The sequence below is a fragment of the Rhinopithecus roxellana genome, chromosome 1 (assembly GCF_007565055.1).
Source record: "Rhinopithecus roxellana isolate Shanxi Qingling chromosome 1, ASM756505v1, whole genome shotgun sequence".
In the NCBI taxonomy this organism is placed as follows: Eukaryota; Metazoa; Chordata; class Mammalia; order Primates; family Cercopithecidae; genus Rhinopithecus; species Rhinopithecus roxellana.
Window position 1 is genome coordinate 56,412,554 of NC_044549.1, and position 261,498 is coordinate 56,674,051.

Genomic DNA, 261,498 nt, shown 5'->3' on the forward strand with positions numbered 1-261,498 from the left:
TCCTCCCACCTCAGCCTCCTAAGTAGCTGGGACTACAAATGCACACCACCACATCTGGCTAATTTTTGTATTTTTTGTAGAGACAGGGTTTTGCCACGTTGCCCAGGCTGGTCTGGAACTCCTGGGCTCAAGCGATCCAGCCATCTTGGCCTCCCCAAGTGCTGAGATTACAGGAGTGAGCCACCACGCCTGGCCACAATTAATTTCTGTTATGATAAACATCTTTGCTTGTGGTATGATGTTTCAAGCCTCCATCCTTTAGTCTAATCTCCCTGTCCTTTGTTCTACAGGATAGTACACTAGCTCATGCCTATAATCCTAGTGCTTTGGGAAGATGAGGCAAGATGAGTGCTTGAGGACAGGAGTTTGAGACCAGTCTGGGGAACACAGTAAGACCCCATCTGTATACAAAAATTTAAAAAATTAGGCCTTGTGCGGTGGCTCACACCTGTAATCCCAGCACTTTGGGAGGCCGAGGTGGGCGGATCATGAGGTCAAGAGATGGAGACCACCCTGGCTAACACGGTGAAACCCCGTCTCTACTAAAAATACAAAAAAAATTAGCTGGGTGCAGTGGTGGGCACCTGTAGTCCCAGCTACTCTGGAGGCTGAGGCAGGAGAATGGAGTAAACCTGGGAGGCGGAGCTTTCAGTGAGCCAAGATCTCACCAATGCACTCCAGCATGGGCTACAAAGTGAGACTCCGTCTCAAAAAAAAAAAAAAAGAAGTATTCTGGCTGGTAGGCTTGTTCCAATGTCAGACCAACTCCTTTTTCCAAAGGCCACAAAAATATACTTAGTCTCTTCATCAATAATATCAGGCAGGAATACTACCATAAAAAAAAAAAAAAAAAAAAACAGGGTGAAATTCGTGGAAACAAATTCTCACTGGCCTCTACTTCCCATAATTAGGTGCAACGGCTGCAAGATTATACATAGCCAATCCTCATTATCCTCAGATACCACACCTGTGAATTCAACCACTCACTAAAATTTCCAACATTCAAATCCACACTTGTAGCAGTTTTCTTTCTTTCTTTTTTTTTTGAGGTGGACTCTCGCTCTGTCGCCCAGGCTGGAGTGCAGTGGCACAATCTTGACTCACTGCAAGCTCCGCCTCCTGGGTTCACGACATTCTCCTGCCTCAGCCTCCCGAGTAGCTGGGACTACAGGCACCTACCACCACGCCTGGCTAATTTTTTTGTAGTTTTAGTAGAGACAGGGTTTCACCGTGCTAGCCAGGATGGTCTCGATCTCCTGACCTTGTGATCCACCCACCTCGGCCTCCCAAAGTGCTGGGATTATAGGTGTGAGCCACCGTGCCCAGCCTCTTATAGCATTTTCATGGTCATTCTCAGACATGTGCAAGGCAGTGAAAAATCTGAGTTGCTCAAACACGTTTCCAGCTGCGATCTAAAAAAATGATGCTTTGCCCTGTTCAAGCTTTCATATTGTAAACAAGTGTCTAGTGCCACGTTTCCACGTTTTTTGTGCTTTTTGTTGGTGATTCTGCTGTTTAAAATGGCTCCCCAAGCAGAGTTCTGAAATGCTGTCTAGTGTTCCTAAGCACAGGGCTATGATCTGCCTTACAGAGTATGCTAGATAAGCTTTATTCAGGCATGAGTTACAATGCCATTGGCTGTGAGATCAATGTTAATGAATCAATGATATATATTAAGTAAGTCATCTTCAAATAGAAACACATAAAACAAGGTTCCATGCTGAGCAGCTGACAAAAACGTGACCACAGGCTCACAGAAACCCAACTCTATTTCCCCTACAAGAAATGGTTCAGTATTTATGGTGAGTTTGTGGAACATAATTACCTACTTTTTTTTTTTTTGAGACAGAGTCTCGCTCTGTCACCCAGGCTGGAGTGCAGTGGCGCGATCTCGGCTCACTGCAAGCTCCGCCTCCTGGGTACACGCCATTCTCCTGCCTCAACCTCCCAAGTAGCTGGGACTACAGGTGCCCGTAGCCACGCCCGGCATTTTTAGTAGAGACGAGGTTTCACCGTGTTAGCCAGGATGGTCTCGATCTCCTGATCCCGTGATCCACCCGTCTCGGCCTCCCAAAGTGCTGGGATTACAGGCGTGAGCCACGGTGCCCGGCCAATTACCTACTTTCTAACACACAAGTGAGGAGTCTGTGGCCAGGCGCGGTGGCTCATGCCTGTAATACAGCACTCTGGGAGGCCGAGGCAGGGGGGGTCACCTTCTGACCTTCTGAGGTCAGAAGGTGGAGACCAGCCTGGCCAACCCGGTTTAATCCCTATTGTATTTTCTACTAAAAATAAAAATTTAGCTACGTGTAGTGGCATATGCCTATAATCCCAGCCTCTTGGGAGGCTGAGGCAGGAGAATCAATTGAACCCGGGAGGCAGAGGTTGCAGTGAGGTGAGACTGAGCCACTGCACTCCAGCCTGGGCAACAGAGTAAGACACTGTCTCAAAAAAAAAAAAAAAGAAAGAAAAAAAGAAGAAGAAAAAAAAAGTGAGGAGCCTGGCCCCACCCTGTGACTCAGGTTCATATGCAATAACCTTCTAACCCTATGTTAGACACAGGGAGGGGAACATCACACACGAGGACAAGGGGAGGGAGCAATGGACATGTCCAAAGTCCAGGATGTGGGAAGTAGGGTGTGGCTGGAAGGAAGGGTGAGGACCAGAGATGCTGCTGGAAATCAGGCAGTGCCAAGTATACTAAGACTCTAATTGGCTAGTCTGAATGAACCTTCCTTTTTAACAAGCTTTTCTAAGGTTTCAAATGGGTAGTTTAATTTTCAACTAATAAAAGGGTGGCCAGGTTAAAAAGAAAATTAGGTATTTACCAATCAACCACATCTAATAAGTAACTAATTCAATAAAAATGCATTGATTATTTTCTAGGAGCTAATGAAGACACAAGACCTGCTCCTTGTGGTTACAGACATTCAGAACACTCATACATTGAGCTTCAAAGCCTAAATATAAATATGGTCATTTACTTTTGTTTTTGAGACAGGGTCTTGCTCTGTCACCCAGGCTGGAGTGCAAAGGCGTGAGATCTTGGCTCACTGCAACTTCCACCTCCTAGGTTCAAGCGATTCTCCTGTCTCAGCCCCACTGAGTAGCTGGGACTAAAGCTATGTGCCACCATACCTAGCTAATTTTTGTATGTTTAGTAGAGACGGGGTTTCACCATGTTGGCCAGACCGTTCTCAAACTCCTGACCTCAAGTGATCCACCTGCGTTGGCCTCCCCAAGTGCTGGGATTACAGGCATGAGCCACAGCACCTGGCCAATATGGTAATTTACTTCGGAACCTAGTTCAGAGAACTCCTCCCTAAAGACAGAAAAATATTTCACTAGCTGAGATACAGGTTGAGCAACCCTAATCCAAAAATTTGAAATGCTCCAAAATCTGAAATTTTCTGAGCACTGACATGACACTACAAGTGAAAAATTCCACCCCTGACCTTATTTGAGAGGTCACAGACAAAAGGGCAGTCAAAACTTTTAGTCCAGGCAACACAGTTAGCCTAGCCTGTCTCTACAAAAAATAAATTAGCAGGGTGTGGTGGCATGCACTTGCTAGCTACTCAAGTAAAAAGATCACTTGAGCCCAGGAGTTCGAGGCTGCAGTGAGCTATGATTGCATTGCTATACTCCAGCCTGAGTGACGAGACCCTGTGTAAAAAACGGAAACAAAAATATTACACAAAAAAACCAAAGCACATTGTTTTGTGTATAAAATTATTTAAAGTATTGTATAAAATTACCTTTGGCATGTATAAGGCATATACAAAATATAAATGAATTTCATGTTTAGACTTATGTAAATGCAAATGTTTAAACTTATGTAAATGCAAATACTTAAAAAAAAAAACCCAAAATATCAAAACAGTTCTGGTCCCAAGCATTTTGTATAAGGGATACTCAACCTCTACTGGCTTAAGATAAAACAATAACATGAGAAAATAATGGTAGAAGCTCAAAGTTCATTGTGCCTACTGACTGCTGGTTATAACTGTCATTTCCCCTTACATCGCTCTCTGTGATGGTGATGGGAAGGCCGCGCAGCATGATGGTCTTGCTCTCCCTCTCGTCACTGATGTCATGCCTATAGTCGTGCTCACCATAGTCACCATCTGAATGGTAGCCATCTTCAGATCGGTCACTGTTCCTTCTTTCACGCTCTCTCTGAGTTACAATGAACAAAATCACAATTAACATCACCCTGTACTCTTTGAAACAGGCCCTCCACGCCTAGAAATTATCCTTAGCAGGAAGTCTACAGAACTGATACAAGCATTCCATGGTAATGTTCACTGCAATTTTTTTTTTTTTTTTTTTGAGACAGGGGTCTCACTATGTTACCCAGGCTGGTCTGAACTCCTGGCCTCAAGTGACCCTCCTGCTTTGGCCTCCCAAAGTGCTGGGATTACAAGCATGCCCAGTCTGTAGTGTTTTCTTTTTCTGTTTTTTTTGTTTGTTTGTTTTTTAAGACAGTTTCCTTCTTATTGCCCAGGCTGGAGTGCAGTGGTATGATGATCTCGGCTCACTGCAACCTCCGCCTTCCGGGTTCAAGCGAGTCTCCTGCCTCAGCCTCCCCAGTAGCTGGGACTATAGGCGCTTGTCACCACGCCCAGCTAATTTTTTTGTATTTTTGGTAGAGACAGGGTTTCACCATGTTAGCCAGGATGGTCTCGATCTTCTGACCCCATGATCCACCCACCTTGGCCTCCCAAAGTGCTGGGATTACAGGTGTGAGCCACTGCGCCCGGCCTTCTGGTTTTTTTTGAGACAGAGTCTCGCACTGTCGCCCAGTCTGGAGTGCAATGGCACAATCTCAGCTCACTGCAACCACCACCTCCCAGGCTCAAGCGATTCTTATACCTCAGCCTCCTGAGTAGCTGAGGTCGCACCACTGCACTCCAGCCTGGGTGACAAGAGTGAAACTCTGTCTCAAAAAAAAAAATTAAAAAAATTAAAAAAAAATACTGAGATAACTAAAACAACTTATATTATTTTTATTATTATTATTTTAAAGACAAGGTCTCCCTATAGTGCTCAGGCTGGCCTTGAACTCCTGGGCTCAAGGGATCCTCCTGCCTTGGCCTCCCAAAGTGTTGGGATTACAGGTGTGAGCCACCGCGCCTGGCCAACAACTTATATTTATCATTCATTTCAAAACACAGAATATGTTATCATAACCCCATTGTTTCATCTTTAAAATGGTAATAACACCTACCTTATCAGGCTGTACTGAGACCTAAATGAATTCATGAAGTCAAGTGCTCAAAAGTACATGGTGAGTCCTAGGTAAACCCTGGCTATTCTTTCTTTCTTTTTTTTTTTTTGAGACAGAGTTTTGCTTTGTCACGCATGCTGGAGAGCAGCGGTGCAATCTCGGCTTGCTACAACCGCTGCCTCCCAGGTTTCAAGTGATTCTCTTGCCTCAGCCTCCCAAGTAGCTGGAATTACAGGTGCCCACCACCACACTCAGCTAATTTTTATATTATCAGTAGAGACAGGTTTTACTACGTTGGCCAGACTGGTCTTGAACTCCTGACCTCAAGTGATCTGGCCACCTTGACCTCCCAAAGTGCTGGGATTATGGGAAGGGGCCACTGGGCCTGGCGGCCTGGCTGTTGTTTCTATTACTATAAGACTCAGGGTGTTTCTGGGGGTTATACAGCCACTGGTCACTCACCTCTGGACTGTCATAGTCTCGGTAGTCGTCGTATCTATCACCCCTCCGATCATCACTAGATCTTTTGTAATCTGAGTCCCTCCGCCTGCTTCGGGATTCACGCTCATCACGGTCATCCCTGTCTATGATGGAACCGTATCTTCCACTACGCTCTGTTCTACTCACTCTGCCAGGGAAAATAATTTTCATTCTAAAGTCAGTCACATTTTGTACCTTTAAAAGACAGAGTTAAAAATACACACCCCCCACAGATCAGTTTATAAGATATATCCAAATAGTTTAAAGTGTTAAAATGTATTACTAAATTCCAGTTTACTAAGATAACCACTGGGAAAATACCTACATCCCTAAATGTAATGATAATAGTCAGGAGTTTATGCTAAATTTGAAACAAACATTTGGGTTGAATATTTCTAAGAAAGGGTCACGTTATCTAAGTTTTTTTTTTTTTTTTTTTTTTTGAGACAGAGTCTCGCTCTGTCGCCCAGGCTGGAGTGCAGTGGCCGGATCTCAGCTCACTGCAAGCTCCGCCTCCCGGGTTCCCGCTATTCTCCTGCCTCAGCCTCCCGAGTAGCTGGGACTACAGGCACCCATCACCACGCCCGGCTAGTTTTTTGTATTTTTTTTTAGTAGAGACGGGGTTTCACCGTGTTAGCCAGGATGGTCTCAATCTCCTGACCTCGTGATCCGCCTGTCTCGGCCTCCCAAAGTGCTGGGATTACAGGCTTGAGCCACCCAGCCCGGCCTATCCAAGTTTATTTTTGCACTTTGTCAAGCCTAGAGTCTACATATTATCCCTTCATCCCTGATTCAGATCAAAAACAGGAAAAAAGCAGTTACTCGAATTTCACCCAATTTTAAAGGGTGAAATTAAGTACATCCCTGGCTCATCTACTCTCAAGAGTATCATACCTACTAGAAAATGGACCAAAAACCTGGATGAACTAAGTTAGTCTTTTTTTCCCCCATCAGGCAACTTAGTTGTCTGTCAGATACAACTGGATAGTTACCCAAAACTAGCACCCCTTAGGAGAACACTCTTCTTATAACATCTGGTTTATTTTTGGTTGAAGGGCAGCACTGGGCTTCATGAGAAAACCTAATAATAAGGGGCTTAAACCTATTTGACCACAGACAAAACAGGTCTTTTGTAAACTGTTTACCAGATTCATAAGACTGCGGCAAAGGAAAGGTTTATAAGGGCTTCATTTAGAATACACAAATTGAATAAAAAGAATCAAAGAAAATATGAGACTGAGACACCCCAAAGGGGTAAATGTTAATTTAATAAGCTATTTAGAACCACAGACTGCTGACATAGCATTAAAACACCATGTGACATGAACATTTCCTAAGGTCTCTCGGGCCTGTCAATGTGATCTACCACAGGGACTGACCTCAATACTAAAAAGGCAGATGGCTGAATAAGGTTGTGTGTTTAAATCAAATGGTCTGAGAGTGTGTACCCAATAGCCAAATGTTCTCATCTTAATTTTCCACTAATTCTTTGGCTCTTTCTTTCTTCATGTAACACACGGTCCCAAGCTTCTCAGCTCTCTAAGTCTGGATCATCTTGGTATTTAGGGAACAATAATGAGAACTGGCATTCACTGATTGCTTACCACAGCCAGGAACTGTGCTAAGTGCCAGACTGTATGATCTCCTGGATTCTGCAAAGGTTGCTGTCCACACAGGGTACCCTCAAGGACCCATTCTATTCTGCCCTTCTTTGCCTAAAATTCTTTCTTATCCTTCAGCTTCCTTCCAGAGAATACTTTCTCCAGGAACCTTTCCTGGCTGTGAACAAGAAAAAGACATACTTCCTATGTGTTATAAGAGCACCCTATACTTTATCACAGCATGTTCACACAGTACTTTAATTCTCTCACTAGACTGTAGTTTGTGACAACAGGACCATAAAGGTGTTCATCAGCAATGCCTGGCACAAAACACTCACATATTAGTTTGATAAACTATTTTAAACAAAGAGTTCAGTCCCCACTGAAATGTTGAGTTCAAAGTCATGTACTATAGTAACTTACCGTTTGTCTGAACCCATTGTCCCACTGAAGATCTAGCACACAGCTCCAAAAGGTTCAAATTTTATTTTTTCTAGGAGACAAGAGACAGTAATTGCTGTAAATCTCAGAGATCACTTAAGTCAGCAGCTCCATAAGCTTGGATACTACTGAGGCTGGGATTTCATCAAACCTTCAAATCACTGACAGCGATTATCTAAGGTAGGCAGGTGGTGGGGACAAACTGTCAACGTTAAAATGCTAATATTTTGTTAACCATGAGCAAAACCGGAAGATTAAGAATACTTTAAAATATCAGATTCCAGATTTAACAACAGAATCACAATACGGAGCAAGCAGAAGACTCCTTCTCTGCTCCTACCTTAGAATTACAAAGCAAAAAGGGCAGAGCTGCAATGAGCTCCTTTGGTTTTGTATCAAAGCAACTCTAGTGGGATAGTTGACCGTTAAAACATTAATCCAAGTGTCTTCATTAATACAAAGAGCAACATGAAATTCAAACATTTCTGATGAAAAATTTAAAACCTCGTACAAGCTGGGATTCTGAGCTGCCTGAAACCTACTACATTAATAACATATCGCATAAGACAAGAGCAAAGCTAGAAACGACCTAATTCCTAGGTAACAATAACCACCACGTCCTGAGTCAGTTCTTATGACTACAAACCACTGAGTGGCGAAGGGAGCCCGGCCCACCTGCTCCCCGTTGGTAATAAGACATCACACAGCTGGACCGCGTTCGATGAGCGCGAGGTCCGAGAAATCAGTTCCAGTCGTCTCTGGAGCCTAGTCTATAGCGAATGCTCAACGATTTGTTGAAATTAATAAATGAAAAAGAACCACTGGGGGGAAACAAGTCCCGAGGCATATTCACTGGTGCTGCCCCTTCTCTCCCGGGCGGTGCCGGCACCCACCTCCGTGGGGTCTCGCAGGCGAGATGGCGGCGTCACGGCCTGCTCGACCGACTCCAGCGTCCGGCCTGCCCTCCCGCACACACCCCTCCCGCCTCCCAAGAGCTTCCTAACCCGGAGATCGGCCATCACCGAACAGCTTTTTGGAGAGGGCGATTCAGTTGCAGTTGAGGGGGGGATGGCGGCCAGAGACTGCCAGGGCGCTCCCGAGGAGGGCCAGAGGGACAGGGGACGGCTCCACTGCTCCGCTAGGCTGGAGATTAGGGGACGTGTACCCACAAGGGGCAAAGTCACAGCCAGAAAGAAGCAGGTCAGAGCCTGAGCTGGCTGGACGACCTCTGGAAACTCTGACAGAGCTGGCAACAAGGAAGGGCGCGGCCCTCCAACGCCTGGGGTAATTTAGCCCCTCTAGAGAACCGGCTGGAGCTGATCAGTCGCCTCCGGCAGCTGACAAGGGAGACCTGGGGGCCAGCCCCAATGGCAAGAACCTACCGTCGTTAGACAGCCACCGCACTTACCCCAAGGAGAGACCGAAGCAGCAGTAGCGGTTCTGCGTCCCCGAACCTCCAACAAGATTCGGCTGCTCCACAAAATGGCGCCTCCGCCGACGGCCGTCTCCTACCCACAGTACCTCACGCCTATCCCCTCCCTTTGTCACCCGCCTCCTGCGGAGGAGTCCAATCCTCTAAGTGGCCTGGCTGCGCGAGGGCTGCCGGGAAATGTGGTCGCCAGACCATCCTTGTCACTTGGGACGCTCAGTGTTTCTTGCAATTCTCTTCTAAATCACCACAGAGTTGTCGATCGGCTTTTGCAGACCTGGATTTGTTTTTAGGGCTCCTCTCTATTAGGCATGGTAATAATTCTTTGCTTTTGCTACTCGCGCCGTAGAGAGTACAGTTTGCTTTCACTGGCACGGTGTAAAACATTGTTTAATGTTTTTTTTTTTTTTTTTTTTTTTTTTTTTTTGATACGGAGTCTCGCTCTGTGCCCCAGGCTGGAGTGCAGTGGCAGGATCTCAGCTCACTGCAAGCTCCGCCTCCCGGGTTCACGCCATTCTCCTGCCTCAGCCTCCCAAGTAGCTGGGACTACAGGCGCCCGCCACCTCGCCCGGCTAGTTTTTTGTATTTTTTAGTAGAGACGGGGTTTCACCGGGTTAGCCAGGATGGTCTTGATCTCCTGACCTCGTGATCTGCCCGTCTCGGCCTCCCAAAGTGCTGGGATTACAGGCTTGAGCCACCGCGCCCGGCCTGTTTAATGTTTTACATTAAAAGGAGACAGTGCGTGGCATGGTGGCTCAACCACAATCCAGCATTTTGGGAGGCCGAGGCAGGAGGATCGCTTGAGGCCAGGAGTTCGAGACCAGCCTGGACAACACAGTGAGACCCTATCTCTACAAAAAATAAAATTAGCCGAGCGTGGTGGCGTGGGCCTCTAATTCCAGCTACTCAGAAGCTGAGGTGAGAGGTTCGCTTGGGCCCAGAAGGTCGAGGCTGCAGTGAGCCGTGCTCTCCTCGCCGCACTCCAGCCTGGGGACAATGTGAGAAACTGTCGCTAAAAATAAAAAGGAGGCCGGTGCCCGGCGCAGTGGCTCACGTCTGTAATCCCAGCACTTTGGGGGGCCGAGGTGGGCGGATCACAAGGTCAGGAGATTGAGACCATTCTGGCTAACTCGGTGAAACCCCGTCTCTAGTAAAAATACAAAAAATTAGCCGGGCGTGGTGGCGGGCGCCTGTAGTCCCAGCTCCTGGGGAGGCTGAGGCAGGAGAATGGCGTGAACCCGGGAGGCGGAGCTTGCAGTGAGCCGAGATAGCGCCACTGCACTCCAGCAGCCTGGGCGACAGAGCGAGACTCTGTCTCAAAAAAAAAAAAAAGAGGCCGGGCGCGGTGGCTCAAGCCTGTAATCCTAGCACTTTGGGAGGCCGAGGAGGGTGGATCACGAGGTCAGGAGCTCAAGACAGCCTGATCAATATGGTGAAACCGCGTCTCTACTAAAAATACAAAAATTTGCTGGGCGTGGTGGCGTGTGCCTGTAGTTCCAGCTACTAGGGAGGCTGAGGCAGGAGAATCGTTTGAACTGGGGAGGCGGAGGTTGCAGTAAGCCAAGATCGTGCCACTGCACTCCAGCCTGGGCGACAGAGCAAGACTCAGTCTCAAAATAATAATAATAAATAAATAAAAAGGAGGGGCCGGGTGTGGTGGCTCATGCCTGTAATCCGAGCACGGGGAGGCCGAGGCAGGTGGATCAGTTGAGCTCAGGAGTTTGAGACCAGCCTGGCCAACATGGCTACACCCTGTCTCTACTAAAAACACAAAAATTAGCTGGGTGTGGTGGCACACACCTGTAATCCCAGCTACTTGGGAGGCTGAGGTAGGAGAATCTCTTGAACTCCAGAGGCGGAGGTTGCAGTGAGCAGAGATTGCTCTACCGCACTCCAGCCTGTGCAACACAGCAAGACTCCATCTCAAAATATAATAAAAATAAAAAATAAATAAAAATTAGGAACATTAGTTGATCATTTTACTGGATGCTAGATTATTGCCCTAGATGCTTTGCAAACATTTTTGTTTTTTTGAGATGGAGTTTTGCTCCTGTTGCCCAGGCTGGAGTGCAATGACATGATCTCAGCTTACAGCAACCTCTGCCTCCCAGGTTCAAGTGATTCAGCCTCCCAAACAGCTGGGATTACAGGCACCCACCACCACACCCAGCTAATTTTTGTATTTTTAGAAGAGACGGGGTTTCACCATGTTGACCAGGCTGGTTTTGAACTCCTGACCTCAGGTGACCCACCCACCTCAGCCTCTCAAAGTGTTGGGATTACAGGCATGAGCCACCGCACCCAGCCAGAACTGATTTTTCAGGTCATACATACAAATTGAAAAAATAGACCATGCGCCGGGGCGGTGGCTCAAGCCTGTAATCCTAGCACTTTGGGAGGCCGAGGCGGGCGGATCACGAAGTCAGGAGATCGAGACCATCCTGGCTAACACGGTGAAACCCCGTCTCTACTAAAAAATAGAAAAAACGAGCCGGGCGAGGTGGCAGGCGCCTGTAGTCCCAGCTACTCCAGAGGCTGAGGCAGGAGAATGGCGTGAATCCGGGAGGCGGAGCTTGCAGTGAGCTGAGATCCGGCCACTGCACTCCAGTCTGGGAGACAGAGCAAGACTCTGTCTGAAAAAAAAAAAAAAAGATTGTCTTTTCTAGTTTCTGGATGTGAAAAAAAAAAGAAAGTTCCCCTCTTTAATGAAATTATGATCATGTCTTAAAAAAGAAAATCTCCTACCACTTGGCAAAAGAAGAGACTGGTTCACATGTTTTGGTTCCATGCTGGGATCTATTGCTCTAGAAGATAAAGAAGAAAAAAATGTATGGAAGAATTCTTGCCTATACCAATAAACCAAATGGTTTCTTTTGTCAAAGATGGGCTTTGATGAACTAAGGAAGAGATATAATCAAAATTCAATCCGACAAGTATTTTCTATAAATCTATGAATTCAGCATTATTTATTCATTTATTGAGTACCTGTGCCAGGCCCTAGGGATAAAGTAGTGAGGAAATTACCAAAGATCTCTGCTCTGGCATCAAAAGCCTCAGGGAACTTCCCAGGGACATCACAGGGTGACAGTTTTCACACCCATTCCTACTTTAATCAGTACCCAAGTGTTGTGCCGAACCCCTATTAACATCAACAAGGGAAGGAACCAGGTTCAAGAGGCTGAAGAAGAGACCTAGAGCCAGCAAATGAGATGTGAGGTTTTATTACTTTAAATGACAAAAACCATGATTACTTTATCTTCAATCTTATATTAGGGGCTTATATACAGAGAAGAGAGCCCAGTGGCAGTGGGCTGGAAAGGAGAACCACCTTATGTACAGAAATAGTCCAGTGGTGGCCGGGCGCAGTGGCTCACGCCTGTAATGCCAGCACTTTGGGAGGCCGAGGCAGGTAGATCACGAGGTCAGGAGTTCAAGACCAGCCTGGCCAAGATGGTAAAACCCCATCTCTACTAAAAATACAAAAGTTAGCCGGGTGCTGTGGCAGGTGCCTATAATCTCAGCTACTCATGAGGCTGAGGCAGGAGAATCGCTTGAACCTGAGGGAAGGAGGTTGCAGCGAGCCAAGATCGCACCACTGCACTTCAGCCTGGGTGACAGAGTGAGACTCTGTCTAAAAAAAAAAAAAAAAAAGAAAGAAAGAAAAAAGAAAAGGTCCAGTGGTGATGGCTGGATAACAGGATAACATATCCGCATGGCCCGGTGGCAGTGAGCCAGGCAGGAAAACTGCAACTGCCTGCAAACATCATGCAGCGTATATAGCCTATTCAGTTAATAATACTCTCCCCCTAATGACCTCCACCTGGCAATCTTCATTTGCCCCAAAACTCAGGGCCTCAATCTCCTGTATGTCCCATGTTCCATGTGACAGACTGGGGGCTAAGATGTTTATCATAGGTAAGGAACGAAGTTCTAGTTGGTCACTCCCAGATTCCCTAGCTGGGAATACACATTCACGTGCATCTGCCATACACGGTTATTCTGAGTAGGCTTAAATTATTGCTCTCAAGCCTGGGTATGGTGGCTCATCCCTGTAATCCCAGCACTTTGGGAGGCCGAGGTGGGCAGATCACTTGAGATCAGGAGTTCAAAACCAGCCTGGCCAATGTGGCGAAACCCCATCTCTACCAAAAATACAAAAATTTGCCAGGCATGGTGGTGCGCGACTGTAGTCCCAGCTACTTGGGAGGCTGACCCAGAAGAATTGCTTGAACCTGGGAGGCAGAGGTTGCAGTAAGCCGAGATGGTGCCACTGCACTCCAGCCTGGGTGACAGAGCAACAGAGTGAGACTGTCTCAAAAAAAAAAAAAAAAAAAGGCCGGGCACGGTGGCTCACACCTCTAATCTCAGCACTTCGGGAGGCTGAGGAGGGCGGATCATGAGATCAGGAGATTAAGACCATCCAGGCTAACACGATGAAACCCCATCTCTACTAAAAAATACAAAAAAATTTAGCCGGGCGTGGTGGTGGGCACCTGTAGTCCCAGCTACTTGGGAGGCTGAGGCAGGAGAATGGTGTGAATCTAGGAGGTGGAGCTTGCAGTGAGCCGAGATGGCGCCACTGCACTCCAGCCTGGGCAACAGAGCAAGACTCCATCTCAAAAAAAAAAAAAAAAGAAAGAAAAATGCTATCAGGTGCATTTTTTTTTTTTTTTTTGAGATGGAGTTTTGCTCTTGTTGCCCAGGCTGGAGTGCAATGGTGCAATCTCAGCTCACTGTGACCTCCGCCTCCTGGGTTCAAGCTATTCTCCTGCCTCAGCCTCCCGAGTAGCTGGGATTACGGGCATGTGCCACCATTCCCGGCAAATTGTGTAGTTTTAGTGGAGATGGGGTTTCTCCATGTTGATCAGGCTGCTCTCGAACTCCCGACCTCCGGTGATCCACCCGCTTGGACCTCCCAAAGTGCTGGGGTTACAGGTATGAGCCACCGAGCCCAGCTGGTACTGCTTTAAAAAGTTTATTAAGGCGGCCGGGCGCGGTGGCTCAAGCCTGTAATCCCCCCAGCACTTTGGGAGGCTGAGACGGGAGGATCACGAGGTCAGGAGATCGAGACCATCCTGGCTAACACGGTGAAACCCAGTCTCTACTAGAAAATACAAAAAACTAGCCAGGCGAGGTGGTGGGCGCCTGTAATCCCAGCTGCTCAGGAGGCTGAGGCAGGAGAATGGCGTAAATTCGTGACGCGGAGCTTGCAGTGAGCAGAGATCCGGCCACTGCACTCCAGTCTGAGGGACAGAGCGAGACTCCATCTCAAGAAAAAAAAAAAAAAAAAAAAAAAAGTATATTAAGTCTAGGCATGATGGCTCAGGCCTACAATGTCAGCACTTTGGGAGGCCCAGGCAGGCAGATCACTTGAGGTCAGGAGTTCAAGACCCGCCTGGCCAACATGGTAAAACCCTGTCTCCACTAAAAAATACAAAACTTAGCAGGGCATAGTGGCATGTGCCTGTAGTCCCAGCTACTCAGGAGGCTGAGGCAGGAAATTGCTTGAACCCAGGAGGTGGAGGTTGCAGTCAGCTGTGATCTTGCCACCACACTCCAGCCTGGATAACACAGAAGGACTCTGTCTCAAAAGAAAAACACAAAAAACAAAGTGTATTAAACATTTCATGGCTGGGCGCGGTGGTTCTCGCCTGTAATCCCAGCACTTTGGGAGGCCGAGGCGGGCGGATCACGAGGTCAGAAGATCGAGACCATCCTGGCTAACATAGTGAAACCCCGTCTCTAGTAAAAATACAAAAAATGATCTGGGCGTGGTGGTGGGCGCCTGTAGTCCCAGCTACTTGGGAGCCTGAGGCAGGAGAATGGCGTGAACCCGGGAGGTGGAGCTTGCAGTGAGCCGAGATCGCGCCACTGCACTCAAGCCTGGGCCCACAGAGCAAGACTCTGTCTCAAAAAAAAAAAAAAAGATAAAAAAATTCAGACGCTGGCTTGGCACAGTGGCTCATGCCTGTAAATCCCAGCACATTGGGAGGCCAAGGAGGGTGGATCACCAGAGGTCAGGAGTTTGAGACCAGCCTGACCAACATGGTGAAACCCCGTCTCTACCAAAAATACAAAAATTAGCTGGGCGTGCTGGCAGACGCCTGTAATTTCAGCTACTCAGAAGGCTGAGGCAGGATAATCGCTTGAACCTGGGAGGCAGAGATTGCAGTGAGCTGAGATCGTGCCATGCACTCCAGCCTGGGCTGAGCGAGACTCCATCTCAAAAAGAAAGAAAAAGGAAAAAATAAAATTTCAGACCTTGCATGTTCTCACTCATAAGTGGGAGTTGAGCAATGAGAACACATGGACACAGGGAGGGGAACATCATACACGAGGACAAGGGGAGGGAGAGGATTAGGATAAATATCTAATGCATGCAGGGCTTAAAACCTAGATGACGCCAGGCGCAGTGGCTCATGCCTGTAATCCCAGCACTTTAGGTGGCCGAGGCGGGCAGATCATGAGCTCAGGAGATCGAGATCATCCTGGCCAACATGGTGAAACCCCATCTCTACTAAAATACAAAAAACTAGCCGGTTGTGGTGACATGTGCCTGTAGTCCCAGCTACTTGGGAGGCTGAGGCAGGGGAATCGCTTGAACCCGGGAAGCGGAGGTTGCGGTGAGCTGAGATTCCGCCATTGCACTCCAGCCTGGCGACACAGCAAGACTCCGTCTCAAAAAAAAAAAAAGAAAACCCAGATGATTGGTTGATAGGTGCAGCAAACCACCACGCACATGTACACCTATGTACAAATCTCCACATTCTGCACATGTATCCTAGAACTTAAAGTAAAAAAAAAAAAAAAAAGGCCGGGCACGGTGGCTCAAGCCTGTAATCCCAGCACTTTGGGAGGCCGAGACGGGCGGATCACGAGGTCAGGAGATCGAGACCATCCTGGCTAACACGGTGAAACCCCGTCTCTACTAAAAATACAAAAAACTAGCCGGGCGAGCTGGCGGGCGCCTGTAGTCCCGGCTACTAGGGAGGCTGAGGCAGGAGAATGGCGTAAACCCGGGAGGCAGAGCTTGCAGTGAGCTGAGATCTGGCCACTGCACTCCAGTCCGGGCGATAGAGCGAGACTCCGCCTCAAAAAAAAAAAAAAAAAAAAAAAAAAAAAAAAAAATTCAGACCTTATTTCCAAAAGCAAAATCTCCACCACAAAGGAAAAGTTAAACTAGGAAGAGCAAACAAACCTAGGCCATGGGCCAAACTAGGTCTGAGCTTAAAACACTTACTCCAGGGAAGATGTTGTAATCCCAGCACTTTGGGATGCCAAGGTAGGCGGATCACCCTAAGGTCAGAAGTTCAAGACCAGCCTGGTCAACATGGTGAAACCCCATCTCTGCTAAAAATACAAAAATTAGTCACGCATGGTGGTGGGTGCCTGTAATCCCACCTACTAGGGAGGTTAAGGCAAGACAATTGCTTGAACATGGGAGGTGGAGGCTGCAGTGAGCCAAGATCATGCCATTGCACTCCAGCCTGGGCAACAAGAGTGAAAACTGCATCTCAAAAAAAAGAAAAGAAAAAAAAAAACAAAACAAAAAGGCCAGGCGCGGTGGCTCACGCCTGTAATCCCAGCACTTTGGAAGGCTGAGGCGGGCACATCACGAGGTCAAGAGATTGAGACCGTCTTGGCCAACATGGTGAAACCCTGTCTCTACTAAAAATACAAAAATTAGTAGGCGTGGTGGCATGCACCTGTAGTCCCAGCTATTCGGGAGGCTGAGGCAGAAGAATCGCTTGAATCTGGAAGGCGAAGGCTGCAGTGAGCTGAGATTGCGTCAATGCAATGCAGCCTGGCAACAGAGCAAGACTCCGTCTCAAAAAAAAAACCACCAAAAAAACAAGTCTGTCATGCTGTCCCCATAGCTTACTGTATTTCTCCCTTGAGGGTCTCATTGTGTCAGTAATTGCTCAATGTCCATTTTTCCCAGTGGACTGAGTTATATGGGCACAGAGGCCAACATCAGTCTTGCTGTAATCCCCAGTGACATGTAGACTAAGCTTCCAAAACAGATACCAACACTTAATTGGATGCTGCCTATGTTAACAACTTCAATAGTGAAGCATTTAATGTGTTCCATAGCTCATGACAGGTCCAGTTGGGTGACATAGGGTTAGAAGGAAAACCTGGTCTGGCCAGTTCAGGACAAAACTAGACCAGCTTCCAAAGAGTTTTGACCTACTCAGACAGGATGTAATGAGTTACTTCACAGATGAATCTGCAGACCATCGTTAGATCAGAAGGGTTTTTAAAGTGCACTTGTCTAGTGCTGATAGATTCAAATGGCCCATCTTATGTAGTAATGCAGCACTAGTAGTACCAAGGCCCAGAACATGGGGCTCTCAATTTCTAAGCTAATGTGCTCCTGATTTTGTTTTCCATTTTGGATGAATAAAGATTTATTAAAGAGAACAATTAGATCTGGATACAGCATGACAAATAAATTCAGATTTACTATTCCTGTTGATGTTTTTTTTTTTTTTTTGGACGGAGTCTTGCTCTGTTGCCCAGGCTGGAGTGCAGTGGCGCAATCTCGGCTCACTGCAAGCTCTGCCTCCCAGGTTCACACCATTCTCCTGCCTCAGCCTCCCAAGTAGCTGGGACTACAGGCACCCGCCACCAAGCCTGGCTAATTTTTTATATTTTTAGTAGAGATGGGGTTTCACCATGTTAGCCAGGATGGTCTCAATCTGCTGACCTCGTGATCCGCCCTCCTGGGCCTCCCAAAGTGCTGGGATTACAGGCGTGAGCCACCGCGCCCTGCCTGAAGTTTTCTTCTTAGTATATTCTCCCTAACATCTCCCACTCCTCACTACCCATCTCTCCCAAACCCTCCGCCCCACCCACCTTTAACAGAGTATATTTCAGCCCTCCTTGGTCCAGCCTTATGTATACAGACCATACAACCAAGGGGTTGGCAAACTAAAACTCACAGGCCAATACTGTCTTTGTGAATAAAGTTTTATTGAAACACAGCCACAACCACTTGTTTACAGATTGCCTATTGCTGCTTTCTCACCAGGGCAATACAGCTAAAGATGATCTGACCTGCCTTATGCCATCAAGATGGTGGTCTCAGTTCTCTTCCTAAGAAACATTCTTCCCTTGAGATATGTGCAAAGTGAAATTTTTAGTACTGTGATATGTAACCCTGAGGAATTTTATTTTTCTGAGACAGGGCCTCACTCCATTGCCCAGGTTAGAGTGCAGTGGTGTGATCACTGCACTCATTGCAGCCTCAACCTCTTGGGCTCAAGTGATCCTCTCACCTCAGCCTCTGAAAGTGCTGGGATTATAGGCATAAGCCACCATGCCAGGATTTTTAAAAGTTTTAATAGGCTCTCATAGCCAAAGAAATACAGCAAAATTTAAAACAAAACAAAAATAGGCTTATAGGTTACATAGTCCTTTTTTTTTCTGAGACAGAGTCTCACTCTGTCGTCCAGGATGGAGTGCAGTGACATAATCTCGGCTCACTGCAACCTCCTCCCAGGCTCAAGTGATTCTCTTGCCTTGGCTTCCTGAGTAGCTGGGATTACAGGTATGCACCACCATGCCCAGCCAGTTTTTGTATTTTTAGTAGAGACAGGGTTTCACCATGTTGGCCAGGCTGATCTCAAACTCCTGACCTCAAGTGATCCGCCTGCCTTGGCCTCCCAAAGTGCTGGGATTACAGGAGTGAGCCACCCACTGCACCTGGCCTTATATAGTCCTTTTATTTTATTTTGAGATGAACTCTTGCTCTTGTTGCCCAGGCTGAAGTACAGTGGCATGATCTCAGCTCACTGCAACCTCCACCTCCTGGAAGTGATTCTCCTGCCTAAGCCTCCTCAGTAGCTGGGATTACAGGCGCCCACCCTCATGTCTGGCTAATTTTTATATTTTTAGTAGAGACAGGGTTTCACCATGTTGGCCAAGCTGGTCTTGAATTCCTGACCTCAGGTGATCCACCCACCTCGGCTTCCCAAAGTGCTGGGACTATAGGCTTGAGCCAATGTGCCTGGCCTCTAGTCCTTTTAACCACAAATAATTTTTTTTTAAAGGCTCACTTTTGAGCTGGGCCCTGTCGCTCATGCCTGTAATCCCAAAACTTTGGAAGGCCAAGGCAGGCAGATCACTTGAGTCAGGGAGGTTGAGGCTACAGTAAGTGGTGATCATGCCACTGCTCTCCAGCCTGGGACACAAAATAAGACTCTGTCTCAAAAAAGGAAAAACAAAAACAAAAACAAAAACTCATTTTTGAAGCAAATACTGGAAAATGGTAGAGGTGATGATGGGGAAATTGAGAAAGATTTGAGAGAGGGCAGATACCTCTTTGGAGAATTTTAGCAATGGAGAGAAGAAGAGCTGGGCAGTGCCTGGAGAGAAATGGTGATCCTTACTATGCCAACTTTTAATCATAAAGTGTGAAGCATGGAGTACTCTGCAGGCACTCAGAAAAAGAGTTCTCACCCTCCCCCAACTCTACCATAACAGGGAATCAGAAGAATTTTGAAGATCTAATGAGTAGTAAACCAACATGGAATATGTTCAGCTTAAGCAGTTACTAAAAAATAAAAGAAACAAATAATGAAATGCTATATTCGCTGATTAGATTAAGAAAATAAATTGTATGGTCTGACAGCATTCACACAAGCTACGGTTCAAAGGTCATTGCAACCCACTTACTTATACTGACAGTAGGCAGTATTCTAAGGTTTAATGCAGCACTAGTTGCTACTTCAGCATAACTTAAAATGGGCCTGAACCAAGGCACTCTCTCCCTCCTACCAGTAGCTCCATTCCCACCCATCTCTGGAGAAAAAAAATTAACAAAAAGATAATCACATTGAAAAAAAGTTTATTTAAAAAAGTTCTAGCAGCAAGAACAGTAACAAAAGAAAAGGAGAGACAAACAAAACAAGAAGGAGGTTGTGTCCCATGGAACTTGTCTCCATTCTTAATCGAGTTCTTTATACCGAGCAAACATGACTCTTCGAACAGCATCTCGATAAGTCTCATTGGACTGTCTTTTGCTGGTTCTTCCTGGGGCTCCAACACTGGGGCCCCTCATCCGGCCTTCAGCCTGTAAAACAAAGACAAACTATAAAGTGGGCCCTATAGATTAATTAGCCTCAGTGCTGGTCTTTGAACACAGGCATTTCTGGACAAGTATGGAGGAGTATATAGGAGATACATATATATATATATATATATATATTTTTTTTTAGATAAGAGTCATGCTCTGTCACCCAGGCTAGAGTGCAGTGGTGTGATCTGGGCTCACTGCAAGTCTGCCTCCCAGGTTTAAGCAATTGTTGTGCCTCAGCCTCTGAGTGGCTGGGACTACAGGTGCCTGCCATCGTACCCGGCTAATTTTTGTATTTTTAGTAGAGACAGGGTTTCGCCACGTTGGCCAGGCTGATCTCAAACTCCTGGCCTCAAGTGATCTGCTCACCTCGGCCTCCCAAAGGGTTGGGATTACAGACATGAGCCACCACGCCTGGCAGGATAATTTTTTTTTTGAGACAGAGTCTTGCTCTGCCACCCAGGCCAGAGTGCAGTGGCACAATCACGATCTTGGCTCACTGCAACCACTGCCTCCCCAGTCCAAGCGATTCTTCTGCCTCAGCCTCCTGAGTAGCTGGGACTACAGGCGTGTGCCACCATGCCCGACTAATTTTTGTATTTTTAGTAGAGACAGGGGTTTCATCATATTGATCAAGCTGGTCTTGAACTTGTGACTGCCTCGGCCTCCCAAAGTGCTGGGATTACAGGCATGAGCCACTACGCCCGGACCCTGGCAGGATTTTTTTTTTTTTTTTTGAGACGGAGTCTCGCTCTGTCGCCCGGGCTGGAGTGCAGTGGCCAGATCTCAGCTCACTGCAAGCTCTGCCTCCCGGGTTTACGCCATTCTCCTGTCTCAGCCTCCCAAGTAGCTGGGACTACAGACGCCCACCACCTCGCCCGGCTAGTTTTTTGTATTTTTTAGTAGAGACAGGGTTTCACCATGTTAGCCAGGATGGTCTCGATCTCCTGATCTCATGATCGGCCCATCTCGGCCTCCCAAAGTGCTGGGATTACAGGCTTGAGCCACCGCGCCTGGCCAGGATTTTTTAAATAATCTTTTGGCCGGGCACAGTGGCTCACGCCTGTAATCCCAACACTTGGGGAGGCCGAAGTGGGCGGATCACTTGAGGCCTGGCCAACATGGCGAAACTCTGTCTCTACTAAAAATACAAAAATTAACTGGGTATGATGGCACACACCTGTAATCCCAGCTACTCAGGAGGCTGGGGTGGGAGAATTGCTTGAACCTGGGAGGTGGAGTTTGCAGTGAACTGAGATCGCACCACTGCATTCCAGCCTGGACAACAGAGCAAGACTCCATCTTGGAAAAAAAAAAAAAAAAAAAAAAAAGAATCTTGTATTATTAAACAAATACCCAAGATGAATAAAGTCGGTGGTGATGCTATGATTGCAAGATTCAGCCTTCAATACCAGAGATATGAGAAACTCAGTCGGAGAAAAATAAGCCAATCTCTTATAGTTGGCATTTTCAGAGGAGAACCAAGCCAACACAAAATGGGTAATGTTCCCTCTTATCACCTTCTCTAGAGGCTCTTGAAATATGAGGGGCAAAGTCCTTCATGGGAACCAGAACTACGTGCTCCTTAAATTTTAGCCACCAAAGACTTCCGCTGACAGTCTCTCTCAGAGATGCCTCTCTACCTTTCATTGCTGATACCCTGGTTTTTCTGACCAAATGATTCTTCAGTCTCAAACTGCCTCAGATACTGCTCTACTATTTACTCTGTGTAAGAGTATGATGAAATCCATTCCAACTCCTTCCTCCTCTTCCTAACTCCAAACTGCAAAGGGCCCAGCCTACCAAGCTATAATCCAATATTTAAGACTGAAGTGTTCAACTCTCATGGCCTATCCCAGCAGTACAGAAAGCCCAGCAATATGACAAAGACACCACTCTAGGTCAGAAAGTGAAAGTTAATTACATTCCAGGTTCATGTCACCCCCCAAAAGATGGAAACCATTTTACCTCCTCTGATGGAGCCAATCCAGGATGGCCATATCCCAGGCCTGCCCCTTTCCTCCAGCCAGTAGCCTGTTGGACACAGCCTCCTTTGCTGCTAGTGTCGGTATCTTCTTTATCAACAAGTTTACGATCACTGCAAAAGAAGTAGACACCATCACTTCCTTTTTTTTTGAGACGGAGTTTCACTCTTTTTGCCGAGGCTGGAGTGCAATGGCTCGAATTCAGCTTACTGCAAACTCTGCCTCCCAGATTTAGGTGATTCCCCTGCCTCAGCCTCCCGATTAGCTGGGAATACAGGTGCCTGCCACCACACCCGGCTAATTTTTAATTTTTTTTTTTTTTCAGTAGAGACAGGGTTTCACCATATTGGCCAGGCTGGACTCAAATTCCTGATCCAGGTCAAGAGGGTAAAGCAGCAAGACTAAAGAAGCACTGAGAGAAGAGTTCTAGAGAACACCTGGATTTACCCAGAAAAGGAAGAGGAGCAGAAAAGGTAACTGGGAAGGAGAAGAGCCAGGAGAATGTGGTATGAAAGGTGCTGAGAATAAAGAAGGGTCTCTTTCTGCACCCCACCTAAGCCTTGTCCCAGACGACTCAAGGCCAAGGTGTCCTTCCTCCTGATGGCTGACTCCTTCACCTAGTCCTAATCCACTGTATTTCAAACTGCAGAGAATGACCCAATGGAATGTCACACTAAATGGTCCCACTGTAACAACTCATAAAAATGAAGACTAGACTTGAATAAAAATATCAGGCTTCACTGTACATAGTAAGAAAGTATTTTAGATGAAAACTTCTTCAGTTGTGGCACACACACACTTTATTATTGGGCCACGATACAAAAATACATCTCTTATTGTGGGTTGGATCAAATAAGCTGGAATGCCAGAGCCCCAGACCCTGTCCAGCCTCCTCAGGGGCCTTGCTGTCAGTCATCTCCCGTTCCTCCTGCTCATGTATCCACTTGTTTCCCACTTTTCCTTTTCTTTCTTTTTTTTTTTTGAGAACCGTATTCAAGTGATTCTCCTGCCTCAGCCTCCCGAGTAGCTGGGATTATAGGTACCCACCACCACGCCTGGCTAATTTTTTTATATTTTTGGTAGACACAGGGTTTCACCATGTTGGCCAGGCTGGTCTCGAACTCCTGACCTTAAGTGATTCACCTGCCTTGGCCTCCCAAAGTGGTGGGATTACAGGCATGAGCCACCACACCTGGCCCCATTTTCCATTTTTCCTTTCCCTTTTTTTTTTTTTTTTTTTTTGAGACAGAGTCTTGCTCTGTCACCCAGGCTACAGGGCAGTGGCACGATCTCGGCTCACTGCAACCTCTGCCTCCCGGGTTCAAGTGGTTCTCCTGCCCCAGCCTCCTGAGTAGCTGGGATTACAGGCACCTGCCACCGTGCTTGGCTAATTTTTGTATTTTTAGTAGAGAAGGGGTTTCACCATCTTGGCCAGGCTGGTCTTGAACTCCTGACCTCGTGATCCACTCGCCTCAGCCTCCCAAAGTACTGGGATTATAGGTGTAAGCCACCACACCCGGCCCCCATTTTTCCTTTTCAAGGCCTTTACTGTCCCTTCTCCTCCTGGCTATCCAGAGACCAGAGACCTGAGCGCCATCAGTGACTTCTCTCTTTCCCCAGGTGATCACAAAGACTAGTGGATCTGAAAACCCTCTCTAATCCACACTCCTTTTCTTTTCTTTTCTTTTTTAAAATAGAGGCAGGGTCTCCCTTCTCCCTATGTTGCCCAGGCTGGCCTTGAACTCCTGGGCTCAAGAGATCCTCCTTCCTCAGCTTCTCTGTGTTGGGATTATAGGCCACTCTCCTTTCTAGACTCATGACTTTCACTCAGGCAATCATGATCTCTCACTTGAATTACTATAGAATTTGCATAATGCGGCCGGGCGCGGTGGCTCAAGCCTGTAATCCCAGCACTTTGGGAGGCCGAGACGGGTGGATCACGAGGTCAGGAGATCGAGACCATCCTGGTCTACACGGTGAAACCCCGTCTCTACTAAAAAATACAAAAAACTAGCCGGGCGAGATGGCGGGCACCTGTAGTCCCAGCTACTCGGGAGGCTGAGGCAGGAGAATGGCTTAAACCCGGGAGGCGGAGCTTGCAGTGAGCTGAGATCCGGCCACTGCACTCCAGCCTGGGTGACAGAGCGAGACTCCATCTCAAAAAAAAAAAAAAAAAAAAAAAAAGAATTTGCATAATGCATTAGTCTCTCTATAAACTCATCTTCCACATAATTAGTAATTTCTCCAAAATGCAAAGCTAGGTCAATACCCTGCTTAAAATTATTCCATGACCTTCCACTGACTTTAAGATAAAGCCTTAGCATGGTGTTCAAGGTGTTTAAACTTCATGAACTAGCCTGCATCTTTTGGACCTGGCTTATCTACTGTCACTCAACAATATACCTGCAGTGTTCAGGACCATCAAGCTATTTGCAACTTCTCAAACACATCATAAGTTCTTGTATCCCTGGTGGATGAAATTCCCTGAAATGCCCTTCCCTTCCCCACTGATTTCTGTGTCTGCCCTATGAGACGCACCATCACCTAAGTCTTGTCTATTCTGTGTTCAGTCAAGGATAATCTATGTCTTGTCCACCTGAGTATTTCTTGCACTTAGTACCTGTAAACAGTGGGTTATCAACAAATTCTGTGTAACTCTGGGCTTGCAACTTGGGAACTAGCTGACTAAAAACAAGTATAGGAAACTAGATATCATATATCTCCATCAGCAGCCAACCATTTATTTAGCACCTATGTGTGAGAATGGAGGTTCCCTAGAGAAAAAGCCCAAGAGTGTGACATTCTTATCAGGCCCATAAAGAGGGTGCAGTATTACTGATGAAGATGGAAAGGGTTCCCAATCATGGCTACTCCAGCCCTGACTTTGGGAAGGTGAAGCTGTCAGCCAACCTTCCATGCACATTCCCCATATAAAGACAGACAGTCAAAAGGATGGCGTGGACCTCATGTTCTAGCAGTTCAGACAGAATTTACTGATAACATCATCTCCCTGAGACAGAAAACAGCAGTACAGTTGAAGGAAGAGGTGGTTTTATCATTAGGCCTTGAGGCCTAGGCTGAATGAAGAGTTCCTGGCTTACCTGTCAGATTCCCTGGAGTATTTAATCCGTTTCCTTTCTGGAGAGTCAAAAGACTGGAGCTTTTCCCTGCGATCATTTCCTCTTTCTTTAAACTTTCCCTGTTGGTAAGCAGAAGAGACCTGATATTTCCACCTGAGGGAATTGGGGAGTGGGGAAATTTTACCCCATTAATGTTATTTCTTTTTTTTTTTTTCTTGAGACGGAGTCTCACTCTGTTGCCCAGGCTGGAGTGCACTGGCATCATCTCAGCTCACTGCAACCTCTGCCTCCCAGGTTCAAGCGATTCTCCTGCCTCAGCCTCCCAAGTAGCTTGGACTACAGGTGCATGCCACAATGCCCGGCTAATTTTTGTATTTTTAGTAGAGATGGCGTTTCACTATGTTAGCCAGGCTGGTCTCAGACTCCTGACCTCATGATCCACCCGCCTCGGCCTCCCAAAGTGCTGGGATTACAGGTGTGAGCCACCGCGCCCAGCCCTGTTATTTCTTTTAAAGTGAAGGTAGCCCACTTGGTAACTCCTGGAATCTCTCACTCCTTTACACATTCTTCTAGACAAAGCAGTGACTGACTTCCTGACTTAAAAACTTGGAAAGAATAAGTTGGCATGCTTGGTTCAGCTCTTTTCCCCTTCTGAGAAGCAGGGGAAAGTACACAAGCCCTCCACTACACAAGCCCTCGGGCATATATATAAAACTTAAGGAGTCCAAAGCAGCTCTTACATGGAGAGGTGGTTCTTTGCAGTAGACTACCTTAAGGAAAGGAAAAGTACTACAATCTGCTTTCCACTGTCCTATGGCCAGTTCAGTTTGTGAATTCACTATCTCTAACAGTCCTCCATAGGTGGATTCTTTTGTTTGTTTTTGAGATGGGGACTTATTCTGTGACCCAGGCTGGAGTACAGGGGTGTGATCATAGCTCACTGCAGCCTGGAACTCTTGGGCTCAAGCAATTCTCCCACCTCAGCCTCCTAAACTGCTGGGGTTACATGTATGTGCCACTGTGCCTGGCTCTCCACAGGTGGATTCCTTTTTGTTTTTTTTTTTTGGAGACAAGGTCTGGCTCTATGACCCAGGTTGGAGTGCAGTGGCACAATCTCAGCTCACTGCAACCTCTGCCTCCCAGCGCATGCCATCCTCCCTCAGCCTCCCAAGTAGCTGGGACTACAGGCACACACCACTACATCTGCCTAATTTTTTCTTTTTTTTTTTTTTTTTAAGACGGAGTCTCGCTCTGTCACCCTGGCTGGAGTGCAGTGGCGCGATCTTGGCTCACTGCAAGCTCCGCCTCCTGGGTTCATGCCCTTCTCCTGCCTCAGCCTCCCGAGTAGCTGGGACTACAGGCGCCCACCACCGCGCCCGGCTAACTTTTTTGTATTTTTAGTAGAGACGGGGTTTCACTGTGTTAGCCAGGATGGTCTCGATCTCCTGACCTCGTGATCCGCCCGCCTCGGCCCTCCAAAGTGCTGGGATTAAAGGCGTGGACCCACCGCGCCCGGCCTACATTTGCCTAATTTTTATATTTTTTTGTAGACATAGGGTTTCGCCTTGTTGTCCAGGCTGGTTTCAAACTTGTGAGCTCAAGTGGTCCACCGGTCTCAGCCCCCCAAGTACTGGGATTACAGGTATGAGCCACCGTGCCTGACCCACAGGTGGGTGGGTTCTTAACCATCATGAGAGAGGCCAGTGAAGCCTATGACTGGGTAAGTCACCCTGTGTGGTTGAGGTAACAAGTCCATTTGACCCTGACACTAAGCTACTTCCTCCAGCTTAGCCTTTAATAGTAAAAGATGCTATTTCAGCAGCCCTATTCAACACTTGTTCATTAACTCAATTAATTTAAAAGCTGAGCAGGAAAGAGGAGTGCTATCTATCTGGAGACCCTAACGCCACCTTTTAAAAAGGTATCAACTTAGGCCGGGCGCGGTGGCTCAAGCCTGTAATCCCAGCACTTTGGGAGGCCGAGACGGGCGGATCACGAGGTCAGGAGATCGAGACCATCCTGGCTAATACGGTGAAACCCCGTCTCTACTAAAAAATACAAAAAAACAGCTGGGCGACGAGGTGGGCGCCTGTAGTCCCAGCTACTCGGGAGGCTGAGACAGGAGAATGGCGTCAACCCGGGAGGCGGAGCTTGCAGTGAGCTGAGAGCCGGCCACTGCACTCCAGCCTGGGCGGCAGAGCAAGACTCCGTCTCAAAAAAAAAAAAAAAAAAAAAAAAGTATCAACTTTATTGAAGTAGAAACTTACAAATAATAAAAAGCACCTATTTTGATTGTACTAATAATTTGGCAAATATATACACTATCTTTTGAAGTTGCTTTTGTTTTCCATCTTCTTATAAGGAGGGATCAGCATAGCCTATGAAGTCTATATCAGAAAGCAAAAAGAGCTGAGACTCAAGGGAGTAACAGATCACCAAAGTTTACCTCTCGTTCTCTCCTTTCCAGATAGGCTAGCTCCTGCTCAGACTGTTTTATCTTCCGGTGGATTTCCAGGTTTTGCTGAGAAGAGAGGCAATTCTATGAGTATAGGTCTAAGAAACAATGGTCCTAGAAATGTTTCTAGGCCTTTCCCAATAGTTGCTTTTGGATTGTAGCTCTTTTGATTGACCAGATTTACTAAATGATCACTGTACCCTGCAAGTAACAATCCCTAACTGGTCTTGTCATGCAGATTAGTTATGTGGTATGGCATAAGAGGGAATATCATTTTACTTATCTCCAAGATGTGGGAAACAAGTATCTCTTTATCTAAGTTGAAAATCATGGGAGAGAGGATGTGGGCATACCAGTGAAGAAAACTAAATTCCCACATACTCTGCCATACATACCATTCCCAGACATGAGTCATTCTTTAAGCCCCCAGAAAAACATGAAAAGGAGCCCCAGGACTCCAAGAGACTGCTCTGAGAGTTGAAAATCTCTCATGCATGGCTCTACTACACAAGCCCTCAGGCATATGCATGAAACTTAAGGAGTCCAAAGCAGCTCTTACACGAAGTGGTGGTTCTTTGTAGCAGACGACCCTAAGGAAAGGAAAAGTACTACAGCCTACTTTCCACTGTCCTATGACCAGTTCAGTTTGTGAATTCACCAGACCTGTGGCTCCTCTTTCCTAACGATTACTTTTTATCTCTTTAGTCATTTATTAGTATTTACACCAGATGGGTGAAATTTCAATATGTCACTCTGACGATTCACAATTTCGGGTCAAAGGGACTTGGGAGGTAGTCTGTTCCAGGGATTAGCAACGAGGAGCTTTTCAGAGTCCTATCTTTGCAAAGCCTCCACAGAGATGGGTGGGAAAAGTAGTGTACCCATTACCAAAACTAGAGCTTCTCAGTTTTTAGCTACGTAAAACTTTGAGCTCTGTGTTCAGATAAAGTCTAAATCTAGTCCCATCATCTGCTCTTGCAACGTCTACTAGAGAAGGGGTGTGAAACAAATTGCTCTGAGAATGTGAGTCCATTTAGGGACTTTATTTGCCCGTAATTTGGATCCTTGGTCAGTTCATATAAAAGGGAATACTGTAGGGGAATACCAATGTATGTCAGTTTAACATCCCAAGTATAGATGTTGTGCTGTGGCTCATAACAATATTCACTACATGAAGAAATGGCAGAATTTGACTCACCTATGGTGAAAACTATACACTGTCAGAGCTGGACAGAACCAGATGAAGTTACAAGGACCAAAGAAGAAAAGGGGCTTATCTGAGGTCCAACTGTAACGTTAATGACAGAGCTAAGATGAGAAACCCAGCAAGTAATGTCTTAATCTACAACCCTTTCTCTTCCTACCCATCCTCCATATTTGGCACCCTAGCCACAGACATAATGCTTGGCTTGGGGCTACATATGGAAGTTCTTTGAGTGTAGGCATAACCTTAATCCAGAGCAATTCATTCTTGAAATGGACTGTTTCAATGATAGGAACTGGGGCTGATACACGCTGAGGAAGGATTGTATTGCTGCTGCTTCTTTTTTTTCTTTTTTGAGATAGAGTCTTGGTCTGTCCCCCAGGCTGGAGTACAGTGGTGTGATCTCGGTTCACTGCACACTCTGCCTCCCAGGTTCAAGCGATTCTCCTGCCTCAGCCTCCCAAGTACTTGGGATTACAGGCATGCGCCACCACATCCAGGTAATTTTTGTATTTTTAGTAGAGACAGTTTCACCATGTTGGCCAGGCTGGTCTCAAACTCCTGATCTCAAGTGATCTATCTGCCTCGGCCTCCCAAAGTGCTGGGATTACAGGTGTAAGCCACTACGCCCGGCCTATATAATCTTCTTTATTCCCTATAATCCCCATCAATAATAAGAGTCAACAGTTGTTTTTTTTTTTTTTTTTTTAAGAGACAGAGTCTCGCTCTGTCACCCAGGCTGGGAGGGCAGTGGCACGATCTCGGCTCACTGCAACCTCTGCCTCCCAGGTTCTAGCAATTCTCCTGTCTCAGCCTCTCGAGTGGCTGGGACTATAGGCACACACTACCACGCCTGGCTAATTTTTTGTATTTTAGTACAAAGGGGGTTTCACCATGTTGCCCAGACTGGTCTTGTACTCCTGAGCTCAGGCAATACACCCGCCTCGGTCTCCCAAAGTGCTAGGATTACAGGCATGAGCCACCAAGCCTGGCCAAGAGTCATAGCTCCTTCCCCTAATACCTTGTGCAGGTCTGACAGCTGCTGGTGTTTGATCAGAACTTCTTTATTGGGAAACTGCCTTCTGCAGAGCAGACAAGCCAGTTTATTCCAGTCAGTGAGTTTGTCTTCTTCATTCTCCTTCTTGGGGAGCTCTTCACGCTTCTGGGGCTGTGCTATGCGGGGCTGTGGGGGAGGGGTCTGTTCTTCCTCTTCTTCCTCCTCATAGTCACTGTCTCCTCCATATTCACCCAAGAGCCCGATCAGTGGGTTTACCATTTTAGGCTGGAAGGAGAAGGCCAGTGATCAATACCAAATACAACCTATATTTCACAGTCCATTTTTTTTTTGATATTCTGATATGGGCATCTCATTTCTTTGTTCTCTCTCAGTTGGAATAATGAATTGGGTTCAAAATAAACTCACTAGCCATGCTGCTCATTTCCCAGATGGAAGCAACATGGCCAGAGCTTGGCTTTGCTCCTTGCTCACTGAGAATAAACAAGAGAAATTCCTTTAGAAGTGACTCTAGCAAAAGAATGTGGGGAGAAGGAAGAGAAAGGAGAATAAGCATAGAAAATAGTAAAAGGTTACAAATTACAAAGAGAAAGAGATAAATACCTCCAAATTACTGTAACTCATGGAGGGAAGAAAAGATGATGTTCATCAAGACTCTAGGCCGGGCGCGGTGGCTCAAGCCTGTAATCCCAGCACTTTGGGAGGCCGAGACGGGCGGATCACGAGGTCAGGAGATCGAGACCATCCTGGCTAATACGGTGAAACCCCGTCTCTACTAAAAAATACAAAAAACTAGCCGGGCGACGAGGCGGGCGCCTGTAGTCCCAGCTACTCGGGAGGCTGAGACAGGAGAATGGCGTGAACCCGGGAGGCGGAGCTTGCAGTGAGCTGAGAGCCGGCCACTGCACTCCAGCCTGGGCGGCAGAGCAAGACTCCGTCTCAAAAAAAAAAAAAAAAAAAAAAAAAAAAAAAAAAAAAAAAAAAAGACTCTAGCAAAGAGGATTTAGGAAGTAAACTAAAAGCAATTGCACTGATAGGCACTTGGGTAGACAGATCCGGCTCCTATGGTAAAGGCAAAGCATGGTTAAGATAGATGCTACAATGAGCTGAATTAATAATGTGGAGCAGGAAAAGAGTACCTTATAAAAACTGTTAAATAATGCATGGTCACTATTGTTATATACCTGCATTCAATCAGAATCACTGGTGATTAGATTGAGACTATTGCTTGAAGGCATCTAAAAAATTGGCACCAAGGCTGGGTGCAGTGGCTCAAGCCTGTAATCCCAGCACTATGGGAGGCCGAGACGGGCGGATCACGAGGTCAGGAGATCGAGACCATCCTGGCTAACACTGTGAAACCCCATCTCTACTAAAAAAATACAAAAAACTAGCCGGGAGTGGTGGCGGGCGCCTGTAGTCCCAGCTACTTGGGAGGCTGAGGCAGGAGAATGGTGTAAGCCCAGGAGGCGGAGCTTGCAGTGAGCTGAGATCCGGCCACTGCACTCCATCCAGCCTGGGCAACTGAGCAAGAGTCCGTCTCAAAAAAAAAAAAAAAAAGGGCACCAATATTAGCATCATTCACTCTGTCCACACAGAAACTATAAAAAATGAGCACGCATGCACTGCATATCTAAGTGACGCCAAAAGGCAGGAAAGATTGAGGCTGAAAAAATGGGTTTCCTTGGTGATTTAGAGAACTGACAAGAACAAGATGATAAAAAGGGCTAGGCATCTCGTCTGGTAAGAATGGCACAGGGTAGAGAGAAACAGGGCAGATAACTGCCTCTGGTTCTCCAGTAATACCCCCATTAGCAGATAGAAAACTTTATATCATGCTTGTACTCAAAAGAAATGGGAATCCTTATTCAGTAGACATAGTGAGGTAAAAAACCAACACCAGAGGAAGGCATCAGCCTTTGCACTTCCTTTCCCACTCAGAACCAGCCCCAGCCCCAGCCCTAGGTCCAGGAGATCAATGTTGGTCTTACTGGAGGGGGACTCTCTTCCTTCTTCACAGTAGGAGGCAGGGGCTTCTTAAAGACGTCTTCTGCAGGGGCCTTCCCTTCACTGGCATTTTCCTGAAACTGACCAAACCAGAGGTAACTCTCACATGATATTCACTCATAATAACTGATAAAGGCTGGGATGGGCACAGTGGCTCAAGCCTATAATCCCAGCACTCTGGGAGGCCAAGGCAGATGGATCACAAGGTCAGGAGATTGAGACCATCCTGGCTAATGCAGTGAAACCCCGTCTCTACTAAAAATACAAAAAATTAGCTGGGCATGGTGGCTGGTGCCTGTAATCCCAGCTACTCGGGAGGCTGAGGCAGGAGAATGAACCTGGGAGGCGGAGCTTGCAGTGAGCCGAGACTGTGCCACTGCACTCCAGCCTGGGCGACAGAGCGAGACTCCCTCTCAAAAAAAAAAAAAAAAAAAAAAACTGATAAGGGCCGGATACAGTGGCTCACACCTGTAATCCCAGCACTTTGGGAGGCCAAGGTGGGTGGATCACTGAGGTCAGGAGTTCGAGATCAGCCTGGCCAACATAGTGAAACCTAGTCTCTACTAAAAATACAAAAATTACCTGGGTGTGGTGGCACACACCTATAATCCCAGCTATTCAGGAGGCTGAGGCAGAGGAATCGCTTGAACCCGGGAGGTGGAGGTTACAGTGAGCCAATATAGTGGCATTACACTCCAGCCTGGGTAACAAGAGCAAAACTCCGTCTCAGAAAAAAAAACAAAAAAACAAAAAAACAAAAAACTAAAAACTGATTAAGACTGGGTGTGGTGGCTCATACCTGTAATCCCAGCACTTTGGGAGGCCAGGGTGGGTGGATTACCTAAAGTCAGGAGTTCGAGACTGGACTGGCCAACAACAGTGAAACCCCGTCTCTACTAAAAATACAAAATTAGCCAGGCGTGGTGGCGGGTGCCTGTCATCCCAGCTATTGAGGAGGTTGAGGCAAGAAAATTGCTTGAACCCAAGAGGCAGAGGTTGCAGTGAGCCAAGATGGCGCCACTGCACTCCAGCCTGGGCAACAGAGTGAGACTTTGTCTCAAAAAAAACAAAAACAGAACTGATTAAGAGTTAACCCTGTTGAAATTAGGCTGACTTTCCAAACCTCCTAATTCAACCTTACGGAAATATCGGTAACACTGCTATAGTGAATTTGAAATAAAGACATCAGTAGGTGCAGTGGCTCATGTCCATAATCCCAGCACTTTGGGAGGCTAAGGTGGGCGGATCACTTGAGGTCAGGAGTTCAAGGGGAGCCTGGCCAACATGGTGAAACGCTGTTTCTAGTAAATATACAAAAATTAGCTGGGCGTGGTGGTGTTGGCCTGTAATCCCAGCTACTTGGGAGGCTGAGGCAGGAGAACTGCTGGAACCTGGGAGGCGGAGGTTGCAGTGAGCCGAAATCATGCCACTCCTTTCCAGCCTGGGTGACAGAGAGAGACTCTGGCTCAAAAAATTAAAATGAAATGAAATGAAATGAAATAAAATAAAATAAAACATTAGTATGTATTGCATGATTACTGTATGTCAGATCAGATGAAGCATGTATATATAAACACTGTCTTCTTCAGACTTTACTACGATCCTATGTAAGCTTTAATATCTTAATTTTACAAATGATTAAGAATACAGTTTGAAAGAGGCTGAAGCAGAGTCCAAATATTAAACCAGTATGACTCTAAATTCTTTTTTTTTTTGAGACAGAGTCTCGGTCTGTCGCCCATGCTGGAGTGCAGTGGCGCGATCTCGGCTCACTGCAAGCTCCGCCTCCAGGGTTCATGCCATTCTCCGGCCTCAGCCTCCCGAGTAGCCCGCCACCACGCACGGCTAAATTTTTGTATTTTTAGTAGAGACGGGGTTTCACCATTCACAGGATGGTCTCGATCTCCTGACCTCGTGATCCACCCACCTTGGCCTCCCAAAGTGCTGAGATTACAGGCGTGAGCCACTGCGCCTGGCTTGACTCTAAGTTCCCCCCTTTTTTTTTTTTTGAGACGGAGTCTTGCTCTGTCGCCCAGGCTAGAGTGCAGTGGCCAGATCTCAGCTCACTACAAGCCCCACCTCCCGGGTTCAGGCTATTCTCCTGCCTCAGCCTCCTGAGTAGCTGGGACTGCAGGCGCCTGCCACCTCGCCCAGCTAGTTTTTTGTATTTTTAGTAGAGACGGGGTTTCACCGTGTTAGCCAGGATGGTCTCGATCTCCTGACCACGTGATCCGCCCATCTCGGCCTCCCAAAGTGCTGGGATTACAGGCTTGAGCCACCACGCCCGGCCGTGTGTGTTTAAGAACTTAGAGTTGGCCGGGCCGTGTGTGTTTAAGAGTTAACTTAGAGTTGGCCCGGCTGTGTGTTTAAGAACTTAGAGTTGGCCGGGCGCGGTGGCTCAAACCTGTAATCCCAGCACTTTGGGAGGCCGAGACGGGTAGATCACGAGGTCAGGAGATTGAGACCATCCTGGCTAACACGGAGAAACCCCGTCTCTACTAAAAAAAATACAAAAAACTAGCCAGGCGTGGTGGCGGGCGCCTGCAGTCGCAGCTACTCGGGAGGCTGAGGCAGGAGAATGGCATAAACCCGGGAGGCGGAGCTTGCAGTGAGCCGAGATTCGGCCACTGCACTCCGGCCTGGGCAATAGAGTGAGACTCCGTCTCAAAACACACACACACACACACACACACACACACACACGTACTCTCTCTCCTCTTTTCTGTATCTCTGAACAACTAACAGTGTTAGAAGGGGAAAAAAAAGGCCGGGCGCGGTGGCTCATGCCTGTAATCCCAACACTTTGGTAGGCTGAGGCGGGCAGATCACGAGGTCAGGAGTCTAAGACCAGCCTGACCAACGTGGTGAAACCCCATCTCTACTAAAAATACAAAAATTAGCTGGGCGTGGTGGCAGCGCCTGATATCCCAGCTACTCAGGAGGCTGAGGCAGGAGAATCCCTTGAGCCCAGGAGGCGGAGGTTGCAGTGAGCCGAGATTGCGCCATTGCACTCCAGCCTGGGTGACAGAGCGACTCCGTCTCAAAAAAAAAAAAAAAAAAAAGGGCGGGAAGAAGATGCTATGAATTGAACCACAAGCTAATTCATCCATTTTCACCAATGCATAACTGATATCAAGGTAGGTGTGATCTCAGCTCACTGCAACCTCTGCCTCTCAGGTTCAAGAGATTCTCCTGCCTCAGCCTCCTGAGTAGCTGGGACTACAGGCTTGTGCCACCACATCCAGCTAATTTTTGTCTTTTTAGTAGATGGGTGTTTCACCAAATTGGCCAGACTGGTCTCGAACTGCTGACCTAAAGTAATCTGCCTGCCTTGGCCTCTCAAAGTGCTGGGATTACAGGTGTGAGCCACTGTGCCCTGCCTAATAATTTGATTTTGTAATAGATGTAAAAATGTTCATCATCTCTGATTCTGAAAATGTGCCTTAGTGAGTAATTTAAAAGAAGAAACAAAATGCTAAATGTTATATATTATGACAGTATAAGATTAGAAAGAGGCAAACAAGGTGGGTCTTGCCTGTAACTGAAGTACTTTGGGAGACTGAGGCAGGAAGCTTACTTGAGAAGCTCAAGACCAGCCTGGTCAATCTAGCAAGATCCTGTCTCTACAAAAAAGCAAAAATTAGCTGGTCATGGTGGCTCATGCCTGCAGTCCCTGTTACTTGGGAGGCTGAGGTGGGAGGATCCCTAAAGCCCAGGGGTTTGACGTTGCAGTGAGCCATGATCATGCCACTGCACTCCAACCTGGGAGACAGAGGAAGATCTTGTCTCAGAAAAAAAAAAAAAAAAGAAGGAAAAAGAAAAGATTAGAAAGAGAAGACAAATAATGTAGGAGAGATGAAGAAAATGAAGGTATAGTTATACCGTTAATTTTTTACCATGTAGGCATTAAAAATAATAGAGTATACTTACGATAAAAAGTGATTAAACAGTATCTCCTGCTATAATTACAACTACAGAAATGTGTATAAAGTCAAACACTAAAAAAAGAATATAGAAAAGTGAAAATGTGTGGAGCTGAGGTGGTGGGATTTGAGCTGGGACACTTTGTTCTACCATCCAGTTTTCCCATTTGTAAAAGAGACAGAGTTGGGATGTAAGAGGTGAGGGAACTGCCTACACCAAGTAATTTTTACCTGCCTACACCAGGAAAAATACTCATTAACAGAGTTTTGTTTTTGTTTTTTTTTGAGACGGAGTCTTGCTCTGTTGCCAGGCTGGAGTGTAGTGGCACGATCTTGGCTCACTGCAACCTCCACCTCCAGGGTTCAAGCAATTCTCCTGCCTCAGCCTCCCGAGTAGGGGGGACTATAGGCGTGTACCACCACACCTAGCTAAGTTTTGTATTTTTAGTAGAGACAGGGTCTCATCATGTTGGCCAGGATGGTTTCAATCTCCTGACCTCGTGATGTGCCTGCCTCGGCCTCCCAAAGTGCTGGGATTACAGGCGTGAGCCACCACGCCCGCCCGGCTGACAAAGTAGTTTTGAGGTTACTTTACACTTGCAAACATAGATATCCTCTGTTCATATCTCCAACATTTTAATAACTATGTGGCAAAAGATAGTAGATTAACAATTTCTCTTACCCTCATTACTCCTCTGTCTTTTTTCTCTTTGCCATCTCTTTTAGACATTTCCTTCTTGCTACTTGACTTTCCTTGACTGGTGGGTTTTTTTTCCTTGATCTCTTCTTCCTCAAGTAATCCAGGATCCTGGGGCACATAGACTTCTTGCTGCGATACAGTTAGAAACAAGGAAGTCTACAGAATGTTTCAGTTTCCCAGCAATTCCAGGTCTAAGGCACACAGTTCCCTTCTAGGGGAAGAAACAACTCTTTTATTTACAAGCCTAAGAAGAATCCACATCAATCTAAAAACCCATTCCAGGGGCCAGGACACATTCAGACCATCCACTGTACACTTTTTCAAGAGCAATACTGTTCTTACCTGTATTGCCACAAGGCACTGATTTTCCATATAGGCAACAGTTCTGTTTCCATAGATCTAAACTTTTCCACTTTTCATGCAGTGAGCATCCAGAGAATCCAGGGAATAAAATCCTCAAGTAGCAAATTATGGGAGCTTTTCTCAAAAGCATCATTGACAGGGTAAAAAAAAAAGTCCCAAACTCACCTGGGTATTGGGGTCATAATAAGTTCCTGCCAAGGGGTCATAATAGTAGCCAGTAGCAGAATCATATATGTAGCAGTCAGATGATGCTAAAGGTAACAAGATCAGAGCCAATGTTAGTCTCTGTCCAATGAAGCCCTTACTGGAGACTCATCAACAACAACCCAAGAATTAGGGTGACCAACACAAATAGGTGCATCTACAGATGCCTCTCTCTGGATGAGCACCCTCAGTCAACAGTGTATCTTGCCAACTGTGATCACACAGATGTCAAGTAATGAGTAGCAAGTCAAGCAAAAAAGAGCGACAGAAATAAAACAAAGGTTACTTACACTGTTGTCCTTGTCGATTTGTATCTGAAGACCAGTCTGAATTTCTGCCACCTCCCCTCCTATCTCGGAAATATTTTTTACCCTATCACAGAAAGGCAAGTTAAAATTACAGAACTATCCAATGGTCATTCACCTTAACAGTCACCCACTAAAGAAAATTCAAGGTAACTCTTACAGTCAACTGAGGATTTTAATAGAGCACTCCCCATCTTCTACAGCCTACCTGATAGTAATGCATGTGGTCAGAATGGTCCCCAGTATCATTTCTGCAACAGATAACATGACAACTCTTAAGTCTGCTACCAAATGGCACTTGACGAGTACTTTTTTTTTTTTTTTTTTTTGAGACGGAGTCTCGCTCTGTCGCCCGGCCTGGAGTGCAGTGGCCGGATCTCAGCTCACTGCAAACTCCGCCTCCCGGGTTCACGCCATTCTCCTGCCTCAGCCTCCGGAGTAGCTGGGACTACAGGCGCCCGCCACCTCGCCCAGCTAGTTTTTTGTATTTTTTAGTAGAGACACAGTGTTAGCCAGGATGGTCTCGATCTCCTGACCTCGTGATCCGCCCGTCTCGGCCTCCCAAAGTGCTGGGATTACAGGCTTGAGCCACCACGCCCGGCCATCTTGACGAGTACTTAGTCCTACAGTTCCTATTGAGAAATTCTCTGTTCCCCGTTTTGCAGGGAAAGGAACCAACCTAGACAACAAGCAGGTTGGGTGGTCCAGACACTCCTGAAAGAATGAGTAGTAAGACTGTTTTTTTTTTTTTTTTTTTTTTGAGACGGAGTCTGGCTCTGTCGCCCAGGCTGGAGTGCAGTGGCCGGCTCTCAGCTCACTGCAAGCTCCGCCTCCCAGGTTCACGCCATTCTCCTGCCTCCGCCTCCCAAGTAGCTGAGACTACAGGCGCCCGCCTCGTCGCCCGGCTAGTTTTTTGTATTCTTTAGTAGAGACGGGGTTTCACCGTATTAGCCAGGATGGTCTCGATCTCCTGACCTTGTGATCCGCCCGTCTCGGCCTCCCAAAGTGCTAGGATTACAGGCTTGAGCCACCGCGCCCGGCCAAGACTGTTTTTTTTTTAAGACAGAGTCTTGCTCTGTCGCCCAGGCTGGAGTGCAGTTGCACTATCTCGGCTCACTGCAAGCCCTGCCTCCCGAGTTCACGCCATTCTCCTGCCTCAGCCTCCCGAGTAGCTGGGACTACAGGCGCCCGCCACCACGCCCAGCTAATTTTTTTTTTTTTGGTATTTTTAGTAGAGACGGGGTTTCACCATGTTAGCCAGGATGATCTCAATCTCCTGACCTCGTGATCCACCCGCCTCCGCCTCCCGAAGTGCTGGAATTACAGGAGTGAGCCACCGCGCCTGGCCAATGAGCAGTAAGACTCTTACAAAGCCAAGTGGTGGAGCAAAACAGCCATTAAGTGGAAGGTGCAAGAGCAAGATATGCCCCATATTTGTAAGCCTGTTTCTCTGACATGGCCATTTCCAAGTTACCACTCCTGGGTCAAGATGAGTGAAGGAGTAAAGAGAAATTAGATTTCCCAGTCCTATGGAAATATGCACAAGGTCAGGGGAAGGAAAAGTCAGGACAGCATTTTCCTAGGATCGCAAGGGGCAAGAATGTATTGAGATTTGTCTGCACATCCAAAACTGTACCATCATTTTTTTGTTAAGAGATTGGGTCTTGCTGTGCTGCCCAGGGTGGAGTACAGTGGTTATTCACAGGCATCATCATTGCACACTATGGCCTAGAACTCCTGGGCTCACATAACCCGCCCCCCATCCTCGTCTCAGCCTCCTTAGTAGCTGGGAATACCGGTATGTGCTACCATGCCAGGCCATTTGGGATCCAAAGATACCAGACAGTCAAAAGGGAAAGGACAAAAGTACCTAATATTATTCAAGAAAGAAAACAATTTGAAAGTCAGGACAAGTCAGGCTTCAGAAAGAAACTGTAATAAACACCTGTCTGAAGCAGTCCATGTGAGGAGGACATCATGCTTTACTGTCTTTCCAGCTAGGAAAAGGAGTTTCCTCCCAAAAACACAAGTGGGGGCAGCACAAGAGATCCTCATCCTTCTGCCTTACCTTCGTTTTCCAGTGGCCAGGTTTACAGCTACCATCTTCCCATCAATGCTAAATGGTGGATCAAGGTTCTGTAAGATCTTCACCACACGAAGAGCTTCCTATAGAACCAGACACACTTGAACCCAGAGACAGAAAAAGCCAGAACTCAAAGACAGAAAAATTCTCCTTTGAAAGAGAAGTGAACATGGATTTTCCTTCTCAGAGGATAAATTTACTACATTATATTCATCAAAATTTTACCAGTAAGAACATACTGGCAGAAACAGGCAACTTTTAATGAACGACTGATTGAAATAGGAATCAGAATAGATGTCAGTTCTGGCGTAAAGTTCAGAAATTCAAATCCTCTTCTTTTAGGGTGCAACTATCATGAATCAGATTTCACTTTACAAAGTCCCTTGTGACTTTTGGGCATGAAAAATCTAAGAAATACCAATGACTTTCATTATCTTCACCTTACTTCCATAGAAAAAAGCCCTGCAACTAAAAATTTAAGCCACAGGAATCTATAAATACTTTGAGGTAAAAGAGGAAATGTTTTATCATCAAATATAAAACCATCTGTGGCTGGATAAAATAAATCAGAAAGTTCACTAAAATCATGAAGGATTCAGTACTCAGATTCTTCACAAGCGAGTAAGTTGGAAACAGTAAATGACACAAGAAAAAAATGAACCTGGAAAACCACACGGGATCCTAACTTTTGAGGGCAGTCACCTCACCTAAATGAACAATAAACCCAAAGGAGAGAGCAAGAGGGATTATATCAGGTAGCACACAAGAATCTTCAAATGATCAAGAAGTCCCTCAAACCTTCTTGAAGGTTCTTTAGCCATCTGTCCCTAGGCCAATCCAACGTGGAGGAAACTCACCGCATGGGAGTCGAGGTCAATAAAGCCATAGGTATGTCCCATAGGGCCTGTTCTGTTCTTGATGATACGGACATTGGCAGTAGTAAGGCGGACATAGGGCTCCAGCACTTCCACTATCACCTCAGGTGGTGTGGAACGATAGATACGCTTTAGCATGATGGCTGAACCAACCATAAATAGGAGAAGAGCAATAAAAGGAAGAGAAAGATAAATTTTTGAAGTCCCAAGAGTCTGTCATTTTTTACTATAGATGCTACTAGCAAGGCTGGTTTTGTAAAGAAATGCTAAACAAATAAATACTGTATACTTTTCTTCACCAATACTTAGAAATCTAAAATCATGGCTTAGTGCATTCATATAGCAATTTACTATTTGAAGGGCATAGATTCCTTTAAGGAGTACAGTAAGGTCCACAGAAAGCAATGGCCTCTGTCATCAGGCCATGCACAGATCTCTTAGGGTACTGGAAAGCAGATAGCTCCTGGACATAACATTGGCCATCTATGCTCCATTGTGATGATCACAGTCTGGTATGTGCCCTGACAAACCACTTACTTTTGCTCTCTCCGTCCTGGCGTGTCTCTCCAGACCATGACTCCTTCTCTCGGTCTCTTCGGAAAGCTGGCCCTTCCCTTCGAGAAGGAGGCAGATACCTTTCTGCTTCTCTCTTTTGATATCCTAAGCGTGACTCTTGTCCTTCTTCCCTCTTCCTGGGTTCAGGTTCCTTATCAGTTGCTCTTAGGGGCTGGTTGGGCTGTTTTTCCAATGGTGCTGGTATGGATGTTTTCTGAGGCTGAGGGTAGGTTACTAATTCTTGCTTGGCCTCTGTCACTAGCAGAACAGAAAGAATGAATCTGTAGAAGGCTTTATCAAAAAAAAAAAAAAAAAAAGAAAAAAAAGAAAAACACCACTACTGTAATTTCTCCTTATCTGCCAGCAAATACTCATACTGGAATGCCTTTTCTTTGATACGGAGTTTTGCTCTTGTTGCCCAGACTGAAGTGCAACGGCATGATCTTGGTCACTGCAACCTCTGCTTCCTGGGTTCAAGCGATTCTCTTGCCTCAGCCTCCCGAGTAGCTGGAATTATAGGTGTCCACCACCATGCCTGGGTACTTTTTTGTATTTTTAGTAGAGACGAAGTTTCACCATGTTGGCCAGGCTGGTCTCGAACTCCTGGCTTCAGGTGATCCACTTGCCTCAGCCTCCCATAGTGCTGGGATTACAGGTGTGAGCCAACATGCCTGGCCTGGAATGCTTTTAATATTGTCTCAGAAATGTCTAATAAAAGGTCCTCTGACAGTTCCTGACAAAATATTTTAAGTGAAGCTAAGACAGGACATGAAATAGTTCACAGAAGAAACCATCCAAGCATTTAAAAAATGTAATCTTATGAAATCTCTGTATCACTTACCCAACATTTAAATATAACAAATCTTTCATGACACCTTGAACCTGACTATTATAATCAATGATAACAACAGATCTGGGGACAAAATTACCGAAGATATGGCCTTTACTTAAGGTTTAGTAGAAACACATATCCCAAACACACTTCTAGAAGCCTTGCTTCTTCCAGTGTTACAGTGCTCAAACAACTACTCAAATCCTGTAAGACCACAGGCCCTTCTCCAGTGAAGCTAGGAACAGACCTTATCTGCACTTAGCTTATTTACACGCAAATAAGCATAATGGGCAGATGTCCTTCAAAATATAAATGCCTTACTTCAAATGTCCTACTACAGCAGGATAATTTGTCTTTATAGTTTGTTTTATAATTAGGGGCACATTTTTGTAATTCATTCATTCTTGGATGGTTCACTGGAAGTCATGCGGCTCAAAACGAGGTATTACATGAGAGCAATATAGAGATTACATAATAGCAGTGACAGGTTTCCAGATTAAAGCTGTCTCATCTTAGTGGTATGGTGCCCAAAGGTTTACATAAACTATCTATTCATTTGTTAGAATAGCTATGAAAAAAAAATCTTTCTTGTGGGGGGTAAAAAAACACAACTTTGCCTAACCTGAAGTGACCCAACAAGCAAAAATCTCAGTTGTTCATCCCCCTTCCCACATTTTGGTTTGGTCTCTAGAACATACAGAGCATTCCCCTAAAGATTTTCAGAACACCTGTCTTTCAGTCTTCACCAGAGTAAAATCTCCACAAGAGGCCAAAAGCCCACGGAAGAAACTCCTTGTAAGCACATTAAATTCTAACCTTGGAACAAATAGAAGGCTACCTGAATCCCTGCACTGAACTATATTTTATGGTCATGCTGTGGCTTTCCTTAAGGGATGACTACAGGACTGTTGTTACAGATCCATGTGTCTGACTCTTCGAAGTTGCCTACCTAAAATTTCTCTAAAGAAATTTATATTAAAGATAAGTGCTTGAGAAGCTGATAGTTTTATTCCTCAAAATAATAAAATGTTCCCCACATCCTGATTATTTTCTCTTATTTATATTTTTACTGTTATTTTAACAAATGTTTTTCTCTTGAAAATCCTGAAATGCTTACAGAGTATAAAAGAGAAAACGAGAGAGCAAATGATTCCCAGTAACTTCAAAGAAGTGAGAGTGGGAAAAGGTTTGCCACATAGACTGATGTCATACTCTTTTTCAACCTAACATCCTTAATCCTTAAATTTAAATCCTTAATCCTTAAATTTAATCCTTAAACCTTAAATCCAAATAACAATATACTGACCTCTGCTCAGCTGACCACTTAGCCACTTTAGACTAGGAGCCCATGACCTTATCTCTTTCCTCTAGTGAAAACAAGATCTGAAATCATTTACTAACAGGTCACGCTAAGTTGGGCATCAAACTGCAAATTTTTTTTTTCTCACTCTGTTGCCTAGGCTGGAGTGCAGTGGCGAGATCTCAGCTCACTGCAACCTCTGACTCCTGGGTTCAAGTGATTCTCGTGCCTCAGTCTCCCAAGTGGCTGGGATTCCAAGCATGTGCCACCACACCTGTGGCTAATTTTTGTAATTTTAGTAGAGACAGGGTTTCGGCATGTTTGCCTCAGCCTCCCAAAGTGCTGGGATTACAGGCGTGAGCCACCGCGTCCGGCCCAAAACTTTCAAAAGGCTGGGCATGGTGGCTCATGCCTGTAATCCCAGCACTTTGGGAGGCCAAGGCAGGTGGATCATCTGACGTCAGGAGTTCAGGACCAGCCTGACCAACATGCCAAAACCTCGTCTCTACTAAAATTACAAAAATTAGCCACAGGTGTGGTGACACATGCTTGGAATCCCAGCCACTTGGGAGGCTGGGGCACGAGAATCACTTGAACCTGGGAGGCGAAGCTTGCAGTGAACCGAGATGGCGTCATTGCACTCCAGCCTGGGCCACAGTGAGACTGTCTCAAAAAAAAAAAAAAAGGTTTGCAGGCCGTGCACCGTTACTCACACCTGTATTCCCAGCACCTTTGGGAGGCAAAGGTGGTTGGGTCACAAGGTCAGGAGTTCGAGGCCAGCCTGACCAACATGGTGAAACCCCGTCTCTACTAAAAATACAAAAAAATTAGCTGGGCTACAGGGCGCAGTGGCACGTGCCTGTAATCCCAGCTACTCAGGAGGCTGAGGCAGGGGAATCGCTTGAACCCAGGAGGCGGACGTTGCAGTGAGCCAAGATTGCACCACTGCACTCCAGCCTGGGCAACAGAGCAAGACTCCATATCAAAAAAAAAAAAAAAAAAAGAAAAAGAAAGGTTTGTGGATCAACTTGGATTTAGGGATGATAATTCTTCAAAGCCAAGGGAAACATGAAATTTGTTTTGCTCAATGAACAAGATAAAAACTGCTGCTACTTTTGCCACTCACCTTCCCTTGGGTTCTTGCAGAATGAACAGGAAGATCGGTGCCCACCAATACTTGCCTTACACTGTAAGGAAGAAAGAAATAATTCAATTTGACTGAAAGTATTTTTTAAAATCTTATGTATATCTAACAAAGTGAAACCTTTCAAAAATTAAAGAAACAAGCCATATCCCAGATCCCCTCAAAGCTTAAAAAAAGAGGCCGGGCGCGGTGGCTCAAGCCTGTAATCCCAGCACTTTGGGAGGCCGAGGCGGGCGGATCACGAGGTCAGGAGATCGAGACCATCCTGGCTAACACGGTGAAACCCCGTCTCTACTAAAAAAATACAAAAAACTAGCCGGGCGAGGTGGCGGGCGCCTGTAGTCCCAGCTACTCGGGAGGCTGAGGCAGGAGAATGGCGTAAACCCGGGAGGTGGAGTTTGCAGTGAGCTGAGATCTGGCCACTGCACTCCAGCCTGGGTGACAGAGCGAGACTCCTTCTCAAAAAAAAAAAAAAAAAAAAAAAAAAAAAAAAAAAAAAAAAGAATCTGATATTCCCCACTGATCAGAGCTGGCAGATAGGATCTAAAGAGATACTTTTTGAGAGCTACCTTCTAACAAGGCATCTGGGACTTTGGTGCAGCGCAAATGCCTTTGCCCTGGATAAAGATTCCTATAGGAAATATGCTTAGAAAACTACTGTTAAATGGTTTATAGAATACTACTGTCCCAAAGCCATTTATAGTCTGTACCCAAAACTTGGGCCTGAACTGATTGTGAGATCCCCAATCACATTTTGCTAGAACTGAGAAGAATTCAATTATCAACTCCTTTCTCAAACACTGATAATGAGGTACAAGATAAGAGGAAGAGATACAGATAGTGTCTCTGGCAGCTATCTAAAAGACATTGAAAGGAAACATTCACTAGCCCAGAATAAGGGAAGAGACTTTTTTTTTTTTTTGAGACGGAGTCTCGCTCTGTTGCCCAAGCTGGACTGCAGGGAGGAGACATTTTTAATGTGAATGTAATTACTCTTGTCTGAACTTGTGAACAAAAAGTCAAACACATGGCCCAACCCTGAAATCCCTCAACTTTTGCCACTGAGCTTCCAAATGCCATGGGGGCAGAAACTTGGTTTGCAGGAAATCAAAGAATAAGAACTATAAAGAGGATAGTATTTGAGGAGGGCCTTATAGGGCGAGTAAAGGTCTGCCAGATGGAGTTGAGAAAACAGTAACAATAGCAGCAGTGGCTAATTCTTTTCTTTTTTCTTTTGAGATGGAGTTTTGCTCTTGTTGCCCAGGCTGGAGCGCAACAGCATGATATCGGCTCACCACAACCTCCACCTCCTGGGTTCAAGAGATTCTCCTGCCTCAGCCTCCCGAGTAGCCAGGATTACAGGCGTGTGCCACCACACCCGGCTAATTTTATATTTTTCAGTACAGACCAGGTTTCTCCATGTTGGTCAGCCTGGTCTTGAACTCCCGACCTCAAGCGATCCGCCTGCCTTGGCCTCCCAAATTGCTGGGATTATAGGTGTGAGCCACTGCGGCCAGCTGGCTAATTCTTAAATAGTACATACCGTGTATCTGGCCTACATATATGTCATCACTTATTGATCCTGACAACCCCAATAAACTCCATGAAATGGGTACTCCTATCTCCTCATTTTGTAGATGAGGAAACTGAGTCCTAGAGAGGTTAACTCACTTAAGATCACTATAGTCAGTTATTTCATTGTTCCCTTCCCTATAAACAGATTATACACATGCATGCACACACACACACCCCTGTTCACTGCCAAGTGGCTGTCATGCCTCCCCACAGGGGGAGTATACTTCCTCTCTCCATTGTCACCCTTGGTCATGTGCCTTCCTTGCTTTCACCAATAAAACATGAGTGAACATGACCTACACTAGGTCTAAGAGAAGGCTTAGCAGCCACTGCTTGTGCGAATGAACCTCTCTCTCCCTTAGCCAGAAGGACACTGCCCCATATTAAGACTGTTTCTTCTGTCTGGGTCCTGGGATGAGAAGCCACGTGAAACAGAACTGTAGCAAACAACCCATAGTCCCTGACATGTAATGTGAATGAAGAATATGCTTGTTGTTTTAAGTCACTGGGACTTGAGAGCTGTTACTACAGGAGAGCTGCTGTAGTAACTGGTGCTATTCGTAAACATATAGATCAACAGAATAAAACCGAGAATCTAGGAATAAACCTATAGATTATGGTCAACTGATTTCTAACAATGGGGAAAGTGCCAATGGGGAAAGAATAGTCTCTTCAACAAATGGTGCTGGGACAACTGAGTATCTACATGCCAACAAATAAAGTATGTGACACTTCAGCTAGTGAGTGGCACAGTTAGTGAGTGGCACAGTTAGGATCCTAACCTTAGTAGGTATAATTTGAATGCCATAGGCCGGGCGCGGTGGCTCAAGCCTGTAATCCCAGCACTTTGGGAGGCCGAGATGGGTGGATCACGAGGTCAGGAGATCAAGACCATCCTGGCTAACATGGTGAAACCCCGTTTCTACTAAAAAAATACAAAAAAACTAGCCGGGTGAGGTGGTGGGCGCCTGTAGTCCCAGCTACTCGGGAGGCTGAGGCAGGAGAATGGCGTAAACCCGGGAGGCGGAGCTTGCAGTGAGCTGAGATCCGGCCACTGCACTCCAGCCCGGGACAAAGCGAGACTCCGTCTCAAAAAAAAATAAAAAATAAATAAATAAATAAATAAATAAATAAATGCCATAAAACAGGCCTGGCATGATGGCTCATGCTGGTAATCCCAGTACTTTGGGAGGCCGAGGCAGTTGGATCATTTGAGGTCAGGAGTTCAAGACCAGCCCGGCCAACATGGAGAAACCCCAACTCTATTAAAAATACCAAAATTAGCCAGGTATGGTGGCACACGCCTGTAATCCCAGCTACTTGGGAGGCTGAGGCATGAGAATCGCTTGAACCTGGGAGGTGGAGGTTGTAGTGAGCCAAGGTTGTACCACTGCAATCCAGCCTAGGTGACAAACAAAGACTCTGTCTTAAAATCAAAAACAAACCCCATAAAACTTACCTATTTTATGTGTACAATTCAATGATTTTTAGTAAATGTATAGTGAACAATCCCCACAATCTAATTCTGAAACATTTTCATCACCCCCAAAAGAAATCTAGTGGAATTACCTACCCCCATTCTTACCCCTAGGGACACGGAATTGTGCAATGTATGGTGTTCTGTGTCTGGCATAGTGTTTTCAAGGTTCATCTAGGTTGTAACATGTATCAGTACTTTATTCCTTTTCATTGTCAAATAGCATTTCATTGAATGGATATGCCAACTTTGTTCATCCATCCATTAGCCAATGGACATTTTGGTTATTTCCATTTTTTGGCTATTATGAATAATATTGCCATTAACATTTGTTTTAATTACAAAAAAATTTAAATAGGTACATAATAAACTTAAACATTTTCTTTTTTTTTTTTGAGATGAAGTTTCACTCTTGTTGCCCAGGCTGGAGTGCAATGGTGCAATTTCGGCTCACTGGAACCTCCACCTCCCAGGTTCAAGCGATTCTCCTGCCTTAGCCTCCCGAGTAGCTGGGATTACGGGCATGTGCCACCATGCCCAGCTAATTTGGTATTTTTAATGGAGATGGGGTTTCTCCATGTTGGTCAGGCTGATCTCCAACTCCCGACCTCAGATGATCCACCTGCCTCGGTCTCCCAAAGTGCTGAGATTACAGGCGTGAGCCACCACGCCCAGTTAAAAAAATTTTTTTTTGAGACAAGGTCTTGCTGTGTCACCCAGGCTGCAGTACTGAAGTACAGTGGCACTATCATGGCTCACTGCTGCCTCAACCTCCTGGTCTCAGGTGATCCTCCCACCTCAGCCTGCTTAGTAGCTGGCACTATAGGCATGCACCACCACACCTAGTTAATTTTTGTATTTCTTGTAGAGATGGGGTTTTGCCATGTTGCCTAGGCTGGTCTCGAACTCCTGGGCTCAAGTGATCTGCCCACGTCAGCCTTCCAAAGTGTTGGGATTACAGCCAGGAGGCACACCTGGCTGACCTTATCTCTCTTTTTTTTTTTCAGAAAGGATACTCTCAAGAAAGTGAAACATAACACATAGAAAATATTTACAAATTATATATCTGATAAGGGATTAATATTCAGCAAATATAAAGTACTCCTACAACTCAACAACAAAAAGACATGCAAATCAATTCCAAAGGGCAAAGGACTTGGTTGAACATTTCTCCAAAGGAGATATACAAATGGCCAACAAACACATGAAAAAAGACCCTCAAAGTCATTAGTGAAATGCAAATCAAAACCACAATGAAATATTGTTTCATACCCATTAGGATGCTTTATCAAAAAAAAGGGAAATGAACAAATGTTAGCAAGCAGGTGGAGAAATGAAGCCCTTATATATTGCTGATAGGAATATAAAATGTATAGCTGTGGTCTATGAAAAAGTTTGCTAATAATAATAAAATAAACACAGTTTGGTGGTTCCTCAAAGAGTTAAATATAAAAGTACCATATGATCCCAGCAATTCCACTCCTGGATACATACCCCTAAATAACTGAAAACAGCTGTTCAAACAAAAACTAGCACACAAAGGTTCTATTATTCACCAAAGTCAGGGCAGAAACAACCCAAATGTCCATCAACTGAAGAATGGATGAAAAAAATGTGATATATTCATATTATTATTTTCTTTTTATTTTTCTTTTTATTTTTTTTTTTTGAGACGGAGTCTCGCTGTCACCCAGGCTGGAGTGCTGTGGCCGGATCTCAGCTCACTGCAAGCTCCGCCTCCCGGGTTCCCGCCATTCTCCTGCCTCAGCCTCCCGAGTAGCTGGGACTACGGGCACCGCCACCTCGCCCGGCTAGTTTTTTGTAGTTTTTTTTTTTTTTTTTTTTTTTTTTTTTTTTTGAGACGGAGTCTCGCTCTGTCGCCCAGGCTGGAGTGCAGTGGCCGGATCTCAGCTCACTGCAAGCTCCGCCTCCCGGGTTTAAGCCATTCTCCTGCCTCAGCCTCCCGAGTAGCTGGGACTACAGGCGCCGCCACCACGCCCAGCTAGTTTTTTGTATTTTTTAGTAGAGACGGGGTTTCACCGTGTTAGCCAGGATGGTCTCGATCTCCTGACCTCGTGATCCGCCCGTCTCGGCCTCCCAAAGTGCTGGGATTACAGGCTTGAGCCACCGCGCCCGGCCTATTCATATTATTTAACCACAAAAAGAAATGAGGTACTGATAAATACTGCAACATACGTGAACTCTGAAAACATGCTAGGTGAAAGGCCAACACAAAAGTTTACATATTTTGATTCCACTTATATGAAATACCCAGAATAGGCAAATCCATGGAGACAGAAAAAAGATTAATGGTTCCTGGGGACTGGGGGAAGACGAAGTGGCAAGTGACTGATTAACGATATGAGGTTTCCTTTTGGGGGTTTAAAAAAGGTCTCAGGCTAGATATGGTGGCTCACACCCGTAATCCCAGAACTTCGACAGGCCAAGGTGAGAGGATCGTTTGAGCACAGGTCAAGGCTGCAGTGAGCCATGATCACATCACTGTACTCCAGCTTGAGAAACAGAGTGAGATCCTGTCTCAAAAAAAAAAGAAAAAAGAAAAAAAAAATTCTGGAATTAAGCTGAACATGATGGCACCTGTAGTCCCAGCTATTTGGGAGGTTGAGGTGGGAAGATGACTTGAGCCAGGGACTACGAGACCAGCCTGGGCAACATAGTGAGATCCCATCTCTTATTAAAAAAAAAAAAGTTCTAGTAAGTAGATAGTGTTGATAGCTGCACAACATTGTGAAGATACTTAATGTCACTGAATTAATGCTTCAAAATGGTTACAATGGCAAATATAATGTTACATTTATTTTATCTCAATAAAAGGAAAGGAAATATCTTCCTAAAATGATACCCTAAGGGAGTATATCCATGAAATATGAGTACTTTGGCTAATGACAATCATAGCTATTCAAGTTGTATTCTACTAACACAAATGTCAAGCTAAAGTCTTTACTAAATTTTTTCAAGTACTGTAACATTTTTAGTGTGTCAGGGCTCAGAAACTTTACAAATTTTTCAAATTATTTTTGACACTAAGTAGCAATGAAAACAAATTATATTTTCATGCTCACTGCAATCAAACTGGAACTTTAAAGAGTATAGCTGGCTGGGTGCAATGGCTCACGTCTGTAATCTCAACACTTCGGGAGGCCGAGGTGTGTGGATAATGAGGTCAGGAGTTCAAGACCAGCCTGGCCAAGATGGTGAAACCCCATCTCTACTAAAAACTACAAAAAAATTAGCTGGGCGTGGTGGCAGGCACCTGTAATCCTAGTTACTCAGGAGGCTGAGGCAGGAGACTCGTTTGAACCCAGGCAGCAGAGGTTGCAGTGAGCTGAGATCGCGCCATTGCACTCCACCCTGGGCGACAGAGCGAGACTCTGTCTCAAAATAAATAAATAAATAAATAAATAAATAAATAGGCCAGGTGCGGTGGCTCATGCCTATAATCCCAGCAGTTTGGGAGGCCGAAGCAGGAGGTCAGAAGTTCAAGACCAGCCTGGCCAACATGGTGAAACCCCATCTCTACTAAAAATACAAAAATTAGCCAGGTGAGGTGGCACATGTCTGAAATCCCAGCTACTTGGGAGGCTGAGGCAGGAGAATCGCTGAAACCCAGGAGCCGGAGACAGTAGTGAGCGGAGATCGCGCCATTGCACTCTAGCCTGGGCAACAGAGCGAGACTCTGTTTCAAAAAAAAAAAAGAGTATAGCCTAAAATTTTAAATATCCCACTCAAAGAGAATACGGAGTTTAATAGAGGTAAAATGCCACGGTGTCTGAAGTTCTACACCCTTGGAAACCCAAGAATATCCAAAAAATGTACAACTCCTAAAGAACTAGTCTCTCCAAACCTACTTTTCCAAACAAGAATTCCTTTATGACCACCTCTAGGAGAGGTGAGAAGATATTATATGTCAAGGAACTGTTATGTTTATAACTGATAGAAATAATGGCACATGTCCTTGGGAAAGTGTCTCCAACTGCAGGTCCAGAACCCTCTACGGCCACATGTAGCAGCCAGGAAGGAGAAATTATGAATGACCTTGTCTTGACCTCCTTCTGTTCAACTGAAGTGACCTGAGGAAGAAGAGCTTTGTCCTTGGGAATGCATGTTAGCAGGCAGCCTTCCTAGAGATATGGAGGAGCTGTTATTCCAGATGCTTACTTCCAAAGAAAGGGATTCTTGGTACTTACTCGTTTGCAGTACCAAAAATCCAGGCTTGGTACATACTCAAGGGTAACTTCTTTGTCCTGGATCATTAGAGTTCCCTGTAAAGACAAAGACAGAAGCCATCAACATCAACCCTTGGAGAAATAGACAGAGACAGAAAGGCACAGAGAGCCTTTCCAATCCCCAAGCTGAAACATTTTATAAAGAGCGAGCTTAATTCACTGGCAAAAGGAAATCGCTGTTTTAAGCCACAGACCTGGGGCAGTGTTGCAGAGCAAGCTTTAGCTTAGGAAACGGGAGTGCGAGAAGGTAAAATCAGTCTTCGGCCTTGGTTCCTGTAGGTTAGGGTGCTGTCCTTGGGTGGGCTATGCCCAGTCTACCTGTCCAGAGGTCAGGTAATGCACTCTCTTGAGTAAAGGCCCCCACCTAGCTCAGGAGCTAGCACACTATTAAGAAGCAAACTCTTCCTTCTGCACAGAGGCAGAGGAACCCTCTTCATTTCCACAGCTATCTCACATCTCCTTGGAAAGGGAGTAAGGGCTATAACTTTAGTGCCTGAAAATTTTCTTTGAAACACTGGCTGTATGGCAAAAGCACCAGGACAAAGACATACAACACTGAAGACAGGAAGAAAGGAGGAAGGTGAAAGCTTCACAGCAAATTACATCCTTACAGCAGGAAACTGAATGGTTGGTGGGAGCAACAGCGGCGGCGGCGGTATCACTCTGGCTTGGAGCCTATAGAGTGAGCTAGCCCTGAGATCTGAGGAGCAACCATTGGCAAGTAAGCCTTTGGGAAAGTCTGGCACAGGAACAGGTGGGAAAAGGGGCTCAAGAAGCCTGTTAAAGAGCTCCCTTGCCTCTCCATTTTGGACGTCATGAATTCTATTTCACATTAAAATAAAGTTTTGTTTAATAAACACTAGCCAGCAGATATGTGTTGGAGAAGGGGAAAAAAAATTTCTGCCTACTAACAAGGGACCCTCACCCACACTTGAAAGTGAACTAACCGAGAATGCGACTCTGGAACTAGCCCCTGCGCTGTGTTCATTCTCCGCCCTCTAGGGTCCTCTGTGTTTCCTCAGACAGGGCTCTGAGTTATACAAGCCATTTCTTTGCAATTGGACCTCAGTTTCTTGCTTGAATCCATACATCTGTCAAATAATGCTTTACCTCTCTGCTTTTCACATCAAAAAAGTCAAGAGAAATACATAGGATAAAATTATTTTCTTGTCAAAACCAAGGAAAATTGCCCATCTACCTAGGTCTTAGCAGCTGGTCTGAGAAACTATTCCCTGGCTTGTTCTCAAGGCTAAGGACAATGATAATAAAAATTGCTAACATTTATTAAGCACTTACTCAGAGCCAGAAACTGCTAAGTACATTATCTTATTTAATTCCCTAAATGATCCGATGAAATAACATTATCTCCACTTTACAGATTAGGACCTATGTTCATAGAGGTGGGGTCACCCAGGTGGTGAAGGGCAGAGCTGGACTTACATCTGGGCTGTAGAGAAGGGATCTCCTGCTTCATTTTTCTTTTTCCTTTTTTTTTTTTTTTTGACTGAGGGATCTCCTGTTTCATTCACCAGCTTCTGCTCAGTAATAGGGACAGGTAATCTGGCCTTAGGGACCAATCAGAAAAGAGACAGGCTCTGTATGCAGGGAAGTTTCTGGGAAGGACCACTCTACCAAGCTCTACCAATGCAGGAAGTTTGTCAAGATGAAGCACCCCCTCGTTTTTTTTTTTGTTTTTTTTTTTTGTTTTTTTTTTTTTTTTGAGACAGAGTTTCGCTCTTGTTGCCCAGGTTGGAGTGCAATGGCGTGATCTTGGCTCAATGCAACCTCCACCTGCCAGGTTCAAGCAATTCTCTTGCCTCAGCCTCCAGAATAGCTGGGATTACAGACATGCACCACCACGCCTGGCTAATTTTGTATTTTTAGTAGAGATGGGGTTTCTCCATGTTGGTCAGGCTGGTCTCGAATTCCCAACCTTAGGTGATCCACCCACCTCGGCCTCCCAAAGTGCTGGGATTACAGGCATGAGCCACTGCGCCCAGCCGTCTTTTTTTTTTTTTTTTTTTTTTTTTGAGACAGAGTCTCACTCTGTGGCTCAGGCTGGAATACAGTGGTGCAATCTCGGCTCACCACAACCTCTGCCTCCCGGGTTCAAGCAATTCTCCTGCCTCAGCCTCCTGAGTAGCTGGGACTACAGGCGCATGCCACCATGCCCGGCTAATTTTCGTATTTTTAGTAGAGATAGGGTTCACTATGTTGGTCAGGCTGGTCTCGAACTCCTGACCTCGTGATCTGCCTGCTTCGGCCTCCCAAAGTGCTGGGATTACAGACGTGAGCCACCGTGTCCGACCTAAAATGAACCCTTTTAAGCCCAGAGACAGTATATAACATCTTTAAGAGCATGGACTGTGGGCTGGGTTCCCTAAATTTGAATCCTGCCTCTACTCAATGATCTTCGGCAAGGTCCTTAACTTCTTTGTGCTTCCATTTCCTCATCTGTAAAGTAGGGACAACAGTACCTACTTCTCAGGGTGGTTGTGAAGATTAAGGAAATTCATACATGTAAAGAGCTTAGCATACAATATAGTGAGGGCTCAAGAAATGTTGATCATTATAAGCCCTAGGAACTAAAAAAGACCAGCATCAGCAGGTGGGAGTCAAATAGCCACTCATTTCACCTTGCTTGCTTGCTAGGTATGACAATTTCACCACCCATTTTAATCTCCTGAAAGACTAAGCTTTCATAGAGAATGGTCACTACACATCAGAAACTGTATCTTTGCAACAGTACTTTGTGTTGTCAAATTACTGGTCCAGATCTTACAGTCTACTTAATCTTGCTGGCCTTTTATTTATTTTCAGCACCAAACAGTATCTGGTACCAAAAAGGAGCTTAGTAAGCTCTTGCTGAATGAATGAAAGACAGAATAGAGCCACCTATTGCTGGAGGACCTGGTGCTTAGTACACAGTGGCTCTGGAGGGAGATTTTGTTGTTAGAGCATACATCTGTATACCCAATCCATAAAACATGTGGGTTGTCATTTGAACAGTGAACCAAAACAAGGCACTACTGTCAATTTCAGTCACCTGCAAATTTTGATTTCACCAGTCGGAGACATTAATGGATTCAGGTATTTCTAAGGCACTTTATACTTCTAAGACAACAAAAATCTTCCAGTAGCTGTGGATGACATTTTGTTGAGGGTAGGGAACTCCCCTTGCCAGGAGTCTCCATCAGCATGTGAACTGTGAGATGACTTTTACCTCGTGTTAAAAAAGCAATGATTTCTTATTCTCACAGGATCATCTATAACTCAGGCAGTACTTTTTCTCAACCTGCACATAGTTAGACGTAAGCGGACAGTGACCACTGCTAAAGAATGTTAAATGGTTTTAACATCACTGTTGAAGCATAGCCAGTTGTTTCTTTTTCTCTCTTAAAAAAATTATTATAGCCAATTGCTTAATAAGAATAGGTAGTCATAGGACAAACCTGTAGGAGAACAATTTATCTATGATTTGATTCCCCAGCTGCTATCATACGTAGGCAACCCAGATATACCAAGCACAGGTATGACACACATACACTGCACCCCTCCCCATTGCTGCCTTTCTCTGGATTTCAGAAAACAGAGACCTGTCAGTGTCTCCTAGGGAAGTAACCCGAAGGGAGTTGGATTAATGAATGGGTAGGATGATGCATCACCTTCAGTAGATGTCCATTCTTTTTTTTTTTTTTTTTTTTTTTTTTTGAGACAGAGTCTCGCTCTGTCACCAGGCTGGAGTGCAGTGGCGCGATCTTGGTTCACTGCAACCTCCACCTCCCAAGTTCAAGTGATTCTCCTGCCTCAGGCTCTTGAGTAGCTGAGAATACAGGCACTCACCACCACGCCCAGCTAATTTTTTTGTATTTTAGCAGAGATGGGGTTTCACCACGTTGGCCAGGATGGTCTCCACCTTCTGACCTTGTGATCCACCTGCCTCAGCCTCCCAAAGTGCTGGGATTACAGGCATGAGCCCCAGTGCCCGGCCGTGAATGTCCATTCTTAATTGTCTATTATCTATTAGAGTATCTTCACACATAGAATATTTATTTATCTTTTTTTTTTTGAGACGGAGTCTCGCTCTGTGGCCCAGGCTGCAGTGCAGTGGCCGGATCTCAGCTCACTACAAGCTCCGCCTCCCGGGTTTACGCCATTCTCCTGCCTCAGCCTCCCGAGTAGCTGGGACTACAGGCGCCCTCCACCTCGCCCGGCTAGTTTTTTTTTTTTTTTTTTGTATTTTTTAGTAGAGACGGGGTTTCACCGTGTTAGCCAGGATGGTCTCGATCTCCTGACCTCGTGATCCGCCCGTCTCGGCCTCCCAAAGTGCTGGGATTACAGGCTTGAGCCACCGCGCCCGGCCATTTATTTATCTTTTGATTTATTGAGTTATTAAGCTACTCAAGCAAAGGTATCACGAAAGCCACGTGTCTGATTAACCAGGTCTGGTTCCTAAAGAGGTACCATATAGGCCGGGCGCAGTGGCTTACACCTATAATCCTAGCGCTTTGGGAGGCCGAGGCAGGTGGACTGCCTGAACTCAGTTCGAGACCAGCTTGTGCAACATGGTGAAACCCTGTTTCTACTAAAATACAAAAAATTAGCTGGGTGAGGTGATGTACACCTGTAGTCCCAGCCACTCGCGAGACTGAGGCAGGAGAATTGCTAGAACTTGGGAGGCAGAGGTTGCACTGAGCCAAGATTGCACCACTGCACTCCAGCCTGGGCAACAGAGTGAGACTCCGTCTCTTTAAAAAAAAAAAAAAAAAAAAAAAAAAAAATGCCGGGCACCGTGACTCATGCCTGTAATCTCAGCACTTTGGGAGGCTGAGGTGGGAGGATCACGAGGTCAGGAGATCAAGACCATCCTGGCCAACATGGTGAAATCCCATCTCTACTAAAAATACAAAAATTAGCTGGGTGTGGTGGCATGTGCTTGTAACCCCAGCTACTTGGGAGGCTGAAGCAGGAGAATCATTTGAACCAGGGAGTCGGAGGTTGCAGTGAGCTGAGATCATGCCACTGCACTCTAGCCTGGCAACAGAGCGAGATTCTTTCAAAAAAAAAAGAGGTGCCATATATATATATATGTGTGTGTGTACATATATATATGTACATATATGTATGTATGCATGTATGTATATGTATAGAAAAAGAAGATAGATAGATATCTCTTTTTTTTTGAGACAGGGTCTTGCTCTGTTGCCCAGGCTGGAGTGGCATGGTCTGGGCTCACTGCAACCTCTGCCTCCCGGGTTCAAGTGATTCTCCTGCTTCTGCCTCCCAAGTAGCTGGGATTACAGGTGTGCACCAACACACCCAGATAATTTTGTATTTTTAGTAGAGACGGGGTTTCACCATGTTGGCCAGGCTGGTCTCGAACTCCTGGCCTAAAGTGATCACCTGCCTCAGCCTCCCTAAGTGCTGGAATTATAAGCATGAGCCACTGCACCCGGCTAAGAGGTACCATATATTTGAAAGTAAAACCAAAGACATCTCCTCCTTTCTCGGCAGTGTTAGATTAGGCTTAAATTAGACTAAAACCTGCTAAAATCCTTTCCAGCCCAAAGCCATCACTTGGCAAAGTCACACATACATATTACTAAGTACATTTCAAGAAGTCTTAACGTGAAGCTGCAAAAAGCTAGATATTTGCACTCCAGAATGGCAAATCAAGTCCTTACTCTCCACCTAGAGACACCACAGAGGAGCAAACTCTGGGTCTGGAGGGCTGCTGATTGAACATCTACATTCCCATTTCCATTTTCATCAGCTGCTCTTAGAGACTTCATGATCTCCTTTTGTGACTGCCTGTCAGAAGGACTAGGGTCAGTGTTGAGGCTCTACCATATGCTCCCATTCCATTGGCTCAAAATCAATCCTGAAGGATATTCCTTATTAGTTTTTTTAAGACAGGGTTTCGCTTCTGTTGCCCAGGTTGGAGGCTAGATAGAGCACAGTAGTGCAATCACGACTCACTGCAGCCTTGACTTCCCAGGCTCAAGCAATCCTCCTACCTCAGCCTCCCTAAGTAGCTGAGACCACAGGTGCACACCACCATGCCCAGCTAATTTTTAAATTTTTTTGTAGAGATGGGGGGGGGGGGTCTCACTATGTTGCCTAGGCTGGCCTCGAACTCCTGGACTCAAGTGATCCTCCTGTCTCAGCCTCCCAAAGTGTTGAGATTATAGGCGTGAGTCATCGTGCCCAGTCTCAAAGATTCTTAAGATAGTGGGAGGTACAAGAGAAAAATGGAAAGAAAAGAACATTTCTGGACAGCAGCTTTGCATCTTTGTCAAAGATCTTCAACGCAAGCTCAGTTGTAGCTATACTTTGTACTGAGAAAACGACTGCTGTGTGATCTTCCCATTAAAGCATAGAGACAAACAGTATCAAAAGGCAGGGAAAAAATATATGAGCTCTGTGAATACAACTCACATTGAAAAGTCACAATCACTCTTCACTGTTTTGTGTTTCTTCTAAACACAGTATGGGAGTATCAGGTTATTGGTGGCTGAGAACTGGTACTGTCTATCAGAGATAGTATCTTTATTCACAAAGCAATTTACAGTTTACAAAGGCATTCTTCACAATATCATCTCATTAGATTCTTACAAGCAGGGCATATGGATGGCTGGGATACACGGAGTAGTCTGCCCAAGAATACAGAGCTAATTAGCAACACATACAGTACTAAAAGTCAGTTTTTCTTTACACCATATTGTCTTGGTTTTTAAATTCGAGAGAGTCAGTCAATTTATCACACTTCCCACATCAAAGAGGTAGCTTCTGATGAAAAGATACACACAGTAGAGTCTAAAGAAGTTTGCAGGAAATGGACTCATAGGGAGTTTTTAGAGAGACTGCCACAAAGCCCTTGTTTCTTTATAGCACTGCTAATCCCCCAGACTGGTCTGCTTAAGATGGGCTTTCTGTTCTTAAAACACCTACAATTGGCCGGTCGAGGTGGCTCAAGCCTGTAATCCCAGCACTTTGGGAGGCCAAGACGGGCGGATCACGAGGTCAGGAGATCGAGACCATCCTGGCTAACACGGTGAAACCCCGTCTCTACTAAAATACAAAAAAAAAAAAACTAGCCAGGCGAGGTGGCGGGCGCCTGTAGTCCCAGCTACTCGGGAGGCTGACGCAGGAGAATGGCGGGAACCCGGGAGGCGGAGCTTGCAATGAGCTGAGATCCGGCCACTGCACTCCAGTCTGGGCGACAGAGCGAGACTCTGTCTCAAAAAAAAAAAAAAAAAAAAAACCTACAATTACTTTAGGTGTTGTGTTAAAGAGTGCTGCTAGTAAATGGCTGCTACCAGGAGTTCCAAGAACCATGACAGTAAAATGGGCCTGCAGAAAGAGCAAAGCCAGGGTAACAAAAGTAACAGGTTTAAAACAGATGTGTCATTTCTCTTAGAATAAAAGATTACTTTTTTTTTTTTTTTTTTCAGATGGAGTCTCGCTCTGTCGCCCAGGCTGGAGTGCAGTGGCCGGATCGCAGCTCACTACAAGCTCCGCCTCCCGGGTTTACGCCATTCTCCTGCCTCAGCCTCCCGAGTAGCTGGGACTACAGGCGCCCGCCACCTCGCCCGGCTTTTTTTTTTTTTTTTTTTTTTTTTTTTAGTAGAGACGGGGTTTCACAGGGTTAGCCAGGATGGTCTCGATCTCCTGACCTCGTGATCCGCCCGTCTCGGCCTCCCAAAGTGCTGGGATTACAGGCTTGAGCCACCGCGCCCAGCAAAAGATTACTTTTTATAGAAATCCTTTGTAAATCAGGCTCATTCTTTATGGTACAAGGATATGTTATAGTTCAAATATTTTTTAAAACCCACTATTCCCAAAGACCAAACCAAAATGAGACAGAAGAGGGAAGGAGGAGATGGAGGAAGAAAGAAAGTACGGTGGCTAAGGGAAGTACAAAGAATGCCCTATGTCAACTCTATAGCTCTGCCTGTTGGCCTTCTCCATGTCCCCCATTTTGACTAGCCTTTTTACCCAACAGGATCTGAGTTGCACTTTGAGCATCCAGAAGATAAGGCCCCACTGGGACTTCCAATGAAAACACAATTCCACTACAGTGTCTAATGTAAGGTAGCGGGGCATGAAGACACTGCCCTGTCAGCTGCCACTTCTCATCTTTTCTTGACTAGATGAAAGCACAACAAAATCTTTTACTAAAATGTTCTTGACAACAAACATTTTAGACTATATGACACCAGCAACAACCAGCATCAAGCCAAAATCTTATTTGTGTTCTCTGAGGCAAAACGGCTATTTCATTGAGTCCTAGAGCCCCACCCACTAGGATCACAGCTGGCAGAAGTCAGGGTCTCAAGATGATCTCTGCGGCTGGGCACAATGGCTCACACCTGTAACCCCAGCACTTGGGGAGGCCAAGGCAGGTGGATTGCTTGAGCTCAGGAGTTCGAGACCAGCCTGGGCAATATTATAAAATCGTCTACAAAAAATACAAAAATTAGCTGGGCATGGTGGTGTGCACCTATTACCCCAGCTACTCTGGGGGCTGAGGTGGGAGGGTTGCTTGAACCTGTGAAGTCGAGGCTGCAGTGAGCCAAGCTTGCACCACTACATTCAAGCCTGGGTGACAAAGTGAGACCCAATCTCAAAAAAAAAAAAAAAAAAAAAAAAAAAAAAATTCTGCTCTGGGAACACAATACACTCCAAGCTAGACCCTGACATAAGAGAACTTAAACATACATATATATCTACACACACACACACACACATATATTTTCATTTTTTTGAGACAGATTCTCGCTCTGTTGCCCAGGCTGGAGTGCAGTGGTGTGATCTTGGCTCACTGCAAGCTCCGCCTCCCCGGTTCACGCCATTCTCCTGCCTCAGCCTCCTGAGTAGCTGGGACTACAGGCACCCATCACTACGCCTGGCTAATTTTTTGTATTTTTAGTACAGACGGGGTTTCACCATGTTAGCCAGGAAGGTCTCAGTCTCCTGATCTCGTAATATGCCCACCTCAGCCTCCCAAAGTGCTGGGATTACAGGTGTGAGCCACGGCACCTGGTCAAGAACTTAATTATTTTAAAGGTGTCTGGTGCTAAGAATATATTCCACCCACTTCACTACCACTCCTTGTAGGTCTTAAATGCATTTTAAAAGTAAGATTCAGATTCTAGAAAACGCCTCTTATCATGATAAAAGAAAATCAGGGATCCATAGTCTTGGAGGTAATTCTATGAACTTAGCTCCAGGAACATAGAAAGAACAGTGCCTACCAGGGGATCCACAAGTCTCTCCTATTCTAAGGTTCCATTACATTTGGATTTATGGCAAAAACAAAGAGGCAAAATATATAAATAAGCAAATAAGTAACCAAAAAAGCCTCAAATCTTTTCTCTCTTTGTGAGAAGACTCTATCATAAAGACTGAGACGGCCAGGCGTGGTGGGAGGCCGAGACGGGCGGATCACGAGGTCAGGAGATCGAGACCATCCTGGCTAACATGGTGAAACCCCGTCTCTACTAAAAATACAAAAAACTAGCCAGGCGAGGTGGCGGGCGCCTGTAGTCCCAGCTACTCCGGAGGCTGAGGCAGGAGAATGACGTAAACCTGGGAGGCGGAGCTTGCACTGAGCTGAGATCCGGCCACTGCACTCCAGCCCGGGCGACAGAGCAAGACTCTGTCTCAAAAAAAAAAAAAAAAAAAAAAAAAAAAAAAAAAAAAGACTGAGACTGTGAGGCAGACAGGACACTCAACAAATTCCTTCGTCACAGAATCTCCGTAGATTGCTTCTTACAATTTATAAAATCCAACTATTAGCACTCAGAACAACTGAAAAACCAAACAACTAAAATGCAATTTTTTTTTTTTTTTTTTGAGATGGAGTCTTGCTCTGTTGCCCAGGCTGGAGTGCAGTGGCACAATCTTGGCTCACTGCAAGCTCCGCCTCCCAGGTTCATGCCATTCTCCTACCTCAGCCTCCCGAGTAGCTGGGACTATGGGCGCCCACAACCATGCCTGGCTAACTTTTTGTCATTTTTAGTAGAGACGGGGTTTCACCGTGTTAGCCAGGATGGTCTTGATCTCCAGACCTTGTGATCTGCCCGCCTCGGCCTCCCAAAGTGCTGGGATTACAGGCGTGAGCCACCACGCCAGGCCTAAAATGCAAATTAAAAAAAAACTTTTCAGCTTGTTATAATTTTGTATCTTTTAGAGCAATGTTTCACCTAACATTTATAAAAACCATAGTCAAAATTTCTCTGGTTAATAATTTATTTCTGCAGACTGGGCGGAGTGGCTCATGCCTGTAATCCCAGCACTTTGGGAGACCGAGGGGGAATGGATCACCTGAGGTGAGGAGTTCGAGACCAGCCTGGCCAACATGGTGAAACCCTGTCTCTACTACGAGTACAAAATTAGCTGGGCATGGTGATGGGTGCCTCTAATCCTAGCTACTCGGGAGGCTGAAGCAGGAGCATTGCTTGAACCTGGGAGGTGGAGGTTGCAGCGAGCCGAGACTGAGTGATTGCACTCCAGCCTGGGTGAAAAGAGTGAGACTCCATCTCAAAAAAAAAAAATAATAAAATAAATAATAATAATAATTTCTTTTCACACAAAGATATGACCTAATTCTTGGTGGAAGTAAAATATCACATTTTAACATATTTTACTGATAATTCTCAGAATTCCCCTTAGAATTCAGAATTCTATAACCTCTATCTTATTTTTTTCCTCTTTCCTCAGTTGATTCCAATCACATAGCAATGAAATAAAAATATTCACAAAGTAGATTATATACAGAAACAAGATACAGCTTATTCTTTCCTGACAATTAAATCAGTTACCCCTAAAATAATTATGAGGTATGTAGGGCAAGGGTTTCTAGTCCCAGATAAAAGAGAGGCTCTCTCCTATTGCAATTAGAAACATCTCCCACCTGAACATAGAGTGAAGGGCAGCTGATTTACATCATTTCTTTTCTTCTTTTTCTTCTTTTTTTTTGGGGGGGGATGTGGGGGATGGAGTCTTGCTCTATTGTCCAGGCTGGAGTGCAGTGGCGCGATCTCGGCTCACTGCAAGCTCCACCTCCCAGGTTCATGCCATTCTCCTGTCTCAGCCTCCTGAGTAGCTGGGACTACAGGCGCCCACCACCACGTCCGGCTGATTTTTTTTTTGTATTTTTAGTAAAGACGGGGTTTCATCGTGTTAGCCAGGATGGTCTCGATCTCTGGACCTCATGATCTGCCCACCTTGGCCTCCTGAAATGCTGGGATTACAGGCGTAAGCCACTGCACCTGGCCTGATTTACATCATTTCTGTAACACTTTTATACTCTGAGATGCCTATTGTTGGAGCTTCCTGGCTCTTTTCTTCTGGAAAAAGTAGACTCTAAATTCAACATCAAGGCATGCTTCATTGAATAGGTCTCTAAACTGAATCACTATAGAGAAAAACAAATAGGGAGTTTGTTAAATAAATGTGGAAAATATAAAGCTTCTTAATTTGCTTTACCAAAGAATATAATAAAATCATTTCTTTTCCTTAAAAACTTAATGGTAGGAGGTGGTGGTGAACAGTCAAGAGAGCAGACTGCGGCCCACAAGACCTAAGATACTGTACAGGCCTCATTGCTGAGCCCATCACAAAGACTGCACAGTATTCCCCAGGCATCGCCAAAGAACCAGCAGCTGTTCTTCAGGATCCACCACCCCAAAGAGACATTGGAGCTGGCAGCAGTAGTTCACACCTGTAATCCCAGCCCTTGGGGAGGCTGAGGCAGGTGTATCACCTGAGGTCAGGAGTTCAAGACCAGACTGGCCAACATGGCGAAACCCCATTTCTACTAAAAATACAAAAATTACCCGGGCATGGTGTCGGGTGCCTATAATCCCCACTACTTGGGAGGTTGAGGCAAGAGAATCACCTGAACCCGGGAGGCAGAGGGTGCAATCAGCCGAGATCATGCCACTGCACTCCAGCCTAGGCAACAAGAGCAAAACTCCATCTTAGGAAAAAAAAAAAAAAAAATTTGCCATGCATGGTGGCTCATGTCTATAATCCCTGCATTTTCAAAGGTCAAGGTGGGAGAACTGCTTGAACCCAGGAGCTGAAGACCATACTAGCTCAGGGAACACAGTGAAACCCCCCATCTCTATTGCTATTAAAATAAAATGTTTTAATGGAAAAAAATAAAAAGAGACATTATTTCTACTGGCCCTTTATCTATCACCTCCCACCCAAGTACTTTAGCTTCCTCGAATGTTGTCTTTAGCCCCTCTGCCTATAACGTCCTTGTTTAGACTTTCAAAGAGTCTTGCTGACTTTATTTCTGCAGAAATAAAGCCTTGAAAATATTGATAAAATACAGAGCCTCTGGACTTCTGAATACATAATGTTCAACTAACATTTTAGGGAGGTGACTACACTCCCCTGCTTTTTTTGAGACACGGCCTTGCTCAGTTGCTCAGGCTAGAGGCTAGAGCGCACTGGTGTTGTATGATCATAGCTCATTGCAGTTTTGATCTCCTGAGCTCAAGCAATCAACCCACCTCAGCCTCCTGACAAGCTGGGACGACAGGTGCATGTCAGTAAGTCTGGCTTTATTTTATTTTATTTTATTTTATTTATTTTATTTATTTATTTATTTATTTTTTATTTCATGCAGACATGGGGTCTTCCTATGATGCCCAGGCTGGTCTTGAACTCCTGGGCTCAAATGATCCTCCTGCCACAGCCTCCCAAAGCGCTGGGATTACAGGTGTGAGCCACCATGCCCAGCCAATTATTTTCTTAGGCAGGAAGCTATCAACCCAATGCCACTCAGAAGCACCAAGACTAACAATGGAAGCTTTTTGGGAGGCTGAGGTGGACAGATCACGAGGTCAAGAGATCAAGACCATACTGGCCAACATGGTGAAATCCTGTCTCCACTAAAAATTAAAAACAAACAAAAAAAAATTAGTTGGCATGGTGGCACACGCCTGTAGTCCCAACTACTCGGGAAGCTGAGACAGGAGAATCACTTGAACCCAGGAGGCAGAGGTTGCAGTAAGCCAAGATCACGCCACTGCACTCTAGCCTGGCGACAGAACGAGACTCCTGTCTCCAGAAAAAAAAAAGAATGGAAGCTTTGATCAGAAAAGGTTCACTGGGATACAAGGTTAGGTCTCTAATCCTTTTTGTTCTACTTATTTTCACAAGCAAATAACACAAAGAAATACCAAACTTCAGCCCCTGATAAAAATGAGGGCTGGCTTCTAACATTGAAGAAGACATGCTATGGTTAAATTAGCCAATATTTAGAAAGCAGCATTTACTGAGCTATAACACCATAGCTGCTACAATATAATGGCTATAATATCTTAACTTTTTTTTTTTTTCCAGCAGATATGCATAGAGTGAGGGAATGATTCCTGCACAAGGAAGAAATTTGTGGTAATGCAGGAGTTTGGGAGAAGACAAAGCCAACAGGTCACTAACTATATCCCTGCTGGAGTTGGGATCATGTGCTACAAAGGCATAGCCCATAGCTAGTCATCAAGAAACTCTCCTGATCAGACCTGTATGTCTTCGTAATCTATCACAGACTTCACCCTTGGATGCCTTTAAACTTTCACCACCATACCCGGCTAATTTTGTATTTTTAGTAGAGACAGGGTTTCACCACGTTGGCCAGGCTGGTCTCAAACTCTGACCTTAGGTGATCCACCCGCCTCGGCCTCCCAAAGTGCTGGGATTATAGGCGTGAGCCACCACGCCCGGCCTCTCTGTCTCTCTTTTTTTTTTTTTTTTGAGACGGAGTCTCACCCTGGCTGGAGTGCAGTGGCCGGATCTCAGCTCACTGCAAGCTCCGCCTCCCGGGTTTACGCCATTCTCCTGCCTCAGCCTCCCGAGTAGCTGGGACTACAGGCGCCCGCCACCTCGCCCGGCTAGTTTTTTGTATTTTTTAGTAGAGACGGGGTTTCACAGTGTTAGCCAGAATGGTCTCGATCTCCTGACCTCGTGATCCGCCCATCTCGGCCTCCCAAAGTGCTGGGATTACAGGCTTGAGCCACCGCGCCCAGCCTGTCGCTGTTTCTTAAAAGAAGCATTTGGCTGGTGAAAATTACATATTTGGTATTTTTAAAAATTATTATAAGAACAATGAATGTTTGGAGAAATGAGTTCTGTAACCGGAAAGAGTCTGGTTCTCATTCTGGGAAACTAAGAGATTACTAGTAGTCTCCCAAGGCCTATTTGCTCTCTTACCTTGGGAGCAAATCCCTGCTTTTTTTTTTTTTTTTTTTTTTTTTTGAGATGGAGTCTGGCTCTGTTGCCAGGCTGGAGTGCAGTGGTGCGACCTTGGCTCACTGCAACCTCCACCTCCCTGGGTTCAACCAATTCTCCTGCCTCAGCCTCCTGAGTAGCTCGAACTACAGGTGCACACCACCACGCCCAGCTAATTTTTGTCTTTTTTTTTTTTTTTTTTTTTTTTTTGAGGCGGAGTCTTGCTCTGTCGCCTGGACTGGAGTGCAGTGGCCGGATCTCAGCTCACTGCAAGCTCCGCCTCCCGGGTTGACGCCATTCTCCTGCCTCAGCCTCCCGAGTAGCTGGGACTACAGGCGCCCGCCACCTCGCTCGGCTAATTTTTTTTTTTTTTTTTTTTTTTAGTAGAGACGGGGTTTCACCGTGTTAGCCAGGATGGTCTCGATCTCCTGACCCGGCTAGTTTTTTTTTTTTTTCGTATTTTTAGTAGAGACGGGGTTTCACCGTGTTAGCCAGGATGGTCTCGATCTCCTGACCTCGTGATCTGCCCGTCTCGGCCTCCCAAAGTGCTGGGATCATAGGCTTGAGCCACCGTGCCCGGCCTTTTGTCTTTTTTTTTTAAGTAGAGTTGGGGTTTCAGCATGTTGGCCAGGATGGTCTCCATCTCTTGATCTTGCGATCCGCCCGCCTCGACCTCCCAAAGTGCTGGGATTACAAGTGTGAGCCACCGTGCCCAGCCTGGAAAATTAAGAGACTACTAGTAGTCTCCCAATGCCTATCTGCTCTCTTTACCTTGGGAGAAAATCCCTGCTTTTTAACTGAGCACATAGCTGCCTAAAATAAAGACGTTCTGCAGCCCTCCTTGAAGCTGAAGTGTGGCTATGACTAAATTCTGATCAACTGAACATAACTAGAAGTAATGCTTGAAACGTTCAGAAGTATCCTTTTTTTTAAAAAATTTTTGTGGTGTATGTATTTATGGAGTACAGGAGATGTTTTGATACAGACATGCAATGTGAAATAAGCACATCATGGGGAATAGAGTATCCATCCCCTCATGCATTTATCTTTTGAGTTACAACCAATCGAATTACACTCTGCATTATTTATTTTTTCTTTTTCTTTATGCTATCTAAAAATGTACAATTAAGTCATTTTTGACTATACTCACCCTATTGTGCTACGAAATAGTAGGTCTTTTTTTTTAATACTTTAAGTTCTAGGGTACATGTGCACAACGTGCAGGTTTGTTACATATGTATACATGTGCCATGTTGGTGTGCTGCACCCATTAACTCGTCAGTCACGTTAGGTTTATCTCCTAATGCTATCCCTCCCCCCACCGCACCCCACAACAGGCCCCAGTGTGTGATGTTCCCCACTCTGTGTCCAAGTGTTCTCATTGTTCAATTCCCACCTATAAGTAAGAACAAGCGCTGTTTGGTTTTCTGTCCTTAGTTTGCTCAGAATGTTGGTTTCCAGCTTCATCCATGTCCCTACAAAGGACATGAACTCATCCTTTTTTATGGCTGCATAATATTCCATGGTGTATCTGTGCCACATTTTCTTAATCCAGTCTATCACTGATGGACATTTGGGTTGATTCCAAGTCTTTGCTATTGTGAATAGTGCTGCAATAAACATAGGTGTGCATGTGTCTTTATAGCAGCATGATTTATAATCCTTTGGGGATATAACCAGTAATGGGATGGCTGGGTCAAATGGTATTTCTAGTTCTAGATCCTTGAGGTATCGCCACACTGTCTTCCACAATGGTTGAACTAATTTACATTCCCACCAACAGTGTAAAAGTGTTCCTATCTCTCCACATTCTCTCCAGCACCTGTTGTTTCCTGACTTTTTAATGATCACCATTCTAACTGGTGTGAGATGGTATCTCATTGTGGTTTTGATTTGCATTTCTCTGATGGTCTTATTCATTCTATTTTTTTAATACCCCTTTACCATTCCCACCTTCCCCCCAGCCCCCTAACTACCCTTCCCGTACTCTGGTAACCATCCTTCTACTCACTATGTCCAGGAAGTATCCTTAAAGGGCCCATTTTCATCCCCCTTCCTTCCCATTGGTTGCTAAATAAAACTGATGACTGACACTCAAGTAGCCATCTTGGACAACAAGATAGAAATCACATGTTGAGATGGGGCTACATGGTTGAAAGAACCTGGGTCCCTGATGATGACCAAACCAGCATAAGAAAGTCTGGACAGCTCAAACTTCATTTGCATTACAGAGAAATAAATGTGTTTAAGCTGCTCTTATTTTTAGTTTTCTGTCACTCCCAGCTAAATCTAATCCTAACCAATAAACATGCTTTTGAAAATTACTGGTAAGAGGCAGAAAGAAGTATTTTGCTTAAAATTCAGACTATAAAATAAATAGAAAGTTGTAGAAAAAAGTAGGTAGTGAAACAAAAGGTATAAGAAATGATAATGAAAAAAACCTCATGTTTTTTCTGTGGAGCTCTGTTTGTGTATTTCTAGAGGTCCTACTGTCACTTTACACTTAATGTATCTAAAACAATTATTCTGTCTCCCAAATGCTTTCCTCTTCTACATGCTTTGTATCTGTTCAAGATACAACCATTCTTTTTTTTTTTTTTTTTTCCTGAGACAAAAAGGGTCTCACTCTGTCGCCCAGGTTAGAGTGCAGTGGCATGATCATGGCTCACTGCAATCTCGACTTCCTGGGCCCAAGTGATTCTCCCACCTCACCCTCCCCTCACCCCCCCGTAGCTGGGACTACAAGCATGTGCCCCCATGTCCAGCTTTTTATTTGTAAAATTTTTTATAGAGACAAGGTCTCACTACGTTGCCCCAGCTGGTCTCAAACTCCTGGGCTCAAGCAATCCCCTGCCGCGGACTCCCAAAGTCTCACTCGTTGCCCATGCTGGAGTACAGTGGTGCATCATGGCTCACTGTACTCTCGACCTCTTGGGTTCAAGAGATCCTTCCACCTCAACCTCTCTGGTAATGGGGACTACAGGGACACACCACCATGCCTGGATAAATTTATTTTTAAAAAATTTTTATAGTGACGAGGTTTTACTATGTTACCCAGGCTGGTCTTGAACTCCTGGGCTCAAGTGATCCTCCTACCTTGGCCTCCCAAGTGTTGGAATTGCTCCTTTTTTTTTTTTTTTTTTTTTTGAGACAGAGTCTCGCTCTGTTGCCCTGGCTAGAGCGCAGTGGCGTGATCTCGGCTCCATTGCCTCTGCCTCCTAGGTTCAAGTGATTCTTCTGCCTCAGCCTCCAGAGCAGCTGGGACTACAGGCGCACGCCACCACGTCCAGCTAATTTTTGTATTTTTAGTAGAGACGGGGTTTTACCATATTGGCTAGGCTGGTTTCGAACTCCTGACCTTGTGATCCGCCCACCTCGGCCTCCCAAAGTGCTGGGATTACAGGCGTGAGCCACTGTGCCCAGAATTATTCCTTTAACCACTGAGTGGCCTTTGATTCTGCCCTCTATCTTGTACTTTCCCCTCTGATATCCAGTGTTATCAAATCCTAGAGATTCTTCATTCAAACTCTTTCAAACCTGATGTCTTCCTTCCACATCTACTCCTAATCCCTAATGCAAGGCATCAACTTCTCACATTTCAACTGCTGCTCTACATCCTAAGGGACCCTTTTCTCTGCAGTTTCTCTTTTTAAGTCTACATACCACCACAAGAAGATGGTATCATTTTGATATTGTTACATTCTTGTAATCCACCATATCATCAAATTAAAGTCTTAAATGCAAGGCCTTAGACAACCTAAACTGACCTACCTTGTACCTTCCAAGTCATTCCATTCACTACATTCCAGAGTAAAAGAACAAGAATCAGACAGAAATTTGAAAGCTAAAATGAACAAACAAGAATATATGGCTAGCTCCATCAAAGGAGAAATAGTATCTACTAATTGCTATCTCAGAAAATACAGTAGAAACCTAACAGAAATACCAGAGTCTAGCAAATAAGGAGGTCACTCGGGCTGGGGGGTCAAGACTACATTTTACAGAAATTAAAAAGATCACTAGGGCTTATGAAGAAAAAAACAGAGCCAAAACCACTTTATGCAATATGTATTAATCCAATTCACAAATATTTATTTATTTAGCTCATCATATGTTGCCAGGTCGTTTTAACCCTTTTAAGAAAAGAAATAGTACTTGCTTTCATGGACCTTTCAATCTAATGAGGACATCTGTTGACTACCTATTTGCTAGTCATTACCCAGGCATTTTTTCTGGTTTAGCTATTTATTCCTTTATATCATTTATCTCTCATGACTCTAATATTACCCTGAACTACCCAAGCATGTCTAACAATGGAATGCTTCCTTTATTCCAAGTACATAGGAAGAGCCACAAGAAGCATTTTACTAGGAAAAGTGCCTAAGCTAAAGTTCTCTGGCATTAGAGGGTGCCAGTTGAGCCAGGAAACCTGACAGAAACAAATGCAAACATGTCTCTGGGCCGATGCTCTCTCTGTTTGTGGAAAACCCAACATATGCTGCATTGCTCTGCATTCACAGTACACAGGAATCAAGTCAAAGAAAAAAAATGACCACTACCCTATACTTTTTAACTGTAATACATCAGGCACTAGACCATATGAGCACTAACAGACACACAGGCAGAAACAATAAATATGCTATTTAATGGTTGACTCTGAACAGGAGAATCTGTAAGGAATGGAAGGAAGAAGACTGCTATTCAACTGTCGACTGCAAACCAAGCCCTTGATATGCTCAAAACCCAAATATTTAAGACTGACACATGTCCACCGTACCAAGCGCCTCAAAACATCTGGTCAAAAAACAAAAACAAAAAACAAGTACAAAACCTCAAACCAAACACAGCTCAAGAGAGAATTCAAATGGGCAATGCAAATATCCAAAGGCTTCCAAACCAGAATCGAAACCTGGTTATCTAATGTATGAGTATGCCATGTTTTCAACACTATACCACTCCAATACGGGGCTTACTAGGCTATATCCATCTGGGGATGGCTGGTAAAAAGCTGGAAGTTTTAGCATTGTGGCTCTTTGGTATATATCCAAGAGAACTGAAAATGTGTCCACACAAAACCTATGTACATGAACGTGAATAGCATTATTCATAATAAACAAAAGTGGAAACAACCTAAATGTCCACCAATTAATGAACAAAGACAATGTGGTATATCCATACGACGGAATATTATTTAACCCTATAAATGATTTAAGTACTGATTCATATAACATGGATGAACCTTGAAAACATTAGGCTAAGTAAAAGAAGTCAATCACAAAAGACCACACAGTATATTATTCCATTTATATGAAATATCCAGAGCAGGCAAATTTATAGAGACAGAAAGCAGACTAGCAGATGCCTGGGGGTAGAGAAGGAAGTAGGAGAAAATGGAGAGTGACTCTTTTTTTTTTTTTTTTTTTGAGGCGGAGTCTCGCTCTGTCGCCCGGGCTGGAGTGCAGTGGCCGGATCTCAGCTCACTGCAAGCTCCGCCTCCCGGGTTTACGCCATTCTCCTGCCTCAGCCTCCCGAGTAGCTGGGACTACAGGCACCAGCCACCTCGCCCAGCTAGCTTTTTGTATTTTTTAGTAGAGACGGGGTTTCACCGTGTTAGCCAGGATTGTCTCGAACTCCTGACCTCGTGATCCGCCCGTCTCGGCCTCCCAAAGTGCTGGGATTACAGGCTTGAGCCACCGCGCCCGGCCGACTCTTAATGTATATATAGTTTCTTTTTATTCCCAGAAATGTTCTGGAATTAGTTGTGACAGCTGCACAATTTTGTGAATATACTAAAAACTACTGAATTGTACACTTGAAAGAGGTAGGTTTTATGTTATGTGGATTATACCTCAATTACAACAAATATAACACAACAAAAAAAAGTAGGGCTGCAAGACTACTGACAAAGCAAAGACATCTGGTTATTTCACTCCTCCCTTTTTGCCCTACTCTGGCCCAGATGAGCACCACTTAAACCTACCCCTCCTACCCCAAGCCTCTTGAGTGAGCACTCTGCCTCCAGCTTTTTCTCCTCTAACCATGCAAACCACTGCAAAACTCATCCTCCTTATCACATCCTAATTCTTACCCAAAGCTCTAGCTCCCACTTACCATATTATAATGGAAAGTCGCTCTAGCTCCCACTTACCATATTATAATGGAAAGTTGGAGGGCTCCAGAAGGGAACATCAATTTTCCCAACAAGAAGATGGTCAAAAAGCAAACTGACCACCCAGGAATGAATAAACTTTTAGGGATGTGAATGCAATAATCAAATCATCAAATGCCTACCCATGCCTTTTTTTTTTTTTTTTTTTTGGTGAGACAAGGTCTCGCTCTGTCAACCAGGCTGGAGTGCTCTGCTCACTGCCTCCCAGGTACAATCTCCCACCTCAGCTTCCCCAATAGCTGGGACTACAGATGCACGCCACCACGCCCGGCTAATTTTTGTATTTTTTGGTAGATATGGGGATTCACCATGTTAGTCAGGCTGGTCTCAAACTCCCGACCTCAGGTGATCTGCCCGCCTCGGCCTGCCGAAGTCCTATACTTTTTTTTTTTTTTTTTAAGAGATGAAGTCTTGGCCAGGCGCGGTGCCTCGCACCTGCCTAATCCCAGCACTTTGGGAGGACAAGGTGGGTGGATCGCCTGAGGTCAGGAATTGAGACTAGCCTGGCCAACATAGCGAAACTCCGCCTCTACTAAAAATACGAAAAACTAGCCAGATGTGGTGGTGCATGCCTGTAGTCCCAGTTATGTGGGAGGCTGAGGCAGGAAAATGGCTTGAACCCATGAAGCAGAGGTTGCAGTGAGCCGAGATCGTGCCACTGCACTCCAGCCAGGCAACTGGGCGAAATTCCGTCTCCAAAAAAAGAAAAAAGAAAAAAAAAAGAAAAAAAAAAAGAAAAAAAAAGGCTGGGCACGGTGGCTCACGCCTATAATCCTAGTACTTTGGGAGACCAAGGTGGGTTGATCACTTGAGGTCAGGGATTCGAGACCAGTCTGGCCAACATGTTGAAACCTTGTCTCTACTAAAAATACAAAAATTAGCTGGGTGTGGTGGCAGGCGCCTATAATCCCAGCTACTCGGAAGGCTGAGGTAGGAGAATCACTTGAACCCAGGAGGCGGAGGCTGCAGTGAGCCGAGATCATGCCACTGCACTCCAGCCTGGAAGACGGTGAGATTCCGTCTCAAAAAAAAAAGAAAAGGAAAAAGAGACAAACTCTCCCTGTCATCCAAGCTGGAGTGTAGTGGTCTGATTTCGGTTCACCGCAACCTCCATCTCCAAGCAGTTCTGCCTCAGCCTCCTGAGTGGCTGGGATTATAGGCGCCCGCCACCACACCCAGTTAATTTTTGTATTTCTAGTAGAGATGGGGTTTCACCATGTTGGCCAAAGTTCTATACTTAATTAATCAATTAGTCTTATATATTTAAATGATAAAATAAAATAATGTGGTCTTAATTACTGCAGTACCCCTGACACCTACTCTAGACATATATACAGAGCAGGGGGAATCAATAGCTGTTGAATGACTGTATGTAGGAGGCAACCAATGAAAACTTAAACAGTGGGGCACAGTGGTTCACGTCTATATTCCCATCACTTTGGGAGACGGAAGCAGCAGGACGGCTTAAGGCCAGGAGTTCCCAACCAGCCTGGGCAACATAGTGAGACCCTGTCTCGACCAAAAAAAAAAAAAAAAAAAAATTAAACTTGTATATACATATATAAAAGGTTAAACTTCTAGGTGGCAGACAGAAGATACACAGAAAATCCAAGAAGCACATTAACAGGTAGGTATATATTAACAGGAATAAGTGCATCTACCTATTCGCCAAGAGAAATAACAACCCTGTGGTGTTTTGTTTTCTTTTATGAGATGGAGTCTCATTCTGTTGCCCAGGCTGGAGTGCAGCGGTGTAATCTCAGCTCACTGCAACCTCTACCTCCGGGGTTCAAGTGATTATCCTGCCTCAGCCTCCTGTGTAGCTGGGATTACAGATGCCATCACCACACCTGGCTAATTTTTATACTTTTAGTAGAGACAGGGTTTCATCATGTCAGCCAGGCTGGTCTGGAACTCCTGACCTCAGGTGATCTGCCCGCCTCCGCCTCCCAAAGTACTGGGATTACAGGCGTGGGCCACTGTGCCTGGCTGAGAAATAACAACTTTGAAAAAATATCATTTGAAATAGCTCCAAATAGGGGGGAAAAAAAGAAAACTCACATGTCCATCTAGAGTGGAATCTGAATAAACTGTAATACATTCTTAGACTGGAAAACTGTTTGTTTCTTTTCTTTTTTTCTGAGATGGAGTCTTGCTCTGTCGCCCAGGCTGCAGCGCAGTGGTATGATCTAGGGTCACTGCAAGTTCTGTCTCCTAGGTTCATGCCATTCTCCTGCCTCAGCCTCCTGAGTAGCTGAGACTACAGGCGCCCGCCACCAGGCCTGGCTAATTTTTTGTATTTTTAGTAGAGACGGGGTTTCACCGTGTTAGCCAGGATGGTCTCGATCTGCTGACCTCGTGATCCGCCCACCTCGGCCTCCCAAAGTGCTGGGATTACAGGTGCGAACCACTGCGCCCGGTCAAAAACTGTTTTTTTCATTCGAGTGGTGGTTAACCAGGTATATCCAACTTTGGAGTAATTCACTAAGCAATGAAAATGAACACATCGCAGTTACACACAAGATGAATTTCAAAAACAATACTAAGTATAAAAATCAGGCAAAAGAATACACCCTTTGTGATTCTAATTACATAAGGCTCAAAAGAAAGTCAAAAGACTCTGTGGTATTAGAACTCAGTGACTGCCTGTGGGAGGGATGAAGAGGATAATGACGAGGAGGGGCAGGAGGGGCTTCTGCATATGAAGCAGTGTTCTGTTTTTTCATCTGAGTGGTGGTTAACCAGGTATATCCAACTTTGGAATAATTCACTAAGCAATAAATACACTTACGACATGATATTTTTTCTGTATGTATACTTCAATAAAAGGGAGGGGAAATAATTATTTAGAAGGACTGTTCTTTCCATTTGTACACTTCAAAAGTCTATTTTATTCAAGCTCTTCATGTGCTACATTTACATCATCAATAGAGCCATTTTAGATAACCCAGCAATTTTCTAAACCACATCATTTTAAAATGTCACAGAAGTTAAGATATACTACTTTTTGAATCTGTGGATAATGTCATTATGGGGAAGTTTATCTTAAGTCACAAGTACCCTTTGGCATAAAATTATGACAAACGATTCTTTCATTGGTCCTGTAAGTGAATTTGAATACTTGTTTTATTAAAAATATCACACCTGGCTGGGCGCAGTAGCTCATGCCTGTAATCCCAGTACTTTGGGAGGCTGAGATGGGCGGATCACCTGAAGTCAGGAGTTCAAGACCAGCCTGGCCCACATGGGGAAACCCCATCTCTACAAAAATACAAAAATTAGCCAGGCATGATGGTAGGTGCCTATAATTCCAGCTACTCAAGAGGCTGAGGCATGAGAATTGCTTGAACTCAGAGGCTGCAGTAAGCTGAGATCGCACCATTGCACAGCCTGGGTGACAGAGCAAGAATCTGTCTCCAAAAAAAAAATCACCAAACATTTTATTTGTGAGCATATAATGCCAGAGTAATCACAGCAATTATTAAATTTACCTCCTTTTAAAACATAATATTCTACTAGACCTCTGTAAGCACCCAATACTAGCATGGACTGAGGTCGCTACTTACTGCATCTTTTTCAAATACTTTGTGGCTCAAAAGAAGTAACAGAAATTAGCCAGGTGTGGTGGCGGGCACCTGTAATCCCAGCTACTTGGGATGCTGAAACAGGAGAATAGCTTGAACCCAGGAGGCGGAGGTTGCAGTCAGCCGAGATCACGCCAATGTACTCCAGCCTGGGCAACAAGAGTGAAACTCTGTCTCAAATAAATAAGAAGTAACTGAGAGAAAACTCCAGAGCAGCAAAGACTTTATAAAAGCAAGAAGAAGAAACAGAAAAAGAAGAAAGGAGGAGGAGGAGAAGGAGGAGAAGGAGGAGGAGGAGAAGGAGGAGGAGGAGGAGGAGGAGGAGGAGGAGGAGGAGGAGGAGGAAGGAGGAGAAAGATTCTGAGGGATAAATTCTTGGGAAAACTCATCTCATATTCAGCAAATATACTTATTTTCAACTTTTCAAAAAAATCTTTTTTTTTGAGACAGGGTCTTGCTTTGTCGCTCAGGCTGGAATGTAGTGGCATGCTTATGGCTCACTGCAGCCTCAACCTCTTGGGTTCAAGCTATCCTCACATCTCAGCCTCCCTAGAAGCCATGAATACAGGTATGTGCCACTGTACCTGGCTAATTTTTGTACTTTTTGTAGAGATGGGGTTTTGCTACATTGCCCAGGCTGGTCTCGAACTCCTGGGCTCAAGTGATCAGCCCACCTCAGCCTCCCAACGTGCTGGAATTACAGGGGTGAGTCACTGTGCCCAGCCCCCCAAGTCCCTTGTATCCCACATATATTTACCTCAAGACTAGACAGGCTAAGATATCCTATTTTTCATTTTTGGCTGAATAGATATATTAAGAACCAACAAGTCACAAAAGAAATATGAATAACTAACAATCAAATGTAAAACTATTCTGCCTACTAATAATCTAAGGGAGAAAAACTAAATCATTGGCCAGGTGCGGTGGCTCATGCCTGCAATCCCAGCACTTGCTGAAGAAGAAAATAACATGAACATACCAACAGATGCAGAAAAATCATTTGACAAAAATCCAATCCCCTTTCATGATTTAAAAAAAAACCTCTCAGCAAATTAGGAATAGAGGAGAACCTCCTCAACTTGATAAACCTATAGCTAACATCACATGGTGAGAAACTAGATGCTTTCTTCCCCACTAGCATCTGGAACAAGACAAGGATGCAGGACCCAGTAGATGGTCCTGTGAAATAAAGCCTAATGAAAAGATGATCCAATAGATTCAAATGTTTCAATCAGTATAAAGAAGGATGTGAGAATGTGCACTTGCATTTTCAATTTTCCCTGGAAAACTATCTGAAATACGAAGAGCTGTTTCTTTTTTTTAACCTCTTTTCTTTTTTTTTTTTTTTGTTTTTGAGACAGAGTCTCGCTCTGTTGCCCAGGCTGGAGTGCAGTGGCACGATCTCGGCTCACTGCGAGCTCTGCCTCCCGGGTTCATGTCATCCTCCTGCCTCAGCCACCCGAGTAGCTGGGACTACAGGCACCAGCCACCACACCCGGCTAATTTTTTTGTATTTTTAGTAGAAATGGCGGCTCACCAATTTAGCCAGGATGGTCTCGATCTCCTGACCTCGTGATTCGCCCACCTCAGCCTCTTAAAGTGCTGGGATTACAGGCGTGAGCCACGGCGCCCGGCCCAGACATTTACTGAAAGAAGACATACATGCATTCCTGGCCTTATGGCTAAAAACATATTTTTAAAAGAAGAAAAAACAATAGCCAAAAAATATATGAGAAAATGTTCAACATCAATAATTATCAGAGAATCACAAATTAAAACCATTAAGGAACTGGGCATAGTGCTTCATGCTGGTAATCCCAGCACTTTAGAAACCACGGTGGGAGGATCACTTGAGCCTAGGAGTTTGAGACCAGCCTGGACAACATAGTGAAACCTCGTCTCTACTAAAAACACAAAAATTAACTGGGTGTGGTGGCACATGCCTGTAATCCCAGCTACTCAGGAGGCTGAGGCATGAGAATCGCTTGAACCCGGGAGGCAGAGATTGCAGTGAGCCAAAATTGTACCGCTGCACTCCAGCCCGGGCAACAGAGAGAGACTTTGTCTCAAAAAATAAATAAATAAATAAATAAAAATTAAAAAATAAAAATAAAAATAATTTTAAAAAGCTAGGCATGGTGACACACCAGCTACTTGGGAGGCTGAGGTGAGAGACTTGAGCGCAGGAAGTTAAGGCTGCAAATGAGCTGGGATCACGCCACTGCACTCCAGCCTGGGTGATGCAGCAAGACACTGTCTCAAACAAACAAACAAGCAAAACCATAATGAGATGTCACCTCATACCTGTTAGCATGGCTACTATAAAAAAGATGAATGGTAACAAGTGTTGGTGAGGATGTGGAGAAAAGAGAACCCTTTACACTGTGAGAACATAAATTAGTAAAGATATTTTGGAAACTGTACGGAGGTTCTTTTTTTTTTTTTTTTTGAGACGGAGTCTCACTCTGTCGCCCAGGCTGGAGTGCAGTGGCCGGATCTCAGCTCACTGCAAGCTCCGCCCCCCGGGTTTACGCCATTCTCCTGCCTCAGCCTCCCGAGTAGCTGGGACTACAGGCGCCCGCCACCTCGCCCAGCTAGTTTTTTGTAATTTTTAGTAGAGACGGGGTTTCACCATATTAGCCAGGATGGTCTCGATCTCCTGACCTCGTGCTCCGCCCGTCTCGGCCTCCCAAAGTGCTGGGATTACAGGCTTGAGCCACCGCGCCCGGCCTACGGGGGTTCTTTAAAAAAAAAAAAAAAAAACTAAACTAAAACTAGAATCACCATATGATCTAGCAGTCCCACTTTTGTGTACAGTAAATATCCAATGAAACTGAAATCATCATGTCTGAGAGATACCTGCACTCCCATGTTCACTGCAGTACTATTCACAACAACCATGATATCCATTCATCCACTGCCCATCAATGAATGAATGGATAATGAAAATGTGATATGTAAGCACAATGAAATACTATTTGGCCTTAAAAAAGAAGGAAATTCTGCCATTTGCAACATGTGGAAAAACATGAAGGACACTCAGCTAAGTGAAATAAGCTAGGTACAGAAAGACAAATACTTTATGATCTCACATGTGCAATCTAAAAAAATCAAATACTAAGACAGAAGTAGAGAGCAGAATGGTGGTTTACCAGAGGCTGTGGGTGGAGAAGGGGGTGGAGGAAAAAGGGAGAATGTTAGTCAAAGAGTACAAAGTTTCAGTCAGACAGGAGGAAGAAGTTTTAGTGATCTATTGCACAGCATGGTGACTATAGCTAATAACAAAGTGTTGCATCTATTTCAAAATTGCTAAAAGAGATTTTAAATGTTCTTACTACAAAGAAATAATATGAGGTGATGGGTATGTTAACTGGCCTGATTCAATCATTCTACAATATACACACGTGTCATAACATGGGTACTCCATAAACATATACAATTATCAATTAAAAATAAAATAAAAATTTTGCCAGGTGCAGTGGCTCATGCCTGTAATCCCAGCATTTTGGCACGCTGAGGCGGGTAGATCGTAAAGTCAGGAGTTTGAGATCAGCCTGGTCAATGTGGTGGAACCCCGTCTCTACTAAAAATACAAAAATTAGCCAGGTGTGGTGGTGGGTGCCTATAGTCCCAGCTACTTGGGAGGCTGAAGCAGGAGAATTGCTTGAACCTGGGAGGCAGGGGTTGCAGTCAGCCAAGATCGTGCCACTGCACTCCAGGCTGGGCGACAGAGCGAGACTCTGTCTCAAAAGAAAAAAAAGGAAAAAAGAAATAAAATAAAAAATTTAAAAATAAAAAAACTTGGCCGGGCGCGGTGGCTCAAGCCTGTAATCCTAGCACTTTGGGAGGCCGAGACGGGCGGATCACGAGGTCAGGAGATCGAGACCATCCTGGCTAACACGGTGAAACCCTGTCTCTACTAAAAAATACAAAAAACTAGCCGGGCGAGGTGGCGGGCGCCTGTAGTCCCAGCTGCTCGGAGGCTGAGGCAGGAGAATGGCATAAACCCGGGAGGCGGAGCTTGCAGTGAGCTGAGAACCGGCCACTGCACTCCAGCCCGGGCGACAGAGCGAGACTCCGTCTCAAAAAAAAAAATAAAATAAAATAAAAAAAATAAAAAAAATAAAAAAACTTTTTTTTTTTTTTTTTTAAGACAGTCCTGCTCTGTTGGCCAGGCTGGAGTACAGTCGCGTGATCTCGACTCACTGCAACATCCACCTCCTGGGTTCAAGCAATCCTCATGCCTCAGTCCCCTGAGGCGCTGGGACTGCAGGCATGCCCCACCATGCCTGGCTAATGTTTGTATTTTTTTTTCATTCATTAATAAACACATATTATCTAGCAGAGAACTTTAAACACTGGAGGTGCTCAGCACTTAACTGTGTTAACAAAAGTTAAAATGAGTTGCTTACTGATATTTCCAATGTGATTCCCAACAGCCCAATCACTATTACACAGCATTCTATATACAGAGCAGTTTCCCTTTACAGCAAAGTGATATTGTATTAAGATAAAATATATGCATCTTTTACTTTGAGTTCAGTCCCTTGAACTATATCAGCATGCAGGACCCAGTAGATGGCCCTGTGAAATAAAGCCTAATGAAAAGATGATCCAATAGATTCAAATGTTTCAATCAGTATAAAGAAGGATGTGAGAATGTGCACTTGCATTTTCAATTTTCCCTGGAAAACTATCTGAAATATGAAATAAAATCTATTTTGAGAAATCTCAACTCATTTGGTTTTTCTAGTAATTGCTGCCAAATATGTGTAATCTTCTCACTACTCCCTCATTCTGCTGGATGACAGACTACCTTAGTGATAGTATATTTTAAGAATGTTTATTACCTTTGATTATCATTTAAAGAACTTATTCTGGTCCACATATCAAATAGGTTTTATTCTACAGCTCCTACCCCAAGGACACAGGCTAAGCTCGTGACTGGTAGTCTGGAGTGCCATGCCGGCACTCTCACTACGCAGCACTCCCACTATATTCCCAAACCCCCTTGCCAATCCTCACTCTGTTGGGATCAGGAATAAGGCAACGAAAGAGATAACTGATTATAAGACAATCCATGGCAAGCCAGGTCATCCTTTCTTTTTTTTTTTTTTTGAGGCAGAGTCTCACTCTGTCGCCGGGGCTGGAGTGCAGTGGCCGGATCTCAGCTCACTGCAAGCTCCGCCTCCCGGGTTTACGCCATTCTCCTGTCTCAGCCTCCCGAGTAGCTGGGACTACAGGCGCCCGCCACTTCGCCCGGCTAGTTTTTTTTGTATTTTTAGTAGAGACGGGGTTTCACCGTGTTAGCCAGGATGGTCTCGATTTCCTGACCTCGTGATCCGCCCGTCTCGGCCTCCCAAAGTGCTGGGATTACAGGCTTGAGCCACCGCGCCCGGCCCAGGTCATCCTTTCTGACTAACCACAACTCTTGTCCCCTTACACCAGTGTTTTTCAACCTCAGCAACAGAGATTTTTGGGCCAGATGATTCTTTGTGTGGAGAACTGCCCTTTGCATTATAGGATGTTTAGCAGCATCCCTGGCCTCTCTCTATTCACTAGATACCAGTAGCACCCTCCCCCAGTTGTGACAACCAAAAATGTCACCAGACATTGCCAAATGTCCGGTGGTTGGGAAGGAGAAGAGCTTGTCAAAAATCACTGCTTGCAACCCCTGTTTAAGAGCCACTGCCTGACGAATAACATTATCAAGGCCAGTCAGGGTAAGTCTGCTTCCCCTTTGCCGTGGTTGCTGTTGCTTCTCAGTCTAAAGCTGACTAGCACATAGTCCCTCCTCTTTTTCTATCAGGCATCCAAATGCCCCCTGTCTCACGAAGAACATATTTTTGAGACGGCGTCTCACTCTGTCACCAGGCTGGAGTGCAGTGGCGAGATCTCGGCTCACTGCAACCTTCATCTCCAGGGTTCAAGTGATTATCCTGCCCCAGCCTCTCAAGTAGCTGGGACTACAGACGCATGCCACCATGCCCAGCTAATTTTTGTATTTTTAGTAGAGATGGGGTTTCACCATGAGGCCAGGGTGGTCTTGATCTCTTGACCTCATGATCCACCTGCCTCGGCCTCCGAAAGTGCTGGGATTACAGGCGTGAGCCACCGTGTTCAGCCTATTCACTGTTTTTTTTTTTAAAGACCTATAAAAACCTCACAGTGCCCAGGAGTGGAAGCTTTAGACGTTGCCCTATTTCTTGACCTTCAACCCCAGCACCTGACAAAGCCCAGTGGAGACACTGACACTGACAAAGTAAATCCCAATCGCCTTGCATATACATCATCCACTCAACCCAGTGGAAATTCACACACCGTCCACAGCAACCTTTAAGCGCCTTCATCCAACCTCAAAGGAAGTGTCTGGTGGGAGGTCAAGTCAAATGATGTTCCTTTTTCAATGAGAAGAGATCGTAACTATTCAAAAATCTGCATTCAAATGTGCTAAAAAGAATCTGGGTGGGCCTGGCACGGTAGCTCACACCTGTAATATCAGCACTTTAGGAGGCCGAGGTGGGTAGATCATCTGATGCCGGGAGTTCAAGAGCAGCCTGACCAAAATGGAGAAACCCAGTCTCTACTAAAAAATATAAAGTTAGCTGGGCGTGGTGGTGCATGGCTGTAATCCCAGCTACTTGGGAGGCTGAGGCAGGAGAATCACTTGAACCCGGGACGGGGAGGCTGCGGTGAGCTGAGATCGCTCCATTGAACTGCAGCCTGAGCAACGAGAGCAAAACTCTGTCTCAAAAAAAAAAAAAAAAGAAGAAGAAGAAGAATCTAGGTGAAAAGAACACAGTAATTTTTGCAGCTTTTTCATAAGTCTGAAATCACTTTTGTAAAAAATTAGAATGGGCCGGGTGTGGTGGCTCACGCCTGTAATCCCAGCACTTTGGGAGGCCAAGGCGGGTGGACCACGAGGTCAGGAGACCTGGGCTCAAGTGATCCTCCCACCTCAGCCTCCTGAGTAGCTGAAACTACAGGCATCAGTCACTATGACCAGCCCTCCTGATGCATTTTAAGACCATTTTACTCTTTCTGACAAACTGATAGACAATCTTTTTGGGGGGTTGGGGTAGGATGGAGGGTGGTAAATGAATCTGTACATTATTTTAGATCTGGACTCATTTCCATCTTGCTGGAACCCTACAAAAAAACTTTTTTTTTTTTTTCCTTTAGACAGTCTTGCTCTGTTGCCCAGGCTGAAGTGCAGTGGTACAATCTCAGCTCACTGCAACCTCTACCTCCTGGGTTCAAGCAATTCTCCTGCCTCAGCCTCCCGAGTAGCTGGGATTACAGGAACACACCACCACGCCGGGCTAATTTTCGTATTTTCGGTAGACACAGGGTTCACCATGTTGGCCAGGCTGGTCTAGAACTCCTAACCTCAGGTGATCCGCCCGCCTCAGCCTCCCAAAGTGCTGGGATTATAGGTGTGAGCCACCCCGCCTGGCCTTAAAAAAGAGTTTCATACTCGATTTAAAGGGTTTTTAAAAAATTAAGATAAAATTCACATACTGCAAAATCCACTGTTTTAAAGTATATGCAATTTAATGTCTTTTAGTACATGCACAAGCTTGATCAACCACCATCACTATTTAATTCTAGAATATTTTTCTCATCCCAAAAAAGAGTCCCTGTATCAATCAGTTATCATTCTCTATCCTCTCCTGCCACCCCCCTAACTCCCCTGCCACCCTTGTGCTCAGTAACCACTACTCTACATTCTGTGATACATCACCTTTTCTCCTACATGTTTTCCTTTGGAAATAGCATTTACAAAGATTAATCACAAATTTCACTTGACCACAGATTTTGGTAATATATACATCATTAGTACACAAAATTGGCATCACAAATCTCACCATGTGAGATTAAAACTAATTATTCTGGCTGGGCACCATCGCTCATGCCTGTAATCTCAGCACTTTGGGAGGCTGAGGCAGGTGGATCACCTGAGGTCAGGAGTTCAAGAGCAGCCTGGCCAACAGGGTGAAACCCTTGTCGCTACTAAAAATACAAAAATTAGCCAGGTGTGATGGCATGCCTGTAATTCCAGCTACTTGGGAGGCGGAGGCAGGAGAATCACTTAAACTCAGGAGGCGGAGGTTGCAGTGAACCAAGACTGCACCACTGCACTCCAGCCTGGGTAACGAGCAAAACTGTCTCAATAAATAAATAAATAAAAATAAAAAATAATTATTCTAGCCTGGGTACACTGGCTCACACCTGTAATTCCAGCACTTTGTGAGTCTGAGGCAGTACTGCTTGAGTCCAGGATCAAAAGGCTAGCCTAGGCCGGGCACGGTGGCTCAAGCCTGTAATCCCAGCACTTTGGGAGGCCGAGACGGGCGGATCACAAGTTCAGGAGATCGAGACCACCCTGGCTAATACGGTGAAACCCCGTCTCTACTAAAAGATACAAAAAACTAGCCGGGTGAGGTGGCGGGCGCCTGTAGTCCCAGCTACTCCGGAGGCTGAGGCAGGAGAATGGCGTGAACCCGGGAGGCGGAGCTTGCAGTGAGCTGAGATCCGGCCACTGCACTCCAGCCTGGGAGACAGAGCCAGACTCCGTCTCAAAAAAAAAAAAAAAAAAAAAAAAAGTCTAGCCTAGACAACAGAGTAAGATCTCATCTCTACCACCCCTCCACCCCCTCAAAATTAGCCAGGTGTGGCGGCACACACCCTTAGTCCCAGCTATTCAGAAGGCTGAGGTGGGGAGGATGGCTTGAGCCCAGGAGGTTGAGGCTGCAATGAGCCATGATTATGCCACTGCACTCCAGCTTGGGTGACAGAGCAAGACTCTGCCTCAATAAAATAAAATATAAAATAAATATTATTCTAGAAAAACTAATTATCAGTTCATCAACACACTTAACAAGAAATATGCATATAAAATCTATGCACTAGAGGATGAATGACAACACTTAAACACCTGTGGAAAAGGTGACATAAAGATATACTGTAACCTCAAGGTTCAACTTGAATGAAGAAGATGCCTAATAACACTCAATGTCACCTGCAGCCTACAAGAATTTTCTGATAAAAGAACTACCTGCAATGCTACCTGCAAAAACAACAGGCTGTTTACTGTAGGAAGGCAGGTATGGTCATGGTCTTCTGCCCTCAAATGGCTGAATGCTTGCGTACTCGTTCCTTAAGACACTTTACGACAGGTGCTACCCCAACTCTCTTGCTATCTAGAAATCCCGAGACGTCCTGAACAAAAGCACTATGTGAACTGGCTGTCTAAAATCAAGCTGCCACCCAAAGCAGCAATGCCTGCCACTTTCAGCCAACTCTGAATCCCAAGAGGTGGATAAGGAGCCAAGGAAAAAGAGGAGTTGGTACAACCAAGCAGAGTCCAGTGTTAAGAATCACCCTTTACTACAGAGCACTTACCACATGCCAGTTATCATACTGATCATTTTACAAATAATACATACTCTAACCTCACAACTGCACTATGGGTGGTATTATAATTATCCTCTCATTTTACAGATGAGAAAACTGAGGTTCAGAAGTTACAAAAGAGAGGCCAGGCACAGCGGCTCACACCTGTAATCCCAAAACTTTGAAAGGCCAAGGTGGGCAGATCACCTGAGGTCAGGAGTTCAAGTCCAGCCTGGCCAACATGGTGAAATCCCATCTCTACTAAAATACAAAAATTAGCTGGGTGTGGTGGGGCATGCCCGTAATCCCAGCTACTCGGGAGGCTGAGGCAGGAGAATCGCTTGAACCCAGGAGATGGAGGTTGCAGTAAGCCCAGATCACCCCACTGCACTCCAGCCTGGGCAACAGAGCAAGATCCGCCTCAAAAAAGAAAAACAAAACAAAACAAAAAACAGTTACAAAAGAGTCAGGAGGTAATGAGGCTGAAATTCTAAATCTTTCTGTGCTATAAACCCTATACCATCTGAAAGTACAAAAGGTCATAAACCAAAGTTATAATCAAGATCACAAACTGAACTACGCCTTTGTATGACCCCTGAGCCAATGAGATGTGATAACACAGAAGCACGAGGTTAAAATATACAGGTATATTTCTAATTTAGAACAAATTAAGAACTTAACTACTTTAATCCATAGAAATAAACCATGATTTGTGACAAAAATAATTATAAACCCATTATAGGACACATATTAAAAGGTTCCCTTAAAACTGCCAAATGATCGGTGGCTCAAGCCTGCAATCCCAGCACTTTGGGAGGCCGAGACGGGCGGATCACGAGGTCAGGAGATTGAGACCATCCTGGCTAACACGGTGAAACCCCGTCTCTATTAAAAAATGCAAAAAACTAGCCGGGCGAGGTGGCAGGCGCCTGTAATCCCAGCTACTCGGGAGGCTGAGGCAGGAGAATGGCGTAACCCCGGGAGGCGGGGCTTGCAGTGAGCCAAGATCCGGCCACTGCACTCCAGCCTGGGTGACAGAGCGAGACTCCGTCTCAAAAAAAAAAAAAAAAAAAAAAAAAAAAAATCTGCCAAATGGTAAATGTTTATTTTTCAAATTTGAAGGAATTAAAATGAATCCAGTTTAGAGTACCTCTCATAATTAAAGAGCCTGAGATGTGGCAAATAATGGGCTGGTTATCAGAGCTTAGGGTGTTTTGCTTTGACAGATAGCATCTCACTCCGTTGCCCAGGCTGGAGTGCAGTGGCACCATCGCAGCTCACTGCAACCTTGAACTCCTGGGCACAATCAATCCTCCTACCTCAGCCTCCGGAGTAGCTAGGACTACAGGTGGGCACCACCATACCCAGCTAATTTAGAACATAGGATTTTAAAGCTACAGGCTAGATTTCCTACACGGCCTAACCATACTCCATGTGGTACCGTCTGTCTCCTGCTCTTTCTCTTTAGAAAATTTAAGATTCTCATGGCTGGGGGTGGTGGCTCACGCCTGTAATCCCAGCACTTTGGGAGGCTGAGGCGGGCAGATCACGAGGTCAGGAGATCTAGACCACCCTCGCTAACATGGGGAAACCCCGTCTCTACTAAAAATACAAAAAAATTAGCCGGGCGTGGTGGCGAGTGCCTGTAGTTCCAGCTACTCGGGAGGCTGAGGCAGGAGAATGGTGTGAACCCGGGAGGTGGAGATTGCAGTGAGCCGAGATCGTGTCACTGCACTCCAGCCTGGGCAACAGAGCCAGACTCCGTCTCAAAAGAAAAAGAAAAAATTAAGATTCTGTCTTGAAGGCTAGGGCAGCAGAAACTCTTACTAAGGGCTGGACATGGGAGCTCACTCCTGTAATCCCAGCACTTTGAGAGGCTGAGGTAGGTGGATCACTTTGACCTCAGGAGTTCAAGACCAGCCTACCTTCAACCTACAGATTATTGGTTTTGTTGCTTGGAATGCACACAATTTAAGTACTAAAGTGTTTCAGATAGTATTATGTCTTTACTACCAACCTAAGTTTCCAACAAACTAGGTTCTTCACCAAGTTTTTCCATCATGGCCTCACAAATAGCATTCTCATCACTAAAAACATAAGTTTTCTCTGTTTTTTTTTTTTTTTTTTTTTTTTTTGAGGCACTATCTCTCATTCTGTCATCCAGGTTGGAGTGCAGTGGCACAGTCATGGCTCACTGTAGATTTGACCTCCCAGGCTCAAGCGATCCTCCCACTTCAGCCTTCCAAATGACAAAACCCTGTGCTACAAAAATACAAAAATTAGCCAGGCACGCATCTATAGCCACAGCTACTCGGGAGGCTGAGGCATGAGAGTGGCTTGAGCCCCAGAAACGGAGGTTGCAGTGAGCTGAAATCGTACCACTGTACTCCAGCCTAGGAGACAGAATGAGACCCTGTCTCAAAAACAGAAAAAGGAAAAAAAAAAAAAAAAAACCTCCAACTAGGGGAGCCTGGAAGGAGTCCCCTGATAATCAGTATCAATCAACAGGCTAAATGAGAAGTACTGCTGATGGGGAAAAGAAAAAAAAAATCCTCCTAGGCACTGCCACCAAATCCTTTTTGCCATATACTCCATTAAGCCAAGACCAGAGCTGCCATAACTTAAGACTTTGTTTCAGATGAGAAGTTGTTGTGAGAACAACAAAGACACACTCAATGTTCACTCTGTGCCAGCCCCAGTTCTAATCACCTTACATGCATTAACTTATTTAATCCCTAGACGTATGTGAGAGTACATTAAAACACAGAGAGGTTAAGCCACTTGTTCAAATACACCTTAGAAAGTGATGGAGCGGAAATGCAACCCCCAGTAGTCTGCTTCCAGAATATTATGTTATACTGCTACATTATACTGCTTCCAGTCGTTGAGTCTCAATCACTGGGCTGGGCACAGTGGCTCTCACATGTGTAATCCCAGCACTCTGGGAGGCCAAGACGGGTGGATCACCTGAGGTCAGGAGTTCAAGACCAGCCTGGCCAACATGGTGAAACTCCATTTCTACTGAAAATACAAAAATTAGCCAGGCATGGTGACACATGCCTGTAATCCCAGCTACTCGGGAGGCTAAGGCAGGAGAATCGCTTGAACCCAGGAGGCAGAGGTTGCAGCGAGCACCTCTGTGCTACAGCCTGGGCGACACAGCGAGACTCCATCTCAAAAAAAAAAAAAAAGGTATCAATCAGTGTACCTTGGTTACACAGCCAAAATGTGTAATCAAATCATCAATCCTTAAATTCACTTTTTTTTTTGAGATGGAGTCTCGCTTTGTTCTCCAGGGTGGAGTACAGTGGCATGATCTTGGCTCACTGTAAGCTTCGCCTCCCGGGGTTCACGCCATTCTCCTGCCTCAGCCTCCCAAGTAGCTGAGACTACAGGCGCCCACCACCATGCCCGGCTAAATTTTTTTTTTTTTTTTTTTTTTTTTTTTTTTTTTTTTTTTTGGAGACGGAGTCTCACTCTGTCGCTGGGGCTGGAGTGCAGTGGCCGGATCTCAGCTCACTGTAAGCTCCGCCTCCCGGGTTCACGCCATTCTCCTGCCTCAGCCTCCCGAGTAGCTGAGACTACAGGCGCCCGCCACCTCGCCCGGCTAGTTTTTTGTATTTTTTAGTAGAGACGGGGTTTCACCGTGTTAGCCAGGATGGTCTCGATCTCCTAACCTCGTGATCCGCCCGTCTCGGCCTCCCAAAGTGCTGGGATTACAGGCTTGAGCCACCGCGCCCGGCCTAATTTTTTGTATTTTTAGTAGAGATGGGGTTTCACTGTGTTAGCCAGAATGGTCTCGATCTCCTGACCTCGTGATCCGCCCACCTCGGCCTCCCAAAGTGCTAGGATTACAGATGTGAACCACCATGCCCGGCCTAAATTCACTTTTAATTTTCTTGAATACCCCAACTCTCTTGAGAGCAAGACTCTTCAATAATCCTTGGTTTGTACACATTAATTGTTTTAATTTTTTTCTAGTTAGGATATGAACCTATACACTCATTTTAGAATGCAGTTCCCCGTGTTTCTACTACTACTCTACTGAGGGTGATCAGGAAAAAGTACTGAAATTGAAGTTTCCAGGAAGAATGGCATGATTCAAGCCATAAGTTATACAGTTGAGCTCTGGCTAGGAAGCCGGATACTCCTCAATGAAGTGTTTTTGGGGTGACAGTTGTTTAGGTAACACTACAACCCTCAACCTACAGATTGGTTTTGTTGCTTGGAACGCACACAATTTAAGTACTAAAGTGTTTCAGATAGTATTATGTCTTTACTACCAACTTAAGTTTCCAACGAACTATGTTCCTCACCAATTTTTTCCATAATGGCCTCACAAATAGCATTCTCATCACTAAAAACACAAGCTTTCTCTGTTGCTTTTTTTTTTTTGAGGCACTATCTCTCATTCTGTCATCCAGGTTGGAGTGCAGTGGCACAATCACGGCTCACTGTAGATTTGACCTCCCAGGCTCAAGCGATCCTACCACTTCAGCCTTCCAAATAGCTGGGACAATAGGCATGTGCCACCACACCCAGCTAATTTTTAACAATGTTTTGTAGAGACGAGGTCTCGCTATGTTACCCAGGCCTGGACTCAACTCCTGGGCTCAAGTGATCCTCCTGCCATAGCCTCCAAAAGTGCTGGGAATACAGGTGTGAGCCATCACACCTGGCTTCCCCATTGCTCTAATTTTAATCACAAGGACAGACCACATTTGAGATTTGGCTTCCTACACATACCTTCAAAAATACTCTTGTATTTTCAATAACCCAAAATCTCTTAATTTTGTTGACACAAACACACAAAAACACTATTTCATAAAACTTCATGTATTCCATAGCCTTCATTCCTCACACCAGAAAAAGTCAATGCTTAAAGGAATTTTCACATCAGATGATAACAGAACCCTTTTTCTTTGCACTTTAGAAAGACCAATAGTGTCATACAAAAAGGTGAGTAAGGCTGGGCGCACTGGCTCATGCTTATAATCCCAGCACTTTGGGAGGTCCACGTGGGAGGATCACTTGAGGCAAGGAGTTCAAAAGCAGCCTGGGTAACACAGAAAGACCCCATCTTTATGAACAGATTTTTTTCTTTAATTAGTCGAACATGGTGGCAGGCGCCTGTAGTCCAGCTACTCAGAAGGCTGAGGTGAGAGGATTGCTTAAGCCCAGGAGTTTAAAGCTGCAACGAGCTCTCATCACACCACTGCACTCCAGCCTGAGCAACAAAATAGAACCCTAAGTCTCCAAAAAATAAAAATTTAAAAATAGGCCAGGCATAGTGGCTCACACCTGGAATCCCAGTGCTTTGGGAGGCCGAGATGGGTAAATTGCTTGAGTCCAGGAGTTCAAGACCAGCCTTGGGAATGTGGCAAAACCCTGTCTCTACAAAACAACAACAACAACAACAACAAAAATTAGCCAGGTGTGGTGGTGGTAGTTCCAGCTACTAAAGAGAACTGAGTTGGGAGGATCACTTCAGCACAGTAGATTGAAGCTGCAGTGAGCCATGATCACACCACTACACTCCAGCCTGGGTGACAGAGGGAGACCTTGTTTCCAATAAGATAAGAAAAGAAAAAAGAAAAAAAGATAGGACAGGACAGGAAACGAAAGGAGAAGAGAAAAAGGAGAGAAAAAAAGAAAAAGGAAGGGAAGGGGAGGGGAGGGGAGGGGAGGGAAGGGAAGGGAAGGGAAGGGAAGGGAAGGGAAAAAGAAAAGGGAAAGGGAAAGGGAAAAGGAAAGGAGAATAAAAATTTCAGAGAAATAAGGCCGGGCGCAGTGGCTCAAGCCTGTAATCCCAGCACTTTGGGAGGCCGAGGCAGGCGGATCACGAGGTCAGGAGATCGAGACCATCCTGGCTAACATGGTGAAACCCCGTCTCTACTAAAAATACAAAAACTTTAGCCGGGCGTGGCAGCGGGCACCTGTAGTCCCAGCTACTCGGGAGGCTGAGGCAGGAGAATGGCGTGAACCCGGGAGGTGGAGCTTGCAGTGAACCGAGATCGCGCCACTGCACTCCAGCCTGGGCGATAAAGCGAGACTGTCTCAAAAAAAAAAAAAAAAATTCAGAGAAATAAATACCTCTCCCAGAGTTATCTTCTATAAGGGCACTTTAGTGACTAATTTGGCCAAATAAGAACAGACAACAAGCATCACACCAGCATATTTGAGAAAATAAAATGCTAATTCCTGCACATCAAATGCCAACAGTCTGAGAGGGCTAGTACTCACAACTGGGCAACCACTGAAAGGGATTAACATTTTAACACAATACTTCTTACTCCCATCCCCAAGTCCCAGTGCAATGGCACACAAAGCAGGAGATAATACGTACCCTCAATCTCCCAGAGACTTGACAACAAAGAAAGCCAAGGGCATATGACAGGGCTAGAAATACACTTTGCAGGAAGGGTGGAATGAAGGGCTCTGCATGACAGTGTTTGCTGGCTGCCCCCTTCTCCTAGATGGAAATGGTGATGGTATAGGCTAACAGATTCATACATTCATACCTGTTGGAAATTATTTCCCCAGACAGACAGCTGCTGCCTAAGTGATACCCTGGTGGGTCACCACAACCACAAAGCTCAGTACTGCTGCAGAGCATTCTACTGTTTGACAGCTTGATATAGGCACTGGGAAAAGGCTAGAGGGACCTTGGTTATCATCTTGAGCAACTTCAGGAAGGCACACATACCCAACAATATTTGACAAAGCAAGCTAGCAGAAAGTTCCTTTATTTCCATCCCCTAGGCCTACAAGTACCCGCCAATGAAATAAAAGACATTTCACATCAAGTGTCAGGATAGCAAAGAGTTACAAAAAACTCAACTCAAAGTACTTTGGAGTAACCTTCTCAGGGGCACACACACACTCAGGCTCTAAGAGTTGCCAAGCAGACCGTGGTGACTCAGAATCTGTACCAATTTGGTCTGTAAGTAAAACTGGGGGAAAGGATAGACAGAGACTTCTTTTTTTTTTAATTTAGACAGGGTCTTACTATTTGCCCCATGCTCATTTCAAACTCTTGAGCTCAAGTGGTCCTCCTGCCTCAATCTCCCAAAGTGGTGGGATTAGAAGCTTGAGTCAGTGTCCGGCCTACAAACACATTTTATCTACAGATATTTGCTTTATTTATTTATTTATTTATTTATTTATTTATTTATTTAATTTTATTGGTTTTTTTTGAGATGGAGTCTTGCTCTGTCAGCAGGCTGGAGTGCAGTGGCGTGATCTTGGCTCACTGCAACCTCCACCTCCTGGATTCAAGAGATTATCCTGCCCCAGCCTCCTGAGTAGCTGGGACTACAGGCGCGCGCCACCACGCCTGGCTAATTTTTTTGTATTTTAGTAGAGACAGGGTTTCATCTTGTTGGTCAGGATGGTCTCGATCTCCTGACCTCGGGATCTGCCCGCCTCAGCCTCCCAAAGTATTTACTTTATTCACCCTGAGGAGTCAGGACTTCTTCCCTCACATTCTTTTTTTTTTTTTTTTGAGACGGAGTCTCACTCTGTCGCTCAGGCTGGACTGCAGTGGCTGGATCTCAGCTCACTGCAAGCTCCGCCTCCCAGGTTTACGCCATTCTCCTGCCTCAGCCTCCCGAGTAGCTGGGACTATACGAGCCTGCCACCTCGTCCGGCTAGTTTTTTGTATTTTTTAGTAGAGATGGGGTTTCACCATGTTAGCCAGGATGGTCTCGATCTCCTGACCTTGTGATCCGCCCATCTCAGCCTCCCAAAGCGCTGGGATTACAGGCTTGAGCCACTGCGCCCGGCCAGCCTCACATTCTTATGTCTCTCATAAGATTGTTTACTATGTCATAAGGAGCTTAATCCACATCCATTTCCTTAAAGAATTAGTTTTAATAAACTTCAGATATAAAAATAAATTTATTTTCTTAGAATCATAATTGGAGGCCAGGCATGGGGGCTCATGCCTGTCATCCCAGCACTTTGGGAGCCCAAGGTGGGCAGATCACCTAAGGTCTGGAGTTCAAGACCAGCCTGGCCAACATGGTGAAACCCCATCTCTACTAATAAATACAAAAATTGGCAGGACATGGTAGCTCACCGCCTGTAATCCCAGCACTTTGGGAGGCCAAGGCAGGTGGATCACCTGAGGTCAGGAGTTTGAGACCAGTCTGGCCAACATGGTGAAACCCCGTCTCTACTAAAAATACAAAAATTAGCCAGATGTGGTGGCAGACACCTGTAATCCCAGCTACTCAAGAGGCTGGGGCAGGAGAATCACTTGAACCCAGTAGTGGTTGCAATGAGCTGAGATCGTGCCATTGCACTCCAGCCTGGGCAACAGAGCGAGACTCCATTTCAAAAAAAAAAGAAAAAAAAATTTACCCAAGCGTGGTGGCGTACACCTGTAGTCCCAGCTACTGGGGAGGCTGAGACAGCAGGATCTCCGGAACCCGGGCGGTTAAGATTGCAGTGAGCCGAGATTACACCACTGCACTCCAGCCTGGCTGGACTCCGTCTCACACACACACACAATTTATAATTGGAGATTACTTGACATGTGGAAGAGGGTAAGAGAAAGAAAGAAGGACATTGAATTTCAAATTAATTCAAATGCTACCAAGTGCAGGGTACTATAGTAAGTGTTCTGGATACATTATTCACCATGAGTCACAACTCAAATGTATGTCACTCCTCAAGAAGTTTCCCTAACCACCCCTCTAAAATTGCCACCATGATGCATTCTCCTGACACCCTGCTTTGTTTTCTTTACAGCATTCAGCTATCAGTTATTACATTGAGTACTTAGTACAGAGGCAAAGGACTTAATCACCATTCACTGATAAGAACAAGTTGCTTATGAATTAATGAGTGTTCTCAAAATTGGACAGATTGTCAGAATAGGATCCATCGTAAGCACACAGATTGGAAGCTTTTTTCTTCTCTCCAAAATTGGCATGTAGCAGTTTCTGACACATGATTAGTACAGTTGTCCCTTGGTGTCCATGGGGGATTGGTTCCAGGACCCACAAGGACACAAAAATCTGAGGATGCTCAAGTCCCTTATATATAATCATATGGTATTTGCATACAACCTACACACATCCTCCAATACACTTTAAACCATCTCTAAATTACTTATAATATCTAATACCTAATAAAGACTACATAAATAGTTAACTGTACTTTTTTGTTTGTTTTTTGAGATGGGGTCTCACTCTGTCACCCCAGGCTAGAGTACAGCAGAGTGATCACAGCTCACTGCAGTCTCAATCTGGGCTCAAGTAATCCTCTCATTTTAGCCTCCCAAGTTGATAGGACTACAGGTTCACGCCACCACACTTGGCTACATTTTTCACTTTTATTTTTTGTAGCGATGGAGTCTCCCTATGTTGCCCAGGCTGGTCTCAAACTCCTGGCCTCAAGCAATCCTCCCACCTGGGCCTCCCAAAATGTTGGGATTACAGAGGTAAGCTACCACTCCTGGCCTGTATTATTTTTTATTGTTGTATTGTTAATGTATCTTTTTCCTGAATATGTTCAATCAGCATTTGGTTGAATCTATGGGTGTGGAACCTGTGGACAGAGTGTCAACTGTATTTGGTAAGTGATTCAGTGATGGACACTCAACAAATGGTCAATGAGAACCCTCTTAAGTCTAGGGTATATGGTCCTAAGCCCGTCATTCTCTAAGGATCTGATAAGCTTAAACTACTAACAAGGTAAGGATACATCAAAAGTCTTCTCTAATGAGTGCTTGCTCCCAAAGCATTTAGAGCATGTCATCTCCATACCCATAAGAGAACTTGGCCAAGAAGAGAAAAGTACATATAATGAGCCACACTGAGTTAAACAAAGCTGAACAAAGCATCAGGCTATAGAAGGAGAAGAGTTCTCATGGAATAACTACTCTTCCCTGGCAGAGCCTTCTTTTAAGATTCTGGGCCTGGCTGGGCACGGTGGCTCATGCCTGTAATCCCAGCACTCTGGGAGGCCAAGGCAGGCGGATCACCTGAGGTCGGGAGTTTGAGACCAGCCTGACCAATGTGGAGAAACCCTATCTCTACTAAAAATACAAAATCAGCCAGGCATGGTGGCACATGCCTGTAATCCCAGCTACTCGGTAGGTTGAGATAGGAGAATCGCTTGAACCAGGGAGGCGGAGGTTGCGGTGAGCCGAGATCGCACCATTGCAATCCAGCCTTGGCAACAAGAGCAAAAAAAAAAAAAGATTCTGGGCCCACTGTATTCACACTGTTAAGTATAGGCAGTGGATACATTAAAAAAAAAAAAAAAAAAATCAAACTACATTCCTAAGTTTCTTTTCCTTCTTTACAGACAGAGGAACTGCAACAACTCAAAGAAAACAACTTTCCCCAAGGAAACACCATAACAGCAAGGATTCTACCCATTTATAAATTCCTCCCAAAACTACCAGGCAGGGTTCAATTAAAGACATAGATGAAAAATCTAGGTGGCAAGCTGAATCACTCCAGATAGTTCAAACGTAAGGTGAGTACAGATTCTGATTCACCAGCTCTGACTATACGCAGCCAAGGACTTGAGTATGCAACTCCAATTGGCAAAGAACTATGATGAATGCAATAGACATCAACAATCCACTCCTCTCTCTTCCCTGATAGCTCTCTTTTGGAAGTAGTCCCTGCAGGCAGGACCTGATGCCATAGGAATCACCATCTGAGGTCTTCACCCTAGGTCTGGGTGTAACTATTGACCTAGAATTTCTGTGCTAGGCAGATCCTTGGGGTCACAGACAATCAAGGATCATTCTTTGCATCAGGATTACCATCTCAGTCACACTCCAAGAGGAAACACTCCAGATGTGTCATTTTTTTTTTCCCTCTAACTATTGTCTTTGGAATCTAGTCCAAAAGCAACTGGGCTCTAGCTTTTAAAATGCACTCTGTGCCCATTAAGTTTTCTAGAGAAAGCTTTCCAGCCTTTTTAAAGATTTTCCTCACAACCGATGGTTGGAATGCAGTATGCTCCAAAGATAGACTTCTTGTACCTTTCCAGAGTGAAATCATTTGAAACCCTCCCTCCCCATATATATAAAAAATATATCCTTCCAGCATCATTTGACCGAAGTATAAAGCAACCTGGTTGGCCTCCATGCATCCGATGGCATCTTCCAAGAGTGAAAACTCCACGCAGACATAGCCATAGTCGTAACCTGGGGACAGCATTTAAATACAGACGGGAGTGGTGTTAGTGCCTTGCAAACACAAAAGACACACTTAAATCCCCGGTTTCTGAACCCCTTAAACACAAGCCCTCCCAACTAACCCGTCCCTCCCCTACACTAAGTAAAGTTGCTACCCCAAATAGAAAAAAGTACTGAAGGAAAATCTCGATGTTTCTGGACTTTGAGATTCATTCCAAAATAGTCTTTTCTATTAACCAAGAAGATCCTTTGCCCTCTTTAGCATTGGTGATCTGGTGAAGGTACCCCAGAATTGGGTAATCCCACAGAGAGTTCACGTGGGGACCCGAAACATTTTAACCACAGGCTAAATCTTTCAGAAAAACAAAGTCGACAAGAGCAAGAAAGTATCTAGGAAAAAAAAAAAAGTATCCCGAAAGAAAAAAAAGCAATTATCCCCAGGCTATGCTAATAGTCACCACTTTTCAAGCAGAAACCACCTTCAAAGACAGAAGTGCTGACAGACTGAGGCAACTATTCTGTTTGGATACCACAGGAGGCTTCTGGTTGGCAGGGGACAGACCATTTCAGGTCTCCTCTTTTTTTCCTTGTTTCAACTCAAGTCATAAACCAGCTAAAATCTTTATAAAAGGAAGAAGGTGTAAAAGCATAAATAAGTACAAATAACTGTGTCCAAAATTGTGCTTATGCACAAAGACTGGTGGTGGGGCAAGCTGGGAGAAAGACAGCAGTTGTTAGCAATCAATACATGTTTAAGAATTGTACAAACCATTAGAGCTATAAAATACCCTTCACCTTACTCCTAAGCAAGTGTCACTTGCAGCACTTTGGGAGGCCAAGGCAGGCGGATCACCTGAGGTCCTATGATCCACTAGACTGGGAAGTCCTGGGATTCATAGGTTGCTGAACTCAAATCTAACCAGTTCCTGTAATTTCCCTGATACTGCCACCATGTGACTACAAAAATACACTTGTCAATGCAATGCTCCCCATGTGGCTTCCATGCTTCCTCCAGTGCCTCAGAGGATAAAGAAGCTCATCTCTAAGAATGACACTGTGTAAATGGAACAGCAAGAAAAAGATGTGATGTTCAGATGAGAAACAAAACTCAGGCAAAGAAAAACACAAAACCCTATGATAATTTTGACCACAAAGTATATATAACAATAGGAAACTGGTATCACTGAATCAATGTGTCAAAGATCAATAAACCTAGAGCAATAGAAAGTATAAGTTTAAAAACATACCACATTTGGTGAAATGAGTTAAGATTCCTTGTCACATGAAATAAATGGCTTTAAAATGTTTTACTACTAATAATAAACTTTGATTTTAGACTTGTTAACTACTCCAAGCTCACTATGAAACATTACAATGGTATGGGTTGATCCTTGCTTTGAGTTTCAGAAAATGACTAGGAAGAAGAAAAACAATCTACTAGAAACCTCAGCACTACTGTAGGATGAGAAACAGATTTTCTAATCTACTTTCACGACTTTGACCAACATGGATTAAAAACTAACCCCTCCAAACTTACCACAAAATCAGTCTCCTCTGCTTAATAACTCTGAAGAAATAAAAGTACTTCAGAGAAACAGCTTGCACATCCTATTAACAATGGAAACTGTTTTGTTAATTCCTTTCAAGTGAATCTTCTTGGTCAAACTCAGTGAACTCCTAATACATAAATCACTCTGCATTTTATAAGCAACTCTGAATATTCTTGGGAAACATTACAGAATAACAGAAGGAACTAAGACACCTGTTAGCACCAAATATCCACTGCAAACACTCAAATGCATGTCCACAATCAGAAAGGGTTAGCCACGGAACGAGCAGGTGTACTCTCGAGTGTGTTGATTACCTCTATAGAACATATCAATGGAGTACCCAGATGTGTGGAAAGCAACCCTCCCCATAGCTGCCTGGATGGAAAACATAGGGAACAAACACCAAAACTGGCAAAGCCCTAAGCTTCCTTTCTGTGCTTAAAGAAGTAACTACTGTGGCCCAGAGAAGCACACAGAATCTGTGGACAGAGAGAAAAGATTCATGACAACGTTCATACTTTGCTAAAGGACAAGTAGACACTGGGAATAAAAAGATACAGAAAACATTATGAGAATCTAATATAGCATTTCTAGACATCAACCCTGCAATACTGTATGTTGACAACATACTTCAGATTTAATATTATATTCACAAGCCCAACACTAAATTTATTCTGACTGAAACTTTAGCTATCAAACAAGAACAGAAATTTAAGGTTTAACTATACTGCCTAAAACGTTTACAAAAAAAAAAAAAAAGGTATTTTGTGTGTTCAAGACTCATGGTTGTGCCATAAGGATTTTCAGCAATGAGAAAAATAGACAATGAAAGTAAGTAATATTTACAGAGAACTTGTTGGTTCAAGATTTTATTCTAAATACTTTGTATATACTGATTTAATATTCATAATACTATCTTATGAGGTAAATACTATTAGCCTGATTTTAGCCATGGAGAAGAAGGCAAAGAAAGGATAGGTAAATTGATCAAAGTAACCAAGTAAGTACCAATACTGAGTTTTAAATGCAAGCAGTCCAGATTCAAGTTGATGTTTTTAACCACTACACTCTAGCCTCTCACTCTTCAACAAGATCACAGACTAACTTAAATAATCTTAATTCTAAACTCTAAAAGCTCAGTTACAGAAAGAGTCTCATATGCCTGAAAACATACATCTATGCCCGTTAATAAGCCTAGTTAAAAAATATTCAACTTAGCAGCATAACAGTTGCTTCTATTTTAAAATATCTATGGCAGAACTATTGTGAGTAGACCTGAGTATGCAAATTAGAAAGCATTCTCAGGAGCTGATTATACTAGCTCCCAAAATTCTGCTGAAAAGATGAAAACTAAAATGTCTTGTAAATGACGGCTACAAAAATTGTATAGCAATATGGAAAGATACTTGATATAGTATATTTTAAGAGCCTTAAAAATGAATATACCCTTATGGATAATTATGTAAAATGTATATAGGAAAAAGGACTGGAATTAAATTGCATCTAACTCAGGGGTTAGAGACAAAAGTCAGCATGTGAGATAAAAACCATGCACTGTCAAAATCATACTTGAAGACCCCAAGGTGAAGAACAACATACCATCTTTCAATTTAGGTAAGTCCAACATTGCCAGTTTTTCCTCCAGTGCTGCAATAAATCACTTTTCCTTTGGTTGACACCAGATGAAGAGGTTGGCTTGCATTTAAGGGCCATAAGGTATGAAAATATACTGCTTTAAATTATAACAGAATCACAGCCAGCACAGTGAATGCCCACTCAGAGAAACTTAGAAAAGGAAACAAACTGAAGCCACAGGCGAGTCTCATCCCCACTGCCCAGGCTCACTCCAGGAGTGAGAAAACAGGGTGTGGGAAGTGGGGAGGGGATACAGTTCAAATGAGCACAGGTGTACACACAAAAATCAGAAAATTCACATAATGCAACACAACCATATACCAAAATGATTACAGTGGTTGTATTGCTATAGTGGGATAATCAGGGATTTTTTTTTCTTTATTTCCCAAATGTAATTTTACAATTCACAGAAAAGGCACAGAAGATATTCTACCCAGAGACCTAAACATTCTGCCAACCAACCTTGAGATCAGAATTGCTAGGAACCATATGGAATCATCAAGATGGTAAACTCGGTGTTAACCTTCTCATGGACAGATTTATTTTTACCAATGAGAGTAACAAAAAATCTACTTTATTACCCTTTTCTTCCACTGTCACGTGCTAGAAAGAAGGATGGAGGGTCTTTGTGCTTATTTATATAACTATTACAAAATATAGCTAACTAAATTTTCTAACCTAAATTTACAGATTTCATAGAAATGTGAATACTCCTTATACTTTTTTTTTTTTTTGAGACAGAGTCTTGCTCTGTCATCCAGGTTGGAGTACGATGGCACACAATCTCGGCTCACTGCAACCTCTGCCTCTCGGGCTCAAGCAATTCTCCTGCCTCAGCCTCCTGAGTAGCTGGGACTACCACACCCGGCTAATTTTTGTTTTTTTAGTAGACACAGAGTTTCGCCATGTTGGCCAGGATGGTCTCGATCTCCTGACCTTGTGATCCGCCTGCCTCTGCCTCCCAAAGTGCTGGGATTACAGACGTGAGCCACCGCGCCTGGCCGGTTTAATTTTTTAAAATGGGCTGGGCGCAATGGCTCACATCTGTAATTCCAGCACTTTGGGAGTCTGAGGCGAATGGATCACTTGAGGTCAGAAGTTCAAGATCAGCCTGGCTAACATGGTGAAACCCTGTCTCTACCAAAAAAAAAAAAAAAAATACAAAAATTACTCAGGCATGGTGGCGGGTGCCTGTAATCCCTGCTACTCAGGAGGCTGACACAGAAGAATCACTTGTATCTGAGAGGTGAAGGTTGCCAGTGAACCAAGACTGTGCCACTGCAGTCCAGCCTGGGCGACAGAGTAAGACTCCATCTCAAAATAATAATAATAATTTTTAAAAATGAAAATACAACATTTTCTATACATAGCACAATGTACTGAACTGAGACTAAGAACAATCAATTATGAATTATACCAGCAAGGTATAAGTACCAATCAGTGGGCTGTTAACATTTTTGCTGAAACTTTGAATATTCTCTGTACTTATGAAAACACCTTTAAGAAATCAATATTTACATGACTTAACCAATTTTCAAAAAGATTTTTTAAAATTGACATAATTTACCACGCATGGTGGCTCACTATATAATTCCAGCACTTTGGGAGGCTGAGCTAGGTGGATCACTTGAGGTCAGAGATTGAGACCAGCCTGGTCAACATGGTGAAACCCTGTCTACTAAAAATACAAAAATTGGCCAGGTACGGTGGTTCATGCCTATAATCCCAGCACTTTGGGAGGCTGAGGCGGGAGGATCACGAGGTCAGGAGATCAAGACCATCCTGGCTAACATGGTGAAACCCCGTCTCTAATAAAAATACAAAAAATTAGCTAGGCGTGGTATAGTGGCATGCACATGTAGTCCCAGCTACTCAGGAGGCCGAGGCAGGAGAATTGCTTAAACCCGAGAGGCAGAGGTTGTAGTCAGCCAAGATCATGCCACTACACTCCAGCCTGGGCAACAGAGCAAGACTCCGTCTCAAAAAAAAAAACAAAAAAAACAAAAAAAAAACAGAACACAAAAATTAGCCAGGCATAGTGGTGTGCACCTGTAATCCCAGGTACTCGGGAAGCTGAGGCAGGAGAATCGCTTGAACCCAGGAGGCAGAGGTTGCAGTGAGCTGAGATTGCACCACTGCGCTTCAGCCTGGGCAAGAGTGAGACTTCATCTAAAAAAATAAATAAATAAATAAAATTGACATAATTCACATACCAAAAACTCATTCTTAAAAGAGTGAATACATACAATTCAGTGATATATTGACAAAGTAGTGCAACCATCACCACTATCTAGTCCTAAGAAGGCTTACATTTAAATCAGACAGAAGACCTAAGAGAGAACCTAAGCAAGAAACATGGAACCACGAAAAACTTAATTTACACTGCAAGGGTAGAGAATGCAACCTAGAAACGGTGAGCAGCATAGGTCTCATCAGATGTTCTGTTGCAAGCAGAAGGTTAAAGGCAAAAGCCAATGTCAATGTATTTTTAAATCCTGTAAACAGTTTTTATAGATGGCCTCTATCTGGTGCTCATTTAAGGTAACTGTATAAATAAATTCCCCTGCCTAGACTGAAGCTGGGAGTCAAGCAGCCCCTGCACTATACAAGCTGAGTAATGACCCTTTTCTTCTTGTCACTCTAGCAGAAGTAACTCTTCAGTGACTTCTAGCTACCAAAAGGCACAGGAAGCCCCATACAGCCTTATCAAACCTGGAAGACTCAGCCAAAGCTACCTGAGCATTTGGCAAAAGAGGTAAGTGAGGACTACAGAAGCCAACAGCAATTCTATCTAAAGAAGGGTGAGAGAACTCGGCAAGGCAGTGGAACTGACAGAGGGCTGTAAACAGAATTCAAACACCTTCCCCAGCATCAGAGAGGCAAATTCCATCTCAGCTAAATGGTTTTGAGGAAGAGAATATAACCTGTCTGTGTCTCAAAACTGGTAAGTGGCATCCTCTTCCTCAGAGCCATTTAGCTGAGATGCCAGAAGATGCAAAATCTGGAAACTTCTTTAATTAGTATCCGTCTTCTTGGTTTTATTAACTGCCGAGATTTCTGTGCTCAGGACCATGTCCTTGTCAACAAACAGTAAGGCTGACTACAAGATTTCTGCCTTGAAAATTTATATGTTATGTTATGTTATGTTATGTTATGTTATGTTATGTTATGTTATGTTATGATGTTATGATGTGATGTGATGTGATGTGATGTGATGTGATGTGATGTGATGTGATGTTCAGACAGGGTCTCACTCTGTCATCCAGTCTGGAGTGCAGTGGTGTGATCTCAGCTCACTGAGACCTCTGCCTCAGCCTCCCAAGTAGCTGGGATTATAGGCATATACCACCAGCCCGGCTAGTTTTTGTATTTTTAGTAGAGATGGGGTTTTGCCATGTTGACCAGGTTGGTCTGTAACTCCTGGCCTCAAGTTATCCACCTACCTCGGCCTCCCAAAGTATTGGGATTATAGGCGTGAGCTACCATTTTATTTTACATTCACCATTTCATTTTTTTGAGACAGGGTCTCTCTCTGTTGCCCATGCTGGAGTGCAGTGGCATGATCTTGGCTCACTGCAACCTCCACCCTCACCTCCCTAGCTCAACTGATCTTCCTGCTTTAGCCTCCTCAGTAGCTGGGACTACAGGTATGCACCACCATGTCCAGCTAATTTTTTTTGTATTTTTTTGGAGAGATGGAGTTTCACCATGTTGCCCAGGGTGGTCTCGAACTCCTGAGCTCAAGCGATCCACTGGCCTTGGCCTTCCAAAGTGCTGGGATTACAGGTATGAGCCACTGTGCCCAGCGGGAAATTTTAAAAATAAAATAAATAGGCCGGGCGCGGTGGCTCAAGCCTGTAATCCCAGCACTTTGGGAGGCCAAGGCGGGTGGATCACGAGGTCAGGAGATCGAGACCCTCCTGGCTAACACGGTGAAACCCCGTCTCTACTAAAAATACAAAAAACTAGCCGGGCGCGGTGGCGGGCGCCTGTAGTCCCAGCTACTCGGAGGCTGAGGCAGGAGAATGGCGGGAACCAGGGAGGCGGAGCTTGCAGTGAGCCGAGATCGCGCCACTGCACTCCAGCCTGGGCTACACAGCGAGACTCCGTCTCAAAAAAAATAAATAAATAAAAATAAAAGTAAAAATAAAATAAATAAGCCAAATCCCAGGTCATTCCAAAAATGACCAAATTAACCCTTTTTCCAGGACCTCTCTCACCAGGGTCACCTGATCCCTGCAGCACTGAATCACAGATTCTTCCCTAGGCCAGCCAAAGAGTCCATCCACTGCCTCCACAAGACTAGCCTACCCCTAAAACTGTCTCTTGGCTTCCTAATCATTCTGATTTTTTAAGCTCAGTCACCTTAAGGAAACTAAGTTTCCTTAAGTTTCAACTGCCACATCCTCCCCGAATGTTGTATGAAACCTGATAGGACTCCTGATTAAAAACAAGAACTTCTGCTGTTTTAGAGATGTGACAAGTAAAAATGATATTTTCCAATCAGCCGATGGTCACCTTTTCCCCAAGAAACTAAAAGTGTGGCCGGGCGTGGTGGCTCAAGCCTGTAATCCCAGCACTTTGGGAGGCCGAGACGGGCGGATCACGAGGTCAGGAGATCGAGACCATCCTGGCTAACACGGTGAAACCCCATCTCTACTAAAAAATACAAAAAACTAGCCGGGCGAGGTGGCAGGCGTCTGTAGTCCCAGCTACTTGGGAGGCTGAGGCAGGAGAATGGCGTAAACCCAGGAGGCGGAGCTTGCAGTGAGCTGAGATCTGGCCACTGCACTCCAGCCCGGGCGACAGAGCGAGACTCCGTCTCAAAAAAAAAAAAAAAAAAAAGAAACTAAAAGTGTTTACCTATTTTGTAAATGCCAAAAACACTGCAAAATTATTGCACTTTTCAATTATTTTCATTTTTTTCCTAAATGATGTTAAGTTATTCTGTCTTTAGCTCCTCCACTTGGGATACCAATAAACTATGCACTTTTTTTTTCCTTTTCTTGAGACAGAGTCTCACTATATTACTCATGCTGGTCACGAACTCCTGAGCTCATGTCTCGGACTCCTGAGTAGCTAAGACTACAGGCACACATCGCCACACTTGGCTACTGTGCATGTTTTATATCATCAGTGTCAATTCTCCAGTTTCACAATGGATTTCTATCCCTATATTGAAAGATTCTCTCTGGAATTTTATTCATAAGGAAGTTACTTCTGTTATATTGATACAGAAGTAAAGACTCAAAATATTTCAGTTGTGAATAATGAAAGGACATGAGCCTGTTACCCTTAAGAAATGTAAAGGGCAGCTGGCCTCAGTGTCTCACACCTGTAATCTCAGCACTTTGGGAGGCCAAGGCAGGAGGATTGCTTGAGCCTTGGAGTGTAAGACCAGCCCGAGCAACATAGCAAGACTCCATCTCTACAAAAAAAAAAAAAATTTAGGCTGGGCGTCGTGGCTCACGCCTGTAATCCCAGCACTTTGGGAGGCCAAGGAGCTCAGGAGTTCGAGACCAGCCTGGCCAACATGATGAAACCCCCTCTCTACTAAAAAAATACAAAAAATTAGCTGGGCATGGTGGCAGGAGCCTGTAATCCCAGCTACTTGGGAGGCTGAGGCAGGAGAAGCGCTTGAACCCAGGAGGCAGAGGCTGTAGTGAGCCGAGATCATGCCACTGCACTCCAACCTGGGCAACAAGAGTGAAACTGTCTCAAATAACAAACAAAAAATGTACATTAACCACTCATGGTGGCACACGCCTGTAGTCCCAGCTACTCAGGAAGCTAAGGTGAGAGGACTGCTTGACAGGAGGTCAAGGGCAGCCTGGGCAACAAAGCAAGACCTTGTCTCTACCTAAAAAAAAAGAAAAAAGGAAAGAAAGAAATGCAGAAGGTACAGGGCCTTTGCTACAATGTCACTTTCAGTAGACCCAAAATGCCAGGCAGCAAACACCCACTTTCCAAGAAGAATTTTCCTTTCCAAGAATGCAGAAACTGCCCATTCACCATAAGAACACTGATAGACTAAAGCAAGATACTGCTTCTTCCTACTAACACCACCTTAGTAATCCTGTAACTCTGCGACATTAGTTAATAAACCAGTACTAAAGTAATTCTGTAGCACTTCAGTTACTATAATTTCTTTCTATGTTTGAGCCTTATTAGGAAACATAATCTAGAAGCTGTATCATTTTTGCTTAAATGATATAAATCCCTTTTGGAAAAATATCACAGCAAACTTATATACCACGTAGTATGCAAATAAAACCGTAGTATGCAAATAAAAGCAATTCTGCCTGCATTAATATGTCACAGAAACACTATGTGAATGAAAAGACCCACAACCATTCCAAGATTTCTGGAGGAAGTGTACTCTATATAAACAGAAAAAACAACTAAGTTATATGTCCTTAGTTACATATAACTGAAGTCATAAGATAGTACCAACACTACTATAGCTCCTTCTCCTGCTATGCAGAGCAGGAGAACTGATATTAGGTAGGCAAGGCATGTGATCAGCATTGGCTCCTAAAGCACATAAGCATTAACTCTGTCTACTTACAGAAGGTTCACTTGCTTATTAAGTCACTTTTAAACTATGCAAAAGTTCTAGAATAAAGAATCTAAACAGTTTATCTACTGCCGGTGGTCCTTAGAGTACATTAAAATTATCTGGAGGACTTCTTAAAAGCACAGACTACTGGGCACCACCCCAGAGTTTCTGATTCAGTAGGTTTAGGATGGGGCTTAAGAACTTGGATTTCCAACAAGTTCCCAGGTGGTAAAGAGATGATGATGGTCCAGGATCCACTCTGAGAACAACTGCTGTATAGCTTACTTGTTGACAGAAGCTGTTCATTGCAGTCTTCAGCTTACAAGGTTTCTGCTGATCATTTAAAAATAAAATATAGGCCAGATGCCTGGCTCATGCCTGTAATCCCAGCACTGTGGGAGGCTGAGGCAGGCTAATCATGAGGTCAGTTTGAGACCAGGCTGGCCAACATGGTGAAATCCCGTCTCTACTAAAAAATACAAAAAATTAGCTGGGCATGGTGGCGGGCGCCTATAATCCCAGCTACTGGGTTGGCTGAGGCAGAAGAATTGCTTGAATCTGCGAGGCGGAGGTTGCAGTGAACCAAGATCGCTCCACTGTACTCCAGCCCAGGTGACAGTGCAAGACTTCGTCTCAAAAAAAAATAAAAAATAAAATAAATCAGCTTTGTCAGTTTTTCAACTTTTTATTGGAAATAATTTCCAATTTACAAAAAAAATTGCAATAATAATAGTACAAGAGGCTGGGCGTGGTGGCTCAAGCCTGTAATCCCAGCATTTTGGAGGCCAAGACGGGCGGATCACGAGGTCAGGAGATGGACCATCCTGGTTAACATGGTGAAACCCTGTCTCTACTAAAAAATACAAAAAACTAGCTGGGCGAGGTGGTGGGCGCCTGTAGTCCCAGCTACTCGGGAGGCTGAGGCAGGAGAATGGCGTAAACCCGGGAGGCGGAGCTTGCAGTGAGCTGAGATCACGCCACTGCACTCCAGCCTGGGCGACAGAGCGAGACTCCGTCTCAAAAAAAAAAAAAAAAATAATAATAATAATAATAATAATAGTACAGGAAAAAGATTCATATATGCTTTACCCAGGTTCAACCTTTTTTTTTGTTTTTGTTTTTAGATGGAGTCTTGCTCTGTCGCCCAGGCTGGAGTGCAATGGCATGATCCTGGCTCACTGCAACCTCCGCCTCCCAAGTTCAAGTGATTCTCCTGCCTTAGCCTCCTGAGTAGCTGGGATTACAGGAACCCGCCAATGCGCCCAGCTAATTCTTGTATTTTTAGCAGACAGGTTTTGTTCACCAAGCTGTCCAGGCTGGTCTCAAACTCCTGATCTCAGGTGATCTACCTATCTTGGCCTCCCAAAATGTTGGGATTACAGGCGTGACCCATCGCATCTGGCCCCAGATTCAACTATTAATAACATTGTGATCCATCTACTTTATCATTACTCTCTTCCTCCCTTCTCCATTTATAGCAAGTATTTTTTTCAAAACCATGAGAGAAAGTTGCATACATCACAGTACTTTATTTCTAAAAACTTCAGTATGTATTTTCTAAGAATGAAGATGCTCTCAGCTGGGCATGGTGGCTCACGTCTGTAATTCCAGCACTTTGGGAGGCTGAGGCAGGCAGATTACTTGAGGTCAGGAGTTCAAGACCAGCCTGTTAAACATGGTGCAACCCCGTCCCTACTAAAAACTAGAAAAATTAGCTAGGAGTGGGGGCAGGTGCCTGTAATCGCAGCTACTCCGGAAGTTAAGGCAGGGAGAATTGCTTGAACCCAGGAGGGAGAGGTTGCAGGAAGCCGAGATCACACCATTAAACTCCAGACTGAGTGACAAAACTAGACTCCGTTTAAAAAAAAAAGAAAAAAAGACAAAAAAAAAGATGTTCTTTAACATGACCACAGTAGTTATCAACTCAGTGAATATAATATTGATACATCATTACCACAATCAAGATATAGAACAATTCCATTATGCCCAAAAATTCCCTCATGCTTCCACTTCATAGTTAACTCCTCCCCCAATACCCTGGCCACCACTATTTCCAATCCCTAAAATTTTGCCTTTTTCAGAACGTCACATACGTGAAATCACACATACACATACAGTATGTGGCCTTTTTAAAAAATTGTAAGCTAGCTGGGCACAGTGGCTCACACCTGTAATGCTAGCTCTTTGGGAGGCCCAGGCAAGTGGATCATCTGAGGTCGGGAGTTTAAGACCAGCTTGGCCAACAAGACGAAACCCCATCTCTACTAAAAATACAAAAAATTAGCCAGGTGTGGTGGCACACACCTGTAATCCCAGCTACTTGGGAGGCTGAGGAAGGACAATCGCTTGAACCCGGGAGGTGGAGGTTGCAGTGAGCTGAGGTCGTGCCACTGCACTCCAGCCTGCGTGACGGGAGCAAGATTCCATCTCAAAAAAAAAAAAAAAAAATTGTAAGCAAATACACATCAAATAAAATGCACCATTTTAAAGTGTACAATTCATTAAGTACATTCACAATGTTGTGCAACCATTACTACTACCTAGTTCCAGAACACTTTTATCAGCCCAAAAGAAGTACCATAACCATTAGGGAGTCATTCCCCATTCCCCCAGCCCCTGGCAACCACCAATCTGCTTTCTATCTCTATGGGTGTGCCTACTCCAGATATTTCATATAAACTGAATTGTACAGTATTTGGTCTTTTATGTCTAGCTTCTTTCATAATATTTTCAAGGTTCATCCAAGTTGAAGCATACATCAGTATTTCATTCCTCCTTATGGCAGTGTATATATCCTTATGAGTCTAGTTTCTTTCACTCAGCATATTGTCATTGAGATTCATCCATGTTGTTGGGTGCATCAGTAGTTTCTTCTTTATTGCTGAGTAGTATTCCATTTTATATATATACTAGAGTTCGTCTAGTCACCAAAAGACATTTTACTCCTGGTACTTTTTCCAGAAATAATCATGTAACTCAAGATAATTTACAGTTCATGGGGCCAGAATGTATTTGTAAATGGCAAAAGAAAAATTCAAATATACAGAACATATATAGGTCCAAAATCTCTTATCTACAATTCCAAAATCCCATAAATGTCAAGTTTTTTGGTAAACTTCAACAAAGTCATTTTGAGGCAAGTCCTGGCCTACACCATAATGAGTCGCTTCAGTCTTTATTTACTCCTCTTAGTAACAATATTAATAATTTTGCAGCATATTATGTCTCAGTACACATTCCCCTGGAAGATATAATTCCTATATGATCTATGTAAACTACATTTCTATAACTTGAAAAATTCATAAGCTCATTTAACCTCACAGTTTCTAGATAAAACTGTGACCCTGTACTTATACAGCTCTAGAGGAGACAAAAATCACACTAATACATTACTAGAGTCAATGAAGAGGCATTAATCTTCTCTCCCATGTTATAGATCAGCCCTCCATTACATCAACTAAAAGGACAGACTGTACTCCACAATTCCCCTCTTATGAGCAATATCCATCCTGCATGGTCTCTGCAGGTCATCACTCAGCCTAAAATATTGACTGCCAGTTTTCACCTATGAAAGTCACCTTTTTGGGTGGACATACTGGTTCATATCTATAATCCCAGCACTTTGGGAAGATGAGGCAGGAGAATCACTTGAACCCAGGAGTTCGAGACCAGCCTGGGCAACATAGTGAGACTGCGCCTCTACAAAAAGTTTAAAAATTAGCCTGGCATGGTGCACAACTGTAGTCCTAACTACTCTGGAGGTTGGGACAGAAGGATCACTTGAGCCCAGGGGTTTGAGGTTACAGTAAACTATGATCGTACCAATGCACTCCAACCTGGGCAACAGAGTAAGACTCTTTCTCTTATAAAAAAAAGTTTAAGTCAGTGTTACTACTAAGATTCACATTTTTTTTCTTTTTCTTTTTAAGAGACAAGGTCTTGCTATGTTGCCCAGGCTGACCTCAAACTCCTAGGCTCAAGCAATTCTCCCATCTCAGACTCCCAAGTAGTTAGGACTACGGGTGTGCAACACCATGCCTGACTACCACATATGATCTTTTAACAGTAAACACTATAGTTCTCAGAACATCTGATTGTTCCAAGACATATTCTTTAGCAGATATGTAAGACCTAAGCTGCACTGCTGTGAAACCTACACTACCCTTTAATGCTCCCCACCTGAGGGGAAATCACAGCTGCTCTTCACATACATCATAAATAATAATCTATTCCATGCATATAGAGAACCTACTGAATGTCAGTCACTGGTGGAAACAAGAAGGAATAAGGCTCCTGCTGACATTCCTCTCTAGTGAGAGAAACAAGATACACAAAACCACTGAGAAAAGTATCCGTGACAGATCCAATACCACTGACAGATTCAATTCAATCAGTGACCAGTGATAGATCAGTGATAGACCCAACTGAAATATACCAGTGATAGAAATATCCAATCAGTAATAGATCCACTGAGAAAAATATCAGTGATAGATTCAAACAAGGATATGATGGAAAACAACTACCAGATGATTTCAGATTTGAGGGTGACACAAGGCCTCAGAGAGGTGAAACTGAAGCCAAGAACTAGACCCCAGAAGACAAGTAAAGATCAGAGGGAAGAGCAGTGCAAAGACCCTGACACAGAAAGAAGTTTGTATTGGTCAAAGACAAGAGAAAAGCTCAGTGTGGCTACAGTAAAATAGAGTAGGTGGAGAGCAGTACTGAATGAGATCAGACAGCCAAGAGTCAGCTCATGCATGGGTTTGTAAGACAAAACAAGAAGTTGGGAATTTCTTCCAAGTGAAGATGAATGCCCTAAGAGGGTTTTAGACATGGGAGTAACATGATCTGGCTCATATTGTCAAAAGTTCATCCTATTTGTCACATAGAGATGTAATATAGATAACATAAAACTGGTAATCCAATCATTTCACTAAAAAACGAAAACAAACAAAAAACACAACTTAATAGAATGCCAAGAAAAGACTGCATTTGCTGAAAGGTGTTTCTCATTTTATTTTCAAGCACTATCTTGAATGATTTCCCATGTGTATCAATGTCTTCAGTCTGCCAATTCTAATAGCTACCATGATCAGCAAATTTAAGAACTTCCTCTCTAGACCCTATATGTTAATATAATTTTTACTGTGCTGACAAATTTGACAATTAGAAAGTCAACGAATACTAAAGAAACTGGAGTTTGAACGGCTATTTAAATATTAAGACATCTTCTTTCCAAACATATCAATACTTAATGAAAGCACAGTTCATGAAACAAGACTGAGGTTATCATCCTGAGAGTTAAAAAGCATCTCCAGCCTGTAAATTCTACCTTGAGTTCCCAAAGAAAGCATGTATGAGGCATATGCAAAAAATAAATATAACCAACAAAAGTGAGATACCAAGAAGAACAATATATCTACTCTTAGTCATGTTTCCACAAATTCAGGGTTGATGTTTTTAAAACAAAAAAATAATTGGCTCTCTGAGAAATAACACTTGCTGAGCTTGTTCTCAAATTACAGAACAAATTATTTCTGGACTTAATACCGTATTCTTTCAAGCACCAAAATTTATTTTGTGGATAATTTTCATCCGCAGAAGCATTCTGAAGAAGTTATCTAGTTAATGCAAAATTTTTATCCCATGATAAACTGCTAATAGTAAATTATATTCTCAAAACATGACATGTTCTTACTTGAAGATGTCTTTAACTAAATTACTGAAATTCTAAGTTCTGTGAAGACTCATGCTCTATTCTCTTCCATTTAAAATTCTGCAAAATAGGTCACCTAAAGATTACCTTTATTTTTAAACCACTTATTATTATACATAGTTCTAAAAATATTGGTCAAAAACCTTGAGTTCTTGGCATTTCACCTTTGCCTGCTTTCACTGTAGTAAGATTTAAAGGAAATAACTGAAATTGGTGCTGTGAAATACGACTAGGAGGATATTCTGAAAAGTTTAATCTACCATTCAGACCACAGAACAGATGTCAAAGGGAAAGCTCTTCTGGATCTATTCATGGATTTCAACAAAATAACTGTAACAGGACTCCATTCTCAAAGCAAAACTGAAAATTAAAGAAACCACTAATTTGTACAATTTCTCTGGGAAGTCATAAATTTTACTCTGAAGCAATGAATGTAAAGTTTTACATACAGCAAGCTTATTAAATCCTACTAGGCTCAAACATAAACATTCCACCACCATGAAGAACATCCATAGCAAGTTAAATAATTATATAAAATATATTCAGGGCTATTGCTGCGACACTCTCTTTATATATCACAGGCATTCAGAAGAACTGGAACATGCATCCTCATCACCCATGTGTGGACAAACATCCACAAAGAACCACAGCTAAGATTAAAGCTGGTTGTTATTTGGAGGCACCAACGGGAGGCTTCTGGAAATTTTAATTGTGGTTTCTTAAAACAAATTTTAAGTAGCACATGATGCAGAGATCTGACAGAGACTCGACTCCTGCTAACCCAAGGCCACATGCAAGTCAAGAAACTCACCTGTGTTATACTCCTTCAACTGCAAGTTCTTTACAGGCATGCCATCAGGAGTCCGAAAAGCATTAAGAATCTGCAAAAATATGGCATTTACACTAATGACACAAATCATAATCAAACACTGAATATTAGATTTTCCCTAACGGTTTTTATCATACATAATTTAAAGCCATGATACTTTGTAAAAGCAAAGTTAAATTATGAACACTCAAGACATTCACATATTGAATGAGTAGAACATAACTATTCAAAAATTGGCGGGATACAGTGGCTCAAGCCTATAATCTCAGCACTTTGAGAGGCCAAGGTGGGAGGATCGCTTAAAGCTACATGTTTGAGACAAGCCTGGGCAACATAGTGATACTCTATCTCCACAAAAAAAAAATTTCTTAATTAGCCAGGAGACTACATGGTGGCTCACATGGTAGCCACATGGTGGCTCACACATGTAATCCCAGCACTTTGGGAATCTAAGGCGGGTGGATAACCTGAGGTCAGGAGTTCGAGACCAGCCTGGCTAACATGGTGAAACCCCATTTCTACTAAAAACACAAAAATTAGCCGGTGTGGTGGCACATGCCTGTAATCCCAGCTACTTGGAAGGCTGAGGCAGGAGAATCACTTGAACCTGGAAGGCTGAGGCTGCAGTGAGCCGAGATCATGACACTGCACTCCAGCCTGGGCAACAGAGTGAGACTCTATCTTAAAAAAAAAAAAAAGTGGCCAGGCGCAGTGGTTCATGCCTGTAATCCTAGCACTTTGGGAGGCTGAGGCGGGCAGATCACAAGGTCAGGAGATTGAGACCATCCTGGCTAACATGGTGAAACCCCGTCTCTACTAAAAAACACAAAAAATTAGCTGGGCATGGTGGCGGGCGCCTGTAGTCCCAGCTACTTGGGAGGCTGAAGCAGGAGAATGGCGTGAACCCAGGAGGTGGAGCTTGCAGTGAGCCGAGATCGTGCCATTGCACTCCAGCCTGGGTGACAGAGCGAGACGCCGTCTCTAAATAAATAAATAAATAAATAAGTAAAATATAAAAGTAAAAAAAAAAAAAAAATTAGCCAGGAGTAGTGGCTCACACTCGGGAGGATAGTTTGAGCCCAGGAGTTTGAGGCTGTAGCGAGCCTTGATTGGGTCAAGTTTGAGGCTGTAGTGATTGTGCCAATGCACTACAGCATGGGCAACAAAGTGAGACAATGCCTCAAAAAAATTAAAAATGGGCTGGGCGCGGTGGCTCATACCTGTAATCCCAGCACTTTGGGAGGCAGAGACAGGGAGATAACCTGAGGTCAGGAGTTTGAGAACAGCCTGACCAATATGGTGAAACTCCCATTTTGTACTAAAAGTACAAAAATTAGCTGGGTATGGTGGTGTATGCCTGTAGTCCCATCTACTCAGGAGGCTGCGGCAGGAGAATGGCTTGAACTGGGGAAGGGGAGGTTGCAGTGCACCAAGGTCACATTACGCACTCCAGCCTGGGCGACAGAGCAAGACTCTGTCTCTGAGCTACAGGCTGAGCTACCATGCCTGGCCTGCACTTTAGTTTTCTTCAGAGTATTTATTCTCTGACTAAAAGTATATAATCCTTTTGCTTGCTTTTTCATTATCCATGGAGGCAGTGACTTTATAATATACACTGCTGTGTCACTCAGTATCTAGAACAATGTCTGGTATACAATAATGCTTATTATTTAGAGTGAATATATTAAATATGTGGTAATTAAATGAACTAATGCTTGTAAGTATCACACAATGCCTGGCACAGAGTGAGCACTGCCATAGTTCAGCATAGTTCAGACTTAATTTCGTCAGCCAATCTTTTGATATCGGGCAGTTAGGCAGTTTCTAGTTTTTACTATTGTAAATAAACTGCATCCTTATGTACATACTCCAGAAATAATATGCTGTAAAGGATGTGATCAGGTCTAAAGAGAGCAATCATTTGTCATAATTTTTTTTAACCTCACCTCAGTGAGTGCATGTATAAATGGTGAAATCTGAATAAACTAATCTGAATAAACTTTATGAATTATACCAGGGTCAATTTCCTGGTTTAGATACTACATCACAGTTGTGCAAAATATTAACACTTAGGGAGGATGGGAGAAAAATACACAAGACTTCTCTGTGCATTTCTTTGCACCTTCTTGTGAATCTATAATTTTTCAAATTAAAAGGTTTTTTAATTTTTAACTGACACAGAGAAACAGGAGAGAAGACATGCCTTACCTCTTCTTTTGTGGCATTTTCAGGCACCCCACTTAATCGAATAAGCCTGCTGGGTTTCTCCTCACTTGGGCCAGTCCTATAATCTTGATCCTTAAATTGAAAATGAAAAATTATTTCACAAATAAATATACTTTACTGTACAAAATACAAATCAACATTAAATTTAGCTACTCAGGAGCAAAAACGATGATGACATATCATGTGAAGATATAAAAAATTACAATTTTCTCTATTGTTCTGAGTGCCAGAATGTGACTTCAAATCACAAGAATGTAAATGTGCTAAGACCAAGGCTCACTGAAAGAGTCTTGAAAGTAAAGCAAAAAATTACGAGAGACAAGACTGAATAAGACTTTAATAACCAGAAAGACAAACTAACATATTCTCACAACTGTAATTTTCTCAGCCTGGGCAACATGGTGAAACCCTGTCTCTACTAAAAATACAAAAATAAGCCAACTGTGCTGTGCGCGCCTGTGGTCCCAGCTACTCAGGAGGCTGAGGCAGAAGAATCGCTTGAACCTGGGAGGCAGGGGTTTCAGTGACCTAAGATCACGCCACTTGCACTCCAGCCTGGGTGACAGAGCGAGACCCCCATCTCAAAAAAAAAAAAAAAAACAGGCCGGGCGCGGTGGCTCAAGCCTGTAATCCCAGCACTTTGGGAGGCCGAGACGGGCGGATCACGAGGTCAGGAGATCGAGACCATCCTGGCTAACACGGTGAAACCCCGTCTCTACTAAAAATACAAAAACTAGCCGGGCGAGGTGGTGGGCGCCTGTAGTCCCAGCTACTCGGGAGGCTGAGGCAGGAGAATGGCGTAAACCTGGGAGGCGGAGCTTGCAGTGAGCTGAGATCTGGCCACTGCACTCCAGTCCGGGCGACAGAGCGAGACTCCGCCTCAAAAAAAAACAAAAAAAAAACACAAAAAAAACACAAGAAAATTTTCCCTGGTCTGAGAGCTGGAGAATGGGGTGTAAACTAGCAGTACTTCATACCTCTGGTGAAAGAAGATGACTAGATAATTTTTTTTTTTTTCTTTTGAGACAGAGTCTCACTCTGTCACCCAGGCTGGAGTGTAGTGGCACAATCTCAGCTCAGTGCAGCCTCCGCCCCCAAGTTCAAGCAATTCTCCTGCCTCGGCCTCCCAAGTAGTTGGGATTACAGATGCCTGCCTCTGCGCCTGGCTAATTTTGGTTTTTGGTTTTTTTTTCAGATGGAGTTTCGCTCTTGCTGCTCAGGCTGGAGTGTAATAGTGTCACCTCCGCCTCCCCACAAACTCTGCCTCCCATGTTCAAGGGATTCTCCTGCCTCAGTCTCCAGAGTAGCTGGGATTACAGGCATGCGCCACCACGCCCAGCTAATTTTGTATTTTTAGTAGAGACAGGGCTTCTCTACGTTGGTCAGGCTGGTCTCAAACTCACAACCTCAAATGATCTGCCTGCCCTGGCTTCCCAAAGTGTTGGGATTACAGGCATGAGCCACTGGGCCTGGCCTAATTTTGCTATTTTTAGTAGAGATGGGGTTTCACCATGTTGACCAGGCTATTCTTGAAATCCTGATCTCAAGTGATCTGCCCACCTTTGCCTCCCAAAGTGTTGGGATTAGAGGCTGAATAAGACTTTAATAACCAGGCATGAGCCACTCTGTGCCTGGCCTTATTTTTCTTTTCCCCGGTCACATTCTCTCCTGAAGTTGCACCACACTGGTCTCAAAGCTCCTGGCCCCAAGTGATTCTCCCACCTAAGCCTCCTAAAGTGCTGAAATTACAAGCATAGGCCACTGTACCGGGCCAAATCTACTTTAAAAGAGAATACCTTCATTGTAAAATTACAAATATAACCCTCCTTGCTTAAATCATGTATCAAGAAGTTTTAACATTTAAGTTAATTACGTTAGCTGTTAGAGGGTAGTTGCAACATTAATATCAGCTCCTCACATTAATATTAGCTCCTCAGGACTAGGGAGACTCGTAAGTATTGTCTCAATGAATTTAAATAAGAAAATGATCCCTAAACGATCACAGGTCTAACTAAGCAAGAGTTGCAAGAGTCAACTCCCAAAGACATATACTTTCAAACTAAATTATCCCAAGGCATGTAAATCAGCACCATAACACAAAATAATGAATAAACACACATCAAAAGGGTAGGGGCAGTGGCTCACTGCTGTAATCCCAGCACTTTGGGAAGCTAAGGTGGGGGGACTGCTTGAACCCAGGAATTTGAAACCAGCCTGGATAATACGTTGCAATCTTGTGTCTACAAAAAAATACAAAATTGCTGGCCAGGCATGGTGGTGCATGCCTGTAATCCCAGCTCTCTGGGAGGCTGAGAAGGGTGGATCATTTGAGATCAGGTGTTCCAGCCCAGTCTAGGTAACATACCTAAACCTCATCTCTACAAAAAAATACAAAAATTAGTCAGATGTGGTGGTGCACAACTACAGTCCCAGCTATTCAGGAGGCTGAGGCAGGAAGACTACTTGAACTCAGGAGGTGGAGGTAGCTGTGAGCCAAGATCGCGCCACTGCACTCCAGCCTAGGCAACAGGGCGAGACTCTATCTCAAAAAAGAAAAAAAAAAAATTAACTAGGCATGGTGACATATACCTGTAGTCCCAGCTTCCTGGAAGGCTGGGGCGGGGGAATCCGTTGAACCTGGGAGGTAGAGGTTGCAGTGAGCCGAGATCACAACACTGCACTCCAGACTGAGCGAGAGTGAGACTCATTCTCCAAGGAAAAAAAAAAACTAGCCAGGCATGGAGGCTGCCGTACACCTGTAGTTCCAGCTACTCAGGAGGCTGAGGTGGGAGGATTGCTTGAGCCTGAGAGGTCAAGGCTGCAAGGAGCCATGATTACACCACCGCACTTCAGCCTGAGTGACAAAGCGAGACCCTGTCTCAAATATATATATATAGTTCCTTCATATATACACACACACATATATATAAATGGAAAATGAAGCAGAAAGAAAAGAATAAAGAAAATACATATATATGATCTGAGCTAAAGGCCTTTTCTCTAGAGATTTACATTCCTACATTCCACTCCTGAATACAAATTTTGCTTTCAAATGGTTGTGCAAGGATAAAAATAAAATGAAAAAAATAAATAAATAAATTGGTCGGGCACGGTGGCTCATGCCTGTAATTCCAGCACTTTGGGAGGTCGAGGTGGGCAGATCACGAGGTCAGGGGTTCGAGACCAGCCTGGCCAACATGGTGAAAGCCCATCTGCACCAAAAATACAAAAATTAACCAGGCGTGGTGGCACGTGCCTGTAGTCCCAGCTACTCAGGAGGTTGCGGCAGGAAAATTGCTTGAACCTGGGAGGTAGAGGTTGCAGTGAGCCGAGATTATGTCACTGCACTCCAGCCTGGGTGACAGAGCAAGACTCCGTCTCAAAAATATATAAATAAATACATACATAAATAAATTTCACCCTTCACAAAAGTCTTATTTAAAAAAAAAAAAAAAAAAAGCAGGCCGGGTGCAGTGGTTCACGCCTATAATCCCAGGACTTTGGGAGGCCGAGGTAGGCGGATCGAGACCATCCTGGCTAACACAGTGAAACCCTGTCTCTACCAAAAATACAAAAAAAAAAATTAGCCAGGCCTGTGGCAGTCACCTGTAGTCCCAGCTACTTGGGAGGCTGAGGCAGGAGAATGGTATGAACCCGGGAGACGGAGCTTGCAGTGAGCTGAGATCACGCCACTGCACTCCAGCCTGGGCGAAAGAGTGAGACTCCGTTTTTTGTTTTTTGTTTTTTGTTTTTTTTTTTAAAAAAAAGCGTTCCACCCAATCAACATACCTGAAGGTCCCGTTGGGCATCTCGGGCAGTTTTGCCCTCTGGAAAAGACTTGCTCTGGCCATAGCCAAACATCTGGCTTCCTGGCAGCCTATGATCCACATCACGGTACTCCATGCTTCTGTAATCAGTGTCTTGCCGCCCAAGAAAGTCCAGACCGCCTTCTTCTTTAAACAGACCAGCATCTGAACTCTGCTGTTCACCTCCAGAAAGCTGTGACTTATCTTGGTCTTGAATTGGACTCTGGCTGTTCCGAAAGTCTGCTGAAGACTCATGTTCAAAGGCTACACCTTGTGTTTCTCCTTCTCTTGTTTCTGAATGCTCAAATTCTCCCTTCTGAATGCCGAAAGCAGGCCTTTCTATCGTATGGTCACGTGTGGATTCTTCTCTCCTGTTCACATTCATACCAGAATGTTCTCTATCTTGTGTAGAGGGCTGAATGTAATCCAAAATATTTGGATCCACAGGGGGCATCTCCCTATCTTTAAATTCCATACAAGTTCCCATCTCTCTGCCCCTAAAATCCTGATCAGTCCTAGACCGGTGTCTACCTCTGAAATCTGAATGTGGCGTATCCCTGTCTCTAAAGTCTAGATCAGTAGTACCTGAACCTCGGCCTCTAAAGTCTACTTGTGTTCCGTCTTTGTCTCTGAAGTCCAAATCAGATACATCTCTATTCCTAAAATCAGAACGGGACTGTTCCCTGGCCCTAAAATCCAAATCTGATAAATCCCTTCCCCTAAAATCTGCATGGGATCCATCTCGGCCTCTAAAATCTAAATCATAAGTGCCCCGGCCCCTGAAGTCAGATGGAGGAGCATCCCTACCTCTGAAGTCAACAGCGTGAGCATCCCTGTCTCTGTAGTTCATATGAGGTGCCTCCCTACCTCTATAATCCATAGAAGTACCATCTCCACCCCTATAGTCCATAGGTGGTCCTTCTCTATCCCGAAAATCCCCAGAATGTATGTCCCTACCCCTGAAGTCCAACTGTGATGAATCTCTGCTCTGGAAATCAGAAGACGAAAAATCTCCCCCCCTGAAATCATGTCCAGGTCCCTCCCCTCCTCGATAGTCACCATGCGGTCCGTCTCTAGCTCCATAGCTGAAAGAATGCTCCTCTACATTTGCAAAAGGAGGCCCCGAATGCCCCTGGAAATCAAAGGGAAGTGAATCTCTGCCAGGAAAGTTGCCAGAGTGTCTCTCTTGAGCATGACTCTTAAGGGGAGGAGGAGGATAATCCCTGTTCCACCCGGGAGCAAACCTTTCTTCTTGGCTCCCACTGTAGAAACAAAGACAGTGTTATTCATATTGTCCAGAGAGTTTGAAATCTACACACCAGCATATTCTTCTCTAATCACAGCACATTCTTCTGTAAACATTTTTTTTTTTTTTGGCAGAGTTCTGTAACAAGGTCCTAGATCTGCAGAAAACAGCAAAGTTTTGCTATTTTAAGACGAAGTGGCGGAGTAAACTTTTATGCTCCCATTTCAGAACACGAGGAAAGTCAACACAAGGTTTTCAACATGACTGCTGCAGAAAAAGCTTTCACCCAGTCCTGCAACAGGGAAAATCCGCAATACTAAATAAGCTAACAATGGTGACATGCTACAAAAATTTCCATTTCCTACAGCCAGGGAACTTAAGAATTCCAAGGTCAACATGACGATTCCTATGTATCAGAAAAATCAATGCACTGTAAATTTCTTACAGTAAGTTTCAGGAGGTATCTTTCTCACTGCTGCATCCAGTGGTAACATTCCAAAATATTTTATTACAGATACAGCATGGACACCACCCAATCAAAATGGATGCAGGCCCAAAAGGAACACTGGTTGTAAATCACCAGTAGGAACAAGCATACCAGTGTTCACCAGCTGAGCATCAGCCCTGGCTGCAGCTAAATCCCAGTTCTGCAGTGGCTCCACCAAGAAACACTCTAACCTGGGTCCTATTGTAACTACCCAAGTGTATCATAGAAGGTAGTATGAATCATGCCACAAAGCATATGCAAGTCATTTAAGCCACGCAACAGCATCCAGGGGCTTAATGCTGAGAGGGACCTAGAGAGAGCATTAGGCCTTAAAGCATGATCCCCATGACCCAAATGAAGAAGCTGATATTCCATATTTCAATGTCTCATGCTACTTTTTCATGGCAATAAAATGCATTTTAAAAATAGACATAAGTATTAAATTTACATTCTCAATTTACAGAACTCAAGAAATAAACAAGATGTGACCTAATCTTTCATCCTACCCAATTTCTTTCCTTTGCCTAAATTCCAGGACATTTTACATGTTTTGGCTTCAGTCCAAGATTCCCTAAACTAGTTTAAGTAGGCAATTAGGCACCTGGGATCCTAGGTAGGGAGACATGAAAAAGGAAAACATGAAAAGACCTGAAGGGTCATCTGTTATTCAGCAGTAAAACAAAAGCATTAAGGTATTAATACCAGCTCAATTCTTGCCTCCCAGAACATACAGGGTCTATCATAAGGCCCTTCTGAGCTCAGACTGCACTACCATAGTAAAATTCAAAGGACAACTGAGTCTGGGTCACTCAGCTCAAGAGAAATAATTGCAAGGCCAAACCCTTTCTTTTTCTTTTCTTTTCTTCTTTTTGATACGGAGTCTTGCTCTGTTGCCCAGGCTGGAGTGCAATGGCGCGATCTCAGTTCACTGCAACTTCCGCCTCCTGGGTTTAAGCAATTCTCGTGCCTCAGCCTCCCGAGTAGCTGGGATTACAGGCACATGCCACCGTGCCCAGCTAATTTTTATATTTTTAGTAGAGATGGGGTTTTACCATGTTGCCCAGGCTGGTCTTGAACTCCTGACCTCAGGTGAGCCACCCATCTCAGTCTCCCCAAGGGTTATGGTTACAGGCATGAGCCACCATGCCCAGCCAACCCTTTCTTAAAGTAATAGGAATTTAATAACATTAACCTAAGTGCTAGAATGATGTACATTTAATGGATTTTCAGAACATGATGACTTCCACTGACTCCCATTAACAGTAGTTATGTCTATGTTGTTCATGATAAGAGGAGCAAGTTGGCCGGGCACGGTGGCTCACGCCTATAATCCCAGCACTTTGGGAGGCCGAGGCAGGCGGATCACAAGGTCAGGAAATCGAGACCATCCTGGCTAACACAGTGAAACCCCATCTCTACTAAAAATATTAAAAAATTGGCCAGGCATGGTGGCGGGTGCCTGTAGTTCCAGCTACTCAGGAGGTTGAGGCAGGAGAATGGCGTGAACCCGGGAGGCAGAGCTTGCAGTGAGCCAAGATCGCGTCACTGTACTCCAGCCCGCGTGACGAGCGAGATTCCGTCTCAAAAAAAAAAAAAAAGAGGAGCAAGTTTAGATGTTCTTCTTAAGCAATACAATTTAACACTAAAATTAAGATGTTACCACTAAATACAGTGTCTCCCATGTTTAAAATCAATTCAACTCTCTTGCAGGAAGATTTAAGCTTCATCAGACACTCACGGGATGAGGACTAAGGTATGAAATTCACATGTTTTCTGACAAGAACACATCCAACATGGCCTAAGGATTACCTCTCACCCTTCTAAATTAAGATCAAATAGATTTAGAGTAACTTACTGTAGCAGGGTTCTTACATCTGTATTTTATACAGACTAATCAAGAAATCGTTCTACTAATATAAAATATCAGTAGTTATGAAAACTATTTTTAACCAAATAAAAACAAATTTTAAAAGAAAAGTTCAAAGGAAATGTTAACAAAATCATTTTCCTATATCTTTTTTGGTTCAAATTAGTTCCCAAAAACTATGTTTCCCTCCTGGTCAAAGATCTTAAAAAACAGCATATAATGACTTACATTTAAACTAAAATTAAGGTGGGAAGATATAATTTTAAATAAGTTTAAACAAGTCAAAGACAAATGTTCTAAATTTGAAAAAAGTTAGACAACAGAGCTAAATTTACCTAACATTTCTGAATGCTTACCTAAATCATGTTAATTCTATAAGAAATATCCTTACTCACAAAATAGTTACCCATAAATGTAAGTAATAAGAGGATAGATTACAACCTAAATATCTTTAAATGTTAATGTACAACCCCATTGATCTAGACGAGAGGTCAGGAAACTTTTTCCATGAAGAGCCAGTTCGTAAATATATTGGATTTTGTGGGTTATACAATCTCTGTTACAACTATTCAATTCTGCCATTATAGCTTGAAAGCAGCCATACACAATCTGCTAACAAATAACAGTGGCTGTTTTCCAATAAAACTTTATTTGCAAAAACAGGTTATCAGCTGTAGTTTGCTGACAACTGATCTAATCCTTTGTATTTTTAAAAGAAAAAAAATACCCAACATCACACAGTTGTTTTAATTTAAAGACCACTGAAGAGAAAATAAGGATCTCTGTCATTCAGCATTTATGAAATACTAGTTTTACTAAACATTATATGGATTTTCTAAACTCAGTTCCCTACCTAAATTTTTCATTGGAACTCCAAGCTTCAAAATAATGAATGAGAACATCTGTTGAATGTAAGTAACAAAATCTTGCAGACTGCCAATCCAAATGAAAATTTACTAGTGGCGGGTACAGTGGCTCACACTTATAATCCCAGCACTTTGGGAGGTTGAGGTAGGTGGATCACTTGGGGTCAGGAGTTTGAGGTCAGCCTGGCCAACATGGTGAAATGCCACCTCTACTAAAAAAAAACACAAAAATTAGCCAGGCGTAGTGGCATACATCTGTAGTCCCAGCTACTTGGGAGACTAAGGCAGGAGAATCACTCGAACCCGGGAGTCAGAGGCTGCAGTGAGCTGAGATTGTACCCCTGCACTCCAGCATGGGTGACAGAGTGAGACTCCATTTCGAAAAAAGGAAAAAAAAGAAAATGTACTAGTAACAGAATTTTCAACTGGAGCATCAATACTTATGAATGCACACATCTAAAGGTCAGATTTCTTTGCTATGTACCAAGCAAAATCAAAGAGTCACATTCGTATAGCATTTCATTAATTGTAAACACAATACAAAAAATGTTTAAATACTAGTTAAAATATAGTGTGTATTACACTAGCTATAAAAAAATTAACTCCCAGCCGGGCGCGGTGGCTCAAGCCTGTAATCCCAGCACTTTGGGAGGCTGAGACGGGCGGATCACGAGGTCAGGAGATCGAGACCATCCTGGCTAACACGGTGAAACCCCGTCTCTACTAAAAATACAAAAAACTAGCCGGGCGAGGTGGCGGGCGCCTGTAGTCCCAGCTACTTGGGAGGCTGAGGCAGGAGAATGGCGTAAACCCGGGAGGCGGAGCTTGCAGTGAGCTGAGATCCGGCCACTGCACTCCAGCCCGGGCGACAGAGCAAGACTCCATCTCAAATAAATAAATAAATAAATAATAAAAAATAAAAAAATTAACTCCCTATAAATTTAAAATACAATCCATTTACAACTAAATGCTACCACCTTCTCCACTCTTCTTGGTACCCAGTAACCCCTAAAATTGAGGGGTGGCTTAGCAAACCACATCAACATGCCACAGACAAGGCACAGCTCTGAATTCTAGACATAAATTAGTGAACTCAATGTAACTTTTATAAACATTTATGTACATTTCACTAGCTTTCCTTACTAGCCAAATATGTATTCCTTTGCTAAGAGACAAAAAGAAACAAAATATTTGGGCATTTTTAATATTAAAATAATGAAATTAGCTGGGCATAGTGGCACGCGCCTGTAATCCCAGCTACTCAGGAGGCTGAGGCAGAAGAATCGCTTGAACACAGGAGGCGGAGGTTGCAGTAAGTCAAGATCTCACCACTGCACTCCAGCCTGGGAGAGAGAGTGAGACTCTGTCTCGAAACTAAATAAATAAATAAAATTTTAAAATGTTATATGACAAAACATTTGGCATGCTGGGTATTCAGTCTCACAATCATTTTCGAAATTATTTTCCAAATTGGGTTTCTATTTTTTTTTTTTTTTTTTTTTTTGAGACGGAGTCTTGCTCTGTCACCCAGGCTGGAGTGCAGTGGCGTGATCTCGGCTCACTGCAAGCTCCACCTCCCAGGTTCACGCCATTCTCCTGCTTCAGCCTCCCAAGTAGCTGGGACTACAGGCGCCGGCAACCACGCCCGGCTAATTTTTTTTTTTTTTTTTTTTTTTAGTAGAGACAAGGTTTCGCTGTGTTAGCCAGGATGGTCTCAATCTCCTGACCTTGTGATCCGCCCGCCTCAGCCTCCCAAAGTGCTGGGATTACAGGCGTGAGCCACCGCGCCCCGTCAAGTTTCTGTTTTTAAAAAATCAGAAACTATTTCTCCACAGAGAAATTATCTGCATTTATAGTAGGCCAAAATGTTACATATTTATAATTAAAACACTGGCAATTTCAATATTAAAATTTCAGAACTTACCGAAAAGGTCCAGTTCTGTTAGCAGGTCGAGAATCCCCCCACATCTCTTTTTATCAAGACGGCCCCAACGAGTAGATGGTTTTTCTACCAAATTATGGTTATAGCAGTACCTGTACAAAATGAACCACAAAAATTAGTACTTTAGAATGTGAACTAAAAGCTAAACTAGTTTCCCACTGCTTGGTTTATCAGGGACCACATCAACAGCAATAACTTTGAAGGTCTTTTTTTTTCTTTTTTTTTGAGACGGAGTCTCGCTCTGTTGCCCAGGCTGGAGTGCAGTGGCCTGATCTAGGCTCACTGCAAGTTCCGCCCTCCAGGTTTACGCCATTCTCCTGCCTCAGCCTCCCGAGTAGCTGGGACTATAGGCGCCCGCCACCTCGCCCGGCTAGTTTTTTGAATTTTTAGTAGAGACGGGGTTTCACCGTGTTAGCCAGGATGGTCTTGACCTCCTGACCTCGTGATCCACCCGTCTCAGCCTCCCAAAGTGCTGGGATTACAAGCTTGAGCCACCGCGCCCAGTCTCTGTCGCCCAGGCTGGAGTGCAACAGCGCAATGTCAGCCCACTGCAACCTCCAGGTTCAAGCAATTCTCCTGCCTCAGCCTCCCGAGTAGCTGGGGACTACAGGCACACGCTGGCCCACCCAGCTAATTTTTTTGTATTTTAATAGAGACAGGTTTTCACCGTGTTACCGAGGCTGGTCTCAAACTCCTGAGCTCAAGTAATCCACCCGCCTCGACCTCCCCAAGTGCTAGGATTACAGGCATGAGCCACCGCACCCAGCTGGAAGTCACTTTTAAACATTTACATAATAAATGTATAATAATAAAAAGACTTTTTTTTTTTTTGAGACGGAGTCTCTCTCTGTTGCCCAGGCTGGAGTCCAGTGGCATGATCTCGGCCCACCGCAACCACTGCTTCCCGGGTTCAATCCTTCCCTGAGGATTCTTCTGCCTCAGCCTCCCAAGTAGCTGGGACTACAGGCACGCACCACCATGCCCGGCTAATTTTTGTATTTTTAGTAGAGACGGAGTTTCACCATATTGGCCAGGCTGATCTCGAACTCCTAACCTCCTGATCCACCCACCTCAGCCTCCCAAAGTGCTGGAATTACAGGCGTGAGCCACTGTGCCCGGCCAGAAAAATACATTTTTAATTAAAATGTGTACTCTGGGGTCGAGCACGGTGGCTCATTCCTGTACCTTAACACTATGGGAGGCCAAGGCAGGCAGACCACTTGAGCCAAGGAGTTTGAGACCAACCTGGACAACATGGCAAAACCCCATCTCTACAAAAAATACAAAAATTACCAGAACTTTGGGAGGCTGAGGCAAGTGGATCACTTGAGGTCAGGAGTTTGAGACCAGCCTAAGCAACATGATGAACTCTCATCTCTACTAAAAATACAAAAATTGGCCGGGCGCGGTGGCTCACACCTGTAATCCCAGCACTTTGGGAGATGGAGGCGGGTGGATCACGAGGTCAGGAGATCGAGATCATCCTGGCTAACACAGTGAAACCCTGCTCTACTAAAAATACAAAAAATTAGCCGGGCGCAGTGGCGGACGCCTATAGTCCCAGCTACTCAGGAGGCTGAGGCAGGAGAATGGCATGAACCCAGGAGGAGGGGCTTGCAGTAAGCCGAGATCGTGCCACTGCACTCCAGCCTGGGGGACAGGGCGAGACTGTTTCAATTAAAAAATAATAATAATACTAATACAAAAATTAGCCAGGTGTGGTGGCAGGCACCTGTAATCCCAGCTACGCAGGAGGCCGAGGCAGGAGAAATGCTTGAACCCCGGAAGCAGAGGCTACAGTCAGCCAAGATCATGTCACTGCACTCCAGCCTGGGCGACAGAGTAAGACTTCATCTTAAAAAAAAAAAAAAAAAAAAGACACAAAAATTAGCCAGGCATAGTGACTATGTGTAGTCCCAGCTTCTTGGAAGGCTGAAGTGGGAGGATCGCTTGAACCTGAGAGGTTGAGGCTGCAGTGAGCCAAGATCACACCACTGCATTCCAGCTCAGGAAAGAGTGAGACTGTCTCAAAAAAAAAAAAGTACTCTGGGCACCATAAACTTTTCAATAAGCTATGAATGCTTCACATTTACTAAATGAAATAACATTTACTGATTTTTCTAGCGCTCATTAGCCCTTCCTTTTTGGAAACAGCATTGTAGTATCAACCCCACTGTCTCAGACCTGATCGGACACCATCCAGCAAAACCAATCGGAATAATCTATCACCCTCACCCGGTCATTGCTTTGAAGACAGACATATACCTCAAGTCAAGATGAGAAGTTATTTCCAGGACCTTTGTTACAGCTACTGAAAAAGAGGCAAATCTTCGTGACCTTGGATTTGGCAATGACTTATTAAATATGACCCCTAAAGCACAAGGAACTTTAAAAGAAAAAGTAGATAAAGGGACTTCATCAAAATTAAAGACTTCTGTGTATCAAAGGACACTATCAAGACAGTAAAAAGACAGCCCATAGGTCATCAAAATGGCAGACTAGGAAGTTTCAAGGTCTCATTCCTCCATAGAAACATCAGAAAAAGAAGCAGTAACTGTCTGAACCAACTGTGACAGAGTTTTAGAAAAGAGTCAAAGGTTTACAAGCAAATATCCAATCAAGAAAAAGCCATCTTCAAAACAGAAGCAAAGTTCTGTAGTGTTTTTACTCACCCTTGCCCTATCCCCTTTCCAGCATGGCAGTGGTTTTTGTCTTAAAGCAGTAGAAGCCCAATTCCCAGCTCCTCCCTCAAAGAGCAAAGCAGACCTTATTTGCAAATTAGTGTACATATCTGTTCTACCCTGTCTCGGGGGTATTTGAAGGACAGACATAAGGTGCATGCTTCTATTTCAACCTAACACAAAACTCAGGCAGAGAAAGCAGCAGGTATTGCTAATGAAAGCTGCAAAGCAGACTACAGACTAACAGGCACTTGGGGCAAGAGATTACAGATAGATGCCCACAGAAGTTGAGGTGAAATTCTTTGGCAAATTAGGACATTCCAAAGCAACACATATATGGGGAAATTCAGAAAGCCATATGAATGCCAAGGCAAAATGTATGATCATACAAGACTTAGGCAGGGCGCAGTGGCTCATGCCTATAATCCCTGCACTTTGGGAGGCTGAGGCGGGTGGATCACTTGAGGTCAGGAGTTCGAGACCAGCCTGGTCAACATGGTGACATCCCATCTCTACTAAAAATACAAAAAATTAGCTGGGCATAGTGGCAAGCACCTGTAGTCCCAGCTACTTGGAAGGCTGAGGCAGGAGAATGACTTGAACACTGGAGGCGGAGGTTGCAGTGAGCCGAGGTCATGCCACTGCACTCCAGCCTGGGCAACAGAGCAAAACTCCGTCTAAAAAAAAAAAAAAACCCTAAATATAAATTGCCAACCAAGAATTCTGTATATGGCTAAACTGTCCTTCAAAAAAATAAGGAAAAACATTGGCCAGGCATGGAGGCTCACACCTGTAATCCCAGCAATTTGGGAGGCAAGGCAGGTGGATCACGAGGTCAGGTGATCGAGGTCATGCTGGCTAACACAGTGAAACCCCACTTCTACTAAAAATACAAAAAAAAAAAAAATAGCTGGGTGTGATAAGGGGCGCCTGTAGTCCTAGCTACTCGGGAGGCTGAGGCAGGAGAATAGGAGAATGGCTTGAACCCAGGAGAATGGAGTGAACCCGGGAGGCGGAGCTTGCAGTGAGCCAAGAGCACACCACTGCACTCCAGCCTGGGTGACAGAGCAAGACTCTGTCTCAAACAAAAAAAAAAAAAAAAAAAAAGGAAAAAAAATCAAGACATTCTCAGATAAACAAAAGCTGAGGGAGGTTCATTACCACTATACAGACCTTGTAAGAAATGCTAAAAGGTAATTCTTCAGTCCGGGCGCTTGACTCGCACCTGTAATTCCAGCACTTCGCGAGGCCAAGGTGGATGGATCACAAGGTCAGGAGTTCAAGACCAGCCTGGCCAAGATGGTGAAATCCGCCTCTACTAAAAATACAAAAATTAGCTGGGCGCGGTGGCAGGCGCCTGTAATCCCAGCTACTCAGGAGGCTGAGGCAGGAGAATCGCTTCAACTTGGGGGGCAGAAGTTGCAGTGAGCTGAGATCATGCCACAACACTCGGCACTCCAGCTGGGCAACAGAGTGAGACTCCGTTTTTTTTTTTGTTTGTTTTTTTTTTTTTAAAAAGGAATTCTTCAAAATCAATTTTTTAAATTTTTTTTTTTTTTTTTTTTGAGACGGAGTCTGGCTCTATCGCCCAGGCTAGAGTGCAGTGGCCGGATCTCAGCTCACCGCAAGTGCCGCCTCCAGGTTTACGCCATTCTCCTGCCTCAGCCTCCCGAGTAGCTGGGACTACAGGCGCCCGCCACCTTGCCCAGCTAGTTTTTTGTATTTTTTAGTAGAGATGGGGTTTCACCATGTTAGCCAGGATGGTCTTGATCTCCTGACCTCGTGATCCACCCGTCTTAGCCTCCCAAAGTGCTGGGATTACAGGCTTGAGCCACCGCGCCCAGCCTTTTTAATTTTTTTTGAGATGGAATCTCACTCTGTCGCCCAGACTGGAGTGCAGTGGCGCTATCTCAGCTCACTGCAAGCTCTACCTCCCCGGTTCACGCCATTCTCCTGCCTCAGGCTTCCGAGTAGCTGGGACTACAGGCGCCTGCCACCACACCCAGCTAATTTTTGTATTTTTAGTAGAGATGGGGTTTCACTGTGTTAACCAGGATGGTCTCGATCTCCTGACCTCGTGATCCGCCCACCTCAGCCTCCCAAAGTGCTGGGATTACAGGCGTGAGCCACCGTGCCTGGCCCAGAATGAATTTTAAAAAGCTAGACATGAAGCCATGTGAAGAAATAAAGATCTCAGCCAGGTACGGTGGCTCACACCTGTAATCCCAGCACTTAAGGAGGCTGAGGCAGGTGGATCACCTGAGGTCAGGAGTTCAAGACCAGCCTGGCCAACATGGCAAAACCCCGTCTCTACTAAAAATACAAAAATCAGCCAGGTGTGGTGGCGTACAACTACAGTCCCAGCTACTCAGGAGCCTGAGGCAAGAGAATCTTTTGAATCCAGCAGGCAGAGGTTGCAGTCAGCTGAGATCGCACGTGCCATTCATTGCACTCCAACCTGGGCAAAAGAGCAAGACTCCATCTCAAAAAAAAAAAAATAAAGAAAGAAAGAAAAGAAAAATCTCTGGTAAAGGCAAATACAGGGGCAACTGTAAAAACTAGCATTATTGCAATTTTGCTTTGTAACTCCTGCTTTTCATTTTCAATGTGATCTAAAAGACAGACGCATAAAAAATTATTAATCTAGGTTACTGAGATACAATTTACAAAGATGTAATCCATGACTTAACAGAAAAGGGAAGAGAAAGGAGCTGGATAGGAGCAGAGATTTGTATACTATGGAACTTAAGTTAGTATAAATTCAAATTAGATTATAACTGAGATGTTAAGTGTAATTCCCATGGTAACTGCAAATATATCTTTAGAATACACACATACGAAAATGAGGTTGCCTCCTTATGCACTAAAAAGAAAAAAACAAAATGAGAAGAGGCTAGGCACGGTGGCTCATGCTTGTCATCCTAGCATGACAAGCACTGGGGGGCCGAGGCGGGAGGATTGCTTGGGCTCAGGAGTCTGAAACCACCATGGGCCATATACTGAGACCCTATCTCTACTTAAAAAAAAAAAGAAAGAAAGAAAGAAAATGAGAAGAGAGTCAAAACATTTTCACTACAGGCCAGTGGCTAACATCTGTAATCCCAGCACTTCAGGAAGCCAGCTGTTTGAGGCCAGGAGTTTGAGACCAGTCTAGGCAATATAGTAAGACCCCATCTCTATGAAAAATTAAAAAAAAAAAAAAAGGGCAGGTGGTGTATGCCTGCAGTTCCAGTTACTTGGGAAGAATGAAGCGGGAGGATTACTTGAGCCCAGGAGTCCAAGGCTCCAGTGAGCTATGATCTCCCCACTGTACTCCAACCTGGGTAACACAGCAAGACCCTGTCTCTTAAAAAGAAAAAAAAAGATAATAAAAATTTTAAAAGGGTGGGCCAGGCGTGATGGCTCACGCCTGTAATCCCAGCACTTTGGGAAGCCAAGGTGGGCAGATCACCTGAGATCGGGAGTTCAAGAGCAGCCTGACCAACACAGAGAAACCCCATCTCTACTAAAAATACAAAATGAGCCAGGCTTCATGGTGCATGCCTGTAATCCCAGCTACTTGGGAGGCAGAGGCAGGAGAATGCCTGAACCCCAGAGGCGGAGTTTACAGTGAGCTGAAATCGCACCACTGCACTCCAGACTGGGTAACAAGAGAGAAACTCTGTCTCAAGGGAAAAAAAAAAAGAGGGGACGGGGGTTGGGGGCGGAAAGTGGCTAATGCCTGTAATCCCAACATTTTGGAAGGGTAAGGCAGGTAGATTTTTTGAGCCCAGTTCGAGACTAGCCTAGGCAACATGGCAAAACCCTATCTCTACAAAAAAATACAAAAATTAGCCAGGCAGCCGGGCGCGATGGCTCACGCCTGTAATCCCAGCACTTTGGGAGGCCGAGACGGGCAGATCACAAGGTCAGGAGATTGAGACCACGATGACACCCCGTCTCTACTAAAAATACAAAAAAAAATTAGCCGGGCGCGGTGGCGGACGCCTGTAGTTCCAGCTACTCAGGAGGCTGAGGCAGAAGAATGGCGTGAACCCGGGAGGCGGAGCTTGCAGTGAGCCGAGATCGCGCCACTGCACTCCAGCCTGGGCGACAGAGCGAGACTCCGTCTCAAAAAAAAAAAAATTAGCCAGGCATGGTGGTGGCACACCTGCAGTACCAGCTACTCAGGAGACTGGGACAGGAGGATCACTTGAGCTAAGTTGCAGTGAGATGAGACTGTGCCACTGCACTATTTTGCTCACCAAAGCCTAGGCAACAGTCTCGTGCTCTCAAAACAAAACAAAACAAAAAAAAAAAATTTTTCACTACAAAAAAAATCAGCTAAACATAAAAGTAGTAGCAAAATGGCAAAAGTCCCTACTTATCAGTAATTACTTTAAATGTAAATAGTTTAAACTCTCTACTCACAAAATATTAGTAGATATATATACATATATATATATATATAATTTTTTTTTTTGAGACAGAGTTTTGCTCTTGTCACCCAGGCTGGAGTGCAATGGCACGATATCAGCTCACTGCAACCACCGCCTTTCGAGTTCAAGCGATTCTCCTGCCTCAGTCTCCCAAGAAGCTGAGATTACAGGCGCCTGCCACTACACCCAGCTAATTTTTGTATTTTTAGTACAGACGAGGTTTCACCATGTTGTCCAGGCTGGACTCGAACTCTGAACCTCAGGTGATCCATCCGCCTCAGCCTCCCAAAGGGCTATGATTACAGGCGTGAGCCACTGTGCCCAGCCTAGGATATATTTTTTAAAAACAGGACTGGGCTAGGTGTGGTGGCTCACGCCTGTAATCCCAGCTACTCAGGAGGCTAAGGCAGGAGAATTGCTTGAACCTGGGAGGCAAAGGTTGCAGTGAGCCAAGATCATGCCACTGCACTCCAGCCTGGGCAACGAGAGCAAAACTTCGTTTCTATGTATATACACACACACACACACACGTATATATAAAATAAAGCATAAATGCACATCAATAGAGACCCTGTATCTACAAAAAATATGAAAATTAACTGGGTGTGGTAGCAGGTGTCTGTAGTCCCAAATACTGCAGTGGTTGAGGTAGGAGGATCCTGAGGCTTGATCCCAGGAGGCAGAGGCTGCTTAAGCCAAGATCACACCACTGCACTCCAGCCTGGGCAACAGAGCGAGACTCAGTCTCAAAACCAAAAGAAAAAAAAAAAACACTATGCAACTCTAAGAATAAATAAAGTAGTTATGTTAATCGATACAGGATAAGCTATTAATGTATTAAGTTTTAAAAACATGTGCAAGGCGAGGCGCAGTGGCTCACACCTGTAATCTCAGCACTTTGGGAGGCCAAGGCGGGTGGATCACAAGATCAGGAGATCGAGACCATCCTGGCTAACACGGTGAAACCCCATCTCTACTAAAAATACAAAACAATTAGCCGGGCGTGGCGGAGTGTGCCTGTAGTCCCAGCTGCTAGGGAGGCTAAGGCAGGAGAATGGTGTAAACCTGGGAGGCGGAGCTTGCAGTGCGCCAAGATCACGCCACCGCACTCCAGCCTGGGTGACAGAGCAAGACTCCATCTCAAAAAAAAAAAAAAAAGGTGTGCAAAATATTTGCAACCCGGTAATATCTGAGCAAAACAGAAAAGAATATATACAACAAAGTTAGAGGACTGACACTTCCCAATTCCAAAACTCACCACAAAGCTACAGTAATCAAGACAGCAAGGCACTGACATAGTATAGACATACAGACCAAGAAAAAAGAATTAAGAGTCTATACATAGGCCAGACACAGTGGCTCACACCTGTAATTCCAATACTTTGGGAGGTTGAGGCACAAGGATGGCTTGAGCCCAGAAGTTTGAGAACATCCTGGGCAAAATACTGAGACCTTGTCTCTACAAACTTTTTTTTTTTTCTGAGACCTTATCTCACTCTGTCACCCAAGCTGGAGTGCAGTGGCACATTCTCAGCTCACTGTAACCACTGCCTCCCTGGCTCAAGTCATCCTCCCACCTCAGCCTCCTCAGTAGCTGGGACTACAAACATGCACGACCATGCTCGGCTAATTTTTTTGTGTATTTCTGGTAGATACAGGGTTTCGTCATGTTGCCCACGCTGGTCTCAAACTCCTGATTCAAGCGATTACCCCGCCTCCACCTCGCAAAGTACTGGGATTACAGGTCTGAGCCACCCCGCCCAGCCTATAAAATTTGTTTTTTAATTAGCCAGGTCCAGCTGGGCGTGGTGGCTCACGCTTGTAAGCCCAGCACTTTGGGAGGCTGATGCGGGCAGATTATCTGAGGTCAGGAATTCAAGACCAGGTAGGCCAACATGGTGAAACCTCGTCTCTACTAAAAATACAAAAATTAGCCAGGCATGGTGGCACATGCCTGTAATTCCAGCTACTCAGGAGGCTGTGGCAGGAGGATCACTCGAACCCAGAAGGCAGAGGTTGCAGTGAGCTGAGAATGTGTCACTGTACTGCAGCCTGGGCGACAGAGTGAGACTGTCTCAAATAAATAAATAAATAAATAAAAGGCTGGGTACAGTGGCTCACATCTGGTATCCCAGCACTTTGGGAGGCTGAGGCAGGCAGATCACAAGGTCAAGAGATCGAGACCAGCCTGGCCAACGTGGTGAAATCCCATCTCTACTCAGAATACAAAAATTAGCTGGGCGTGGTAACACACACCTATAGTCCCAGCTACTTAGGAGGCTGAGGGAGGAGAATCGCTTGAACCTGGGAGGGGGAGTTTGCAGTGAGCCAAGATCGCTCCACTCTAGGACGGAGCAAGCCTCCATCTCAAAAAAAAAAAAAAAAATTAGCAAGGTGTGATGGTACACCCCTATGGTCCCAGTTACTTGGGAGGCTAAAGTGGGAGGATCACTTGAGCATGGCAGTTTCAGCCTGAAGTAAGCCATGATTGTACCACTGCACTCCAGCCTGGGCAACAGAGCAAGACCCTGTCTCAAAAAAAAAAAAAAAAAAGAAAAGAAAAGAAAAAAAGGTAAGCTGGGCACATCGGCTCATGTCCATAATCACAGCACTTTTTGAGGCCAAGGTCAGAGGATCACTTGAGACCAGGAGTTCAAGACCAACCTGGGCAACACAGTAAAACCCCCATCTGTATAATTTTTTGGTTTAAATGAGAGAAACTTTGTGCAAATTACATATTTGATAAGTGACTTGTATCTAAAATATATAAAAAACGATTTCAACTCAGTAACAAAAAGAAAAATAGGCCAGGCGCAGTGGCTCACGCCTGTAATCCCAACACTTTGGGAGGCGAGGCAGGTGGATCACCTGAGGTCGGGAGTTTGAGACCAGCCTGATCAACATGGAGAAACCCCATCTCTACCAAAAATACAAAATTAGCTGGCGTGGTGGTTCATGCCTGTAATCCCAGCTACTCAGGAGGCTGAAGCAGGAGAATCACTTGAACCCATGAGGCAGAGGTTGTGGTGAGTTGAGATGGCACCATTGTACTCTAGCCTGGGCAACAAGACTCTGTCTCCAAAAAAAAAAAAAAAGTAACCTAATTTAAAATATAGTAGGCCGGGCGCGGTGGCTCAAGCCTGTAATCCCAGCACTTTGGGAGGCCGAGACTGGCGGATCACGAGGTCAGGAGATCGAGACCATCCTGGCTAACACGGTGAAACCCCGTCTCTACTAAAAATACAAAAAACTAGCCGGGCGACGTGGCGGGCGCCTGTAGTCCCAGCTACTTGGGAGGCTGAGGCAGGAGAATGCCGTGAACCCGGGAGGCGGAGCTTGCAGTGAGCTGAGATCCGACCACTGCACTCCAGCCTGGGCGGCAGAGCGAGACTCCGTCTCAAAAAAAAATAAAATAAAATAAAATAAAATATAGTAAAGGGGCTGGGCACGGTGCTCACATCTGTAATGCCAGCACTTTAGGAGGCTGAAGTGGACAGATCACTTGAGGTCAGGAGTCTGAGACCAGCCTGGCCAACATGCTGAAACCCCATCTCTACTAAAAATATAAAAATTGGGGCCAGGCGCACTGGCTCATGCCTGTAATCCCAGCACTTTGGGAGGCCAAGGCGGGTGGATCACAAGGTCAAGAGATCGAGACCATCCTGACCAACACAGTGAAAACCCATCTCTACTAAAAATACAAAAATTAGTTGGGCATGGTGGCACGCACCTGTAGTCCCAGATACTTGGGAGGCTGAGGCAGTAGAATCACTTGAACCCGGGAGGCAGAGGTTGTACTGAGCCAAGATCGTGCCACTGCATTCTAGCCTGGGTGAAAGAGCAAGACTCCGTCTCAGACAAAAAAATAAAAATAAAAATAAATAATAATAATAATAATAAAGCAGGGCATGGTGGATCACGCCTATAATCCCAGCACTTTGGGAGGCCGAGACAGGCAGACCACAAGATCAGGAGATCAAGACCAGCCTGACCAAAATGGTGAAACCCTGTCTCTACTAAAAGTACAAAAATTAGCCAGGCGTGGTGGCGGGCACCTGTAGTCCCAGCTACTAGGGAGGCTGAGGCAGGAGAATCACTTGAACCCAGGAGGTGGAGGTTGCAGTGAGCCGAATTTGCGCCACTGCATTCCAGCCTGGGCAACAGGGTGAGACTCCGTCTCAAGAAAACAAAATAATAATAATAATAATAACTTGAGGCTGAGGCAGGAGAATCACTTGAACTTGGGAGGCAGAGGATGCAGTGAGCCAAGATTGCGCCACTGCACTCCAGCCTGGGCAACAGAGTAAGACTTCATCTCAAAATAAATAAAAATAAATAAATAAATAAAATAAAATATAGTAAAGGCCAGGCACAGTGGCCCTTGTCTGTAATCCCAGCACTTTGGAAAGCTGAAAAAGGTGGACTGCTTGAGCTCAGGAGTTCGAGACCAGCCTGGGCAATATGGCAAAACCTTGTCTACACATACACACACACACACACACACACACACACACACACACACACACACACAAATTAGCCAGGCGAGGTGGAACATACCTGTAGTCCCAGCTACTGAGGAGGCTGACGTTGGAGGATTGCTTGCACCTGGGAGGCGGAGGTTGCAGTGAGCCAAGATCACACCACTGCACTCCAACCTGGGCAACAGAGCAAGAACCCATCTCAAAAAACAAAAACAAAAAAAAGAAATAGTAACTGCTGATTCATCCCTCACACCATCCCTGACAACCATTTTGTTTCTATGATTATGACTACTCAAAGTGTCTCATATAAGTGAAATTATATGGTATTTGTCTTTTACATGACTGGCTTATTTCACTTAGCATAATATCCTCAAGGTTGATCCATGTTGTAGCATATGTCAGAATTACCTTCTTTTTTTTTTTTTTTTTTTTTGAGACGGAGTCTCGCTCTGTCGCCCAGGCTGGAACGCAGTGGCCGGATCTCAGCTCACTGCAAACTCCGCCTCCCGGGTTCACGCCATTCTCCTGCCTCAGCCTCCTGAGTAGCTGGGACTACAGGCGCCGCCACCTCGCCCGGCTAGTTTTTTGTATTTTTTAGTAGAGACGGGGTTTCACAGTGTTAGCCAGGATGGTCTCAATCTCCTGACCTCGTGATCCGCCCATCTCGGCCTCCCAAAGTGCTGGGATTACAGGCTTGAGCCACCGCGCCCGGCCTACCTTCCTTTTTAACACTGAATAATTTTCAGTTACATGTACATACCACATTTTCCTTTTCTATTCATCCATCAATGAATAGTTGGGTTGCTTCCACATTTTAGCTAATGTGAATAATGCTGTTGTGAACATGGATAGAAATATCTCGTCGAGACTCTGTTTTTCTTTTTCTTTGTTTTCAATTATTTTGGATATATATCCAGAAGTAAAATTGCTAGATCATATGGTAATTCTATTTTTAATGCTTTGCCTTTCATTCTTTTTCCCTAAGTAAATGTTGTGGGCTACACAGGACATTCAGCTAAGAGCATCAAGGAGACACCAAGAAGCAAGGGTTACTCTGACCACCTACCCACTCCCTGGATCCAACTACAAGTTTTTAAACAGTAGCAACTTTAATATGCACTCAAGAGCTGGAATTAGTGGCTGCAAGAAGCACCCTTGCCCCCCAAGAGATCACAATTTGAAAATTTTAAGTGTAGTCTGGGCGCAGTAGCTCATGCCTGTAATCTCAGCACTTGAGGAGACGGAGGCAGGCAGATAACACTTGAGACCAGGAATTCAAGACCAGCATGGCCAACATGGCGAAACCCCATTTCTACTAAAAATACATAAATTAGCTGAGCGTGGTGGTATGCGCCTGTAATCCCAGCTACCCAGGAGATTGAGAATAAAATAAAATAAAAAAATTAAAAGGCTGGGCGCAGTGGCTCAGGCCTATACGCCCAGCAGTTTGAGAGATGGGCGGATCACAAGGTCAGGAGATCAAAACCATCCTGGCGAACACGGTGAACCCTTGTCTCTACTAAAAATACAAAAAATTGGCCGATCGCCTTGGCTCATACCTGCATACCCAGCACTTTGGGAGACCAAAGTGGGCAGATCACAAGGTCATGAGATTGAAACCATCCTGGCCAACATGGTAAAACCCCGTCTCTACTAAAAACACAAAAATTTGCTGGGCGTGGTGGCAGGTGCCTGTAGTCCCAGCTACTTGGCAGGCTGAGGCAGAATTGCTTGAACCCGGTAGGTGGAGGTTGCAATGAGCTGAGATCGCGCCACTGCACTCCAGCCTCGGCGACACAATGAGACTGCATCTCAAAAAAACAAGCAGAAAAAATAAAAATAAAAATTGTTGTCCTGAAGGATTTTCCTCTCTGGGAGAATGTACTTCAGTTAAGCTTCAAATGAAGTGTTTTCTTTGATAAAGTAAGAGGGGGTAAATAGGGGGGAGGTAAGTAAAAAGAAGAATCAACAAGACCTATTCTTTTTATTTCATAATTTTTTTATAATTCAGCAGAGCATTAACAAAAGAAGATTGAAGAATTTAAAAGGAAAAAATAAAAATAATAAATTATTTTATAATTATGGTAAAATATTTGGGTATGATCGGGTGCAGTGGCTCACACTTGTAGTCCCAGCACTTTGGGAGGCCGAGGCCAGCGAATCACGAGGTCAGGAATTTGAGATCAGCCTGGCCAACATAGTGAAACTCCATCTCTACTAAAAATACAAAAAATTAGCTAGGCATGGTGGCAGGTGCCTGTAACCCAGCTACTTGAAAGCCTGAGGCAGGAAAATTGCTTGAATCCAGGAGGTGGATGTTGCAGTGAGCCGAAATCATGCCATAGCACTCCAGCCTGGGTGACAGTGTGAGACTCCATCTCAAAAAAAAAAAAAAAAAAAATTGGGTATGTAAATAGTCTCACCCTGTTGCCCAGGCTGGAGTGCAATAGTGCAATCTCAGCTCACTGCAACCTCTAGCTCCTGGGTTCAAGCAATTCTTTTTTTTTTTTTTTTCTTTTTTCTTTTTTAAGACAGAGTCTCGCTCTGTCGCCAGTCTGGAATATAGTGGCGCAATCTTGGCTCACTACAACCTCCACCTCTCGGGTTCAAGTGATCCTCCTGCCTCAGCCTCCCAAGTAGCTGAGACTACAGATGCACGCCACAACACCCGGCTAATTTTTTGTATTTTTAGTAGAGACTGGGTTTCATCACGTTGGCCAGGATGGTCTCGATCTCTTGATCTCGTGATCTGCCTGCCTCGGCCTCCCAAAGTGCTGGGATTATAGGCGTGAGCCACCGTACCCGGTCTCAAGCAATTCTTGTGCCTCAGCCTCCTGAGCAGCTGGAATTACAGGCACACACTACACCCGCCTAATTTTTGTATTTTAGTAAAGTCGGGGTTTCATCATGTTGCCTAGGCTGGTCTCGAACTCCTGAGCACAGGCAATCTGCCTGCCTCAGCCTCCCAAAGTGCTAAGATTATAGGCGTGAGCCACCGTGCCCAGCCTATTTTAACCATTTTTAGGTGTCCCATTTAGCTACAGCCATCACAACAGTGCAGTAAGGACATAAAGATAGACATAAAGACCAATCAACTGAATGGAGTGACCAGAAATAAATCCTCACATATATGGTCAATTTTCTTTTTTTTTTTTTTTGAAACAGATTCTCACTTCTCACTCTGTCGCCCAGGCTAGAGGGCAGTGGCGCAATCTCAGCTCACTGCAGCCTCCGTCTCCCAGTTTAAGCGATTCTCCTGCCTCAGCCTCCTGAGTAGCTGGGAATAGAGCCACGCACTACCACGCCCAGCGAATTTTGGTATTTTTAGTACAGACGGGATTTTGCCGTGTTGGCAAGGCTGGTCTTGAACTCCAGGCAATTAATTTTCAACAAAGGTGTCAAGAACATCCAATGGGGAAAGTACAATCTTGTTCCCAAATGGAAAATGGCACTCCGAAAACTGAATATCCACATGCATAACAATAAAGTGGGACTTACAGAACAAAATATACAAAAAATTAACTCAAAATGGATCAAAGACCCAAACACAAGAGCTAAAACTATAAAATCTTAGGGGGAAAGTTTCATGACTTTTGATTGGTAATAATTTGCAGATGAGGCACAGATTTTTTAAAAAGATGATAAATTGGACTTCATCAAAATTAAAACCTCTGTGCATCAAAGGACACTATCAACAGAGTATAAAGATAACCACAGAGAGAAAATATTTGTAAGTCAAATATCTGATAAGGAATTAATATCTAGAGTGTATAAAGGACTTCTAAAACTCAACAACAAAAACAAAAACCTAATTTTATTTTATTTTTAGAGACTGGGTCACTCTCTCACCCAGGGTGGAGTCCAGTGGTGCAATCACAGCTCACTGTACCCTCAAACACCTGGGCTCAAGAGATCCACCTACCTCAGCCTCCCAAGCAGCTGGGACTACAGGTGTGCACCTCCACAACCAGCTCAAAAATCCCATTTTAAAATGATCAACAAAAAACCTGAATAGATACTTCTCCAAAAGAGGGTATGCAAAATAGCCAATGAGAACATGAAAAGATGCTCAACATCACTTATCATCAGGGAAATGCAAATCAAAACCACAATAAGATACCACTTCACATCCACTAGGATAGCTACTGTTGGGGGGGAAAAAAACAGAAAATAGGCCAGGTGAGGTGGCTCACACCTGTAATCCTAGCACCTTGGGAGGCCAAGGTGGACAGATCACTTGAGGTCAGGAGTTCAAGACCAGCCTGGACAATATGGTGAAACCCTGTCTCTACTAAAATACAAAAATTAGCCAGGCATGGCAGCACACGCCTGTAATCCCAGCTACCCGGGAGGCTGAGGCACAAGAATCTCTTCAACCTGGGAGACAGAGGTTGCGATGAGCCGAGATCATGCCACTTCACTCCAGCATGGGCAACAGATTGTGAGATTCTGTCTCAAAAATAAAGAAAATGCCGGGCCCGGTGGCTCATGCCTATAATCCCAATGCTTTGGGAGGCCGAGGCTGGCAGATCACCTGAGGTCAGGAGTTCAAGACCAGCCTGGCCAACATGGAGAAACGCCATCTCAACTAAAACGCAAAAATTAACTGGGCGTGGCAGCGGGTACCTGTAATCCCAGCTACTCAGGAGGCAGAGGCAGGAGAATCACTTGAACCAGGGAGGCGGAGGTTGCAGTGAGTCAAGATTGTGTCACTGCACTCCAACCTGTGCAACAGAGTGAGATTTTCTGTCTCCAAAAAAAAAAAAAAAAACGAAGAAAGAAAATAACCAGTGTTGGCCAGGATGTGGAGGATGCAGAGAAACTGAACTGAAACCTGTATTATACAGTAGGCTAGGACTGTCATAACAAAATACCATGGACTGGGAGGCTTAAGCCACAGAAATTATTCTCACAGCTCTGGAGGCTGGAAGTCCAAGATCAAGTTGTCAGCCTCCCCAGCAGCTGGGACTACAGGCGCACGCTGCCACACCCAGTTAATATTTTGTATTTTCAGTAGAGGTGGGGTTTCACCGAGTTAGCCAGGATGGTCTCGATCTCCTGACCTTGTGACCCACTTGCCTTGGCCTCCCAAAGTGCTGCAATTACAGATGTGAGCCACCGCGCCCGGCTCCTTGTGATACCTTCTAACTTTTTAATTTCTCTTTAAAGGTCCTATTTCCAAATACAGTCACACTGGGACTTAGGGCTTCAACACATGAATTTTCAGGGGGACACAATTCAGTCTTTAACAAAACCTTTGTGCACTGCTGATAGAATGTAAAATGGTGCAGCCAGTGTGGGAAAACAGTAAGGCAGTTCCTCAAAAAATGACACATAAAGCCTGGGCAACCCAGCAAAATCCCACAGCTACAAAAATAAAATAAAATAATTAGCTAACCGTCGTGGCGTGCACGTGTAGTCTCAGCTACTCAAGAGGGTGAGGTGAGAGAATAGCTTGAACCGAGAAGGTCAGGGCTGCAGACAGCTGTGACTGAACCACTGCACTCCAGCCTGGACAACAAAGTAAGACACTGTCTAAAAAAAAAAAAAATTACACATAGAATTACCATTTGACCTGTCAACTGTCGATTCATTTCTGAGTATATATACTCCCAAAAGAAATGAAAGTCAAGACTTTATATTTGTGGCTGGGCTCGGTGGCTCACACCTGTAATCCCACCACTTTGGGAGGCCAAGGCAGGTGGATCACCTGAGGTCAGAAGTTCAAGACCAGCCTGGCCAACATGCGAAACTCCTTCTCTACTAAAAATACAAAAATTAGCTAGGCAGGGTGGCACACATCTGTAATCCCAGCTACTCAGGAGGCTGAGGCAGGAGAATCACTTGAACCTGGGAGGCAGAAGTTGCAGTGAGTCAAGATCGCGCCACTGCACTCCAGCCCAGACGACATGAGCAACACTTAGTCTCAAAAAAAAAAAAAAAAAAAGGTGGCCAGGCGCGGTGACTCAAGCCTGTAATCCCAGCACTTTGGGAGGCCGAGACGGGTGGATCACGAGGTCAGGAGATCGAGACCATCCTGGCTAACACGGTGAAACCCCGTCTCTACTAAAAAATACAAAAAACTAGCCGGGCGAGGTGGTGGGCGCCTGTAGTCCCAGCTACTCCGGAGGCTAAGGCAGGAGAATGGTGTAAACCCGGGAGGCAGAGCTTGCAGTGAGCTGAGATCCGGCCACTGCACTCCAGCCTGGGTGACAGAGCAAGACTCCATCTCAAAAAAAAAAAAAAAAAAAAACGGTATTTGTACACCAATATTCATAGCACCATTATATTCACAATAGCAAAAAGGTGGAAACAACACAAATGTCCATCAACAGATGAATGGATAAACAAAATATGGTATATACATATAATGGAATATTACTCAGCCTTAAAAAGGAATAAAATTCTGATACATACTACAAAATTAATGAATCCTGAAGATATTATGCTAAGTAAAATAAGCCATACACAAAAGAACGAATATTATATGATTCCACTTACATAAGACACCTAGAGTAGTCAAATTCATAGAGACAGAAAGCAGAATGGTGATTGTCAGGGGGCAGTGGAGGAGAGAATAGGGAGTTATTGTTCAATGGGTACAGAAACTCAGTTTGTGAAGATGAAAAAAGTTCTGAAGCTGCATTTTTATGATGGTTGCACAAGAAGAATGTACTTACTACTACTAAATGGTACACTTAAACATGGTTAAAAAGGTACAAACAAGCAAAAACCAAGAAAACACAAATGAGATACCACTTCACACCCATTAGGATGGCTATTATCAAAACAAACAAATAAAAAACCACATATACACACACAAATTTACCAAAAGAGGAAAAACAGAAAATAAGTGTTGAGGAGGATGTGGGAAAACTGGAAACCTTGCGTATTACTGGTAGAATGTAAAATGATGCAGTCATTGAGGAAAACAGTATGGTGGTTCCTCAAAAAGCTAAGCATGTAATAACCAAGTATCAACTGGGTGCAGTGGCTCACGCCTGTAATCCCAGTACCCTGAGAAGCCAAGAAGGGAAAATGGCTTGAGGCCAGGAGTTCGAGACCAGCATGGGCAACATAGGGAGACCCTGCTTCTACAAAAAAATAAAAATAAAAAAAATTATGGGCCAGATGTGGTGGCTCATGCCTGTAATCCCAGCACTTTGGGAGGCCAAGGCAGGAGGATCACTTGAATTCAGGAGTTCGAGACCAGCCTAGACAACAAGGTAAGACTTCATCACAAAAAATAAAAATTAAACAAACAAAAAAATTAGCTGGTTGTGGCAGCCCATGCCTGCAGTCCCAGCTACTCAGGAAGCTGAGGCGGGATGGCTGCTTGAGCCCAAGAGTTCGAGGCTGCAGTGAGCCATGATTGTGCCACTGAACTCCAGCCTGGGCAACAGAGCAAGACCCTGTCTCAAAAAATTATATATAATAAAATAATTATTAATAATAATAATTACCAGCCCGGCACGGTGGCTCAAGCCTGTAATCCCAGCACTTTGGGAGGCCGAGACGGGCGGATCACGAGGTCAGGAGATCGAGACCATCCTGGCTAACATGGTGAAACCCCGTCTCTACTAAAAATACAAAAAACTAGCCGGGAGAGGTGGCGGGCGCCTGTGGTCCCAGCTACTCGGGAGGCTGAGGCAGGAGAATGGCGTGAACCCGGGAGGCGGAGCTTGCAGTGAGCCGAGATTGCGCCACTGCACTCCAGTCTGGGCGACAGAGCGAGACTCCGCCTCAAAAAATAATAATAATAATAATAATAATAATAATTACCATATAGCAATTTCCCTTCTGGGTATATACCCAAAAGAATTCAAAGCAGGGACCCAAAGAGATATTTGTACACCAATGATCACAGCAGCATTATTTACAATAGTCAAAAGGTAGAAGCAACCCAAATGTCTACTACAAATGAATTAATAAACAAAATGTGGTATACACACACAACGGATTAAGCCATAAAAAGGAATGAAATTCTGATATACGCTCCAACATGGATCACCCTTGAAACCATTACACCAAGTGAAATAAACCAGACACAAAAAAGGACAATACTGTATGATTCCATTTAGTATTTGCAGTAGCTAGAACAAGCACACTGAGAGAGACAAAAAGTAGATTAGAGATTAGAAAGAGGAGGAAATGGGAAGTTAACTTGTTTAATGGTTACAGTTTCTTTTTTTCTTTTTTTCGAGATGGGAGTCTGGCTCTGTAGCCCAGGCTGGAGTGCAATGGCATGATCTCAGCTCACTGCAACCTCTGCCTCTCTAGTAGGTGGGGTTACAGGTGCATGCCACCATGCATGGCTAATTTTTGTATTTTTAGTAGAGATGGGGTTTCACCATGTTGGCCAGGCTGTTCTTGAACTCCTGACCTCAAGTGATCTGCCTGCCTTGGCCTCCCAAAGTGCTGGGTTTACAGGCGTGAGCCACCATGCTCATCCCTGGTTACAAAGTTTCTGTTTGAGATAATAAAGTTTCAGAAATAGTGGTGTTGCTTGTACTACATTGTGAAAGTAATTAATACCATTGAACTGTATACTTAACAATGGTTTAAAGGGAAAATTTTGTTAAAATATACATAAACATACATAAAAATATGTATTTACTACAATTTGTTTTATTGATTTTTTTATTTTATTTTTATTTTTTTAGACAGAGTCTTGCTCTGTGGCCCAGGTTGGAGTGCAGTGGCATGATCTACCCTTACTACAACCTTTACCTCCCTGGCTCTAGTGATTTTCCCATCTCAGCCTCCTGAGTGGTTAGGGCTAACAGGAGCATGCCACCATGCCTGGCTAATTTTTTTTGTTTTTTTTGCGCCATGTTGCCCAGGCTCACGGTCGAGGTAGGTGGATCACCTGAGGTCAGTAGTTAAAGACCAGCCTGGCCAACATGGCGAAACTCCACCTCTACTAAAAAAATACAAAAAAATTAGCTGGGCATAAGGCAAAACGCTGCCTCTACTATGTTGGTTTTTGTTGAGTTTTGTGGGGGTTTTTTTGTTTTTTTGTTTTTTTTGAGACGGAGTTTTGCTCTTGTGGCCCAGGTTGGAGTGCAATGGAGCAATCTCAGCTCACCACAACCTCCGCCTCCCGGGTTCAAGTGATTCTCCTGCCTCAGCCTCCCGAGTGGCTGGGATTACAAGCATGCACCACCACGCCGGCTAATTCTGTATTTTTGGTAGGGACGGGGTTTCTCCATGTTAGTCAGGCTAGTCTCAAACTCCCTATCTCAGGTGATCCGCCCGCCTCAGCCTCTCAAGAGTGCTGGGATTACAGGTGTGAGCCACCTGTCCCCGGCCCTGGCTATTTTATTTTTTGTAGAGTCGGCGTCTTGCCATGTGCCCACGCAGATCTCCAACTCCTGGGCTCAAGCAATCCTCCCACCTCAGCCTCCTAAAGTGCTGGGATTACAGGCGTGAGCCACCAGGCCCAGCCTGGTAATAGAATTCTATAAGGAAAGGTGCTACAACTATCCAGAGAGACCTGGGACCTATCCTGCAGGTTAGGTATCTAGTTAGGTGCTAGCTTCTGAGACAAGGTTCAAATCCAACTTTCGTGTTTCACCAAAATGGTAACATATTATTTAGTTACTTTCTTCACTGCCAGTCCTACCATCACGCACCAGTTCTCGATACTTCTCCTTACAGACCTCACAAATTCAGTAATGGTGACATATTTAAATCATTCACACCGGTGGCATTTCTCAATAGGAAGGTGGAAACTAGCAAGCCGAGGGCACAATCCAGGGTTCAGAAAATGAACCAGGTGACCACCTGCATGTCTACTGAACTCCTTCACTTAAATCCAGCTACTCTGACCTTCACAGGCAAACCTGGAATATGCAAAAAATACAATTATGCTCACGGTTTATGTACCCTACAAAACAGAGCCCTTCCTTTAAAAAAAAAAAAAAAAAAAAAAAAGCATTCCCAAAGTTGAACCCATTAGTCTAACGTCAATTCTAAACTAAAGAGAAAAACACCTATTTACACCGCTAATGGAATCTAAAGCGTGAATACGAGAAAACATCCCTCTCCTTCATTGCCTAACGGGCGCAGAACCCACCAGACCACTCCCCCGCCTCCAGGTTCTACCCAGCCGCCGACCGGGCTCGGAGCTCTTGTGCCCTCCGATCCGGCGGAGCCTCCCTTGTGTCTGTCCAAGTCTGAGGACGAGACTACGCGCTAAGCACAAGAGCTCCCTTCCTAGTGATGCCTCAGAATTGGATCTGAAACAGGAAAACCGCAAGAAGAAAGAGCCCGCTTACAGCTCCGAAGGCTACGAGCACAGAGCCGCAACCACGCGCCGGCTCCAGCCCCACAGCTGGCCGCTCCGCGGCAGGACCGGTAATCTACCGCCGCTCCGGGCCCCGCGCCGGGCCCCGCCCCGGGACCGCCATGGGCGGCGCCTCCCTCACCTCACCGTAGCTTGGTCTTCTTTCCGAGCGAGGCCGCAGCTGCCCCGAGACACCGAAGCCACAGCTTTCAGGCCGCGCGGGCCTGCGACGTCTAGAGTGGGCCCGTCTGCAGGCTCTTCCCCCGCAGGTTCTGGCACGCCCTCTCTCCAGTCCCGGGACCCTACCTACGCGGCGAAGCCTCCACGGCCCGCTCCTCCTTCTCCTCAGCCTCCGCCACCGAACCAGCGCCGCGGAGACCGGAACTTCCTCCGCGCGGGGCCACCGCTACCACAAAGGCGCCGCGCCGCGCCGCTGCCTTCAGCGCTCGGCCCGCCGGGAGATGAAGTACAGCTGCCGGTCCCGCAGACTCTTACTCCCGCCGTGCCCCGCGCGCAGGGGGCTTGCCTTCTGGGGTGGGGCGTACGAGCACGCTGCCCACCGCCATCCAATAAGAAGGCGCGCTTGCCCGCCCTACTCCTCGGGACGTGCTAGGGTTTGCGGTTGGGCCTGTCTGCTCTGTGACACCTGGTGGGTCTTCTTATGCTTTCCTCTCAGTTTTTTGGTGGCTTGACTATCCTGAGGTTTGCACCCTGCCAGCAGCTCGGGTACGGCCCTGGCCTGCCTAGCTCGAGGCCTCCTTATTGTCCGTTAGTGTGAGAGAAATGGAAGGGAGCTTCTTCGGAACTAAGTTTAAGCCATCTCCAACTGATTGGAGGGGCGCGGTGGCTCACGCCTGTAATCCCAGCACTTTGGTAGGCCTCGGCGGGTGGATCACCCGAGGTCAGGAGTTCTAGACCAGCCTGGCCCACATGGTGAAACCCCATCTCTACTAAAAATACGAAAATTACCCGGGCTTGGTGGCAGGCGCCTGTAATCCCAGCTACTCGGGAGGCTGAGGCAGGAGAATCACTTAAACCTGGAAGGCAGAGGTTGCAGTGAGCCGAGACTGTGCTACTGACTCCAGCCTGGGCAATAGAGCAAGACTCCGTCTCAGAAAAAAAGAAAGAAAAGAAAGATACCGGGCTCAGTGGCTCACGCTTGTAATTCTAGCACTTTGGAAGGCCGAGGTGGGTGGATCGCGAGGTCAGGAGTTCAAGACCAGCCTGGCCAAGATGGTGAAATCCTGTCTCAACTAAAAATACAAAACTTAGGCTGGGCGCAGTGGCTCACGCCTGTAATCCCAGCACTTCGGGAGGCCAAGGTGAGGAGATAGAGACCATCCTGGCTAACACGGTGAAACCCCATCTCTACTAAAAATACAAAAAAAAAAAAAATTAGTCGGGCGTGGTGGAGGGCAGCTGTAATCCCAGCATTTTGGGGGGCCAAGATGGGTGGATCACCTGAGGTCAGGAGTTCAAGACCAGCCTGACCACCATGGTGAAACCTCGTCTCTACTAAAAATACAAAAATTAGCTGGGCATGGTGGCAGGCGCCTGTAATCCCAACTGGTCAGGTGGCTGGGGCAGGAGAATCGCTTGAACCCCAGAGGTGGCGTTTGCAGTGAGGTGAGATCGCACCAGTGCACTCCAGCCTGGGGCACAGAGCAAGACTCCGTCTCAAAAAAAGCCAAAAAAAAAAAAAGTTTCATCTGTGTTAAAGGTTCGACCCATAAAGGAAAAGTCACCTGGCTTCCACAGGTCTTGCTAGCTCTTGGGCAATAAATCTGGCCAAGACTGATTTGTGCAAGGTCACAGAGGAACTGGAAGGAAACTGCAAGTCAGCAATCTAGCAGCAAACGGGGCAACACAACTCGGTTTGCAGATCATTTCCAGCATCTTCAAGCTAATGTTCTTCCAACTGCCAGCTTCAAGTTCTTAGGTGTATTGTCTACATTGTTGAAAGACTTGCTAGTCTTGGACATTTGGTGTTCCTGTCAGTGGACCCTTAGGGAAGGTAACCTGATTTTATAGCCTAAATTCAACGTTATGGGATCAAAAAAGTCTGCTTCAAGAAAAGCCCATTAAGCATTCAAAAATAAAGCAGGCTTAGGCCGGGAACTGAGGCTCACGCCTGTAATCCCAGCACTTTGGGAAGCCAAAGTGAGTGGATCATGAGGTTACAAGTACAAGACCAACTTGGCCAACATGGTGAAACCCTGTCTCTAGTAAAAATACAAAAATTAGGCCGGGCGCGGTGGCTCAAGCCTGTAATCCCAGCACTTTGGGAGGCCAAGACGGGCGGATCACCAGGTCAGGAGATCGAGACCATCCTGGCTAACATGATGAAACCCCGTCTCTACTAAAAAATACAAAAAACTAGCCAGGCGAGGTGGCAGGCGCCTGTAGTCCCAGCTACTCGGGAGGCTGAGGCAGGAGAATGGCTTAAACCCGGGAGGCGGAGCTTGCAGTGAGCTGAGATCCGGCCACTGCACTCCAGCCTGGGCGACAGAGCGAGAGTCCGTCTCAAAACAAAACAAAACAAAACAAAAATTAGCCAGGCATGGTGGCCTGCACCTATAATTGCAGCTACTAGAGAGGCTGAGGCGGGAGAATCACTTGAACCCGGGAGGCAGAGGTTGTAGTGAGCCAAGATCACGCCATTCCACTCCAGCTCTGGGCGATTGAGCGAGACTGTCTCGAAGGCTGCGCATGGTGGCTCACACCTGTAATCCCAGACTTTGGGAGGCTGAGGCGGGCAGATCACGAGGTCAAGAGATGGAGACCATTCTGGCCAACATAGTGAAACCCCATCTCCACTAAAAATACAAAAATTAGCTGGGCTTGGTGGCGTGTGCCTGTAGTTCCAGCTACTTGGGAAGCTGAGGCAGAAGAATTGCTTGAACCCTGGAGGCAGAGGTTGCAGTGAGCTGAGATTGTGCCATTGCACTCCAGCCTGGTGACAGAGACTCCGTCTCAAAAAAAAAAAAAAAATACACAATCTCTCTGGTGGTGGTAATGCTATGGGAAAAAATAAGGGAGAGAAGGAGAGTGAAGAGTTCTGGGGGGGAAGTTGTAACTTTAGAGCTGTGAGGGAAGGCCTCACTGAGCTCTTGGAATAAAGACCCAAAGAAGATGAGGAACAGTTATTGGGATACCTGGGGAAAGAATGTTCTGGACAGAAAAAACAGCAAGGCCAAAGGCCCTGAGGTGTGAGCATGACTAGGATTTTTAAGGATCAGTAAGGAGTCTGAAACAGAATTGTTTTGCGAGAAATGTGATGAGGTCAGGAAGGTGTGGAGGTTGCAGTACAGTGGCACAATCATAGCTCACTACAGCCTTGAACTCCTGGGTTCAAACAATGTGGTTGGATTATTGTAGCAGCCTCCCAACTAGCTGTTCTGCTTCTCCCCTTTCCCACCTTCAGTCTGTTTTCCACACAGCAACCAGAGGAATCCTGTTAACATGGAAGTCAGGTTATGATATTTCTCTGTTCGGAGCCCTCTGACAACTTTCCATCTCCCTTCTTACGGAAACCAAATTCAGCAGCCTACAAGACTTGGGAGGAGCCACAATCATGCCACTGTACTTCAGCCTGAGCAACAGAGCAACACCCCATCTCAAGGAAAAAAAAAATCCAACCACAGAAGGATGGTACTTGCAGCAGTGTGACCACAGTAGAAACAGGAGACAGACCTGTTGGACTGGAATGAAGGAAGAAAGGGAAAGATATGGGAGGAACAGTTTTGGTAGGAAGAGCAGGGTCTCAGTTTTGGGTAGGTTGAGTTTTCTGATAACCAGTAGACAAGTGAGATGTGGAGCTGGAAGTCGGTTCCATCGGTCTGGAGTTCAGGATAAAGATCAGTACTAGAGATGCAAATCTGGGAGGTATCAGCGTATTGCTAATATCTAAAGCTACAGGCATGGATGAGATAACCAAGGGAGTAAAGGAGTAAGCAGAGATGGGAAAGCAAAGTTTAAGCCTTGAGCACTGAGGCCACACCAGTGCTAACAGTTTTCAGGGAAGGGGAGGAACAGAACTATGGATATTTTGGCTAGGTGAGGTGGCTCATGACTGTAATCCCAGCACTTTGGGAGGCCAAGGTGGGTGGATCACCTGAGTTCAGGAGTTCGAGACCAGTCTAGCCAATATGGCAAAACCTCATCTATAATAAAAATGCAAAAATTAGCTGGGCATGGTGGTGGACACTGTAATCCAGCTCCTCAGGAGGCTGAGGCAGGAAAATCGCTTGAACCTGGGAGGTAGAGGTTGCAGTGAGCCGAGATCATGCCACTGCACTCTAGCCTGTGCGACAGAGACTGTGTCTCAAAAAAAAAAAAAAAAAAAAAAAAAAAGCGGGTATTTTGACTTTGCTTCTCAAACTAGGCCTTTATTGATGGGTCTTTCACTTATCAGATAATACTTTATCCTCTTAAAAGGTATACCATATTAAGGAACTAATTATTATTGGTTTAAGCCCAATCTCCTGGGGCAATAATAATTGCTACACTTTATCACACCATGTGCCTGGCATGGTGCTGGCACTTCATCTATGATTTCATTTAATCCTTGTAATAACTGTATGACATTATCCCCCTTTTTTTTGAGACAGAGTCTCGCTCTGTCGCCAGACTGCAGTACAGTGGCACGATCTCGGCTCACTACAACCTCCGCCTCCCCGGTTCAATCAATTCTCCCACCTCAGCCTCCTGAGTAGCTGGGACAACAGGCGTGTGCCACCACACCCAGCTAATTTTTGTATTTGTAATAGAGACAGGGTATCACCATGTTGGCCAGGATGGTCTCGATCTCTTGACCTTATGACCCACCCGCCTCAGCCTCCCAAAGTGCTGGATTACAGGTATGAGCCACCGGGTTTTTTTTTGTTTTTTTTTTTGTTGTTGTTGTTGTTGTTGTTTTTTTTTTGAGACGGAGTCTTGCTCTTTCACCCAGGCTGAAGTGCAGTGGCGTGATCTCAGCTCACTGCAACCTCTGTCTCCGCCTTCAGGGTTCAAGCAATTCTCCTGCCTCAGCCTCCCTAGTAGCTGAGATTACAGGCTCACACCACCACGCCCAGCTAATTTTTTTGGTAGTTTTAGTAGAGACAGTGTTTCAGCATCTTGGCCAGGCTAGTCCCGAACTCCTGACCTCAGGTGATCCACCTGCCTCAGCTTCCCAAAGTGCTGGGATTACAGGCATGAGCCACCAGTCCCAGCCTTCCCTTTTATAGTTAAGGAAACCAGAGCCCAGAAAGGTTAAGTAACTTGCCACAGCTGAAAAGTGAAGGCTAAAGAAATGTAACAATTAGATGTGTTCTTCCCCTCTTTTCTAGCTTTAGTGAAGATGTTAGAACCTGAGGTGCTGCAAGGTTGTAGCTAAAGTGTATCGTTGCTGGGTGTGTAGTCTTTTTTTTTTTTTTTTTTTTTGAGACGGAGTCTCGCTTTGTCACCCAGGCTGGAGTGCTGTGGCAGGATCTCAGCTCACTGCAAGCTCCGCCTCCCGGGTTTATGCCATTCTCCTGTCTCAGCCTCCCGGGTAGCTGGGACTACAGGCGCCGCCACGTCGCCTGGCTAGTTTTTTGTAGTTTTTAGTAGAGACGGGGTTTCACCGTGTTAGCCAGGATGGTCTCGATCTCCTGACCTCGTGATCCGCCCGTCTCGGCCTCCCAAAGTGCTGGGATTACAGGCTTGAGCCACCGCGCCCGGCCAGAGAATGTTATATCTTGACTTAAACTCTCCTTCCTTCTTTCTTTCCTTCCTCCCTCCCTCCCTCTCTCCCTCCCTCCCTTCCTTCCTTCTTTCTTGACTCTCTCATTCTTGTTGTCCATGATCATGGCTCACTTCAGACCTGATTTCCTGGGCTCAAGCAATTCTTCCTGCTTCAGCCTCTGGAGTAATTGGAATTACAAACCTGTGCCACCAAGCCCAGCTCATGGCTCAAACTCTTATAGTGTAATAATTAGAGAAAAAAACTGTATAAATGATTCTTGCCCTAAGGGAGGGGACGTGGACTTCTGAACTAATGAGGAGATAAAATACTGAGTGACCTGTGGAAACCTGGAGAGACTCTCAGTTAAGGAATAGGGCATTTTCTTATGTCCTTACCTAAAAGTGGGGGACGGGGGGTGAGAAAGGTTCCCTTAGACTACGTGTAAGAACTTGATAGCCTTATGCAAAGCCATCTTCAGTGAAAGGCCACAGCTTTGTCACCATCTCAGTCACAGGCCAGTGTTGTGGAAGCAGGCTATGGTGGCAGCCATCTGAGACTGGAAGAAAAGCCCAGGGGCGGAGCTCTACCCTAACTCCAGTGTAGGGCTCAGAGAGGGACAGGACACTGCCCCCAGGTGCTTGTGGAGCAGCAGGGAAAGTCAGAGGAGTGATGTGACTTTTTCTTTCATCCTATTAACTGTTGGGAGAATAAACCATAAGGCTGTAAAGTGAATTAATTGCTTCAGAAAAAACATGAGCAGTGGTGCCAATCCCTAATTTTTGCTTTTTAAAACCATCTCTAAAAATAAGGGCCTTTTGGGAAAGCCTGTTGTCGCCTGTTTTCCTGTTGTTTTTATTGCTTTGCATCTAGGAAATTACAAATAATGATTCTTTGCAATGGCAAATCACCTGGGGAACTTTTCAAACAATAGTGATGCCTGGTTCCCCAACACTCCACCTTACTCTAAATTCAATTAAATCAAAATCTCTAGGGCTGGTGTCCAGGCATTAGTGTTGTTGTTGTTGTTGTTTTTGTTGTTGTTGTTGTTGAGACAGGGTCTTGCTCTGGTGCTTAGGCTGGAGTGCAGGGCCATGATCACGGCTTACCACAGCCTCGACCTCCTGGGATCCCACCTCAGTCTCCCGAGTAGCTGGGACTATAGGCACGAGCCATCAAGGATGGCTAGTTTTTGTATTTTTAGTAGAGATGGGGTTTCACCATGTTGGCCAGGCTGGTCTGGAACTCTTGACATCAAGTGATCGCCCACCTCGGTCTCCCAAGTGTTGGGATTACAGGCGTAAACCACCTCGCCCGTCCTAGCTTTTTTTTTTTTTTTTTTTAAAGCTTCCAGGGATATTCTGTGTGCCGTCAGAGTTGAGAACTACCGTTCTAGAGCATTATACTGACACATTAAAACGTGGCTACAAATACGTTTTTAGAAACAATTAGTGCGACTTTTGCGCATGCCCACATCCTTTACAGCCTGTGTAGCTGGGCCCACTGATGTCATTTATCCAGTCCCTCAAACTTGCACTGTCCTTCCACAATCAGTGGGAGAAACAACCCCAGCGTCCCTTTCCCTTGAAATGAACTGCTAGCTGGCTTGGAGGGAGAGGCCCAGAGTCCAGGTCTGCGGTCTGTGTAGGGCTCTAGGCTCTAAGGAGGCGCCCAGGTCCCTAGAAGGCGGCGCCGGGTGAGGCAATCCCGGACGCGGGTCAGGACCTGCCCACAGCTATGCTGGGACGAGGAACCCAGAGCCAGTCCCGCGGCGCGGCAGGCGGCCGAGAGCTAAGGACTACATTTCCCACAATGCACCCCGGGGGCGGGCCGGGTCGGGCTGTGCGGCTGGAGCTGGGCCTTGGCTGCTAGAGGCCGGAGAAAGCTGTCTTCTTGCACCGGCGGCCGGGTGAGGGCGGTGGGAGGGCGCGGTGCCTGCGCTGTGGCCATGTCTGTGTACGCAGGGGGCCGGGGCCCCGCGAAGCTGTGCCCTCAAGCCGGGCCCAGCCGGACACCCTTACCCCCCCAGGGGTCTGGCAGAGGGCAGTGACCGGCACCTTCTGTGCGTCCTGGGCCCCTCTGAGAAACAGGTGAGTTGACTGCCAGCCCACGTGGCCTGGAGGCACCTAGAGACTGGAGAGCTGTCATCTTTGGAGGGAGGGGCTTGAAGACGGCCATCAACGCTATCGCTTGCAATGGGAAGACTGTGTCTCCCTGGGGTCCCTCAGCCGGCTGGCTCCCAGCTGGGGAATACAAAAGGCGAGATCTGGAACCCATACTTAGGCTGGGAGGGCGAGGTCCGGTAGGGGGCAGTGGCCAGGTAGGACTCTCCCCACCCCCCACCCCCACCCCTCAACAAACGTACACATATTCGGCCGGTAGAGTCTTCTCAAAAAGCAACAGAGGTGACTGGGATGAGCGGGGCAGCACCTGGAAAGGGCTTGGGGCTTTGCTTTGTTGTTGTTTTTAGACGGAGTTTCACTCTTGTTGCCCAGGGTGTAGTGCAATGGTGTGATCTCAGCTCTCTGCAACCTCTGCCTCCTAGGTTCAAGCGACTCTCCTGCCTCAGCCTCCCGAGTAGCTGGGATTACAGGCATGCACCACCATGCCCAGCTAATTTTTTGTATTTTTGTATTTTTTTAGCAGAGACGAGGTTTCACTATGTTGGCCAGGCTGGTCTTGAACCCCTGACCTCAGGTGATCTGCCTGCCTCAGCCTCCCAAAGTGTTGGGATTACAGGCATGAGCCACTGCGCCCAGCTGGACTTTGCACCAGTTTGCCTGGTGCAACTGGGTTGTCCCTTGTACTAGGTGAGCCACGCTTTCTGGGCACAAGTTTGCAGAGGGAGGGTAAGCAACCTTTGTCAGGGAGGGAAGTAACTGCCAGAAGTGACAAGGACCAGACTATGATCTCAGCATGGAGTAGGCATCCTGCTGAGGCAGCCATAGCACAGCCTCACCTGGGCCTTGTCTGCCACACATCTTGTGTCCTGGCACCTCCTTCCCAGACAGACCACTCCAAGGGTTAAGGTGAAATGAAGTGCTATCCAAGCAGGAAGAGGGAACAGGAGTGGTAGGGAGTCAGTAGGGAGGGGCTCCTGAAGGCCTTCTCGGCTCCAGGGCTGCCTGAGTGAGAGAGGCACACTAGAAGGGCTGACTGAGCCAACTTGTTTGGTGACATTGCTCACAGGCATAGCAGGGCACTTTTAGGAAAAGCAAGGCCTGGGGCTTCTGAGAAGGGTCCCCTGAGAAGGGGCATCTGGGGCTGGTTCTAAGAGACCTCCTTTGCCTAACTTCTTCAATTCTAGCCTCCCAGGAGCTTCAGTTGCACAGTTGTGGCTCCAGTGGGGGTTGGGGTGGATTTTGCTGTGATTCACTCAGCCTCCCTGTTTGAGTGTCCAGAGTAAGTATTCAGAGAGCTGTTTGCTTCATCAGGCCTCTGGCTGGACCCCAGACTGACCTAGGAGATGCTGAGATACTGTATGATCTCAGGTGGTAGGAGAACTGTTGTGAAGGAAGTATCCACTAGCTCTGGCCAGCTGATCCTCCCCCCGCCAACCCTTCCCCAGGCAGGTACCATGCTGGGTACCACTCAGCCACTCTGGGCTTAGTCAGCTAAAGCCCACAAAGGATCAGTGGAAAGTGGGCCCTGAGGACAGAATAAGTAAGCTATTGTAGACCTTGTCTGGTTCTTTGAACCAAAAGTGCAAGGTCACAGAGCAGTGGCATGTGGCAAACCAAGGAGTTTTTTGTTTTATTGTGGGTTTTTTTTTTTTTTGAGACAGAGTTTTGATCTTTCGCCCAGGTTGGAGTGCAATGGCGTGATATCAGCTCACTGCAACCTCTGCCCCCTGGGTTCAAGTGATTCTCCTGCCTGAGCCTCCTGAATAGCTGGGATTATAGGTGCCCGCCACCACACCTGGCTAATTAAGGAGTTTAATTTAGGAGAGACTTCCAAGAGCAGCAGAGAGCCAGTTGTCTATTCCTGCAACTCCAGAGCCAGTGAACAACCAGTTAGCCTGGAGGAACTCCCAGCTGTCTATAAGACAGCTCTTTGACCTGACTCCCAACTGTCTATAGATAGCCCTAGCCTGAAGGTGAGTCGCTTCAGGCTAGGGCCCACCTGGCTTTGCAAGGTCAGAAGCATATTTGCCCATATGCCATTGTAAGCTGAGCAAAATCTCAGAGGCCTGATTTACATGACACAGACCACTGGATTCATGTGGTATTATAAGTGCAGTCAAACATGGACTGAATGCTAAGTAAGAATAATCAGGATGTGCTAATGGGAGCAGCTGAGTATGTAATCAAATTACATGGATTATTTCATTTAATCTTCCCACAACCCAAGGAATCAATACTACCATCCCATTTTATAAATGAGAAAACTGATACCAGGCCAGGTTAATCCAGGTCCTTCTAACTTCAGAGCCATTGTTCCTGAACATCTGACTACTGCCAATGATAAGTCTTCCCCACAGGCAGGGATTTCCAGAGGCCACATGATAGATGTGATGAAACTGGGCATTCTTCAGAGATCTTTCCGTTTTCCCTTCCATTTTTCTTTTTTAATTGCCTGAGGAATAAAAACACAAGTTCGGCTGGGCACTGTGACTCATGCCTGTAATCCCAGCACTTTGGGAGTCCAAGGCAGGTGGATCACCTGAGGTCAGAAGTTTGAGACCAGCCTGGCTAACATGGTGAAACCCCATCTCTACTAAAAATACAAATATTAGATGGGCACGGTGGTGCACACCCATAATCCCAGCTACTCGGGAGGCTGAGGCACAAGAATTGCTTGAACCCGGGAGGCAGAGGTTGCAGTGAGCCAAGATCACACCACTGCACTCCAGCCTGGGCGACAGAGTGAGACTCCATCTCAAAAAAAAAAAATCTCCTTCCCAAAGATGTTTGCTGGCTGGATGTGGTGGCTCACACCTGTAATCCCAGCACTTTGGGAGCCCTAGGAGGGAGGATCTTCAGCTCAGCAGTTCAAGAACAGCCTGGACAACATACTGAGACCCTATCTCTACAAAAATAAAAACTAAAAAATTAGCCAGGCGTGGTGGTACGTGCCTGTAGTCTCAGGTACTCAGGAGGCTGAGGTGGAAGGAGCACTTGAGCCTGAGAGGCCAGGGCTACAGTTAGCTGTGATCACATCACTATTCTATCTCAAAAAAAAATATATATATATATATAACTCCTTCTGCATGTGGCTTAAAGCCACACTGAAATTTGTGGCAGGTAGCCTTCAATCCAGAGAAATAAAGCAGGGTAGGCCGGGCGCGGTGGCTCAAGCCTGTAATCCCAGCTCTTTGGGAGGCCGAGATGGGCGGATCACGAGGTCAGGAGATCGAGACCATCCTGGCTAACACGGTGAAACCCCGTCTCTACTAAAAAATACAAAAACTAGCCGGGCGAGGTGGCGGGCGCCTGTAGTCCCAGCTATTCGGGAGGCTGAGGCAGGAGAATGGTGTGGACCCGGGAGGCAGAGCTTGCAGTGAGCTGAGATCCGGCCACTGCACTCCAGCCTGGGCCACAGAGCGAGACTCCATCTCAAAAAAAAAAAAAAAAAAAAAAGAAATAAAGCAGGGCAAGATGGGTAAAGAGCAGGAATATTGATAAGGTAATGCTTGAGTAGCAACCTGAAGGAAGTGAGGGACTGAGTCACATAACTAGCCCAGGCAATGGAGTAGGTCAAGTGGGGTGCAGGGGGAAAGTTCAGCAAGGGCAAAGTTCTAAAGTGAAAGTGCCCAGGAGGCTTAAGGAAAGCTAGGAGGTCACTGTGGCTGGACTGAATCACAGTTAGTAGGGAAAAAGGATAGGAGATGAGGTCAAGTAAGTAATGGGGAAGGAGTTATGTTGAGTGGGGCCTTGTGCACCACTGTGAGGAAATTGGCTTTCTTACTGAGTAAGGTAGGACCATGGCAGAGTTGTGAGCAGAGGAACTGCATGACCTGAATTTTGTATCAGGAGAATCACATTGCTGTAAGAAGCACAGGTTATGCAGGGACAAGGGCAGAAGAGGGGAGACTGGATAGGAGACTACTGCAACAGTCTCCTAGAGTGACACTGGTGGCTTTGACCACAGTGGTAGTTGTGGAGGTGATAAGTTGTCAGATTCTGGATATAGGCATTTCCCACTTAACATCAGTAATCTGTTTCATGAAAATTGGACATTCTGTGTGAAATCATTAACTTAATATATTTTCCATTGATTGACTGATTGAGACAGGGTCTTGCTCTGTTGCCCAGGCTAGAGTACAGTGGCACAATCATGGCTCACTGCAGCCTTGACCTCCTGTACTCAAGCGATCCTCCCACTTCAGCCTCTTAAGTAGGTGGGACTACAGGCATGAGCTGCCCCGCCCAGCTAATTTTTTATTTTGTAGAGACAGTGTCTCACTATGTCAGCCAGGCTGGCACTCAGTAATTTTCTATCAATTCTATTTGGAATGTAATTTGAAGCTTTAAATGCACATTACTTTGTTAAAAATATAGATAAGATTTTAGTGATGTAAATATACATATTTTCTATATAAACATACACTGGGCCAGGTGTGGTGGCTCACACCATAATCCCAGTACTTTGGGAGGCTGAGGCAGGCAGATCACTTGAGTCAATGAGTTTGAGACCAGCTTGGGCAACATAAGGAGACCCTGTCTCTACAAAAAATTTAAAAATTAGCCAGGCATGATGGCACATGCCTGTGGTCCCAGCTACTTGGGAGGCTGAGGTGGGAGGATCACTTGGGCCTGGGAGGTTGAGGCTACAGTGAGTGATCACACTATTGCACTTCGGCCTGGGTGGCAGAGTGAGACCCTCTCTCGATAGATAAATAAACATAAGCTGAATCAATATAAGTTTGGTATATTAGTTAACTATTGCTGTGTAACAAATTTTCCCAAAACTTAGCAGCTTAAAATGACAGTATTTATTATCGCATACAGTTCTTGTGGGTCAAGAATTTGGGAACAGCTTAGCTGGATGGCTCAAGCTCAGGGTCTCTTATTACTTTGAAGTCACCTAAAGGTTTGACTGGGCCTAGATGATCTGCTTCCAAGATGACTCACTCATGACTAGCAAGTTGGTACTGGCTGTTCACAGGAGGTCTCAGTTCCTTGCCATGAAGTTCTCTCCATACAGCTGCTTACATGTCCTTACAACATGGCTGATGGCTTTCCCTAGAGGGAGGGATCCAAGAGAACAAGGCAGAAGCCACAATGTCTTTTATGACCTAGCCTCAGAAGTCACACATTGTTTTTTCTTTTTTTTTTTTTTGAGACGGAGTCTCGCTCTGCCGCCCAGGCTGGAGTGCAGTGGCCGGATCTCAGCTCACTGCAAGCTCCGCCTCCTGGGTTTAGGCCATTCTCCTGCCTCAGCCTCCCGAGTAGCTGGGACTACAGGCGCCCGCCACGTCGCCCGGCTAGTTTTTTGTATTTTTTAGTAGAGACGGGGTTTCACCGTGTTAGCCAGGATGGTCTCGATCTCCTGACCTCGTGATCCGCCCGTCTCGGCCTCCCAAAGTGCTGGGATTACAGGCTTGAGCCACCGTGCCCGGCCTGTTTTTCATTTTTTTTTGACAGGGTCTTGCTCTGGCACCCAAGCTGGAGTGCAGTGGTGCGATCTCAGCTCGCTGCAACCTCTGCTTCCTGGGTTCAAGTGATTCTCATGCCTCAGCCTCCCGAGCAGTTGGGATTACAGGCGTCCACCACGACACCTAGGTAATTTTTGTATTTTTAGTAGAGATGGGGTTTCACCATGTTGTCCAGGCTGGTGTCAAACTCCTACCTCAAGTGATCTGCCCATCTTGGCCTCCCAAAGTGCTGGGATTATAGGCATGAGCCACTATCCCCAACCACACATTGTTATTTACAGCGTCCTATTGGTTGCATAGGTCAGCCCTGCTCAGTGTCAGTGTGGAAAGGGAGTATGCAAAGGCATGCATAGCAGGAGTTGAGGATCACTAGAGACCATCTTTTTTTTTTTTTTTTTTTTGAGACGGAGTCTCGCTCTGTCGCCCGGGCTGGAGTGCAGTGGCCGGATCTCAGCTCACTGCAAGCTCCGCCTCCCGGGTTTACGCCATTCTCCTGCCTCAGCCTCCCGAGCAGCTGGGACTACAGGCGCCCGCCACCTCACCCGGCTAGTTTTTTTTTTTGTATTTTTTAGTAGAGACGGGGTTTCACCGGGTTAGCCAGGATGGTCTCGATCTCCTGACCTCGTGATCCACCTGTCTCGGCCTCCCAAAGTGCTGGGATTATAGGCTTGAGCCACCGCGCCTGGCCTTTCCCTCTTTTCTCTTCCTTCCTTCCTTACTTCCTTCTTTCCCTTCCTCCCTTCCTCCATTCCTTCCTTCCTTCCTGACAGAGACTCACTCTGTCACCCAGGGTGGAGTGTGGTGGCGCAATCTCAACCTCTGCCTCCTGTGTTCAAGCGATTCTCCTGCCTCAGCCTCCCGGGGTAGCTGGAATTACAGGCATGCGCCACCATACCCAGCTAAGTTTTTGTATTTTTAATAGAGACAGGGTTTCACTGTGTTAGCCAGGATGGTCTCAATCTCCTGACCTCATGATCTGCCCACCTCGGCCTCCCAAAGTGCTGGGATCATAGGCGTGAGCCACTGCGCTCAGTTGTCTTTCCTTTCCTTTTTCCTTTCCTTTTCTTTCCTTCTTTTTTTTTTTTTTTTTTTTTTTTTTGAGACAGAGCTTTGCTCTTATTGCCCAGGCTGGAGTGCAATGGCATGATCTTGACTCACTGCAACCTCTGCCTCATGGGTTCCCAATGGCATGATCTTGGCTCACTACAACCTTTGCCTCATGGGTTCAAGTGATTCTCCTGCCTCAGCCTCCCAAGTAGCTGGGATTACAGACATTCACTACCACACCCGGCTAATTTTGTAGTTTTAGTAGAGATGGGATTTCACCAAGTTGGCCAGGCTGGTCTTAAACTCCTGACCTCAGGTGATCCACCCCCCTTGCCCTCCCAGAGTGCTGGGATTACAGGCATGAGCCACTATGCCCAGCCATGAAATTGTCTTTTACTGAGATGGTGAAACCTCTGGGAGAAGTGGTAAGTGCCTGTAGTCCCTGCTACTCGGAAGGCTGAGGCAGGAAGTTCACTTGAGCCCAGGAATTTGAGGCTGTAGTGCATGGTGGGGTGGTGATTCCACCTGTGAATAGCCGCTGTACTCCAGACTTGGTGACAGAGCAAGACCCCATCTCTTTTTTTTTTTTTTTTTTTTTTTTTTTTTGAGACGGAGTCTCGCTCTGTCTCCCAGGCTGGAGTGCAGTGGCCGGATCTCAGTTCACTACAAGCTCCGCCTCCCGGGTTTACGCCATTCTCCTGCCTCAGCCTCCCGAGCAGCTGGGACCACAGGCGCCCGCCACCTCGCCCGGCTAGTTTTTTGTATTTTTTAGTAGAGACGGGGTTTCACCGTGTTAGCCCGGATGGTCTCGATCTCCTGACCTCGTGATCCACCCGTCTCGGCCTCCCAAAGTGCTGGGATTACAGGCTTGAGCCACCGCACCCGGCCGACCCCATCTCTTAAAAAAAAAAAAAAAAAAAAAAAAAGTGCCGCCATGCCCGGCTAATTTTTTGTATTTTAGTAGAAATGGGTTTCCCCGTGTTAGCCAGAATGGTCTCGATATCCTGACCTGGTGATCCGCCCACCTCAGCTTCCCAAAGTGCTGGGATTACAGGCGTGATCCATAGCACCCGGTCTTTTTTTCTTTTTAAAGACAGGGTCTCTACCGGCTGGGCATGGTGGCTCATGCCTGTAATCCCAGCACTTTGGGAGGCTGAGGCGGGCGGATCACGAGGTCAGGAGATTGAGACCATCTTGGCTAACATGGTGAAACCTCGTCACTACTAAAAAATACAAAAAATTAGCCGGGCATGGTGGTGGGCGCCTGTAGTCCCAGCTACTCAGGAGGCTGAGGCAGGAGAATGGCGTGAACCCGGGAGGCAGAGCTTGCAGTGAGCTGAGATCACGCCACTGCACTCCAGCCTGGGCGACAGAGCCAGATTCTGTCTCAAAAAAAAAAAAAAAAAAAAGACAGGGTCTCACTCTTATCGCCCAGGCTGGAATGCAGTGGTGTGATCTTGGCTCATTGCAAGCAAGCTCTGCCTCCCAGGTTCCAGTGATCCTCCCACCTTAGCCTCCTGAGTAACTGGGACCACAGACACGTGCCACCACGCCTGGCTAATTTTTGTATTTTTGTAGAGGCAGGGTTTGCCATATTGCCCAGGCTGGTCTTGAACTCCTTTGCTCAAGTAATCTGCCTGCTTTGGCCTCCCAAAGTGCTAGGATTACAGGTGTGAGCCACCACACACAGCCAGGAGCAACTTTTTAAGATGACCTTTTTTTTTTTTTTTTTTGAGACAGAATCTGGCTCTGCCACCCAGGCTAGAGTGCAGTGGTGTGATCTCGGCTCATTGCAACCTCTGCCTCCTGGATTCAAGCAATTCTCCTGCCTCAGCCTCCTGAGTAGCTAGGATTACAGGCATGCGCCACCACACACAGCTAATTTTCGTATTTTTAGTAAAGACAGGGTTTCACCAGGTTGGCCAGGCTGGTCTCGAACTTCTGACCTTGTGATCCACCCTCCTTGGCCTCCCAAAGTGCTGGGATTATAGGCGAAAGCTACCGTGCCTGGCTAGGCGATGGTTTTTTAAGGAGTTCAGTTTGAGGCATGTAACCTTGAGATAATAATAAGTAGACAGTTAAATGTGTGTGCCTCTTTAAGTCAGAAAAGAGATTGGGGCTGGAGATCAAAAAAAATAAATTATTAATATGTAGAGGGAATTTAAAACTATGAGACCAAATGAGATCACCAAGGGATTGAGTGAAGACAGAGAAGAGGTCCCAAGACTGAATTCTGTGCCCCTTTACAGTAAGAACTGCAAAAAGGACTCAGAAGGAATAGTCCATGAGGTCAGAAGAGAGCCAAGAAAGGAGTGGTGTGCCATAAAAGAGGAGAAAATGTTTCAGGAGAGAGGAAATAACCAAATTATCTATTGTTTATGGGTGAAGTAAGATGATCCTGGCAGTCATTGGTGTCCTTGATGGGAGCAGTGTTGGTGGAGTAATGGAGGTGAGATTCTGTTCAGAACTGGTTTAGAGAGAATGGGAGAAATGGAGAGGCTGTGGCAGGGACAATTCCTGCTTTCCATATATCCATGAGCTCCATACATTTCCCAGTCCCTCTGGCTACATCACTGGTTCTGGCCAATGTGAGCTACGAAGTATTTAAGAGCTGGTACGTGATCCTCCATCTCTGTCTTCCCCTGCCAGGTGATGCGGAAGGCATGTGTTTCAAATGGCTACTATAGGGTGCTAGTAGCTTGGATTCCTGAATCACTGCTTGGAATGGAGCTACTGTGAATTGCTACCAGTCCCACAGTAGATTTTGTGTGAGCAAAAAATAGATCTTTGGGGCTGGGTGCGGTGGCTCATGCCTATAATCCCAGCATTTTGGAAAGCCAAGGTGGGCGGATCACCTGAGGTCAGGAGTTTGATACCAGCCTGGCCAACATAGTGAAACCCCATCTCTACTAAAAATACAAAAATTAGCCAGATGTGGTGGTGGGCGCCTATAATCCCAGCTGCTCGGGAGGCTGAGGGAGGAGAATCGCTTGAACCCAGGAGGTGGAGGTTGCAGTGAGCCGAGATGGCACTACTGTGGTCCGACCTGGGTGACAGAGTGAGACTCCGTCTCAAAAAATAAAAAAAGATCTTTGGGTATAAAATCTCTAGCATTCGGCATCCATTTTTTACACAGAATAGTCTAGCCTACCTGACTAATGCAAACTCCAAATATTATTTGCCATTTTGAGGGCGTTTGTTTGTTTTTTTATAAAGGGCAACAGAAAAATGGGTTGGTAGCTAGTGGGGAATGTAGAGTTAAGGGGAAGTTTGTTTTCTTTTAACTTTGAAATAAAACATACAGAAAAGTTCAAAAATCATAAGTATAGCTCAATGAATTACTGCAACGTGAACAGCCCCAAAGGAGGGTGTTTTTTGTTTGTTTTTTATTTTTGAGACAGGATCTCACTCCCTTTACCCAGGCTGGAGTGCAGTGGTATGATCGCTCACTGCAGCCTGGACCTCCTGGGATCAGGTGATTTTCCCACCTCAACCTCCCAAGTAGCTGGGACTACAGGTGCATGCCACTACACCTAGTTAATCTTTTGTACTTTTTGTAGAAATGGGGTTTCACCATGTTGCCTAAGCTGGTCTCAAACTCCTAGGCTTAAGCGGTTTGCCCACCTAGGCCTCCCAAAGTGCTAGGATGACAGGCATGAGCCATCAAGCCCTGCTGTGAGGGGGTTTTGAAGACAGAAGAAATATCACCATATTGGTAATGGATAAGGGAGGAGGGGAAACTGATGAGGAGGGACAGCTGCTGAAGCCATGTACCTGAGTAGGAGAGGGGCTGGGATCTGGTGCACACATGGAGGAGTTAGCCTCTATGGAGCATGAACAGCTCATCTTTAGTAAGAAGTGGGGGCCAGGTGTGGTGGCTCATGCCTGTAATCCCAGCACTTTGTGGGGCTGAGGCAGGTGGATCACTTGAGGTCAGGAGTTTGTGACCAGCCTGGCCAAACATGATAAAACCCTGTCTCTACTGAAAATACAAACATTATCTGGGTGAAGTGGTGGGTGCTTGTAATCCCAGCTACCTGGGAGGCTGAGGCAGAAGAATCGCTTGAATCTGGGAGGTAAAGGTTTCAGTGAGCCAAGATCGTGCTCCTGCACTCCAGTCTGGGCCACAGAGTGAGACTCTGTCTCAAAAAAAAAAAAGAGGGAAGGCCTAGTCTGGCAGATGAGGTGAGGAGGTGGTGGTGGTAATCTCCGGAAGTTCTTTCCTTTTTTTTTTTTTTTTTTTTGAGACAGAGTTTCACTGTTGTTGCCCAGGCTGGAGTGCAGGGGTGCGATCTCAGCTTACTGCAATCTCTACCTCCAGGTACAAGTGATTCATCTGCCTCAGCCTCCCGAGTAGCTGGAATTATAGGCATGCTCCACCACCCCGGCTAATTTTTTTTATTTAGTAGAGACAGGGTTTCTCCATGTTGCTCAGGCTGTTCTCAAACTCCCGACCTCAGGTGATCTGCCCCCCTCGGCCTCCCAGAGTGCTGGGATTACAGGTGCGAGCCACCATACCCGCCCCGGAATTTCTCTTCTAGAATGACTTCTGTCTTCTAGGTGAAATGGAAGACTAGGTGATTTGCTGATAGTGCTAAGTATGACCATCAGGGAAGGAGATGATGGACATTTGAAAAGAGAAGAGATACGAAGTTAACTAGAGGAGTAGGAAAGTGAGGAGACATAGAAATGTAGGGCATTCCGGCCAGGCGCGGTGGCTCACTCCTATAATCCCAGCACTTTGGGAGGCCGAGGCAGGCGGATCACCACGTCAGGAGATTGAGACCATCCTGGCAAACATGGTAAAACCCCATCTCTACTAAAGATACAAAAAGAAATTAGCTGGGCATGGTGGTAGGCACCTGTAATGCCAGCTACTCTGGAGGCTGAGGCAGGAGAATGGTGTGAACCCAGGAGGCGGAGCTTGCAGTTAGCTGAGATCGCGCCACTGCACTCCAGCCTGGATGACAGAGCGAGACTCCATCTCAAAAAAAAAAAAAAAAAAAAAAAAAAGAAATGTAGAGCATTCCAGATTCCAGGCCGGGCGCTGACTCACACCTGTAATCCCAGGACTGTGGGAGGCCAAGGCAGGCAGGTTGCTTGAGCCCAGGTGCTCAAGACCAGCCTGAGCAACATGCCAAAACCCTATTTCTACCAAAAAAATACAAAAATTATCCACGCATGGTGGCTCATACCTGTGTTCCCAGCTACTCAGGAGGCTGAGGTAGGAGGATCGCTTGAGCCCAGACAGGCCTGGAAACCCAGGCCACAACCCTGGCACTGTCAGGAGCAGATTGCTCTCGGCCTGCAGACTCATCTCTCAGAACCCACTCTGGCTTTTAGGATAGCTTTGGAATTACTGGTCTATGATTACATGTGGCCTGTGTGTTCTTGCTCAAGACTTAGACGTGCCCTAGTTTCCTTAGCATTCAGCATCCTGGGCCTTGTGGTGTTGCAGTGGTTGTTTTGGATTGCTCCTCTTAGTCTCAGCCTCAGAGGGGACCTCTGTGGATGCTACCGCAGGTTCCTTGTTGAGGGCATGCAGCCTCTTAGTTCCTCTGGCCCACTGTCTGACAAGGCAGTCTGCACCTTGGCCTTCTGGGCTCTGACCCTTGCTGGGAACCATTACTCTTGATTGTCCTGATGGATGGGATTGGGGGCCTAGAAAATCCCCAGATTATCTCCCCAACCTTCTTTCTTTGGTTTTATTCTGTGTGGGGTGATGCTGTTGGCAGTGGTGCCCAACCCCCCATATCCTTCAGGCTCAGTGCAGGAGTGGCCACCAGGCCAGCTATCAGGATACAGGCTCTGCTTCCCTGTCTGTTTGTACATGGAGCTTCTGCAAAAGATTCAATTAAAGAATTACATAACTTGGCCGGGCACAGTGGCTCAAGCCTGTAATCCCAGCACTCTGGGAGGCTGAGACGGGCAGATCACGAGGTCAGGAGATCGAGACCATCCTGGCTAACACGGTGAAACCCCGTCTCTACTAAAAAATACAAAAAAACTAGCTGGGTGAGGTGGCGGGCGCCTGTAGTCCCAGCTACTCGGGAGGCTGAGGCAGGAGAATGGCGTAAACCTGGGAGGCGGAGCTTGCACTGAGCTGAGATCCGGCCACTGCACTCCAGCCCGGGCGACAGAGCAAGACCCCGTCTCAAAAAAAAAAAAAGACTAGCCGGGCGAGGTGGTGGGTGCCTGTAGTCCCAGCTACTCGGGAGGCTGAGAATGGTGTAAACCCAGGAGGCGGAACTTGGGAACTTGCAGTGAGCCGAGATCCGGCCACTGCACTCCAGCCTGGGCGACAGAGCAAGACTCCGTCTCAAAAAAAAAAAAAAAGAAAAAAAAGAAAATTAGTTCTTTGGGCACATACATAGGAGCTGCCTGACTGGAGCTATGCCAGGTCCAGAGAGAATGTTCTTGGGCATACACTGGCTGGCACCACACAAATGCTACTCATGGTGAGGCTATCTGTTTGGGACTACCCTTTTCATGAACTTGTTTGAACACCTACTTTATGCCATGCTCAGGGAAGAGTCGTTTGCCCAAGGTTACACAGCTAGGAGGGGACAAGAGCTCAGTTATTCCCACCAGACTCTGTGTTCTGGGAGGCAGGCTCAGGTCTACTTTGCTCACACTAACACCAGTGCCTCCTGGGCCCCTGGCCTGCATGCAGTGTTTGCCCCATGAGTTTCTGCCCTTCTAATCCATCCACCTAGATCCCTCTTTCTTAGAGGATTGGTACCTGGAATGGATCCCCTCCTGGGTGAACTGTATGTTGCCTGACAAGTGAGGATCCTTCAGCCTGCCATTGAAGGACTCTAAAGGTGAAATAAGTCTTGCTACCAGCCTTGGTGAGCCACCCAGCTGGCTCTGTTACCACTGACATTCACTTGTGGCCACCTCCACCTGGGCCTGGGGCTGTGGAAGGACAAGGAGATCCAGCTGAATCTATCCTGGCCATCATACGGGCACTGAGAGTTGTCATGTCTATAGTTGTTTTTAATTGTTAAGACAACTTGTGCCAAATTCAAAAGGTACAAAAGGATATTTAGAGAAAAACAGGGCTTTAGCCTGAAGACAAGCCTGTTGGCTGTGTCTCACTTCTTTCTCTGCAAACACCTAGATATCCAAAAAGAACTATTGGTCAACTCCGTTAATTTTTATTTTTATTTATTTTTAGTTTTAGTTTTTTCAGACAGGGTCTCACTCTGTTGCCTAAATTGGAGTGCAGTGTTGTAGTCATGGCTTACTGCAGCCTTGACTTGCTGGGTTTATGTGATCCTCTCTCCAGTAGCTGGGATTACAGGCACATGCCACCATGCCTGGCTAGTTTTTTAAATTTTTTGTAGAGACAGGGTCTCACTTTGTTGCCCTAGCTAGTAAACTACTGAGTTTAAGTGATCCTCCCTCTTTGGCCTCCAATCTTTGCTAAGATTACAGGAGTGAGCCACCAGATACAGGATACAGAGTTGTTTCAACTCCCAGATCCAAATCCAGCACTTCCTTCCTGTAGTAACATTGGGCAAGCTGCTTAAGCTCTCTGTGTCAGTTCTTTCATCTATAAAGCTAGCCTGACGGGAGCATCTGCCTCATAGAGGCGTGATCAAGATTAGGTAACTTAATCCACAGAAACTTCTTAGCATGATACGCTGACACTGAATAACTGTTAGCTACTGTTATCAGTTTGTTTAATTATTTACATTTTATGTACTTTTTCTAAAAGACCAGGCTGAGCGTGGTGGCTCCTGCCTGTAATTCCAACATTTTGGGAGGCTAAAGTGGGAGAGGACTGCTTGAGCCTAGTAGTTTGAGACCAGCCAGGGCAACATGAAAAGACCTTGTCTTTATTAAAAAAATACAAAAATTGGCTGGGAACAGTGACTCACGCCTGTAATTCCAGCACTTTGGGAGGCCGAGGTGGGCAGATCATGAGGTCAGGAGATGGAGACCATCCTGGCTACCACGGTGAAACCCCATCTCTACTAAAAATACAAAAATTAGCCGGGCATGGTGACAGGCGCCTGTAGTCCCAGCTCCTCGTGAGGCTGAGGCAGAAGAATGGCGGGAACCCGGGAGGTGGAGCTTGCAGTGAGCCGAGATTACACCACTGCGCTCCAGCTTGGGCAACAGAGCGAGACTCTGTCTAAAAAAATAATAATAATAATTAGGCCAGCGCAGTGGCTCACACCAGTAATCCCAGCATTTTAGGAGGCTGAGGCAGGCGGATCACAAGGTCGGGAGTTCAATACCAACCTGGCCAAGATGGTGAAACCCTGTCTCTACTAAAAATACAAAAATTAGCGGGGCATGGTGGCAGGTGCCTGTAATCCCAGCTACTTGGGAGGCTGAGGCAGGAGAATTTCTTGAACCCAGGAGGCGGAGGTTGCAGTGAGCCAAGATCGCGCCACTGCACTCTAGCCTGGGTGACAGAGCAAGACGCCATCTCAAAAAAAAAAAAAATTAGGCAGGCACAGTGGCAGGAGGTTGAGATGGGAGGATGGCTTAAGCCCAGGAGGCAGAGGTTGCAGTGAGCCAAGATCGTGCCACTGCTCTCCAGCCTGGGCAAGAGAGCCAGACTCTGTCTCAGAAAAGAAAGGCCGGGCACGGTGGCTCACATCTATAATTCCAGCACTTTGGGAGGTCAAGGCAGGCAGATCACTTGAGGTTGGGAATTTGAGACCAGCCTGAGCAACAAGGAGAAACCCCGTCTCTACTAAAAATACAAAATTAGCCGGGCATGGTGGTGCATGCCTATAATCCCAGCTACCTCGGGAGGCTGAGGCAGGAGAATCTCTTGAACCTGGGAGGCGGAGGTTGTGGTGAGCCGAGATCGTGCCATTGCACTCCAGCCAGGGCAACAACAGTGAAACTCCATCTCAAAAAAAAAAAAAAAAAAAAAGAAAAAGAAAAAAATTAGCTGACTGTGGCATGTGCTACTGGGAAGGCTGGGACGGGAGGATTGCTTGAGCCCAAGTCAAGGCTGCAGTAAGCTGTGTTGGTGCCATTGCACTCCAGCCTTGGCAACACAGTGAGACCCTGTCTCAACAACAACAACAACAATCTGCTGAGAGGGGCAGATCACTTGAGGTCCGGAGTTCGAGACCAGCCTGGCCAACATGTTGAAACCCCGTCTAGACCAAAAAATATAAAAATTAGCCAGGCATGATGGCGCACGCCTGTAGTCCCAGCTACTTGGGAGGCTGAGGCACAAGAATTGCTTGAGCCCCAGAGGTGGAGGCTGCAGCGAGCCAAGATTGTGCCACTGCACTCCAGCCTGGGTGGCAGATTGAGACCCTGTCTCAAAAAAAAAAAAAAGACTAGAAGGAAATACACTAACATATGAACAGTGAAAGATCCTGAATGGTAGGAAAATCTTGATATTTCTTTCTACTTTTCTGTGCTTTCCAAGTTTTTTTTTAACAATGAATATGTCTTCCTTTTATAATCAGAAAAGGAACAGTATATATATATATATATATATATATATATATATATATATATATATTTTTTTTTTTTTTTTTTTTTTTTTGAGACAGAGTCTTGCTCTGTTGCAGCCCAGGCTGGAGCCCAGTGGCCGGATCTCAGCTCACTGCAAGCTCCGCCTCCCAGGTTTACGCCATTCTCCTGCCTCAGCCTCCCGAGTAGCTGGGACTACAGGTGCCCGCCAGCTCGCCCGGCTAGTTTTTTGTATTTTTTTTAGTAGAGGCGGGGTTTCACCGTGTTAGCCAGGATGGTCTCGATCTCCTGACCTCGTGATCCACCCGTCTCGGCCTCCCAAAGTGCTGGGATTACAGGCTTGAGCCACCGCGCCCGGCCTATATATTTTTTTGAAAGGAATTTTCAGAATCCATTTTCTAGAGATTTGAGTTAGTGGAGTCCTGATAACGGACACTTTCCTGTACTTAGTACCACTGTTGATTATGCCTGTGACCCAGCCAAAAGCCATCGATGTTGCCTTTGCCCCACAGGAGAACCCAAAGGATGGCTACTGACATGCAAAGGAAGAGAAGCGGCGAATGCCCTGATGGCACATTGACTCCTTCTGATGGACACAGTGTGGAGAGAGTTGAGAGCCCCACACCAGGACTGGCCCAGGGAATGGAGCCAGGTATGGGCAAGTGTACAGCCTCAGCCAGCTGCCAACCAGAGCAGGCTTTGGGGGAGTGGGGGCAGAAATTAGGATTCCCAACCACTTTTTGCTTTCCACTTATTCATGCATTTGTCAGTCACTCATTGGATATTTATCAGGTTCTGGGGAAAAGGCAGGAGGCCAGGCTCGTTCTGCATGTGGCTTTCCTCTCCACTTCGTGTTACGCTGTTCACCCTGAGCTTTCTGGCTGCCATTGAGGGCTCTTCTTCTGTTCCCTGTGTCTACAGCACACCTCCCCGGCTCCTTCTCCCCTCCTCACAAGTTAGGCCTGCTCTGACCATGCTTTGTATAGGACACTAATTATTTCATAATTTTATCTCTTTATGCATATATTGCCCATCTCTCTCTTCCACAAGATTGTGAACACTGAGCACAGGGCAGTTATATCCCCAGTGCCTGGTACAGGGCTGAATTCGTAAGAGAGACTCAAAATATATCTGTTAAACTATTTTGTCAAAAAACCAATAAAGGAAGACTGACCTGGTCACTGCCGTGAGGCAGTCACAGGCTGTGGAGCCATTACAGGGGGTCAGTCAGAAGCTATGGCCTAAGTAGGGTAGGGGAGCTTTCTCCCAGAGAGATTCATTGAGTACGAGTGGTGCTCCAGACACAGGGTGAGGTGCTACGTTCCTGCACCTTGCTGGGTACCATTGTAGCTGGAGAGAAGGACAATAATTGGCAAGTGCCACAAGAGAAATCAAAGAGGGACATATAGAGTGGCTGGGGTTGGAAGTCAGTAACTAACATCTTCCCTGAAAGCTGAAGTGTGACAACTAGCCAGCCACGTGGGGAGGTAGGAGACAGCTGACAGCAGGTGTGGAGCTCCCGAGGCAGGTGGGGGCATGTTGAAACTGTCTAAGAGCAGATCTTGGCCAGTGTGACCAAGATGGGCAAGGGAATGGGGTGGGAGATGGGAATGAGAGGTAGGCAGATACCAGCCACCACTGCTGCCATGAGTGGTTTGGGTCTTCTTTCCAGTATGATGGGAGGAGACTGGTGGGCTATAAGTTTCAGAGAAGCATCATCCATGGCAGACAGTGGCAGAAGGGAACAGTGGCTTGACCCTAACAAGTCAGGCAGTCATGCTGGAGTGACCACGTTAGGCACCTTGCTGGTAGGAGTGTCTGCCAGTAGCTACCCCTCTAAGCACCAGTGCTTTTGGCCTGCAGGTGCTGGGCAGGAGGGTGCCATGTTCGTCCATGCCCGTTCCTACGAGGACCTGACTGAGTCAGAGGATGGGGCAGCTTCTGGGGACAGCCCCAAGGAGGGTGCCAGGGGTCCCCCGCCACTGCCTGCAGACATGCGCCAGATCAGCCAGGACTTTAGCGAGCTAAGCACCCAGCTGACGGGTGTGGCCCGGGACCTGCAGGAGGAGATGCTGCCAGGAAGCTCTGAGGATTGGCTGGATCCCCCAGGGGCAGTTGGCCGACCAGCCACAGAGCCCCCCAGGGAGGGCACAGCCGAGGGGGATGAGGAGGATGCCACGGAGGCATGGCGCCTGCATCAGAAGCATGTCTTTGTGCTGAGTGAGGCAGGGAAGCCTGTGTACTCCCGCTATGGGTCTGAGGAGGCACTTTCCAGCACTATGGGTGTTATGGTGGCCCTGGTGTCCTTCCTGGAGGCAGACAAGAACGCCATCCGCTCCATCCATGCAGGTGAGCCACCTGGAGAGGGAATGGGGTGGGCTCCCCTGGCCAAAGTTCATTCATAGCAGGTTTCGGACCCCTGCAGACCAGAGGGCTGGGATGTGCTATGTGACTAAGGGTAAGCCCCTCTACCTCTCTGAGTCTCAAGGTCCTCACCTGAACAGAGGATAACAACATTGCTGGCCTCATGGGGCTGTGGTGAGGACCAAAGATGCCTCTGACATGGGCTTTGCCTTTGGAGAAAGTGAGAATCTCCCTGGGGAGGTGACAAAAAGAAAGAAAGAAAAAAAAAAATACATATATATATCTCCCAGGTCCTGAGCTCCACCCAGCCAGCCCTTGCCAGTTGACTTAGCACTTAGCATAAGAATGTGTGTTTCAGAGGGAGCTAGTCTTTGAAACAAGTGGCAGGGATAGGCCCTGAGCCCTCGAGGAGAAGGAGCAATGGGTTTTTATCCTGAACATCCTTAAGCCCCTACTGTGCGCAGAGCTCTGAGCGAGGAAAGGATGGGCGAAGCGAAAGAGCTGCGCTGGAAGGCGGTGTTCGGAGGGAGCTGCGGCTGAGGCTGACATCCCTCTTTCCCATCCCGCCCTCAGATGGCTACAAGGTAGTATTCGTGCGCCGGAGCCCGCTGGTGCTAGTGGCAGTGGCTCGCACACGGCAGTCGGCACAAGAGCTGGCGCAGGAGCTGCTCTACATCTACTATCAGATCCTGAGCCTTCTTACCGGTGCGCAGCTGAGCCACATCTTCCAGCAGAAGCAGAACTATGACCTGCGGCGCCTGCTCTCGGGCTCAGAGCGCATCACAGACAACCTGCTGCAGCTCATGGCACGAGACCCCAGCTTCCTGATGGGGGCGGCACGGTGCCTGCCCCTGGCAGCAGCCGTGCGCGACACTGTGAGTGCCAGCCTGCAGCAGGCACGTGCGCGCAGCCTGGTCTTCTCCATCCTGCTGGCCCGCAACCAGCTCGTGGCACTTGTGCGCCGAAAGGACCAATTTTTGCACCCCATCGACCTGCACCTGCTCTTCAACCTCATTAGTTCCTCCTCGTCCTTCCGCGAGGGCGAGGCCTGGACGCCCGTGTGCCTGCCCAAATTCAACGCAGCCGGCTTCTTCCACGCACATATCTCTTACCTAGAGCCTGACACCGACCTCTGCCTGCTGTTTGTCTCCACTGACCGTGAGGACTTCTTTGCAGTCTCTGACTGCCGCCGCCGCTTCCAGGAGCGCCTTCGCAAGCGCGGAGCCCACCTGGCCCTGCGAGAGGCGCTGCGCACACCCTACTACAGCGTTGCCCAAGTGGGCATCCCTGACCTGCGTCACTTCCTCTATAAGTCAAAGAGCTCGGGACTCTTCACCAGGTGAGGGAGGGCCTTAAGGGCACTGCTGTAGGGGCACCGGGACATGTGGAGTTGGGAGGCTGTTTGGTCCTGAGCTCTGAGATGTAGCCATGAAGCTGCCTCCATCTTTGGAAGCAGACCAGTGTGCTGGGTCTGTTTTACTGTGGCACCAGAGACCCACACTCTCCATCACCCTATGAGCATACCCCTCTCTACTTTATTACCCAGAAGGCCTGGAAATGCCCAGTATACCCAGGGAAGGAAACTGGAACAGAGGTCTCCCAGGTCCCTTGTCCTAGAGCAACTCTAGGCGTCATTTTGGTCCAGCTCAGGAAGCAGAGCCCTCCTCTACTCCCTCCCCCAGCAGAGGGGCTGGGAAGATATGGCCTCCCTTTGTCCCTTTCGGCCCACAGGATTCCTAGTTCACCTTTCCTCTACTCCAGATCTGTCACTCTGTCTTGGACATCTAAACTCAACCTGGCCTCTCCAAAGAGGGGTCACCAAAGACACCATGAGCTTAGGGGGTGAGAGGGGACACAGCTCTAGTCTCAGTGCGCCCAGCTCTGTCCTGGAGTGCCTGCTGTGGTGAGGAGACAATGCCCTGTCCTAAGGGAGCATTTGGAGGGTAAGACATATGATAGAGTCTTCCTGGATAGGAAGAGGTGTTTCTAAATCTCTAGAGAAGACAGTGGAAGTCATTCCTTTGCAAACCCACTCCCCCCAACCCTGTCTGCAGCCCTGAGATTGAGGCCCCGTACACCAGTGAAGAGGAGCAGGAGCGGCTGCTGGGCCTCTACCAGTACCTGCACAGCCGTGCCCACAATGCCTCTCGCCCACTCAAGACCATTTACTACACGGGCCCCAACGAGAACCTCCTGGCCTGGGTAAGGCAGCCCTGGGATGGGATGGGCTTCACGGAGGTCCTAGGTGTGGGCCATGAGGGGCATCTAACCTAGATGACGACCCTTTGCCCCTTCTCCAGGTGACAGGCGCCTTTGAGCTCTACATGTGTTACAGCCCCCTGGGGACCAAGGCGTCAGCTGTCAGTGCCATCCATAAGCTGATGCGCTGGATCCGCAAAGAGGAAGACCGCCTCTTCATTCTCACGCCCCTCACCTATTGATGGGAATGTGTGCAGGCTCAGCCTTCCCAGGCACACTGGGTGTGGGAAGCCGTAGGAGCCTCCAGATGGGGGCTGGTCTCTCTTGCCCAGCCAGCAGGCAGGGACTGTGGGTTGGTGAGTGCATTAAAGTGCTTTGGGGAAGACACTTGTCAAGCCCTGTCACTTGTCCCTTCGCCCATCCACCCTCACTCACATAGACACTGGATCCTCCTCCCTAGCTCCTGCACAGGGGCACAGGCACATTTGAGCCCCTCTTCTCCCTCCCTTGCATGAGGCCACACACATTCTCAGTTGGATCTTGGGCTGGGGCTGTTTTGGTTCAGCTGAAGTCCTACCATATGTATGGTACCATACTGCCCTACCCTACCCCCACCCCCATACTCAGTCTGAGCTTCTGCTGTCTGCCTCTCTTATCACTCCTGGGAGGGGCCCCCACTGCATGCCACAAAAGACTACCCAACCACCTTGGGAGCCCTCGCTGTGGCTCTGTTTAATGGGTTGCTGTAGTTCAGCAGGAGCTGAGCTGAGTAAGATAGAGATGGTCAAAATGGGGGGAGTCTGAGCCCTGGTACTGGAGGGAGCCCCTGGTGAGGCAACTCAGTCTTCAGCTGAAATTCAGAATCTAGCCTCCCTTTAGCTGCAGGCCTCTGAGGAAACTGTCCCTGCTTAGGCCTTCCCATGAAGGGCTGTGTGCCTCAGTTCTCCTACCTCAGCCAGTGCAATCCTCCAAATGGTCCCCAAGAGTGAGCTGAGGGTCTGAGAGATGGCCCAGTTGACCCTCTACGGCAGTGGGCCTGTCATAATAAGAGCTAATGCTACTACGTGCACTGGGCTCTCCTTAGTCACCCTAGTCCCTGGCATGGCATAGGCAGACCTGCATGGGGCACCATGGACATCCAGGAGGCTCCATAGTGAAAGCCAAGCCCCATTTACTCTACCACAGGACCTAGGGCACAGTACAGAAAGCTTCCACTTTGCTGCTGGGGGATCTTCTAGTTCTGGCCCTAGGGAGCACAAGGCCTGGGAAGTACTTATTGAAGAAAACTGTCCTCTGAATGTGGTCTTCAGACTGTCAGAGAGAATCACCCTCATGCAGTTTCTGAGAGTTGGGCCAGTATTTTCGGCCACTAAAATCAAGCCATGTTGAAGAATGAGCCTGTGTGGGTGGCATGGGCCCAGGGTACACTGGAACGGTTGTATTTATTGTCCCAGAAAATGGCAGCACAGCCCCTGCCCTTGGCCCCACTGTGGCTCACATTGGAATGGACATGGCAGCAGGCTACCAGCCCAGATTCCAAAGCCTCTGGGAAGCAGCCATAGGCTTGGTGGGTGCTGTTCACCCTGCACACATGCCCTGGGTCTCTTTTATGCCTGTTCTCTGCTTTTGTTCCTCTTCTGCTCCTAGTAAGAACATCAAACCACTGCCTCTGGGGCCTGGGTGATGCCAGGTTAGCTGTCCCTGACTGTTACTGGCATTCTGGTCAACAGTGAGCCCCTAAATGCCTCTTTTGCTTGCCCTGACTTTCGTAGGTTTCTCAGCTTCTCTGTAGTTCAGCATATATTCTGGGGAGACCATAGTTGGATAAATGTGTGTACCTAGGACTGTAGGCACCTAGGAGCGTGGGGTGTACCTGCTTGGAGATCAGGGGTGGGACGACAGGCAAATAAGGAAGGTATTCCTAGTGAAGGAGCCAGCATGTGCCAAGGGAAGGACATGGTAAGAACCCTGTACAGGCCGGGCATGGTGGCTCACACCTATAATCCCAACACTTTGGGAGGCCAAGGCGGGTGTATCACTTGAAGTCAGGAATTCGAGACCAGCCTGACCAACATGGTGAAACCCTGTCTCTACTAAAAATACGAAAATTAGCTGAGTGTGGTGGCATGCACCTGTAGTCCCAGCTACTCAGGAGGCTGAGGCAGGAGAATTGCTTGAACCCAGAAGGCGGAGGTTGTAGTGAGCCGAGATTGCGCCACTGCACTCTAGCCTGGGCGACAGAGAGAGACTCCGTCTCAAAAAAAAAAAAAGGAACCTAATATAACTTGTTTGCAGTGAAGCTGGAGGAGTCCATAAGGGCTGGGGTTCTCAAACTCCAAGTAACCTGCAGTGTGATGTGGTCATATTACAGTTGGAGAGACTACCTTGCTACTGCTAAGGTGATCTTGGGATTAGAGAAAGAGGCTAGACCTAGTCCTCTAGAACAGTGTTCAGAGGGGACTGAGAGCTCAAGGAGGGAAAAGTGGCTAGCATTCCTTCAAGGCGTCAGGTGCTAAGGGCAGTCGAGCAGGTTCTTAGCCAGCTATGGGCCAGGCCTCGTGAGTTTACCTTGGGGTGCCCTTGTACTTCACACTTAAGAGCCCCATTAGCTGACCTCCCCCACACACCTTGACTGCTCCCTCCTACAGAGGCAGCAGATGGCGAGACGGGGAAGGGGTGCTCCTGTGTACCCCTGCTGTTGAGAACCAAGGCTGCCTTAGAGGGGACGTCAGCCTGGGGACAGCCATTAGCGTGGCCACACGGTGGCAGCAGAGAACTAACGAATGGTTGCTGCAACCCCACCCCCAAAAAGGGGTGGGTGGGGTGATCTAAGAGGGCTTGTGAAGTCTCCTCCCAACCCCCAGGGATCCTTCTGAAAGTCTGGAGGTGGGATTTGGGTCACCAGAACCCCTGTCTGGGCGCCAGGCTGAGAATGTTTCATTTTAGTTTTGCCCTGCCTATCTTTAGATGTGTTGACTGTGGAATGCAGGAACCACGCCACAGTTTTCTCAGGGTGTTTATTCATTTCCTGGCCAATTCTGCTTTGGAAAAGGAGTGTCTTTTATGTCACCTCAGGGCACAGTATCAACCCTGCACTGGGTGTGGCCGCCCCCAGTTCCTTTTCCTCTTTCAGTCTTCAGGTAATCATGGAGCTCCAGGCTGGAAGAAGGGGGAAGTCCTGCACTGGGGATGGAGGCAGAGTGAAGTATCCAGAGTAAACTGTGCTGGGGTGGGTGTAGCACTGGGTCTGTGGGACCCAGGAGAGGGGCCTGGCAAAGTCTGGATCAAAAAGGCTTCCTGGAGGAAGTGCCATTTAGGTGGCAAAAGGAGGAAAGGGAAAGCATGTTCCTGGAAGGAGGAACAGCACTTACAAAGGGTAGGTTAGGAAGGGGATGCAGGCGCAGAAGTATGGACTGAAAAGAGAGTGAGGAGATATAGATACCCAAGCCAGGCTAAATCCTGTTGGGCTGAGGGCTCCTTTCTCCCCTAGCCTCCTTATCCTCTACAGCCTTGGGGCCCATAGTTCACAGCCCAGAGCCACCCTGTGGACCTTCCCCTTCTTCCAGGGTCCAGGCCCCTCTAGCTGAGGGGGCTGTCAGGCCAAGGTTGTCCCCCAGGGGCCTCAGTCTAGTGTTGGTAGGACCAGTTACCAAAGGGCAGCTGCTGAGATCCAGGTGTGGGACTAGGCTCCCCCACCCCCACTCCTCATAAACAGAAGAGAGAACTCTGGGAAATCACCTAATCGGAACTACATTTTCTTTTTCTTTTTTTTTTTTTTTTTTGGAGATGGAGTGTCGCTCTGTCACCCAGGCTGGAGTGCAGTGGCACAATCTCAGCTCACTGCAACCTCCACCCCCCAAGTTCAAGCAATTCATTCTCCCCGCTCAACCTCCTGAGTAGCTGGGATTACAGGTGCCCACCACCACAACCGGCTAATTTTTGTTTTTAGACCACCTTGTTTCACTATATTGGCCAGACTGGTCTTGAACTCCTTACCTCAAGTGGTACACCCGCCTCGGCCTCCCAAAGTGCTGGGATTACAGGCGTGAGCCACCATGCCCAGTTATACATTTTATTTTTAAAAAATTTTTAGCAGTTTTTTTGTTTTGTTGAGTTTTGTTATGTTGCCCAGGCTGGTCTTGAACTCCTAGCCTCAAGCAATCCTCCTGCCTTGGCCTCTCAAAGAAGTGCTAGGATTACAGGCATGAGCCACAGTGCCCAGCCCAAAACTACATTCTTATTGCAGATAATAAGATCCAGCAAGGCCTACAGAGCAGGTTGGAAGTGTCCTGAGAGCCAAAGCTCATGATTCCTCCATATCAGGGGTGCACTGGGCAGAGCCAGGAAGGGGGAGTCCCCAAGGCCCATATTGTGGATTGTAACCTCCTTATACAGCTTCTATATACTGAGGCTGCAGAGGAGGTACCAGAATTAGGGTTGGGCCTCCACTTATGTGACTCTGACTCTGAGGTCCAGTCAGCAAGGCCAGATCCCATCCTAAGACCCTTAGGGCCCTAGGAGAGCAGGGCATAACACACCTTCCTCTGAGACCATCTTGTTGCTGATAGCTCAGGAGAAGCACATGGAAGAATGGTCCCCGCCAGGCGCAGTGGCTCATGCCTATAATCCCAACAGTTTGGGAGGCCGAGGCGGGCAGATCACCTGAGGTCAGTTTGAGACCAGCCTGGCCAACATGGTGAAACCTGTCTCTACTAAAAATACAAAATCAGGCCGGGCGCGGTGGCTCAAGCCTGTAATCCCAGCACTTTGGGAGGCCGAGACGGGCGGATCACGAGGTCAGGAGATCGAGACCATCCTGGCTAACACGGTGAAACCCCGTCTCTACTAAAAAATACAAAAAACTAGCCGGGCGAGGTGGCGGGCGCCTGTAGTCTCAGCTACTCGGGAGGCTGAGGCAGGAGAATGGCGTAAACCCGGGAGGCGGAGCTTGCAGTGAGCTGAGATCCGGCCACTGCACTCCAGCCTGGGCGACAGAGCGAGACTCCGTCTCAAAAAAAAAAAAAATACAAAATCAGCCTGGTGTTGTGGTGCACGCCTGTAATCCCAGCTATTCAGGAGGCTGAAGCAGGAGAATCGCTTGAACCTGGGAGGCGGAGCTTGCAGTGAGCCGAGATCCCGCCAATGCCCTCCAGCCTGGGTCACAGAGCAAAAAAAAAAAAAAAAAAAGACAGTCCTTTCCCACAAAGGGTGGCGCCCCATAACATCTCTTGTTAAGTGCCCCACATCTCCCCTCTGGTCTTCCACACAATCCTGGTCTCTGTTCCCCACATGGTGGGCCCCCAGGAGGCCTCTGGGCACCAGCCTCTGAGGGTGTTGCTACTAAGTGCAAACTAGTTCCACCACAATCAAAGAGCCCAGTGTCTTGCCCCCTCTCGCTGCGAACCAGTCGGTAATGGGGGGATGGGATGGGACGGTTCGGACCGGCTCACCTCTCTCCAGGCCGCACCATGCGCATCCACCCACAGGCCGCTGAGAAAAAGGCGCCAAGACGCCAAGAGAAGGTACAGGAGCCAGGTTTCCAAGGGCCGGAAGAGTCGGATGGGTGGAGGGCCTGGGCTAGGCCACGCCTCTCTCGCGGCCCCGCCCCCACGGCCCGCCCCCGCCCGCCCAGCCCGGCGCCCTCTGGTCGGCTGAGCGCTAAGCGCCAGTGTGCAGCGGCTGCTGGTGCGGCAGGTGAGGCGGCTGGGGCATTGCTGTCCGTGCGTCCGCGGGCGTCAGGTGCTCAGACCCGAGGGCCGGGAAGGGATTTGGGTTTCACAGGAACCTGGGACGGGGGTCCGCTATCCTGGGGCTGTCGGGACCGCCGCTTAAAGTTGGCCCAGTCCAGACCTCGAGTCGGGCCCCCAACCAGGTCCGGGCCCGGGCCCAGGTTCCCCTAGGGTCTCAGTTCGCCTCGATGGAGCTCCTCCCTCCGCTGCCTCAGTCCTTCTTACTGCTGCTGCTGTTGCCTGCCAAGCCCGCGGCGGCCAAGGAATGGCAGTGCCCGCGCACCCCCTACGCGGCCTCTCGAGACTTTAACGTGAAGTACATGGTGCCCAGCTTCTCCGCCGGAGGCCTGGTGCAGGCCATGGTGACCTACGAGGGCGACAGAAATGAGAGTGCTGTGTTTGTAGCCACACGCAATCGCCTGCACGTGCTTGGGCCTGACCTGAAGTCTGTCCAGAGCCTGGCCACCGGCCCTGCTGGGGACCCTGGCTGCCAGACGTGTGCAGCCTGTGGCCCAGGCCCCCACGGCCCTCCCGGTGACACAGACACAAAGGTGCTGGTGCTGGAGCCCGCGCTGCCTGCGCTGGTCAGTTGTGGCTCCAGCCTGCAGGGCCGCTGCTTCCTGCATGACCTAGAGCCCCAAGGGACAGCCGTGCATCTGGCAGCGCCAGCCTGCCTCTTCTCAGCCCACCATAACCGGCCCGATGACTGCCCCGACTGTGTGGCTAGCCCATTGGGCACCCGTGTGACTGTGGTTGAGCAAGGCCAGGCCTCCTATTTCTACGTGGCATCTTCACTGGACGCAGCCGTGGCTGCCAGCTTCAGCCCACACTCAGTGTCTATCAGGCGTCTCAAGGCCGATGCCTCGGGATTTGCACCAGGCTTTGTGGCGTTGTCAGTGCTGCCCAAGCATCTTGTCTCCTACAGTATTGAATACGTGCACAGCTTCCGCACAGGAGCCTTCGTCTACTTCCTGACTGTACAGCCGGCCAGCGTGACAGATGCTCCTGGTGCCCTGCACACACGCCTGGCACGGCTTAGCGCCACTGAGCCAGAGTTGGGTGACTATCGGGAGCTGGTCCTCCACTGCAGATTTGCTCCAAAACGCAGGCGCCGGGGGGCCCCAGAGGGCGGACAGCCCTACCCTGTGCTGCGGGTGGCCCACTCTGCTCCAGTGGGTGCTCAACTTGCCACTGAGCTGAGTATTGCTGAGGGCCAGGAAGTGCTATTTGGGGTCTTTGTGGCTGGCAAGGATAGTGGCCCTGGCGTGGGCCCCAACTCTGTCGTCTGTGCCTTCCCCATTGACCTGCTGGACACATTAATTGATGAAGGTGTGGAGCGCTGTTGTGAATCCCCAGTCCATCCAGGCCTCCGGCGAGGCCTCGACTTCTTCCAGTCACCCAGTTTTTGCCCCAACCCGGTGAGCTGAAAGAAGGGGCCCTTACTTGTGAGCTGCATGCACATGGCTGAACACAGGCTGCTTCCCTTCCATCACTGAGGGGATCTGGGAGGGGGAGGGCAGGCAGAAAGAAGCATTCTCTCTCACCCAGTTCCTAAGTGCTGGGGTGGTGTGAGAAAGCAGCCAGACAAAGGCTACACTGGAGGCTGGGCTCCCAGCCAGGCTGGCCCTTGTGACTACCTCATTTTGCTCTTTCCCCTACCTGCCCATCATGGCCTCTGGTTTTTTAGTTTCCCTGGCTATGTGAGGATGGGGTTACATAACTGTGTCTCTGTTAGCATAGCTCCTGAATGCTGGGTAGAATGATGGGCATTCCCTCCTACTTGTCCACCATCCATATCCTCAGGGACACACGCAGAAAAATAGCGCCCCCCTCGCCCACCACCACCACCACCACCACACACAAATACACAGGGAGATGCTCACAGATTTACAGACTCACAGCTGCTTGCCAACAGTTTAACTTTCCCTTGTTTTGCTCTGCTTTCCAAAGGGGGTGGGACAGGAGTTGTCAGAGAATCTCCCCTTCCTCCACACCCACCCCCATCCTTCTGCCAGCCACCACGTTCCAGGGAGCCTCCTGGGCCTTGGAAGTTGGCAGCTTGTTAGGGAGCCTGCATGTCCTGGGCTTCACTAACCTGTTTGACATGGTTGGGGGTGATTGGGGGGAGTACCCAGCACTCATGGGATGGCAGCTTGGTTCTAGAAGGTTCCAGGAGCCTCACTCTAGTCTTGTGCAAGCTACTATAAACATCTGGGGAAGGCCTAGGAAGCGCTGATTGGAATTGGTCCATCTCAGACTTTTTTTTTTTTAAACCATATTTGGAGCCCTGCCCCAGGCAGGAAGTCTCAAAGCCCGTGCTGAACTGGGGGCTCCTTCCAACAGACTCTATCTAGGCTCTCTCCAGCCATCATGTAGGCAACAGCAATAAGATTAGACCAAGGAATGGGACCCACAGCTACTGCTCTCATATTCTCTAGCCATCATCCTGTGGCCCTGGGCCTGCTGTGACATTCTCGACAGACTCCTTTCCACTCCTATTGATGCCTCGGAGATGGGAGGAGAACTTACACCCAATGTGAGGTTGGGGGTCCTTAGCCTCCCTCCCTCTGCTGAGTACATCTGGGTTGAGAGGCCTTAGGGTTGGGGACTCCTTGTCTGGGCCTGGGCAGGCCTGCCTGGCCCCTTCTCCTTCCCAGTGGGGAGTCAGTACCTCTCCCCAGCTTGGCTAGTGGTCAGTGGGTCAGAAGACACCCAGCACGGCTGGGCAGTGCCAGGCTCCAGAAGGACTAATCTTGGTCCCTGCCCACAGGCTGGCCAGGCCCCCAGGAGGTGTGTGAATCACCCTGTACAGTGTTTGCCTAGCAACTGTGGGCATGCAGCCACTGGGGCAGCACCCACATAGTGGTTGGCCTCAGGAGGCCTGAGGGACTCAGAGCTGGTGCCTGTCCTCCATGGGACATTGGACACTTACGTGTTTTCAGGAGCCTGGAGCCCCTACCTAAGCCTGGGAACCTGGAGCTAAGGTCCTGGGGCCTAGGGACAAGCAGGCTAGGGTGTGGGCCTGGCTAAGGTAGGGTTCTATTACCCGTCAGAGCCCCACCTGTCCCTGAGTCATGCTGGAAACACCTGGCAGGCTTCCGGCTCGGGCCAAGCCAAGCCGATTTCCTGCCTCAAGTGAGGACAAAATCCCAGTCCCCGCCACCCAAGTTGTAGGCGCAGGGTGTATGGGGTTTCAAGGCTCAGCTCCACATCTACTTTTGCCTCCAGGGCTGCTAATCAGTGCTGAGGTCTCAGGACTGGGTTAAGTCTCTGTGGTCTGATGGAGACTTCAGAGGCTCCTGCTTCAAGGAGTGCCCTCAGGGCTGGTGAGGGAGAGTCCTGAGCACCTAGGGCTGGCTACTGAGCCCCGTCTGCACCTCACACTCAGGTCCAACACCGTGAGTTCATACCCTGGTGTCCTGGTTTCCCAGAGCTTCCACAGTCCTGCCCTGGAGCATGACTGCAGCCCCAAAACACCCCCTTGCTAAGAGCCGGGGAGAGGTTAGTACCCCTTAGCTTCCAGAACTTAGTTCTGGCACCCAGGCTGTAGGGGTTTGGTTTATCCCTTTTGTACCCTGAAGGGGGGTATAGGAAGCAGCCAAGGGTACAGGAAGACCTTTGGAGTCTAGGGAGAAGGACCGTGTTCCCAACCTTGTGCTGGCCAATTAATGCAAGTGGGGAAACCGAAGCCCAGAGGAGACAGGGTTTGCTGAAGTGCACACAGAGAAGCAGAGAAGAGCCAGCAGGGGGCAGGAGAAGACTCTTGTGGAGCTGAGACTTCCAACTTGGCTCCCCTCTTGAGCGTTTATGATGCCTTGGACAAGAGACCAAACCTCTTGAGCCTGTTTCCTCATCTGTAAGATGTATGGGGTGGGCCAGCCATGGTGGCTCATGCCTGTAATCCCAGCACTCTGGGAGGCCAAAGTGGGCAGATCACAAGGTCAGGAGTTCGAGACCAGCCTGGCCAACATCGTGAAACCCCCGTCTCTACTAAAAATACAAAAAATTAGCCAGGGGTGGTGGCAGGCACCTGTAATCCCAGCTACTCTGGAGCCTGAGGCAGGAGAATCACTTGAACCCGGGAGGTGGAGGTTGTAGTGAGCCAAGATCATGCCACTGCACTCTAGCCCCAGCAACAATGTGAGACACTGTCTCAAAAAAAAAAAAAAAGATGTACGGGGTGGTTGTGAGGATGGAATGGGGGTAACTCACCATCAGGATGGACATGGCAGGGTGGAGCAGGGAGAATGGGGAGTGAGCCTTCCAGCCTGGGCCTTCTGCCTGCCCTTGCTACACTGAGAGCCCTGTGGGGGCAATGCGAGATGGTAACCGGCAGGCCCAGGGCCTTCTCCAGTCAGGCCAGGTGAGGGGTGAGAGTGTTGGGCTACTGTGGCCACTGACAAAGGCCCCAGAGGGTAGGGGCACAGGGCTGAACCCTGACTCGTTCCCTTCCCTGACTTTTCCCAGCCTGGCCTGGAGGCCCCCAGCCCCAACACCAGCTGCCGCCACTTCCCTTTGCTGGTCAGTAGCAGCTTCTCACGTGTGGACCTATTCAACGGGCTGTTGGGAACAGTAGAGGTCACTGCATTGTATGTGACACGCCTTGACAACGTCACAGTGGCGCACATGGGCACAGCGGATGGGCGTATCCTGCAGGTGGGTCCTCATCCCCACAGCCCCATGGCCCTGGGTCTTTGTCTCCATCCCCATTTTGCTCACATCTGACCTGTCCTAGGTGGAGCTGGCCAGGTCACTCAACTACTTGCTGTATGTGTCCAACTTCTCACTGGGTGACAGTGGGCAGCCAGTGCAGCGGGATGTCAGTCGCCTTGGGGACCACCTACTCTTCGCCTCTGGAGACCAGGTGAGGTGGGCAGGGGCAGGGCCTGGGACCAGGGTTGTGGGATCACAGACTGTCCATCCAATCCAGGGAGGCATTGACATACAGGAGGGTCTATAGGGCCCAATCTCCCCCTCCAGGTGCCCCTAGTCACCTGTCTTCTACCCCCAGGTTTTCCAGGTGCCTATCCGAGGCCCTGGCTGCCGCCACTTCCTCACCTGTGGGCGTTGCCTAAGGGCACAGCGTTTCATGGGCTGTGGCTGGTGTGGGAACATGTGTGGCCGGCAGAAGGAGTGTCCTGGCTCCTGGCAACAGGACCACTGTCCGCCTAAGCTTACTGAGGTATGGCTTCCCTGGCAGGGCACAGGTAAGAGTGGGACAGGCTGGGCCTGGGGTGGTGGTCAGCAAGTCTTGATCACAATCTTTCTCAGGTCTGGGAGTGTCCTTCATATCTACAAGGAGGGCATTCTTGTCAGAGGGGATGACACATGCAAAGACTTGGAGGCAGGAAAGTGCTTGAATGAGGACTAGCAAGTGACTCCAAATGGCTGGAGCATGGGGCAGGCAAGGGGTACGGCAAGAGACTTTGGGGAAGCAGGTGGGGCTGAGAGAGCCCAACCCCACATGAGGACTCAGGCTGTTTTCCCCATTTCAGTTCCACCCTCACAGTGGACCTTTAAGGGGCAGTACAAGGCTGACCCTGTGTGGCTCCAACTTCTACCTGCACCCTTCTGGTCTGGTGCCTGAGGGAACCCATCAGATAACTGTGGGCCAAAGTCCCTGCCGGCCACTGCCCAAGGACAGCTCAAAACTCAGGTACAGTCTGGTCCCTACCCTCCCTTTCCCTGAAGGGAGCAACCAAGCAGCCCCTTCCCCATGAGACCCTGTTCTCCGCTTATCAGAGGCAAGGAGGGATGGGGGAAGCTGCAGTGGTTCTGACTGTTTTGTGTCTCGGGAGATGTCTCTGTCCCTTTTTGAGCTTTCATGTGCCCTTCCTGTCTGTTCACTCATGGACCAGCCAAGGTTAATCTCTGTCCCACCAGAACCTTCCTTCTCTGGAGGGAGGCATGGGTGGAGAAACGCCATTCTCTGGCTCAGAGGAGCCCTGTGGCTTGTGGCAGGCATGCAGCTAGGCCTGTGTAATTCCTGGCTGACCTCAGGGGTTCCCCTGGTGCCCCAGACCAGTGCCCCGGAAAGACTTTGTAGAGGAGTTTGAATGTGAACTGGAGCCCTTGGGCACCCAAGCAGTGGGGCCTACCAACGTCAGCCTCACCGTGACTAACATGCCACCGGGCAAGCACTTCCGGATAGACGGCACCTCCATGCTCAGAGGCTTCTTTTTCATGGTGAGGTCACCTTGCCCTGTCTGTGCCCTTGGCCAGTGCGTGGTACGGGAAGGGAGGGGCTTGGAGTGGACGACCTGTTCCACCTAAGCCACCTCTATGTCCTTTTAGGAGCCAGTGCTGATAGCAGTGCAACCCCTCTTTGGCCCACGGGCAGGAGGCACCTGTCTCACTCTTGAAGGCCAGAGTCTGTCTGTAGGCACCAGCCGGGCTGTGCTGGTCAATGGGACTGAGTGTCTGCTAGCACGGTAAGTACCACCAGGCAGGCATGGAAGGCCACAGGGTTCTATCCAGGTGGAGACCTGGACTCTGTCAGGGTGGAGGGAAGAGTGCTCATTACATGGTCAGTGTGGTGTGGAGAACAGGTCCAGGAAGAAAAGACTACTGCCCTCTTCAGCCCAGAGGCAAGAGAGCCCATCACAGAGTGGCTCCAGCCAAGGCTGTGGGGAACTTGTTCCCTCCTTACCCTCTTGGAATGTCTTCCTGGGACCACCTTATCTTCAGACAGACCATGGAGTGGGGCAGGTGGGAGAGATAACAGACGAACTGGGAGAGGGCAACAGGCCCCTGGAGGAAGTGGGCCCGGCCATCACAAAGGGGGTAACCCTGAGCCCAATCTCTTGTTCCTGCAGGGTCAGTGAGGGGCAGCTTTTATGTGCCACACCCCCTGGGGCCATGGTGGCCGGTGTCCCCCTTAGCCTGCAGGTGGGGGGTGCCCAGGTACCTGGTTCCTGGACCTTCCACTACAGAGAAGACCCTGTTGTGCTAAGCATCAGCCCCAACTGTGGCTACATGTAAGCGCCACCTCTTTGCCCACTCTGGCCTCTGGGGAATGAGAGAGCCAGCCTTGGAGAACACCCAAAGCCTACCACCCTGCCCTCTTCCACAGCAACTCCCACATCACCATCTATGGCCAGCATCTAACCTCAGCATGGCACTTAGTGCTGTCATTCCATGATGGCCTTAGGGCAGTGGAGAGCAGGGTGAGTGAGTGCTGGCCAGGAGGGAGGAAGGCTGGATGAGTTCCCTGAGCTGCAGCCCAACCTTGTGCTGGGCTGAGGAGAGGAGCAATCACAGGTGGGGTTCCTGGCTAATCACCTATTTGTCCCAGCAGTGTGAGAGGCAGCTTCCAGAGCAGCAGTTGTGCCGCCTGCCTGAATATGTGGTCCAAGACCCCCAGGGATGGGTGGCAGGAAATCTGAGTGCCTGGGGGGATGGAGCTGCTGGCTTTACACTGCCTGGCTTTCGCTTCCTAACCCCACCCCATCCACCCAGTGCCAACCTAATTCCACTGAAGCCTGAGGAGCATGCCATTAAGTTTGAGGTAAGTGTAAGGGATAGGGGCAGGGACAGTTGGGGATCTGAAAGTAGGGGCCAGCCTACTGGCTGGTCCTCATGACCCTTTCTGCAGTATATTGGGCTGGGCGCTGTGACTGACTGCGTGGGTGTCAACGTGACCGTGGGTGGTGAGAGCTGCCAGCACGAGTTCCGGGGGGACATGGTTGTCTGCCCCCTGCCCCCATCCCTGCAGCTTGGCAAGGATGGTGCCCCACTGCAGGTAGGCAGCCCAGCCTGGACCTCCCTGGGAAACACGGGCAGAGGGCCTGCAGACTGGGCCTGAGTTGCCACCTGTTCCCAGGTCTGCGTGGATGGTGAATGTCGCATCCTGGGTAGAGTGGTGTGGCCAGGGCCAGATGGGGTCCCACAGAGCACACTCCTTGGTATTCTGCTGCCTTTGCTGCTGCTTGTGGCCGCATTGGCCACTGCACTGGTCTTCAGCTACTGGTGGCAGAGGAAGCAGCTAGGTGAGTTCTCTGCTCCTACCTTTATTCAGCCCCTACCCCCAACCAATGGCATCTTCAAGTCCCTACATCCTCTCTCTGCCCAGGACTTAGGGATCTAAGTCCTCCCCAGAGGGGTTGGCCCCTAGGAGCTTGGAAAGCCAGGCCACCAGGGATTCTCTTTCCACAGTTCTTCCTCCCAACCTGGATGACCTGGCATCCCTGGACCAGACTGCTGGAGCCACACCCCTGCCTATTCTCTACTCGGGCTCTGACTACAGAAGTGGCCTTGGTGAGATAGTGGAGGCATGAGTAGCTAAAGCCACCCCCTCTCCCTACAAGCTCCTCACTCCCTCTCCCCACAGCACGCCCTGCCACTGATGATCTGGATTCCACCACTTGTGTCCATGGAGCATCCTTCTCCAATAGTGAAGATGAATCCTGTGTTCCACTGCTGCGGAAAGAGTCCATCCAGCTAAGGGACCTGGACTCTGCGCTCTTGGCTGAGGTCAAGGATGTGCTGATTCCCCATGAGCGGGTGGTCACCCACAGTGACCGAGTCATTGGCAAAGGTGTGGGGGCCAGGTGGGGCTGGGGCAGAGATGGAGTCTCAAGATGACATTGGCTAGACCAGGCACGGTGGCTCACGCCTGTAATCCCAGCACTTTGGGAGGCCGAGGCAGGCAGATCACGAGGTCAGGAGATCGAGACCGTCCTGGCTAACACGGTGAAACCCCGTCTCTACTAAAAACACAAAAAAAATTAGCCGGCCGTGGTGACAGGCACCTGTAGTCCCAGCTACTCGGGAGGCTGAGGCAGGAGAATAGCGTGAACCCGGGAAGTGGAGCTTGCAGTGAGCCAAGATTGCGCCACTGCACTCCAGCCTGGGCGACAGAGCGAGACTCCGTCTCAAAAAAAAAAATAAATAACATAGGCTAAAGGGACCAGATTTTGCTCTAATCTTCTCACCAACCTGTGTGACCTTGGTTATACCACTTAACCTCTCTGAGCCTCCATTTGCTCATCTGTAAAATGGGGATGAGAAAAGTTCTGTCTTCAGTGAGTTCTGGTGTGGATCACTCAGGCACAGGAGGATTGTAGCCTCTGCCATCATGTGGCTGCTGTTTATTTTTGGTTTTATTTATGGTTTTGTTTTTGAGACAGGGTCTCACTCTGTTACCCAGGCTGGAGTGCAATGACACAATCATGGCTCACTGCAGCCTCGACCTCCCCAGCCTCAGGTGATCCTCCTGCCTCAGCCTCCTGAGTAGCTGGGACTACAAGCATGCACCACCATGCCTGGCTAATTTTTTGTTTGTCTTTTGTAGGGATGGGCCTCAAATCATATTGTCCAGGCTGCCCGTGAGCTCCTGGACTCAAGCAATCTGCCTGCCTAACCTTCTCAAAGTGCTGGGATTACAGGCATGAGCCACCAAACCCAGCCTGTTTTATTATATTTATTTTATTTTATTTTATTTTTATTCTAGTTTATTATTATTATTATTCTGAGACAGAATTTCACTCTTATTGCCCAGGCTGGAGTACAATGGCACGATCTCAGCTCACTGCAACCTCCTCCTCCTAGGTTCAAGCAATTCTCCTGTCTCAGCTTCCTGAGTAGCTGGGATTACAGGTGCCTGCCACAACACCTGGCTAATTTTTGGTATTTTTGGTAGAGACAGGATTTCACCATGTTGGCCAGGCTGGTCTTGAACTCCTGACCTCAGGTGATCCGCCTGCCTCAGCCTCCCAAAGTGCTGGGATTACAGGCATGAGCCACCACCCCAGACTATTTTATTTTCCTTTTTCTTTTTCTTTTTTTTTTTGAGACGGAGTCTCGCTCTTTTGCCCACACTGGAGTGCAGTGGCGCTATCTCGGCTCACTGCAAGCTCCACCTCCCAGGTTCACGCCATTCTTCTGCCTCAACCTCCTGAGTAGCTGGGACTACAGGCACCCGCCACCACACCCGGCTAATTTTTTGTATTTTTAGTAGAGACAGGATTTCACCGTGTTAGCAGGATGGTCTCGATCTCCTGACCTCGTGATCCACCCACCTTGGCCTCCCAAAGTGCTGGGATTACAGGCGTGAGCCACCGTGCCTGGCCTATTTTATTTTTTCAAGATGGAGTCTTGCTCCGTCACCCAGGCTGGAGTGCAGTGGCACGATCTCGGCTCACTGCAACCTCCGCCTCCCAGGTTCAAGCAATTATCTTGCCTCACCCTCCCTAGTAGCTGGGATTACAGGTGCCCGCCACCACACCTGGCTAATTTTTGTATTTTTAGTAGAGATGGGGTTTCACCATGTTGGCCAGGCTGGTCTCAAACCCAAACCCCTGACCTCGTGATCCGCCCACCTTGGCCTCCCAAAGTGCCAGGATTATAAGCATGAGCCACCGCACCCGGCCATTTTATTTTATTTTATTTTCATTTCATGAGATGGAGTCTCCCTCTGTTGCTCAGGCTGGAATGCAGTGGCGTGATCTTGGATCACTGCAACCTCTGCCTCCTAGGTTCAAGCGATTCTCCTGCCTCAGCCTCCCTGAGTAGCTGGGACTACAGACGCATGCCACCACACCCAGCTAATTTTTTTTTTTTTTTTTTGTAGTTTTGTATTTTTAGTAGAGACGAGGTTTCACCATGTTGGCCAGGTTGGTCTCCTAACCTCAGGTGATCCGCCCACCTCGACCTCCCAAAGTGCTGGGATTATAGGCATGAGCCACCGCACCTGGCCAATTTATTTATTTATTTATTTATTTTTGAGACAGAGCCTCGCTCTGTCATCCAGGCTGGAGTGCAGTGGTGTGATCTCGGCTCATTGCAACCTCTGCCTCCCGGATTCAAGTGATTCTCCTGCCTCAGCCTCCTGAGTAGCTGGGATTACAGACATGCGCCACCACGCCCATCTAATTTTTGTATTTTTAGTAGAGATGGAGTTTCATCATGTTGGCCAGGCTGGTCTCAAACTCCCGACCTCAGGTAATCCACCCGCCTTGGCCTCCCGAAGTGCTGGGATTACAGGCGTGAGCCATCGCACCCGGACCTGCTTTATTTTTTTTTAGTTTTTAGTTATTATTTTGAGACAGTCTCGCTCTGTTGCCCAGGCTGGAGTGCAGTGGTGCGATCTCGGCTCACTGCAACTTCTGCCTCCTGGATTCAAGCGTTTCTCCTGCCTCCGCCTCCTGAGTAGCTGGGATTACAGGGGCCTGCCACTGCCACCACACCTGTCTAATTTTTGTAGTTTTAGTAGAGACAGGGTTTCACCATGTTGGCCAGACTGGTCTTGAACCCCTAACCTCAGCTGATCCTCCCGCCCCAGTCTCCCAAAGTGTTAACATTATAGGCATAATCCTTTTTAAAAAAAATTTTTTTTTTTTTTTGAGACGGAGTCTTGCTCTATCGCCCGGGCTGGAGTGCAGTGGCCGGATCTCAGCTCACTGCAAGCTCCGTCTCCCGGGTTCACGCCATTCTCCTGCCTCAGCCTCCCGAGTAGCTGGGACTACAGGCACCCACCACCTCGGCCGGCTAGTTTTTTGTATTTTTTAGTAGAGACAGGGTTTCACCGTGTTAGCCAGGATGGTCTCGATCTCCTGACCTCGTGATCCGCCCGTCTCTGCCTCCCAAAGTGCTGGGATTACAGGCTTGAGCCACCGCGCCCGGCAAAAAAAATTTTTTTTAAAGACAACATCTCGGCCGGGCGCGGTGGCTCAAGCCTGTAATCCCAGCACTTTGGGAGGCCGAGACGGGCGGATCACGAGGTCAGGAGATCGAGACCATCCTGGCTAATACGGTGAAACGCTGTCTCTACTAAAAAATACAAAAAACCAGCCAGGCGACGAGGCGGGCGCCTGTAGTCCCAGCTACTCGGGAGGCTGAGACAGGAGAATGGCGTCAACCCGGGAGGCAGAGCTTGCAGTGAGCTGAGAGCCGGCCACTGCACTCCAGCCTGGGCGGCAGAGCAAGACTCCGTCTCAAAAAAAAAAAAAAAAAAAAAAGACAACATCTCACTATATTACCCAGGCTTGCTTTGAACTCCTGGGCTTACGCGATTCTCCTGCTTCAGCCTCCTTAGTAACTGGGATTATAGGCGCACTGCGCTTTGCTTCTGCTGCTTTTTTTTTTTTTGGGACAGAGTCTCGCCCTGTGTCTCAGTCTGGAGTGCAGTGACATGATCTTGGCTCACTGCAACCTCCACCTCCCGGGTTCAAGCTGTTCTCCTGCCTCAGGGTCCCAAGCAGCTGGGACTAGAGATGGGGTTTCACCATATTGGCCAGGCTGGTCTCAAACTCCTGACCTCGTGATCCACCCACCTTGGCCTCCCAAAGTACTGGGATTATAGGCGTGAGCCACCACGCCCAGCCCTGCTGCTTTTTTATTTATTTTATTTTATTTTTATTTTTATTTTTGAGACGGAGTCTCGTTCTGTCGCCCAGGCTGGAGTGCAGTGGCCGGATCTCAGCTCACTGCAAGCTCCGCCTCCCAGGTTTACGCCATTCTCCTGCCTCAGCCTCCCGAGTAGTTGGGACTACAGGCGCCCGCCACCTCGCCTGGCTAGCTTTTTGTATGTTTTAGTAGAGACGGGGGTTTCACCGTGTTAGCCAGGATGGTCTCGATCTCCTGACCTCGTGATCCGCCCGTCTCGGCCTCCCAAAGTGCTGGGATTACAGGCTTGAGCCACCGCGCCCGGCCACTGCTGCTTTTTTAAAATGTCAGATTGGGCCGGGTATGGTGGCTTACGCCTGTAATCCCAACCCTCACCTTTGGGAGGCCAAGGTGGGTGAATCACAAAGTCAGGAGTTTGAGACCAGCCTGGCCAACATGGTGACAACCAGTCTGTACTAAAAATACAAAAAATTAGCTGGGCGTAGTGGTAGGTACCTGTAATCCCAGCTACTCAGGAGGCTGAGGCAGGAGAATCACTTGAACCTGGGAGGCAGAGGTTGCAATGAGTTGAGATCACGCTACTGCACTCCAGTCTGGGCAACAGAGTAAGACTCAATCTCAAAAAATAAATAAATAAAAATTAAAAATAAAATGTGAGATTGGCCAGTTTAGTGTTCTGAGGTCTGGTTGCCAATGAGAATGTGTGGTGTGAGCCCTGGGCCCTGGAGCCCCTCTCATCGACTCATTATCCACTTCCCACCAGGCCACTTTGGAGTTGTCTACCATGGAGAATACATAGACCAGGCCCAGAATCGAATCCAATGTGCCATCAAGTCACTAAGTCGTAAGTGGAGCAGAAGATGAGAGGGCAGAGGGAGGGGCCTCAGGCTGGGAGGATTCTTTTTCTCTGTGTTCCCACCTTACTGAGTGACCCTGAGCAGGAGACCTTTATTTCTCATTTCCCCATCTGAGCCTTGTAAAGGGAGGCCCTGCCCTGTGCCTGACTTGCGCTGCTCTGTAGGCATCACAGAGATGCAGCAGGTGGAGGCCTTCCTTCGAGAGGGGCTGCTCATGCGTGGCCTGAACCACCCGAATGTGCTGGCTCTCATTGGTATCATGTTGCCACCCGAGGGCCTGCCCCATGTGCTGCTGCCCTATATGTGCCACGGTGACCTGCTCCAGTTCATCCGCTCACCTCAGCGGGTCAGTGCTCAGCTGGCTCTGGGTTGGGGGCTGGGCAGCAGCTGGAGAAGGAGCTGCTGTGCCCTTGCCCACCAACCCACCTGTGCCCCCAGAACCCCACCGTGAAGGACCTCATCAGCTTTGGCCTGCAGGTAGCCCACGGCATGGAGTACCTGGCAGAGCAGAAGTTTGTGCACAGGGACCTGGCTGCGCGAAACTGCATGTGAGAGTCCAGAGTAGCTGGGGTGAAGCAAAGGCACAGGGCATGAGGGTGTGCGGTGCTTAAGGCCGCCTCAGGGAAGGGCCCACTCCAGCCTTGTCCTCCCCTCTCTGCACCTTACTGTTTTTGTCTGCCCAGTACAGACTTGGACTGGACACTGTGGCTTTGAAATTCTGTGGGCAGGCCGGGCACGGTGGCTCAAGTCTGTAATCCCAGCACTTTGGGAGGCCGAGACGGGCGGATCATGAGGTCACAAGATCAAGACCATCCTGGCTAACACGGTGAAACCCCGTCTCCACTAAAAAATACAAAAAATTAGCCGGGCGAGGTGGCGGGCGCCTGTAGTCCCAGCTACTCGGGAGGCTGAGGCAGGAGAATGGCGTGAACCCGGGAGGCGGAGCTTGCAGTGAGCTGAGATCTGGCCACTGCACTCCAGCCTGGGCAACAGAGCGAGACTCCGTCTCAAAAAAAAAAAAAAAATTCTGTGGGCGGGCGCCATGGCTCACATCTGTAATCCCAGCACTTTGGGAGGCTGAGGCGGGTGGATCACGAGGTTAGGAGATCGAGACCATCCTGGCTAACATGGTGAAACCCCGTCTCTACTAAAAATACAAAAAAATTAGCCAGGTGTGGTGGCGGGCGCCTGTAGTCCCAGCTACTCGGGAGGCTGAGGCAGGAGAATGGCGTGAACCCGGGAGGCGGAGCTTGCAGTGAGCAGATATCGCGCCATTGCACTCCAGTCTGGGAGACAAAGCGAGACTCCATCTCAAAAAAAAAGAAAGAAATTCTGTAAGGGCCTAGAACAGGTGGGTTCAGGGCCTGGTAAGGGCCAGTCCTAAGTGTGATCCTCTCCCTACCCCCAAGGCTGGATGGGTCATTCACTGTCAAGGTGGCTGACTTTGGTTTGGCCCGTGACATCCTGGACAAGGAATACTATAGTGTTCGACAGCATCGCCATGCTCGCCTACCTGTGAAGTGGATGGCACTGGAGAGCCTGCAGACCTATAGATTTACCACCAAGTCTGATGTGGTGAGGCCCCACCTGCCCTATAGTCCACATGGCTTTGGCACCCGAGAACACTGGGCCTCACCCATTCAGCTCTGGGTGATCTGAGCCCAGGGAGTCCCCAGGGTAGATGACCCCCACAGCCCTTCTGCCCACCTCTTGGGCAGATGTAAGATGGAATCTGACACCTACCAGGGCAAGAGGAGGCTGGGAACTCACTGGCTCCTCACAGATAATCCAGGGCCTGCCCAGCCCCAACTCTGGGCAGGATGAGGTGGTGGGAGGAGACAGAGGAAAGACACTGGTGACGTATTGAGGAATGAGCTCTCAGTGGAGGGTGGGGTCTTCCCTTTCCAGCTGAAGGACTCTGGGAGATAGAAGCCCTGGGGGACCCACCTGCCCCCAAATTTGGAGTGAGTTGAGTCCCCTTACCTCCCCCTTTCCACAGTGGTCATTTGGTGTGCTGCTGTGGGAACTGCTGACACGGGGTGCCCCACCATACCCTCACATCGACCCTTTTGACCTCACCCACTTCCTGGCCCAGGGTCGTCGCCTGCCCCAGCCTGAGTATTGCCCCGATTCTCTGTGAGTATGTGGAGGTGGTAGTGGGGAGGGAACTGGGCCCCAGAGACATGGAAGAGGCAGGAGACAGAGCTCCTGCCTGGCTTCCTGACTGAACTTCTGGTTGACTAGGAAAGGGAGTCTCGCTGGGCCTCAGTTTCCTCATCTGTGAACTGGTCCCACCCACATGCAGGGTGGAACACTGGGAGGACCTCACAGTTGCCATGGTAACAGCATTCTGAGCTCAGAGTTGGGGTTGAGGGCAGTGGTTTGATTTTCCCAGCACTCCTCCTCCCCGACTCCCACTAATGGGGACTGCTTTCCACCTTTTCCTCTCATTTAATCTCGAGGAAAGATTCCATAACCCCCACAGCAACCCCCTCTGGATCTCCAGGTCAGGTTTTTTCACTGGATGTGGTTTCAGATTCCCCATTCCTGGAGGGATGGCGGCAGCTGCGTTGTCCTCAGTGCCTACAGGATGGGTTCGGTTCTAAGGTTCAGCTTCATATGTAGCAGGTGTGCGTTAGCTGTGGCCAGGTCTGCTGGGTTAGAACAGAGAGAACCAGGACATAGGTAAAAGTAGTTGACGCCTCCTGTCTCAGGCTGTGCTCCAGGAAGGATGCGAGTAGCCCTTCCTCACAGTCCTACCTGCTTTGGGTTTGCTCTTATTATTCACTTCTTTAATTCACTGCCTACCCGTATCTAGATTGGGCTCCTGGAAATAGACTCAGCTGGAGATTTATGTATGGGGATTTACTGAGAGGTTGGGGTCAAGGGAAGAAGGACTGGGACAGAGAAATGTCACAGAAACTGCAGCCCATCCCACAGGGACTGCTTGAACTGGGATGACCCACCAGAGTTTTCTGAAATTGAGACCAACAGGCCAGGTCTTTGTACCAGGCATTAATCAATTACTAGTCACAGGCTGTCCCTGGTGAGGGGATGTGAGCTTGGCAGAGGCAGTTCTCTTCTGCCTAGGGCAATTCTTAGAGCCTCAGTCAAGAACCATCAGCAGGCAACACTCCCAGCCACTGGGAGAGGAAAGGGGGATGTGGGTGGTACACCATAGGGTCCACTTCAGCAGTCCAGCCCTTCTCCTCTCTGGGCCTCAATTTCCTCATCTGTAAAGTGGAGACAACAGTACCACCCTCCGAGAGCCTGAGAATTATATGAGATATTGTGTGTAAGGTACTTAGAGTATTATTTCAGGCAGGAATGACATCCCCAAGATAATGGGGCATGCACTAGGACCCTGCAGGTAAACCTGGGGAACCTCTGCTTCAGGACCAGGGTGACACTGGTGCTGCCCCAAATGCTCTTGCTTCAGGATTTTTTTTTTTTTTCGAGACGGAGTCTCGCTCTGTTGCCCAGGCTGGAGTGCAGTGGCACAGTGTTGGCTCACTACAGCCTCTGCCTCCCATGTTCAAGTGATTCTCCTGCCTCAGCCTCCCGAGTAGCTGGGACTATAGGCGTGTGCCACCATGCCCAGCTAATTTTTTTTTTTTTTTTTTGAGACGGAGTCTCACTCTGTCACCCAGGCTGGAGTGCAGTGGCCGGATCTCAGCTCACTGCAAGCTCCGCCTCCCGGGTTTACGCCATTCTCCTGCCTCAGCCTCCCGAGTAGCTGGGACTACAGGCGCCCGCTACCTCGCCCGGCTAGTTTTTTGAATTTTTTTAGTAGAGATGGGGTTTCACCGTGTTAGCCAGGATGGTCTCGATCTCCTGACCTCGTGATCTGCCCGTCTCAGCCTCCCAAAGTGCTGAGATTACAGGCTTGAGCCACCGCGCCCGGCCAATTTTTGTATTTTTAGTAGAGATGAGGTTTCACTATGTTGGCCAGGCTGGTCTCGAACTCCTGACCTTGTGATCTGCCCGCCTCAGCCTCCCAAAGTGCTGGGATTACAGGCATGAGCCACTGTGCCCGACTGCTTCAGGATTTTTAATTCCTGCTTTGCTGGACCCAGGCTTCCTTCCTGGAGGAACTGTGATGATGACCATGGTACCTCGTGAGCTGGGCCTTGTGCTTAGCACTTCACAGGCATCAGCCTATGTGCCTACTGCTTTGTGATCAGAGGATGACCCAGAGGCACAGAGAAGTTAAGGAACTTGCCCAAGATCACATAGCCCAGGCCACAGGGCACAGGAGCCCAAGCTCTTAACACCTGAGGTAGTTGGACCTCTCCCAGGGTGGGGAGGCAGGACTGGAACAGCAATCATAGGGATGAGGAGAGCTGCCCCTGATTGGGCAGTGCTAGGTACTAGGTCCTGTCACCTATCCTCATCCCTGTGTGACCTGCCAGAGGTTTAACAGCAAGTGGGTGGCCCAGAATGCTTGGGTGGAAGTTGCCTTAATCTGACATGCCTTTTCCCCAACAGGTACCAAGTGATGCAGCAATGCTGGGAGGTGGACCCAGCAGTGCGACCCACCTTCGGAGTACTAGTGGGGGAAGTGGAGCAGATAGTGTCTGCACTGCTTGGGGACCATTATGTGCAGCTGCCAGCAACCTACATGAACTTGGGCCCCAGCACCTCGCATGAGATGAATGTGCATCCAGAACAGCAGCAGTCCTCACCCATGCCAGGGAGTGCACACCGGCCCCGGCCACTCTCAGAGCCTCCTCGGCCCACTTGACTTAGTCCTTGGGCTGGACCTGCTTAGCTGCCTTGAGCTAACCCCAAGCTGCCTCTGAGCCATGCCAGGCCAGAGGGCAGTGGCCCTCTACCTTGTTCCTGCCCTTTAACCTTCAGAGGCAATAGGTAAATGGGGCCTATTAGGTCCCTCACTCCACAGAGTGAGCCAGTGAGGGCAGTCCTTCTGCAACATGTATTTATGGAGTGCCTGCTGTGGACCCTGTCTTCTGGGAACAGTGGACTCAGCAGTGACCACACCAACACTGACCCTTGAACCAATAAAGGAACAAATGACTATTGAAGCACAAATTGTGGCAAATAGTGTGAAAGAATGACAGGAGGCTGCTATAAATAGCTGGATAGAGAGGCAAGGGAAACCTCCCAGGAGGTGACATTTTGCTGAGGCCTTATCAACTGGGGAAAAACCACCAGAAGCAGTATTGAGGAAAGAGAGTTTTTGGCAGAGAGTCACACGTGCAAAGGCCCTGAGGCTGGAAAGGATATGGATCAGCAAGAAGGCTCTAGAGAACAGGGAAGGTAAGCAAGGCCCAGATCCAGGTCATAGGGCCCTGGGGATTGTTAGATGGAACCAAGGAAGTAGGCTGAGTACCCAAGCATGCAGTGACAGGGTGGTTTCTTCCATGACTCAGGCTGCTTGCTCCCCTTTCCCCAGCCCTAGCACTTCTCCAGGGCTCCCTGCTCGATCTGCAGTGCCCACCATCACACCAGCTGAGATGGAATGGGGCCTGCCATCGGGGACCCATAGAGGCTTGGGTCCCTGCAACACTGCCAGCATTGATTGCGCTTGTAGCCTTAAGAGAGAGGAGCCAGCAGTAAGGCCTCAGCTCCACACTTTCAAGGAGCCAACTTCAAAGTGCCAACTGCCCAGGCTATTTGTACTTGTAAAGGCCACTGCACAACAGTCCATAGAGGGGCATGCTCCTCTGAGAGGGAGACTTCCCCCTCCTCCTCTTCCTCCCTACACTGACTGCTGAGGGGCTAGCTGGGGCTCCAGGGTGCCTGTCCCAGGACCTGGATCACAGTGTTCCTTCTCCCTCAGGAACCCCATAGCCTCCATCCCTTCAGTTAGGAGACTCCAGCTCACTGTAGGAGGGTAGACTTTCTGCCCTCGGAGCCCACAGCTCTGTGCCCTGTCACACATGGAACCCTGGGTTTGGAGCAAGAGCTCCCTGCTAATCAGAGTGGGAGTCTCCTTGGGACCAGAGCTGCCCAGCTTTCTCCATCCAGCTGCTGCTCACTCTGCCACCTCAGGCCAGAGAGAAGTCCAGTCCTGGGGACCCTAAGGACTCTGAGGACAGATGGGTAAGGCTTAAAAGGAGATTATTGCTTGAGTGCAGGGATCCAAAGATCAGGAACCTGTGTGCTGAAGGGGGACAGAGACAGACTGTCTGTCTGTTTACTGCCGTACCTTGGATGACTCTCAGAGCCTCAGCAGGCACTGAGGAGGTTGTAGCCTCACATGCTTAGCCACTGACGCTTTGTCTCTCTGTGTGTGCAGGAGACAGTTGTGTTACCCCTGAGGCTGAGAGGGAGGTAAGTGGAGTATCCTGGAGCCCATCCCCACCCCAGTTGGAAAGGACTGCCTTCATCCCTCCAACTTGTAGTTCTCCCCTTGAACTCCATCCTGGGGTTCTAAGGGTCACCCAAACCTCTTAAGCCCAGGAGCTCCTTCCCTGTTGAGCTTCTGCAGCTCATGGACCACTGGCTTATCTGTTCACATGAGGGGCTCAGAGAGAAAGGGAGTCTCTGGACAAGAAGGGAGCTTAGCGTGGGAAAGGCTCCCAGAGAAGAGAGATAGGAGAGAAAGAGGGTGCAAGTGCAGCCAGAATGTAGGGCTTTGGGCCTGCTTCTGGGCCAAGGGCCTCCAAGGCCAGAATTCTCCAGGGAGGGGACCCAGTTAGGCACTTGGGGCCCTGGATTGTGGCACAGCTGTCCCCACTCTCAATTTCTGCAGCCCCTAAGCTCTGAGCTCCATTCTCAGAGCCACCTGATAGTCCCAACCCCATCTGGGGTGTCAGGAGCTGGGACTATTTTAGGGCTTCAAATCAGTGACTGGGCTACCAGGGAGAACAGGGTAGGGAGGGTTAGTTCTAGGTCCCTGGATGGGCTGGGGGACCATGTGGCTTCCAGGGCTGATGAAGGCTGGGCTGCCTCTCCTCTAGGGGAGGCCTGGGCAGTAGCTCAGGTACAGTGTGTGGCCAGTGCTAGGGGAGGGTTGCTAGTGGCCATGGGAGGCCTGGGCCTGCCACCAGGGTGGAATGGTGTGAACAGAGGTTTCTCCTAGGGCTTTGGGAGACCAGCCTTCCCACCAAGAGCTGTGAAGAGTAGGTACCTCTCTGTCCCATCTCCCTCCATCTCAACCCAGTAGGGCTAGGGGCAAGCAGATGCTAATAAAGGCTGAGGCAGGCCAAGGTGGGAGCTGGCACTGAGGCAGCAGATGCCTTCCTGACTGCCCATTGGTGTCACTGTCCTCTGGAGCCTGGAGGTCATGCATGGGGCAGAGTGACCTGCTTTGATGGGGTACCATGAATCTGGCCTAAGATTCCCCTTGTGTCTCGGCCTCAGCCCCAGCCTTTCAGGGAGTATTCTGAAGGACCCAAAGGCTCTCTGGGGGTCTATATCAGTCTAGGTTGCTAGAAAGAAATACCTGAGAGTAGGTAATTTATGAGGTTTACTTGGCTCACAGTTCTGCAGGCTGTACAGGAAGCATTGTGCCAGCATCTGCTTCTGGGTAGGCCTCAGGAAGCTTACAATTATGGCGGAAGGCAAAGCGGTAGCAGGCACTTCACATAGTGGAAGGAGGAGGAAGAGAGAGAGAAAGACAGAGAGTAGCAGGGAGGTGCCACATACTTTTAAATGACAGATCTCAAAATAACTCACTGTTATGAAGACAGCACCAAGCCATGAAGCATCCACCTCCATCACCCAAACACCTCCCATCAGGCCCCACCTCCAGCACTGGGGATTGCAATTCAGCATGAGATTGGGGTGGGGACAAATATCCAAACTATATTAGGGTCATACCTGTGGGATCCAGATATAGCCCCATTCCAAACCCAGTCTCCTTGTTGCTCTATGGGAGCTCAGGGACCAGGCCTATGGTGGTTCCTATTTTGAGCTCAGGTGGTAGGAGCTGAGGAAAGTTGCTTATTCCTTGGTAAGGCTCAGCATGTGCCAAAGCGGAGGGACCAGTGAGTACCAGAGACTCCCAATGCCAGGGGCATCTTCACCTTCTCACTTCTCTACTCTCTTTCAGGTTGGTTTAACCACCTGCATACTCTTTTTTTTTTTTTTTTTTTTTTATACAGAGTCTCACTCTGTTCACCCAGGCTGGAGTGCAGTGGCATGAACTTGGGTCACTGCAACCTTTGCCTCCTGGCTTCAAATAATTCTCCTGCCTCAGCCTCCTGAGTAGCTGGGATTACAGGCATGCACCACCATCCCCAGCTAATTTTTTTAGTTTTAGTAGAGATGGGGTTTCATCGTGTCAGCCAGGCTGGTCTCAAATACTTGGCCTCAGGTGATCCACCCACCTCACCCTCCTGAAGTGCTGGGATTACAGGCGTGAGCCACCTCACCTGACCAACCACCTGCATACTTTTGTAGCCTTTCTTGCACTGGGCATTTGGGATCTGGAGATGCATTAGGCAAGGCAGGGGGCTTGAAGCAGCAGGCGGTCAAGATCATGGGATTCAATCACCTTTGAATCCAATGATCTCTCCCTCATGCCACAGGTCCCTCGTGGGACATTGCACCCTGGACCATGGAGAATCAGAGGCCCCAAAAGAGTCAGCTCCACCCCTGGGCTCCATGGCAGTGGCAGCTTTAGCCAAGCATTAATTCTGCTGACATGTCCCTCCAAGCCAGGGAACCTCCTCTTCAAAGAGGAAAAGAAATCTTTTGGGTGGCTCCAGTTCACATGGGCTCCTGCCCTGGTCTCTTCAACCCAGTCATCTGTTTAATTTAAAGTCACTCCCACCATCCACTGGACCTGGGTTCCATAGGAACCCCGAAAGAGGGCAGCTCTGCTCACATTCCCTCTGCAGGTGTGACTGGAGGTCAGCTCTGCTCAGCAGTCATGAAGCCATGTGTACTTTTGGCAGTACCACCTTTGCCTCCACTTTTGCTGGCTTCTGGATGTGGGGGCTGCTCCCAGGGAGGGTGAGGAGCTCTCCCAGCCCCTAAGCCAGCTGTGGGCAGCAGTCAGGGCGGCTGTGCTGTTGCCTTCCCTCTGGGCTGATGCAGCTGGCCATCTTTCACGCAGAGTTACGTAAGCTTGAGTCAATTGGGGCTCAGAGCAGTTCATTGTGGGCTATTTTTAAGCTGCAACACATCACAGCAGAGGGGTCACTGCACTGCCGGCTTGCAGGGAAGGTTGCTTAAACATCTGTTATTTAAATTTCCCTGTGCCTTAGAGCTCAGAAGCCATATCCTCCTGGTACTAGTGGGTTCGGCCTTCCACATCTCAGAATAGGAGTGGATTATCTCCCCTCACCCTGCCTAAGGTTCCCCTAGGGCTGGGGTTCTCTGATGCTTTCTGTCTTCCTCTGGGGTCAGAGAGGGGGGTCATGGAGCAGGAGGTGCCAGCACCTTTAATCATGGTCCTGCCTCTGTGGAATGGGTGAATCCTGGCCAGGAGAAATGTCAGGGAAGCAGGAGGTCTAGGTCTAGGGTTTACAGGTCACTTGGATAGCTTCAGGGAGGAAGGTAAGGTGTGTGGGGCATAGAGCTAGGAGACCCAAGAGTGCATCCCTTCCTCCTTGGGGGCCTCAGCTTTCCATCAGCACCAAGAGAGGGTTGAATCACAGGATACTTTTGAGTCTGTTCAGAAGCCTGCCTTTGCTTGAGCTGTGCTCCCAGCTGGAATGCCTGCCCTCTGCAGATCTAAATGCTACCCATCTGTCACCTCTGGGGTAGAATGGCTGATGTATGAACCCCTGGACAGTGGCTGGTGTGTGAACCCCTGGGGAAACATGCCTCCCTTTTTGCCCCATGATCAAGTGAATGGCTGCACTGGGAGTCCTTTAAGGCTTTTTCTGATCCTAGATTTTTGGAGATGCCCAGACCCTTCCCAATGCAGTGAAGGCAGGCAGACTGGAAGGGTGCAAGGCCAGGGACTTGACAAAGCTAGCTGCCTCCTGAGAATACAAGGGAGCCGAAAATAGGTCTGTATTGAAGCAGGTGTGGGAGCCAGCTGTAGAGCTCCTAATGGGGTGTGGCACTGTGCCTGTCCCCTTGACGCCCTTCTTGCCAGCTCTCTCCAATCCTCAAGACCTCCTAAGTGGGAGGGTTCCAGCCTGATCCACAGGGGAGAAGGGTTTCTCATGGTGATTTGACCCTCAACCCTCTCTGCAGAGGTTGGGGCCTTCCCAGCAAGCCTGCCTGGAGGGGCGAGGTGAAGTGGGAGGAGAAGGCCATGCAGGTCTTGCCCTCACAGGGACTCTATCTGGCCTCACTCTCAGACTAAGCTCCTCCTAGCTCCTTGCCACCTCTCTTCCACCCCACAGCCCTCAGCCTGGGGAATGGGCTCAGTCTGGGGGAGGGGCTCTCCAGGTTGCCATGGCAACACGTTGGCCCTCCTCACTTTCCAGATTCAGAAATAGAATTGGACGCCCTTCTTCCTGGTGAGACACTATTTAAAAACATGTTGGGGGAGGGGCTGAGGGACGCTATCCCTAGGGGCTGGGAAGAAGGGACCCAGCCTGAAAGTCTCTTTATTTGCCCTGCTACTCCTCTCCCCAGCTGGATGAGATGAGCGGGCTTTGGCCAGCTAAGAATTCTGAGTATGAAGAATTCAGTCTGGCCCATACTCAGCACCACCAGGTTCCTGGGAGGGCCTCCTCTCAGGCTTGAGCTACCTGATAAGCTATCAGAAGGAGGAGCAGGTCCATGCAGGACCCAGCTTGGGTGTAGGGCTTAGAGCTGCAGCACCCACAATGGAGTCATTTTAGCTCCCATCCAGCAGGGTCCGTGACTGCCTGGCCTTGAGCATGGCACTCAGTGGTGGCAACACAGGATCCTGAAATATGAATCCAGAGCCTGGTGGCCTGGCTTCAGTTTCTGGCTCTACTACACGCTAGCTGAGACAGACCTCTCTCCCTTTCTGCGCCTTGATTTCCTTATCTGTAAAATAAGGTATGACAGTGCCCAGTTCATTGAATTGCTGTGAGTCTGGGTTATGAGTGCTCCACACTGTACTGGCACAGAGGAAGGACCCCATCAATATCAGTAATTGTTATTACTACTATAAGGGGTGTTTGCTATAAGGACCTTTGCAGCCAGACATGGTGGCCCAGCACTTCAGGAGGCCGAGGTGGGAGGAAGCCAGGAGTTTGAGACCAGCCTAGGCAACAAAGTGAGAACCCGTCTCTATCCAAAAAAAAGCCAGATGTGGTGGCTTACACTATCCCAGCTACTCAGAAGGCTGAGTCGTGAGGATTGCTTGAGCCCAGGAGTTCAAGGCTGCAGTGAGCAATGATAATGTCACTGCACTCCAGCCTGGGCGACAGAGTGAGACCTTGCTTCTAAAAATGAAAATAAGGCCAGGCGCGGTGGCTCAAGCCTGTAATCCCAGCACTTTGGGAGGCCGAGACGGGCGGATCATGAGGTCAGGAGATCGAGTCCATCCTGGCTAACACGGTGAAACCCCGTCTCTACTAAAAAATACAAAAAACTAGCCGGGCAATGTGGCGGGCGCCTGTAGTCCCAGCTACGTGGGAGGCTGAGGCAGGAGAATGGCGTGAACCCAGGAGGCGGAGCTTGCAGTGAGCTGAGATCCGGCCACTGCACTCCAGCCTGGGCGGCAGAGCGAGACTCCGTCTCAAAAAAAAAAAAAAAAAAAAAAAAAGAAAATAAAAATAAGGGACTTCTCTATCCTGGCTGCTTCCTTCTTTCATGGGCTAGACACTTCAGCCAGTTCTGCTCCCTTCCCCCAGGAGACTTCAGGCCAGTTGTTTACAAAGGACCACAGTTCTGGAAAGGAGGAGGATTATGCCCCACCTCTGCAGGAGGTGGAGGATGGCTTAGTGGTGAGACAGGCCAGGGGCTCTCAGGACCTCTCTCCATGCCTCTCCAACCCTTCCAGGCACAGTTCAGCTAAAGTGTTGCACAGGCACTAGAGGCTGTTACTAGCATCTCTATTGTAAACAGAAAACTAACTTGCTCAAGCCAAAGATTAATGATGTTAATGGTGGTCAGCAAGTATGTGTGTACATGAATGTAGGCACACATATGCACAGGCAGACCCTTGGGCTTCAGACGTTCGCATGAAGATGAGCAGCTCCCCCTTGGTGTGCAGAGCTATCGGTTTCCATTCTTTTTTTAACTTTTTTTTTTTTTTGAGACGGAGTCTCGCTCTGTCACCCAGGCTGGAGCACAGTGGCCAGATCTCAGCTCACTGCAAGCTCCGCCTCCCGGGTTCACGCCATTCTCCTGCCTCAGCCTCCCGAGTAGCTGGGACTACAGGCGCCCACCACCTTGCCCGGCTAGTTTTTTGTATTTTTTTAGTAGAGATGGGGTTTCACCATGTTAGCCAGGATGGTCTCGATCTGACCTCATTATCTGCCCGTCTCTGCCTCCCAAAGTGCTGGGATTACAGGCTTGAGCCACCGCGCCCAGCCTTTTTAACTTTTTTAAGAAATTATTTTTAATCCTAGCACTTTGGGAGGCCGAGGCGGAGGGATCACCTGAGGTCAGGAGTTCAAGACCAGCCTGGCCAACATGGTGAAACCCATCTCTACTAAAAATACAAAAATTAGCGGGGCGTGGTGGCGGGTGCCTATAATCCCAGCTACTTGGGAGGCTGGGACAGGAGAATCACTTGAACCTGGGCGGCGGAGGTTGCAGTGAGCTGAGATCGTGCCATTGCACTCTAGGCTGGGCAACAGAGGGAGACTCCGTTTCAAAAAAAAAATTGTGTTTCTAGAGACTGGGTCTCGCTTTGTTGCCCAGGCTGGTCTCAAACTCCTGGGCTCAAGCAATCCTCCTGTCTTGGCCTCCCAAAGTATTGGGATTGCAGACGTGAGCCACCACACCTGGCCCTGTCCCCATTCTTTTTTTTTTTTTTTTTTTTGAGACGGAGTCTCGCTCTGTCTCCCGGGCTGCTGGAGTGCAGTGGCCAGATCTCAGCTCACTGCAAGCTCTGCCTCCTGGGTTTACGCCATTCTCCTGCCTCGGCCTCCCGAGTAGCTGAGACTACAGGCGCCCGCCACCTCGCCCGGCTAGTTTTTTGTATTTTTTAGTAGAGACGGGGTTTCACCATGTTAGCCAGGATAGTCTCGATCTCCTGACCTCGTGATCCGCCCGTCTCGGCCTCCCAAAGTGCTGGGATTACAGGCTTGAGCCACCGCGCCCGGCCCCTGTCCCCATTCTTAACCAAAGGCAGCATCAAGGGAAGGGGGGTGGGAGCCCAGGGGGCCTGAGATGTGGCAAAGCCTGGCTGTGCCCAGTGCCAAGTTAGCAAGCTGCAGATGCAGCACTGTTGTGTTAACTTTGGTCCCTGGTCACACAGCCTTACACCCCACAGCCAACTGTAAACACTATTTTTAACCTCTGTGAAAACAGTTTCAGAGAACAAACCTACGGTTATATTGTCTACAGACCTGTTTCCTGGGTGGAAAGATTGAGGCCTGAAAGAACACAGCCTTGCCAGAGAGAGGGAGAAGGCCCAGAGCTCAGAGCTGGTGGGAGGGAGGAGGGCCTGACCCTACCACAGGTTAGAACTTCCAGACCTGGACCCGTGGCAATGTGCAGCTCTTCAAACTGTTGCCTAGGCCTGTCCTTGTGGCTATGGGGCAGCTCTGAACCTAGGCTGCTGCTCCAGGCAGGTTCCACTCCTCCCTGCCCTTTTCTTCCCCTCTATTTAAGAAATGGAGGGTGGAATTGCCCACCTTATCTTGTGGCTTATATTTCCTATGCATCCCTTGTCCAATTCTTTGTCTGACTTGTCCTTGCTGTATATGCAGCTCTGTGCCCACTGTGTACTCAGTCCTCCACCCACTATGTCCCCACTGTGGAGCTAGCCCTGGGACCACTGTGGTCTTACCATCCTGTAACTGCCACTTGGCTGGCCCTGTGGCTGCTGTGGCCCAGCCCTGTGCCCAGAGCTCTACCCCCATTGTGGCCAAGATGAAGCTGACACAATGTGACAAGAGCCAGAACATTCTGACTTGAGGATTCTGAGCAGAGGCCCCACCCCCACCCCTACCAGCCCCATCCCTACCCCTGCAGGATACTAGTCCTGGGTTTTAGGGACATGTGGCTCTGGGGAGGGGGCTCTGTGAAGCGCAGGCAGAGGAGAACCATCTGGAGCAGCAGAGACTGCCAAGGAGCTGCTGTCCCTGGAGCGGGAGCCGGGGAACATAGGGAGGGGAGCTTGGGACTGAGCATGGGCCCCTCACCCGCTTCTGCCTCCCAGGACTGAGTGGTGAAGGGACTTTGCCCCTCATCCAAAGGACCTCTGCCAGGAGCTTCCTAACAGTCTCCCCTGCCTCCCTTTTTCCTCTGGCCTTATCCTGGCTGTCCTCACTGTGAGACTAGCCTGGGCAGAATGTGCACCTGGCTGGGAACGATGGGGGAGGCTGGCCTGCAGCTGGCTGACTTCACTGGTGTCCCCTGGCCCCCTGCCTCCTAAGGTTCCCTGGGCAGGCCTCCCTTCTTCAGGAGCATGGGGCCCCTGGTTTCTTACACTCTGTCATCCCCAGATCACTGTGATGTAACCCCCTCCTCAGAGCCACATGTCCCTAAAGCCCAGGACCAGTACCCTGCAGGGTTAGGGATGGGAGCAGCAGGGGTGGGGGTGGGTCCTCTGCTCAGAATCTTCAAGTCAATCCCCAGGGGGCTGTGATGTGTAAGGTCACCATGGCAATGGAGTGGGGGCAGGGCACCTAGGGCATGGAGCAGGAGGACTATGGAAGCCACCAAGAAGGTGGGGGGCCCTGATCCATCGGGTCCCCAGGACCACCCCTCAGTCAGCAGCCAGCAGCTGGGGAGTGGCCTCAGAGGGTCTCAGGGACCATGGATAAGCTCAGAATCCCTATACTTCAAGCAGGGGTTGTCATTGTCTACCGAGACCATCACTGATGGCGCCTGTGGCCCAGCCTCCCAGGCCTGCATCCCTGAGCCCATTTGCCAGCTACTCCAGGATCCTCCTCTGGTTAGCTCCCGGTGCTGCTGTGAACAGGCCTCCCAGGATGCCCCGAGGCTCTCCTCCACTAGGGTATCTTCAAGCCCCATCGTGGGAGCCCAACAACATCTCATCATGGAGGATGTGACCCTGACCTTACCAGTGTGCACGCACAGTGACAGCACTAGTGACATAGCCCAGCGTGGACCCTGCCGACTTCAGCTTCAGGTGCAGAATTTGGGGGAAGGCAAGCCTCCAGCTAAGGTCCTGGTAGGCTGGGGCAAAGGCCTCTGCAGGTCCGACCAGATAGCCTCCTTGGGCAGCAGGAAGAGTTGGTGGCTACCCTTCTTCCTCCCAGGAGAGAATGGTGCTCCCGAAGCCCAAGGTGCTCTTCTGGCTCCAGCTCAGGATCTAGCCCAAGATCAGGACCAGGGTAAGTGTCCAGCTCAGACTGCTGCCCTAGTTACACTTTCTTTTTTCTTTTTTTTTTTTTCTTTGAGACGGAGTTTTGCTTTTGTTGCCCAGGCTGGAGTACAATGGCGCAATCTCAAGCTCACTGCAACCTCCACCTCCTGGGTTCAAGCGATTCTCCTGCCTCAGCCTCCCAAGTAGCTGGGAGTACAGGTGCACCCCACCACACCCAGCTAATTTTTGTATTTTTAGTAGAGACTAGGTTTCTCCATGTTGGTCAGGCTGGTCTCAAACTCCTGACCTCAGGTGATCCACCTGCCTTGGCCTCCTGAAGTGTTGGGATTATTACAGGCATGAGCCACCATGCCCGGCCTTATACCTTCTTTTCTGTCACTGATTCCTCCAATTCCAGCTTGGGCTACGACTCCAGCTCTGGATGTGACCCCAATCCCCACTGCAGTTGAAACTGATACCCATACCATTGACCACCTGACTGACACCACTGCAGTCACCAAGGGCCCATCTCAAGACCTCTTTCTCAGGAAGTGTGGCAATCAGTGGTCAACTGTCTTGGAGTCTTCCAAAATGGTCGCATCTTGCCGGGACAAAGTGAAACTCCACTCTAAAGAGGAGCCTCCCACCCCAGTGCCTAGTCTAGAAGAGCGCCCAGACCATGCCCAGGAGGACGAGGTTACCAGAAGGAAGGTGCCAACCGAGGAGGCTGAGAACCCCATGAAGAAACTTCCAGTCTCTACCTCCAGGCCAGGCAGCCCAATGCCAGGCCCAGAGCACCCAGTTATCTCCAAGTCCCAGAGGAGTAGCCAGGAGATCTGTAGCTCTCAGCCACAGAAGCAGTCCCCCAATGTCTGTGACAATACCAACTCTAATGTGCCACTGTCTGCCTACGAAGTAACCTGCCACAAGCAGTCCCCGTTCCAGTCTCCCAAGGAAGCCATGCAGATCCCCCTCTCCAGTGCCCCAACCTGCCAGCTTCAGGAAGCTGTGGAAGACCGTGTGCTGGTATTTGATATGGCCACAGGCAGCACCAGGATGGGGCTGCTGTGTCATGACCCTGTGGGCTCACGGGCAGTGCTTGTGGGCCTCATGCCCAGCCACCCATCCATCTATGTCCCTGAAAATATGCTGTCCACCCAGCTATTGGCCAAACCCATCCTGTCTCCTGACAGCAATCACTCCAGCTTTCGGTCTATCACACCCATGCTGTCCAGCCCAGTGCCCTCCAGCCTCCGAGAGGTGGCCCTGATTCCCAAGGAGGCCAGGCTCAGTCTGGAGTCATGGGACTCCCCTGGTACTGAGACACCCATCAGGGTTGGGATGCTCACTGGGCCTGTTCCACTGGGGATGCCCCTCCAATTTGATGAGAGGATACTGAGCCATGTCCCTAATACTAGCTGGTCCAAGCCTGATGGTGAAAAAAATGAACCTAGTCATAACATCTGGATGCTGGACCCTTCCATGGCACCCTCTAGGATGCCAGATGCCTCCGTAGTCCAGACCAAGAAACTGCAGTGGATTAACTCAGAGACTGCTGCACCAGCCAGTACCCAAGAAGTGCCCAGATCCCTCCTCCAGGAAGACATAAGCAGCCACAAAGAGGTCATTCCTGCTCACCCTGATAACTCTCAGGCCAAAGATGCTGGACAGACTCTCACTGGGAAGATCCTCCTTGCTAGACAGACACCCCTACCTGAGCACCCTCTTACTGATCAACCCCCTCTCACTGGGCAGACACCCCTTGCTAGGAATCCCTCTTTATCTAAAGAACCCCCCATCACCAAAAAGCCCACTCTTTCAAGATGGTCTCCCAACCCTGGAGAACCTGGCCAGGTCTCCACCCAGGAAGATGAGCCCTTAGGCCTGCTTACTCATGTAGGGATATTTCAGGTGCCCCTGACCCCTGAGGAGACCTGTATCTATATAAGTAGAGACAAGGTTGGCATCAGTAATACTCAGCACTCCATCATGCATCAGCAGCAACCTGGCAACTCCCCTGGGGCCCAGGAGGAGCAGCTTCCCTTGATCACATTTACCACACCTGGCACTGGACGCAAGGTCTTGCCCATGGCCATGGTGGCCACTGAGCCCCAGAGTGCCCCATTCAAGCTGACAGCTGAGGATCTTACACGCTTATCAGTGGTTGCACACCTTGGCCTGCCCTGCGGGGCCTGCTATGAACTGGTGTCCACCATGGATGCTCTGCCAGTTCGGTCACCAGTGCTCTGCTGCCACTCACTGGGACCCTTCGAGGACATGGCGGCCGTGGTGATTGATACAGGCACAGGATTCACCAAATGTGGACTGGCTGGAGAGGACCATGTCCTCAGTGTCGTACCCTCACGAGTTCAGCTGCTGCGGCACCCAGCCCAGGGCCAGCCACGGTATGCAGTGCCTGAAAACCAAGAGGGATTCTATTCAGTGCTGAACCGAGGTGTGGTCTATGACTGGGATGCACTAGAGGTGCTATGGCAACACCTGTTCTATTGCAGGCTGGGTGTGCAGCCCGAGAAGCTGGCTGTGCTCATAGCCGACTCACCCATCTCACCACACACCAACCGAGAAAAGGTGGCTGAAATACTCTTTGAGCATTTCCATGTCCCAGCCATGCAGACAGTGCATCAGGCCCTGCTGGCACTCTATGCTTATGGACGTACCACTGGGTTGGTGCTGGGCAGTGGCCATGGTACCTCCTACGTGGCACCCATCCTTACTGGGGATCTGGCCCCACTTGACACCTACCGGCTGGATGTGGCTGGTGCTGACCTTACTGACTACTTGGCCCAGCTGCTGCAGAGAAGTGGCCACTCACTGCCCCAGGTAGGACTGATCAACCAGATGAAAGAGGCCTGCTGCTATGTGGCCATGGATGTGGCAGCTGAGAGGGCCCGCACCCAGGTGCAGGCCCAGGTGAACTTTGTGCTTCCAGACAAGCAGGTTATCACGCTGGGGTCTGAGCGCTTCTGCTGCCCCGAGGCCCTCTTCCAACCCAATCTGATAGGTCTCAACCAGCCGGGCCTCCCACAGCTGGCCCTCCTAAGCATCAGCCGGTTGGAGGCCAAGCAGCAGGAGCAGCTACTGGCCAATGTGGTACTGGACGGTGGCAGCACCCTCGTGAGTGGCTTCCCCGAGCGCCTGAGACAGGAGCTGGGCCCTGGTGCCGCTGTGCTGGGTTCCCCCCACCGTGCGGTTGCTGCCTGGCTTGGGGGCTCCATCATGGCATCCCGGAGCTCCTTCCAGAACCTGTGGCTCAGCCGCCAGGAGTATGAGGAAGAGGGCCCATGGGCTATCTATAAGTACCAGCTGTGAGCACATAAAAGTTCTGGTTCTGCTTGCTTTAAGCGCCATGGCATGTTTCAGCCACACGGTGGTGTGGGAAAAGCAGGAGTCCAGGCATGGGGTCATGGATGGGGGCCCCGGCTCTCCCAAGGCATGCTCTGCTTCTGCACTCTGGAACTCCATGGGCCCTGGCAACCTACCCTTTCTAGACAGCCCCGGAGCCCCTTGACTGGCATTGGCTCTGATTTGGCCTGACCTTTACTGTACCCCAAGGGCAACCACAGAGAGTGGCTGCTGTGGGTTTTGCCCCGTTGCCCTGACGACAAGTGCAATTACCCTTGATTGCCAGCTTGTTGCCATGGCAATTTCAAACATAATGTAATAACCCACACAGCCTGGAGTGAGTCACAGGGTGGGGGGCGGGGGGGTAGCCCCCTCCCCTGGCTCCAGAGGAAAAGCCTGCTTGCCTTCCCCATTGTGGGCCCTCTTCTAGGGGCTGAAGCCAAGCAACATGGACAACAGTCAGGCAGTTTCAAAGATGGCTGGGGGCCTGGGGTGGGGGGGGTTCTGTCAGAGTTTGGGCTTCCTGGGAGAGCTGCACTGGTAATCTAGGTACCTCCTACAGTCTGAACCTTTGCTGGAGCTCTATGCTGGGTTAGCAGGGGCTTCTATCAGCCAGCCAGAATCTAAGGGCATGGGAATGCTGGCCTTTGGTACCCTAGGGCAAGGAGTTGGGGGCGCAGATAAGTCCTGGATCCTGGGTAGGAGGCCCAACCTGAGCTGGGGGATGAAGTTCTGTGGATACTGAGACTCACACCTTATTATGCCACTCTGACTTTCTAGCTTTGGTGGGAGCCAGAACTATGAACTTGGGCCCTCTTCTCCTCCTCAGCCTCCCAACCCAGGCAGCCCCTGTCTTCAGGGAACAGGCCTCCTTAGGAGTATCCTCATAAAGGCTACTAGGTAATGCCAATCTCAATTGCCTCTGCTCTTGTTCCAAACTCTCCTCTGTGCTAAAGGACCTCCTGCCATCCCTCTGGCCAGTGGAGTGGTAAGAAATCATGTCCCCTGACCCCATCTGGCTTTGAATAGTGGAAGTAAGAACAAAGCTCAGCATTGGTCCAGTCCCTGCCCTGGAAGAGCTAAGAGGATGGCATTCAGCTGGTGTTACTATCTCCTGCCTGAAAGGCAGCTGGAGGTGAAGCCAAAACATTGAAGCCGGTCCTACCCTGCCTGTGCCTTCCTGTCTGGGGGCTGAGGGATAAGCCATGGCTCAATCCTAGCCTTGGGTTCTTGTCTTCAGATTGCCCTCCACAAATGGCAAAGACTTGTCTATCTTCACATACACCAGAGATCAAGGGGCTGCTCTGGTGGGGAGCCTGAAAAGAGCCAATGATGTAGGATCAGCACAGACCTTGCCCGCCCCTGGACATCATCCAGCCCCCTTCCCATGTCCGGCTCTCAAAGCCTGATTCAGTCTCCACAATCTTGAGACTTGTGTCAGGCAGGAAAGGGACTGACAACTCCAGGAACCAGCTAGAGTCCACACACACGTGCCAGCAAGCATGCCTGGGTGCACAAAGAATGCAGACGCACGTGCCCCTGGGCACCATTGCATACACTATGCTGTTGCATCTCCCTCGGCAAAAGACAGCATACACACACGTACACGTGTGCACACACACCCTGCCACGTGCTCTCACCCACATGCACAGAGCGTGCTTAGGACCAAGAGGAGGTGGAGTACTGCCAGCAGCAGGCAGGGCGCTAAGAAGCCACCCCTTCCCCTGCCTAAACATCCCCATTCCAGCTTCTCCTTGACCCCATGCCTGGATAGCCATGACCCTCAGGAAAGACAGAAAACATGTGTGTGGCATGTGTGGGGTCAGCAAGCCACAGCTTGGCTACACCATAAAACTCAGAGACCCATTGTTTCAAGAATAGCGGGCAGATGGCAGGAAGGACTCAGTGCCAGGCCATTCATTCACTCTGCAGACATCAACCGAGCATACTGATACGAGAAACGGGTTCTGCCTTGCAGATACCCAGCCTGCCAGGAGATTCCTACCCAGTGGTGGGGTGGATCCCATAACCCGAGACCACTCAGAACCCAGGGACCCCAGAAGTGGCACCAGCCTGGCCCAGAGGAGGTAACCCCAAGCCAGGGAGGAATGTGAAGGGCTCAGTACCCCCTCTGGAGGAAAATTTTGAGGAACCTTGTTTGAGGCAGTCATTTCCTAAGCTAGCCTTCCAGTCTGAGCCCCAGCCCCAGCTTCTGGACTTGGACAGTCCCTCCTGTCATCGGCCATGGGTGGCCATGCAGGGGAGCCTCAAGATGGCTGAGGGTTTGGGGATGACCCCAACTCCCTCTCCCACAGCAGGGTCAGGAGGCTTGCTGGGAGGAGTGGGGTGGGATAAAGCCCAGCTCCAGACACTGAGAGGCCTGAGTCTGGCTTTCAGATACTGGCCTCAGGATGGTCCTCAGGGCTCGTGAGGGGTGTGGGTAAGGCTTTGGGTCCATGAGCCTCACTGACAAGGGACAGAGAAATGGCCAAGGACTTCCTTCAAAGCATCCTCCTGGTGGTTCTGAGCCTCCTCCCTCTGATTAGCACCCAGGCCAGGTGAGATACCTTGGTGCCACAGTTCTCCTGTGTCCCCATATCCCAGGCCAGGCCACCTAGAGTGATGCTAGTCATGAAGTGTTTGAGAGTGATTAGACTGAAAAGAAAGCAGAGGCCACATCATGTCACAGGTGACTTTTATAGTTTGGGAAATTTGGTGCCACACAGGAGGGGGCTGACTGTGCCAGTCACCCTTGCTGGGACTTATGGTTGGGAAAGACTGGCCTTGCAGGAGTTGGGGGTGGGGTGGGATAGGAGATTTTGCTTCCAGAGTCTAGGGCACTCACTGTTTTCACACTGACTACCTGCAAACAGACACCTCTGTGTATTAACTGCTCCTAGCTAGGGGATGCCAGTCTGTAGGGGAGCCTGCCCTAGCCCGACTGCCCATCTGGTTTTTCTAAGTTGGTCCTGCCTTTTGGGTCGGGTTCGGGGAGCTGGCCAAAGCCCCAGTTCCCTAGAGACTAATGGCTGGCAAGCGATCCTATGCAGCTTCAGGACTCAGGCTTTCCCCCAACTCTCCACTCCCCACCCCTTACATTGGGCATACGAAGCCCCCTCCGACCCTAGGCTGAGGGCCTAAGGGAGCCGTTGAGAACCTTGGCCAGGGCTAAGCAGGCCAGTGCTCACCACCACCGCTGCCATCCCGCGCGCGCCTCTTCTCCAGTGGGATTCTGCCCTTAAGGCTCCGCCAGGGTCGGGGCGGGGCCGGTTGGGAGGCCCCGCCCCCAGCCCGCCCCCGGCCCGGGGTGCGAATCCGGTGCCGGCAAGCGGCTGGCGATGCTGGAGGTTCGCTAGCCGAAGCGGCTGCATCTGGGGCCGCGTCTGCCCCGCGTGCTCGGAGCGGATTCTACCCGCCGTCCCCGGAGCCCTCGGCGCCCCGCTGAGCCCGCGATCGCTTCCTCCCTGTGACCAACCGGCGCTGCAGGTGCGGAGCGGGCCGGGCTGGGGGCGCTTCCCGAACTCACGTTGTGGGGCCTTGGGGGATTGGTTTCCTGGCTCGAGGTTCGGGATGCAGAGTGCGCGGGGGCGCAGCGAGGGCTCGAGGTCCTGGCGGGGTCAGAGCGCGCGGGCTTTGCAGATTTGGGGGACGGAGTGCGGGGTCGGGCTAAAGTTCCCCATTACCTTGGACGGCTTGGGGGTCCTAGGGTGAAGCCTCTGCGACTCGGAATTATGAAAAGATTAACCCTCGAAGATTCGTGGTCCCCCGTGAGGATAGGGGCCGAGAGCTGAGCCGTCCCTCCCCGTTCCCAGAGCCGCCTCCAGCCCCTCCCAACTGTCCCCGGGCCCCTTCCCTCCCGCTTAGCAGTCACTAATTTCCATGACAACGGAGAGTTCTTTATGGGCGACAACCCGGAGGGGGCTGGGCGGGGCTGCCGCGGAGTGGGGGAGGAAGCTCCAAGCCCCTGGGGACCAGCAGCCCCCCCAGCCAAAATTCAGCTTCTAAGCCTTCACCTGGGGGCTAGCCGGGGGTCCAGTGCATGGACCCACGTGCACGGTGGGGGTGGGGGCGCACATGTTCCTGCTGGGAGGTGCGGGGCTTGGTGCTCACACGTGTGCTTTCCGCATGTGTGTTGCTGTGCCAGCGGGGGCGAGCCAGCAGCACTTGGGAAGGGGGTCAGGGTGGCACCACGGTGGGGAGCAGGGCCCCTGGCAGGAGGTGGCTGGGATAGTGACAGCGTGAGCTTCTGCCTTCCCCAGCTTGTACTGTCTGGCAGAGACCCTGGGCTCTTGAGCCCCAGCCCCCTCCCCGCATAGCTCTGCCAAATTGCTTTTGTCCGCACCTCCCAGGCAGAGCCTGCTCCACCAGGTTCCTTCCTAAGGATCAGGACCCTCTGTCCCACACTAAAAGCTCAGAGTCTGCGGTAGTCCAGTCCCTGTGCTGTACTCCCCTTACCCCCAAGTCCAGGCTTTGAGCCCCCAGGACTACCTTCAGAGACCTGGTGCCCTCCCCCACCCTCAGAGTTGATTCCTGGCAGCTCCAGCGACTTCTGAGCCTCAGTTTCCTCAACTGGGAAACTGGTGTCTCCACTCCCCTCAGGGTCAGGTTGGTTTCCAGGGTGGGGCAAGGGTCTCCCTTTTCTAATACAGCATTTGGTGCGCACCCTTCAGGTGTCCCTCCTAGGCTGGCTGTTCACATATCTCTGATGGCCTTACTCTCCAGCCCCATGCCCTGGCCACCATTCACAGACAAGCAAGCAGTGGCAAGCAAGCCGTCCTCTGCTCTGGGAAAAGGCCAGATTCCATGGTTTCTATTTGGGGAAACTGAGGCATGGGGAGGGGAAGGGCTGTGCAGTTATTCTGTTTCTGGGTTGCTTGTGGTGCCGTTTCTGGCACTCATGGCAGGATCTGCTGTTGGGGGTGGTGAGAGGGGATTAAGAAGAGCTGTAAGAGGGGCTCTGGGGACCCAAAGCCTGGAGAGGATAGCAGATGGGGGAGGGGTTGGCTGGGAGGGTCTAGGTACAGCTGGGCCAACTGAGAAGAGGGACTATAAAGGGAAGCAACCAGGCATCCAAGCCTCATTTCCATCCCCCTATGCGTCTGCCTTCAACATGTTGGACCTGCTTTACCTAAGCTGCCGTGATGGCAGAGAGATGGGCTGGGAACTGTCCTGACTGGGGGGCTGTAGCAGCTGGCCTCTTCCCCACCAAGATGCTCCAAGGAGCTGGCCTCCTTTTGGCTGTGCCTCCTACGCCAAGTTCAGTGTATGTTTGGGGGATACAGAGGGTGCAAGCTCGAAGGTCCAGGTACCATGGATAGTTCCTGGCCCAGGGATTTAGAGCACATCACCATGGAGGCCTTAGGGCTCTGCTGGGCACGCATCCGCCCCCTTCAGAACTCCAGTCCACCTCCCCTTTCCTGCCCTTTGTGCCTGTGTCCCTTTTACTTTGTCATCTCCTTGCTCCTCTTCCATCACAGGTTCTGTCTTTGTCTGTGTCTCTGCCCCATTCTCTTTTTTCTAAATTCTCTCAATCTCCCCACCTCTTTATTGATGGGGACCTGGGTCACAGAACCTTGAAGAAGGAGCCAGGCTAAAGTCTCAGGAAATTCTTGAAGAAGGGACCTAACCAACACATCTCCCCTCCCCCTCCCCTTGTTTTAAAACTTCCATCACCATAGCAACCCTTTACTCTAGTGCCTTCCTCTGCATTTCCCCTCCTCCACCCACAGGGAAGCAGAGCCTCCAGTGGATTCTCCTTCAGGGGTTCAGAGATTTGGACCCCAAGTGCTTGGGAGGAGACAGCTGACCTTTGGCTTTGCCTGCATGTTGAGAGCCAAACTTTGAGGACGTAGCACTGGACTGCATGCCCACCCCCAGGATTGGAGAGATCTCCCCACAATACTCCTTCATTAGATGGGCAAAATTCAGCTGTAGGAACTTCTACCATGATTTAGCTGGAGCCTGAGGCTCAGTCAGGGCAGCCCCTTGACCAGTCCCCTGAAGCAATTGGATGGTGGTCTATAAGCTTGGCCCTTGTTCCTAATAGACCTTGAGTGAGGTCTTCAGCTCCCCTATTCCTGTGGGTGACACCTCAGCTGTGAGTTAGGCAGGGCTTGGGCTTCAGCATGTTCATTGCAGCAGGAAACCCAGCCCCAGTCCTTGAGAGAGTAGAGCAGCAGAGAGGAGTGGGGTGCCTGCAGGCTGGTGTTCACAGCTACCACTAAATTGGGAGGTGCTGCCTACAGTTGTTGGGAGGCAGCTGGAGGCCTCTTGGGCCTCTCCTGGCCTCCCTAGATTTACTGCAAACTCTGGAGTCCCACATGGCAGGGGACCAAGGTAGCAGGAAACTCTGTTTATGTCTATGACAGGTAGGGCCTGAACCAGGAATGATCTCAGTGGAGGAGGGGACAGGACCCCAATGTGGGGCCTCTGGACCTCTTGGCCTTTGTTTTGTTCGGGCTTTCCCTGGGTCAGACTTATCTAAAGATTCAGTAGAGTCCTTGGGGGACCATTTATCACCAGGGCAGCAACAGAGGACCCCTCAGGATTGCTGGAGGCTCAATTCCCTGAGCCCAGTGATCGGACCCTAGGAGCAGGCCGTAACTGGGGAGTGCTTGGCTCTCAGGCTCCCTGAGAGCCAGCTGGAGGGCAATGGCAGCACCAGGGCCTGCACTCCCCACAAGCTCCCTTTGGGCAGCCCGCAGTGCATACTGTTCAGTTCCTCTGCAGAGAGTGGAGGGAGCCATGTCTCTAGGGAAATGACTGTTGTCGGGCTCCCGTGCCCTTCCATGGCCTAAGTGTACCTGAGGAAGAGCTCAGGTCCTGTGTTGCTGAGAGGAGAGCTCTCCATTGTTGGGTGTTGGGTCTGGGCCATGGGGGTGAGAAATGCAAACCCCTTCCACCTGGCCTCCTCCCTTTCTGAGAGCTGTCCCTTGATTGTTCCTCCCAGGTCTCCTTTGTTGCAAGCAGGTGCCCAGGGCTTGGTGCACACACCGGAAGCCTCCCAGGGAGCAACAGTGGATAGCAGATGGTGGAGTGGGGGTGGGCAGAGGGAACCAGGGTGCTAATTGAAAGCCAGGCCCCTCTTTCTCCTCTCTTTGCCCTAGGGCCAAGTCCGGGGCCCCAAGCCAGTATAGTTAGACTGGTGAGGAGGAGGAGGAGGAGGAAGAGGAGGAGGAGGAGGAGGAGGAGGAGTGACTGGCTGGTGACTGGCTGAAATTTGGGCAGCCATAGTAGGGGGCAGGGGAGACAGATCTGTTCCCATCTCAGCCTTGAGGCTGCAGGACATGGCTCCAGGCTGACATTATGGGATGGAGGCCCAGCTTTCTGTGGTAGAGATAGAACCCCATGACCAGCCCTGGGCCCCAGTGGGCATGAATGCATATGCAGAGCTGAAAGCTGGGGCCAGGATCAGGGACAGGCATGCACAAAACCTCCCGCCCACGCCACACTGGTAGAGCCGGGAGCTGTTGGAGTGGGGTGGGGGGTGGGGCATGGAGGTTGTGGAAGGTATCTCAGAAAAGAACCATTTGAGTCTGGCCTTGGAGCATCAGGATTGTTTTGGACAATGTGTTGCACAAACCACCTTATAATGTCAGCAATCACAATGAAAGAAGAGATTCAGTTCTGCTCTCAGCACCTTGCTCATGTGGCAGCTGCTCCACAGGAAAGCCAAGGTGGGCAGAGCTCTTGCCAGTGCCCACACTTCCTACCATTGAGTGGACACAGTTGAGCTGGCGAGTCACCTGTTGTTGGACATTTAGGTAGTTGCTAAATTTTTTTTAGTGTTATAAATAACTCTGCCGTGACAAATAGGAATCTGACGGGAGGCTTTTGGGGGAAGGGCACTCTTGCCAGAGGGAATGGTGTAAGCAAAGCAACAGAGCTGGGGCACAGGTCCCTTCCAGCCCTCTTGGGAGACTGCAGTCTAAGGTACCACCCTCCTGCCCAGTACATGGCCCTTAGACTGAGAGGACTGTTGCAGGCCCCCTCCCGCAGATGTTGTATGGAAAATGTGTGGCCGGCAATGGTAACTGGCTATGCCTCTGCTCTCAGCTGTGAGGATGAGATTCTGGCCACATGCTTCTCCCCAGTGGAGGAGATGCAGTGTTGTGGCCATGGTGGCAGACATGCAGTCAGTGACGATCTTCAAAGCCTCTCCTTTGCCTCTGCTGTGCCTCACAAGACGGCTTAAACCCTGTCTGGAATGACGCTGATGAAATGCATTTGTGGCCGGGCGCGGTGGCTCACGCCTGTAGTCCCAGCACTTTGGGAGGCTGAGGCGGGTGGATCACGAGTTCAGGAGATCAAGACCATCCTGGCTAACATGGTGAAACCCCGTCTCTACTAAAAATACAAAAAAAATAGCTGGGCGTGGTGGCAGGCGCCTGTAGTTCCAGCTACTTGGGAGGCTGAGGCAGGAGAATGGCATGAACCCAGGAGGCGGAGCTTGCAGTGAGCTGAGATCGCACCACTGCACTCCAGCCTGGGCCACAAAGCAAGACTCTGTCTCAAAAAAAAAAAAAAAAAAAAAAAAAAAAAAAAAAAGCATTTGTATTCCCTGAGCCCAAGAAACCCAGATTAAGGAATTATAGAGTTTGTTCCCTAATGCTGAAGGCAAATCTGAGGGAGAATTTCCCGGGCTGTGACTCCTGGGATTCACAGCCTAGTGGCTGGCTTCTGCCTGGGAGGAAGCAAGTAGCAGCCAGGGTTGGCCATGGGGCTTTGTTTGGATCCTGGTCTTTGACTTTGCCTGGCAGAGTTCATCTTGCCAAGCTGCCTCCTCCCTTCTCCACTACCTTGAGGCTGTGAGTGCCTTCAGGTCAGGGAATATCTAGGTACCCCCAGGCCCTAGCTCAGGCCCTGCACACAGCAAGTGCTAATTGGCATGGAGGGAAAACATGCATAGTCAGCAGAGGCAGAGCAATTTCAGTGCAGCCTCAGTGCAGAGCTTGCTGTAGTCCGTGTCACACTGACCAGGCATTATGGAGGCACACCCTGGCGTCAGATCTGTGAAGGTCTAGTCACTAACTCCCCACCCCCACCTTTGAGCATGGGCTATGAGTGCCTTTTCCTTTAGACACTGGAGTCAGCCCACCCACCACCACAGATGAGGACTGGGCTGTAATTGGTAGGATTGCAGACCTGTGGGACACTGTGCCCCAGGTGGAAAGAGTGCCTAGAGCTCACTAAGCCAGCTGTATCTGTTCTGTTTGGGGGCCTCGCACCTTGACATGACAGCCAAGGTCCCCTGTGGGCCCCAGTGGGCATGAATGCATATGCAGAGCTGAAAGCTGGGACCAGGAGCAGGCTTGTTTTGCTCTTCCTGACCAGTATACCTACATACCTCCTGGCAAGTCCTTCCCTTCTGAGTCCTAATGCTGCCTCCAAAGCTTTACCTTACCCCTCCACCCAGATTATCCCTCTGAGGAATCACCCAAGCACTGTGCCTGAGTGCAGTATTTACTAAATTCATCAAAGTCATTACAGTAAAATAGTAAAAATTCACACAGAAAATTAATAAACAGAAGATATGTCTGCCCTTTTGACATCCAATTCTTTGCCCAGGAGAGAACTCTTATTTCCTTCAGCATTCTTCCAGAAAAGAGTTTGTGAGTGTATATCAGTATGTAAACTTTAAAAAATTTACCCAAGCCAGGTGTGGTGGCTCACGCCTGTAATCCCAGCACTTTGGGAAGCTGAGGCAGGAGGATTGCTTGAGCGCAAGAGTTTGAGAACAGCCTGGACAACATAATGAAATCCTGTCTCTACAAAAAAAATTTAAAAATTAGCCAGTTGTGGTGGTGCGCACCTGGGGTCCGGTCCTAGCTACTCAGGAGGCTGAGGTGGGAGGATTGCTTGAGCCCAGGAGGTTGAGGCTGCAGTAAGCTGTGATCTTGCCACTGCATTCCAGCCTGGGTGACAGAACAGCCGGGTGTGGTGCTGGTGCCGGTAATCCCAGCTGCAGTAGGAGGATCGTTTGAGTTCAGGAGCTCTGGGCTGTAGTGTGCTATGCCAGTTGGGTGTCTACACTAGGTTTGGCATTAGTATGGTGACTTCCTGGGAGCTGGAGACCATCAGGTTGCCTAAAGGAGGGGTGAAGCAACCAAGATCAGAAACGAAGCAGGTCAAAACTCCTGTGCTGGTAAGTAGTGGGCTTGTGCCCATGAATAGCCACTGCACTCCAGCCTGGGCAACATAGTGAGACCTGTCTCTAAAAAAAGAAAGCAAGAAAGAAAAGAAAAGAAAAGAAATAGGTCTTCCAGAATCCCCCCATGTGTCCTGATTCAATCATAACCCCTACTTTTCTCTTAGAAGGGACCATTATCTGACTCTGCTTATTTCCTAGCTTTTCTTTATAGCTCTGCTGCTGTGTTTGTATCCCCAGTACGGGTTTTTCTGCCTGTTTGAACTCTCTATCGATAGACTCATACTATATGTATTCTTTTGTGTCTTTTTGCATTTAACGCTGTGTAAGAGTCACCAGGTGGTTGGTATAGCTGTAGTCCTTTCCATTGCTGTATAATATTCCATTGTGTGACTCTACCACAATACATCTTGTTGGTGGTGGTATCTGGTCTGTTTTCAATTTTTGGCGATTATGTATATGGCCACTCTGAGCATTGTATGACTGTCCTGATGCATGAATATGTGTACTTCTGTAGACACATATTTAGGAGTGCAATTACTGGTTCCTAGGGTATGTTTGTTTGACTTTAGTGGTTTTACCAAACTGCTTTACAAAGGGCAGGTTGCCCTCTCCTAGCAGTGCTGACGTTCTTCATATATCTGCTAACACTTGTTAGCTCTAGACCTTCAGAGATGATTAGCAGGTGGGTGGGTGGTTATAGCCCCCTTCATCTGTAAAATAGCTGAAATTTAAATAAACTGTTTGATAAGCCTTTTTTTTGAGTGTATAGAATACAAAACTATTCCCTTATATGTCAGTTTAATACATTTTTCTTATGTAGGCTGTTGTAGTTCAGGCAGCCAAGCTGAGTAGCTGGATGTCTAGCCAGAAAAGCACGGGTAGGATCTGAGCCTGCCTATCCTCTAGCCCCTCCTGGTATGGTCTCTGCCCCTAGCTTGGCCTGAGCCAGATTGGGGTCTCCCAAAAGCAGCCCCTATGTTGTGGGGAAGTGGAGAGTAGTACAGCTAAGCCAGACCCCATCGTGCCCGCAGGTTAGAGCCCGGCAATGCCGTTTGGGTGTGTGACTCTGGGCGACAAGAAGAACTATAACCAGCCATCGGAGGTGACTGACAGATATGATTTGGGACAGGTCATCAAGACGTGAGTGCCGGGCCTGTCAGGCAGGGCTGGGTGGGCTGGTGGGCAAGGGCTAGGGAAGTGGGAGTGGAGTGCAGCTGACACTAAGACCAGGCCTGAGTGGGTGCCTGTCGGCCGCAGTGAGGAGTTCTGTGAAATCTTCCGGGCCAAGGACAAGACAACAGGCAAGCTGCACACCTGCAAGAAGTTCCAGAAGCGGGATGGCCGCAAGGTGCGGAAAGCTGCCAAGAACGAGATAGGCATCCTCAAGATGTGAGTTTGAGGCCTGGGATTGGGGCAGGGTGGGAGGCAGCAGGGAAGGGCTTAGAGGGCAAGTGGCCTCAGGCAGTCCCAGCCTCTGGCCAATTAGTCTGCTGTGGCCACTGTGGCAACTACAGCCTCTCCCAGGGGTTCATCCAGGCTTAACTACTGGCTCCCCTCCCTGTTGCCAGGGTGAAGCATCCCAACATCCTACAACTGGTGGATGTGTTTGTGACTCGCAAGGAGTACTTTATCTTCCTGGAGCTGTGAGTGTGGGTCTGGGGTCCCAAGATTCCCCAGTGCCCAGGGCTTTCACCTCTCCCACCCTCTGCAGCTAAGGAAACCCCCTTTCTGGACCCTTGGTGTCCCAGGTCCCTGTGCCTTGCTCAGCCAGCTGCCTGGCGCAGGCAGCTCACCCAAGTGCTCCTGCCCTACCCCCGATTCTGCCCACACCAGGCTCAGGGGCTGGTGTCCCTCAGGGCCACGGGGAGGGAGGTGTTTGACTGGATCCTGGACCAGGGCTACTACTCGGAGCGAGACACGAGCAACGTGGTACGGCAGGTCCTGGAGGCTGTGGCCTATTTGCACTCACTCAAGATCGTGCACAGGAATCTCAAGGTGAGGTCAGAGCCAGAGTCAAAGGGGCCAGTTGGCAACTGGGCTGGTGCTGGGGTGGGCAGAACCTCGGGGCCTTGGTCTAGCCTCCGAGGTCCTCATGGTGTCTTCTGCTCACCCACATGCTATTCTCACACCACAGCTGGAGAACCTGGTTTACTACAACCGGCTGAAGAACTCTAAGATTGTCATCAGTGACTTCCATCTGGCTAAGCTAGAAAATGGCCTCATCAAGGAGCCCTGTGGGACCCCCGAGTATCTGGGCAAGCAGGGGGTGGGGCAGGGCAGGGGGAGAATGGGGGGCAGCCTTCAGGGAGCTGCTCTGGGCAGGGGGAAAATGTGCTCATCTCAGGAAGCTGGTGTGGATGGTACTGGACCTGGCTAGGCCTGATACTGACCAGCAGATGGGCACTGTGTTTGTAGCCCCAGAGGTGGTAGGCCGGCAGCGATATGGACGCCCTGTGGACTGCTGGGCCATTGGAGTCATCATGTACATCCTGTGAGTGGACAGATGGACAAGCAGGCTTACAGTCAGATGGGGTGGGGGCATGTGTCTGTGGCCTTTCTGTGTGACCCTTCCCCCATGCAGGCTTTCAGGCAACCCACCTTTCTATGAGGAGGTGGAAGAAGATGATTATGAGAACCACGATAAGAATCTCTTCCGCAAGATCCTGGCTGGTGACTATGAGTTTGACTCTCCATATTGGGATGATATTTCGCAGGCAGGTGAGGAGGTGCCTGCCCAGTACTTGGTAGAATGCAAGGGAGTGGGGAGGGGGTCCTGCTCTCAGCTTTCTCTGTGGTATTCTGCTTCTGTCCCCCAGCCCATTTATCACCTCTAGACATTGAGATGGGGTGCCCATGCCTAGCCCCTCCTTGGTTTTGTCCACAGCCAAAGACCTGGTCACAAGGCTGATGGAGGTGGAGCAAGACCAGCGGATCACTGCAGAAGAGGCTATCTCCCATGAGTGGTGAGCAGGGTCCAGGGGAGGGTGGGAGAGGCCAGGGTCCCCCCCACACCTAGCAGCCACATCTTTGAGGCCTAGAAGGCATGCAGGCACCTAGAGCTCAGGCCAGCCCAGAGGCTCTGCGTGGTCCCTGGATGCCACATGGAAGGGCTGGGCAGAGTCTCCACAAAGGCTCATTCTCTTAGATCCAGACACACTTGCGCCCTTTCCAGGATTTCTGGCAATGCTGCTTCTGATAAGAACATCAAGGATGGTGTCTGTGCCCAGATTGAAAAGAACTTTGCCAGGGCCAAGTGGAAGGTAAGGCTTGGATAGCTCCCTTCTTGGCTCTATCCCAAGTATTCCTTCTGGCACTCAGTTTCTTGCCTGCATCACACCCCTGCAGCCACACACAAGCTTTTCTCAGGCCATCAGGTGTGGGTGTAGCCACTGTGATTACCTTAAGTAGGAGTGCTGAGCAGCTGGGTACTTGGCCCGGGGTGGATGGAGGTGGCCGGGGGTACTATGGAAGGAGTTTGGTCTGGTCACTGGCAAGCAATGGATTCACCAAGCTTCACCCTTAGCCTTTCTCCACTGTGCTCCTTTCAGAAGGCTGTCCGAGTGACCACCCTCATGAAACGGCTCCGGGCGCCAGAGCAGTCCAGCACGGCTGCAGCCCAGTCGGCCTCAGCCACAGACACTGCCACCCCCGGGGCTGCAGGTGGGGCCACAGCTGCAGCTGCGAGTGGAGCTACCCCAGCCCCTGAGGGTGATGCTGCTCATGCTGCAAAGAGTGATAATGTGGCCCCCGCAGACCGTAGTGCCACCCCAGCCACAGATGGAAGTGCCACCCCAGCCACTGATGGCAGTGTCACCCCAGCCACTGATGGAAGCATCACTCCAGCCACTGATGGGAGTGTCACCCCAGCCACTGACAGGAGCGCTACTCCAGCCACTGATGGGAGAGCCACACCAGCCACAGAAGAGAGCACTGTGCCCACCATCCAAAGCAGTGCCACACTGGCCACCAAGGCAGCTGCCACCCCTGAGCCGGCTATGGCCCAGCCGGACAGCACAGCCCCAGAGGGCACCACAGGCCAGGCTCCACCCTCTAGTAAAGGGGAAGAGGCTGCTGGTTATGCCCAGGAGTCTCAAAGGGAGGAGGCCAGCTGAGTAGGCAGCCTGGTGAGGGGGGCGGGGGATGGGCAGGAGGGTGGGAGAGTGGATGAGGGGCTTCTCACTGTACATAGAGTCACTGGCATGATGCCCTCGCTCCCCCATGCCCCCACATCCCAGTAGGGCATACTTAGGGGTCACGGGAGAGCAGTCTCGTCTCCTGTGTGTATGTGCGTGAGTGGTGGGCAGGCCAGTGGCAGGGCCGGCCCCAGCCCCTGCATGGATTCCTTGTGGCTTTTCTGTCTTTTGCTAGCTTCACCAGTTTCTGTTCCTTGTGGGATGCTGCTCTAGGGATACTCAGGGGGCTCCTGCTCTCCTTCCCCTTCCCTTCTTGCCTCATCATTCCCCTAGGCAGGCCCTGCAGGTCCCACACTCTCCCAGGCCCTAAACTTGGGCGGCCTTGCCCTGAGAGCTGGTCCTCCAGCGAGGCCCTGTCAGCGGTCTTAGGCTCCTGCACATGAAGGTGTGTGCCTGTGGTGTGTGGGCTGCTCTAGGAGCGGATACAGGCTGGTATAGAGGATGCAGAAAGGTAGGGCAGTATGTTTAAGTCCAGACTGGGCACATGGCTAGGGACACTGCTCTCTAGCTGTGGGGGTCCTCAGGAGTGGAGAGAATGAGTAGGAAGGCAGAAGCTTCCATATTTGTCCCTCCTAAGACCCTGTTATTTGTGTTATTTCCTGCCCTCCCGAGTGCTGCAGTGGGCTGCCCTGTACCTTGAGCCTCATGAGCCTCTAAGGGAAAGGAGGAACAATTAGGATGTGGCAATGAGACCTGGCAGGGCAGAGTACAAGCCCAGCACCCAGTGTTCCAGCCTAACTAGGTCCTTACCCTGGGCCAAACAGGGAGAGCTGATATCTCCTTGCTCTTCTTAGATGCCCACCCCCTACAATCTCAGCCCACAAGTCCTCTCCACCCTAGGGGGCTTGCTGCATGGCAATACCCCATAATCTGATTTGGGGGTTTGCCCTTTACAGGGGCAGATTTTCTGCTGAGTTCAACAATGAAATGAGGAGGAACTCCCTCTATTTCTACAGCTCACTTCTATCAGAGGCCCAGGTGCCTCAGAGCCACATTGAGTTGCTGTTGCTGAGATGAGGAAGTAGAGTTAAACTCCCCAGTTTCCTGAGGGAGGCTCCTGACAGGTGCCCTTTGTCAGACCCTATAACAGCCTGGACAGGCAGCCACATTGGTCCTCGCCCTTGCTTGGCACTCCTTGGTGGTCCTGCCCTTCTCCCTGCATGCCTGTGGGTCTGCTCTGGTGTGTGAAGGTCGGTGGGTTAACTGTGTGCCTGCTGAACCTGGCAAATAAACATCACCCTGCAAAGCCTCTGGCCACCCTCTCGCCTTTGCTTCCTCTGTCCTACTGGGGAGGAGCCCCTGGAAGGCAGTGGGGAGGGGAGAGACTGGGAGCAGGTTCATAAGTAGTGGCTGGGAGTAGTAGTGAACAGTGCCCTGTGGATTTCTTGGGCTGAGAGTGAAGATCATCCTCACCACAATGTATTCCTCAATGGTGGTGGTGGTGGGGGTCCTCTGGACTCTAGAAATCCATGTGAGTAGTGGGTCTTGGGCTGCATTTGGACCAAGGAATACTCCCTGGGCTGAGAGCTCAAGTAAGGGCTGCTGTTTTTGACTCCTGTTGACCGAGGAGCCTTACTCTCGATTTAGGCATAGAGCTGGAATCTACCTTGGCCAGCCACCACAAGGACTGACCCTGCTATTAGCCAAAGATAGCTTCTCTGAGCTGGGGAGAGGTTGTAGGGTGAGCAATGCACAAAGATTCTATAATGCTCTGCGTTCTTCCTGTGAACACCTGTGCTTTCCACATATGCCCCAAATGAAATCTCACTCTGGGTCTATTTCAGCTGGAGCAGATCAGCTTTATATTATGGGGCTATGCATAAGGTTTCTTCTGGGTAGAGGGAGTAACATTGCTACAGATACTAAGCCTAAAAACCCAAAAGTTAACTTACTACACCCCACGTGGGCCTGGGTGAACTCACCAGGGATGCTGCTCTCTGGGAGGACCTCAAAGATAACCTCCTCAAAGATAACTTCTCTGATGTGGGAATAATAAAAAGGATTTGTTAGTCTCTAGTCTTTGAAGCATCTGGGCCTCCAAAATTCCAACCCTACTACAGTCCCAAGCATAACCGATCCTCCTGAGAGTTAAGAGCTAAAGTCAGGGTACTGGCCCTAGTGTCTCCAAACTCAAGGATAGTCATGTCTTACTTGGATGAAGCCAAGGTTGGCCTGGGGTGACCTGAGGGACTGGGGCCTATGTGTCAATCTTTCCAGAATCGCCCGGAACTGACGACTGAAAGGGTAGAGTATTTTGGTCTATGGGAAATATAGACCACAGCGCATGGTCCAGAACTGTCCAGAGCCCAAGGGACCCATCGGGACCATTGTTCTATTCCCTTGCGGCTGCGGTTTTCTCTGCCTTGGCCCAGCCTGCCTCGCGCCAGCTCTGGCGTGGGACTACAATGCGCTGCTTCGCCCTGGAGAAGGGTCCAGCTGGCAGCCTCTCTGCTCCCCGCCTTGATAAAACGCTGCGCTCTCAAGTGGCAGGTCGAGTTCTCCCAGATGACGCCTGAGAGAGACCGCGCTCCGCCCAGGATTCTCTACGGCCTCGGGGCCACTAAGCCCCGTCCCTAGTCCCGCCCACCCGAGGACTTGTCCAATCCAGACGAAATATTTACGCTCCGCCCAAAGTTTTGTGTTGTCACTTCCGGCCTGCTCCAGGAAGTCGTTCTGCGGAGCCAAATTTGAAGCGAGTGGAGGCGTGGGGGCGCGTCTGCGAAGCCGGACCTGTAGCAGTTTCTTTGGCTGCCTGGGTCCCTTGAGTCCAGCCATCATGCCTATCCGTGCTCTGTGCACTATCTGCTCCGACTTCTTCGATCACTCCCGCGACGTGGCCGCCATCCACTGCGGCCACACCTTCCACTTGCAGTGGTGAGTGATTGCAGTGTTGGGGCCCGATGTTTGCCCGGGTACCGCTTCAGGGCCGCGAGGTGTCGGGCCTCCAGGCAGTCCTTCCCCGGAATCCAGACAAGTGATGAGAACCTTCCTCCTAGACGAGGCCCCACGGGAGCTTCCCAACTTGGGCAGAAGTGGGTCAAGACAGGCTTTCTGGCAGAGGTGATAGCTGAGCTAAGCCTGAGGGGGACTGAGATGGCTCAGTGAAGACAGATTCTTCCTTGATCACCTATACAAACAGATGTGATTTCACAACCGTTAGCCTGGGCAAGGGTGAACTTTCACCACATCAACAAGTCCTTTTATTTCTTCCAGATAGAAACCTGGTAGGTTTCTGGCAACCCAAGAGGGTAGGCTTACTTGATGGTTTGGAATTATTCTACCCAGAGTCATCTCACTATCCCGACACCCCAGTGTATTCGCCACGTCAGCAAACCCGTTTAACATGGGGAAGGCAAGGAGATGCTCCCCTCTCCACGGGTCCTGCTGACCGTGTAGGGCCATTCTGTTGAGTGTACAGCTAGTGGGGGAAGATTCCCCTAGCAGATATGGACAGGCTGGTTTGGACCTCCTAGCAAAAGAGATAAGGCAGAGTTACCCCTGGGGATGGTGGGTGATAATAATCACAGGGGGCTTGTGGGGCTAAAGGCCCTAGGAAGCAGAGAGGCAGGTATGACCCTATGGCTGCTGGCTTACTGGCAAAGCTTTGTTTAGACCTGTGTTGCTGACAGCCTGAGCCCCATGCTGAGGGAGCCACTGCTGTTTGGTTAGACTAGAAATTAAACTTGTTATTTTCTATTTGCCTACTCTATTTTCTTCTATCCTTTTACTTTATTTGTTTATTTTTATTTTTATTTTATTTTTGAGATGGAGTCTCCCTCCTGTCACGCAGGCTGGAGTGCAGTGGTGCAATCTCGGCTCACTGCAACCGCCACCTCCTGGGTTCAAGTGATTCTCCTTCCTCAGCCTCCCGAATAGCTGACATTACAGGCATGCGCCACCACGCCCAGCTAATTTTTGTATTCTTAGTAGAGACGGGGTTTCTCCATGTTGGCCAGGCTGGTCTCGAACTCCTGACCTCAGGTGATCCACTCGCCTTGGCCTCCCAAAGTGCTAGGGCCTATCCTTTTATTTTAAACTTTTCTGTGTACTTGTGTTTTACGTGTATCCCTTGAAAACAGCATTTATTTCTTTTTTTATATATTAAAAATTACTTTAGCTTACCCCAAAGATCTTTATTTTATTTTATTTTGAGACAGGGTCTCACTCTGTTACCTAGGCTACAGTGCAATGGTGCCATCTCAGCTCACTGCAGCCTTGGCCTCCTGGGCTAAGGTGATTCTCCCACCTTAGCCTCCCAAATAGCTGGGACTACAGGTGCCTGCCAGCATGCTCCACTATTTTGTGTTTTTTTTTGTATTTTTAGTAGAGATGGGGTCTTGCTATGTTGCCCAGGCTGGTCTCAAACCCCTGGACTCAAGCAATCCACCCACCTTGGCCTCCCAAAGTGCTAGGATTCCAGGCGTGAGCCACTGCGCCCAGCCTGGGAAAACAGCATTTAGTTGGACTTTTAAAAATCCAGTCTGGGCAGGCCGGGCGCGGTGGCTCAAGCCTGTAATCCCAGCACTTTGGGAGGCCGAGACAGGCGGATCATGAGGTCAGGAGATCGAGACCATCTGGGCTAACACGGTGAAACCCCGTCTCTACTAAAAAATACAAAAAAAAAAAAACATTTTTTTGAGACGGAGTCTCACTCTGTCACCCAGGCTGGAGTGCTGTGGCCGGATCTCAGCTCACTGCAAGCTCCGCCTCCCGGGTTCACGCCATTCTCCCGCCTCAGCCTCCCGGGTAGCTGGGACTACAGGCGCCGCCACCTCGCCCGGCTAGCTTTTTGTAGTTTTTAGTAGAGACGGGGTTTCACCGTGTTAGCCAGGATGGTCTCGATCTCCTGTCCTCGTGATCCGCCCGTCTCGGCCTCCCAAAGTGCTGGGATTACAGGCTTGAGCTACTGCGCCCGGCCCTTTTTTTTTTTTTTTTTTGAGATGGAGTCTCGCTCTGTCGCCCAGGCTGAAGTGCAGTGGCCAGATCTCAGCTCACTGCAAGCTCCGCCTCCCGGGTTTACGCCATTCTCCCGCCTCAGCCTCCCGAGTAGCTGGGACTACAGGCGCCCGCCACCTCGCCCGGCTAGTTTTTTTTTGTATTTTTTAGTAGAGACGGGGTTTCACCGTGTTCGCCAGGATGGTCTCGATCTCCTGACCTCGTGATCCGCCCATCTCGGCCTCCCAAAGTGCTGGGATTACAGGCTTGAGCCACCGCGCCCGGCCTAATTTTGTTTTTTAGAGACAGGATTTTGCCATGCTGCCCAGGCTGCTTTGAAACTCCTGTACTCAAGCGATCCACCCTCCTTGGCCTGCCAAAGTGCTTGGGTTTACAGGCATGAGCCAACATGACCGGCCAGTTGTATGTTTGTAAATAAAGTTTTTGTTTGGAATAATTTTTTTTTTTTTGAAACAGGATGGTGCTGTGTTGCCCAGGCTGGAGTTTATAATTGTTTCTTCTTGCAGGATTAAACTTTTTGTTAATGTTCTTCTTTGTCCTTCTTTGTCTCGTAACTTTACTTCAGAGTCTCTCTGTTTTTTAAAAAATGTTTCATTCTGTGGCCCAGACCGGAGTGCAGTGGCGCAATCTCGCAATCTCGGCTCACTGCAACCTCCGCCTCCCGGGTTCACATGATTCTTCTGCCTCAGCCTCCTGAGTAGCTGGGATTACAGGCGCACACCACCATGCCCAGCTAATTTTTTTTTGTATTTTTAGTAGAGATGGGATTTCACTATATTGGCCAGACTGGTCTCAAACTCCTGACCTTATGATCCCCCCACCTCGGCCTCCCAAAGTGCTGGGATTACAGATGTGAGCCACGGTGCCCGGCCTATCTTGTCTAATTTAAAGTCCATTTTATCTGCTATTGGTATAGCCACTTCAGCTCTCTTTTGCTGACTGCATGGTATATCTTTTTTCATCTGGTTTATTTTATTTTACTTTACTTTACTTTATTTTATTTTATTTTATTTTATTTATTTTTGAGACAGAGTCTTGCTCTGTCACCCAGGCTGGAGTGCAGTGGTGCCATCTCGGCTCACTGGAAGCTCCGCCTCCCAGGTTCATGCCATTCTCTTGCCTCAGCCTCCTGAGTAGCTGGGATTACAGGCGCCCACTACTACGCCCGGCTAATTTTTTATATTTTTAGTAGAGATGGGGTTTCACTGTGGTAGTCAGGATGGTCTCTATCTCCTGACCTCGTGATCTGCCCGCCTTGGCCTCCCAAAGTGCTGGGATTACAGGTGTGAGCCACCACGCCCGGCCGTGTGAAGCAATTTCTTTAATCGGTGCTGGAAAATTATGAGCCATTATCTCTTCATATATTGCCTCTATTCCATTAACTTTTGTATCCTGTATTATTATTTGTTTTTGAGGCAGAGTCTCACTCTGTCGCCCAGGCTGGAATGCAATGGCTCGATCTCGGCTCATTGCAACTTCCACCTCCTGGGTTCAAGCAATTCTTCTGCCTCAACCTCCCGAGTAGCTAGGACTATAGGTGCTTGCCACCATGCCCAGCTAATTTTTGTATTTTTAATAGAGATGGGGTTTCACCATGTTGGCCAGGCTGGTCTTGAACTCCTGACCTTGTGATCTGCCTGCCTTGGCCTCCCAAAGTGCTGGGATTACAGGCGTGAGGCACCGTGCCTGGCCTACCTAAAGTCTTTGTGGGCATTTCTTCTGGTTTGTTTTCATAGTGCTTTTTTTTCTTGTGTACCTATTTACTTAAAAAAATTTTTTTTTTGGCTGGGCATGTTGATTCATGACTGTAATCCCAGCACTTTGGGAGGCTAAAGTAGATAGATTGCTTGAGCCCAGAAGTTCTAGAACAGCCTGAGCAACGTGATGAAATCTTTACTAAAAACACAGAAAATTAGCCGGGCATAGTGGCATGTGCCTGTGGTCCCAGCTACCTGGGATGCTGAGATGATCATCGCCTGAGCCTGGGAGGTAGAGGCTGCTGTGAGCTGTGATTGCTCCACTGCATTCCAGCCTGGGTGACAGAGTGAGACCCTGTCTGAAAAGATGCCTCCCTTAAAAAAAAAAAAAAAAGAAAACAGGAAAACGCAGGCTATTGGCTGGGAGCGGTGGCTCAAGCCTGTAATCCTAGCACTTTGGGAGGCCAAGGGAAAAAAAAAAAAAAGCTACTGTCTTGACTTTGAGAGCATAGATGAATTTTGCCTACTTTTTTTTTTTTTTTGAGACGGGGTCTCACTCTGTCCCCCACGCTGGAGTGCAGTGGCGCGATCTTGACTCACTGCAACCTCCGCCTCCCAGGTTCAAGCAATTCTTCAGCCCCAGCCTCCCAAGTAGCTGGGATTACAGGCACGTGCTACTACACCTGGCTAATTTTTCTATTTTTAGTAGAAATGGAGTTTCACCATGTTGGTCAGGCTGGTCTCAAACTCCTGACCTCATGATCCACCCGCCTCGACCTCCCAAAGTTCTGGGATTACAGATGTGAGCCACTGGGCCTGGCCTGCCTACTTTTAAACTCTGTGTAAATAGAATCATACAGAATATAATTTTTTGTGTCTAGCTTCTCTTCCTAAGTGTTATGTTTTTGTGATTTATTCATAATATTGTTCTTAGTTGTAGACTCGTTGATTGTTGCTGTGTAGTATCCCATTGTGCCTGGTTACCCTTGATTATATGTTGTACATGGTATTTGAAAACTTATAGGAATTTTAGCTGGGCGTGGTGGGTGCAAGCCTGTGGTCCCAGCTACTCGAGAGGCTGAGGTGGAAGGATCGCTTGAGCCTGGGAGGCGAAGGTTGCAGTAAGCCAAGATCACCCCACTGTATTCCAGCCTGGGTGACAGATTGAGACCCCATCTCAAAAAGAAAAGAAAAGAAAAGAAAAGAAAAGAAAATGTATTTATAGGAATATTTGAGGCCAGGATGATGGTATCATTTTCCAGAGAGGACTTAGTTTCTCCCTGGTCCCTAGGAGTAGGGGAGTCTACTAGTAGGAGACTAATTAAAGTTTAAGGCTTGAGCTTTGTTGGACCACCTGCATAGATGATGCAAAGCTCAGCTATGTTTTGCTTTTACCACTACTTACTTTTTTTTTTTTTCTCTAGACGGAGTCTCGCTCTGTCACCCAGGTTGGAGTGCAGTGGCACAATCTCGGCTTTGGCTCACTGCAAGCTCTGCGTCCCAGGTTCACACCATTCTCCCGCCTCAGCCTCCTGAGCAGCTGGGACTACAGGTGCCCGCCACCATGCCCCTCTAATTTTTTGTATTTTTAGTAGAGACGGGGTTTCACTGTGTTAGTCAGGATGGTCTCGATCTCCTGACCTCGTGATCCACCTGCCTCGGACTCCCAGAGTGCTGGGATGCTGGGATTACAGGCATGAGCCACCACGCCCCACCCCCCTTTTTTTTAATTGAAAAACTTTTTTTGACTGGGCACAGTGGCTCACGCCAGTAGTTCCAGCACTTTGGGAGGCCAAGGTGGGAGGAGCACTTAAGCTCAGGAGTTGAGACCAGCTTGGGCAGCATAGTGAGACCTTGTCTCTGTTCTATAAAAAACAAAAAAACAAACAAAAATTTCAATTAAAAAATATTTTATGGCTGGGTATGGTGGCTTATACCTGTAATCCCAGCACTTTGGGAGGCTGAGGCAGGTGGATCATTTGAGGTCAGGAGTTCAAGACCAGCCTGGCCAACATGGTGAAACCCTGTCTCTACTAAAAACAAAATTTAGCTGGGTGTGGTGGTGCATGCCTGTAATCCCAGCTACTTGGGAGGCTGAGGTAGGAGAATTGCTTGAACCAAGGAGGTGGAGGTTGCAGTGAGCCAAGATCGCGCCACTGCACTCTAGCCTGGGTGACAGAGCAAGACTCCATCTCAAAAAAAAAAAAAAGTTATGAGTACGTAGTAGGTATACATATTTCTGGGATTTATGAGATATTTTGATGCAGGGATACAGTGTGTAATAATCACTTCAGGGTAAATGGAGTAGCCATCACCTCAAGCATTTATCATTGTTTTGTGTTACAAATATTCCTATTATATTCTTTTAGTTACTGTAAAATGTACAGTAGATTATTATTGACTGTGGTCACTCTGTTGTGCTATCAAATACTAGATTGTATTCATTATATCTAACTTTATTTTTGTACCCTTACTTACTTTTATTTCTGGTTGATCCTCACCTTGAAAGTATAGTCTTTGGGATTCCAGCTTAAAATGGGAGTGTTATCAGAGTCCCCACCCCTGAGGGCCCCTGAGGTTTGACTATATCTCTCCCAACCCCAGTCAAAGCCCAGAAGGTTGCCTGAAGGACTGCTTTTGGCCAAGCCAAAAGGGCCAAAAAAAAAAAGGGCCAGCTGGTTGGAGTCCTGAGTACCTGTCAGGCCTTGAGGGAGGTGCTATAACTGTCTGTGCTGCTGCCCTCTTATTTGGGTAGGCATTGGGTCAAGAAGGAGCAGAACAAACCCTTTCGTGGTGAGAATGTTTGCCTGGCTTATGTCCCCAGACAAACCAGGGCTCATCAATCTATTGTTCTGCTTTTCATTCCAGCCTAATTCAGTGGTTCGAGACAGCACCAAGTCGGACCTGCCCACAGTGCCGAATCCAGGTGAGAGTACTGGGGTGGGACTACATCAACTGAAGGGATCTTAGCAGACAGCAGGAATGTAAAAAGAGCTCTGAAACTGCAATATATCTGACCTTTTTGGACCCTCCTGGTTTAAGGCCAGTTGAGCCGCACTTGTGTCCTTGAGTTGGTTGGGGGGCCTGCTTACACCCACAGGTAGCTGGCAGATGGACTTGTTGCCTGGGCCAGTTTTGACTTGGATAGATTTGGCTGGCCTCCTTCACTGTCTTTTCCTCAGTGACTCAGCACCTAGAGTTCAGGTATCTTTTGAGCACTTAACCATGTAGGTGTATAGTAATATGACTTCGGTGACCACCAAACCAGCAGCCCCAGCTTGGGGTACCTGCAGGGGTAAAGAGGTCTTTTGACTCTAAAGGATGTACTTTGAAAAGTTAGGTCTGAGAACAGGCCTGACATGCATGTCAGGCAGGTGGTCAGACCCATGTACAACACTCTCCTCCTTGCGCATGCCCAGCTACACAATCATACTCTTATCTTGTTCTCCCATCCAGGTTGGCAAAAGAACCATTATCAATAAGCTCTTCTTTGATCTTGCCCAGGAGGAGGAGAATGTCTTGGATGCAGAATTCTTAAAGGTACCCAGAATTTATCTGATTCTACTGAACTCCAAGCCCTCTGGGAGTTCACTTTCTTTCTTTTTTTTTTTTCTAAGAGACAGAGTCTTACACTCTGTTGCCCACACTGTAGTGCAGTGGTGCAATCATAGCTCACTATAACCTCAGACTCCTGAGTTCAAGGGATATCCCCACCTCAGCCTGCCTAGTAGTTAGGACTATAGGGGTGCACCACCATGTTTGGTTAATTTTTTTATTTTATGTATTTATTTATTTGAGATGAAGTCTCACTCTGTCACCCAGGCTGGAGTGTAGTGGCGTGATCTTGGCTCACTGCAACCTCTGCCTCCTGGGTTAAAGCAATTCTCCTGCTTCAGCCTCCTGAGTTGCTGGGACTACAGGCGCGTGCCACCATACCCGGCTAGTTTTGTGTTTTTAGTATAGACGGGGTTTCACCTTGTTGACCAGGCTGGTCTCGAACTCCTGACCTCAAGTGATCCACCCGCCTCAGCCTCCCAAAGTGCTGAGATTACAGGCGTGAGCCACCGTGTCCAGCCCTAATTTTTAAAAAATTTTTTTGTAGAGATAGGGCCTTGCTATGTTACCTAGGCTGGTCTTGAACTCTTGGGCTCGAGCAATCCTCCCACCTTGGCCTCCCAAAGTGCTGAGATTATAGGCATGAGCCACTGTGCCTGGCCTGGGAGTTCACTTTCTATTTCCACGTAAGTGGAGGGTTCCTGGAGCATGGAGATGAAGTTATAGAGGTGAGACTTGGTACAGTTTTCAAGGTGGGGACACAAAAAGCAGTGGACAAGTGATGAGACACAGTCATCAAAGAAATATACTGTGAGGGAAGAGGGGAGCTGCTTGACTGTAAACCCTCCCCTTGTGATTTCAGGTCAATTCCAACCTTAATTCTCTCCTGCGGTCGTGTTTCCTCATCTTTTAAAGAACCTACAGCCATCCTGTATAGCCCCCTTTGCTGGTTGGATAGTTAGTGACAGATTAGAAGACTCTTTTACTCCCCAGTCACAGAAGATTTTTGGACTCAGTGTTCCCTAGCCTGCCTGTGCCTCAAAAGTGCCTGCGGAGGCTGGGCGTGATGGCTCATGCCTGTAATCCCAACACTTTGGGAGGCCAAGGTGGGCAGATCACTTGAGCCCATGAGTTCAAGACCAGTCTGGGCAACATGGGACCCCATCTCTATTAAATAAAAAAAGTTAAAAGAAAAAAAATTACCTAGGGAGCTTGGTATAAAGTCAGATGCCTGGGCCTTCCCCAGACCAGAGCTCTTGGAATCAAGATTTGCAGCTCAGGTGGGAATGGAGGGGAAAGTGGGTAGTTTCCCTCCTGTAAGTCTACTGCTTCTCCTCCTAACCTAAATTTTAGCTTTTTTTGTGTGTGTAAGCAGGCTGCATTGGCAGAGAACTCTTGAGGAAGTTGGACTGGGATTCACAAATGATCCCTGGACTCTGAGGGTTAATTTACTGGGTATCTGTCAGATCAGAGTTCATTTGGCTTTGGCTCCAGGGTGTCATGATGTCCTTGGAACCTCACTGCTTCAGGTACATGGAGCTTTTGTGCTTAGAGCAAGCATGTTCATCGTCATGGTAACTACTCCCAGTTTTAAGTAGTGTCTTCCCTGTGATGAAAGCAACAAAGGCAGTTTCATTTATTTCCAGCTTTCAAAGCCAGGTTTGTGAGATAAGTAGCAACATCTTGGGTAGTTTGGAGCAAGGGCTTGGAAGCCCCTGCTGGAGTGTGGAAGAAGCCAGAGGACTATGGGTAGTGGTGCAGCAGCCATGGCTTAGTATATGTTCTCAGGCAGCCCCTGTGTGCTCTTCCTTACCCACCACTTCCACTCCCAGCTGTTCAGCCTATACTAACCAGCCCAGCCACCAGAAGCTCCTGCCCCCAGAGTCCTGGGTGGAGAGTTTGACAGCACAGTCTTATTTACCCACTGGGCCTGGGCCATACTGTTGGTCACATGTGAAATTCTGAGTCTTCTGTTGACCTTAGACGAGTGATCTAGAGTAAGGTTTGCCTGGATTCCATCTACCACCATGGACCCTTGGTCAAGCATTTCAGTTTTGTAAAAGTCCTTGGCTTTCTTTGTTATGGAGCAGGCACCTCTCTTGCTCATGAGGATGTTGAGTTCTCTGGCATCCTGAATAGGAACTGGGTTCAATTCTGCCACAGCTTCTCAGTGATTCTGTGGCATGGCTGTGGAACATTTGCAAGGGCTTTGAGAGGCTCACTTGATCCTCACAACAGTCTAGTTAGAGACTAGACACATGGGAGGTTTCATCCAGGAATACAAAAGCTATTCTGGCACCTACCTCTATTTGGTCCTAAGTCTGGAAGGTCTGTGGTACACAGAGCCATTTCAGAGCTTGGAGGAAAGTAGACTATGAATCAGGAAGACCCAGGGTAGGAGAGGAGGAGTAGTGGCCCAGGGTCCTTGGCCATTCCTATTGTGTGTCCCTAGTGAGGCAGCTGATACCCAGAGGGAATGAGACCAACACAGAGCAATGAGGCCAAGGAAACGATAGAAGCTTCTGCTATGGAGACTGATCACAGGGGCCCAACTTTACTTCCCTTCCACTATTCTACCTCTTTACCTGTCCTGGGGCCTTGCCCCTGAGATTATTCCTCCATCTTACCTACTTTTCAAAAGGGCACATAGAGCTAAAGCAGTGCTTATCTTTCCATTGTTAGCTTAGCTTGGCCTTGAGGCACTGCAGGATTCATGCCCTAGAAGGCCTCATTGTTCAATCCTGGGGCTCCCCACAACCTTATGGGAGACCACGTGGAGGTCGGCTATGATGCTTTCCTGCTGCTTATTGTGGGTATTGCCTTTCAGAATGAACTGGACAATATCAGAGCCCAGCTTTCCCAGAAAGGTGAGTTAGCAAGAGACAGGGGGTACTGGGAAGCCCCTGACTTGGATGCTGCAGGAAGGGGGCCCTAGGAGGAAGGTTTCAAACCGTTTGGGAGAGCCAGGGCCTTTCCCTGCTTTGTATGTCCAAGAGTCCTGCTAGCTCTTGTGGCTGGCAGAAAAAGAGAGAGAAGGGAGGTGACTGAAGCTGTTCACCTGGACCAGGTGAGCCTCTTGTCTCTGAGGGCAGCTTCTTGCCCAGGAACCAAGATGGGAGGGGGCTACCTGATGGGACAGAATATCTTTGGGAGAGGGCTCAGCAGCTGAGTTTGACTGGAACCTGCTTGAGTCCTGGGATGATGAACTAACTGGACCCATGAGGGGTGGGGAGTGGGCAGTAAAATATTTTCCTGTCCGGGCGCGGTGGCTCACGCCTATAATCCCAGCACTTTGGGAGGCCGAGGCGGGCGGATCACGAGGTCAGGAGATTGAGACCATCCTGTCTAACACAGTGAAACCCCGTCTCTACTAAAAATACAAAAAATTGGCTGGGCATGGTGGTGGGCGCCTGTAGTCCCAGCTACTCGGGAGGCTGAGGCAAGAGAATGGTGTGAACCGGGAGGCGGAGCTTGCAGTGAGCTGAGTTTGGGCCACTGCACTCCAGTCTCGGTGACAGAGCGAGACTCCTGTCTCAAAAAAAAAAAAAAAAAGGCCAGGCGCTGTGGCTCAAGCCTGTAATCCCAGCACTTTGGGAGGCCGAGACGGGCGGATCACGAGGTCAAGAGATCGAGACCATCCTGGCTAACACGGTGAAACCCCGTCTCTACTAAAAACATACAAAAAAAACTAGCCGGGCAAGGTGGCGGGCGCCTGTAGTCCCAGCTACTGGGGACGCTGAGGCAGGAGAATGGCATAAACCTGGGAGGCGGAGCTTGCAGTGAGCTGAGATCTGGCCACTGCACTCCAGCCCAGGCAACAGAGCGACACTCTGTCTCGAAAAAAAAAAAATTTTTTTTTCCTAAGTAGTTCAAGCAGTAGAAAGTGGGCTTTTACCTGAATGAAGGCTCTGGCTCAGCTTCTGTGGTTTGGCACATCCCAGAAAAGGAAACGGGCCACCCAGCTTTCTGGCCTGAGTCTTGTTTCTCACCTGCCTAAGGGATCAGGCACTGAAGCCAAGGGCCCAAGTTCTTATGCTGATGGATGGACAGGCCTTTCCCTTTCCCCTACCCTCTACCCCTGCTCCAGAGAAGGAGAAACGAGACAGCCAGGTCATCATCGACAATCTGCGGGACATGCTGGAAGAACGCAATGCTACTGTGGTATCTCTGCAGCAGGCCTTGGGCAAGGCCGAGATGCTGTGCTCTACATTGAAAGTAGGTCCTCAGGTTTTATGGGTACAGAATTGGTGGGGAGGTTTGCCCCAGAACTGGACTCCCCATTCTGGGTTTATCTTCTGGTTCTGCTTCAGTCAGTACCTTGGTTTGGGGAGTTGTAAAATAGAGGCAAATCACTTCTTCCCCTTGCCCTCCCATACTGTACCCATCCATCCCATAAGAAAAGGGCCATGATGGCTATACTTGGGGTTTTGTGCTAGGTAGCTTGAAGAGGCAAGGCCTTCCCAGTACCTCACAGAAGTGATGCTCAACTAAGAGCTCAGTGAGGCTGGGCCATGTTTCCAAAAGTGGTTCATACTCTACTGATGAGGCCAGCCTGAAGAACCTTCCATTAACACTCCAGTCCTTGGCTGGGCTGCTCTCCTGAGCCAGATCAAACAGCATCCTAGGGAGGAGCAAGGGCCTTTGAAGTCAGCTGTGCTGAGCTGACCAGCCAGATCAAAGCCTGCAGAGTGAACAGTCTTAGACCCAGATGAATTTTGCATCAGCCTGGGTTGGTGAGCCTCTTGCTCTCCAAGGGGCATGAGAGGTGATTGATCTGAACCCACGATTGATATTCTGGCCTTGTAGGCAGGAGCAGTCCTTGCTGGATGCCATTTGAAAGGGAAAGGGAGCCATCCTTGTGAACAGACAAGGCCCCAGGATATTCATTGTCTCTGTTCCTGCTTGGGGGCTGGGTTGGATCATGTGGTCTGGCTGGTGGGAGGGAGCAAACTGGCACCTGGCTGCAGAGCAGGAGTCTCTAATGGTATTCTCAGGTCAGAGACAAGTGGTCTTAGGCTGAAGGCAGCCTGGCCAGCTTCCCCTGGCTCAATTCTTCATTCTTGGCAACTGTCCATGGGTCTGGGTGGTGGATGGTGAGGCCTGGGTTTGTGCTCTGGAGTTCTTCAGCCACCTGTACAACATGTACCATGAGGCCCAGACCACTGAACCTTGGCAGCCCACAGTGGGCCTGTAAATGCTGGCAGTGGGCTGTGCCTACTGTAAGAAACCTTTCAGGAGGAAGCAGGCAGGGAGGTGAAGAAGCAGCTGGCTTAGAGCCTTTTAGCAGAAGCACAAGTGAGAATGGGACCCAGGAGCTTTACCTCCTGGGGTTTGGGAGTACATGGTTATCAGCATTTTCAAAACATAAGCTGCAGAGAGTTCTGGAGCAGTTTTCCTAGTGACTTTAGCAGTGGCTCCTGAGGGCCTCCAAGCATCAGGTATGGGTGTATTTGCTTTTCAGAAGCAGATGAAGTACTTGGAGCAGCAGCAGGATGAGACCAAACAAGCGCAAGAGGAGGCCCGCCGACTCAGGAGCAAGATGAAGACCATGGAGCAGTGAGTTTGGAGCTGGGTCCTGCACTGTGCCTTTGCCCCCAGGCCCTGCAAGTTCTTAGGACTGCAGCAGGGAGTGGGATTGGGTCATGTCCGAGGCTCAAATCTCCATAGGCCATGGAGGGCTCAGGTCAGCTGGGTGTGGGCACAGATCTTAGCCTCTATGAACTCTTCCACCATTCCAAGGAATGGGAGCCCTTGCCACATTCCTCCCTGTCTCTGTTGCCTGTGGCCAGATGACCTGGTGGGTTTTTCCCTTCAGGAACCTCTCTCCGGGAGATCCCTGACCTTGAGACCCTCTTTCAGCACCTCTTCTTTCTCAGCAGCATCCTTGGAGCTGTGCTTATCTCTGCCGTGGGGCCTTTGCTTGGGCACACCCACCTGCTAAACATCCTAGCAGCCTAGCCTGTTACCTTAGCAACGGCAGCAAAGGAAGGCAGAGCTGCACTGGGTACCTACCCATCAGCCTCCAGATTGCAAATGCCGTGGGCTGGGTGTGTTTTTCAGGATTGAGCTTCTACTCCAGAGCCAGCGCCCAGAGGTGGAGGAGATGATCCGAGACATGGGTGTGGGACAGTCAGCGGTGGAACAGCTGGCTGTGTACTGTGTGTCTCTCAAGAAGTGCGTACTCTGGCCCCTCTCAGCAAACACGGGAGATAGGCCATGGGGCTCCTGCCATGTCATTGCTTCCCATCTCTTGTAAAGCAGATGGAGCTAAGGGGCAAACTCTGGAGCCATGCTGCCTTTGAACCCTGATTCCACCTCTCCGCACCTATGTGGCCTGGTGCCAGTTTCTTGGCTTCTTTGACCTTCAACTTCCTGAATGGAGATAGTAGTAGACCTGCCTCATAGGATTGTTGAGAGGATTGAGTGTGAATCTTTTTTTTTTTTTTTTTTTTTTTTTTTTTGAGACGGAGTCTCGCTCTGTCACCCGGGCTGGAGTGCAGTGGCCGGATCTCAGCTCACTGCAAGCTCTGCCTCCCGGGTTTACGCCATTCTCCTGCCTCAGCCTCCCGAGTAGCTGGGACTACAGGCGCCCGCCACCTCGCCCGGCCAGTTTTTTTGTATTTTTTAATAGAGACGGGGTTTCACCGTGTTAGCCAGGATGGTCTCGATCTGCTGACCTCGTGATCCACCCATCTCGGCCTCCCAAAGTGCTGGGATTACAGGCTTGAGCCACCGTGCCCGGCCTTTTTTTTTTTTTTTTTTTTTTAATGAGACGGAGTCTCGCTCTGTCGCCCAGGCTGGAGTGCAGTGGCATGATCTCGGCTCACTGCAAGCTCCACCTCCCGAGTTCACACCGTTCTCCTGCCTCAGCCTCCTGAGTAGCTGGGACTACAGGCGCCCGCCACCGCGCCCGGCTAATTTTTTGTATTTTTAGTAGAGACGGGGTTTCACCGTGGTCTCGATCTCCTGACCTTGTGATCCGCCCACCTCGGCCTCCCAAAGTGCTGGGATTACAGGCATGAGACACCGCGCCCGGCCTGAGTGTGAATCTTAAGTGCTGTTTCTAAGGGAGTTGACCTAGCTCTCTGAGCTATAAGCCCCATTGTGATTGATATCTAGAGCCTGTTCCCCTCTAGCACTATGATCCTGCCTGGCTTGGATCAAACTCGTATTCTTACTCTGGTGGGTGTAAGGTTGGCAGGAAGGGTGGAGGGTCACTTAGCTGAGAGGCATAGAGGGTCCAAGATGCCTCCTTTAAGACCAGGTGGTTTAGGGGGCCCCCTAGTGAGACTGGGGCTTTCTGCATGCCCTCTCAAGTCACCAGTGCCTGCAGGACAGGCAGGAAGAAAGAGTCACTTCCTTGCGTTCTCTGCAGGACCCTCCACAGTGCCACCTGGTACTTATTGAGCTCAGGTGTCAAAGTAGGAATGAGAATGAGTTGAGGGGTTGGGCAGTGCTTTGTGTTAGATTAGTGCTGTGGCTCAGTCTGACCTGCAGGTGTTCTTTTCTGGCATCCCTTTCCATGGCCACATTGCAGAGAGTACGAGAATCTGAAAGAGGCACGGAAGGCCTCAGGGGAGCTGGCTGAGAAGCTGAGGAAGGATTTGTTTTCCTCCAGAAGCAAGGTAACTTAGCAGTGAACATGAGTTGAAGGAGAGGCGGCTCTCCTTTTGTCATGCTCACTCTGGTCTCCTGAGCAAGGCTATGGGACCTGATGGCACAGCTGACTCTCTGGGGCAGCTGGATGACTTATAGAGATTTGTTACCAGTCCTTACTGGGCATTGGTCTGAATATGTGGCTTGTCCACTAGGGGTAGACAGATCACAGAGGTACACCCCAACATGTGGACGCTTATGCTCCCCTCTGCTCTTCCCGGCTCCTGGGTACCTCTCAGCTGGCTGGAGAGCACAGGCCCCAAATGTGACAGCATCAGAGGCCTATTTTTGCACCATGTCTGGAGTAGGAGGGCCCCTGGAACCTGATTCGGTCAGCACAGCTGCTTTTACTTCTGGCATGGTGCATCCACAGGCTGCAGGATGTAGGAAGCAGCCTTTGCTTCTGGGCAGCTCCGGATGTGCATTGCCAGACTGAGGCCTAGCCTCAGAGAGCTGGGATCTCTTCTCATACCCCTAGTCTCTTCTGGACTCTAGGCTACCTTGATTACTCACTGGGGAACAGCAGGAGGGGCAGGGAACAAGGCTACCACTTGGTTTGTCCTTCACTCCCTACACTTTCTTATAGTTGCAGACAGTCTACTCTGAATTGGATCAGGCCAAGTTAGAACTGAAGTCAGCCCAGAAGGACTTACAGAGTGCTGACAAGGAAATCATGGTGAGGAATATCCCTGGCTTGACAGGAATGAGGGGTGGTTTGTGTGCCCTCCCAAAGCAGGGCTGGGCTATCTCTGCCCAGGACCCTTGCACCAGTCAGTGGCGGTTCTGGGCCCCTGCATCTTCCTGGGTCAGGGTGTGCCCCTTGGCCCTGGTCCGAACTGGAACCTGGGCCTCCTCAACAGAGGGCAGATAGCACCATGAGTCTTCCCTCATAGTCTGTCCTGTACTTACATCCCTGAGGTCCCTCATCAGAGGAGGGACTCTACCTGGGGCTTGGCCTCCTGAGCCTAATAATGGAGTATCAGGCCTTGCTCTGTTCCCAGTGGGCCGGCCTTTCATGCATGCTACTCATGTCCTCTGCATTATCTCTGGACTTGATGCCTCAGCCTTTCTCTCACACACTTTTCTTTCCCTCCCCAAGAGTCTGAAAAAGAAGCTAACGATGCTGCAGGAAACTTTGAACCTGCCACCAGTGGCCAATGAGACTGTCGACCGCCTGGTTTTAGAGAGGTTTGTTGAGCCTTGGGTGGTACAGGGGTCACAAGGTGGGAGAGCTTTCTGGTAACAGTCTTTACTCCTTCTGGCTTTGGTGGGGTGGGTGACCTTTGTGGACCTGATGTCTGCAGACAGCCTGCCCTGGAAGCCAGCCAAGATTTAGCTGGCAAGCAGCTTTGAAGCAAATTAGGCTCTGACACAGAGAGGCCAGAGGACCTAGAAGTGGTCTGAGAATAGGGCAGGAGCACTGACTGTCTTGGGGCATCCTGTTTATGGAGTAGCTCCCCACATGTATCTATCCACCCTAGATTTTGAAACAAACATGAAACCACTCTAACATAATTCCCATAGTGCCAGGAGTGCATGCTTTAAAGCTGCCAGCAGAGGGAGCCAAGAGGCAGAAGGATTGGTGTCCCGGCAAGCATGGGCATCCGTTTCTTCTCCTGAGAGTTTCGCAGAAACAGACTAGCTGAGAGCATCCTCAAGGCTACTTCCTGCCTGCCGAAAGTCCCCAGCAAGGACCCAGACAGAAAGCACACAACTCCTGTCAGTGGCCCCAGTCTTTTTTTTTTTTTTTTTTAAATGGAGTCTCACTCTGTTGCCAGGTTGGAGTGCAGTGGCACGATCTTGGCTTACTGCAATCTCTGCCTCCTGGATTGAAGCGATTCCCCTGCCTCACTCTCCCAAGTAGCTGGTATTACAGGTGCACACCATCATGCCCGGCTAATATTTTGTATTTTAGTAGAGACAGGGTTTCACCATGTTGGCCAGGATGGTCTCGATCTCCTGACCTCGTGATCCACTTGCCTCGGCCTCCCAAAGTGCTGGGATTACAGGTGTGAGCCACCATGCCTAGTTGCTTTTGTTTACTTTCTTTACCTCTTCAGTGTGCTGGAAGGCCTGGACTCCTACAGCAGGTCCTTGATGAGTGCCCACTGCATGGCAGGCCTTCTCTGTTCTCTTGGAGCTTATATTCCAGTGGGATAGATGAGCTGGGAGTTTCGATGGCTAAGCCCACAGCCCACTAGCTATGTACTACATTATAGAATCTGATCTGTAGCTCTCAGTTGGGGACAGGCCCACCTCATTCTGAGTAAGCTTCATGCCAGGGCCTGTAGCCCATTTGGTACAGGGAGGACAATAGTCTCCCTTGGCTTTCAGGCCAGCAGGACACTAAACTGACAAACCTTCGTAAGGTGGGCTGGGCTTGTCATCAAGCCACATGAGGATGACTTCATTCATTTTTGTCTCCAGTATTTTTCTGGGCATAACTATCGAAGTGGTTGGCTGGGTGCATTGACTCATACCTGTAATCTCAGCGCTTTGGGAGGCCAAGGTGGGAGGACTGCTTGAGTCCAGGAGTTCAAGACCAGCCTGGGCAACATAGTGAGACCCTGTATCAAAAAAGTTAAAACTTAGTCAAACATGGTGGCACACACTTGTAGTTCAGGAGGCCAAGGCAGGAGAATCACTTGAGCCCAAGAGTCGAGCTATGATTGTGCCGCTGCCCTCCATCTTGGGAGACAGAGTAAGACCCTGTCTCTCTTGAGAGACCAGACACGGTGGCTCACGCCTGTAACCCCAGCACTTTGGGAGGCTGAGGCAGGTGGATTACCTGAGGTCAGGAGTTCGAGACCAGCCTGACCAATATGGTGAAACCCCGTCTCTACTAAAAATACAAAAATTAGCTGGGTGTGGTGGTGGGCACCTGTAATCCCAGTTACTCGAGAGGCTGAGGCAGGACAATCGCTTGAACCTGGGAGGTGGAGGTTGCAGTGAGCTGTGATCGTACCACTGCACTCCAGCCTGGGTGACAGAAAGACTCTGTCCCAAGAAAAAGAAAAAAAAAATTACGGTGGCAGATCTGTTTGTTTTTAGCAAAAGCTCTTCTTTTAACTAGACATTAGGCAGCACCAGCACAGTCTATTCTTGTTTTTGTTTGTTTGTTTGTTTTGAGATAGGGTCTCATTCTAGGTGCCCAGGCTGGAGTGCAGTGGTGTGATCACAGCCCACTGCAGCCTTGACCTCCTGGCCTCAGGTGATGTGATCCTCCTGCCTCAGCCTCCTGGATAGCTGGGACTAAAGTGCTGGGATTACAAGCATGAGCCACCATTCCCAGCCTAGGCACAGCGCCTGCTAAACTCAGAGCCTCAAGCTCTCAAAAATGGTTGTTGAATCCTCAGCAATAGCATTGCCCTGTCTTCTTTGTGGTCTGATGGCAAGACCCTCACAACTACAAGTGACCTCAAAGACTCTGCCTCTACCTTTCTCCTGTGACTACTAATGTGTTACTACAGAGGTCTGGAAGAAGTCTTAAGTTTTCTTGGGCCATCTACTCAGGAGGCTGACGTGAGAGGATCACTTGAGCCTGGGAGGTCAAGGCTGCAGTGAGCGATGATCACGCCACTGCACTCTAGCCTGGGCAACAGAGTGAGACCTGTCTCAAAAAAAAAAAGTCATGTCAAGGAAGGTGGAAGAGTAGAAAGCTCCAGGAATCCATCTCTCTGTGGCAACAGTTGAGCTGGCTGAAACTATCTGAAGCAACCACTTTGGAAATCTGGTCTAGTAGAACATTTTCAGCATCCAGGGAAGAGGTTGATGAAGAAGCTGGTAAACTTCAGTAAATTTTCTCATAGCAGCTCCACCTCCTGGGCTTAAGTGATCCTCCTGCCTCAATCTCCTGAGTAGCTGGGATTGACTACAGGCATGCACCACCACACCCAACTAATTTTTTGTAGACACAGGGTCTCACTTATTGCCCAGGCTGGTCTTGAACTCCTGACCGCAAGCGATCCTCCTGCCTGGGCTTCCCAAAGTGCTGGGATTACAGGTGTGAGCCGCCTTTTTTTTCTTCCCCTCCCCTCCCCTCCCCTTCCTTTCCTTTCGTTTCCTTTTTTTTCTTTCTTTTCTTTTTGAAACGGTGTCTTGCTCTGTCGCCCAGGCTGGAGTACAGTGGTGCCATCTTGGCTCACTGCAACCTCCACTTCCTGGGTTGAAGCGATTCTCCTACCTCAACCTCCCAAGTAGCTGGGATTATAGGCACGCTCCACCATGCCCAGCTAGTTTTTTGTATTTTTAGTAGAGACGGAGTTTCACCATGTTGGCCAGGCTGGTCTTTAACTCCTGACCTCAAGTGATCTTCCCACCTTGGCCTCCCAAAGTGCTGAGATTACAGGTGTGAGCCACCATGCCCAGCCACCACCATTTCTTGATTTAAAATTAGGAAAATTGGCTGGGCGTGGTGGCTCAAGCCTGTAATCCCAGCACTTTGGGAGGCCGAGACAGGCGGATCACGAGGTCAGGAGATCGAGACCATCCTGGCTAACACGGTGAAACCCCGTCTCTACTAAAAAATACAAAAATCTAGCCAGGCGAGATGGCGGGCACCTGTAGTCCCAGCTACTCGGGAGGCTGAGGCAGGAGAATGGCGTGAACCCAGGAGGCAGAGCTTGCAGTGAGCTGAGATCCGGCCACTGCACTCCAGCCTGGGCGACAGAGCGAGACTCTGTCTCAAAAAAATAAAAATAAATAAAATAAATAAAATTAGGAAAATTAAGAAATTTCTGACTGGATATGGTGGTTGTACTGAAAACACAAAAATTAGCCAGGTGTGGTGGTGCACGCCTATAATCCCAGCTACTTGGGAGGCTGACACATGAGAATGGCTTGAACCCAGGAGGTGGGAGGTTGCAGTGAGCTGGGATCGTGCCACTGTACTCCAGCCTGGATGACAGAGTGAGACTCTGTCACAAAAACAAAAACAAAAAAAATTAAGAAATTTCTTTCTTTTTTTTTTTTTGTTTTTTTTTTTTGTTTTTTGTTTTTGAGACAGAGTCTCGCTCTGTCACCCAGGCTGGAGTGCAGTGGCCGGATCTCAGCTCACTGCAAGCTCCGCCTCCTGGGTTCACGCCATTCTCCTGCCTCAGCCTCCCGAGTAGCTGGGACTACAGGCGCCCGCCACCTCGCCTGGCTAGTTTTTTGTATTTTTTAGTAGAGACGGGATTTCACCCGGTTAGCCAGGATGGTGTCGATCTCCTAACCTTGTGATCCGCCCATCTTGGCCTCCCAAAGTGCTGGGATTACAGGCTTGAGCCACCGCGCCCGGCCCAAGAAGTTTCTTAAGTTTTTTAAGAAACTTCTTAATTTTTATAACTTTTTACTGCAGCAATGTTTTTTATTGTGGTAAAATATAAACAAAATTCACCATCGTAACCATTTTTAAGTACATTTCTGTGGCGTCAAGTACAATTACTTGCTGTGCAACCATCACCACCATCCCACTCCAGAATGTTTTCATCTCCCCAAGGTGAAATTCTATACCCATTAAACAGTAACTCCCCTTTCCCCTTTCTCCTCAGCTCCTTCACTTACCATTTTACTTTCCGTCTCTATCAATTTGACTACTTTAGGAGCCTCATATAAGTGAACTTATATAATATTTGTCCTTTTATTACTGACTTATTTCACTTAGCATAATGTCTTCAAGGTTTATCCATGTAGCATGTATTAGAATTTTCTTCCTTTTTAAGGCTGAATCATTAATCATATTTAATGTAATTTTTTTTTTTTTTTTTTTTGAGATAGAGTGTTACTCTGTTGCCCAGGCTGGAGTGCAGTGGCATGATCTTGGCTCACTGCAGCCTCCGCCCCCTGGGTTCCAGGGATCCTCCCACCTCAGCCTTCAAGTAGCTGAGATTACAGGCATGTGCCACAATGCCCAGTTAATTTATTTAATTTTATATTTTGTAGAGACAGAGTCTCAATATGTTGCCCAGGTCAATATTGAACTCCTGGCCTCAAGCCATCCTCCCACCTCAGCCTCCCAAATTGTTGGTATTACAGGCGTGAGCTACTGTGCCTGGCAGTATTCATGTTTTAAATTTGCAAGCATTCTTTCTTGCTCTTTGGGTATGTCTGTTTTACAAAGCACGATGTTCTTGTTTTTTTGTTTTTTTGTTTTTTTTTTTTGTTGAGACGGAGTCTCGCTCTGTCGCCCAGGCTGGAGTGCAGTGGCCAGATCTCAGCTCACTGCAAGCTCCGCCTCCCGGGTTCTCGCCATTCTCCTGCCTCAGCCTCCCGAGTAGCTGGGACTACGGGCACCCGCCACAACACCTGGCTGATTTTTTGTATTTTTAGTAGAGATGGGGTTTCACCGTGTTAGCCAGGATGGTCTCGATCTCCTGACCTCGTGATCCGCCCGTCTTGGCCTCCCAAAGTGCTGGGATTACAGGCTTGAGCTACCGCGCCCGACCTGTTTTTTTTTTTTTTTTGAGACGGAGTCTCGCTCTGTCGCCCAGGCTGGAGTGCAGTGGCGCAATCTCGGCTCACTGCAAGCTCCGCCTCCTGAGTTTATGCCATTCTCCTGCCTCAGCCTCCTGAGTAGCTGGGACTACAGGTGCCCACCACCATGCCTGGCTAATTTTTTGTATTTTTAGTAGAGATGAGGGATGTTCTTGTTTTATGGTCTCATATTTCTCTTTGTCTCAGAGTCAGTATTTGTGCACCGTAGACTTTCTCCTGGGCTCCTCTCCCATACCTGGTAGTCCTTGGCTACTTTGGAGGCCAACCTATGTGGGTAGGGTTTGGGGGAGATGTGCAGACAATTCACATCATGTTGAGTCTTACCTGAACCCAGGATGCAGAAGGCTTTACTGTTGGGTCCAGTAATATTGACTGCCCTAGGTCATTGTACATGGTTTGTTTAGTGTCTTTGAGAAAAGCTCTTCTATTTATTGGCCCAGGGCAGCAGCCTGACTGCCTAGTGTTCTACCAATGCAGATTAGGGTAGGGTGGAGCCAAGCTTACAATTTCATCAGTGTTCCAGTTTTCAGGCCTGTTTAATGCTTTTGCAAGGCCTTCCCTTGCCTTCATGGACCCCTCCTTGTGGGTTCTGGCAGCTATGTCAGTCTCTTGTCCCCTGGCCATGCTTTCTCTCCCAGAATTTTTTGGAAATATCTGGGGGCTGATGGTGGTTGCCCTTTCTACTTGTTGCAGTAGGATTACCCTTCATACCTGTCATTTTAGTGAGGCATCAGCAGGTAGCCACCACCCCAACTACAAACTCAGTGTTAGGAAGATCTCTCTCATGGGCCCCAAGGGCCCCTGAACTCTAGGCTGGAGAGAGCCAGGGAGATCTTTCCTTAGGGTAGGGTAAGGCCGCCAGGAGCCATGAGTTCATGGAGGAGACATTGACTAATCCCATGCCACACAGGCAATGAGCTGCTCAAGGCCTTAGCTATGTTCTGGAAAGGGGAGCTTTGAGTGTCTTGCCTGACCCACTGAGGCCTCTGGCATGAAGCCCTGTAAGTTGACCATGGGTGGGTGTCCCAAGGGTGATAGTGTCACTCAGGAGGGCCTCAAGCCAGCCTCAACCAGTGAGGGAAGGACTACTAAGCCCTAGGTTCTTCCTCCTTATAGGACAAACAGAAGGTGGGAAGGAAAGAAAGTGGACCCCTGGCAGAAAGGGAAACAGGTTTCAAGCTCATAAAGGAAGAAGAATAGGCCGGGCGCGGTGGCTCAAGCCTGTAATCCCAGCACTTTGGGAGGCTGAGATGGGCGGATCACGAAGTCAGGAGATCGAGACCATCCTGGCTAACACGGTGAAACCCCGTCTCTACTAAAAAAAAAAAAATACAAAAAACTAGCCGGGCATGGTGGCGGGCGCCTGTAGTCCCAGCTACTCGGGAGGCTGAGGCAGGAGAATGGCATAAACCCAGGAGGCAGAGCTTGCAGTGAGCCGAGATCCGGCCACTGCACTCCAGCCTGGGTGACAGAGCGAGACTCTGTCTCAAAAAAAAAAAAAAAAAAAAGGAAGAAGAATATAGAAACAGTCTAAGAGAAGGCCGGGCCCAGTGGCTCACACCTGTAATCCCAGCAGTTTGGGAGGCCGAGGTGGGCAGATCACAAGGTCAGGAGATCGAGACCATCCTGGCTAACATGGTAAAACCCCGTCTCTACTAAAAATACAGAAAGTTAGCTGGGCATGGTGGTGGGTGCCTGTAGTCCCAGCTACTCAGGAGGCTGAGGCAGGAGAATGGTGTGAACCCGGAAAGCAGAGCTTGCTGTGAGCCGAGATCGCACCACTGGACTCCAGCCTGGGCAACAGAGCAAGATTCCATCTCAAAAAAAAAAAAAAAAAAGGCCGGGTGCGGTGGCTCAAGCCTGTAATCCCAGCACTTTGGGAGGCCGAGACGGGCGGATCACGAGGTCAGGAGATTGAGACCATCCTGGCTAACACGGTGAAACCCCGTCTCTACTAAAAATACAAAAAACTAGCCGGGCGAGGTGGCGGGCGCCTGTAGTCCCAGCTACTCGGGAGGCTGAGGCAGGAGAATGGCGAGAACCCGGGAGGCGGAGCTTGCAGTGAGCTGAGATCCGGCCACTGCACTCCAGCCTGGGCGACAGAGCGAGACTCCGTCTCAACAACAACAACAAAAAAAAGTCTAAGAGAAGAAGAAATGTGTCCTTATGATCCAGATGTGGATATGGGGAGTGAGGGAGGCACCGTGAGAACCTCCTGAGTCTTGAGTTTAGTGTTGTGGATGACCAGGAGGTGCAAGTGAATAAACCTGGCTTGTCTTGAGCTTGGGCACCACTAGGCAACGCCTTAGGGGATGGCTGGGAGTAGAAAGTCCTGCATTGGCCGGGCGCGGTGGCTCAAGCCTGTAATCCCAGCACTTTGGGAGGCCGAGACGGGCGGATCACAAGGTCAGGAGATCAAGACCATCCTAGCTAACACGGTGAAACCCCGTCTCTACTAAAAAATACAAAAAACTAGCCGGGCAAGGTGGTGGGTAACCATAGTCCCTGCTACTCAGGAGGCTGAGGCAGGAGAATGGTGTAAACCCGGGAGGCAGAGCTTGCAGTGAGCTGAGATCCGGCCACTGCACTCCAGCCTGGGCGACAGAGCGAGACTCTGTCTCAAAAAAAGAAAAAAAAAAAGGAAGTCCTGCCTTGAGCCACCTTGAGGGTAAAATTCACAGCACCCAGCGAGATCCTGCCTGCCTCTTGAGTTTACCTTTCCTAACCTGAGCCTCAACTTGCTGGGATTGGTAAATGGTGGCAGAATATGGATACTGCAAAAAAGTTGGCATGAGTGGTCCTGGCTGCTGTGGTTCCCAGAGGAGGAAGCAAAGCAGCTAGCCTGGAGTTGGTTTGAGGTGGGTTTGTGCAGCCTTCATTTTCACTTGGAGGCAAGGACAGAAGTAGAGCTTCTAGGGTCCTGGACAGGGAAAGGAAGAAATAGTCCAGGCTGCCTGGATTGCTTAGCCACCCAGATCAATGCAGGTAGCCTTCCTCCCTCTGATGTGTACACCCCAGTGAGAGTGGGACTGTGGTGCAGCCCTGAAAAGTTTGAGGAAGGAAAGAGAGAAGGCATCTTTGGAGCTACCCTTGCCACTCCCCAGGGTTCTCCTTGTATGGCAGGAGCTGGGGAGCCCTGCCAGGTCTGGGTGGGCTGGAAGAATCCTGTGGGCTGTAGTTTTTAATAGAATAAAACTTCACTCCCCCCCCCCCCCCACACCCACCCGTTATAAAAGTAAAAACACACTCATTGAGAATTTGGAAAATAGGGAATTATAGAGGTAGTTACAGTTGACATGTGGAATATTTCCTTCTACTCCTTTTTCTGCATGTGGGGGTGGGGTTGGGAGTGGTGGGGGGGTGCCAAATCATGTAATTGCACTATACATGGAGTTTTGTGTGCTTTTTAAATTAAATTAAATTTTTTTTTGAGATGGAGTCTCGCTCTGTCGCCCAGGGTAATGCAGTGGCGCGATCTCAGCTCACTGCAAGCTCCACCTCCTGGGTTCATGTCATTCTCCTGCCTTAGCCTCCCAAGTAGCTGGGACCACAGGTGCCCGCCACCATGCCGGTTAATTTTTTGTATTTTTGGTAGAGATGGGGTTTCACCGTGTTAGCCAGGATGGTCTCGATCACATGACCTCGTGATCTGCCTGCCTTGGCCTCCCAAAGTGCTGGGATTACAGGCGTGAGCCACCATGCCTGGCCAAATTAAATTTTTTTTTTTTTTTTTGAGACGGAGTCTCTCTCTGTCGCCCAGGCTGGAGTGCAGTGGCCGGATCTCAGCTCACTGCAACCTCCGCCTCCTGGGTTTATGCCATTCTCCTGCCTCAGCCTCCCAAGTAGCTGGGACTACAGGCGCCTGCCACCTCGCCTGGCTAGTTTTTGTATTTTTTAGTAGAGACAGGGTTTCACCATGTTCGCCCGGATGGTCTCGATCTTCTGACCTCGTGATCCACCCGTCTCGGCCTCCCAAAGTGCTGGGATTACAGGCTTGAGCCACCACGCCCGGCCCCAAATTAAATTTTTTTAAGACAGAGTCTGGATCAGTGCAGTGGTGCAATCAGGAATTACTGTTGCATGCTTTTTTTTTTTTTTTTTTTTTTTTGAGGCGGAGTCTCGCTCTGTCGCCCGGACTGGAGTGCAGTGGCCAGATCTCAGCTCACTGCAAGCTCCGCCTCCCGGGTTTACGCCATTCTCCTGCCTCAGCCTCCCGAGTAGCTGGGACTACAGGCGCCCGCCACTTCGCCCGGCTAGTTTTTGTATTTTTAGTAGAGACGGGGTTTCACCGTGTTAGCCAGGATGGTCTCGATCTCCTGACCTCGTGATCCACCCGTCTCGGCCTCCCAAAGTGCTGGGATTACAGGCTTGAGCCACCGCGCCCGGCCGCTTTTTTTTTTTTTTTTGGATACAGAGTCTTGCTCTGTCGCCAGGCTGGAGTGCTGGAGTGGAAGTGCAGTGGCGCAATTTCGGCTCTGTCTCAAAAAAATAAATAAATAAATCTAGCATACAAACATTTCCCCATGTTATTAAATTTACTCTCTGTAAACACTACGTTTTGCCTATGTCATATTTAAGCTATGACGGCCAGTCCCCTAGGGAATCATTTTGATGGTTTCTAATATTGTGCCATTTGCCGGGATAAGTAGCAACATCACAGGGAGAGGAAGGGAGACCTTCCCTCCACATCAATCTGTGGTGACATCTCTGACTGGCTCCTTACATTGCATTCTGAGACATGAGGCCATGTGATCAAAGGGCAGTAGGCTTTTGTTTATACATTTAGGTTTTCTCTGGGTTTTGGCTTGCTTCTTTCTTTGTCTTCCAGACTTTCACTGGTCCCGTGACTATGCAAAGGACTGAGTCAAGTGGTTTATTCTGTAGAGAGTAGGGCTTTTTTTTTTTTTTTGGAGACATAGTCTCGCTCTGTTGCCAGGCTGGAATGCAGTGGCGCAATCTCGGCTCACTGCAACCTCCGCCTCCCAGATTCAAGCGATTCTCCTACCTCAGCCTTCTGAATAGCTGGGACTACAGACACGAGCCACCACGCCCAGCTAATTTTTGTATTTTTAGTAGAGATGGGGTTTCACCATGTTGGCCGGGATGGTCTCGATCTCCTGACCTCGTGATCCACCCACCTCAGCCTCCCAAAGTGCTGGGATTACAGGCGTGAGCCACTGTGCCTGGCCGAGAGTAGGGCTTTCTTGAAGGGTGGCCTTGAGTCAGGAGTGGGCTCCAGGTCCCTGGAGCTGAGTTGTCTCTGATGCTTGAGGAGCTGTTGTCCTTCTGGGTTACCACTGTGGCCCCAAGTAACCAGGTCATCTCTGCCTTCAGCCCAGCCCCTGTGGAAGTGAACCTGAAGCTCCGCCGGCCATCCTTCAGTGAGGATATTGATCTCAATGCTACCTTTGATGTGGATACTCCCCCAGCCCGGCCCTCCAGCTCCCAGCATGGTTACTCTAGAAAACTTTGCCTAGAGAAGTCACAGTGAGTGGTAGTCCCTGGCACTGTCCATGGGCTGGTGGGGGGATAGCTAAGACAGCTCTGCAGGCCCTGTGCTGTTAGCTCTGAGTGGCTGATGGGGCAGTGAGTGCTGCCTAGGCTTGGCTATGGCTTTGGTTCCAGCTACCTCTTGTTCCCTTACCTGAGCACTCAATCTGTGCAAACCCCTTCTCGTCTCATTATTCCTCACCATCACCCTTCAAGGCAAAGGTATTGGAATGCAAGTTAGAGAGAATGTAGGGATGCCAGAAGGTGTGGGTCTGGGCCAGTGGAGTTGGAGAGGGTGCTCCCAATACCTTGAAGGTATGCCCACCAGAGTTCTGAGCCAGGGACTCTGAACTTCCTCTTCTATGTTTGCCTCTGAGGCTCATGCCTGAGGGAGAATCATCTCAAACCACAGAGCCCAGGGCCTTACCACCCAAGGGGGTGACCCACAGGGGCAGGCATGAGAAGCTGTCTGGAACTCCAGTGGGGCAGGTGGAACCTGCTCTGGGGTACTGTGGGACCAGAAAAAGGGAGGCTGTCTCCTTGACCAGGTTTGCCAAGTGTGGTTCACTGTGGAGACAAGGACTATACTCATTCATACAGGTACTGTTCAGGTGAGGCTGGTCAAGGGCTGGGCAGGTTTCCTCTTATTCAAAGACTTTGGACAGAAAGATAAGAAAGAGAAAGAAATTGAGATGCTAGACAGTGGAGGTGGAAGTGAGCAAGAGGGCAAGCCAGCTGGGCTGTCTAACCTCCCAAACCTCAGGGGCATGGGCATCCCTGTTGTAGAGGGCCAGGCCTGGTAGCAATGAGAAACAAACCTAGGACCCATGGGCTGCAGTCCCCAGGGATCCTGTCAGTGTCTGCTGTGTACTCTGGCTTCCTCCCGTTGCCCGTCTTCCGCTGTAAAGGTTGAAGGTGGACATCTGGGGTCTTCAGGCTGCCAGGCCTTTCAGAGACATTTCCACCACCTTCAGGGCCTGTGGAGGTAGCGAAGGAGGTAGTGAAGTTCAGAGTCCCTAACTCAGCTCATCTGTTCTGGAGCCTTGGTTGTCATGTAGCCTTACCACAGGCCTTTAAGGCAAGAGCAGAGGAGTCAGCCACCAGGCCCTGATCCCATGCCTGTCCTTATGACTTGAGAAGCCACAGGGCCAGTCTTAGATCACCATCTTCTCAGGCCGGTTGTGGTGGCTCATGCCTGTAATCCCAGCACTTTGGGAGGCTGAGGCGGGTGGATCACACGAGGTCAGGAGATTCAGACCATCCCGGCTAAAACAGTGAAACCCCGTCTCTACTAAAAATACAAAAAAATTTAGCCAGGCCTAGTGGCGGGCGCCTGTAGTCCCAGCCACTCGGGAGGCTGAGGCAGGAGAATGGCGGGAACCTGGGAGGTGGAGCTTTCAGTGAGCCGAGATCATGCCACTGCACTCCAGCCTGGGCGGCAGAGTGAGACTCCACCTCTAAATAAATAAATAAATAAATAAAGATCACCATCTTCTCACCCACCAGGGAAAATGCCAGTAGAGGGTATCCAGCTGCTGGGTTCCCCAGGAATTGGATGGAAATACAGTTTCCAGCTCTGGGGCTGGGATTAGGAGGCCAGGGCCTGGGGCCATGTGCTATTCTGCCCCAGGCCCTTCCTACACACACTCTCTAGGGAGATGGCCTGGCCCTCTGTTCTGAGAGGAGTTTGTGAGCGACTTTACTGAAAGGCTAACTTACTGAGGCTCTCGTGGAGGTAGTGTCCCCTCTCTGGGAAGGCAGGACTAGGCCTGAGCTCATAAGATGCCTTTTGCTCATATCAGGGCATGACTGGCTTTCCTCCTGTGGGTGGTGAGTTGGTTGGGCTCTCCAGCCCCATACAGAGCCTGGGACATGGTAAGGTGCCCGAGGACTTGAGGAGCATTGGAATTTGGCCTTGAGTGGAAGCCACAGGATTGGAACACGGTCCAGTCATCCCCAGTCATCCCTGTCTCTGCCACCCTACTGGCTATGACTGTCCAGCTGTTACAGACCAGAACTTGGGGTGGGATCACTGAGGTGCCTTGCCCAGAATGCAGGCATGGCAGCAGCAGTGCCACATGGTAACTCCCCAAGGTACGTGTGCTGAGGCTGGTTCACCTGCCCTCATGTCTTTCTTACCTACCCCTTGCCTTCTGTTTCATTCTTGTAGCTCCCCAATTCAGGATGTCCCCAAGAAGATATGCAAAGGCCCCAAGAAGGTAAGAGCTTTCTAGAAGAAGCACAGTCTAACCATTGCCAGGACTGGACTTTTGGGAGGGCACTGTCTTGCCAGAGCCCTGTCACTCCTGGTCCAGAACTGAGGTACTTTGGAGCCACCCTTGGGATTCTACTCATTATCCCTCCTGCCTCCTAGTGAGGAATCAGAGATCCTGATCTTGTTCTACCACCACTACCCTCCCTCCTTTGCTGACATCTGGCTTATCAAGTCTGGCCCTGGGGTCTTCCCTGCAGAAGTCCCAGCTTTCACTGGGTGACCAGAGCTGTGCAGGAGAGCCAGATGAGGAATTGGTTGGTGCCTTCCCTATTTTTGTCCGGAATGCCATCCTGGGCCAGAAACAGCCCAAGAGGCCCAGGTCAGAGTCCTGTCGCAGCAAAGATGTGGTGAGTATGGCTTCTCACAGTGGCAGGAGCCAACCCTCTTGGGTAGAAATGGGTGGCCAGCCACCCAGCCCATTAGCCTGGCCCACTCATCTCTTTTTTCCACCCTAGGTAAGGACAGGCTTCGATGGGCTCGGTGGCCGGACAAAATTCATCCAGCCTGTATCCTTTTTCTGTGATGTTGAGCTGAGCTGAGCTGTGGAGCCCATACTATGCCTCACCTATACTCCCAGCCTGCCAGTGCCAACAGCCTCAGGTGTGCAGTGCTGGGCCTCATTCTGTGTACTGGGGCTGCCCAGCCCCGGCTCAGAGCCTTTCTTGCCCTGCATTACAGTCCTTTCTCCAAGCCTCTTCCTTGACAGCTCTTCCAGACTGACACAGCCATGATCCGCCCATTGCCTGTTAAGCCCAAGACCAAGGCTAAGCAGAGAGTGAGGGTGAAGACAGTGCCTTCTCTCTCCCAGGCCAAGCTGGACACCTTCCTGTGGTCGTGAGAACAGTGAGTCTGACCAGTGGCCAGACACATGCCTCCAACTTGTAGGATTTAAGGACTGTCTAGGCAGGGGGTTTTGTGGGCAGAGCCCCACTTTCGGGACCAGCCTGAGGAGTAAGGGTAGACAAACAGGTGAGGGGGAGTGTGACTCCCAGAGACTGCTCTTCCTGCCCTCACCCTGCCCCACTCCCATGACTGGGAGCTGACATGACCAGCCCACCGATCCTGTCAGCAGGGCCTGCTCTTGTTGCCAGGCTCCTGTTTATAGCCATGATCAGATGTGGTCTGACTCTTTCTGGGCCTGGAGACCACGGTCGCTTGTTGACTGCCTCTGTGGACCAGAGTACTTGAGGCATCTCAGGCAGCCTCAGCCTGAGCTTCTACCTGCCTTTGACTTGCTGCTAGGCATAGCCTGGGCCAAGCAGGTTGGGGAATGGAGGATAGAATGGGATGTATGGAGAGGATGGAAGATTTTCATGTAAAATAAAATTAAAAATAATAATAATCTCTTCTTCCTGGTTCTGAGAGTGTAAATTTGCACCAACACTTTAGAAAACTGTTTGGCATGACTTTCTAAAGCAGGAATATCACCTAGCCTCAGACCTAGCAGTTCCTTCCCTAGGCATGTGCCTTCTCATGGGGCACAGGAAGACTCTAGCAAAAATGAGATCACTTCTGCTTTTCTCACAATCTCTAACCTGGGCACAGCCTAAAGGCCATAAGTAGGAAAGTGAATGACTAAACGGAAATCTATCTATACAGGGATACTCACAGCAAATAACCAGCGACCACTACCTTCCGTTCCTCCCCATGTTTAAACGCTACCAGCCAAATTACTAGCTTTTGACTTTTGGCTGCAAAGGCACTTTCTTTCTTTCTTTTTTTTCTTTTTGCAACAGGGTCTCCCTCTGTCTCCCAGGCTAGAGTGCAGCGGCACAATCACAGTTCACTGCAGCCTCAACCTCCCAGGCTCAGGTGATCCTCCCACCTCAACCTGTAGCTGGGACTGCAGGTACATGCCACCACACCTGGCTAATTTTTTTATTTTTACTTTTTGTAGAGACAAGATCCTGCAGTGTTGCCCAGGCTGGTCTCAAACCCCTGATCTCAAGCGATCCTTCTGCCTTGGCTTCCCAAAGTGCTGGAATTATAGGTGTGAGCCACCACACCCAGCCAAGGGCACTTTCTTTCAAGTGCTTCACTTCTTGACCCCTAGCCTGGGTGAAGTCCCCTAAATTTCCCTCTCCCACTATTAGGTAGGAGTTCACCTGTTTTCCCAGGACCCAGCATGGGGATTAAGAGCACAGGGAGTGAGTGAGTGCTGTAGTGGAGGTTGCCCAGCTGATCTCTAGCATATCTGGAGGAGTATGGGGCTTTGTGGCAAGGAGGTGCCATTCTTGGTTATGAGTTTTGGCCCCTCTGCAGCTGACTTGAGCCAAGGAAGTTTAGTGATGTGAGGTGAAGCATCAGGTTAAGAGTGTAGGGGCTGGCTGCTAGCACTGTCCTTACCAGCTG

General features: G+C 48.1%; 6 protein-coding genes across 20 annotated transcripts in view; 4 read left to right on the plus strand and 2 right to left on the minus strand.

The window, feature by feature from the left end:
* Window positions 1-9,280, minus strand: part of RBM5 (RNA binding motif protein 5) — a 30,831-nt gene extending 21,551 nt beyond the window's left edge. For both annotated transcript variants that reach the window (XM_010369400.1, XM_010369391.1), the window contains exons 1-4: window positions 9,161-9,280; window positions 7,735-7,804; window positions 5,693-5,858; window positions 4,024-4,179 (exon numbers count right to left, since the gene is read on the minus strand). In XM_010369400.1, the coding sequence (XP_010367702.1) occupies window positions 4,024-4,179; window positions 5,693-5,858; window positions 7,735-7,751 (339 nt within the window). In that variant the 5' untranslated portion in view covers window positions 7,752-7,804; window positions 9,161-9,280. The remainder of the gene's footprint in view (window positions 1-4,023; window positions 4,180-5,692; window positions 5,859-7,734; window positions 7,805-9,160) is intronic.
* A 10,736-nt stretch (window positions 9,281-20,016) lies between these two features.
* RBM6 (RNA binding motif protein 6) lies at window positions 20,017-147,214 on the minus strand. 9 transcript variants are annotated; one of them, XM_030939015.1, is made up of 22 exons: window positions 146,890-147,214; window positions 141,858-141,994; window positions 124,862-124,971; window positions 118,455-119,733; window positions 114,648-114,737; window positions 112,422-112,491; window positions 96,086-96,159; window positions 51,552-51,626; window positions 44,274-44,334; window positions 40,998-41,273; window positions 40,443-40,603; window positions 39,571-39,668; window positions 37,711-37,753; window positions 37,488-37,569; window positions 37,159-37,244; window positions 36,613-36,759; window positions 31,992-32,087; window positions 30,007-30,267; window positions 27,773-27,847; window positions 25,348-25,445; window positions 22,230-22,359; window positions 20,017-20,258 (listed from the first exon to the last, which is right to left on the minus strand). In XM_030939015.1, the coding sequence occupies exons 3-22, from the start codon at window positions 124,903-124,905 to the stop codon at window positions 20,133-20,135; spliced, it is 3,372 nt and encodes a 1,123-aa protein (XP_030794875.1). In that variant the 5' UTR covers window positions 124,906-124,971; window positions 141,858-141,994; window positions 146,890-147,214; the 3' UTR covers window positions 20,017-20,132. The 9 variants fall into 9 exon arrangements, with proteins under 9 accessions (XP_030794875.1, XP_030794930.1, XP_010367714.1 ...); XM_030939070.1 differs by lacking the exon at window positions 141,858-141,994 and having other exon boundaries at window positions 146,895-147,214; XM_010369412.2 differs by lacking the exon at window positions 141,858-141,994.
* Window positions 147,215-154,189: 6,975 nt separating this feature from the next.
* Window positions 154,190-175,501, plus strand: MON1A (MON1 homolog A, secretory trafficking associated). The gene is made up of 6 exons (XM_010369442.2): window positions 154,190-154,541; window positions 171,064-171,203; window positions 172,415-172,900; window positions 173,489-174,254; window positions 174,970-175,117; window positions 175,216-175,501. Exons 2-6 carry the CDS (start codon window positions 171,077-171,079, stop codon window positions 175,354-175,356), a joined length of 1,668 nt encoding a protein of 555 aa, XP_010367744.2. The 5' UTR covers window positions 154,190-154,541; window positions 171,064-171,076; the 3' UTR covers window positions 175,357-175,501.
* Window positions 175,502-180,787: 5,286 nt separating this feature from the next.
* MST1R (macrophage stimulating 1 receptor) lies at window positions 180,788-199,097 on the plus strand. The gene is made up of 20 exons (XM_010369454.2): window positions 180,788-182,261; window positions 185,311-185,499; window positions 185,579-185,707; window positions 185,855-186,025; window positions 186,339-186,499; window positions 186,864-187,029; window positions 187,138-187,274; window positions 187,659-187,820; window positions 187,916-188,009; window positions 188,141-188,350; window positions 188,438-188,584; window positions 188,666-188,831; window positions 188,998-189,099; window positions 189,173-189,379; window positions 193,952-194,032; window positions 194,210-194,391; window positions 194,484-194,593; window positions 195,455-195,620; window positions 196,045-196,181; window positions 198,534-199,097. Exons 1-20 carry the CDS (start codon window positions 181,032-181,034, stop codon window positions 198,787-198,789), a joined length of 4,203 nt encoding a protein of 1,400 aa, XP_010367756.1. The 5' UTR covers window positions 180,788-181,031; the 3' UTR covers window positions 198,790-199,097.
* A 16,891-nt stretch (window positions 199,098-215,988) lies between these two features.
* CAMKV (CaM kinase like vesicle associated) lies at window positions 215,989-228,292 on the plus strand. Of its 6 annotated transcripts, none has more exons than XM_010369503.2 (12): window positions 215,989-216,186; window positions 223,882-223,990; window positions 224,108-224,239; window positions 224,419-224,493; window positions 224,707-224,845; window positions 224,985-225,105; window positions 225,266-225,341; window positions 225,432-225,568; window positions 225,735-225,813; window positions 226,023-226,110; window positions 226,399-226,510; window positions 226,604-228,289. In XM_010369503.2, exons 2-12 carry the CDS (start codon window positions 223,896-223,898, stop codon window positions 226,960-226,962), a joined length of 1,413 nt encoding a protein of 470 aa, XP_010367805.1. In that variant the 5' UTR covers window positions 215,989-216,186; window positions 223,882-223,895; the 3' UTR covers window positions 226,963-228,289. The 6 variants fall into 6 exon arrangements, with proteins under 6 accessions (XP_010367805.1, XP_010367786.1, XP_010367823.1 ...); XM_010369521.2 differs by having other exon boundaries at window positions 216,035-216,186; window positions 224,836-224,845; window positions 226,604-226,984; XM_010369511.2 differs by having other exon boundaries at window positions 216,041-216,186; window positions 224,108-224,198; window positions 226,604-227,018.
* A 1,419-nt stretch (window positions 228,293-229,711) lies between these two features.
* Window positions 229,712-260,479, plus strand: TRAIP (TRAF interacting protein). The gene is made up of 15 exons (XM_010369552.2): window positions 229,712-229,917; window positions 236,565-236,622; window positions 237,153-237,236; window positions 240,079-240,118; window positions 241,339-241,466; window positions 242,713-242,807; window positions 243,312-243,425; window positions 244,789-244,876; window positions 245,494-245,583; window positions 246,007-246,095; window positions 256,716-256,868; window positions 259,042-259,090; window positions 259,344-259,493; window positions 259,602-259,652; window positions 259,862-260,479. Exons 1-15 carry the CDS (start codon window positions 229,820-229,822, stop codon window positions 259,982-259,984), a joined length of 1,410 nt encoding a protein of 469 aa, XP_010367854.1. The 5' UTR covers window positions 229,712-229,819; the 3' UTR covers window positions 259,985-260,479.
* The last annotated feature ends 1,019 nt before the right edge of the window (window positions 260,480-261,498 follow it).

What these genes read in the sequence shown, in the direction of transcription:
- RBM6 (XM_030939070.1), bottom strand. Translation starts at nt 124,905, where the DNA reads ATGTGGGGGGATTCTCGACCTGCTAACAGAACTGGACCTTTTCG. An exon ending in ATTTTTGGTACTGCAAACGA is followed by an intron (nt 44,335 to 51,551) that starts GTAAGTACCAAG and finishes TCTTCCTTACAG; the next exon opens with TGTAAGGCAAGTATTGGTGG. An exon ending in TTGACCTCGACTCCCATGCG is followed by an intron (nt 39,669 to 40,442) that starts GTGAGTTTCCTC and finishes CTGGTTCTATAG; the next exon opens with GAAGCTCTTCGTGTGGTGAA.
- MON1A (XM_010369442.2), top strand. Translation starts at nt 171,077, where the DNA reads ATGGCTACTGACATGCAAAGGAAGAGAAGCGGCGAATGCCCTGATGGC. An exon ending in CATCCGCTCCATCCATGCAG is followed by an intron (nt 172,901 to 173,488) that starts GTGAGCCACCTG and finishes TCCCGCCCTCAG; the next exon opens with ATGGCTACAAGGTAGTATTC. An exon ending in ACGAGAACCTCCTGGCCTGG is followed by an intron (nt 175,118 to 175,215) that starts GTAAGGCAGCCC and finishes CCCCTTCTCCAG; the next exon opens with GTGACAGGCGCCTTTGAGCT.
- MST1R (XM_010369454.2), top strand. Translation starts at nt 181,032, where the DNA reads ATGGAGCTCCTCCCTCCGCTGCCTCAGTCCTTCTTACTGCTGCTGCTG. An exon ending in ACTGAGTGTCTGCTAGCACG is followed by an intron (nt 187,275 to 187,658) that starts GTAAGTACCACC and finishes TTGTTCCTGCAG; the next exon opens with GGTCAGTGAGGGGCAGCTTT. An exon ending in TGCCATCAAGTCACTAAGTC is followed by an intron (nt 194,033 to 194,209) that starts GTAAGTGGAGCA and finishes GCTGCTCTGTAG; the next exon opens with GCATCACAGAGATGCAGCAG.
- CAMKV (XM_010369484.2), top strand. Translation starts at nt 223,896, where the DNA reads ATGCCGTTTGGGTGTGTGACTCTGGGCGACAAGAAGAACTATAACCAG. An exon ending in TTGGGACAGGTCATCAAGAC is followed by an intron (nt 223,991 to 224,107) that starts GTGAGTGCCGGG and finishes TGTCGGCCGCAG; the next exon opens with TGAGGAGTTCTGTGAAATCT. An exon ending in TTGCCAGGGCCAAGTGGAAG is followed by an intron (nt 226,111 to 226,398) that starts GTAAGGCTTGGA and finishes TGCTCCTTTCAG; the next exon opens with AAGGCTGTCCGAGTGACCAC.
- TRAIP (XM_010369552.2), top strand. Translation starts at nt 229,820, where the DNA reads ATGCCTATCCGTGCTCTGTGCACTATCTGCTCCGACTTCTTCGATCAC. An exon ending in TGTTTTCCTCCAGAAGCAAG is followed by an intron (nt 244,877 to 245,493) that starts GTAACTTAGCAG and finishes ACTTTCTTATAG; the next exon opens with TTGCAGACAGTCTACTCTGA. An exon ending in CCTGTCGCAGCAAAGATGTG is followed by an intron (nt 259,494 to 259,601) that starts GTGAGTATGGCT and finishes TTTCCACCCTAG; the next exon opens with GTAAGGACAGGCTTCGATGG.